The following is a 284,422-nucleotide window of genomic DNA, read 5'->3' as shown; positions in this document are numbered from 1 at the left end:
AACAAGCTGAACTAATCAATTTAACCTTTCTTTTCCTTTCTGCTACTGGACAATTAGCCAACATTAACACAAACTTCTAGCATACATTTCCTATTTCAAGTTATTAATAATATTCTGCTTTAATAATTCACAGAGTACTTGCAATTTATTCTTTTGTGCTGTGTTCTGAAAATTAAGTCATCTGATCAGGAGCTCCTCAGAAAAAAGATAAAGAAAACCACACAACCTCTGTAACCATCAAACACAGCATTGATGACTGATTTCACAGCTAAGTATGGTTTGAAATGTACTTTAGGAAAGAATTGAAAGAGCAGAGCTAATTAAACCTTTGCTTTCCAGTAGCATCCACCTCATTACAGCTCATACATTCACAGGGCAGCAAATCCGCACAGGACACACATACTTGAATATTCTCAAGTGAAACTCCACAAATGGACATTGGTACAGAACCAGTCCCACATTTTGTCATTCCTTATCCCATACTGAGACCAACAGATTAATCAAATCGACCGAACTCAATAGCAGATACTCAGTTCTATTGCTCAGTCCAACATAAAAGCAGTAGTAAGAAAATTGTAACTCATCCTCTCTCTAGCTCCTGTTTGCACTGTGGCTAACTGGATGACCTATCAGCGCCTCCACCCTGGAAATGTTCTCCAGCAGAGGCAGGAGATGCTTTGCTCATTCACGGTTCTTTGAGCTGAAAGAGGCACCCCCAAACTGCCATCCACCAAATGCATACAAGTAAATTAAAAACAAAGAGGTAGCTTCAAGAGAGGTGGAAATAAGGATCCTGTTTTCCTGGACTTCATGTTCCCATGGTTGAATTAACCTGTGTGTCTAAAAGGTACAACTCTCACGTACATGCTGTGATGGAAACTCCTCCAACGGCTGCATCCACAAAGGCTGCAAGAAAGCATCTATCCTTCTTTTCTTCTCTCTCATACTTTTTGAACACTAGTAGTACTGCTCTTGCAGAAGGTTTTCTTTCAGTTGAAATAATGGTTTGGTTGCTTCTTATCCACTTGCCTTTTTATTTTCACAAAACAAACCAGGAAAACAGTACCTTTGAGACCTCTACCCTTCTGCCACCTCTCACTGAACCTTGCAGATAGGCTTCAGTGTTGTTGGGGAAGGAGTGAGACCCATTTCTTTTAAGCTAAGGCTAAAAATGGCTCCAGAAGCTATGCATGCACACACGATAAAACTAAATAATTTAGTGGAATCCTTAGCCTTCCAAATTAAAAACCACCTAGTTTTTAATGCCATGCACCCAGCATTTTCACTCTGCTTTGGTCTGACTTAAATTGTAATTCCCTCGGGGCAGAGTTTTTGCCTTTCCATTCACTTTTAAAATGCCTTGCGTGCCCAGCAGCTCTAAGTATAAAATAATCTCTAGAGCTGCAAGGGGAAAAGTCTCCATGAAGATGCGCCTGAATTTTGTAACGAAATTGACTCCATGTTGAGATGTCCTGGTGCACAAATATTTCCTCGACAGGGTGTGACTAGCACGTATACTTGCTTTTTACCATTTCATGTTTGAATACACATGGAGACTGCATCTGAGCTTGGGTAAGCATTCACATCAGAGACAGCTTTGTAAGTGAAACTCCCGCTCAGAAAACAGAAAGAGTGATTTTTCTTGACCCATCCCAATTCAGCAATAAAATTCAAATGTGGCACACCAGACCATCCAGGCTTTTATTTTTCCTTTCTTTCTGTTCTCCATCCCTCACCCCTCCCTTTTTTTCAAAGCAACAAACATTTTGTTGAATTGTTCTAAATAATGACAACATTTGAAACCACTTCAGTCTGTTTAAGATCTCAGGGGGAAAATTTGGTGAATAAATGGCTTGGGATAAATCAAATCATTCTGTTCTAATAACTGTCTCTCACTCTCCTTATCTCAATTGCTGTCCCTACTTCTGTGTGCTCCCGCACCTCCCTGGCCAACTCCTGGGCATTGTCCCTTATTCTGAAGCCACCTCTCTGCTCTTGTCTCCAGCTCTGTGATGGTCCCCATCCAATCTCCTCTCGTCAAGCTGTCAGGCTTCTCCTGTCTCGTCTTCCATTGCAACTCTTCTCCATGCAGTCCCCAACCTCCATCCACCAGCCCCACACACCCCGCTGCTAGGCATCTCCTTTCACCCCCCTGTCCATTGTGTCCACTGCATGTTGCACAGTGCTCTCCAGTGAGGAGCTCTGACTCCTCCCCTAAAAACTCACATAGGCACGACCCCACCATCTAGACCAGACCCTGATACCCTCTACACCTCATAGCAAAACTAAGCTAACACCCTCCATTTCTCCCTCCTTTCCCTCTGCACCTCCATCTCCTTCCCATGCTGTCTTTTTCTCCCATTTGACACAGTAGCTCTAAAACTTACAGCAGTGCTTTTTGATGGCCTTTGTGTACAGTTTGCACAGAAAATGCTATGCGGCACTGCGCTGCCTCCATGCACCCGTGCCAGAGCGGTGCGGTGAAGTCTGAGGAGTCAGGAGGGGTCAACCATTGCCTTGACCTCTTAAACCCATCTGCCTTCACGCAAGCAAAGACACATGCTCTAAACATGTATTATCTTTTCAAGACATTTGTTTCGGGAGCAAGTTGCGTTAAGCAAAGGTACGTCAATTGATAATAAACCTGCTCCACACTGTCATTTGTGGGTGATTTGAAGAAAAACAGACCATGTAATCAGGTCTAAGGGGTCCCTAATACCAGAGACGCTGGTGCTGTCAGCTATAGAAAATAATTAGAACGTTATCCCTGTGGCAAGGAGAATGTAAATACATCTAAAATACGACATAATGACATTCTCCTCTGTAAGCCAGGGGATCTGCTTCAAATAAAAGGGCCATTAACACAACAATTAAAGCCGAGGGGGCCGGTGAAGTAGGGAGCCGGCCTGGTGCAGGGCGAGGCGAGCGATCGCCCGGCGTAAATCTTTCGCCATCCCAGGCAGGAATGTGACTATTAGCCCTCTCATGACCCGAGGGCTTCCCAATAATGCATCTGCTCTCTGTCAGAGCCAGGATTTCGTAACGTCCTCCAGCGCGAGCCGAGGGCCGGCTCCACGGTGCGGCGCCAAAGAGGGAGCCGGCGGGAGCGGGGTGGCTCCGCGCTGGACCTTGGCCCCTGTTCAGCAAAGCACTTAACCGCACTCTGTAGGGATGCGTCTCCTCCCAGGGCTGTCTGGGCGCTTGGAGGCGAGCAACCGGTGGGCTTCGCTGAACTGAGGCTGTTCAGGCTTTCCTGGAGCAGAGCTGGACCCATTGTCATCTTCAGCACTTGTCCTCTCCATCTTCCCTGGGGCGGATGCACCCCATGGACCAGGCTGTCCTGAGATGCTTTGAGAACATCCTTTTTGTGAAACTCCAGCTCAGGGAACCTGTGAGAACCAAGGGATGGAGAGCACTGCAGAAATCTAAGCATGACTCAAAGGAAATAATATCACTGCTTTCACTGTCCAGGCAGCAAACATTCCGAATGTGCTCCAGGCAACGCGGAGACAATAGTTTCTATAAGCTCTATAGCAAACTTACAGGAATGATGGCTGAGTGCTTGGAGAGGACAGCAGTTCCCACCTTTCGTTCAGTCTGAAGTAGGTGAAGATAAAAGTGCCAAACGCATCAGGAACTTTGATTCTGGGCAAAATGCATCCACAGCACGCCTCTGCAGCTTGTTGGCAAAGGAAAAATATCACTGAGCTGGCAGAATCGGCTTCTACAGGAACATCAGGTTCAGACATAAGTTTTCTTATAGCTAACAAGTTAGGTCACAAATGCAGATTTTATTTGTTTCCTTGTAGAGATAAAGACGTCATCAGGCTCAGAAGACTTTTTTTTTTTTTTTAATTTGGTGCCTTTTTGTGGTAAATGTAAAATTTTATATGTCCAGTGGAAGTTTGTGAATGCCAGAAAACAGGAAATGATTGATACCAACCTGCCTGGTTGAGTCACGCAGGAAGAGAACAGTACCAAATCCAGCTGTTTGGGAAGATTTCTCAAAAGTCAGCTTTACTACATCAATCCTCTTTTTCAGTTATACTAACCCATCTAAGAGAATGACATAGCAGGGACTTCAAAATAAAAAACAAAATGTTTCAAAATCCAAACATAACATGCTTCCTATGTCCTGCTTTGGGCGTATGAACATTAATACCACCACTACTCTCCCTCACTCCCTCCCCCCCCCCCCCCCATTAAATAGTTGTAGGATATACAGAAACTTGTAGAGCTATTTAAAGATGACCTTTAATTTTGTTAAAGAAGACAATGTATATCCTCTCAACCTTTATGAGTAAGGAAGAGCTGAAAATTACAACTGCTGAAGTCACATTTCTCTTACAAAATCATACCATACACAGAGAAAACTGTTAGAAAGACATACAGAGAGGATTTCTCCTTATAGTGCATTAATAACTTCCACAAAAGGAGAACTTCTTTAAGAACTGAGAAGCTGAATAACTCAAGGTACACTAACTGAAAACCAGGACCTGACATCCAGAAACACTTGTATCCCATGAAACAAGGCTGGGCTCTGGTTGCCGACTTCAGAAAATCAGACCCAATTTCAGGGGAAAGAGAAAATGTCTTGTGCACAGTCTATGCTGTGTGGTCACGCAGTCCGTCCCCTACTGATAGATGCAGGATCAACACCCTCCAGAGGATGGACACCTGTCTAGGAGATAATTATGTATGTCAAGGTACAGCACTCATCACTGTAGTATCTTGGTATGGAAAAAACTACGTTAGCAAAAAAATTAGCTGTGTGTTCAATACAGAATAATCTTTGAAGATTCTCATTACAAGTAAACACAAGGATAATAACTGCTGGATAAGCTAATTAGTCATGCAAATCTGATGAATTTTCATTGCCTCCTTCCAGCCACTTACTTCTTTAGAAGGCATTGCATTTTCTGAGTAGTGCACAGTTCAGCATCCAATTCATATTAGCTGGGCAAAAAGACAGTCCTTTAATCTTCTGACACTTTGGTCCTCAGTGTGAAACACATGGAAACTTTCCAACAGAGAAACAAAAAGAGTGATAATATAAAAGAAAACATTAGCAAAATCTCCCATGGAACAAAATGAGGTGGTGTTCTCTGGCAGATCTCATGCCTGAGCACTGTGGACAGCAGTAACTTATAACCTGCGAATGCAAGGACAGCAACCAATGCATTTGTCTCTTTCAGTTGTGTGAGCTGCCTTATATATAATAGAGCTAGTAAAAATGATCTGAAATAAACAACAGCCAGCCTTTATAACTAAGGCCACTCTGGCCAAAAGAGTTGTGAATGTTCCAGCAAGCTAGGAACAAGTTTCTAGACAGCTGGAGACATTCTGAGCAAACATGGGCCAAATTAAACTGATGTGGGAAGCCAAAGTGAAACCAGTAAAAGCTTGCCTACTCAGATGACTTTTGTTTGAGCTGGAAGCTAAATTCAAACAAAATTCCTAGGGTGATACTGCTTCAACTGCGACAGCAGTCACCTGAGTCATGTGATAAGCACTTTGCTTTAAAAAATCTCAGCATGTTACTCCTGAGAACATTTGCACATCAGATCCATGAGAAGCAAAAAGAAGGGAGAAAGAAGGGAGAAAAAAGCTTTTATACAAACCCTGTGAACCAAGTCCCCTATGTCTCTTTCCTTCCAGACATTTCTGAAAGAAACAGCTCACTGGAACCACAAAGAACAACAACAACTGAGCAGCATTCTAATACGGGACATCCTGCCGGACCAGCCTGAGCCAAAGGAAAAAAGAAAGCCACGAAAGTCAGAATTCAAATTGGACACTCAAACCCAAAGTCTTACATTTTGGGGCATTTTTTTTTTTCATTTAAACTAATCTAATCAATTGGTCACAATAATAGAGGGTTCAAGCAGCTGGCTTAGTTAGGTCCGTCTGTGATGAACCTTGGAACCAAAGCCGTGTGTTCAAATGCACACACATTTGAAAATGTGAATGAAAGATCTACTATTGTGTCTTAAAATATCTACAGTTGACTTTGTGCATCACCACCAATAAGTGTCATAGCACACACTAACATTGTTTGTGGATCCTCCAATCAGTTCCCTAGAAATACAGTTTACACATTATTAAGTCCCAGGGACAGATTTCCTCTCATACTGACTTACAAACCACAGGTGAAGGTTTATCAAGGGTCATTGCCTTGTACTGATGATCCTATCTTGGGAATGGCTGCAGATCAGCGGGCACAAGAAACTATATGAAATGGTTATCAAGAAAAGGAAGACTATAAAACAAGATAGGAACATGGGAAGAGTGCATTTTTTTCCAGGAAGAAGTAAATATCTGGAAAACTGACAGGAAAAAAAACCAACCCTGTAGTTAACCATTAAAAGAATTCCTTAAAAGCAGAACCTTTAAAAGAAGATCAGTGGCAAAGCTTACAAGTATTGTAATATCCAGTTATTATCTTCATCTACAAGTTGGTATCTAATTTGCTTCCTCCCTGCTAGCTGGGGAATAAGATTTCATGGCTTGCCCTAGTAGAGCAGGGGCTCTATGTAACATATCCCGCCACCCTGGTCCCCTGTTGCCCACCAGCCGGGAAAGAAAAGGCTGTGAGGATGAAGAACAACTGAGCCCAAGTCCCAGCATGGCATCAGATTGTGGCTGGACTGCGACTCCCAACACAGAGTCCAGCTTGGACCCAGGAGCTGGAAAATGCTCCTTGGCCCTTATTCAGCCTCTGGGATATTTTCCAGAACTAAACCACCTCCAGAGCCAAGGTCTGATAAAATGGAGCCTGGGACTGGACCAGGCCTATCTTTTGGATCCACAATGCCAAAACCCAACAACCAAGACACCACAAATCCAACACCGTGCTTGACAAGTTGGGTCACTGCAAGCACCATGTACCTGAGGTCTGCGTTTGGGCCTATCATACGTTCCAGTATGGTGCAACTCACCCTTTGATGACCATTTACCTGAAACAGGACCTATAAATGCTTGGTTTTGCTAGCTCAGAGCTGTCTCCAACTTCTCTTTACTCTCCACTACTTCTCTGGCTTTTTTCATATTTTGCAGCCTCACAGAGATAAACTTGGTGAGTAAATGGCCAAGGGATGTTGAGGCTGCTGCAAGAACAAAACCAACCACTGACTTTCTTTTTATCTAGTGAGGCAAAGGCTTAAATTCTCCTAAGAATAGATGGTTTTCTATTGAAAATAAAATTCCTAGCAACAACGACAAAAGACATAAATGTCCTAAGAGAATACAAAGAAACTAGGGTAAATTACTTTAAAATCAGAAATCTAGGGTGAAGGGGAAACTCCCCAAAAGTGAACAAGTGCTCTTCACATTTTAAATAAAGGATGGATTTTTTTCCCCCTTTTTTTCTTCCTTTCTTTCCAGCAGCTAGAAGTCCCATCTGGTTCCTGTTTCTATTCGTCTGATCTCCCAGAAACTTCTAAAAGCCATAAGCATCAGCCAAAAATTCCCCAGGCATGGACTCCTTTCCAAAATAGCCCACAAAACGGCATTTTTTAGGTGGGTTGGTTTGGAAGGAGCAGAGGGGGGGATGTTGATTTCTGTAACATTCCTAGGAATTTCTTGCATCTATTCTCCCCTCTAGAATTTCTTCTCTGCCTGAATCCTCCTTCCACTTTCTGCCGGCATGCTGGCCAGCACAGGGACTACCAACTCCCATGTGGCAGGATTCTGGTCTTCTTGTGGGAGCTCACAACAAGTTGCCAGGAGGTTTTTATCCCCAAGGAAGGCAAATGAACTTGCAGTTCCCTCACAGATGAGGTTTCCTCTGTTGGGCTGGTGTCAGTTTCATCAGAAGCCGCATAACCGGACATTTTCCCCTGCTAAGGTGTTATCAAGACAGGACTTTTGGAAATAGCAAGTTGGTGTAAATAGGTAAGATAGACAAGGCAAAGAGGCCTGGATCATCTCTACATGCTCTACTCCATGGCCTTAGGGACAGGTGGAAGAGCTTGAGTGTTTCCAACAGATCCTCAACTCTTATCTGGCCTGGAAGGCAAGGCAGCAGCGTGCAGCACCACCGGCTCTCATGGCTAAAGGGAACTATGGCTTTCCCTGCACAGGCACAGCTGGAAAGGGGTGAAGGCTGGCTGAGATGGGGACACTTGCCTGGTGTTCCTTTATGACAGTTTTGCTGCATAGACATTTGGATGATCAATAATCTGCCCCTCTGAAAAGCAACCAGCATGTCCAACTTCTGTACATTTGGGATCTGATTCAAGCAAGTTTTAATAAAGGGGTTAGCTCTCACTGACTTTGGCATGTGCTTAAAAGCTTCCCCAGACACTTTACACAGCTAAGACCAAACAAACGCCCAAACAAAAGCAGCCCCATTTAATTCATTATGGGCACACCTCTTGGTTGCACCCATACTTCTTGTAAAGACCTACAGTCCTGTCATGGAGACTCCAAGCACCTTGGTCTCCTCTGCTTTTGAAGCCTCATAATCCTTCACTGGATCAAAACAAATGAAGGTACAATCTTTCAGACAGTGATTCAGAAACACAGGACAGCTCCAGAGATGGGAGATGAACTCTAGAGGTCTACTCCCTACGTGAAAGCAGTTCAGGTCACTGATGACTAAAGGTTGCTACTTTTAGACGTCTGATTTAATGAGATTCATTTAACCTCACAGGAGAACCCAGCTGCCTGGCTGGACTCATGCAGCATTTGTAGTACAGCAACAGAATAATCTAAAAGGTCACAGCCTTATCTCCACACCCTGGACTTGCCACTTGCTTGTGCTACTTGCCTTGCTTAAGAAAAAAAGTCAGAGGTGTAACAGAGAGCAAGAAGGCTCTAAGGCTCTGTGGCACAGTTCCATGACACAATGTGATGCCATGCAGAGCTCAGCGCATAACCTTCAGCAAGCATCCCAGAAATAGCAGTGATGACGGTGTGGTGGCAGCACCCAAGTTAACCTATGTTCCTCAGCAGGGCCAGTTCATCACTAGCTCAGGAATCTATATTTGTTGCACTAGCTCAGCAGATGCTCTCTGGTGTGGCCTGCTTTGCTGGCAGACTCTGTATGGAGACTAAAGGCCACACAGACCACAGAGACCAAAATCACCACTTGGGTAAGTCTGTCCAGCCAAAGTTGAAGTACACTGGCCAGGGGCAGTGGGCAGAGACTTTCTCTTCTGCTGTCAAATGCATCCACTCAACAAGCCTTTGGGTCATCTTAGCATCTAGTCCAGGTTGAGAAAATACCAATGGAGTTTTCTGGCCCTCCTGGCACAACTGTGGCATGTCAGAGATTACCAAAAAATCCTGATATCCCCTTGCCCTTCCCAGCCACGAAATAGGTGAATTCGACCTAGCAAGATATTTGTACCAAAGACCGACTGGCGTTTCTAGTCAATGCACAGTTTGAGATGCTGCTAAGAACATCTCTCAAACCCTCAGCAAAATTAAATGCTTCATCAATAAAAAGTAAACACACTTCATTTTCTATTTATAAAAGAATCTCTCCCTCCCCCCAATGTTTTATTTTAGCAAGTGCACTCAACCATGTTCTCAATCTGCACTTCATTTCCTGCTATTCAGTTTTCTGTGGTTCACAGACAAAAATACCTGGGGGAAAAAAAAAGCACAATACCAGATCCCAGAGGGCTCTGATTTACCACAGGAGAAAAATGTGGCATGCTGTATAACAGGAGCCTGCTGCCCAGGCTGGGAGCAGGAGGCACAGTGGATGAGGCAGAGATTGTTAAGCTCAGAGGTGGTGGTGCCAAGAGCTTCTCAAGTCCTCTCCCAGCCAAGATAGTGGAGAGTAACCCTGTCTTCCTCATCTGTCATTGATCCCTGTAGGAGCAGTGAAGAAAGCAAGGGGGTGTTTCTATGCAGGGCAATCCTCCAGCCCAAGAGAAAGGGCAATCAAGAGCTTCAGTGCCTGCTCCCACCAGACCAGGACTTCTCATTGTCACGGAGAAGAAACAGAGGAATGTATTTCTGCAGCCATTTCCATCCACGAGGATCCTAGGTGCTTGGTCTTCTGCAGCTATGGTTGGCATCAGGCATGAAAGCAGGCACAACCTGACAGCAGATCATAACAGGGTTTATAGACCAAGATGTCTAGGGTGTCCCCAGGGCTGCAGGCAGGATGTGGCCATTCTCCTTGTGATTTGGGCAGAGGGATGAGGTTTGAGAAGAGAGATGGGGAGGAGATTTTGTGTACTTGGAGATGAGGTCCTCCCCACCCACTGCAGCACAGACTCTCCTCACCCTGCAGATACTTCTGGTGTTGCTCTCTACCAGAGAGGAAACATGGGACACAGGTGAACCCAGCCTGAAAAATAATCCCCAAAAGAAAGCCAACAGATCCACCTCCACCACTGTAGCAGGTCAGGGCAGGCAAGGGAGAGCAGGCAAGGCTGGAGATGGAGCCATGGCCATCCTAGCAGGCATGGTCCTACCCTGGCTGACCCACCAGTTGCAGTGATGATGGAAACCACAGTAGGGATCTCACTCACACATTTTTACCATGTCCTTTCACCCCAAGCAATGTAAAACAAGACACTAAATAGGTGACACAGCATCAGAAATATCAAACTTTGTCTGTGCTCCAGCTTCCCCTGCTATCCCCAGTGAAGAGTTGCAGCTATAAGGTTTGTTGTGGTTGATGTAGCAAAGGGGAAGAGGAGAGGGATGGAGCCAGGTCAGAGGACACGGAGAGGGAAAAGATAGAGAAAGGAAAGACCAGGAGAAGGAGGAGGCTTGGGGCTAAATACAAGTGTTAGTGAACAGAGAGGGGTTTGTAAGCACAGACATGGGAAGGCGGAGAGAGAGAGCCAAGGATAAATTGTTGTGAGGAGTGCTCCAACCCTGAAATAAATATAACCGCCCAAGGGGGCTGTGTGACTCAGTCTGACATTTTGGCTATTTTTTTTCATGCCACCAGATGTAATCAATTTAGCTGGGGGGTGAGGGGGGAAGCACACACATATTTTTATTGCATTCTAATGTCCGCAAAAAAAAAAAAAGTGTTTTGGTTTTTTTTCTAATCATAGTATACGGCACTTTGTACAAAACTGAGCACAAGCAGAACTTCCACCTGCCCTTTACCATCACAGAATTAGGAGTTTTGGGGACCGGGGGCAGCTCAGTCTGTCCAAGGGAAGCCTGAGCAGCCCCCTCATCTCCACTGCAGCAGGGAGAAAACCTCTGAGCTGAAGAAGGGCATAAAGGATAGCTGTGCAAATCTGTTCACATTCGCTTCAATATGCATGAGGGAACAAATATGGCCAATAACATCCTAAGATATTGTCGTGCTGAAATTCTTTGTTTACCAAGAAACGACATGTTGAAAGCCCTTGGCATTTATGAAGCAGATGATTTCTATTCATTTATTTGAAGCATTTTACAGTACTTACCCAGACACTTGGAGCGATTATCTTGCCAGATCTCATGTGGAGGACTGGGTCATATGGGCGAGCTCCAGAAAAATCTCCTAGCGTCCTAGAGGAAGTGGTGTGGTACTCGGGTAGGTGGTGCTCACCCCTCTGAGCACATCCAGTACCAAGGCAAGGGAGGGGGCCCATCTTATTGCTTATTACTTTCAACTGTAGTTTCAGTTGGGTATATACAAATCTTCAGCTCCTGTCTAAACCTGTGGGGAAACGTTTCTGCGCACTGTTAAACAGCCATGCATTCCACCCAGAGGCTGATGCTGTTATGTGGTAGGTGAATAATCCTTATATTTACTCGCTGCAAAATATTTTGGACTCTGGAGAGTTCTTGCTCAGGCAGACTCCTCCTGAATTAATAACAGCTTTGCCTGAGCAACAGTTAAGAAATGAGAAGAGAGTGCTGTGGAAATCAGTATTTTTTAATTCATCCTGGTGATGGGCTCTGCAGATAAAAGCGCTGGCAGGAAATACCCATTCTTCCTTTCTACCATAAAACCATCCACCTCTAGCTCCTGCTCATGTATCTTCAGAGAATCCATAGGAACTTAGCCCAACACAGGACTTAGGATCACACATCCAAAAACTAAGCAAAACTATTCACTGAACTGGCTACGGAGTCTCCATCCAATGACCAAGTTAAAATCCATTATATCTAACATCTAAGTCATCAATGGCCCTGCATTTTATTTTAAAATCTGCAAGGAGATAGCATTCCTCAAGAGTTACTTCCACCATGGCTAGATCTTTGGATGCCTTCTCCTTGCATGGCTATTGGCATGGAAAAGAAGCTGTAGCTAAACCTTCCCTTGTAGGGCCTCCCTTTTGTCAGCTCTCTTTCAATTAGCCCCACACCCATTTCCTAGGAGGCTCTGTGCTGAAGGCCATTAGAACGGGGAAGTTCTGTGAGGTTGCTCAGTTTTTAAATATGATCCATAGCATAGCTTCATTTCCAACTCAGAGCACATATTTTTTTCTCTCTTGAACACACCCCCAGAATCTTAAACTATACTTCAAAATCAAATACGTTGCATTTAAAGTGTCACAGTTGCTCTTATCTGTTGTGTTAATTATAAAGATCTTTTTCCCCTTTAAGTGGGAGTCATTTGAAATACGTATAAATGATTCTATAGCATTACTTTCTTATCACTTATTCTAACGTTTGAAATCAAGTCATCCACCATGATGCATTCTCGGCATTTTGCAAATTAGCCATTTTGATTGCATTGTGCATTCAGTGCACAGACTACAACAATTTTGTACATGTATGTGCATGTCTGAAAGTACCAAATTGATATGTACTCATGGGGACAAACTCTGAACATTCAAGAAGTTGCCCCATCACAATGGGGTAGAGAGGGAAAAAGAAAATTTTACATTTGCACAAATGACCTTGTATTAACTTTGTAATGCCATTAATCCTTGGACTGGAACTTGCTAACTTTTGAAGATTTAATTAGTTAGGCTTAGTATTTGGTTATCCTAACTTTCTAAGAAAAAGAAAGCCGTGTAAGGAAAGCAGTCTTTAAGATTGAAAATCCAGGGGAAAAACATGTACTAAACCACAAAACTCCCGTAAATTATAAATTTGACCCTGGAGTAGCTGTTACAGAATCACCATGAATGGAGGTCTCCCAGTTCCCAGAGATAATTTTTATTCCTTCAGCCCTAAACAGATTTTTCTGTATTTCAGCTGTCCTTTAACACACCACCAACAAACCAGAAGCCTCCCACCAAAGATACTCTTAACTAAGTTAACAGCAGGTTTTTAAGTTGGGTATCCTCGACCCAGATAGGAAGAAAAGCAAGCTGCAAATCCAATACTTGCACTAAGATACCCGTTTTAAATTTCCACAACTTCATAACTGATAAAATGTTTTTTCCTTAAGCTGAATAATTTTTCTAGCCTCCTCGCTAAGGAGATGGGATTGAAGTCATGCTAAAAAAAGTTGATATATTAGACATAGGAAGTGGAGATTTTTGCCTTTATATTTTTGAATCATCCTTAAAAAGTAGAGCAGATCAAAAACTAATGATCAAAATAATTCTTTTCAGTAGAAAGTCTAGTTTTCACAAAATCTGAATGTTCCATGGAAAAACTTCAATTTTGCCAGAGCTGCTCAGTTTTCCACTGGGGAAGATCTAAATAAAAGATTTCCTTTTAAGTTCCAGTTGACTGAAATGTAAACTTTTAAGTCACTTTTCCAAATAAATAAACAAGTAAATAAATCAGAATCCATCCTCTAAAGATTTTCTTCAGCCTGACGTCTCCTCTGACACAAAAGGAGATATTCATCACAGGGCAGAGATTAGCAAGGAGCTCCACAAAGAGGACTCCAACCACCACAGTCCATACCTTCAGCAAAAACATGTCACTGAGCTAAAACGAAGCATGGAAAATTTCAGCCCAAAAGGAATGAGGCTGAGGAAGATACGAGCACAAGTGAAGGAGGACAGGCAGGAATAGCAGTTGGAGCTCAACCTCTGTTCCAGCAGTTCTTGCCAATGACTGCGAGCGCTAATAAGTAACAGTCCCCCTGTGCATGCCACGTGCAGCCAAGGCAAGAGAGATGCATTCGTTTCTGCTGTTAAACAGCCTGGAGTAGATACTGGCTGCGGTCGCATTAGTGAAGAACCACACCAGCATCCTTACACCCAGGGGCAATATCCCTTGGGACGCAATATGTCAAGGGCAACATGCTGCTTTGCTGAGCCTCCACTTACTGATTGGTATTGGTGGCTTGGGAATCTTGCAAGCACCAGAGCTGGGGCTGGGTACCACCATCCCATGTGCACATCCAGAACAGACTCAGGTCCTCCTGCATGTCTTCCTTGAGCATGGGGGCACTGCAGCATTGCCATGACTTCCAGATGACTAGCAGGGAGGGTGCCTGGGGGTAACAGCACCGATTGCCAGTCCTTTTCCACCTCTCTGCCTGCCAGGACTGGTTCTGGCCAACCAGAACTGCTGTGGCAGAAGGAGATGTTGCTCCTATGGGGAGAAAGAGTTTCATAGAGCCTTGCCTCTGCATTCCCAGCCTCTTCTTGCCCTCCTTGAGGAGCTGGCACTGCTGAGACCCAAGCAAAACAAGAGGCAACTGCAACCTGAGTCCTGTCCCAGCCTGAGAACCCCACACAGCTTCTCCCCACACACATCTCTCTGCGATCCCTCCTCAGAGCAGGACAGCTGTCCCCAGAAGGCAGCTCTCAGGACAATTTAAAAAACTCCAATATAAATGGGGTTTGCAAACCTATTTCTTCACAGTTTCTTCCTGCCCTGAAGCACCTTTTCCCTCTGTTCACCCTGCTGGGCCTCAGCAAAATGGGGGGTGTTTTCTTTTTCTCTGGAAAACGGAAAGAAAAACAAAAAAAAATCAGTGTTGCCAACTCTTGCAATTTTAGTCCCACAGTACTTGATGTTTTTCTTCACCCCCTCCCCAGCTTCTTGCTCCAATGTATTATGCAAAAATCTCATATTTCATTTTAAAAAGAGAAGAAAAAGGAACAAGCAGTTCATGGGCCTCCAGGTTCTAGAGAAAAGCTGAGAAACACAAGCTCAGTGCACCATAAAGGACCCTCCAAACCAAAAAAAGCAACATGGGGGAACCAATATTTATCTTTTTTTTCTTTTTTTTCTGTGTATGTGTGCATTTGTAAGGAGGTGATTAAAAAAACCCTCATGACCTGAAGGACCCACTTGATTTTTGAGCCTTGGGGGGTTAGGTGAAGGGTCAGCTAATTCCATAGGTACCACCAATGGCTTGCACTGATCAGATTTCAGTTCCCAGTGTATGAGGAGAGGGTTGTATTTCCCCAGGACAAGGGGAACTTGGAGCCACACACTGCTCTGCTCACCCACCCCAGTGCAGGACCACAAATGGCCTGGCCATGCCCACAGCCACAGCACTAAGAAAGGCTCAAGGACAACTTCAAGCTGCTCAATCTCTCCATCTCCTGAGCTCATGCCCACCACCTCCCACAGCCTGATTGGGGCTTCTCCCTAGCCTTGTGAGGTGCCTGGTGCAAGTGGTCCCAGGCTGGAGCTGACCAATGTTGCAGCTGGTCAGGGACCCCCACCACAGATCCTGGTGTGTGGGATCTCATAGGCATTTAGTTGAGACAAAAAGGCTGAGTATTAACATTTCTAATCAGGGTGTTATGACAGATCTACCTGCTGCATCAGTGCCTCAAGGGAATATCCCTGCTCCCCCCTTGCTGCAAGCCTCTACTGGTCTGGAAAACCTTGCAGAGCAAGAGCTCATGCATGGGTATTTTACAGTCCTTTTCAGGCATATGCTTTGGTCAGATGCTTTCTTCAAAGTTGCTTGCTCCCTGCCTGGCCTAAGGGTTGACAACATCACAGCCCCACACCTGCTCCACTCCTGACTAGCACAGGGTGCCCCCCACCGCCAGCGTTTGCCAGAGTTGACCCTTCTGGGAAAAGCGCCGTGTGTAACTACAGTGCCTGATGTCAGGCCTGGCCAAGTGTCCACTGTTGATAGGAGCGGGGCTGAGTTTCTATGCCACATCTTGGCCATCAGGAAGCAAAGCGGCATAAACCTCGGCTGGAAGGGAAGGCAGCTTGCAGCTCAGTAGGGTTTCAAATTTGCTTTAAAAGATGGTCCTGGGGTGGTCCATCCTTACAGGAAAATGAGTGCCACATGAGCCATGGGCTTTTCTGGTAAAACAGAAGATCTGAGAAGGTTAAAACATTGCCTGTTGATACAGACAGCAAGCCAAACAATGCTCAGAGGTGTGGGGTGCACACAGAGAGTTTGGGCTGCCTTCCCATGCACCCCATCATGTGCCGGGGATCTTTCACTGACCCCAAGGATGTGCCCTTCCATACTTGCTGGGTCTTTCGTTTGTACTTTTAAGAAATGTGCCAAACAAGACCACTTCATCCCTGTCTCAAGAACCTGTTTCAGAGGGAGGAGACACACTCAGATGAGGAGAGTGACTGGACCGCTTGAAGATCTTACTTTTCTTCTGCCGTGTTTGGCATATTTTTTTAAAAATCTAGAATACAAGTCATCCAACCTGAAATTTTGTGGCTGCTGTTTATGTATGGAAAATATTTAACAGTTCAAGTCAGAAAGCCCAAAATTTAGAAACTTAAGGGCAATCCAAAACTCCTAGGGTCTTCAAAATCAGACTAAAAATACCATGAGAACAGGCTCCCTTGGACCAGATATTAATTTTCTGTAGCAGTGTGAAGGAATTAAAGCTGTCCTAAAGCACCAGCTGGGAACCGCCCTGACATTTTCATGTCATCTGCTCCCTGGTCCTCTTGTGTAGGCCATGCAGGGGTGGGCTAGAGGCTTTCAGGACCCTGCTGTAATCCAGCAAACCTTGGCTGGTAGAACCAGCTCCAGAAGAGATTCCAGCTGGCTTAAGTTAGAGCAGCCATGGGGCTGCTCTAACTTAAACCACCTGCTGTTTCAGTCCTGGCCCAGCTCTAGGATCTGGGAGGTATAAACGTGGCTGAAAGCCAACTTTGCCTGCTCTCTTCCCCATCTGTTGCAACAGGAGCTGGAGGTCCAAACTAAATTTAAAGATGTCTCTAGAATAAAGCTTCAGAAGGACACCTTTGAGCTCCTAGTTACATTTAAAATCCAAGAGTGGAGATGCCACCATTTAGCCCCATCTTCCTTCCCTACCGTCTCTCATCACAGTACTTGCAGTCACAATATTGAATCCCAAACATGAGGAAATATGCAAGGACAGGTTATTTCCTGGGAATGGATGTTGCTTTCTGCTCACATTTAACTTCCCAGGCAGCCTCTCCTCTGCAGCTCTGGTGTCTCTACTCCTGTAGGGAACAAAGCAATATAGACCTGACAGAGGGGTTTCCCTCTGCCCTCCCCCCCCCCCCCAAGAATGGAAAATAAGAAAAGTAAATTAAAAACAAACAAAACTTTCCCCAAACATTTCCAGAGCTGCTGATTCTGGTTTGAGCTTTGGCCATAATATCACAACCAATTTAAACAGCCCTGATTCACCTGTTTACAGAGACACACAAAATCATGTGCAATGGTAGGAATTACCCTGATAATGCAACCTGAATTGTCCTGCCCCTGCCCTTCCTCCTTGCCTTTTGCCCTGCAGCTAGCAAAGATAATGAGTAACAGTGATATTAAACAGGGATTTGGGTTTTTTTTACTTTTTTTCCCCCGGAAAGGGGATAACACACTACAGTAGATAGAAAAATCCATCCGACTTTATTTAACTGTAACATTTATTAAGAGCAGTGAAAAGGTCAGCACAGAGCTCCCAGTGTATGGGCTAAACTCCTTTCCCCAGCCTTGAATGCGACAAGAAAGCAGATCCTTTAAGATGCAACTATCTTAAGCTCCCCTCCGATGGTTAAACTCTTAGTAATTCTAGGTTTTGGAGACAAACGTCAAAGCAGAGGGCTCTTCCCTTCATTATTCAAGTAAAGGCCCCATCAATATTATCTGTAATAAGAATCTGCTGTTGACATGGCTCACCCCGCAGTTCCTGTTCCAGGCAGTAGTCCCTGTCAATAGGATTAAAGTGGAGGAATGCCTTTGACAAGTCCACTGGCTGCTGATTCATTGCTGCCATCAGGCTGCTGGCTGGGAAAGGCACTGGGCACCATTAGCCGATCCTGCCACAGCTAGCCCAAAGCATTGATTTCTGGTGCTGGAGGGGACCTCCCTGGAGCTGCAGAAGGAAATGGAGAGAGGGAAAGTCTGTGAGTGGTTTGCACCACTCATGTCCCACCACGCCGCTTTTGGCTGAGTAATGGGCACATCAGCTGATAGGAAGTTTTGAGGTGATTTGATGAGCAATGCCAAACCCAGTGGCATAGGGAAGCCATCCACCATGCATGGGATGGTAGGGGGTATTCCTCAGCCTTTGCCACCATCACCTCTGCATCAGCCTGGGAGACTGCACTATGCATTGAGGTGAAAGAGGAACTCACTGCCCTTGCACTGGAGCCACCCTCAGTGCCAAGCAGCCCACGGGAAGCCAAGAGCAATAACGCTTGAGCGGTGCAGCCCCAGGTGCAGCGATGACATCTGCCAGACCCAAGACACAAGGGCACCAGGAACCCACAGAGAGAGGCGCAAGCAGACGACTCTGACTCGACATTCTCACGGAGCTTGGCCAGGATGCAGGGATGTGCTCAAGCAACCAGGAGCTATACCATGGTCAAAATGAAACAGTGTGGGTAAAAGCTCTGGATACCAAGAGCCACAGATTGCTGGTGCATAGTTGGGCACATCCAGTCCTCGATAATACTGAGTCATGTTTTCCTTCTCCTTTGCCTCCTTCTTTAATGCATCTCTTTGATACAAAGTCTCTGTCATTACCCACTGACCTGCACAGCCCTAGGTGTGCAAAGCCACCAGCCCCCCTTTCCCTGCAGGCTGGTGACTGAGGTGGAGGAGCTGGAGAAGGGACCTTGCAGCACTGCTTTCAGCCCCTTTAGAGCCTACTGGGTCTGACACTGGCTAAAATCCAGCACCAAACCACAAAAGTAAGAGAAAAAAGTCAGCTGCCAGGGAAAATCCAAGCCGCCTAACCTTCTACCTCTCAACTCTTCAAGTGGAGCACAGGGGACACGTGTGCACACACACATACACATTAACACCCTCATCTTTTCCAGTGACTAAGCCCCTGTCTAATTCGTTCTGTTCCTGTCCCCTCAGGTGCTGAGGCCAGGTCAGGAAGCAGGCAGCCTAGAGTAAATAGATTAGCTCTTTTTAAAATAAAACCTCTATTATTATCCTTAGGAAAAAAACAACAACCCTCATTTTCAGGAATTGTTACATTTAATTAGGCTGCAGGTTCCACTGGGCTCTACAAACCGAGCCAAGAAAGCACGAATGTCAAAATATTCTGCATGCAAGATGAAAAGCCCTGAGTTGGGTGATCTGGTGAAAGGGAGCCCTGTCGGCCCACCTGTCAACTCTGCCACAGATTTTTCAAAACTAATTAAAATGATCTTTAATTTTTTTTTCTCCTGTTTTTAAACAAACACATTTGTCATCTCCCCCCGCCCCCCCCTGCTTTATTTTTTAATCAGCCTGATTTCCTGCATTGAGCCAGCCAGGAGGAAAGTGAAAGGGAGACCCGTGCAGGCATCCAGAGGTGGAAAATGGGAGGACAGGCGCAGCAAAGCCTTCGCTGCAGCTTACCACACACCCGCTGTTTACTTACATGTGAGATCAGCCCTAACAGGAAGAACAAGGTACCAAATTCTGTCCCTGCCTGTTTCCTGCCACCTTCAGGGGAACAGGACCTTTCAGGCTCTTTGTAAATAAACAAAAGCGCATCAAAGGGACACCTGACTGCTGCACCCATTTTTGGCAAAACTAGAACAACTCACAGGCACTTGAATTTTTGGCTGACAGCTCAGACCAAAAGGACCCTTACTGCCCTGGAATTAGTGACTTTAATGCTTCGGAGCCAACAGAGGAAGCCAGTTTGCAAATCCTGAAATGGGAGTTTTATAAGAGAGCTTGAGCCACCAATTAATTTTGTTCACATGTATGCCTTGCCTTCACCGGGCCCAGCCAATCCCTCTCTCTCACTGGGTTCATCATTTATATGTGTGAAGTTATTTGGAGTCCATGGAGTCCTGCAGCAAAACAGGAGGTTGCTGAGATGGAGGCAGCAGCGCAGGACAGAGCAAGTCATTAGAACTAATAACCACCATGATAAAAATGCGTATAATAGGGATAAAGAGATTTAAAACAAGAAACTTATGCTTAAGAGAAGGCTGGGTCAACAGCTATATAAACACACATTTCCCCTACCACCTCCCCTGCTCTAGTATCTCCAAGAAACGTATTTGCTTACTTAAACAACCTTTTTTTTTCCCCAGCCTAGTTTCCTAGAGAAACAACTCTTTTGTGATTGTGCTGTGGGTGTGTCTGTCTCTGCCCCTAATAAAACTTCTGAACTCACTGGCCAGTTTCAACCAAGTTTGCCAGAAGGGCAGAGTCCTCAAAGAAACTACTGCTTACAAGTCTTCCTGGGGCTGGGTAGACAAGAGAAAGCTGAGCCCATGCTGGGAGTAAGGCTGCAGCATGCACTCACTTGATATTAAACACCAGAGCATCCAACCTTGAGCTGCCTCATATGTTTCTCTGTGGGAAGTCACGCTTCACTGAAGCACCCTAAGTGCACTGTAGAAACAGCAGCATCCAAGCTGCCCTGCGCAGAGAATTTAAAATCGTGGTAACTGACAGCCCCTCTTTCAGAGAAATGCCAATAGAGTAGTGTCAGCAAGGGAAGTACTCCCAGCCAGGTAAAATGAGATGTCTGCAGTCACAGGGTAGCACCAGAACCAGCTCTCCGGCCACCCAAGCTAGTCCTCAGCCCTTCCTACACCAAAGACACTGCTTGGGCACTAAGGGGATGCAAGGCCAGGAGCAGGCACAGGGTCACCTTCTGCTTCGTACAAATCCCAGCTGCAGGATCTTTTCCTGCTGCTTGGGCAGGGAGGAGCAGAGGCAGCAGCAGCCCAGCTACCCGCGGCAGTTGGCAACTTGTAAACTGAGAACGTTTGACCCGGGATCAGCCGGGGGAAGGGTGGTCCCACAAGGTCAGTCTCCTAGAGAATCAATTTTCAGCCTCAACTTGCACTTTAAAAGCAGGTTAGGAAGGGCCTGCTGCAGATGACTCTTCCTCATGCAAGGGTTTTGGGGATGCTCCTGGTTGGGTGGGAGCATGGAGGTGATCTGGGAGCTGCCATACTCCTACAGAGCTCAGATGCTGGTGAGGAGGAGGGCTTGGAAAACACCACGGGGTAAATTAATAGCCCCACCAGGGCTGCTCAGTGCCAGCACAAGCAAAAATTCTGATTAAGAGAATCTTTCTCCAGGTTGTGTTTAGGATGGTTTAGGACAGACAGATTTAGGATGCACTAAATGAAGGAAAAAAGTCAAGGGATTTACCAAAGGTTTGGATACAGCCAAGCTGGTCTCCAAGCAGGTGGAGGAAGCAGCAGAGGAGGAAGTAAAAAGGACATTTCAAATGGGGGGAGGGGGATCTCAGTTTCAACAATCTTACCCTGCTCCCATTTAAATTTAAATTTGGGAAGCTCCTCAAAATGTCTCAACAATCCATTTCGCTGTGATATCCTGGCACTTCCCCTTCCCTCTCATCAGCCCCCTGGTATCTCATTGGAAACACCCTCTCATCTGCTGAAAAAAAATTAAGCATCTCCTGGAGCAACAAAACCCCTCAGCTGGAGCCAAAGGAAGCCTAGCTGGTTTTACCCTGTGATTGCTTGGGGAAAATTCACCCGTGTAACCTTCATGTCCCACAAAAGAGATGAAATCAAGACTTGCGCAAGGCGCTGCAGGGGAAGGGCGGACGGGTGGGTTTGCCCTCCTGGTGACCAAGCTGGGATCTTGCGTGCCTGGGAATCATGTCCGTAGGGGAATAGATGGAGCTGGCATTTTTGGGACCCTGTGACTGGCTGTCCAGCTAGTAATTTAGCAAAGGGAGAGCAGATAATTTCCTGTTGGACTGGTCTGTTGGAAGGGCTTTTCCCCTGCGGGGAGCTGGTAGCTACGCAGCCAAGCCTGAAGACGCGCAGGAGCAAAGCATGCTCCCTCCTTTTATAGCGGGGCTGGTTTCCCCACGCTGCCGTCATCCCTGGGGTGAGCAGTGCTGTAAGACATTTGAGGTTCTCCCCCGCAGAGGGTAAAAAGTCAAAAGGGTATTAAGCTGTCAGATTGGGGCAATTTATGTGTATAAACAGAGCCCTGTTTTGCTGATTTACACCCTGATAGCACATGGCCCACAGGTAACGAATGCAGCACATCCCCACATCTGCCAGTGGAAACAGTTTGGATTGACTGACCCATAAAACTGCAAAGTCTGAAGTTATCCAGCTTCACATCTACATATACACACGCAAACAGCCACAGCCAGCAAGTGCTCATGGAGTAACACGATATAAGCAATAAACGCTTTCCCCCAGCAAAAGTTAGGAGAAAGATTAGATAAGGTGGCTAAAACAAACTTTAACCACCACGGTGGGAGCTTGGCTGGCCCGTCCTTTTACTCGGCTGAATAAGCTGTGGCACAGGGAGCCAGCAGCACCAGTCACCCCACAGTGCTGGTTTCCCATCGGGTGCAGATGGCCCAAATTAGCCCAGCACATCATCCCCCACTCTGTGAAAACAATCTCATCCCCATCGTTACAAGAAAGCTGTGCCTCCCTCCCAAGCTCAGGGTCTAGTTAAGACTTGCCTCCCCTGGGGAAGGGCCCCAAACCCTTTTTTCCTCTTTGGAAACACTCCTGTTGGGAGACAGGGAGGCTGCTGGCCTCCGTGGGCGTAGGGGAGAGGGAAGCAGCTCTGGCGCCATTGCTTCCCTCCCAGGTGGTGCAATACAGCTCCCTTGACTATATTGCATAACTTTACTGAGCTCCCTCCCACCTTCCCAGCAAAAATCACGTTTGCAGCTCCCCCAGAAACCTCCATCCTTCCCTCCCTGATGACACCAAGAAAGCAGGTTACCCCCGACTGCTGACACCCGAGGGTGAGACTGATGGAGGCACGGATTGGTGGCTGCCCCCAACATGTGCCATGAGACAGCGTTTGCTTCCCATCGTCACAATTCATGCCTTCACATCATCTTGCTGCTGCAGGGATGTAAGCAGCCGCTACATTCCCATTCTGCCCAGCAGACTTCAGTGTCAATTGCATGCTTTGGGCAAAAATAACAATTGGAAAAAATAATTGCATTTATCATGTTGGCGACTCGGCCAGCTACATAAGAATGTTACATAGCAAAACCGCAGAGTTCAGCCTGTTTCCACACAGGCAGCAGAACAATGACTGGCAGGAGTTCCCTGACATCAGACGCTCATCTTTAACTCAAGCAATTCTTCCATCAACATCTCCAATCCACCAACCTGGGATGCCACAGCAGCCCAGCATTGTAGGTGACCCTGAAGTTGATGGAGATACTGCTGGCCAAAGGACAACTTCCAACAAAAACTAAGCAGGCAGGAATACCATGACAGAGTTATTCAACTATTTTGTCAATAGCATGCTCCAGGCAGCAGTAATGGGTGACAGATTATGGAAGAGGCAAATGATGGCTCTTCCAGTGTCACCACAGACCACGCAGATAGGTGAATTGCAGCCATGCCTCTTACAGTGACTTTCTGCCCTGCAGAGCACTGCATCTAATTTCAGTTTAGACTTACCTTCTTTGCTTAGCCTACTAACTCTGCTCCTGTGTAACCTGGCCACTATGCTTGCACACTGCTTTCTTACATAATGTGGCTCATTAGAACATGCTACTAACCTGCTTTGCTATTATGCAGAGGGATTTAAGATAATGCAATGCCTATCTCAAAGAGTCCAAGTAAGAAAAGCAACTGAGTGCCCAATGTTATGAAAGGCTCCATCTCTTCTAACTGATGGCTGCCACAAAAATCCTGCCCACCCTTTGGGATTGTAGATAGTGAGCAGCCACTCTGAAAGTTATATTGGTTCACTGATCCAAGCAGAAACCAGCTCACCAAAACAGAACTTGCCCAAGCAGCAAGCAAATCCAGCTTTTCAACTGGTTGTGTGGTCACTTCATCCAACACAAGAGACAAGATGGGGCGCGAAGAGCAATGCTGCTCCTTTTGGAAGCAGTGCCCAGCTAGACGGATTAGCCAAAACATGAATGTGTTCCCAAAAGCCTTGTAAACAAACATAAGTTAAAATAGGTACACACTGTATAGTGTGCACATTATGTCAGTTGTAGTCTCCCTTGGACCTCATTCTATTGCTATGAAAACATCCAAATGAATCTGCCTGAGGCATTCCTCTACTTGCAAGATATAAATGGTTGGCATTGACTGATGCGCCACTTGTCAGTACATTCCTCTATCCTGATCCTGCAAAACAAAATGTGTTAGCCTAATCTATTTTCAAGCTGCAGTAAAGCCACCCCTGGCAATAGCTTGTTCTCAGCAAAACTTGAACTGCTTTAGATATTGTTTAACAAACAACTTAACCATATAAGAACACCAGTGCAACCATGCTTAAATCAGTCCTAAATGTTAATTCATGCTGTGAATATAGGTTGTGGTGGACATCCATGTCCTCCAGGTCTTGCTGTGCTAGCTGATAGTATGACCACAAGATGCTCACTGCCATCTCCCTGGAGAGGCTGCCACCCCCAACCCCTCTGATGGATATAATCTTTTCAAGCTGAGATAGACAAGAACCACTTGGCTGGGAAGGCTTTAGGTAAGGTAACATTTCAGCTAGCACAACTGCTTGCATGGTGAACATCTATCTAAAGTCTTGGAGTTGCAACCAACACCACCTACAGCAGTTTTAAATTAATTTTGAGATGTTGATCCAGGAAGTGGTACTACATTGGTTTAAAAATATTTTTTGAGGTTTTTTTGCCTTTGTGTATAGACCAGGATAAAAAGTGTCTAAGAACTCTAGGGGTAGTTCTACCTCCCCCAAACCATTGGCAATTTTGATACTGACTTAAACATGAGCAGGACTTCAGCTTTTATTTACGTGCAGATGTCAGTCACCAATCTGGCTGTGCCACTGTAGCAATGCTGGTTTAATCCTGCTGAGATATTGATACTCTGTAAGCAGGTATGTCATGAGTTACAGGGCCAAAGCTCCCAGGCAACACAAGTTAATTCCTGATGAAGCAGACTCCTTAAAGCCTTAAGTTGAAGCCTTTCTCTCCAACTGAATGCCTCCACACTCAGCTTCCAATTGCTGCACAGTGATCTGTTAGACAAAAAAAATCCCAGTATCTACTTCACTCCCCACATCTGCAAACTGGGACCAACTCTATTATCAACTTTGCTCTGGTAGCTCAACACATGGGATCACTCGGGGCATTGCCACCCTTCCAAAACTTACCTGTCTCTTCCCTGAACACTGTCCAACCGATTGCTATTTTTGCTCACAATAACAGCACTGCCATCAGGATCAAATGTATTAGAGACCCTCTTCTGCTCTTTTTACCTCCAAGCATCCTCCCACTCAGCTACAGCCCAGCACAGGAACCATCCATTTGGCTGACTTTTGCCTACTGAAGAAGCTTTTCCAAAAGTTTTGTCAGCTTCCTGCTTCCTGGAGTCCACCGTCCTATAAATGGAGCTTTTATTCTTTGTTCTTATATTCACCTGCATCACCATACTTGTTTGCTTAAGCCTGGCTCTGTATTCCTCCCTATCTGTGACCTGTCCTCTTCATTACTTACTGCTTCCTGGCTTGTTACATCATCATCAGTGGTGATTTTACATTTTCTTCCATGTCATTGATAAAGATATTAAATGCAAGAATACTAGAGGGACTTTGCAACAAAACACAGCTAGCAGATGATTTACAGTTACATTTGGAGACCTGTCAGGGAGCCAGGTTTTAATCCATTTAATGCACACCCTTTTGATTTTATACTGCTCTAGATCCTTAATCAAAATGTCATGTGGTACCCAGTCAAATGTCTCTCAGAAATCTTGTACACTACTATCACTTTTATCAACTAAACCAAAGAGAGATGTCACATTCTATTTTCCATGAACTCATGCTGATTGGCATTAATTACAATTTTCTTCCTTTAATTGCTCATGGACTCCCACGAACAAGGACTAACTTGTACCACCCGGCGCACTGTTAACAGCATCCCTCTGAGTCATCCTTGGCCACAGAGCGCATTCTGTGTATTTTGAGAACATCAGTCTTGTAAAATCCAAAGCTAGAGCTGGGCACAAGCAAACCTGGCCACTGTCTGAAGTAGCACAATCTAAGGACCATGGAAATAATCATGGTCTTGCTCAGGGCTTTGCCACCTCCAGAGGGCTGGAAGGGCAGGTGAGCTGCTCCTGTCTCAGACACTAAAGAAAGGATGTGAAGAACAGCTCTGGCAGACAGGGGAAATAGCCATTACCAGTCTCTAAGACAGCACTGAGATCCACGCCGAAATCACTTCCCCAAGTGCAAATTTAGATATGGTCAGTAGAGTTCTTTTCATGGGAGAATGGGTGATACAAAATGTTTGTATCATTGCAAAGAGGCCAAAGATGTTTATTCAGCATACAGATGAGACTGAAGTATGCTTCTAGCAATAACATAGTGGGATATTACCTTGCTGTTTGCTTTTGTTCCTTGAACATCAGAAGTAATTCATTAGCTCATGCTTGAGCCAATGCTTTGGTTCTTTCAATTCTCCAAGTGAAGTTTAGAGAGCAGTTCCAGAGCACTTATCCCTGATACTGAAACTTCTATAACCCTGGGTTCTTCCTTTTTTTTTAAAAAAAAAATCTTCAAATCAGTGTCTAAGTGTGCCAAGTGGAAGTAATTCTTCACTGAGGAACTATGGAAAATAAAAGGAAACAAGAATTTTGCTTGAAACATTAAAAACATTTTAGTTTTCATTTTGATGTAGTTGGTATTTTTCAAAAATTTGGAGCAGGACAAAAGGTTTTGTTTAGCTCAAGACTGAGGGAGGTACTATTTTTTTTTCTTTTAATGATTTAAATAAAACTGAAAGAAATTTCTAGGAGAAAATGCTTCATGTTTTGTGGAAGAAGGACAGAAAATATAATCTGAGGTCCTTCTAAAGCAATAGCTCAGACACATCAAGACCAAGTCACTAAACATTTCACCATCACTAAAACTGCATTTGTTTATTTCCTACAAATCCCTTAGCTGAGAGATTTTTGACATCTCCAGTCCTGGACAGTTACTACTGGAATTCACTTGCAGTCTGTCTCATTTCAGGTGTGCAATCTTTAGTTAAGAGTAGAGATGAAAACCTCATTACAACCACAAATAACGATACCCATAAGAAGACCTGCTTGTATGAAACAGAAATATCCAGTGTAAGTACCTAGAAAGCCGTTCTGAAGTTTGAGTTCAGCAGTCCCATACATACAAGCATTAGAAGCAGAGGAGAGTGGGGGACATGAGACTGCACCTCCTCAGACAGGACCATTCTCTGTGATTTTTTTTTCCTTCTTTCCCTTGTCCAATGCTGAAGAAAATTACTGTGTTGGACAGCAGAGATGTTTCCCTGCTCAGTGCTGGTTATACACAGGCTCTTCTCTGTCGCAGGGAACAACACAACAGACAACAGTTTTCAGCTGTAAGAAACTCACTCTCTGGCCCTGCATTTTTCATCTTTCCCCTGCTTAAGGCAGAATCTTGGCAGAACATGCTGGAAAAACACAAAGGATATTATAATCTCAGGGTTAATGGCTACACTGCTGAAAACTTCGCAGAGCCTTTGACTTATCTCATTAGTGAGCCAGAGAGCTGCTTTAGAATTAGATCCCACCTATGCATTTGTAACCATCCCCAACATCAGTAAATCTCAGCAAATATCCCCTCGCTGCAGCCCAAGCGCCTGCAAGGGTGCTAATCCCCAGCCAACATTCACTTGACTAAATTATTTTTAAAAGATGATGCAGCCAATACTCCTTATTCCAGAGAATCCTGCATTGTTTTCCTTGCAAATTGCTCCTCCAAAAGGATAAAAGCTACAGCTTCTCACTTTCCACTCCAAAATAACCCTTCTCAGCTGGAGCAGCAGCCTGCAAACTTCCCCAAGAAAAGTGAGATGCATCTGGTAAGGCACAGCACAGTCCACAGCCATGGCTGAGCCTGGTACTACTGGTTGGTGTGATGGTCGGGCGGTGGCCATGCCTGCATCTAATCACACATCGATCGCTCTTTGTGCTGTGCCTTGTGTTTATGGCCATATCCCTCTGTGCGGATTAGGACGTCCCTCTTGCTGGCAGTGCTGGGGGAGCAGGAGCGAGGCCATGCAGGAGTCAGCGGCATTGAAGGGCTCTGCACTGGCAGAACAATGGGTTTGCTCCAGGCACAGCTACTGACTTTTAACAACTCTTTGCCAGTAACCCCATACAGGATTGCATCATGGAAAATCCTAGTGGAAAGCCAGGAACAAAGAAAAGATGTCAGGCTGCCTTTAAAAGGGACGTGTTCTCAGGGCAGAGGAAGCCCTTTGGTGGCCAGGGTGGGAAGGGTCAGCCAGAGGAACCTGGGCTCCCTTAAAGACTGGAGGCAAATCTGCAGGCATACACCAGGCGGGAGAGCAGAGAAAAGGGCAACGCTCAGGAGGCAGCAGCTTTGCCTCACTCTGTGGTGCTAGTGCATTGTCTAGGGATGAAGTGTGTTTTGTCTGTGTGGAAAAAATTCCTATGCAGACGCTGTGTCCCTTTATTGAATTGTCCCTATGGTCCCCAAAGTGTCCAGAGTGCCCATCAGGACAGAGGATGCGACAATGCCCATAAGCTACTGAGCTCTCATCTCTGATCCAACATCCCCAGAAAGGGAGCCAGGCAAGGAATGTGTCCCTGAGAGCCAGGGGTGGGGATGCTGCCTGGACTCTGTCCAGGCTCGGCTAGCTGGAAAGCACCCAGGGCTGGTTTTATAATGGTGTGTGACACCATACCCAAGGAAGAACACAGGCAGAGGCATGACAGGAGATTTTGGTCAAGAGAGACTCTGTTCTTCAGTAGAGAAGCACAGCAAAATGTGCAGAGTTACCACTCCTTTTCTGCAGCGATCAAAGCCATAAGCAATATTGCATTGCAAGCCTGATGAGAAACCTTTTTATGGGGGGTTAGAAAAGCAACACTACTGTGGCAAGTATGAAGAGAAAAGCTATGAGTTTGCTGGTAAGAAGAAGGAAAACTCCCAAGGACAGCCCAGCAAAGAAGCCCTATGCTCCCATGGGCTATCTGTAGCACGCAGTAGGGTGACATGTGCCTTTCGGCTCTGGTGCAATATCTAGCTTATAAAGACCGACCTGCTTCTTGCCTGCTTTTCTAATTCTAAACTGGTCTTTCTTTAACCCTCCAGGGCTGACTTGTAGCAGGATAGTGCAGAGCAGGTGTTTGAGAGACTCTGGTTCCTCCTTTAGTGTTCCACCCAAAACATTCTGTTTCTCACTGGCAACATGAGGACAACTCCACCAGCCAGTGTGATGTATTTACATCTCCTGGCAAGAGGAAGGGCACCTAGGTACCATGCATAGAAAGGAAGCAGCGGAGGTTTTAAGCCAGCCTGGAAACCCAGCACATTTGCATTCTCATTAGCTACACTGAAAACAGCTAGGAAGATTTTTTTGGCAATGATGCTAGCCATTGACTTGCTCACTTGGCTGAAAGACTGATGCCAAGGAGTAGCAAAGCAAAGCAAGAGACCTGGCCTGGAACCAAGGGATTTTGCAGAGCTCTCATTTTGCATTCATTGCCCTTAGTCCAGGGGTCTTAAGTGTTGTCAGTTTTAGGGCACGAGTGAGAAACTGTATGGCAAAAGGAATTCTTCCCTATTTGCATACGGGCCTCTCTGCCTTTTCCTTCCGCTCTATCCTTGGCCAAACAGTCTGGATTTTGGACAGAAAATCCCTCCAAAACTCCCATGCTGTGAGCCTATGGGGCTGGCTGGCTGGAGCAGGGAACAGAGCAGTGGCTGGCCCTGCGCTGGCAGTGCAGTCACACCCAGAGTGCCCGGCCAGCTCTCACCACTGTCGGCTGGCGATGGCTTTGTTGCAGCTCCTCGTTGCAGGAGAGCATCAGTAAGGCATGCTCTTCACTCAGTCAGCCAGTACTGGACACCGCTCTGTGCTGCCTTAGTCTCACTAATACTGGCAGCGCCACTGGATGATAAATAACCGAAAGCACACACTCACATGAAAGCCCCAGCACGTATCGGACACCTCAATTGCCTTGTCCCAGTCATCTCCAAAGATTACACCTCCAGTGTGAGGAGCACACCCCTCTCCTGCCTGTACCACACACCGTGCTCAGGGACACTACTGCCCCACTGCAAACACCATGGAGCAAAACCAGTTATTGTGGTTTAATCCCAGCCGCTTGCTCACGCCACCCTGGTGGGATGGAGGAGAGAATGAGAGAAGGGAGAAAACTTGTGGGTTGAGATAAGAGTAGTTTAATAATCAAAATAATAATTATTATTACAATAATATACAAAGCAAGTGATACATGATACATTGCTCACCAACCAACGTCCAACCAGTCCCCCAAGCAGCAGCCCCCCAGTCAGCCTTCCCCTAGTTTATATGCTGAGCATGCCACTACATGGTATGGAATATCCCTTTGGCCCAGCTGTCCTGGCTGGGCCCCCTCCCAGCTTCTTGTGCGTCTCCAGCCTTCTCTCAGTCATTAGAGCGTGAGAAGCTGAGAAGTCCTTGATTTAGTGTAAGCACTGCTCAGTAACAACTACACATCAGTGTGTTATCAACATTATTCTCATACTAAATAAAAAACACAGTACTGTACCAGCTACTAGGAAGAAAATTAACTCTATCCCAGACAAAACCAGGACAGCGCTCTATCACAGAGTGTAAGAGGACTGGGAACACTGCTGCTTTTACAGTACTGTGGCATTATATGGGATTTTGCTTATTAAGGTTTGCTGCTATGGGTTGCAAGAAAAAAAAACAAAACAACTTTTTTTTTTCTTAATACCCTGAGAAATCTTTACAACAAATTGGAAAAGAAGCAGCTGAATCTGATGTCTGCTGAGAAAAGAAATCCTTCTCCCAGCAGCTTCATTTAAGGCTTGGAGGTGGCTATGTATCTCGGAAACTTTTCCCCCCCCTCAGATAACCATTCAAATAAGTGGCTCAAATTTGATCTGCCTCCATTCAAATACTTTTTATGTTTGCTTTACCAATAATATGCTAACAAAGGCATTTACTGTCAGGAACATTTACAGAAATGGCAAATAATAGAGACCTCATAAACATGGCAATTCAGACCAGAATCTGGTTCTGAAAGTCACGTACTAGTATTTAAGAGGAGAAACAATGCCGTGTGAACATTCACCCAAGCCAAAGTTACCAGCACAGCTGAGATTTCAACCTTTCAGTAGCAATGGGTTCATTATCAAGATATATTGCCTGAATTATTTCTAGATGTTATTCAGAGAATTATTTCAAATAATTAATATATGTAAGAAAATTACCGGCTCTGAACAGAAGAATTGAACTTGTCACATTAGAGCTGAATAAATGCTCTGCAACTATTCACTGCCCTGCTTTTGGATACACTAATTGCACCAGATCCAATCTTTAACCCAACCGGGGCTGAAGGAAATGTTCTCCCATGGCTTTCTTGCTGTGGCTTGGGACACAGTCCCCAGGGACGCCGTCCCTCTCTCTGTAGGGGGACTGTGGCCTTATCTCATGGGCTCTCCATTGTATTTCAGGAAGTAGACTCACAACTTCACCTTCCACTTACCCCAAGATAATTCTTGTGGTCTTCAGCAGAGCCATGGTTACACCTCTGTGCACAGGAGAATTGCACCAGGTTTAATCTTGTCCCCTGTTCATTGTTTCAGCATCTCAGAGGAGGTGCAGGAAACACTGCGAGTGGAGGGAGGTGCTGGCAGGAGCAGGCAGGACCCAGCACTTAGCAGCCAGCCAGCTGGGACAGCCGGGTAGCAGCTCTCCCAAAACCAGGGCAGGCTGGAGCCTGGGCTTGGCAGTCCAAGAAACACAGGAGTCTTGATGCTATTTCTGCTGGTCTCAGGAAGAGAAAAGTGAGCATGGGCAATATGTCCAAAACCAGTAGATGTGGGAGAAATCAGATCCAGAAGTTGAAATTCCCAATTTTGTGCTCTCACAGACAAATGTAACATCCCTGCAGGGAGCCAGGACCTCTCAGCATCAATGGTCTTGGATCATTGCTAGTGAAGCTCCCTCCTTCTCCTGTCCCATAATGAGGTTGGAAAGGGCAGATGCAAGGCTACAGGGTGGTAACAAGAACCACAGATCCACAGTAGCCATGCATTTTGGTATCACCTTCAGCAGGTGCAGGTTTTTTTTGTTTGATTGATTGGTTTTTGTGCCTCTAGTACCTTACAGACACCAGAAAATGGTACAGCTCTCTGTGCCCACAGTGCAACACACCCCACCAACCTGCGTTTGCACCACAGATGACTTGTGTTCCACAGCTCCTGTCCTTCACAGTCACACAATGTGTCTCCATTACCTGTATGAGCAGCCTTGCCCCAGGACCCCTCCAACACGTGTGACGAAGCTCAAGGAGTAAGGGTGCAGGATCAGGCTTTGGGTGGAGAAGAAAAGATATATAAAGACACATAAGACAAGTGGAATAACTAAGGGAAGACATATGTTTACAGGGAAGTTGCTAAATAGGTAACTTGTTAGCTCTCTTGTGTCCAGGGCATTCATTGTCCCTTGTCCCATTATTTCCAAGGACTTGATCCCTTCTCATGCCAGCCCAGGGCAGGCCTAACTTGACTGAGGGCAAGACCAAGCACTGAGCAGCAGTTTAAGCAGGGTTTTAGCTAGCAACAGAGGTCAGTTTGGGGAAAGGGTCACCACAAGCAGGGTTTGAAGAGGGATTTGGGTAAGGAAGGGGTCCAGGGGTCACAGTGGACTCTAGGAAGACCCTGGCCTTGCAGCTCATGGCCCGGGAGCATCCCGGCTGCCCTGAAAACAAGCAGAGCCCCAAGAGCCAGGATGACTTTTGTGCCATCAATTGCACCAACAATCAACACAAAAAGTAATACCAATAACTGGGAGGATCTGAAAGAGGTTCTTTGCTGCCTCCCCACCACCTCCCCTCCCTTTTTTATTTGCCTGAGTGACAGAGGATTTAAATGCAAAGTGGATCTAATGCACACCCTGAAGTCGGCTGGCAGTATGCAAATGACCTGTCAGATTAAAATCTGAATGAAAGAGATAACAAGCTTATCTTCATAACAAAAGACTGTTAGGGCAAACTATTTGACGCAGTGTTGATGTTTGTTTTAACCCGTGGACTTTGGACAGTGCAATATTTCAGGGGCTGTGCTCCCCTCCGCTCTGCGTGCTCGCAGGCGTGTGTATATGTTTGTATTTGCACTGGCAACAAAAGGCAAGTGCTATGATAATGGGGGGGGGGGGTGGGGGGCAAAAAAAAGCCTAGTGAGGGCTCTAACAGTTGATTTCAAAGTCTTTTTTTGGCGGGGGGTGGCTCTGCAGAGCCAGTGCCAAACAAACCAGCAATAGGTCAACTCATGCTTGCGACCAGCACCACAGCTGCAGGGAGAATAAGCAAACACAGCAGCAGGGGAAAGAATTAAAAGAGGGGGCTGGGGGCAAGGCAGACGATTTATTCTTCTGGCACGTGCAGAGGGGCTGGAGATGGATCAGCTGTATTTATTCTGTGAAAAGGGGAAAGAAAAGGAGGCAAAAAGCAAAGCAAGTTTCATCGCACCAGAGAAAACAAAGATTTTCAATAAACTCCCCATTGCCACCCCCGCCCTGTAAAAAGGGGGAGAGAAAAAAAAAATAAGCTGCAGGTGTTTGCAAGGGATCTGTATAGAAGCCACGCGGGGAATTAGCAACTGAGGCAAGTTGCCTTTGGAAAAGGAATCTGCCCTGAATAGATTTGCATTTCTTAATTTAGGGATCATCAGCAAACAAGAGCCAGAGAAAGCACCCTTCTCGCAGCAGCACCCGGGGCTTCAAAGTGAGGAGGGACGTGTGCTGGGGAGGCCTGTGAGGCAGCCGGGCTGGCTATTCAGGCTGGCAGGGCTCACGCTGGGGCTGGGCTGCTTCTGTGGTGGCGCCTACTGGACCCCCAGCCCCGAGTCCCACTGGCAACCCAGCTTTATCCTCTTGATACAATGAGTGTGCAAGCATTCAATGCCACACTCCTTGCCCAGAGGAACTGCCACCAAACCCTCCCCTTTCAGGTCCTTCCCAATCCTCTAAACCCCCTTGGTTAATGCCCCGCTGCTCTGCCCTCTCCTTGCTGGGAAGTGCATGGAGAGGGAGAAAGTATTCTCCCAAAGCCCTCCAGTCAGTCCTCAAGCCACCAAGGAGAATTTATAAGCTTTTCCATACTCCGCAATTTAACCCGATGACAAGCCCCTTGCTGTAGAGAGCAACAGATGTGCCCATGACACAGGAACAGCCACAGGAACAGACCCCTGGCCCTTGAAACACTTGGCAAGGTCTGGCTTCAAGCCCTTGCACACAGGCTTACTGCCCGTGTTTCCCTGACTCATGCTCACCCTGACTGCTTGGCTTGGCCCAGCTGGGCTGGGCCGGAGCCTGGATGTGCACCTCGAAACCAAGGAAGTGACACGAAACCAAGCCAGTGCTCTTCTCTCCTTGGAGTAGCAATGAGCCCTGGCTGCACCTTGTACCCAAACACTTCCCTAATACTTTTCTTAATGTTCACATGAAAACCTTCCATTTGGTTTCAGTATTTTGGAAACCAGCTCAGTGAAATATATTCTAAGCCCCATGAAGACACTCTAAATTCATCAGTGTAGTCCCACCTCCTCCTCTATGTCATGTAGGTACCTTGCCAATTTAAGGAAGTCAAAATAAGCAGGGGCTAAGATGGTGTATGGAAGGTTCTCAACCAAACTAACTTAGTTGTGCAACTACAAATCAAAAAAGACAAGGAGATTGGTCAAGTTCTCCTACTGAAGTGTGGAAGCGCTGGAGACAGAAGAGAGGTTCACCAAAGCCCCATCCACTTTGCAGCTTTACCTCCCCCACAGCTGTTCCTTGTTGGAACATCAGCTCTTCAAACCGAAATGATTAATGGACTAAAATGTTTTGCTGCATTCAGCAAGTTGGACTGTCACCTCTCAAACGTCACATGCTGGGCTGACCTGGGCAACCTGGTGCTAAAGGCACAGCAGGTCTTTGACAGGATTCATCACAGTGCACGCTCAGGCATAGTCATAGCGGAAAGGAGATCAGGTCCTACAATATCAGACAGTGGCTTACCATAAAATCACACAGTGAGATCAAATGCATTGCTCTATCCGCTCTAAGGAAGCACAGACTGATCATATATTGTTTACAATGAAGCAGAAGAAGTCCTTAGAGCAGAAAGACACGTCCCGTCTTAGTATGTCAACTGTACCTGACAGCAAATAATGAACTCCCTGGATAACCAAACAACAAGATGGGATTCCAGGACTGCAACCTCCAGAAGGACAGGGGAGGGCTGGATAAGGCATGATTTATGTAGGATGTTGGCAGGAGCATATTTAAAGTGTTGGCATGCTCTGCAACAGGAGACATGGTGCCTTTGGTGCCTGGCTGGGGAAAAAGACACACTAATGCCAATGTATTTGTTTAAGACCTATTTCAGTTTATGTACATTATGCAAATACAACACACCACAAACTGCCAGTGTGGGGCTGGGGAGCAGTGTGTAAGGGCAGTCTTTGCACAGGACATCTTTCCACACATGCTCTACAGTGTTCCCCAGCCTCAGTCCTGCACTACAGAAACATACCTGCCCTAAGTGCTCTGTGGGAGACAGGCTGGAAGGGAAACCCCAAATGCAGTTGTCTTGGATGAGATTGCAAAGCATGAAACCACAGGCCAGGGAGAGCCCTCCAGGGCAGGTCACTGTGCTCCATAGAATAACAGAATAATTTAGGTTGGAAAAGACCTTTAAGATCATTGAGTCCAACTGTTAACCCATCACTGCCAAGTCCACCACTAAACCATATCCTCAAGCACCACGTCTACACATCTTTTAAAGACCTCCTGGGATGGCAACCCAACCACTTCCCTGGGCAGCCTGTTCCAATGCCTGACAACCCTTTCAGTGAAGAAATTTTTCCTAACGTCCAATTTAAACCTCCCCTGGTGCAACTTGAGCCACTTCCTCTTGTCCTATCACTTGTTACTTTGGAAGAAACCAACACCCACTGTGCTACAACCTCCCTTCATATAAACCAGAGTCTTCAGACAAAGAACTTTGCAAAAAGAGGAATATCTCTGCCAACCTGCTGGTTGGCAATGTTGTTATTGTGCCTTGGTGTTCCAGAGCCACTCTGGATTTGCATCCAGATCCCAATTCAAGAGTTAGTGTGATCAGTAGCACTCAGCCACATGAGCGCAGAAGACAGCAGCCTGCAGCAACAGATCTACAACCTCAGAAACCAGTGTATACGTTCACTGTGGTCTTGAAGTAGAAGAGCAGATTGGGAGGAGTAATTGATGCAACAACCCCACCAACTTTTACAGCTCTGGAGCATGTATGGGTGAACTTTGATCCCTTCAAATTTATTTAAGGCTATTCCCTATTCTCACTTGTACTGTGGCTATTGCTGTACAACTTATCTGTGATCGGGGGCAACACAAGCACGTGTAAGAACTACTTGGCACAAACAGTAAATGCCAGTGAAATGTGTTGGCACTGACAGACACGGGAACCAGACAAAGGCAAGAATGAAGCCAAAGGGGCTGGTACAAAAATCAAGTTTCCAGTCCTAGAACATTTGCCATGGTATTTTCCATGTTCCAGGAAACAGCTCTGCTGGGCCCTCTCTCCCACACCTAGGTTTCCATAGCTGGCTTGAGAGTGCAAGCTCGCAGTGCTGCTAGCTTTTGTGTTGTTGTCATGAAGCTTACCACATACAAGTGTTTTCCTGAAGATTCAATTTTCGCTCCCAGAGGCAACTGATGAGATGAAACCAGAGGCCCAGGGTGCTCACACACACAGTGACCTAGATGCCTAACTTCGGGAGGTTGGTGTCTAAATGCTCCTTCCAGAGGAGCATATACAAGTTAGGAAGAGGAGCTTCACCACTTGGGTACCTAAGACAGGTATATTAAGGTGAGCAGCACAAATAGTCCCAAAATCTTCAGCTGGAAAAATTAGTATCTGGTCTTCATAGTTTTGGGGAAAGCCTGAAAATGTAAATTTTTTAAGTATCCTACTGGTTTCAAATAGAGAAAGCAGGCAAAAACCTAAACCCTCCAACAATTCAATCAACCTTTGAAAAACCTCGCTTGCAAGCCAAGGTCATAGTTTTGACTGATGTCCTGGATTGCTACCTCTAACTCTTGGACAACATCACAGCTAGGAAATAACACATTTTTAGTGACCCAGCCTGAGGATTTGGGGAAAGCATAGTCCACTCTCTTCTGAACAGGAATCCTGGAATCTTCACTGCCAAGATTAAACCTGGAACAAAGAAATAAGTAGGAATGTACAGAAAATTTAGGTCCTGGTTGTAGGAGGCTATTTTTGTTATGATATTTCCAACAGTACGAATAACAAGTGTTTAACCAGCATGTCTGTTGAGTCATATATTCATTGGGACATGCCCTCACTAAAGAGAGGCATCCCCGGGCAGCACAGCCCTACAGTATTTAGCGCTCATTCTCACCATTTAAGGCTCCCCCAGGCCAAGACCTTGCCTAGCAGATCCAAACCGATCCAGCTGCCTGCTGAACCTCCATTCAAGGCAAGAATTACCCTTAAAACAGGAACTTCTTGGGAGAGGACAATCCTGACTCCACTAAAATAAACTCCAAAGCTCCATCTGGTGTAATTAGGGTCAGTATTTTATGCCATCGTGGCAGTTAAATGCCTTTAGAGTGCCTTACCCAAATTTGGTGCTATATAAACAGTAGTAAGCCATGAACAGAGCATTTCTGCCCTTCTCCTTTGCATCATTTGCTTGTTAGTGGTTTTGGCTTTAAGAAACAGCAGTGAACAAAAATCTGTATGCTAATTAAGCCTATGGGGCATATAAGACAGAACCTCCCCTGTGCTAGGTATTCATTTTTGGTCTTTTCTCAGCAATAAATCCAACCAGCTGGATCCTCAGCTGGCATGACTCAACACAGCTCATTTGAACTCACACAGTGACACACCGCTTTTCTGCAGCAGAGATCCTGGCCCCATCTACATAAGCAAGAGACTGTGTTTGCTCCAGAAAGGTAAGATATTATCTAGAGAAATGACACTACTAAAATAAGGGTGGAAGGGTAAAGCCAGACAGCTGAGACAAGACAGACAGTCTAGGACAAGCTGGAATTAATATATATATTTATTTATTTTTAAATGAAGAGACCCCACTGATTAGAAATCTATCTCTGGACACTGGTGTGCAGTTTGAGATCAGCATTCCCTTTTGCACAGCCCTCACAGAGAGCCCTTGAAGTTTTAGGCTGTGCTCATCCAAAGGGACTTTTAAGCTGAATTGCTTCCAGCCAGTTTTTTCTGAGAAATTAACAGAGTCAGCCTCTCTGTGTCCAGCTTCACCAGACACGAAGCTACCAAATCTTAACTCATAAGGCATGCCATCTTCTTCCAGCCCTTAGCTCCCTGGGCCAAAAGCACTGATGATGTGTATGGGCAAACTCCATCAAGTGAAGATCCTTTGGGATGCTCTCCTGTGATACTTGTGCACCAGGAACACCTGCCGGCGCTGTGGTGTTGGAGTCCTGGGCTCTCTCCCCAACGCCTACACCACTTTGCGAGCTTTCTTCACCTGCCAACCTCCAGGACCACTCTATGCCTCAGTTTCCCTGGCTATAAAGCTGACAAAAGACCAAACCCCCACTTCCCCAGGCTTTTTCTTCAAATGATTATTATTTCTTACTTTTTACAATGGCAATGAACAGACTAAAATCACACAGTAAAAATATACAAGAAAAGGCAGTCCTTCTCCAGACACAGCATTGAAGGTAGGCTGCAATCAATTTGAACTGGGTCCTTTCATGTTTTTTACCAAAACGTCAGCACTTTCTAAATAATACTGTGATTCCCTGCTTCACAAAGTTGTTTTAAACCCTTGGTCATTTCAGATCTTGTATGGAGTAGCAGTATGAATATCAGCCTTTCTCATGCGAGGCAGTTTTATACTATTAAATCAGGACGCATGGGAATAGGGTCACAGGTATTATACCTGTAGCTTCCAACCAATTGTGCCATTTACTGTCAATGCATATTTTAACCCTTTGGTTACGCAAGGATAGTGGCCAGAAGGAGGTTAGTGGCAATGTAGAAATAGCTAATATACAAAGCCAGCGATAAAGAGAATTATGAAATTAAAAAAAAAAAACAAACCAGAAAATCCCCTTGCATTCCCGAATCATCAGGAATTGACTGGCTGACACTCTTGGCCATTTAAGTATGAAATAAATAAAGAAGATGTTGTTCATTTTGTGCGTGTGTCTAATCCCACATTCTCAATACAAATGCATTTAACCTTGTCCCTTTAAAAGAGCTCTGGACAATCAGAATCATCTTTACAGAAGACTGCGCCTGCTTTTAAATTAGCTTTTTAAAAAGCAGCCATTCTCTCTTTCCCCTTTTCCAATTCCCATTCACACTTGCACAGATAAATACAGGCAGGCCAGAGCTAGGAGCCCTCCAAAAGTTTAAATGGAAACCATGCTTCAGAAGAGCAGTGCTTTTCCCTCACAGCAAGTATGCACTTTGCTGCCTGCCCAAGACCATCAGATTCATAGATTTTAAGTGTGTCAACAGCTCCTCAAATCACAAAAGTTTAGACAAACCAGCTTGCAAAACAACTACACCTGTCCTTGGGACCACTGATAACTCACCTGGGAAGATGGTTTTATACTTCTGTAATACCACAGAAAACACCTCATTCCCTCAGAAACATTCTTATCTGGTGCAGGTCAAATCTATGTAACCTAATTTTTGCCTATCCTAGCTTTACATCCAAGTGTCAAGTCCAGCCCCCAGCCACATGGGGAGTCGTTCATGACACTGACCTCTGTGTCAAGCACTGACTTGGGAACCGGTGCAGAATTTGACCTGTGGCATTTGTTAATAACCTCCTTATTCATCATCTTTGTCACTTCTCCAGTGCTTCCCATCTGTGGATCCAGAAGCACTTTGCAAGCTGCAGTGAACTACAGTGACGGTGTGGGTTAAGAAGGGTATCTCCATTTTACAGCTGGGAACAGAGGAACACACAGGGCTGTGCAATTAACGTCTGGGAGACACAGGCTTCTGGCAGAACACGTTCCCACAGCTGCAGATAAGTCTCGCCAACGCATAAAATGCGCTTCCACCTCCATCCTGAACACACGGGGTAACGTCCCCCCATTGCAGGTCTGTGGCGTGGGAAAGGAGCCCACGGTGCCGCAGCAATGGTGACACATTCATTTTGATACATTTTATCAAAAATGATACAGAAACATGACCACGTTTGTGGTCGAGGATGGCATGTGCTGGGTGGGGGAATCACAACAGAGAAACCATCAGGCAAAAGTTTCCATCCTGCAAATGCAGGAATTGAACCACCCTTACCAACACCAGGGCTGTGTAAACGGTGTGCTCAAATAATGAAATTGCTGTTCTGTCTGTGAGCTGGGGTTAAAATTCCAGCAGAGATGGTGTCTAGCTTTAGCACAGCATTTATGTGCTACTTACAGGGCAGCTTAGCTCAGGCATGCATTGCCGTGCAGCTCTGCTCTCAGCGATGCTGGCTCTGATTAGACTTCGCTAGAGAAGGACATGCCTTTGGTGATGTGAGCACGGAGCCAGCAGCCAGGACACTGGTGGCCAGGGCCCCTCCTGGGGTCAGTCTCTGAAGCTTCCAAGCCAGCGGGTTTGAGCTGGAGCCCTAGAGAGACCCCAATAAAAGGAAATGTTATACCTGAGTTTATAATTCCAATTTTGCCACAGTGAGATTGGGCAATGCTTCCTATCCTAATCCCTTTCAGCCCCTTGTAACTTTGGAAAATAAGCGTTATGCACTTGACCTATTCCGTCCTCATGTACAACGGCAAAGCAAGATCCACAGGGTGAGGTATTCACTTTCATTAGACCAGCTGGAAGCACTGGAGGGGAAAAAACAGATGAGTTATTAATACCCAAGCTCTTCTTCAAACAGTGTGTGTAAGAATATTCCACACTGTTGTCTGCAACTGAATTTTCTGCTGATTTAATAATATCCTAAACAGATTTCCTACAATCTTAATTGAACATTCATAGTAGACCAGTACTGGTTTATGTGTCTCAGGAGAAGTCCCGCATGTTAGCCACAAGAAAAGTACAAAGGAGCCCTCAGTGGTCACACATTACACTGCACAAAACTCTACTGGGAGTGGGAGAAATACTTCTTGTATGACAAAAATGGCTTTTCAAACAAAAACCACTTTTCAAACAGAAACTTTTCAGTTATATATTACTGCCTTTTCAACCAGAAAAGTTAATAATGAAATCCAGAGTGATTTTTCAGTACAAATTATGGGTTTTAATCAGAATTGTTTAATTGTTTTTCAGTACTAAAAAAAGTCTGGCTTTGCCTTCTTCTGAAGCATTGGAAAAATAAACATCCCTTTAAACTTTTAGGGCAAACTCAGTATCTTCCCCTCCCATTGCAGTTTCCAGTACAACACATTTTTAAAATGGGAAAAAAGCATCAGCATACTTCAGCGATGTGTTATTTCCAGTAACTTTTGCTTTGTAGTTAACCTTGGTAGCCTTGAACTGCAGCTTAGGTAAGCCCAGACTGCAGAGAAGTGACATAAGAGGTACAACACGGTAAAGAGAGGCTGGACCATATTATCAATGAAATCGGTCTAAGTGTTCAGATTGAAACATACATTATCAGCTACGCCAAGGAGAAAAACAAGGCCCTAATAGCCGCCTATATTTGAGAAAGGGCAGATGATCTCACAGGGAAGACGAGGCAGACGGGGCAGGGCTCTGCATCCAGCCCTGACTCGTGAGCTCCTGGCTCTCCTGCAGTTTGCTCTGCAAGCTCTTGCTCAGCGCTGCTTCAAGGTGGAATTACCCTGGAGTTTTTCCACTCTGAGAAGTGCTTTTAATACACAGCAGGATTTGCAGAAACCCACATTGTGAAAAAATTGTTCCCTTGTCTATTTTTAAGGGTTGTAATGATAAAACTTGGGCGACTGGATGGGTATGATGAGCGGGGTGCCAGTGAGGCGTTAGGAGACCTGGGCTTCACGGCTGACTGCACTCCCGGCTCAGGGGGATCCCAGCCAAGTGCACACACTATCTCTGTATCTCACTTTATGCAGCAGTAAAACAAGACTGTTTCTCAAGAGCTTTAAGAGGCTAAATTAATAAATATTTGGAATTTGCTTTGAGATCTCCGAGGGACAGGAATGCGGCATGCCAAACCATGGCAGCGCTGCACACCTTGGAGACATGGTCAATGTTAGCCAATTAACTGCAGATTATTATGTTTAGAGGAATTAAAATAAACTCCCGGATTCTTACTTGGTGCAGCCAGGAGGGTGTAACGGTACCTCCACTGTGTAAATATCATTCCTAGGTCCATTAGCGAGGGGTCCTCATGGTGCAGAGAAGCGGAGATGCACACCAACACCACTCAACAATTGGTTATTGCCTTTTTTCTGTCCCCACCAGAGGCTGCTTGGGGAGAGCTGGGGGCATTTGCCTTTTATCTCGCCTTATTTTGAGGCTCTCATTTCTCCTCACACTCAGCTTTTCCCTTCAATACTTTGTATGGGGGGACAGGGGGAACACAGCAAACAGCACAACCAGTTAAGAACTCTATTGCCCCTGAATATTTGCTTTCCAGCCCGCCCAGCCGTAATGGAAGCAGTGGTCAGTTTCCGAAGGACTGGATATCTCCGACTCCGGGAGCGGGAATCGGAGCCATGCAGATAAGGCTGTCATCAGAGATAACAGCAGTCAACAACCCTCAGCGTCATTATCTCAGCAAAGGGAAAAAGCAGGCAGCTCCCCTTAATATACAAAGTGTGGTGGTTATATATGTCTCCTTTACAATGATAGATGGTAAGGGATAAAGGGGAAAATCTAACAGAAAGCCTTCAAAGCCAGCCTGCTTCACATCCTCGCGCTCCCAAATTGCAAGTATGTTTTCATAAAGGCGGTAAACAGCCTCCCCCCAGCCTGCACCGGCACTTGCCGACCGAGGTGGCTTTGGTAAAACAATTTCACTGACATGGATCTGAGCGAGGGCTTTTTTTTCCTCCTTTGGTTAATGGAATTTCTTAAGATGGAATAATGAAGCAGTGATTGTCAAACACGCCTAACTGGAAGGCAAACAAATTGGCCAGATCAGGCCTTTTTAATTTGAAAAAATAAATAGAATAAATGTGAATTTATTTGCAATGGTTTGATTGCTCTCTGAAACCATTACACTGTTAAGCCCCTTTTTACCTTATAATCAAACTCCAGGACCATAATACACTCCAGCATGTCACTGTGCCATGCAAGCTGCCCCGGGATTTATCAGGCTGCATTCCCCCCACTGCACACACGCACGTGCTGTACACAACCCAACACTTCCCCGCCACAGCCTGCTGCTTCCAAACAGGGACCTGTGTGTCAGCACCACGGCACCGAAACACGGACACCGATGTGACACGCTGTAATTGCCCATTCCAAACACACCGGCTGGTTTGCGAAGCCCCAGAAGAGCCGATCCCCAAAGAAACACCTTAATCAAAGCCCTAGAGAAAGCAGGACAAATAAATAAGTAAAGACATAGGGAAAAGGAAAGTGGCAAAATCCTAAATAAAATGTCCAGGTCTGATTTCTTTATGTGCATTTCTGAAGTGAGAAGAAGCACACAGAAGGGCATTTAATTAAATCAAAGGGTAAAGGAGGGGGTTGCCATGCAGCTTGCTATTATGTTACAGTTCACTAAAATGAAAACTTATTTTTAAACCTCTGGTATTAATTTGAGATTATTCAGATACTTAATTAAAAGTGCAGCATGTGTTAAATATTATTTCAACAAAGATTATCATCAAAACCCTATGTAATAAGATCCTTCAATGCTTAGAGCGATATTTTATGTAAATTTTCTATGCCACCAAATGAAGGTCTCTTCAATTTTTTTCCCCCTTCTTCATTTGCTGCAGCAAAACGTTCCAGGCAGGGGAAAAAAAAAAGTTTCTAGAATAACAAGGATACTACAGATAATGCAGTGCAACAAATAGCAGCTCGGTGGTCGTCACGTTTCTGTGCTCAGCTCCCTTCCTGATACCACTTGGCAATAAAGGACTAGATCAAACAGGCTCCACATTAGAGCTAAGGGGTGAATTTTGCTCCCACTGAGGTTACAGGAGGTGTAAGCCAGAAGTAAATTCGCCCTGGCAAAACTCTGCCAGAGTAAGAAAGGCAGGAGTTTGCCTTTTGTGCATCAGGAATGAACCAACTGTTTATACCTGGATCACGTAAGATAACGAGGTTTCCAGGGCAAAGAATATGTTTTCCTGTGTGGGATTTCTCCTGTGGCCTCTACTCCTGTGAACGGAGCCAGTGAAGTTGGTGGGAACTAACCCTAAAAGATTACGGTTCAGTGCTAAGTTTTCAGTGTCGTTTACACAGAATTATTTTTTTTTAGAAAAAGAAAAAAGACCTATTACTTACTTTAAGTCGGGCTCTTTTGCCTGAAAACAAGCAAATAAAAAACACAGAAAAAATCATCAAATACCTACATGGACTCTCCTCTTATAAAATAGCTTAATCAGTCCACAAGCAAACTTCATTTATTGATGGGGGCCAGTGCTGCACTTACTCTCTAACAAACACAGGACCATTCTGAAGCAAAGACTTCATTGTTTGAAGCAAACGTAATAGTTGCGAAGAATTGCACGTACTGTTTTTAACGTATAAAACATTGATACTTCACGATACAGAAGAACTTCAAAAAGAATCGTGCTTGCTACTCGGCATATATTCGATACACTGATTTTCTAAATACCAGGAACGGCTTCCATTTATTAGAAGCTGCTGTCAAAATATAGGAAAAACAACTACTTTCAGTTTGGTGAATAGTTCAAGCCATTGTTGAAAAATTGCACAAAAAGCCCTCAGAGCACCAACGATCAAATATAGTGTTTTCAGCATAATAAAGAATCTGCCCGTATCTAACACCCCCAGCGCCACACACGCATGCAGCCTCTCTCATGGATTCTTCAGTTTGAATTCACGGCTGTCACGCAGTTTGAGAGCCACGGTGAAATGACAAGCCATACGTTCTGCTGAAATCACAAGCCCTGAAAATACAGCAATGGGAAATGCTAAGGCTAGATTATAGCAACTGTTACTCAGTCTCAGAGTGTTGTCGGAGGTAAGCTGCACCAGCAACTTGAACAACTACTAATATGGAATAATAATTTAAAAATATCAAAGTCAACAAATCAGAGCAGCAGAATGCCAGCCACGGCTTCAAGCTGAGAGCCAGGAAGGGGATTCCTCTATGTCGGATAAGGATTATTAGTGTGGCTGTCCTCAGAACAAACTGCAGAAAAGGTACAGTAAAGTGCATTTAAGATGAACAGAAAATTGTGGAACCGAAGGGCAGCGCTCGTTTGTAACCATTTGCTCCGTGCTTTCTGCTGCTCGCCTCGGCGTGCTTGTGCAGCATCGGGTTTGATCGCTGGGGCAAGCAGCTCGCCCTTGTACTTGCCTGTAAAGTTCAGAACTGGGCACTGATGCTACTGACATTGGAGTAACAAATCCACATGGGATCCACATGGGTTTTGTTTTGCTTTGTTTTTTAAAGGATCTTGTCAACAGGCAAAGAGATGGTTGAAAAAAGTAATAATCGTAGGCTTTTAATACTGAACGTGCGTGTACTGAAAACAGGAGAGTAAGAAGTGCTGAAATAACAAAAGAGAATCCGTCATGTAATCTACCCATAGCTACACCTTGAAAGAAAGATCTAAGCATAACACGATATATCATCTTGAGTTTCATACGTACCTACACAGAAATAAAAAGCTAATTTTACAGGAACTTGTACGTTCTATATGCATGTTTACTTAGATGTTCTACAGGGTGTATTTTTGTGCAAGCAACACAATGTTGTTTCTAGGTATTTGGGGTTGGTTTTGTTTTAGGGTTTTTTTTGTTTTGTTTTGGTTTTTTGGGTTGTGGGTTTGTTTTGTTTTTTAAAATTATGGGGAAAGCTGTCTAGGAAACCACGCCAGAAGCCTCCCCGCTGCCCATCTGCAACTGTACGCGCACAAAGCAAAACCACCACCCAACACACCCCTTATTGCAGCGGTCTGTTACCATAAGGACGGCAGATAAGCGCGACTTCCATCCTCTATGCGGGGGGAAAGGGTTTGAGCAGTAAGACCCGCCGGCAGGACCCCGGCGGCGCGCGGCCCGCGGCGCGCGGCCCCAGCGGCGCGCGGCCCCAGCGGCGGGAGGCTGCTGCCCTCTATCGGCCCCAGCAGCCCGGCAGCGGCCCGCCCGCTCGCGAGAGGCGAAGCCTCCCCCCGGCCCAGGCTCCGGCGGTTGGTAGCGCGTGGCTCCCCGGGCCGTCACGGCCCCCAGGGAATTGCTGGCGCTTCTTCTGACGGCATCTGCGGGCCCCTGACAACGCGGCCCAACGTACAGCTCCGTGAAGCTGTTAAACGAACACGAGATGCCCGTGTTTTGGCCCACCAACCTAAACGACGCGGTAATGCCAATAGCAGCTCTATTCACAGCATAGCTCTCCCAGTCCGCCTCTTGTAAACTTTCACTATCTGAACCGTTAAACAAAACTCCGGCTTTATCACCGGCCCTCTGTGCTTTATCTCACTGCTTTATGTGCTACAAAAATGATACCAAAAAAGGGTTTGCGACAATCCAGGAAAAGAAGAGGAAGCACAAGATTCCCACAAAAGCAGCTGACCAGATATTTTTTAAAAAAAAAGAAAAAACAGGTGGGAATTGCGCCGACCAAAGCGGTGGGGGAAAAAGAGCTTAGCAAGAGAAAAGGCACAAAACCTGAAGTGTAAAAGCATCGTGCCTCGGTGCAGTCATTTTTCACACTGGGGCTGAAAGCTGCACGCTTACCCAGTCCCTTACAGCAGCTCACACGCGAGCGTGCCTACACGAACGCGCACCTTCAAGGAGCAAAACTGTTGCCCTCGATCCTGTCCTCACTTCCACTGGTTATGAAAATCTGGAGGAAAGCCACAAAATTAAGTTAAACCAGCATGAGTTTAGAATCAGATTTCCAAATATAGTCATTTTAAAGGGTGAACTGTTGCTCCTCCTAATAATGCATAAAATGTTGGGGTCAGTCCGCTTTCCACTGAAGCCCTCGTAAATACACATATACAGATTGGTGTCTAAATAGAAAGACAATTATATGTGTGTGTGTACGTCCAGACTGTATTAAAAATAATAAATATGCACATTCTCTCTGCACAAACATGCATATTGGGGTAAGCACTGAAGCACACAAGAAAACCTATTTATTTTTCAGGCATTTAAAGTAGATGGTGAGACCAGGCACAGCAAATTTAAGATTATAATTTAAAGCAACTAAGATTAGACTGATTTTTTCAGAAAAAAAGTCAGACATCAGCTCCCAGATGTCAACATAGCCTGTCTCTCAGGTAATAGCTGAGAAAAATAAACCAAACTGTGGTTTTGGTACCAGTCTGAACATGTGTGTGCGCTCCTCTGATGGGGGGGGGGGCACGTAACTGCCGTGGTCTCAGAATAGATTAATGCTTCAGGATGAACTGTGAGGCTGGTCAATGCTGAATAGACATCCTCTACCTAATGCTGTATTTCATAAAAACCAAAACAAGTTAATCCCTTCCTGAAGGTCTTTCAACCTTACCTGCACCCATCTGTTAGTTCATAACAACTTCAGGAGTAAAGGCTGCTCTTAATTTCTGCATCTGGTGTGAGGCAGAGGACAGAGCTGGTTTTAAAAAGCAAGTTATGGTGAGAGTGTGTGGGGCGATGAAAGCTGAACGGGGTCAGCAACGCTTCGTGCTATAGTTTGCAAACTTTATCCCAGCTTTTTATTCTGTTGCTTTTAGAAACAAGTTAGCTTGCTGAGAAAGTGGGCAGTGACATGAGGCTTGCCTAGGTGGCATGGTGAAATTTATTATAAAGTCACACTAGTAAAGATTTCCGTCACAGGGAGGTCAGCTTTCAGTGTAAAGACACTACGTGAGCATTTACCAGGTCCTGCAGATCATGTTTTATCTTCATAAATGAATGTGTCTCTACAGTAACTGTACTTTTGTTTCCCTGTATGGAGCTCATTAACAGCTAGGTCATACTTGAAATCCTAGAGTTTATGGCATATGCAGGGGAAATTATTTTTCAGATGATCTCTGGTCCTACTTCTCTGCAGACATTCAGAGCCACCCACGCAGCTCACACCCTGCCGCTGTCCGGGCTGCGTAATGCCTATCAATTGGTATTTTTAAATTCCTCATGTCTGTAAGTGGCTTTCCATTAAGCAACAGGACAGCTGTTGGTCTTCACCAACCTTAAAGGGATACCAGCAACATGTCTGAAATGCATTTGTCCTTTTCTTCTCTGAAACAAAGCGAGGAAGAGACACACCTCCTTTCAGAAAAAAGAAAACCAAAGACATATCCCAAACGGCAGCATGTTGGCTATTAACTGACTGCACAGACCGACACCAGTTACCAAACTTGCTCTCCAAAACATGCTGTGTCTCCACCATGTCTATTAGTTACACCAAAAAGTCCTTCAATTGTTTGAAACCTCGATTATCCAAAATTCTTCCCTTCTCCCACATTATATTCAGATAATTGAGGTTGTATGGAGCACACTCACAGCCAGTTAGAAGAGCAAGCATTATCTTTCAGCTGATACAACTATCAATAGCAAGTGTACAGCATATAGTACAAAGGCTTTATTGTGCATATGTAGGGAGATAGAGATGAGATGATATGGTTCTGGGAGGCAGTTTGTCTAGTGGTTACAGTACAGAGTTGGGTGTCATGAGACCAAAGTTTTAATTACTACCTCTGCTACCGACTCTGTTACTCAGATAAACGGCTCGCTGTCTCTGCATGCCAGCATCCCAGCCGGCAAAAAAAGGGCACTGTGAGAATTACCCACCTTTGTCAAGTACTTTGATATCCTTAGATAAACAGCTTTTTATGCGTAACTGCTGAGTACTACTGTCCATTTAATTGCATTTTAAAAACTCTTTGGAAAGAAAGGACAGAAAAAAATAGCCAAAAACATTTGAGAGCCAGAACTTTGGTTGGTGGAGACTGGCACGGAGTTCAGCAGAGCTGTGCTGATTTAAATCAAGGTAGACTGGCCCTTTAAACATAGTTTGCCAAATGTAACATGACCAGTATGAACAAGCTGTACCTGTGCTAGGTACAAACTACCCAATGCAGATTCACACTGACTGCTGCAAAATCTTTATGCCTTTCCACAAACTGGTACCAGTATTTGGTATTTGAACAAGAATAATATAGATTTCACTAATGCAATAATATGCTCTGACCAAAGTAATTTTGTTTGTAGAGTCCTCAAACTTTCCACACAGAAGAATCTGCATTAGCGTGCATCCTCTCGGGTGAAGACGAGTGATGTACAGCACGCTGCATGCCGTTACTGGGAAGGGTGCCAGACTCAAAAAGAACATCTTAAAATGTGGTACCATTAATGCTTGCACCACATAAAGTGCACAAAGATAATAGAAAATAAAGGTCTTTGAATAATGCTAAGCCTCCTGATTGCAGGTGAGGGACTACACAAGCTCGCTATACAAAGCTGTAACTGCACGTACAATACACCCGGATATGGTGCAGACATATTTGTAATCACCATCCAGCAAACTCCTTAAGAGCAGGCAGAACACGACCCTGTGAGGTAAGGAGATGGCACCTGCCACTCTGCTATCTTTCAGCTTTGTCTTATAAGCATCTGAAATTCTGTTTTAAGGCTTTTCTATGTGGCGATTTCTGTAAATCACCGTTCTCGGCTGGAGCGCTGAGGTGAGGGGAAAAAATCCTGCGCTCACTTAAAGCCTTTTATTTCTCTTGTAACATGGACATCTTGGAGAGCAGATTAGCCAAAGGAGAAAAAAAATAAAAAGCAAACAGTATTACTGGTGACCTAATCCTTCCTCTCAGAAAAAGAAACGGGAAAGAAAGCCTCTTGTGATCTCCAAGGAGGAACTTGCCTTGTAAACTAGTCTCCTGTTTGAAACAGAAACAAGAATGTGAATCCTGATACAGAGAGGCTACCAAAGGCAGGGAACAGCTTAAGAGACCAGAGATTTTCCCTTTCAGTGCAACGCAGGGTATTACACAGGTCCTGCCTACGTTAGAAAAACAGGCAGCAAAAACTTAACAGGTTATAAGATCCTTTGGCCACAAAGGCATCCAAATGTGGTTATTTTTGTGCACTAGGCAGGAGCGTAATCTATGTCCAAGTTTATAAACTGCGGGCTTGTAGTTCATTAAAAGGATTCTGTTACTGGCTCCTCTCTCTTAGGTTATTGTATCCAACCCCCGCGACACATATTTACAGCCCTTTCAAACCTGCCCCTCTATAAAACCAGGAATGCTGCCCCTACCCCCTCCTCCCCTTAGGGAATGGGAGCAATCGGTGTTAGATTAACTAAATATTTGAAGAAGGGACCCATTTTTACTGGCAAACATTATTTGGAATAAAAGTTTGCACTTCCTCGAGTACTTAGATAAAAGAGCACGAAGGCAGGCACGCTGGCTGCCACTGTCCTCCTCTTCTCGCGTAAGAAAACTGAGGTCTAGGGTAAGTACATGGCAAAATCGAGAACAACCCCCCCAAACTTCCTGACTTCAACCCCACCCAGCCCCCTTTGCTGCACCAGGGTGGACAATTGGCCCATTGAGCCCAGTCTCCTCTCCAGCTTCAACTAGCTAAATCACTTCTAATAGCCAATTTACCAGATAAATTAAACTTCCCTTCCTGCATGCAAATACCCTTGACCAGCCTGCTGCTCCCTCCATTTTTCATTGTCCAGAAATACTCGGAGGGGTGAGGTTTTTTGCAGTTTCTTTGAACTTCTTGCTCCATTCTCGAGAAGCACCGAGGGTATGCTCAGAGCACCACGGTGGTATCACTTCTGTACCCTCCAAGCAGAGGATCCAAGCACTGCTGACCTGACAGATGGACACAACCGTCACAAAAAGCTTCCAGGAATACTCACACATTATATGCTTTCTTTATTCTCCAGGAGCACAAACACCAGTGAAAACCTGACCAGTGAGGAACATATGCAAACAGAACGTCATCATGGCAACAACTAATTCATTTTTTAAATTCCAGGTAATATTTTCAGACTTCTTTTTTGGCATGGTTCCCCAGGTCCTATCCAAGTATCCGATGTCCACGGCTTCCTAAAACTTCGTGGCAGACGCCATTCTGGTAGAAAACCAGAAATGCCTTCCTGACCCAGCAGATTATGTCATGCCTCTGAAATGCGAGATCAAATCCAATCCAGCTACCTGTCCATCTCCAAACTGCCTATCAATTAGTATTAGACACTAATTTGATTAAATCAGTATGTTGAAATTTTATTTGATTCCACCTAAGGAGTATAATTCCCCCTGCGTGTTCTCTGTAACCCACTAATTTTCCAATGGAATGGGAAACATGGGTTGGGATTTGGAGGCTGTTTCTTCTACTTGTTAACATGTGAGCTCAAAACCACAGTAAAAAATAAATCCATGCAACTTGGTAGAATGAGACTTGCCAGTTTAAGAGAAAACGGCTTTTTACAGAATAACCCAGATGGGGAAAAAAAAAGTATACATTTAACTCTGAAACCTGAAGTGTTCTTTGAGGGAAAACGAATACATTTTAGCCTTAAAGGGATCACAGACTGCAATTATATAATTCTTGTCAACTGATGTTAAAGATAGGCTGGAAAGAATGTATGCTGAGGCCCTGCAATAAAACGAGCTCCTTTACTCCTTTCAAATGTTTGCAAGCCTTGGAGGTTATCCAAAGGTCGAATACAGGAAAAGTCTTGGTGAACAGAAAACATAATCATGAGCTTTTTTAATATGGGCTCTTTTTGTAATAAAATAAAATTATTGTAAGGGAAGGGAGGGCGGGCTCTGTCTCCTCAGATCTAGGGCCAGGGGGGCTGAGTTTTAATCAGACGCTGCTGTTCTCCCCTCCTCTCTCCTCCCCAGCCTGTCACTACACGGAGAGAAGCCAGTGGAGGTGCACTGGGTGCCGGGTGCGCTGCAGAGGTGCAAAGACCCAAGCCTGGCACTGAAATCCCTTGACTTTGCTGCGATACAAGGACATGTTTCCCGAGAGGGAGGTGGAGAGAGATCTTCATTGCCAGCCATCTTTACTCTTTCCAAATGTTCTGTGGCTTTACTCATGACCATCTGTGGTCAGGGAGCTGTTTTCTTTCACCCAGAGTACTTGGTGGCACTGCCTAGACATCCCACCTGGGGTGCAGCAACAAATCAAACGCAGGCACCTGGCACTGCATTTGGTTCAGAATTTTTCAATGCAACTACAGATTTGACCCCACCTCCCTAGGCTGATAAACACAAGCCTGGAGCAGCAAACCATGAAGTATTTGTAAGGAATTAATGAAGCAGACATTTGCTGAAGGCATCAGGTTCTTCTGAGTTGTGATCATCCTTCGTAGGAAAACCTGGAAGACACACCAAGGCTGGCTTTGTTCTAGTCCCATACTCTCTGTATCACATTATCACCATTTACCTCTTATGGTGACTGCCCCATCATCCAACTCTTACTACAACACAGACTTACCTATACCTCACAGGCTGAGAAAACAATCTTACATCAAACAATGGTTTTTCCTCTCAAAAGTCAGAAGCCTGTTTTAATCATCAGTCTGCACCGCCTGGGGAATGTGATTCATGCTGACAAGTCCACCACTGTTCTGAAGATGATGTTTCCCATTTCTTGAATTTCTTCTGGACTTCTGTCCTGCATTTCACCATTATCAATCTGGATAGAGAGACCTTTCCCATTCCCTGCTCCAGATGCATAAGCAGAATTAGAAGAAAAAATTATACCTACCATTCCCATCTAGGCAAGAAACACACTTCAGAGCTGGAGCAAGATGGATAGACTCGTAAATGCACCTGCTTTGTTAGGATCTGAAACTAATTCAAATCATCTGTGTTCCCATGGACTATTTCTTGGCCTACAGGCATGAAAGCTTGACCACGTGTTTAGAGTACAACTTTTTTTTATAATTTCTTGCCCGTATCACATTTTCTAACATGAACAGCACACTTTGCTCTCCTTCATCTTTGAGGAAGAGGTGCAGAGCAGCCATTTCACAAAACCAGGAGACAAGGGCCTTCAGAAGACCTGTGTGTGGAATATGGCATATCTTTATTTTCAATAGTATGGGCAGTCACCAAGGAGATGTAACTGTCAGCAGTCACAGTGCCAGGGTATCAGCCCCCCCACTAGGTTCGACCCAGACCACCACCTCTCCTTCATTTCATTTCACCTTTCCCTCTTTCACCCATTCCTCCTCCTCCTGCTGAGTGGTGTTCCTTGGCATTAGCCACATGCTCCTCCTCTTCTCTTTGAGCTGAAAAGTCAAGAGAATAAATACATGAGCACTGGAAAAGTCACTAGAAAGTAAGCTGCTGATATTTAAAACTAAATGTCCTATTCAGAGGCTGATTTAGACAATTGTTTTGGCATGTGCCTAAATCCAGCAGATCTCTGTAAGACATAAAAACACGCTGAAACTCAAACACACATTGAAGAGCCCCTCCTGACTGGAGCTACTTGCCCAAACTGGGGGATAAGTTAAGATATCCTACAGAAATGCCATGTACTCAGGACAGCTCTGGGGCCCAGGAAACAGTGATAGCAGCAAGCTGACCCTGCAAACCAAAATTAAATCAGAGCCCGGGGAGATGAAATCCAGATTTTCCTGCGAGCAGAAGGTGGATGCTCGGTGGTGCTGCAGGCAGGCAGCTTTTCAAATGAGCTCCACACATGGGAACAAACATGTCCAAGGGCCTCACACCCAATGGGGAGCTGCTGGGTGCTGAACACATCTGAAAATCTGGTGCTTGGAGTGGGCACTGAGCCCTGGCAAATCCAATTCCCAGCCCTGCTGAAAATCTGTCACCACATCGTCAACGTTAAAAGACAGGTTTTTCAAATGGGAAAAGTGCATTTATCACCCTCAGCAAACTCACGAACAACACAAGGCATAATTGCTCAAATGTCAAATAAAAATTCTCGGTTGAGTAAACACCATACGTGGACCTTTTTTGATCCCCAAATATGAATGTTTTAGAACAGGATGAGCATGTGGTCAGCGGGGCTGTAATGGAGAATGCTTTGTATCCTTAACTATACCAGGCGTGATAAAGTGCCCGCTATCATGAAAAAAGCTCATCTGAAAGACAGAGGGAAGCCAGATGGGAAAAGAGCAAACTCTCAGCAGGAATTTCAGGGTTTTGGTTTTTTTTTGATTGCTTTCAATTTTTCCAAAATAATGATCTCCCCTATGCTCGAGGCTAAGCAGAAGTACGGTCCCATCCACCTGAAGCATTCAGAGGGCAAGGCTGAAAGGCCAGGTTTAGCTTCGGTGCTGGAGCTGCAGCCTCCCATGCCATTGGGTATCTGTGGGCCTAGCCAAGGGGAACATGCACCCACAGACCCTTCACCCCAGTGGGAACCCAAGGCTGCTGGGGTTTCTACCTCAGCGATTGCTGATTGCAACACCTTGGCTACTTCTGATATTGCAATCCTTTCTGCTGCCCGGGCAAATGCTTCAGCAAGTCTTTCTGCCTCTGGGTTTTCTGATGCTTCCACCACTATTGCTGCTGGTCCTTCAGTAGTGGCCACTTGTCCACCCAGACCTGCTCCCTCTGGGCTTTCCACCTCCCCTGTTGCTGCTGCTTTTTCTATTCCTTCCACCTTGGCTTGTGATGCTGTTGCATTCTTCTCTGCTCCCTCTGGTGCTGTGACAGCCAGCAGTTCCATGTCCCCTGCAAGGTCACCAGCAGCCAGTGTAGCAGGAGAACCCTTCCCAGGGAAGAGCACAGGCCTGTAGAGTCAGAGAGCTGGCCCGTATCCTGTTGGTAGAAATGGAGAGTGTGAAGCAGCACAACTATGAACAAGTGCATTTCTTAGCATCACTGCAAGTGGACCGGTGACAGGTCCTGGAGCCAGCGAGGGCTGCTTTTCAACAGCCTGTCTTTTCTGTAGAGATATGGAGCAAAAGGCTGGGACCCAGAGCATCCATGCAGTAGCACAGCTTTGACTCTCCCATCCCAGCCCCATGTTCTTCTGTGGGCAGCAGCCACTTTTGCAGCCTGAACTGAGACCAAGCACACAACTGTATACTGAAACATCTTTAGTGCTTCATATCATGTGGTTTGTGTAGCAGAGACTAATAGCAGGCTTGAGTCAGACAGACAGACAGTTTCCGCTCATGCATGTCACTTTTGACCTGCAACATCCTCCCTGGTGCATTGTGCACTCCCCATACACACCCTAGGCTGCTGTGCTTCAGAATCTCTGCTGTCACAGTAAGTTTTCAATTGGCAAGTTCCTCCCAATACCATGGGAGGACCATCAGTTCAGGTGAAATTTTCATGATCAAATTATTGTTTCTGGTAAACACACAAAGGACATTGTTAGAGGAGTCCCATAATTGTCTCATATATATATTAATCAACTTTTGTATTATAAAGATGGCCTGTAAAATGTAGCTCTGCTGTCAGGTCAAGACACAGGTTGCAGTGAAGTAAATGAGTAGCTCTCATAAGAAACTTTGAGAGAGTCATACCATAGATGCTACTCCTCTTTAGTAATACCTAACCAGTCCAGAAGTCAGGACCAGTGTGAGAAGTGATACAGGATGGAGTCAATTGAATGAATTCAGAGTATGAGTTTAGGAGTCAGAAAGAGCCATTGGGTCTGCTCACACCCACTGGTGTGGGCAAAAAGAAATCACCATTTGATTAATTCCCCTGTGTTTTGGCCCAAGTCTCTCATGGAGACTAGTGCAGGCACTGGATTAACACACAACTAGCTTTTGGGTATATGACTACACAGCAATACAAAGAGATTCTTGTAGCACGGAGGCATCTTCACACTGACTGTAACCCTGCCAGCACAACACCAGGGTTTGGCGCAGCTCACCAACCCCCTGCACACCTCCACGGGCAGTCCCAAGAAAAGGACAAATAACACTTGTCAGATGTGCTGAGCAACTGTGATCGGCAGGGGACCCTGATGCAAGCACATGGAGGATACTGGCTGTTCCCGGCTCACACATGCTCCACAAACCACTAGCAGGGAACTGCGGCAGGCCTGATGAAATAGTGATGACACTGATGTTCAATGCCGTTTAGCATCAGTAATTGAAAAGGAGGAGGAAAAATAAGGTGGAAAGCTATGAAAGGATGGGATGGAATAAACAAGAGGTGCTGGGGTAGGAAAAGGGGGAAAATGATATAGAGAAAAAAGGGAAAAAGAAGGCTGAGAAGGTAGAGAGCAAAAAGCTGGAGAAGAGGAAAGCAGGCTGCAGATCACCGCTACGAAGAGAAGGAGAGTTGTGCCCAACTACACTTAGAGAGAAGACCAGGGGTCGAAAGCCACCTGAAGCAGCCTGCCACGCACACCTACATCCTTGTGGACACAAGTCAGTCACTTGCTCATGCCATTGAAAAAGCTACCTGCATGTCTGCTTCATTAAATAGTAACCCTGGAGGTCTGCTGACAAGAACATACTTCTCTCTCCTTTGGTAATTAGCCCTGAAGGCTGGTCACGCTCACTGGCCATGAAACGCTGCAACAAGCAGCCTTTTCATGCCACAAGCTTTACCTTTGTCCCTGTCTGTTCCCATCAGCCTGACAAAGGTAGGCATGATGCCTGTCTGACACCTGTGCTCCTCAGCCGCATTCATGATCTCCCCCTGCCAAGACGGGTGTAGATGTCTCTCAACAGGGCAGATATGAGCTTGCTGGGACAGTTGGCTGGTGACCACAGAAACCAGGAACTTTCAGCCCTTTCCTTCTGCTTGGGAAAAAAACAAGGGCAGACTCAGGAGTGGCAATTCACTGCCAGTCAGCTTAAGACAGCTGCAATTCGATATGCTGGGAAGAAGAAGGGTCTTATGAGGCTCCAGAGATACAGGAGAGGAAGCACAGGGTTTTGTGTAAGGAGCTGGACAAGAACTGAAGGCTCAGCCCTTCTGCAGAAGGCTGGGCACACTGTTTGCTCAGCAAACCTCATCCTAGGGTTGAGCAGCTTTCTCTTACTTATGCCACCGAGGGCAGGACTCCTTTATGCACTGCATGGCCAGTCACGACAAGTCTCTGGTCCCAGTTAGGAATATAGTCATAAAAGCAATAAAAGACCTAAATCTATTTTAACGAACATAAAACGCCTCCCGAAGTTCCTGCAATGTGGGCTGAGTTAAGCTAAAGCTGACATGAACTCAGTGTAAGGGATTAATTTTTTCTTTTTTTTTTTTTTTAAATTACTCTCCTTGTCAAAAAACAAAGGAGGCAGGTTAGTAACACTTACCCCTTTCAAAGACGTTAGGAACCTGAAAAGAAGCATGTATAGCCCAAAGCTCTAGCTTTATGATCACATTTCCCCTCCAAAATATTTTGGAGATAAATTCCAGGCACCTCAGCAAGGACAACAGTGCAAAGATTAAAAACAAACTAACATATTCCCAGTAATTCTCGGCAGCCTGTTCCAGCAGTGAGACCATGGACCTGGGAATGAAGCTTCAGCTGTGCTCCAACTTGAGATAAGACCGTGAGTAAGTCCCACCTGCCTCCCCAGCCTGCAGTCCCTCAACTGTAATATTCTGCAGTGGCGATGACTGGGAATTAGCAAAGGTTATTCCTTATTTTATGGTGTCTGAGGTCTGGCCACCCCAAGTGTGATTTTTCAAGAAGCTTGCTGCCTGCAGTTTTTGTACATATACATATTAGCATTTTGACCCACATTTGCATGGGGGGCAATTTAACCTCATAACCTCCAGTTTAACCTCATAAATTGCCTCTAAACCACCAGAAGATTACCCCTGCTGTCCCCAGGCGAGCAGGCTGGCAGGCTTTTGGATCAAGCCACCACTCCGCTGCACCACATTGTCAAAGTCCACCACCTCCCTGCCAGGATCACTCCAATGGCAGGCCTGCACACTAAGAGCATTCCCAGCCTGACCTGCTTTTTCTGAGCACTCACATACCTTGCTCAAGACTGTGCAATTTAGGTTCCTCCCATTTGCTGTACCAGCCCTGCTTCCTTCCATCAGAGCCCAGGCTGAAATCTGTTTTCTGCTCTATGGCAATTTTATTTATTCAAGGAAGTGGTTTGCAAAGCCCCTTGTTAAAAATCTCTCCCACCATTTGGCAGTCGTGTAGTTTGCCCCCAGCCGATTTGTTTATGTCTGACTAATGTTCATTGCTTCAGAATGAGTTTGAAGCTAATGCTGTGTAATTAAAAAATTAAATGTTTGATGGAATGACATCAAAACCAAAACGGACAGAAAAAATTATTTCCCTCTGATAGGCTGACCACATTGTACAAAACTCACTATTATAAGACTCTGATTACTTATAATTTTGCCAGACTTCAATCTTATGAATTAAAGCTTTCCATGGCTGTTGTCTGCACCAGCTGGAATTTGGGGTGAAAATTTCCGCTAATGCAGTTCATGCACTATGGGAACACTTTTTACCTAAGTTTAAAAAAAAAACAAAACAACAAAAGAACCAAACCCAAAACCAAACAAACCCCAAACCAAAATAACAAAAACAAAAAAATACCCAACACCCCTCTTCCCCCCAAATGGATATCTCTTGCAGGCATTTGGTTGAATAGGGTCGTTGCTATAGTTTGGAGCACTGCTTTAAAATTTGGCAGGAAGGTCACAATGCTGCCAGGGAATGATTTTTTTACAGGGAGAGTAATGCACCTTTGGTCAAGCTATGAGCTCCTGAAAAAAAATCAGTTTGCACATGCTCCGTAGCAATTTCTGATGGTTTGGCAGCAAAAATATTTTTCAAAGTCCTGACTTCATGATCTGAATATTCTTTTTGTGCAGTTTTGGTTTTCTTTAATGTAATCTATAAAAATAACCAGTGACCTTTAGTGACATCTAAACAGGCCCCCAGTTTCCTTCCATGGTTTGAAGACTTAAACAATAGCCCCAAAGAATTGACTCAATACTACACACACATGTACTCCATGCCTGGGAAACTGCTGGTTGTTGGTCAGCAGGAACAAGAAAAAGATTCAGAGTTCCAACGTGTGGCAGGTTCAGGCAATTTGGGGGACTGAGGCATGAAAGGCCTTTCACCTTTTGGGTGAAAGACAACATGGAGAAAAAATATTCTGGGTTGCCAGTGGACTTGGTGGCTACCCTCACCGAGCCCTTGGCATAACGTTTTCTATGCACCAAGCTTCCCAACTTCTTAGCGCAGGCTGCTAAAATCTTTTGGTGTGTCAGAGTAGAGGATTTGAGCTCCCAAACCAGCATATTCCTATAGGTAGGGCAGGGGCATAAATTACCCTTGTTCTTAAAGAAGGAGGAAAATTTCAGAATCCAAATAGGCAAAGTTCACCTGACACCAGCTTTTAACATGCGTCTGTAACCTCAGCCAGAAAGAAACCTTCAACAGCTCAACTGGGGGAACTGTTGCCTTTAGACCACAAGCAATATGCTTGAAACCTGAGAGAGGAAGCAAGCAGGTTTCTAAATAAATCAGGATTCTAGAAGCGGGGTCAACCTCCTGGCTGACAGTCACAATATGACAACCACCAGTGTTCAAGGAAAGCAGACAGTTTGCAAGCAAGTTATGTTGTCACTCTGAAGCCCCTGTCTCTTTAGAACTTTTCTATATACCTACCAAAACTGCTATTTACCCAACATAGCCATAGCACTTGGGTCATTAAACAATACTGATGGCAATGCCCGGAGAACTCCAAGCACCTATTGTAGTATCACCGAATTCCTCCTTTGATCACCATGGTCAGAAATATCTGATTTTTATCACTCTTAAATAGCTCCCAATCAGCTTTCAGAAGTTACCACAATGCTTATGATAGAACCTTTGTCAGGCCAGGGTAATCATTGACAAAACCAGAACAGCAGATCTCACTAGCTCAGCATTGTCAGTCATATGTGACCTTCTCCATGGACTCACTACCCCAGGAACAGGGTTTCAGCTTCCATTCTGAAGACTACTCCGCCTGTGTCAGAGCAGAAAAGGCTGTAAATGTAAAAGGCATTTTCCAAGCTTCCTGCAAAAGCCTGCAGAGAATAAAAGGGAAGAAAATTTGAAGCACGTTTGAGTTATTTCTGGAGGACACACACTCCTAAGCATAAAATAGGAACTTTCACATTCATATGTTGCTACTAGACCATTCAAAAGAAACACATCTTTCCCACACCTAGGACACAGAAAGCCTCTTCCTCATAAAATTCTGCCACCCTTCATCTGTGTCCCAGACGGTGCTTAGAGTATTTACTCTGGCAACATTCTGTAGTCACTGTTACGACCTAGAGATACCTGTACTCACTATCTTCCCCCCCCCCAGCTAAGATGGTCTAATTGACACGTATCTAACTAAACCCAAGCAGCTGCTTTTTCAGCATGTGCTTAGTATTCAGACTTAAAGGGCTCATGGGCCTCAAAGTTTGACTAAGCTCTCCAGCCATACTAGTTTGTCCAATAAAAGACAATTATCTCTACCTTGTCCAGCAGTAAAAATAGAGACACGTATCTTGTCTGATTCCAAAATTTGTCAGTCGAAAGGAAATGAAAACCCAGTGCTCTGATGAATGCTTCTGAAAACAAAATGGTCAAAAGTTATTTGAAATTAAGTTTATAAAAACCAAGAAATTATAGAAGTTAATATTATTTTACAAATTTCTGTTTGCTGTATGCTGATATGTTGCTCTCTAGAGGCTTTCCTATTCTTGAAAACTCCTAAGAAACTCAAAAACAAAACAAAAAAATAATTGGAAGTGAGCTTTAGGACCAAGACTAGGATTCAAGACCTCTCTACATGAGAGACACACATCCACACCCATGACAGCTTGTTTCAGTGAAAACAAAAAAGGTTATCCTCGGTTTTGGATGCATTCTGTAAAACTAGTGATAATTATAACTCAGTTGCAACACATCTAATGAATCACAGTGAGCAACTGACAGGTCACTTCAGCAGAAGAAAGATCAACTTTGCAATGGCCATTTAAAGAGGGAGCATTTTTACGTAATCATAAGTTACATAATTATATGATTAGTGCCCTAGTTTGTAGGTAGTCAAAACCCTAGTAATAACACACATAATAACCAATCTAATCCAACTTGCTAACGTGCAGTTATAACCCCATGTTCAGATAAGAATTTCTCTCTTTATTACCTAACTGGTGATGTACACTCTGGGAATTTTTGGATTGGCACTAAAGCACCAGGCATTATCTAGAGGAAATACAGTGGATTCAAGGGGTAGCTGTACAGTATATCAGCCAACTTAGGTGAAATTCTAAAGGGTTAAACACAGTAACTGGAATTTACAAGACTTGCATGTTCCTGAGGACTAAGAAAAAAAAGGGAAAAGTCACATACTTCGAAATGAAGCACAGAGTAGGCAGGTTGGTATAACTAACCTAGGAAAGACAAAGCAAAAACCAAAGAGTGCATTCAATTCACCTAAGATAGCAGCTATGTATTCTAGTGGAAGTGTTAGTTTCCTACCTCTAACATGTGCACACATTCATGTCCCTCAGTTACAGATCATAAACCTATTAGTCCAGTTACTTAATCTTGTATAGTTTAAGAAATATTAAAGACTTGAATTCTCTGGTGCATTTTGGGAATATTACAGGCTTTCAGTGCTCCTAACTCAAGTCAGCCACACAATCAGATGATTAAGCTAAATTCCCTTAAAAGAAAACCTTTATTTAATACTTAAACAAAAACATTGAGCTCTAAAAGAGTAAAGTGTTATTTAATGACCCTAATGGCAGTATGAGAGCCAGATGCAAGCTGCCCTGTGCTGTCCAAGCTCAGCTTCCCAGGAGTGATGCTCTGCATGACATAAACCCTCCCAGCAACAAGCCTGACATCACAGAGTAGCTCCACAACTTTTGTCTGCTCACAATGTACAGCCAGAGAGAACATCCATCTCCTCCTGCTCTGGGTGGGACAGAAGGACCAAAACTCTCCTTCATTAACTCCTTAACAAAAGCAGCCTTATGTTACATCAGCCACTAAATTGCATCAGCCGCTTACTACACCGAACCACAGCAGCTCTCAGAGCAGCTTTTGGGCTCTGCCTCTTCCCACCAAAACCAATGGGCATCTTGCTGAGTAGCAAATGGGAAAAGGCCTTGGACCATACGCACACTGTATGGCAGTGAAGTCCATATAGAGTATGCACAAAGAAAGAATAATTGAACCTTTTCTAGAAAGCAGCTGTCTTGGGGTTAGAAAGCAATGTCTGTTTATTAGTTAGCCAATAAAATAATTTAGGATTAATAAAGAATGAACACCCATTCATAAAGGAAAACCTTTACGAATCAATAATATATGGATGTACCAAGCTTTTCATTCAGTGAACTCTAATTACTGACAAACCCACAGAAGCAAGTAACCAGACTACTCTCAGAAGGACACCTGAAAAGCTCTCCTCTAATCACCACACTGCATCAGAGGAGCAGAGTTGGAAGAATAGAAGTAAGTCCCTACTGGATTCTCAGAGGAAGCTCTAATCCGAACCTACTGTCTACTGAGAAATGTTTTTGAAAGAGAAGGATCTGCCTCCCATCACAGAAGTTTCCTCCAGCATCTGAACTGAGCCAAGTGCAAATGAAACCTTGAACCTATGCCCAGCATGATCATCAAGAATTGAAACTTTCAAATTAGGACAATATAAGACATGCCAATAAAAATTTCTTTACTGCAAGCCCTGTTCTGATGCAAAAATCTTGCCTCACTTTCCTTCCAGCCCAGCTAAAACTTGGGCTATGCCAAATCTCCAGGGAGACCCCACTCACAGCATTTCTGACACAAGCCAGGGAGCAGTTGAAATTACAAAAGACAGTTCTCATGAGAATCTCAGATCAAAGAAACTACCTCCATTTGCATGAACTTTTAGATAAACATCCAAAAAAAGTTTAAAAGTTCACTGAGGGACTGACCCTTTTCTGCAGTCACACTCACACAAATCCTGTATTTGCCATTTGTCTTTATGGGTGGTAAGGCCTTTAGGGCAGGCGCCAGGACTTCCTATGCATTAGTAAAATGCCAGCACCAACCACCTCTAGTTCTAAATGGAGCCTGTGTGTCCTGCCACAGTATAAATAAAATTCGTAACCCATCCAGCTCTAACACAACTTTGTGATGACCCTCCCCTGATGTATCCATGCTACTCTAGGTTATTAAGGTCAAATTTAGTGAGATTTAACACATGACAGTGAATCATACATGGTACATCCAAATGATCAGAGACTGGGAAACTAGGCACACGATCAGGTCATATCAGAACAAAATTGAAAAATTTATAATAAAACTCATCTCTCTCTCGTCTCTCCTTTGCTTTAACCACCAGATGTTCTCCATTCAACTACCTTCTACCTTCTCTGAGATTTAAATTAGACCCAAATTACTCCCACAGACATGATTGCAGCACAGAAAGGTTGTAGGAGAACTATACTTTTGCCTTGGCATCCTATGGCTGGTAAAAGATATAAAAAGAAGTAAAAATCCTGTGATGACAAGCTAGGTTCAGGCACCCTAACTAAGAGCTCAAAATCACACTCTCCCTTGTATTAAAGAGAGCAGCTTCACAAAGACTCAAACCATAGATTATCTTCAGGGTTATTGTGATGTGACTATGAAGCTTTCTCGTCAGGCTGCCAGTGGGGGGGGCGGGGGAAGCTTTCTGAATCAGGCCCTTATCATTTATACCACATTACAATCCAAAATGAAAAATTACTTGCTCCAGATTTGATAGAATAAAGCATCTTGAGATGCCATAGAAGTACCCAATTTTCAATAAAGACATTAAACCTAAGCTTCAAAAAAAGGGAATAATTACATCGTTTTTTGCTTTGAGTTCTAATGTTAAAAGTGTCAATTTATAAAACTAGGTGAACATCCACAATTCCTAAGCAGACTGCAGCTAATTAGACCCCTTTTGATCTTTTATTTTGCCTAGAAGCTTATTTAACAACTTTACACAAAACTCAAGGTTTTGACACACTAGTGGACTGGGGGAGGGGGAAAGACCACAGAAAAGGAAAATTTTCTCTGCTGCTTGCTAAGGTAGGAGGCTCATCACTTCCCCAAGCACACAGGCTGTCAGCAAACCTGGGAAACTCTAGTGAAGAGAGTGACTGCCTCTTATTTGAGCTGTCTGGATAGAGATATGATAGAGAACAAAATATTAAAAACTGAATCAAAGCACAAATAGAGTTGTTACTAATGCTCCAGCTTTAGAGGAGGCAGTCGCATAGTGGGTCGTGGCCCATTACACTAAATAACATCTAGGGTCAACCATAACTACATGAAGGTCAGATGTGTGCTGCTAGGTGATTGGCTGGCACACGCGAGACCTTGCTTTGTCCACAGAGAAGGCCCATATCCCTCCACTGGGAAGCAGCAGGAAGACTGGCACACAGGAGTTTCTAAAGCCCTTTGAGCTACTGGGACAAAGTTGTTTAGAAGCAGCAGTGATGCTGTGCAGGGGTTGAGAAACAGCCAACGGCAGATAGAAACAGCCAAAAGGCAAGCCAAGCCCCCTCCCCTTCTTTCCTCCAGAGCAAAAGAGCTGGTACTAATATCCTCCCCATGTAACGCATCTGCAAGAGGAGACCGTTCCCACTGTGGATAATCCCCACCCTGCCTGTGCATCCTGGTGGGTGTCTCTGCAATCTTTGGCAGAGGACAACAGTTTTGCATCATCCCCCTACATTGCAGTATCCCTCCCACTCCCCTGGAGTGAGGGACAGCCCTGAATGCAGGAAGCCAGGCTAGGAAGTAGGACATGGAAAAGGAACAGCAACAGAGGGAGGAGGCAGGGGATGGAAGGAATGAGCTGCTTCGAACAGCATAGCTGTCTCTGCAGTAACATGCTCCTGCCTGCAACCAGATCCCATCATATTGGGAGCTCGATAGATCTGAAACGACCATAACCATCTGGATTTACTAATTCAGCTGTGTTAATCTAACAGTAACAAACATGGAACCTGGTCTAAACCTCAGACCAATGCTAGTAACAGCCCTCCAATCCTGCCCTGTCACCACTTACTCTTAACTACCTTCAGTCTTGAGATGGGAAAATCTGAGTTTACCTGATAACTGAATTTATCTAAGATTCCTTGTTCAAGTAGGAATAAATATGCTAATGACAGCTCTCAGCCCCCGAGCTGTTACAGCCTCCCTACATTCATTCTATGCAACCACGTACCCACCCAGAGGACCCCAACTACACCCCTAGGCTGTGCTCTGACTCTCCCACCCCAGACTCACAACCACTAAGAAAGCTTAAACCACTGCCTTCAGTTTCTTGAAAAATTGATCTTCCTCACCCAGTTCAGAGGCTTGCAACTTTAATTCCTTGCTCTCCTCCAGGTGCATCAGCTGAGTGGGGCTTCAACAGAGGAAGGGAAGAAGGAAGTGATCACAGACAGCACCTATGCAACAGCAAAGAGCTGTTTCACCCCTCATGCTGTGCATCACAATATTAATGATTTCAAAGAAAACCATTTGCAAAGCTAAAAGCTTAATGTAGTAACAAAAATCAATACTGTGCTCAAGAAAATCCCCCAATTTTGGAGACTTTAAAGCAACATTCAGTTAGACAGCGTTAGGGCATTCCCTCCAGTAACAGTGGCCTGGCAGACCATTAGAGAGGGGAGGCTGCTTTAATTTATCCTCTTTGTTATTCTAATATAGATCCTCCCTTTTCAAATGGTGTTTGTACCTTTATACTGCAATCTGGGTTCATAAATAGAACAAGTTCTAAAAGCTAGGATCAATACATCCCGCATTGCCTTTCAGGTAGGAGGCAGAGAGAGCACAGCAAAAAGGAGAGGGCCAAATACCTTGCTGACACAAACAGCAAGTTCCTTGACACTGCAGTTTTACCATTTAAAATACAAGCCCAAGTATGGACTCAAAGTTAGTGAACTAAATTTGGGGGGGAAGGAGGGGGAATCCAGACAAGCCCCAGACAAAAAAAAACTAGTCACCCTTGTATCCCCAGAGCAGCTCTCTGCAAATAAATACAAGCCTTTTCCAAAGAATTTATCATGTATCATTACTAAAACCACTGGTAAACAGTACTGTCCAGATGCAGAAACTTAGCAGGGAGGCTGAACTGCCCTAGGTGACAAACCAGAGAGAGGACCCAGCTCACTTCCCTGCTGCCCGCACTGCCTTTGGCACAGAAGCTTCCCTCCTTCCCTCCCAATGCTCCATGCTTTCCAGACACCTGAGAATTTTAAGTAATTTACCTGGAACTATCCATAGGCAAAACAGTAATCATAAAGTCTCCTTTTGCCTGCAAAGGTAAATGCTGTTTTAAGGTACAAAACAAATTCTGTGAATCCATGGAAATACTGATCCCTTGTTTCAGAAGAAAACTTCAAATGCTGTGAGTCTGATCTGTCTCTCTTTAAGAAAGGATTATTCCCAAGGTTTGCTTGTTTGTTTTTGCATGCCAGACTCCTGCCCTCTGAGCAGAGGTGGAGCATAGGAAGGCATTTCCCTTGCTTGAAAATCTTCCTAAAGGAAGCAAGCTTAATAAACAACAGCAAACTGTCCAACAGGCCTCCTCCTTGGCTCCCAATAAACAAGGAGCAGAAGGAAATGGATCGAAAAGAACTCCACCACACCCCAAAAAAATACCGGAGGGAAGATTTTGAAAAAGCAACCTGTCAATATTTCATTTTGCCCCTAAATGTCAATGAAATTTGAAAGAATTTGCATGTTGTGCAGAAATTCCAGAATGAAAACTGGTCCATGCATGAAAGTCTCATGCAACTTCAAGAGTCAAATAAGAACTAGCTATACAATTTATAGATACCGGATTAATGTTCAGGAATGGAAGATGATCTCTAAAAGTTGCAGGGACAAGTGACAGGTTAGTACACAGGGTTATGAAGTGCATGGGTCACCCCTGGGTGCTCTGAGGTGTCCCTGTAACCCAGGATCATTCGTGCATCCTTAGAGGAGAGTATGCACCAGGCACAGAAACTTGCCCATAATATCTTTTTTTCTGATCTAATTGATATGGGTTTCTCAGGTTGACATTTTCCTAAGGGACAGAGATACTCTCTGCTTCTATTACATACACTTGCCAGATCCATATAGCTCTTATCTGCAAGAAAGAAATCCCCAAGGATTCAAAATATTTTAAATAAAAAGCCTAAGCAAATTAAAAACAAACCCTCTCCTGCCACTTACTCAACAAGCACATGCAACCCTACCAAAACACACTGCTGCTAATGCTTTGCAGCAACACTTACTCAACACCAAACAAAAGCACATATAAGTCACCAAGTCAGTTGGTAAAATCAGATCTAATATGTCAAAATATTTCAGTTTCACCCAGACACTCTTAGTGCTAAATATTCATTCCATCTCTTAATCCTTCTGCCAGGCAAGCCAGATTTCCTACTAGAAAACAAAGTGAAGTAACATGTCTAAGATCACAGAGGAATGTTGCCTGAATCTAAATAATAACTAACATCTCATCCCTCAGTCTGTCCTCCTCCAAAGAACAAGGCTCCATTCCTTCCACTTCACTACATTTCACCTTGGCTTTTATCCACTGCTTATTCCTCTTATTTCCTCTCTCCTAGAATACAAATAAATCTGCATGGTGCCAGCAGAGCCCCTACAAAGCAAACGGTGGAGGAAAGGCATCTCATTCCCTTATTCACTAAACAGCTCAGGCAGTTTGGTTGCTTGGACAAGTTGGAGAGAGCACCCACTCTTTCCCGAGGAAAGCCCCATTCTGCAGCTCGCTTGCTCTCCCTGATACTTCAGAGAGCAGCTGCTTTAGCATCAGGGCTGAAGCCTTCAGTTCTGGATTGCTGCGCTGCCTCCTGGGTTTGATCCAGTCCCTCAACCCTTCTGCCCGTTCTTTGGAGCAGAGACACACCAAGGAGCATCAGGACACATTTACAAAATGATGGCTGAGAGTTTGTCCAGAAAGCTCTACAAGCACAAGTGCTTTTGTTTTCACAAGAGAAATGTCTACAGGGCTGCATTTATGAAAAGGGTGAAGAAATATCTGTGTACACACACCAGCAGCACAGGCACAAGCTGCAGCTGCAAAGCCCCTCCAACTCGGCTGATGCTGTCTGCTAACTGCTGGCATAAATATAGTAACAGTGTTGCACATATGGCAGGCTGTTTAATTTTAGAAATCAAAACTATCAAGTGATTAAGTTAGTCATCCTTCCTCAATTTGGGACCAATACAACAGTACCAGAGGCAGTGGTCATAACCACTGTGGTTTGTGAGAGAGAAAGAGAGCGCGTGTGCATGCTCCCGTGGCAGCGGGGAACACCAGAAACCCCGTCCTGCTTTGCCCAGCCTTGTTTTTCAAAGCAGGATTGGACAAAAGGAAAAAAAAAAACCCAACTTAAAACAGCTTTCAAATGAAAACCGAGTGCCTGCAGATCTGCAAACGTGTACACGCACAGCCTGCAATGCACTCTGGATGCAGTGTAGCAGAACTGCTGCCCTGAACACGCGCTTTCAAGAAGTGAGATGAAAATAATTTTGTGCCAGTTGGCCTCTGGCTGCTGGAAGCAGGATACATTCAAATCACGGTCAGGGATTTGAGTCTTCCACGGGAAACTAACGAAGAGAGAAATGGGAGTCCAGTTCATCCAGGACAGCTGTCACGGTGCAAACATGTCTGGGTCAGGAATAAGAGCGAGTTGTGTGCTTGGACATTGCACAGATCTTTATCACTAGCTGACTGAGTCCTACTTTGCTTAGCCTGCTCCAACACTCATGCACCCTCCCCTGACAGGAGAGGCCCTGATGCATCGCAGAAGCAGCAGCTTCCTTCACAAAGCCTCACGACTTATCCTTAGATGCAGCACCAGTCACATCAGGAGGACGCAACCCTGCAAAACCCATCGGTATCTTTCCCTTCCAGTGAAAACCAACGAATGAGGAAAGCAAACAAGTCATGGAGGGATTTTCTGTTTCTCTCGACAAACACACTAAGAGCAGTTCAAAAGAGGCTAATTAAATTCCAAAATCCCTGTGCAAATACATTAACAATGATTTTGAAATGAGCAGTTAACCAAAGAAGTTTTCAAGGTGGGAAGTGTTTGATACAGAAGAGCACGTGAGGAAGAGCTGCTCAGCCTTCATTAGAGACAATCTCTCTGGCTAGCATATGTGTACAGGGGAGTGGGCAAAAGCAAATGCTCCTGGGCCCAGGAACAGCAGTGTCCCCAGGCTGCAGGGGGACAGAGAGAAGGTAATCCCCTTCCTTCCCAATCACCAGGAAGCCAAGCACACACTAAATGACACAGCTGTGAGCCTGAATGATCACTGCGTAGCCCCATTGAAAAGCTTTTCTTATATATTTCCAGGATGGAGGAAAAGCAAAAAACATTTTTTCTCTCCTGCTGTCACTAAGGGAAATTTCCAAACACCAGATCAATCTCTTTCCTCTTCTGACACAATCCTAGTCAAGTCAAAGGAAAAGTCAGTTGCTTGTAACAGATGTATAACAGTTACTTGTGGGGAAGGGGCTGTCCCACAGCCACAAAGACCTTTTGCCTTATTTTTCTTGTTTCTGCAGCTTGCGTCAATAACTGCACTGATGGAAAACGTGTATGAAATGCTACTATTCTAATAGGAACCAGAGTCTGCTCCCCTTGTGCATGAAGCATGAAATGATGAGAAATGGATAATTTTTTTTAACTGCTCATATGGCAGGGTGGAAAAATCTGACATTTTTACCTGGTCTCCACTAGCACAGTTCATGGAATCTCTCATTTTTAAATGCCATCATCTCACAAGCAAGAAAGGCAATAGTACTGTTCTTCATTTAATGATGGCAAATCAAGATCCACAGAAAAGAAGTGATGTGTCCTCGTGAAGTCCTTGGCAGAGCAAGGAATTAAACCGCTGGCTGAGGCCCTGAAGACCAGGCCACCCCATCTTAGTCAAATCTCTAACCGCGGTCACAAGATTACCCCTCCTATTCTTTTCCCCCTTTTCTCTGTCCCTTATTCTCTGCATGTCCTTGCTCAGTCAAATACAATTACATTTTTTCAGGCAAGATCTCATGAGATACTGATTCATATCCTTGTTAAAATCCAGATCCATTATACCTCTCTTTCTGCTTTCATTCACTAATTTTATTGTCCTATAAAATAAAAGATTTTCTGATGAGATATATTCACCATGTTGCCACTGCTGCTAAAGGCATACAGCTGCCATCATCCTCCGGAAACATGGCTTAGTTCATAAATCCTCATATCAATATTTTGCTAAATACAAAAGTTACACATATAGGATAATAAATTCCAGGCTCATTCTTCCTTTGGATTTGACAAATAAAACTGCATTTATTTCCTCAGCTCTGAAGTACCTCTTTTAAAGAGCAGTCACCAGTCTGATAACTTTAAACTATTTAATTTCCAGAAGGAGCCTTGTCTGTATACACATACAAGTTACAGTCCACTAGGTGTTCTCCTGTTCTTCCTGCTGGGAAGCAGAGGTTTTGGGTGAGCATGTAACTGGCAATCTCTGCTTTCTGCATTACAAAGTTGTCTCATTCAAAATCTAAGACTCACTTTCAGGAGCCATAGGAAACCGTATTTGTTACTAACCTCAGCAGCAATCTAAGTATGCTGTTCTGCAGTTTCAAAAACTAGAAGAGGCCCCAAAATTGTTTTACCACTGCATTATTTGTAGGAAACAGAGCAAGTGGGAAATAAAGATAGAATAAAAAAATGACCAAGAACTGTAAGGGACTGATTTAGGAGGGAAAACAGTGAAAGAGAGCAAAAGCTATGCAGCTTTGACTCATGTTTAAATGCTCCAAGAAAGGACAATTACTTTAGAGGTAAATCCAATTGGTAGAACCAGACAAGAAGGAAGAAAGTTACCTGCGAAATTCAACTAGACCACCAGGCAAAGCCTCCAAGCAGTTCAATTTGTTATGCTGTGGTGAATCCTGCCTCGGAAAGGGATAGAATTCACATTTAAAAGCAGCTCAGATAAAACAAATCAGAGGTGTGTTTACCATATGTAAGCACACATAAGCTACCTTTAGTCTAGCTAGAACTTGCACACTGATAACAGCAAAGCCATAGATAGAATGTGTCAGTGCAAGCTGCTCATCTACATCTACTTCAGACAGAAGTGGCCCTTAACAATACACACATTTCTGTGAGAGCTTTGTGTAAAGAAATGCATGAAAGAGCTGAGATGTCCAGAGATGGCAGAAGGACTCCAGGATGTCAAAATTTATCTCCTTGTAACCATCTAATTCACTTCCAAGCTTGCCCTAGGGCTGAGGAGCAGAGCGTGCAGGACAGCCATTCCCACCCAGACCGCCCATGTTCCCGTGTGAAGTTTTTTCGTACAACTGCTGCAGCACACCTGTGTCCTGCTAATGTGGAGCTGCTGATCATCCGACCAGGAAAGACAGTCACCTGGTAAAGCACTTGCACCATCTGAGTTCCCTAATTGCACTAGAGCCCTTTGCAGGGCACACATATGGCCCCTTGCCCTGCCAGCACAAGGTCCAGAGATCCTCCCTAGACAGCAGCCCTGGCTGATGAGCACAACAGCTCAGCTCCAGTGATGTGGGGTGGGGAGCAGAATTTCTGAGTGCAGGAATCTGTTCCAATGGCAAAGGGATATTTTGCCCATGCTGGTGCTTCCTTTTGTCCACTTAAAGCTCTCTAGAAACAGCCAGTATTGACAAGTGCAGAGTAAGACCCCCATAAAACCTCCTGCCTGGAATCTAGGGGCTACTCTTCAAGAACATAAGAGCTCTTGGGCAAAAATGTTGTTAGAATTTTTTTGTCTGTACTTTTTTTATGCATCCTGGGGTAAGGATTTCGCCACACTGTTCTCATTACAACTAATAGTACTGAGCTCATGAGGAGGAATGGTCACAGACTGAAGACCCTGACTGCAGAGATTTTAGCCTTCGTCAAATCAATGACTATAGACACGCCAGGCTAATCCTGATTAGCAACGAACACCTTCACAGTGATTATAGTGATAATGGCCACAGAAGACTTTTTATGTCAGGTGGACCTCATTTCATTCCCACAGCTGTGTCTGATATTTAGCCACTGCTCCTTTCTTTTTATTTTGTCTACTCTTCCACACACCAGTACAATTAAGAAAAAAGGAGAAAAATAGGTGTTATCAGTATAGTAGACTCCAACCACTGTTATTTCTCCCTCCAACTGACAATTGCATTCCTGTTGGCTCTCTCTTCTCTTAGCTGAGCTTAGAAGTGCTAAGACACCTTTAAAATCCTCTCTGTTAGCAGAGGTCTATCTCATTGTCTGGGATATGACCGGGTGAAAAAAACCTGCCAAAGCCGGGTTGCCTGGAGAAAGGTACCTGCACTGCCCAGGTATTTGAACACCTTATGGGCTGCTCTTAGAGATAACAAACCCTAGTTAAGTGCCACTATGCAAGTGGTGAGATGACAGCCAGCCAGGATGATCTGGCAGTATGGAGAGTATGAAAGTACTCAGATAAACATTGTGGGACAGCAATAGAAAGAGCTGGCATATACAGAGCATCAGTTATTCAGGAAGAGACAGCTCCCCAGCTGTGCTAAAGCATGCCATACCTTAGAGTAAGCCCATTTCCAAGGTAGCTTTCGTCATATGCAATACAGCAACGTCAAATCCCAAGAAACATTTCATTCACTTGCAACATACTGTAATGTGAAACAACACAGAGCACAGGGGTTACTTGCACCAGACACTGAGCATAAACAAGTGTCTGCTTTAACCAGCCATCCTTTCTGTCAGAAGAGGTATGAGCTCAGATGCTTGAAGGTCAACCAAGTTGGTCAGTGGGCCAGAGCAGGGCGTCCTGGCTCCTATTCCCTGCTCAGAGGAGGAGTAATGCCTGATAGACAAAAGCAGGTGAACCTGCAGGATCAAGAATTTGTTCCTCGTTCAACACTGACTCACTACATAACCTTGAACAAGATGCTACACTGCACTTTGTGTGGAAAAGGGGTCAAATTTACCCATTTCCCTGTGCTTCTGTGTGTGGTGCAATTGATGCCCATGAGGTACTTTCAGGTCATTTGCTCAAGGGTGCCAGGGAGGAGCAGAGCCTTACTGTTGTAATATGTCCTGGGCTTATTCTACGCAATGTTAAGAGCCTGGGTCAATGTATGTGAATTTTTTCCAGCACTCCATGAGTTCTTCTGCACAGCAAAGTTAAAGCAAGCAAGAGAAAGAGACGTTCCCATTTGATTGGCTGTGACTAGCTGCAATTAAAAACTATAATTTATTACCCTGGATTACGAGTATAATTTCAATGCAGGGAATTAAGGTTTTCTTCTGAGATGGAAATAAAGATTAATTTTTAATTTCCTTTCTCACTGCACATTTAAGAGCAATGGACTCCATAGGAAACTACAGGTCAAAATAGTTTTATGGAGGAATGACAATGTTCCATTGCCGAATAATTTAATGCTCTTGCTGCCTTTTTAATATTTGACTGCAGCTCCCTCATGCGAAACAACAGCAGCAGATGCTATACACGTTTGCTGCAGCACTCAGGTCAATGTGACTTTGAAACAACAAAGTTTCACGGCTCAGGACTTGGGCAGCTCTTGGAGTTCCCTGATGCATGCAGCTGCCTTCTACAAGAAGGGTACAGGCAGCCTTTCTGAAAGGGCAAGAATGAAATGAAACCTTAGGGGAAGCAGAGGGTACCAGAATGGACTGGCACCGGGGGTGCATCCTACCTTGGAGACGGACAGGTATATTCAGAGAAGCATTTCTGTCCATGAAATGCTGCCATAGGACAGTGGGACTTGGTGGTTTTGCCTGCAGGCAGAATGTGTTATTCCAGTTTCCACAGCACATCAGCAGAACACAGGGAAAAACTGTGAAGCACGAGGTCATGAATTCACTTGGTCCCTGGCACCATGACTAGGCCACCGCTTGCCAAAACTGCTTCCAGCCTCTGGAGAAAACAGCTTGGGAAAATCTGGGAAATCCACACCATTACACAGCACTTCTAAGTTACCTATAAAAGAGAATCCAGAGCAGCATGAGAAAGGAGAGGAGGTCTGTGTACATCCATTCCTCCCAGAAAGAGCCTCTCTCAGGACAGGATTTTCTGTTGCTGTTCACAGCAGGACGACACCACACATGCCTTAGGCTCAGTATTTGACCCTGGGCAACTGGCAGTGAATGGAATTGTCACTGAAATTCAGAAATGCTTTAAATCATTGCTGTGGTAGTAGCAATCAAAAAAAAAACAACCACAAAAAACACAAAACCAAAAAAACCCAACCCTGCCATTCTAATGACTTGGATCCCAGTTAATTGAAGAACTGCATCCTAGATGGCCTAATAATAGGCCTTTCCATTGTAGGGTTTTTAAAACTTACTGGCATCTTATAACTGGTCTCTCGGGTTATAAATGGAATTAGATGCCTAAGTGATGCAACTGCTGCCCACATAAGGGTTCAACTGAGCACTGTGCAGGGTCACAGGAAGGAACATCCTCCAGGGACATAGTGGTGACAGTACATTAAATGGGGACCAAATCCTCTGAGTGCTGGAGACTCCCAGCACTCCTGGTTGCTCAAACAGTTGCAATCTGTTTGAGGAGGGGAAAGATTTTTCTGTTAAATCCCTTCACATAAGGATCTCAGAGGAGGCTCAGACAGAATAATTAAGCCAGTTCTTAATGTTTCAGCAGTCCCTTTCCCTCCAGAACTCCTAGGAGGCATCTAAATTACATCCATTTTCAGTGTAGAACATCAGCAAAATTAGGCACCCAGTTTAGGACAAGCCAACGCCAGTCTGCTACCGGTATCCTGGGTATAAGCTGACCCTGTGTGAGATAGCAGTTTCATGAGGAATCTCCTCAGAAGCAGTGCACAGCTCTTTTTACTCCTTAGGCTGTACACTCAGCTCTAACAAGCCCAGGCCTCAGGAGGCTGCAAGGAGCTAGTCCTGACTTAGGAGGCACAGATGCACACCACTGCGTAACTAAGTTTAACCCCATTATTTTCATTCTGAAAAACAAAACCACCAGGGTGTCCCTCCCACAAAAGTCAAACCATTGCCTGCCATATGAGGATAGGCTGGGAGAACTGGGTTTATTCAAGCCTTGAGAAAAGGAGGCTCAGAGGGGACCCAATCACCGTGTACCAGTACTTAAGGGGTAGCTACAAAGAAGATGGAGACTCCCTTTTTACACAGAGTCACGTGGAGAGGACAAGGGGGAATGGACACAAGTTGCTCCTGGGGAGATTCCGCTTGGACACCAGAGGAAAACTTTTCACAGTGAGGACAGTCAACCATTGGAATAATCTCCCCAGGGAAGTGGTTGACTCGGCCACGTTGGACACCTTTAAGAGTTGTCTGGACAGGGTGCTGGGCTGTCTTGCCTAGACTGTGCTCTTCCCAGAAAGGTTGGACTAGATGATCCCTGAGGTCCCTTCCAACCTGGGATTCTGTGGACTTTCTTCCTGCAGTCCTTCCCTTCCAATATTGACATATTTTCTCATCTCCTCCAAGGCTAACTGGATCAGCTTCCCATTAGGATGAGCCCAGAGGTGCAAACTAATAATATTAGTTATAAAATGGAGCCTTTATGGGCATAAGGGACCTCAGAAGGTCATTCACAGTGGGTAGCACACAGTGAGGACATGCTTCATCCTAGGCCAGGAGAAGAAGAAAAGCATTTTTCAGGTTGCCACTGTTCAACTTGAGGAATCACCCCCTTACTGAGGAATTAAGTAATTTCTGAGGTGTGAAGGTTTGGTTTTGTATTTTGTATTTACTTCCCTAGCTAGCCGGGAGAAGGCAAAAGCTTGGTTGCTTCTTACCAGACTGGGAGATGCCAGAAATCGTAAAAGCAAAATGTATTCAGACTATTACAATACCTCTGAAACCCACAGGTCTCTACATAAACTGTATCTCAGCCTTTTCATGTTGATTCTCAAAATAGAAAATATAACACCTACAGGCATAGATTCCCATAATCCTCACTGCCCGGAGAGCATGACCACTCTGATTCTGCTTCTCCTGCTGAATCAAGGACAGCTCTAGCCTTTAGATATTTATCTGCCCCTACCAACTCAGGCAAAGACTTCTCAGAGCTCACGGGTAAAAGCAAGATGAGTAGTTGTCTGAGAGCACTATGCAGAAAGCATAGAAGCTGAAAAAATTAGGCCAACTGAACAGGGAACACGTCTTCCTTCTAGATAGGACTGGTGCCCAAAGCAAATCTCTTACTCTGCATGAGATTTTAGAAAAACTCTAGCCAACTGCAGTTACATGAGCTGACCTAGAACTTCTTGCAGCAGTGCTGCTAAGTAACACCCGGACTGATTTCTACCTCAGGCATTTATCATATCCTGACACCTTAACAAAATTCTCTACTGATTTCCAGTTGCCAATGTTATTTTCCTGCACTGTCCTAAACAATTGTGTCCAGACGTTGTTCGCTTTAATCAATCATGTTTCTATTCCCTTGTGGCTGCCTTTCAGCAGTGACTGAAGCACTCGCTAGCTACAAGTTTTCTCCTGATGGCTGAGGACTCACAAATCCAGTGAAAGGGATGCGACCAGACTTTGGGAAGGCCCAGCTTTGTTCAGCCCAAAGCACCCAGAATTTTCATCAGTTTTTCAGAAGTACTTCCCCCTCCACTGCTGGGATGCTTGTGGTAAACCCAATACCCCAGGGTTTTGGACTGCTTGGAAAGTCTGGACTCCGGTTTTGGAGCTCTGAGGATGTAAAGGAGACGCAGAACCACCAGCTACTATGGCGCATCCTTCTCACAGGCATTCAACATGAGTCCTGTCTCTAGTAGCCCACCCCTGGTATAACCATTGCCTGAGTGCAAAGACTGGTATGTGTCTCCGGAAATGGAGTTTAGATGTTTGTCTTATCTGAGCAAGTTCAGTGACTGAACACACTGCACAAAAGAGCGTGAGCAACCCTGACAAAGCAACTGCCGCCTCCTTATCATGGTCTCCAAAGGACTGAAAAGAATCAAGCGTCAGAGACTTATCTCTTGAGAGATGTTCAGTACCCATGCCTGGCTTACCGATCAGCTCTAACTCCCCTTTTCACTAGAGTTTTTCTGCCTTGTTTTTGGCCACACAGTACAGCCTTGCCACTTCCTGAGTGTGGAGGAGTTGCGAGGGGAAGGGGGGTGCGGAGGATGGGCCCTCTGCTGATGCTATTGTCTTGTATTTCTGGACAATGGGATGGTTTTACCTATGACAATTTTACTGTTGTGATAACTGTAACAAATGGCCGTCCCAGTATCACAGGGAGGTTCTGAAGTTTTGGGTGATGACAATGAAACAGAGGCTGTGGACAGGCTTCCTTAAAGCCACATAAACCTGGGCTCCCTATGTATAGCCTCCCCATGCACTCAAAGCTCAATTTGGGGTCCCTGCTGCCAGTGTGCCAGCTGCATCAGCATGAGGTGCTCACCTGAGATAGAAGTTGGCTCTTGGTTGTGGCCTACTGCCGGTTCCAGAATATATGGGCTTGGCACATGTCCTATGCATTGCAATGATTATTCCAGCCCTTGTAGGGCTGGTGCAGCTTTAAGACTTGTGGGAATGAGGATTCAAGAAAAGGGATGTTGCAGCATTAAGAGAAGAATCAATATAGTCTGAAGGGTTAAAAAAAAGTCAGAGGAATAGGTCATACCATAGTCTGGGCAGAAGGAAACATAAGCTCTTTTCAGGAAAAAATGCTGTCATATATCCCCACTGATGCCTCCACTTCTTCCAGCTGCACTGGGCTATGTTTCCTGTGCTTGCCACAACAATCCTAAGGAAGGCAACCTACCACATCACAGAAAAACTGCCTTTTTGACAGTTTTCTCAATAGCCCTCCAAAATACTGCTCCTGCCGTAAACATGCCAGATCCTTTGAGCCCCTTCCCTACCTGCTCTGTCAGCTGCCATGGGATTTCCAACAGCACCAAGCTCTGCTCTAACAGCTCCTAATGAAGTCAGTAGAAAAATACCTTTTGGCTTCGGCAAGAGCAGAGTTTGGCCAATCCTGAATGCTACTGGAAATCCTTCACTAAAGGACAAAAAACAAACTACAGGACAAAAACAACCAACGCAGAGATACTCAATTCTGGGTCATAAGAGATCAGGCCAAGGGCAGCAGTGAGAAAGAAAGATGACAGCAATAGCTTAGACAGGACAAGGCATGTAAAGCAAATCACATTTTACTCCAAGAATAGCCTCTGGAAACTAGTGTGAGCCTTTTGGGTTATGGTATTACTCAGCAAGAAGAAAGGCATCACAAATATCATACCATGATAGCGGGACACACCTGCCAACTGTCATTTCTACATTTTTGGTGTCTGGCAATACTGACTTAACTCTCTAGGTCAGAACCTGCTGGCAAGAAACAGGTTGGGATTGGTCCCACACCAGCCCCATTTGGGATGCAGTTATGATGGCTATAACCTTCAGCTGATCTCCTGAGGTTCCCTATGTCAAGATGGTAGAAATTCAAATAAAACGGAACATCAGCTCCAACGAAGAAGGATTCAGATTCTCACTCACACCCAAATCCTCAGCCAAAGTATCCTAACACAGGTCAGAACAGCCTGCGTCTCCACCTAAAATTATATTTGATCTCTTTTTGTTGCCTCATCCCAAGTTCTTGAATTTAGATAAGCAAATATATTGACTTATTCAGGCCTATAAACTAATATACATGCTTTCGAGACCACTCTTTGAATTCTGATATTACTTAAATAACAAGAACTTCTTCTGTTGCTGGCACTTTGAATGCAGAAAAAGTGTAAAATGAACATTATGTTTTCTTCTCAAGAAAACCAGCACCTCTCCCCTCAAAAGCTCAGGGTCTAAGGCCAAATGTGTCATAAGAAGGAGGGTAAAAACACTGCTAAGAGAGTTATAGCAATATCATTGCTTGCTTACATAGCTGTTTTTATTTGTAATTTGCCTGCATAATCTTGGGGGCACAGCAGTGTTTAAGGACTGGACAGAGCCAGAAGACCTGCAGCCTGGCTCAGCTCTACTCCTGCCTTCCTGCACACAGCCCTGAGCAGGTCACCTTACCCCTTGTGCTTGCCTGCCCTTCTGCTCAACTGTCTGCCCAGGCTAGGACTGCCTCAAGCTATTTGTAGCAAGGGATATCCCCCCAGGCATATTCTGTACCTTGTTCAGTGAAGCCCTACTATAATCTAAGGTCTCTAGGCACTTCTGTAATACGTATATCAAATAATAATATGAAATGTATGCTAACTGGTTATGCAAGTATCTCCATTTCCACATTTAAAAATCTCTCCTCCAAAAACCACAAACAATCAACACAAATGTCTGTAAGCATGCAAGGCTGAATAAACAACAGATGATGTTTACGGAGAGGTCTCACCGATAAGCTTTGCACAGCTAAAGTTCTTTTATCAGAGGTTCTCCCCAAAAGACCCCTGTCTCATGTGGTGCTCAACATCGATACAACAGGGGTTGGAGGGGAGGTTTCAGCTTCCAGATAATAACTAATATAGAACCCCTTTTTCCACGCTGCAGAGTTTGGAGGTTTGTCACACTAGTCATGAGCTCCACTTAGCAAGGGGCTTCACCTCAGTCCGTACAGGCCAGATTGCACGGGACAGGGCAGAGCTCCACAACAGTTATCAAACCTCTCCAGTAACAGTACCAGAACCTGAGCTATAATAAAAGCTTCTCAACTATTTTTCATTAGGCTTTTCCTGTGGAAGGATATGGACAAGGACCCCACTAGAAGAGACAGTGATCCTCTCCATCATTGCCCATTAGGGCCGCCAGTTTACATCACAGTCCACCATTTCTCAAGCTTGCTTGAAACAGAGTGACTTAAGGGAAGGCCCCAGACCCTCACCCAGAGGATCTATGCCACAGGGCATGCTTCAACAAAAAATAACTATGCAGCAACCTTTGCTACAGAAAAAAGGAAATAGCCCTGAAGCACTGTTTTGAGACTAGGGGTAATAGAGAACCACCAAATAAGTTAAAATTCAGCAGAGACTGTAGGTAGTCCTGGCTGGCACTGTCCATGGGCACCCATGTTCTTTGGCAAACCACATGAGAAGAAACTTTATCACAGCTCAGGCCTACTGAACAGAGCTCTGAGAAAAGGACATTTTGTTTTTAAAATGTTTTCCTCTTACAGGCATTGAATGAAGAAAGGAGAAAAAACAACAAAAACCTAAGCTCTGATGAGAAAGATAAATTCTCAAAAACAGTGACAGACGCCCAGGGCAGATACCAGAGGAAAAGCACCGCCAAGATCCGATTAGCCCAGTGAATCAGCGCTGCGGACAGTATCTCTAAACCAAACTACTCTTCCCTTTTCCCCTCCCACACTCTTCTTCCCATCATTGCAAAGCTCTCCCAGCCCACAGCTCCTCTGCCCACTGCTCACACACACGAACCCTGACCAGGAGCACGATGCTGTCAATGTTGGCTCACGCAACGCCCTCCATTGATGCTGATGAATTCAACACTGGTATAGGCACTAGGCCCATGGTTTCCCTCACCGCAAGCACAGTTGCTGACCCCTGCTTCCAACATTAATGTTATCCTTTCACCACTCTTGCATTTGGGACAACTTCTGGGCTTGTGCGATTGGAGGGGGTTGGGCTGACAGGTAGGGAAAAGCCTCTTTGTGAAAGAGGAGAAATGTCTCCTTTTTATCAAAGGACGACACAGTCATCAGATGGGTGAAGGTCTCATGCAGTTGCAGCCCTGATGCACTGCCTATACCAACACAACTAATTTCTTCCAGGGGCACTTTGAAGTGCCTTAAGAAGAAGGAGATAAACCTAGAAGGCTTCTTGGCTTCATGATCATAGGGCCTGGAGGCTTGAGTGAAGATGTGTCCTGTTCTCCACTCCACTGATCTGGCCCTGTGCACCAGTCAGTGACTGCAACTCAAGACATCACCAAGGTATCTCTATACCATCCAGTCTGGCACGGGTTGTGCACAGACGAATGGTTGTTGGTTGGATGAGGAACCTGCAGCGTGCTCCATGCAGCTGGAAGTACAGAGGCAGATTAGCTCAGGAAAACATATGTGATTCATTCACAGCTAGGCAGATGTACCTCAAGTGCCTTCCATCAGCCAAAGCAAGAGATGACAGCAGCATCCGAGCCAAGCAGTACTGGACAGGCTGCCTCTGCTCTCAGCCACCATCCCTGGGGCCTTTCCCTGGGAAAGGGAACAATGACAAAAGATACAAAGGGCACCAAGGGGATACTGCTCTTCCACAGCACTGAGTTGCTGCTTCTGTAGGCAACAAGTAACAGCGACAGTGAGTTTCATGGTAGTGACTGGAACAGCAGCCATGAGAAGAAAAATTATCTCCAGGATAACCAATTGTGGTCAAAGAACGAAGAGGCAGGAAGATTAGTGGCAGGAGGATCCTGTCCTGAGTTGACAGTGGAATTCAGTCAGGTTTTAGCTATTTACAATCCTGCTGCTAATTAACTAGTAGACCTTTCAGTGACCCTTCCCAGCAGCGAGACTATTACCATACAACTGACAGTAAGCAACGTCATATCACTCCCATGCCGGCCAGATTGAGTCATCGTTTCCAGACCAAAGGGGTACCATTTTGGTCTCTCCAAACTCAAGAGGCAAACCCAGAAACAAAGCCTGGAGCAGATGAATACCACAGCCTTGCCAAACCACTGGCAGCAGCTTTACCATGTAAGCATAAAGCCAGCCTCTATTTGCCAAGCTGCGAGGGGGCTGCATAAGCCCCCGGCCACAGAGCAAGCCAAGTGCCACTAAGCACAGCGGCTCTCCCAGGCCTCTTTCTTCTCTGTTCTGGGGCCAGGATCAGCAATATCTCTATGGAAATAAGCTTTAATAGTTGCTCTGGATCCAGCAGGAGATGTTGGCTAAACACACATTTTTGTCTTAATGTAGGGCCTAAATAAACAGTCAAATAAGAACTCAATTTAGAAAATCCTGTAGTTTAAAGGATTCCCTAAATTCTCTGTATTCCCTTTTATTCCCATGGCAACTGATATGAGTCTGATCTGCAGCCCAAGTATGTTCTCCTGCCTACCTTTATACTATAACTGGAACACATATACATAAATATACACACAAATTTGATGTTGGCTTGTACATTTTTTGCAAATACTGTAACAACTGTACCATAAGTAACTGGTGAAAACATACTGCATTCATTAAATACACACATCAACCCCACTGATATACAAGCAGAACACCTACATAACTGAGGGATCCAGAGCTACCCAATACTTGCTATCCATACAGCTGATGCCTGCAATGCAGGGGTTCAATAAACTCTTAGCTTCCAGCCATGGCAGAGCCCATTGATGCAGACATCTCTGCAAGCAGACAGCAGCACACAGACTAGCCTGTTGGTTGCCCACACTGACCCAGCAGTAGCCCAGCTACTTCCACACACTGACTGCAAAGCCAGCAGAATTCAGCCAAATGTCATTGACACCAGCTTTCCTAATAATCATCTTCCTTTAAGGCCTTGCTGCTACAGCCATGTAGTTTGGTGGGAACAACAGCTTCTGTTTATCTGCAAATTGGGTTCTGGTCCTGTGGCTAATGGAAGCTAGGTCCAACCACAATTGACTTGCCACTTAGGAGCTGGAAGCAAATGGAAAGACCATCTCTTAAATTATTTGGTTTAAACAGAGATGTATAAAACCTTTGTCTCAGTCTTTGGGTCTTCACTTATGATATTGTCATCCACTGGCAAAACTGCCATGCTGAGCCATCCTGAATTCCTACCTTGTGGCAGTAAGGAGCTTGAAGCACCAGCTTTTTATTTGACACACCTTCCAACTTACTTAGAAGGGTTTGGGTCACTTTTCAAAGTCCCCATAGCCCTGTCACTAAAATATACATTTCCTTAGACCCTTTAAAAACTTTGTAAAGTATTTTGCACCTCAGTACCTCCAGCCCTTGTGCAAGTTCCACATCCATTAAATAACAATAAAATAGCATGCTCCTGAGTTGTAAGCATGCTCTTTCAGAGGCTAGGAAGCAAGCAGTAAAGACTTTGCAAAATTGTCAGATATATGCACCTGCTTATGAGTGGATATTTTGTCCCATATTTTTGTAGTAGGAAAAGAAACCTGAGGTTTTACCTGACAGCTTCTTACAATCCAGCCAGTGTAAGGTATAATACAGTCTTTTTTTCCCCTTGCTTCTCAGATCTCAGGAGTGTGTGCCAAAAGACTGTCAACTTGTTAAAAGTACATTAATGCAAATTCCAAAGCTTTCAGTTATGTTTATGCTAATAGAAAGCCTCCCGCTCTGTGACAGGCCCAAGTGAAGAGTCAGTAACAGGAAAATTAATTCCAGCTGTTGAAATTGATTTAAAACTAGCTTATTCATAATAATAATAATAAGGAAAAAATCCTGAAATAAAAGTAAAAATGGGAAATACAGAAAGCACAAAATCATGTTTACTGCATGAAAGCAGAATGGGTTCTCCTGTTGGGAAGAAATCTTCCAAATTTAATCAAGCCTGGTTAGAAGAAAGCTCTAGCTTGTTATCGGGTTGTAAGTGTAGATTAACATGAAAAGAATTAGCTATGTGTACAGCCTGGTTTTGCAAAGGAAACACAAGGGTTTTGTGCATGTATTTTTCTTTATATTCCTCACATCTAATCCACAGGCAAGGAGACCAAATCCAGGCTGGGATGGGAATGGGACAGGTAATATTTTAGATTATAATGGCTTTGTACTGAGAATACCAGAGCTCCTGGGTGGGAAGATTAGCTACCCTATGACCACTGCCTTTAGTCAGTGCCTTTACATACATTTTTGCTGACTTGAGTTCTGAATGATTTCTGTGTTTAGACAACCCTAGTCTTGGGATCATATACCCCAACTTTGCTGGGGTTTCAGAGTTCAAGTCAAGATCTCATTGTGAAATTGCTGGCTGGCCTGCCATTTCTAAAATGATCTCAAATGTTCATATCCTTGATCTAAATATCCAAAATTTTTCATTTTTTTAATTTCCTGACCCTGATCCTCCTAAGGTCCTTGACTATGTATACAACTGGCCCTAAATGCTGAAGGAACATAATGCCTTGAAAAATTCAATTTTGAAATGGAAGCAGAGGCAGTCTTTAAAAATTTGTGCAGAAGTAGACTTTCAAGCATTCAACACCTACAACTGGAACCAGATTTGAAAATACATGGTGTTCTCACTTAATCAAAGGAGCCAAGTTTCCAAAGCATACAACATCCACTGGCCTCTGCTGTAATATCCCCTGAGTATAGGATCTGTCCCTTTCGTAACGAGCAGTTCTGAAAGACCAGAGGGTTGTATTCAGGGTCCTCTATAGACGCTAAGCCCTATCTTTCACCACAATCATATCATCTGATTAGGACCATATTCCTTGCTGCTTTTGAAGGGACTGATTCAGAGTTCAATGGAATCAATACAAATCTCTCCACTGACTTCAGCAGACTTTACATCCAAGCTTTAAGGGACAGTCTTGCATGTCATTATTCAAAAGCCCTAATAGCCTTCCACAGACTATGTCTTCGCTGCCCTCATCTCTTAGTTCCTTATTACTAGGGCTGCCCACCTTACTGTAGATGTGCAAATGTATATATTTGCATTTGCCTCCATTTACAACGCTGCACATATTTCACAGGCGTGGATGAAGGGACAAAGACAGAGAGATGCCATGGCTTACATGGATCTTAACCAATTTATGACATTGAGGAATTCATGTGCGTGGGTGGATGTGAGGATAAAGTGTTGGACCAATTTCAGCAAGAACCTTGAGAGAAGCCAAGGCAAACCCATGGTTACTCAGGAAGCTAATAAAGGACGTCAGCCCTAATTCTATAAGAAAAGAAGTGGGCTGGTGAGTTTGCAGGAGGTTGCGTCCTTTGGAGTGGGAAAAGGGGGAAGGAAGGTTCTCTAGAAATCCCACTAGAATTTCAGAAATTTGCCCTTTTATTGCCAACTACACAGAATCAAGATAAACCTTATAGCATGCCACAGCTCAGCCAATCAATGAAATGGGCAGACTAACTGCTGAAATGGAGATGCTGTCAGTTCAGAGACTGACAGTACCCCTGACTCATGCCATCAGAGGAAGGAAAGAACAACAATAAAGCAAGCAGGGGCTATTTCTCAGAATGCACCCCATGACTTTTGCTAGCATATGCCAGGAAAGAAAGACACTGCACATTTTTAACTGAGGAACGTATAGCTAGAACCATCATTTGAACTTAAAAGGGCCGTTCACAGCTTTATCTACCAACTATAGTCAATTCACGTGGGGAAACGAAGCATTGCAAATTAAATGAAAGCCTGATTAGTAAAAGAGGAGGAGGGGATGTTACCCTTTGCAGGACTGACACTTCTCTGAAAAATGAGGTTTTATGGGGGGAAGCAGGAAGGATTTTCTCCAACGGCTGGTATTTCCCTCTACAGCACTCACTCTGTCCTTGCTCACCCCATTTTGAAGGCTCTTTTTCACCTCAGTGAAATGGTTCGGGCTGTTTTCAAGCAAACTGCCAGGTTCCTGCTTCTGATCTAATGCGAGTCAGGCTTTTCTACCTGCCTTCAGTTCCCTTCGCCCAAAATCAGCAATTCAAACCCAGGAATTCAAATACAGTCAGTTCGGGGAGGGGGCTGGTGGTGTTTGTTTCTAATAACAATCAGCTTTGGATGAATTTTTCTCTGCCTTCTGGATCCTGAGTCTTTGAGGCATAACCAAGTCACACTTTCAGATTACGTGGTGGGATGGAGTTCACACAAACATAAGGACTAGAAACATACCTTTGAAACAAAGCTAAAATTCTCAAGCAGTTATTTAATTCCCAAAGTCAGGGCACTAAACAACTGAAAAATATCACTATCCTTCACCAGAAAATGCTGCTGCTGCAGATGCCCTCCTCCTACATATTTCTTATTCACATAAAGGAAGTTTGACTTGAGAGCTGAGTAAAGACGATCAGGATATAGTCCTATACCTGAAAGAAACTGTTTCTATCCAAAATCTGCAATAGAGAACAAAATCATGAGACCATTTTCCCCAAACAAATAGGGTTTGCTTGAAATAGGGCGGAATCACATGCTATAAAAAGTCAGGAAAAAGTCTGGACCAAAGCCCAGAAGGAATACGCACACACAGGCAAGGTCAGGACTCCTCTGCCTTGCTTTTGCAGGGCTTTTGAATCCACCACTCTAGTCAGAATGATGGTGAACACAGGGATTTGAGAATAGGGAAAAAAAGTAACCATCACCTCAGCAGCTTCCTGCTTGCACTAGTCTGAAGTTATTCCTGTGCCTGCAGGGAAGACCAGAATACACAGGATCCCACACGCACAGGGTCGAGGTCAAATTCTCCATGTGCTGCCCTGTTCCACCTCCTCCTGCAGAACACTGGGCTGGCCAGAAAAGCCAGAACATTTCAAACAACCTAACATTGTCCACAGCTAATCAGATGTTTCCTAAAACACTATTTAAGCTGTGCAGCACACATACACCTCCTGCTGGATCAGGCCTTTATTTCAAAAAGCTGTAGCTATGGAAGAAAGGAGCCGAACTCTTTTACAAGGCATTAAGTTTCATTTGCAATTACTTTGGATTTTATTGCACTACTGAATATAACAGGTTCGTTAACTGGGCCAGCAACATTGTATCCATATGCCTTTTTAATAGACCTTTTCTGTTATTGTTTCCTTATTGGTCTTTTCCCTTTTGCAACATGCAACTGGATTTTACTGGCATCCAGCTTTTGCAATAAGTCCCAGGTGGCTCCTCCAAGAACCTTATTTGTTAATTTGATGGCTGAATTCGTGTATGAGGAAAAGTACTTTCTGAAATGCCCAAGATGCTATTTCACGGCAGCAACAACCCAGCAAACGTTCCCCAGAGTAAGTGCACTGGGCGAAGCAGTGCCTTGTCCAGTTTGTTCCTGGAAGCAAGGTACTCTTTGCTAACACAGCTACCTTTTCTCTGCTACCCACAATGACTTCTGTAGGATGAATGGAGGACAGCCATATCAACTCACCCCACAAGAGTCAGAGTGAACTGAACATCCCTGTGCTGCACAGGTACTGAGCCATAGCAGACAACACGACAGGGACAGAAGGCGGCGCTCCTGCAAATGTAAGCTTCAGAGCACCTGCAAGACTTAAGTGTGTCTGGAAGACAGTCAGCAACTGAAAGAATTGGTCCTAAATTTGACAAGCCACAGAGTTCCCATAGAGAAGGTAACTGTTTTCATGGCAAAACCTCAAAAAAATTCTGGGTCAAACCAACAGTTTCTACTACGAATGTGACGACTAGGTTTTCAAAAGAACTGAGCACTCACCAGCATCCACTCTGCTAAGTGCTTTCACTTCTGCTAAGAGCTCCTTTGAAACCCTGGTTCCTCAAACAAGATACCAGCAGCTGATGGTTAAACGTGAAGGGCATACACTGTTCTCTTGCTCTTGCCTTGTTAAATAATGCATTTCTTTCTACAGTGGATTGGCACTGAAAAGCCTCATGGAAGAAATACACCTCAAGGAGGGACTGCAATGAAGACATAAGCCAATGGTGGAGAAGAAGGGAGTTTTACTTGCAGAATTCCATGTCAAGAATTTTTTTTAATGAAAAATACCCCCCCACCCCCAACCTGAAATGCCAAATTATCACAAGCAAAACACTGTGTGTAAGAAAGGGCTGATTTTGACAGATATTTCTGACTTTGGGGAAAAGGTTTCAGGTTTTTGTTTGCCATGACTCTTCATTTCAACATTTTGTTTAATTTATACTTGGACAAGACTTGAAAATAAAAATAGTAAAAATTGAAATGAGGTGTTTCAATTGTTCAGATCATATGTCACCTGGGGCTTTAGGTTTTGTGGTGGGGAGGGCTATTTTGTTTTAAGATTTTTAAGAAAAGACATTTCTATCCTGATTTAGGAGATTACTTGATTTTAGCTATTTTTCTTGTCCTGAGAAATTCTCCTGAGATGGGAAATCATGGTGAGCTCTGTTCTAGACCCAAGTACAAGGAACACAATATCAAAAGGCATCACCACCCGAGAGTACTTCCTTTTGCTGAAATAGAATCCTAAAACATTTGCTTTGCCAAGAATAAGAGAAAGAATAGAAACAGGATGCTCTTGTTGGGGTTACAAGCCACCATTAATAAATGCAACCTCCTCGTCTCCCAAAAGAGAGCATCTCATGCAGGCTCATTGACTGAAGACTGCTTGAGGTGAGCAGAAGTTGCAATACTGATAAACCACAGCACAGATAAGAATCATTTACCTCTCCTCAGCACATTCCCCCCTCTCAACTCCATAAGTTTCCCTTACATTATGTCACAGATAACAATGAAACCCAGAAAGGGTTTGATCCAAGGAAGCCCTGCTCTGATATATCCCTTTAGCCCTCCCCACAACCCCCCTTCATGTAACTCCTCACCTCCTGCCCTTCTCAAAGCCCAGTGGAGCCCTGTCAGCATCTTCTCCACTGGTACCCTGGACACTTGAAGCAGCACAGGTATCTCCACACACAATCTGGCACCAAATCCAAACCCTTCAGTGCTTTCTGGAACACCCAGAGCTATCTTCAGAATCCCAAACAAATACATTAATTGCTTTCAATTTATCAGCCTCAAATCATTCTGTCTAATTACCATTCATCTAGAGTTTGTGTTTTTAATGGTTTATGGGTATTGTTGGTAATCTTTTAATTTCTCATTAAAAACAATATCTTGTACGCACTATGTGTGAAAAGCTCTAATCCGATAAATCAAGCAAGAGTAACACAGTTAAAAGGAAATCAGTGGAACAATATTTGGGTTTATATATTTCTGCCAGTCAATTTGTAATTAAAAGTTGCTACTTTAAAAAACACAGTTGTTGCTGTGAAAGCCATTATCAGTCAGCATTTTCATATGAATACTGCTTTAATTAATTAGCAAAAGTAAATACATTATATATCAAAAACCGCTTTCCCACTGAACCCATGCGTTCCAGAACAAAAGGCTTAATAAACCACACAAAAGAGGGACAAATTAGCTGATCCCACCCTCCCTTTTCAGGTTTAGAGTCTTTTAAAGTTCTCCAAGGTTTTTTCCCCCCACACTTGCCTTTTTTTTTAATACATTGTTTGTTTTTCTTTAGAAGTGCGTATGGGGGAAAAGATGCTACACAAACACAAAACATGCCATTCAAATTAAATGATTTGGAAATCAGTTTTGCTGGTTCTTAGAAAACAAGAGTGTTTACGATTATTAAAAACCAAATGTAATTACGATCACATACAACACAGTCCCTTTGGAACAAATTATTTGCTGAACATTAAGGGGTTAGAGTTTGATTCACAAAAGGAAATGATGTGTCTGAAAAATTCTTTTGTCTAAGGGCTTTCCAGAGACTGGCGACAGCAGGAGAAAATTCTCCGTTTTCATCAATAAGCTGGAGAGAAAGTGTGGATGAACAGTGTCATTTCAGACTAAGGCCTATGATAAGAATACCTTAAAACATCAATGGCATCTCTTATCTCATGTGCCTTTAACAAGAAACAAGGGTCCTGCCATGTGCCTAGCAAACAAATCACTTGCCTCATCCTGCCTTTCTCTTGCCAAGTTGCTGAAGTGCTGCAAGCAGGGTCCATTGCAGGTAAGAAGCAGAGAGAGGAGCAAGCACCTTAGCTGACTGATGACTGTGGCCAGGGCTGGGCTCCCACAAGGCAGCAGGCTGGTGAAAGGCAACCTGATGGTGGAATCACACACACAGATATAGAACCTGACCTAAACAAAGAAACCCAACTAAATAAGGCTCTGTCTGTTGAGTGAGGCAGAGTCATTCACCCAATTTCGTTAGACTTACCTAGAGAGCTGGAATTCATTGTACAGGGATGAAGAGCAACCTCAGTAGGCTGAGCCTCACCACCTTTTCAACAGCATAAACACATATTGGTCAACAGGTGAGGCCAAGGTGCATGAACACCAGACTGAAAGTAGTACAAGGGGACTCAGTAAAAAAAAGTAATTGCCCAAGGGACAATTTTTTGCATATCCTTTCCATGACAGTACTGGAGGTTTTCCACCAAATGAGACCTCCAAAAATAAAGATTAACACTCGGAAGATGATCATGGTGGACTGGCTAATTGTATGGCTGTTAACAGCCCATGCAGGCATCCAAAACTTCACGAACTTAGTAAACCCAAGGGTGCACTCAGCCAAAGGCAGTTTACCGTCACCAACTCCAACCCTCCCCAGAAAATTTCCTTTCTCACCAGATATTTCATCTCTCCTACTCAGTCCTCACTCCTAGCCATCTTCCCACTTGCACCAGATACTCAGCACGCTTCCTTGCAAAGTAGATGGCAAGCAAGCTTCCTTCTTGAAGGAATTACTGAATCCTCCTCCTCCTCTATTCTGGGATGCATACAAAGATCTAATGATCAGTCCCAATCCTGTAAGTTCTGCCTTTCTTACACTTCCTCTTCCCTTGTACACCTAAGACTGCAATGCCTTTGGAGAAGGGACTGAGTTTTTCACTCTCGTAACTGTGCAGCACCACACACCCCAACAGAGCTCTAAGTGATCACAGTACTTCAAGATGACTTAAGAATCCAGATGATTTTGAAGGTTGTCCCCCTGCTCACTCAGTTCCTTTACATCATCACATTGCAACACCAAATTTCTTCAGACTTTTCAGTCAGAAAGTGTTCATCTTTACACCTTGCCTTTCATCCAAGGGCTGCCATGCTACCCGTTTGATACCCTGTGTCCCGACCTCAATCCCTCACACACCAAGTCTGCCTGAGCCATAATTTCTCAAGAGACACATCTGATTCTTTGAAGTACCAGCATGACCTGGACACCAGAATACTGCAGCCTTTTTGGGCAGACAAAAGTCATGCTGCTAATCAGTTGCTGTCTTCTTGCATGGGCTGAGACCAGCCCTGCTATAATCTCATGGGGCTGGGATGACATCTCATTGCATTTGGGTGATAACTCTCCTGGTCGTGTGTTTAGCAGGATAAGGTATTTACTCCTCACTTACTCCTCAATCAGTGCATAGCCTTTTTAGGGAGGTACCATTAAATCCTGCCAGGATCCCCCCAGCAAAGGCCACGTTCCAGCAGACACAATGCACGGGGATGAAACAGCTCAGGGTGGGATGACACGAGCAGCACTGTGCTAAGGGATGTTTCAGCAGAGAAGCGTGTGCCTCATGCAGCCCTTCAGCACAGGCATTCTTTTCGCTTCACATAACTGCATTGATTTTTATCATTGTTATATTTGGTTCAGCCGCCCATCTGGAAAGTTCTTGCCTCCCCTGGCCCCCATAAATAACCAAACCCAGCTCTAACCAGAGGCAGTTGACAGAATCAGCCCCATTGCCCTTTGGCAGTTCTTCCAGGAATTTTTAGGGTTTTTACCATTCAGAAAAAGGCTTTGATCCTTTGGAATCAGGATTTTATGAAGATCATTTTGTAGGGTTCAGCCAACTCATGAAGTGTCAAATGGGGGGCACTCTTTCATCTCATCGCTGGATGGGGAAAAGATCCTCCCTCTTACCCGAATGAGAACTGGAGAGGGGGGAAACAAAGATGAAGGTTCATCCATAGAGAGGAGGATTTCTTTTCTCTTGGTAGAGTCCACCCACCACATTCCCATCATAGTGATTGCTGCAGTCCTATCTGTCTACTCTCCAGGCTACATCAGATAAGAGGAGAACTGCCTGTTCACTCTGGTTCTGATCCTGTGCTGCAGGGGCCTCCTAGCCACAGAGCTGGGTGGTTCTTCACCCTCCTTTTTCAGCTGCCTTTTTCAATGGCTGCTGCATCTGTAGGGATGCTGTCAGGAAACCTGGCACTTGCAAAGAATGAGACAGTAATGAAGACCAGCCTAAGGAAATTTCATCTTCTACTTTGCACATACAAACATCCACTACAAAAGAAAGCAAAGAAATCCCTGTGCTTTCTTAAAATTTATGTGCAAATTCCTATCCAACCATGCCAGGGCTGTTGAGGGTTTGGTTGCCATTTGCCCCTGAGCTAGTCCTGTTGTGGATGGTATTCACTCACACTGATGGACTGTTTCTGAAATTTGCACCTCTGTTGCCTTGCTAATTGCAGATATCACTTGTTCAGAAGCTGCAGGCACCAACTAATGGCTATTTGCCAGAACTTTCTAAGACTTTCTAAGGCCCTTCCAGAGCTTCTGCAGGGCTGTGGGCTACACAGCCCATCTTCATCTGCTACATTATATTATTCCACCTTGTTCAGAGCAGCTGAGTTGCACAACAATTGCTTTTGTGTCCTCTCTTGGGTAGGCACGGTTACATTGTCCCAGTTCACCTCAGTGCAAATACAAACTTCTTTGGGGTAGTTTGCTCAGGTCAGGCTGGTCATAAACTATTCCTTTGCTGACACTCCTGTTTGCTGTTGTCCATCACTCACAGCCTTTGTGCGGATCAGGCCCACAGACACGCAACATGAGATTTGCAAATGCCAATCTGTCTACTGACAAACCCGCTGAAGACCATTCAAGACCAGTGAAAACACCAAGATGCTCCATTGTTATGCTCAGACTTGGTTTATAAAATCATTGCTCCAACTCAGAGGCCCCAGACTTAACCTAGGGTATCTCATAATCCCAGAAGCCAAGAAAAGTTTTTGTGGGAGAAACTCTAAGCAAGAGAAAAATCCAAGTTATTTTGCTTGCATACCCACTGGTTTAGGCTACCCCCCAATTTAGCATGTTGGTATGCGCAGACATCCCTTCCTGCATCCATAGAGACTATGATGATATATTAGACAAAATACTTAAGTTGCTCTTGATTTCTTACAGGAGGAGACCAAACAGTAATGTCACAGTGCTCTGGCAGATGTGCAGACACCAGACATACATCCTAAAAGAGGAGTGGAAATAGCAAGCAGGACACATCCAAAGCTTCCAATCCTCTTCTGCAAAGCAGAAGCCAAAGGCAACGTCAGCAACAGTCCCAAGGGAGACTACGGCAAACAGACTGACCCTGATGATATTCTTCAACCTGCTTCATTCATATTCTTGCCACAAACAAACCCAAATAAAGGCCAGTCTAGGGTTCATCAAAATCATGGTCCAACATGAGGCATGCAGACAGCATGAACACACACACACTGCTGGCACAGGGGGCTTCTGCTATATCCGCACAGTGCTGCTGAGGCTTAAGTGGGGAGACACAGCAGAAAATGTTTTAAGATGGTCACATGCCTCTAACACATTGCTTTCCAGTGGGACAGCCTCCACCACACCTGAGAACATGAAACAACTACTGAAAGAAGCCAAGCAGTCTCACAGCCATTTCCCACCTAACCTAATACCAGTGAGTTTCACTGGGAAATTGCCCTTTGGTGCTGTTGCATCAATTAGGTTTCTACAGATGACATCTTTTGGGTCTACTGCTAAAGGTGGAAGACTCAGCTACCTGCAGTGCTGGATCAGGTCTGCCTCCAGTTTCCAGCTCTGTATGTATGACCTTGAAAAAGTCATTCAACTCTTCAATAGCTGAGCTGTTTAACTGAAAATAAGGCTCTTTCAGCTTTTGGCTGTCTTGTCTGTTTAGACTGTAAGCTCTTCAGGGCAGGGACTGTCTCCTATTAAATGATCATAACTCTCTCTTAATTAGGGTCTTCTACACATCCAGAACCCTCACAAAAATGTCATAAAACAAAGGTTTTCTAATAAATTCTGGGGAATTCCAGATTCTGATCCAAATACTGCTCAGTGGTTTTCCCTGCTGAATATGGTGCCGAATCCCTTGTTACAGTGCGTGTGTGAGGGGGGAGGAGGGAAACTCCTTATAATTTAAAGAGATTGCATAAAAGACAGTTTAAGTCCTTGTGGCTGTATATTTCTTTTAATTAGTTTATGCACAGTGCATTTGCATGGGAAGATGCACAGCGTGTGGATGGACTTAATTAGGAGAACAATACATTCCCTCTTAAGATAATGACTTGAGGATTATGAAAATTATTATTCCAGATCCATCCATGGGTCATTCGAGGTTCAGTATCCAGCAAACTTTTAAAATGCATTAAGGTCAGCAGTTTGGATACTGTCAGTAAAGTCATTTGATTTTACTGTTGCTTAAATGATTAATTATGAACAGCAGCTGCAGGCGTCCCCAAGTTACACAATAGCCCGAGGACTTGCTGCATTTCACATGCCATCAGCTAACTCTGGAGAGACTGATGCGCTAAATAGGGCTGTAAGATTCACTGTAGTCATCTGCCAGCAAAGTCTCCTTTTGAGCTATTCTTCCTCCCTTTCACGAATCCTTTTGCCTTTTTCTTCCTGGCTGGGGAGGCAAGAAATTTCTGTCTCTGTTAATGAATCTTTGTAGCTGGAGAACCAAGACAATTAGGCGAGTGTTTTAGGACACAGCTCAGCAGCCCATGTGAAATGAGACACAACACATGCCATTTTAGAGCAAAGTGCCTATGGGCAACTGAGCTGGAGACATCACCTAAGCGTACCTCAGCTTTCACGCACAGTTTGGTGGGTCTCAAAAAAGGCATCTTTCCTGCCTCTTTCTGAATCACAGTCTACTCTTACAAAAGTGTGATAATTTAAAAAGTACTCTTCCCATCTGTCATGATAAAGTGCAGAACCGTCCTCTTTGAGTTTCCACAAGGACTGTATTTTCCAGCCAGCTCAGTTCAAATAATCTGTGAGCCCATCCTGCTCCCCCTCTTCAAAAAATAGTTACCACTAGGGTATCTTCAAATCTGAACCACCAGGTGCAGAACAGACAGAAACCCTATCTTTCACCTTAAAAAGCAGAGCCACATGCACAGTTTAAGAGGACATGGACAGCTCTTTTGACATCAGAACCCATGACCCATTCAGGAATCACAGCAATTGCACCTTGAGTACCTTTTCCTTCCAGTTGCTCTGGAATGATAAAGCAAGTTTTCCACTCAAATGCAACAAGGGTGAATTAAACCAGACTTTTCAGAAGCAGCGATGGCAAAAGCTTGGTAAAACAATTATGCATGGTGTTGCATGTTGCTTTTAATGCTGAGGAAAGAGCAGTTCTGGAGGGATGTGGGCAGGATAGCTTCAGCTGTGCCTCCCATTGAAAACCCTTGACTTAGGGCAGGCAATTAACAAACAAAAAAATCCACATCACATATGGGGGAGGGAAAGGAGGAGACCAGATAGGAAAGGAAACTTCGGGGGATCAGTTTTGGGGCTTAGTGCCACTCAACCCGGTGATGAAATCTCCCCCTGCAGTTCTCCTTGCTATCTTTGCCATTTTAAGGCTTCCTGAGGCCATGGAGGGTGCTTAAGGCCAACCATGGATAGTTGGCCACAGATAGTTCAGCCACAGCAGCTGACTTGCTCATGCAGCAGGACACGCAGGGCTGTGCAGAGCTGAGGAGCAGGCCTGGCCAGCTGTCCACAGCATAGAAATGCTACCCATTTCACAACATAGTACCACTCAATGCACACAACAGAGGCAGTGCTCAGCCCAAGTCATTCCCCATCCCTCTCTTCTTCCTCACTTACCTACAACGGCAGAACTACACAGCAGAGCACCAAACCCCATGCAATGGCTAGGCAGAAGATCCATCCCACCACACCTATGATCAGAGAGCCAGCAAAGTCCACCTACTATGGAGGTGAGGAGCAGAGGAAAGAAAATATACCACTAATTATAGGATGAGGAAAGAACAGCCCCTCAACTCTGCAGGGTCAATAGATACAGTTTGTGAGTATCGCTCACAAACAACCCTCTGTTGTTGATAACATGGCACCCAAAACATGCCAGATACTGTACAGGGCAAACAAAAATGCCCCTGCCCCAAAGAGATTACAATCTAATTCTGATTTTACAGTCATATTTCAAAAGCACAGTGAGATCAAAGCCCTGCTTTCCTCCCCCGGGCACTCATTCTCTCTGGTGGAATATATCTTGATTCATAAATCAGAGAAGCAGCATGTCTCAGTGAATACTGCCATTCAGGATACAAAAGAGAATACAGAGATACCATAGGTAGTCCTAACATCATGTTAGTGCTCAGGAGAGTAATCCTGGGGGGCAGGAGAAGGAGAACATACAGTAATTATTATTTTTCCATTACCAAAGCAGAGTTTTGTCCACCAGCAGCAACAGCATGTGACAATAATCCATAACACTCTAGAACAGAATTTTTTTTTTTTTTAAATGAGCTCATTCTAGACATTAAATGAAACTTCAGGAGACATTAGGCGAGATGGTCTGAAAATACCTTCAAAATTGGGACAAACATCAGAATAGAGTAACACTCACTTGGGAAAGGACACCTTGAGTTAGATTAACAAACCCAAAACCAAATCCCAGTGTCCACTGTTTTCTGATTCATTCACTGATAGTACTAGCAGCATCAGGGCACACTTATGCACACAGGAGTAAAGACAATCGTCTCCCAAGCACTATCCCCACTGCAACATCTAAGGGTTCCCACCCTGAAAAATCTGCAATTAAAACACTAAATTTGCCCCTGAACTGCTTAATCTGCAAGCTCCAGTGATCTCCCTGCAACGGGATGCACAGGCAACAGATGTTCAGAAACTGAGCTGGCAGTTTGCGCCACCTGAACGTGTGACTGGGAGCAAGACAGAAAGGATGCACATTGCCTGGGAACATCTGATAACACTGTGCCCTTCAGAGTCTGAACGTCAGTGAAGGGGCAGGAGCGAGGCTTAGAAATAACCAGAAGCTTTCTTCTTCTTCCATGCTTCCTGCTTCAAGGAGCTGCAGCTTTGATTATTAACTGGGCTAGTCAGCTAGATATTTAAATGATTCCCAAAAGTCATTAAGAGCCCAATCAGATATGCAGTGCTTGACTCTAGCACAGGAATGCAGAGAGAGAATTATTTGCATAAACTATGCTTTAGCGAAAGCCTCCATGTATTTTATATTTCAGGGTACAGGGGAATCTGATTTAACAGAGTTAAAGAGAAGAAAAAGAAGCTGAAGCAATTTAAGGGACCCCATTAAAAAGCAAACAAACAGAAAAAAACAACCACCACACACAGAACACTAACTGCCATGGGGATTAGGAATAACGAAGTATACTGTCAAAGCGCTCTTCCTCTCTATTCTCTAAGCAACAGACACCCCCTTTAGGTTTCCCCTGACTTTAAGGCTGAAAAGTCAAAGCACTGAAGATCTATGCCTGATCAGAAGGTCTCATAACCCTTCTGTCCTCTGTCCCAGCTTGAGATCACAGAGGTGAGCTAATGCAAGAAGCAAAGGGGTTGTTAGATACAGAAAGTCTGCCTTTACACCTAGAATTAGCTTCACTTTCACCTGGCCTCCACTCCAGAACCATGACACTGACTCTCCCCACAAAAAACTCAAAGCAGATCTGTGGAATTGTTTTTTATTGGAAATATGGGGTGGCAACCACTACAGGGCTTGGTATTTCTGAAGGCAATACCAGAATTGGGGCCATCTTCAGAGATAGGCAGAGGATTCCTTAACTTGGCTGCAGCTTTTCTGGTGGTTTACAACCCACCTCACACCTGTGTTACATCCATCCTAGCAAGTAGCTCCTGACCTGTCCTGCACAGCCTGAGCTGGAATCCAGCCCTTAGGGTTTAGCTCCTGGGATGGGAGAGCAGCACAGGACACTGCACAGGGGGCTCGTTTGGAGGGATTATACCCAGTACATCGTATCCTTCTTGCTCCAGGTTACAACAGGAAAAAACAGCAGGCAAATCTCTCCTATATCTGCAAAAACCCCCAGATTCAGAGTGACTGGGAAGCTGGACTAAGCAACAAAACAAGAAGGGAGGTAAAAGTGGGTCTTACGAGGCTCTGTTGGGGACTCTCTCTTTAGAAGGACAGAGCAATCAGCTACTCACACTAACTTCCTAGCCCTGCATTTCAGGCAGAAAACTAAGCGTTCTTATAAGAAGTCAGTAACCAAGGTAACCTGGAGCTGGTCACAAATTCTTCACCTGTTGGTGCCCCCCCAACTGTACAATGAGGTTAAAATGCTTTATTTCCTTCTTTCCATCAAGGGATGGGAACTGACAGATTAAATGCACTCATACCTACAAAGCCTTCCTCAGAAAGAAACTGTCATAAGGAGAGCAAAACCATTATTGTTATTGTGATTAGAAACCAAAGTCCTCCCATGCAGTTATTTAATTAAACCATAAATACAAACGGATAAGTGTTTAATGAGCCAGCTCCACACAGTATATTTATATTCCTCTGAAAAAGAACAATGCTTAAACTAGTTGCAAATAATAGTCCTCTCTCCCAGCCTGGTTTTCTCTGCAATCAGGAATCAGGCCGCACAGTAGTTTGCTGACAAATTGGTTCATGTTATGAAGATAATGAAGGCATCAAATTACTCTGCACTCCTTCCCCCTGGAAGCAGCGAGGCTCTTGCAGAAAGAGATTGCCAGGGTTTTATTTGTGCATGCATGTGTGTGTCATTTGTGAAAAGACAAGCCCCAGAGGCCTGTCAGCCAAGGCAGGATGGCTCGAACCGCTGCTTCCTGGCAAACTCACGCTGTTGCACTGCCCTTCTGGCTGTGCATTTGTCAGTCCTGAAAGGGAGGTGAATAAGGCAAAGATCCACAGCCCCGAAAGGAGTTTCTTACCTCAGTACCCACAGAGATGCCCCAGGTTGTTCTGTGAGATCTTGCATGGGTACCAGAAACCATTTAGTCATGTTAGGGCTTTAGGTCTAATACACTCTGCTTTCCAGGAACAAAGCCTAAAGCAGCAGAGCCAGCAAAGCATTTAACCATGAGTTGAGTACGGTCATCTTCAGAACAACTTCAGCACTTGGCTAGATCACAGCCTTTCTGGACAGTGGCTCTGGAAGTTTTTCTGCCTCTCTTTCCCTTTCTGCCTTGTAAAAGGAGGTTTAACTCCTTCTTTGGAGGTGGTTCCTAAAACTCCAGGGGTAGAAGGATAGCAGAGAGAAAAATATTCTCACTCTGAGTTGTTATTAATAAATAATGTATTCTGAACAGGTAAGATTTCAGTAAACTGGATCCAAACAGCTTTTTAAACCCCCTCCAGCCACTATGAGCATCGACAAGTCCAGCAAAGCCCTTTAGTGATCATAACAAATGTGTCAGGCTTTACCCTGCAATTGATTTGCTTTTGGGAACATAAGTTAAGCTTTAAATCTATGTTTCATATATAATCAAGCAGCCAAATCAGCCTTTTGATATAGAACCCAGATCAGCCGCTGTGTCTTTATCTCAGAAAGCAGGAGGGCCAACAAAGCTACAGCCAGGGAAGTGACAGTTCTTCTTTATTATCCTCCCTGGTCGTGCCCATCTTCTCATCTCCCCTATCAAATTTCTGGGCCTTTTTGATAAAAAATAATTTAAGAGCGCGCTCCACAGGAAGCACACGAAGGTTACAGATTGAGCAATGCCTGGGAACCCCTCTTTAAAAGGTGCAACCATAAAAAGGGCCTGCGAAGGGGAGCAGCATGCCAGTCCTGCACTCAGCCCCTTCTAGCGGCATGAAAGAGGATGCCGGGGTCAGAAGCTATGGGAAAGCTCTCCTCGCTTCATGGTCACTAACATCTCCTTTCACTGTTACAACCCAGATGAGGGAGGATTTTTAAACCTCACTGACTGTGCACTTGTTGGCATTGCTTGTTTTCTTTCCTCTCTCCCCCTTCTGCATTGCAAGCTTCCCGAAACAGCCACCCTCTCCACTGTGGGGTCAGGCAGAAGAACATTGCTCCTGAGCTTTTTCTTATTAAAAAGGGCTTAGTTTGGGGTTTTAGTTTTTGTTTGGTTTTTTTCTGGGGGGGTGTTGGTTTTGTTTTCTATTGGGGTTTTTTTTTGTTCAGTGGAGAGAATACTTCAAAAAACAAAGCAGCTTTCCCTTTTTTTTTCTTTAAACTGTTCATACACTTTTTCTCTCCTCCTTCCCTGGGGCTACTGTTTCATGTTACAAATTCAGCAGCAATACCAGCTTAGGGCATTGCCTTCCAGCTGCCTCTGCCCTACAGTGTGTGATCCCCTTTGCTGTGCTGCTGCAGTGGTGCATGACATCAGCCCAACAAGGGAACGGATTCACTTTAACAAGAAACACGAGTTGACACTAAAGCAGGGTTTTCCTTTTCCTTCTGCAGCCGGATCAGTTCCCTGAGATGTTTCACTGCATAACCTTATAAAACTGCATGGTCAGCATAACGGGGTGGCTGCTGCAGGGTGGGAATGCATCCAGACCATGATGTCAATGAGCAGTTTCGCAGGTGAAACCACAGCTTGCCTGGGCTGGCTCATGCCTGCCTCACTCTGTTCTTCTGTAAGTGACCTGGAGTGTAGTGTCTTTGGGTCAGAAGTTATATTAAATTATAAAAAGCTTATAAAACAAAGCCATTTTGATGAATCTTGATTTTTACTTTAGCCTCTTGTAGGACATCTCAGATTTAAGCTTCCCACAACGCTCAAGGAAATTTGAGGATTTGGTTTTGGTGTGTTTCATAGCCAGCTACAGAAGTGACAGGATTCCACCCCTCTATGGAAGGCAAAATGGATTTATTTTCAAATTCACTGTTTAGCCCTCTGTGAATGCTCCACAAATCAATGTGTTTTTCACTTGCACAAATATCTCACCAATCAACATGCAACAGGAAATTTGAAACTGAGGCTGGCACCTCCATCCATAATTCTCACTGTCAAGGGGGAAGAATAGGAGGAAAAGACCTGAAAAGGCATATTTTGTGTATCTGGAAAAAACTGGACAGAAAGTTCTGCCAGTCATCCACAACCTTATCCCACATGGGCCATGGCTCTGTTACAGACTAACACACTACAGCACTCATATTCAATGGGCTGCATTCACAAATGTCAGCCCCTGAAAGCTAGATCAGCAGAAAGACAAGCATTTCTGAGCTTATCTATCACTTCTTCTGCCAATTTCCCACCACTGTAATTTGCTTCCAGGCCAGCACTTAAAATTTGGGTACTTTACAAGCTTTTTACCTTAGAATAGTGATGCAGCCCTAGAGTTGACACCTTGCCTTGAGATACCAGATGGCAACACTATAATGCCCTTCCCCTGTGTTGTAGTGTCCCACCACAAAGATAAGAGAAAAAAGTAATTTTTCCTCTCTTAAAAAAGGTATTTCATTCCAGATGATTAAGTTGCGAAGGAACTATGTTACAATTTGAGCTTTGCCAAATTCAGCTTGGATTCTTTAGTTAAACTATTTCACAAGATGTGACAATTTCAGCACTTCCTACGCCCTGAGCAAAACTTCCTAACTTGATATTTACAAAAGAGTGGAGTCTGCTTTGCTGTTGGAGGTTTTAGGAGGTTTCTTGGGAGGAAAGGGCGGGCAGGGAGGTTAAGCATATTTTTAAGTTTTGCCTTGAAGTATCTTGGAAACAGGTAATCTGGCTGATAGCTAACACCCGTAAGATGGGGTTGTTCTGAGATTCTTCCAGTTCAATCTGAATCAGTTCCTAAAAGACATAAGCCATGGTCATCACAAAAGTATGAAGCCAATCAGAAACGTACTGTTTTCAGAAGTGAGCTGGGATTTGAGGAACCCCCATTTTCAGGTTACTAATTTCAAACATTTAAAAATAACCTAGTTTCTTAGAAAGGACTATTTTAGACTACCCTTTGAAATACACCCCATATCAAGGACCCAAAGACTGAGAATGTGAAATCCCTAAGCATTGCTTGGAACTTCAGAACAGTTACAGGAGAGATTTTTGTTTTCCTTCTTAAATAGTAGTACTTATGGCCCATATATTTGTATTTACTATGATTCTACACATTCACTCAATGCACCTCCATCCTGTCCCTGCAGGTTATTTCACTTTCCCAGCCCCAGCAGCCTCCCCTCACTGCACGAACACTGTTTCAGGTCAGGTATATTCATGCAAAAGTCTGCAAAATTCTTGGCAGTAACACACTGGGTTTTTTTTTTTTTTGCAATGTGCCCAATAGGGTCTATTAGCGTACAAGACTATGAAATTCTCTTTAGTGAAATTAAACAAGAAAAGTTTAACCCTGAGGCTTCTGACAGCAAAACAGACAGAAAAAAGGGAAAGAAACCAAAAGCAAGACAGACTCGCTTGGTCTTGCTGTTTACACCGAACGAGCACAGGGCTGCTCTGCTCATGCTTATCTGAGACTTTCTGAAAGAGCTGAGCGCTCAGAATCATTATACATTGCATTTGGTTCGGCATTAATTCCTCTCCTATGCGGATGATTAAAAGGTACAAAGGCCATTTAATTAGCACCTCATGTCATGCCTTATAACTTGTAGACATCATCTGGTAGCAACCAGACGGAGACACATATACCCACAGAAGCACACCATCATCCCCCCAATAACAGAAGTTCCTCCTATGCAATTATAGCTGGGTGCCCCCTAATTCTGATCTCTTGAGCATTTAATGCATTTGCTCTGGGGTCTACACAATCCTGCTCTAATTTTGCCAGGGGCCTTTGTATCAAAGGCCTGAGCTGTGTGAAAGGTGATTTAGCAGAGATGGTGTCAGTGATTATTTTCAAAGGAACTGCTGCAGCCCCACCACGAGGGACACTGCAGCCTCCAGATAGGGGGCCCTTATCATATTTTCTATTCTCAGATAAGATTATGTTTCCTTTTTTCATCCTCCTTCCTGAATCTTCTTGATAACAATTGGGGGCCAGTTTAATCACGGAGGTTGAAATAACCAAAAGGGTTCCGAGGGTAGTGGTGGGGAGGGCAGGGAACAGGGCCAGGTGGGTGGGGAGGAGGGAGAAGCCTTACTGGTCGGAAAAGTTGGGTAAGAGCAACTAAGAAATAAAGCCAGCATAAACAGGGTTATTTCAAAGGGAACAGCTGTTAAACTGCAACCAAACGAAAAGCACATGCAGCCAATGTTCTTGTGGTCGCCCATCAAAAACAAAAACAAAACGAGTTGTTCACGCGCCCATTCTGCGGTCTAAACAAATTAGAGAGAAAACGGGACCAGGACAGGGAGATGGATGACCTCAAAACAATAGGGACAGGCCCTTTGTGAAACAGCCCTTTCTACTGCTGGTGGGGTGTTTCTAAACACCAATAGTATCTTTGCAATGAGACGCATCACTTAGGCATGATGTGAACTGGTTCCAGGGAGCCGACCCCGACCCTTAGGGTTTGAATCTACTTGGACTGTGCATCAGAGACAGAAGGGAGCTGCGAGTGCCCTGTGTTACTGTACAAAAAAGGATTCAGACCTGGAGTTGGAGGGGCGCAGGGGACTGCAGCTCTGGCCATGAGTGCCCATTTCAGGACGACTTGGTAATGTTACAGCATGGTGAATTCCCTGGCATATGTTCAGAGTAGGGGTAAAAGCTTGGTCAGTACCTGAATGAGAGATTTTCCTAAGAAACATTAGTCTGAGCTAGTCCACAGTGATCCCATGTCCTCAGAGTCCATTCTGAAGCAGCACCCTAAATGTTGCATCAGAAGGTGCCAGGCTTTGAAAGTGGCAGTTAGGGGCAGGGGGTGGGGTGGCGAGATAACACATTTCAGATGGGTTATAAATCAAAATGGCTCATCGCCTGTTGTTAAGTGCCCCCCCCCCCCCCATCTTTCCCCATTGGGGGAAAAAAAAAAAAAAAAGAAAAATCCCATTCTGCTTTGGCAGCTTTACCTCCAAACAACTCCTCAGTCACCAACATGTCTGTTGTATCAGTGCTAACGTTCATGCGTGCCAAACCACAGGGCACTGTTGATCCATCTTTGTGTAAAAGGAAACCGTTCCGTCCTTACGGACTGTTTGCAGCAAGAGGCAAAGGCAAATACCTGAGACACCAAAGCAAATCTAGAGGCATGCCCTGAATTTCTGAGCTTGCAAACTTACCCTATAGGCAGCCTGAAGAAGAAACCTTTGAGACATTGCTAGCCCAACATGACCCTGGCAGGGACTGGGCCAGCAAGAGCCATCCTGGCCATGGACCCCAATCAGACCTAGCAAAAAGGTCTGTTTCCAACTCCAACATTTGGAGGCACCTAAACCTGCCTAGGGATCAGATCACACATGAGGCTCCCAAACAACACAGGTGGTTCATGACATCCCTTCTGCAGTCATGCATGGCTGGGCTGCAGGTGCCCATCGGCCAATTTTTGGTCACTCATGGTCAAAGCTACGTTTTCTCCTCAGCCTAGCTTTTGAGGCTGGAACCAAACCAAGGACCCACCTCCTTCCAGCAACAGCCACTCCCGACTGAGCTATTGGAGCAGAGCACGTGTCCTCAAAGATACTCGTATGTGGAGTTCAAAGCCAGGCCTGTCTGTCTGTAAGGCAGCGATGGCAGCTTACCACAGAGTCCTTGGTAATAAAGTCTATTTGAAGACTCTCAGTGAAAAGTGTGTTCCTAATAAAGGATAACATTTCATGGTCATTATGTGATACACTTAACTTTAAAAGGAACAAAAATGCTGAGAAAGTCATTTTCTGAAAAGGGCTCTCGGATTTCATTACTATGGGTCAAGTGCCTGGGGAGAAGAATTAAAGAAAAACACGAACTTGTGCACAAATTAATTAAAGATATTTCCACTAATAAATTGTCCCTGTATCCCAAGGCAGAGCCTTCAGTTTGCAAAATGTGGTAATATTCAAGTTGTGGTTTTCTCCACCAGGCAAGCTGTTCAGCAACATTTAAAATCAAATGGACAGAGTTGAGGATGTGGAGTTTCAGAATAGGAGGGGGTCGCTTCCTTCTTCAGCCCATAGAAAAATTCCAGTATTTTAGCATATTTCTATGAAAAAGAAAAAATGCCTTGTTATCTCTCAAGAGACCAAAACTGTGATGACCTTTTAACTTCTTATTTTTCCTTGATGCAGCCAATTTCTCCAAACAAGGTCCCCTCCTCCACATTCTTCCACCAAAGTTGTGAAGGACTCTGTTCCTTTGGATGCAAAGACAGTGCCAGTTGCTGTAATATGAGGAAATTACACCACTAGGGGAAAGAAAACAAAACAAAAAAAAAAATCCCAGAAGGAAAAACAGAATTCACTGTCAGCAGCTTTCTGAGTAGTGGGCCTGACACAGCCCGATGTTAATGACCTCCTTCCAACCACAGGAAGAGCCGCCATGAGAAGGGCTATATTTAAGCAGCTGAGAGCAACACTAGGATGGCAGCTGAGTGAGCACCCCGGGTCTAAACTATTCCAATCCATGGCCAAAGCTTTCTGGTGGTCTTAGAATCACAGAATCATTTAGGTTGGAAAACACCTTTAAGATCACCAGGTCCAGCCACTTTCTTGAGAGGCTTTATAGTCTACTGTCAGGGCAAGGCACCTTCAGCCCTTAGGTGCTGGACTGTGTTGAAGCTGGCATGCATTGCTGCATGAAAACTGTTGCCTTGTAAGGTGATTTGCACAAGGGATAACAGCTGCATGCTCAGACCTGTGTCCTCATTGTTCCCAGCTACCACCAAAGAAAACTGAAGCTGGACTTAATTGTCTTTCACTACTTCGATATTCTCCCATGTTATCGTCTGCCTGCTTGGAGGCACTGGCAAGCACCTGTGGTGTTTTTCATGTGGAGGAAAGGGAGGTGGGAAGATTTGCAATCCTTTTGCAGCCCATATTCTGCAAAGACCACCACTGTCTTACAGATCTCTATTGGTCTACTCACAGACAGGACAAATCGACTCTCCAAAGGAGGTAACCAACAAATCAAAAGAATGAACCTCCCAGACGCACAAATACAGCTAAATAGCCCTATCCTAGGAGCTGGGATAGTTTGTTTGGTTTGTATTGACCTGATCCCATTTGAACATCCCTGTTCTCACACTGATCAGGGGCTGAAACGGAAGGAAACTGCTTCAAGCTTTTCCTTTATTTTTTTTCCCCTCTCCCCCACCACTTAAATTTCAGAGGCACCTGAATCTGATCACAACTTCCTCTGCCCAGTGTAAAGTTTAGTCTGAAAGAGCACACATACCACAATACGTTGGGATAATATTAATGTATAGTATTCGAAGCCCCAGGGCCTGTATGTTTCATTAATTTCCTCCCCATTAAAGTAAAATGAGGATATCCTGTAGAGAATTGCAGTGAACCATTCGGACTGTGAAACTCGTCCTGACCTTGCTAAGAAAAACAGACAGAAGAGGAAAGAGCAGCTGATCGTAATATATAGCCACCCAAACGAAACACGGGGGTTCCTTGCTCAGCCCTCTTTGCACTACTACCATGCAAATATTTAGCTTAACAGGATGTGAAGAGCTGGTCAGCAAGCGTTAAAAAAATACGCACTGATTTTTATTTGTTTAAAATGCGAAACATTTCCCGTACATTCTTTGCAGTGCATTAACCTCAGGCGCAATTTCCACTCTGGAATTGAGCAAGCCAGGGACCTGGGTTGCACAGGAATAATTCAGCTTACTGCATCTGTTTGTGTGTGGTTGGGGCACGCATACCAATCCTTGCTTGTTAACCCAGTGCATCCAAGCTCTGCCAAATCCTCGAGGGCTGGCATCTAAAAGAAACCTCCTTTTCCAACACAATTGGCCATTGTGGTGGTCTATGCCACCCTGTGAATGGCTCTGTCAGGTTTAGGACAGATCCAGCAGAGCCCAAGGCCTTTGAAAGCACAACGATATATCCCCTCCTCCCTGTCCTAGCTTATTGTCTTCTGTTTTGTTCCTCATCTAGACCCCTTTGATCTCCTCTATCTAGTGGTACTGGTAACCTTGGTACTCAGGCCCCACCACAGCTCACCCTTCCACCTGACTCAGGAATGACCAGAGGAGGAAATTTTCCACTTTGGACTTGAAAGCACAGGTGTGAGCACATGGATTTTAGAAGCAGAAATGGTTTCTTTGTGGAGGACAAGGGCAGCCACTCAGCCAAGGTTCAAGTTGTACCAGTTACCCTGTTCTGGCTGTTTCAACCAGTTCTGCCCAAATGTCTGAGCTCCACTGCTCCATTGCAGCTGGCGTGACAGGCAAGGTGGGTGGCAGAGGCGTAACCCCTATGAATATTACTGAACAAGTGAAGAGACTCAAACAGAGCTTGTTTCCTTCATTTTTTGGCAGGCACCTACCTTGTTCTGCAGGTTTTTCTATTTGTCCAGCAATCTTCAAGTCATGCCTGAAGTGATCCCCTGGAAGACAGGGTGAAGCACAGGGAGCCTGGGGACCAGTCCCACTCAGGAAACCTGCCACAGACTTCACACCTAAGATACTGCACATAAACTTGCAGTTGTTCTGGGAAATCAAGCACCCAGACTGGTCTAAATTACCTTCTGCTGACATGAGACATGCTTCAAAAACACAGCTGGGAAATGAATTTCCTCTTCTGTAGCCCCCTCCAACACCGACCCTTTGAAGACCTGATTTCAATGCCAAATAACAGCTCTACCCTGGTCCCAAGACTGCAGGTTAAAAAGCATATTTTGGAGGCAGTGCATGGCCTGCCTTGGGGGGAAAAGGCAGTTTGAATTACCCTGCACCAGCCTCTCTGGATTGTTAACAGACCTGCATGGCCAGGCTGCAGAGGGTGCCCTGCCCATGCCTGGGAGCACAGGGGTTTTGTGATGCAAGGTGTGGGATGAAAGCAGATATAGGCAGGACTGGGAAGGTGCTCCCTTGCCCTCCCCATGAGCAATGAGAAAAATTCCTCTCCATGCTCCTTCCCTCGCTGCTGGCTTTGCCCTGCGGTACTGCCAGGGAACTTGGCCTCTGCATAGTTGTTGCAGAGAGGTGACAAAACTGCAAGGTAACATGTCCCTCCAAGACAACAGCCAGTTAAAATAACCCTCAGCATGCAACCCCCCTGAGATAAAAAGCAAGACTCACCTGGACTAGATGACTAGATAATTTGGTTAACTACCCCCCAAAATCTTCAGCTCAGCACCTCATATTCTCCCAATGAAGCCCTAACTCTAACTCATGGTCTTTAGTTTCAAAACCCATTGCCAATACACCTTCCATGCCAGAGGTTAGTAAGAAATATCCATTTGTATTTGTTTCAATGTTAAAAGTAAAGCTGATTCCAGATAAAGCCTCCTTCCCTTATTTTCCAAGCTCTGTGTCAGTAGCGGCCATTTACTTCTCAGCTCCCTATCAGCTCCTTACAACATACCCCAGCATATTCTTCTCCTCTTTCATTTCGCGTTTCCCCTTTGCCAGCAACTTTCTTCCTCCTCCTACCTCAGAAGCACCTTCTCTTACCCATTTCCTAGCACACTATTCAAACGCTTCCTTAAATTAGAGGTGGGTCTGACAAATGAAGGTTAAATCCAGATTTTGCAATGTTTCTGTGATGTTTGGCTCCTAGGCAGTCATTTGGGCCTGTCTCTGCTTCCAATGCCCTAAATTGCATGAAGAATTCAGCCCCTGGGCATTACAGGAATGCATATAATAATTAATCACAAAAGGCTCCAAGCACCATATATATACACCAGTGATGGCATTTGCACCATTTATATTTGAACATGGACTTTTATGCTCGTATTTTCTTGTAAAGTGCCAAGCCCCCATTTGAGACCACATACGTATCATTCTCCCATTCTGCAGAGACCCGTGCCTTCAGCCAGCTCTCAGCAGGGTGGGAGCAGGGGGGAGGACATACTCATGATATAATATGCAATAGCCTGATGATTACTAATATTTCTTAATAAAAAAGCATATATATATATTAAAAAAAAACCCGCACTAAAAAACCCCCACATCCCCCAGCTCATGATTTGAATAAGGGGGAGGGAAGAAGGTGTGAGGGGGAAATTGTCTTAATTAAAATTCTTCCTTTCATCCTGGTAATTACATTCAAACAGGCGACAGCAGCAGCATCGCTGCTTGTCACCATGCCAAAAAAAGAAATTGATTTGATCACCAGGACATCGTGTTGCATTAAATAAAATTCTTTAAAATCTGCCAGGATTTTTTTTAACTGTAATTACTTCTAGAACACTGCAAAGAAGGGTGAAAACAGAGAGAAAAGAGAAGTAGCGGAGAAGGAGGAGGAGGAAGGGGACCCAGTGGCAGATAATATGCCAGTAATGATGGAAACACCTGTAAGCCAGTGGAGATCTAGCAGCTATCAGCTCTGGCTGCGTTCCATATCCATTAGCTAGAAGAGGCTGCTTGGGCTCCAGGAAAGGAGGGTGTTAGCTCTGACAACTGGTGAAAAGCTGATGAAAACGTACCAAAGGGGCAGTCACAGTGCTGCCATTTGATAAAGAGGAGGAGAGAAAGAGAGAGAGAGAGAGAGAGAGAGGGGAAAGGGAGAAGGAAAAAAAAACGCCTGGAGTAAATCAGCCTAATTAATGGCTTTGCTCATTTATCGGGGGCAAATGCTAATTATTCTTTTTAATCACTTTTCTGCTGCACTTGCTCATTCTCTCTCTCTCTCTTTTTTTTTTTTTTTTTTCCTTTTCCCCCTGCCAGCTCTGCTTAGTGAGAGAGGCCAGTAGAAAAGCAATCCAAACCTCAGGCTTATAAATAAGCAAAGCACAAGACAAAAACTGAAAGAATGGATGAAATCTTTCCATGAAATACTACCAGGCTCTTCTCCAAGTAAAGAGTCCCAGCACCCTTCCTGGTCTCCTACCTCTCTTCACAACCCACAGGCTAAAAAAACCAAAATGCAGAGCAGCCCTTGACAGAGAAAGCAGAGGCTGAAAGATCCTGCAAGAGAGCTTTTTTTTTTAAAAAAATTGCTTCAAACTCTGAACTGCTGCTCTCATAAACCACGCTTCTGTCCCTTATCATTCACCTTTTGTTCATGCCAGTTTATAGGAAACAACACTCTGCTGGTAAACCCAAGATCTTCTCTGTGTGAATATCTGTGTTTCACTTTCCTGTCTGATGTTTTATCCACAATATGCAGGGGCAGGGCTATCAAAAGCAGCAAGCAATGTTGGTTGGACATCTCCAAACACCTCAAGAGCCTGGCTTTGAGAAGGCAGCTAACACACCACTTTCTAAAGCCTCTTCAAGCTGGTTACCCAAAAAAGCCACTAATTACCACCATAAATCTTGTTCTCATTCATCAAGCAGCGAGCAGAAACTTGGGTTTTGGTGACCAAAGAGACCATAAACACAGGGACTAAATCTGCAAACAAACCCACAGACTTAAAACAGTTCAACAAAACCACCCAGCAAATTGTCAAAAAAGCAAAACCAAAAACCTACATGCAGAAGCAAAAGCCAGTTTGCGAACACGCCTCTAGAGAAAAAGATTCCACTCATGGCAGCCTATTTGGAGTGAGACATGTGATGAGCACCAGTGATGAGACAAAGGCAAACCATGACTGTCAGACTAGCCAGACAGTATTTGGGAGTGTATGTGAGCAGAGCTGCTCTAGCAACACAGCACAGACCCGAGATCCTCTTTTTCCTTACCTTGAATTTGCAGGAGGAAACAAGTTACTCAACCCCAATGAGCCAGGAGGATCCACATAGCTTCCCCCCTTAGGAGCAACAGTACCCATGGCAGCAGATCCAGGAGGATGCAGACGAGCTGTTAGAGGAAACTCCGGCTGCTGAGCAGCTTTCTTCAGTCACAGTTTAAAGGTCTCCAATAAGAATTTAATTCAACAATCCAGTTACTGCATAGTAAATCCCCTGAGTACTAGATGTGTGTCTTGATAGCTGCTAAACCTCAGTAAACAAGTCTTTAATCATCCATTGGTAATTAATTAGCAAACAAGAACTAATTGCAAGTAGATAGCTTCTTAGATGCAAGACAGTTGTTTTACATTAATTAAATATAGAGGTCCATGAGTTACACAAATACATTCTAACCAACATACACACTGGTTTCTCAAATGCATTTGTTTCCTAATGGCAGAGCTTTGCCAGTGAAAATTGTTCAAAGGAGGCTAATTTCAGCGTGGTGCCAATGCCAGCACCTGTGACAGGTGCTCACGGGCACTGATACACTGACACACTGACCCAGATAAGAGCAGAAACACCACCACTGGGACCACAACCAGGGATAAGCATGCTCAGGAAGTCAGAACTAAGAGCCTAACACTCAGTGAAATGTTGAAATAAATATAAATTATAAATGCACAAGGATTTTGTACTCCACTACATTTTTAGTCTGTTCCATGAAAAACTACTTCTTGAAAAATTATTTGACTGGCTTTGGTGCCAGTTCTAACTGCATTAAATCAGACTTCTGCCACCAATTTTGGCAATAACCAAAGCTTTTGCCCCATTAGTCTCATTTTCAGAGCTGACTTTATAATGTCTTAAAAATCAAGCAAAACCGCAAACCAATCTGAAGAGATCTTATTACAACGCAAGAAGTCAAAGCCCTAGTTTGGCACTGCCACAGTAAAGATTTGGTGAAATCAAAGTAAAAATATTGCCTTTTGTTTTCCCAGTTTGATCGGAATCAGAGTTTTTTAGGCCCACTAATCCTTTTGCATATCTTCAAAGACCCTGGAACCTTCCTGTCCCAGTCATGCCACTCATTTGCCAGGCAACACCTACCAGCAGTTAAACAAGATATTCTAGCAGTAATTTATGGTAATGTTTTGTAAGATCTGGTAGGATGCTGGGGGTATGCAAGTGCATCCTGAGAGGGAGAGATCGCTTTGAGTCCAGGTGTGTTACAGCCAAAACAAACAGCTTGGGCACTTGCAAAGAGGCTGATTTTCTCTAAGTACAGGACCAGATCCCAGTCCACCTTCCAGACTATGTGGATTTGGCCCTGATTAATACGTAGCTTTCCATTTGTTTTTCTTCTTTCTCTATGATGGAAGCTACTGATCTGTCTTAGATCTTTCAGGAGATGGGAACGGCAGCTACTACCTCTACCACTGTAGCCCAGCCCTTCGCACAGTTCTCTGTACTGCATTCGCCAGGCTCAATGCATATCCATGTATATCCATCTGCAGCTGAATTCTCTTTGCCTTTCTAGAGCCACTCCTGTTCCACCACCTCCCACCCCGACTCTACACACCAACACTAAAACCCACCGTGCTTTCTCTTATGCCTTCCCCTAAAGCTACAATGGCAAGCTTGCCTCCCTGCCTGGAAGCTAAGGTGAACTTTGCATGTCACCACAGAGCTGTACTGCAGTATTACAGGAGGTTTCCCCTCTGCTTTCTTCCCTAGATGAGCACCGCAGCATGACAAGGCTTCAGCCTTCCTTCCCCCGTCTCCCAATCCTATCTACTTGCATATCTCTAATGGCTGGGGCTGCAGCTAAGAGTTTATGGGCAAAGACAGAAAAGAAAGGAAATACAAGCCCTCATTGAAGAGGTATAAAAGAGAGGGAGTATGCCAGGTAGATCAAATTAAACAATTGTGATTTACATACACAACCAAAAAACAGCAAAAGGTCTGTGATCCAAGTCACAGATGCTGCAGCTCTTTGCTGCAAGGAGGCTGTAGCCCTTTGGCATAGCCTTCCCAGACACCGTACTACGCACAGTTGTGAGATAATTTCATCCAAATGTGCAAATATGCAAAACAGATCATACAACGGGCTTGAACTGAAATGCATTAATGACTACGACATCCTAAACTCCTCCTGTGCAGCTCAACCAACAGAACTCCTTCAAGGGCCCAGCACGCAACTCCTTTTCCATGACAGAGGAGGGGAAGGCAAAAATCTATGCTACATTGCAACCTCTTATCTGCTCACATTTCCCCACCACCTGACAATAGCTGGACTTAAACGGAAGTAGAAGTAGAGAGGGTGAGATTTTTCATCTCAGCTGGCAGGCAGCAGCAGATTTCATCTCACTCAGCTGCCTCTTACACAAGTAACACCCTTTTTAGGCCCCCATGTTCCCCCCAAAACACATGCACTGAGTGTGTGTTTACAAACACATAATTTATATATGCACATCAAACACACAGACAGCGTACAAGGAGAGATATTTAAAAGAAAAATATGTCTTTCTCCATATGGTATATGTTCCTCTGGTCTTTCCATTTCATTCTGCTTTATCTATCAAAAATATATTAACCCAAAAGCCTGTTTCCATCAAAGTCTCAATTCCATGAACATTTAAAGATAAGCCTTATCTTATTACTGGTGCATTAACAACAGAAATCTAAAGGGCTACTGTCAATCATCTCCTTTTCTCTGTTTCTTTTTCCCTTCTTCTCAAAGCAGCTTCACAGAGAGCAATGACTGAGACCTTACAGAGGTTCTGGTAGACACAAGCACATTGAAACATCAACAAGCACAAAAATGCCACCCCTGCCCCAGTGAAAGGTACTACAGAAAGATCTGAGGGTTTGGCCAGGGCCAAGCATGCACCCACAGAAAAAGAAAGGGAGCAGTGTCAAGCAGCACCCACCCAAATCAGGAAGAAACCCATACAAATTTCTACAACTACATACCTCTTGCCCCTGTAACGCAGAACCTGCCAGCAGATGATCTCAAAGCAATTTTCAACAAGTTTGCACAGGGGAAATGAACCACTTGAAAAATCCAAGGCCCTAGAGGTCATCTGCATTTCTATTTCAATTGCATCTATTTTTTATTACAATTTTTCCCTTGCCATCCTTAACTACTACTTTCTCCTGGTATCTAGTCCTCTCCACATCATGTGTGTAAATTTTCAATGGTTCTTATTAGGACGACTGCATCAACTGAGGCAGCATCCAAGTGCCTTGGCAGAGATGCTTGTCTGAGGTTTTAAACATAAAAGGTTCTATATTACTTATGGAAAGCAGCGATCATTTTCTACTGTAATCTTTTGGGGCAGAGCAAACTCTGCAATGGATCTGAATTCCATGCCTCTGGGGCAATTAAAATATCCACCTTAATTTTGCAGCAATGTGTTTTCCTTCTCTTGCCTTTTTTTTTTTTTTTGCTTTCTAATTAGAAGTTTTAATTCTGCAATGAGTGTCACTAAGAGCCCCAGCCAAAAATAACACAGCCTGTTCCAAAGGCCCTTTGAAAAGCTTTTATTTTTAAAAGCCAGAACAAGACAGACAATCCAAGAGTGATAAATCTAAGGTTTCTGAAAAGAGCTGAGGATAGCAGGAGGGCAAAGAGACATCTAGGGAAGAACAGCACGCACAATACAGCTTGTAGTAAAAACAAATATCTTCTCATGGACAAAGCTGGCAACTGCACACATAAGCCTCCACCACAGATCTTACCAAGCCTTTCTACATGCTAAGACAGTTGTCCCTGAGGACCTTCAGGCTCAAAGCCTGATCTTCTCTAACAGCAGCACCTCCTGAACTGGGTCTGCTTTTCCTGATGTGGGAGAAAGCACAAAGTTTTAAGGCCTTTGCCACAAAGTTTGTTCCCTGAGTAGTACGGGTGAGTGCATACCCCCTTATAATGAAATGGAGTTCTCCTTTCTAGAAACAAGGCTCTGGGATGCTCTATCAACACAGATCAACACAGTCAAACCACCGCAAATGGTGACTTCCCAGCCATGCACACTGGATCAGTTTTATTTTCACATGTCCAGCAGAGAATCCACCAGGCACCACAGCCAGAAATGTTCAGGACAGTCCAGCACTGAGCACAGGTGAATCCTGGAACCAAAGCACATTTACTCCAAATGATGTCTCTAAAAGAGTTTCACTGCACCTTCTGGATATATCTTTTTCAGCAACTTATCTGTTAGTCTTCCCCCAGTTCCTGAAAATACCCGGCCTTCAGGGAAAAAAAAAATAAAATTTGTACTGCAGGAGCTTAGCACAGAGAAGCTGGCAATGAAAAGGATATCCAAGGATGGTGCCGGACCACGGTTTTGGCCCTCAACATCAGTGGCCAATGCATCATTCCTATGCACACACCCCTGTTATTTAGGCCCATATAATCTTTTCCCGAGCACTTCCTGTTCATTCTTTTCCAGAGCCCAAGAGCTGCGTAGTTGGATTCTCATCACAGGGAATCAGCTTCCAAACACCCCTTAAAAAGAAGTGTGATGTGTTGCAAAGGTCCTCATACTTCAGCTGTTCTCTGGCAGAATAAGAGACCAACTCCAAAGATGAAGAGCTGCCAGGGGACAAACTGACAGCTGCTGCGCTTTTCTTTTAAGCTACAGGAATTTCAGCATGAACACACCCGATTCTCAACTATGGCTGCACACAATCTAACACTGATTCATAGAATTGCTCAGTTACAAAAGATATTGGAAGACCATCTAGCACCAACCTCTGCTGAAAGCAAAGTTAGTTCAGAGCAGGCTGTTCAGGGCTTTGTCCAGTTGGGTCTTGGAAAATTTGCAAGAATAGAGATCCAAAAATTTAAAATGATAGCCTGGTCCTACCTACATGTCTTTCTAGATTGAATCACTGTCCTTTCCCTCAAGTGTATTGAGGGGGAGAGACAAGGTTAAATTAAAATGTGGAAAATGGTTTAATGAGTCACTGCTGGGAAGAGAAAAGCAGTTAAGTATTTCCCTGAAGTACTGTTTGTTATATCACATAAACTTGCATTCAGGCAAACTTGTCTACAACAGGAATCAAGTCACAGCCAGCAGCTCAAAGTAGAATTAAGACAGGGTTGTATCTTATGGATGGTGGGGAAACACAAGAACAAACCGTAGATCTTAAAAAAAAATTATAGCACAAGGACACAAAATTTTAACCAGGAAAGCACATCAGATGTTTATGCATGTTAGGTGTTTATTTTTCAATCAAGTACATGTGCCCAGATCATGACAGGATGTTTGAACTGTGCACATCAGGTCTTTTACCCACTGTTTATATGAATGTCATTCACTATCAGGCTTCTGCGGAAGATAAACAGATTGAAGAGAGATGGGGACATATCTGAGTTTTGCATTGCTTCCGCCTCTTACTCTGCTTTGGTGCTATAAGAAACAAAACCTCTTGACCAGAAGACTGTCAGAAAAAACAAGTAAGGGAGAAAAAGAATTGGTCACAAAACAGGAGGCAGAGAACAGTGCAAACCAAAGGCATCTCCCAAAATGCTTTGCGATGGGCACTCTTGAGACCATGAGACAGCCAGGGCAATTTTTCTAGAGTCTGAAAACGACAGACACAAAGTAGCTGAAGCTAAGACCAAAAAGAGACATGATCCACTTACCTGGCAGACAATACTCAACATGCATTCCAGAGAGACTTGCTAAGTGGACCGCAGGCCTGCCAGATCCTTGCTGACATTCAGATCATTGGGCTTCTTCCCTGCTCTTAATACCTCTGAAGTCTCAGAAGCCACAAAGCCAAGCAGCAGGCTTGGACCTACACACAGTGCAGGAGAGGGGCTTAAAAGCTAATCACAAATGAACCAAAAGTACCTATATAGTTTTGCTGCCCTCCATTCCTACCAGCCTCTTCACCACAAACTTCCACTTAGATTCTTCACACAGATTCAAGGAACACCTATGAAAAAGATAAGACCTTAAACATCCACTGCTATCTCAGACTAGCCAGAGTGCCCAGGGGAGACTCTGAAATCTTCAAGACTTCTATATTAAGTGATACCTATGAGGAAAGCCCATCCACAAATCTCTTCTAGCAAGATCTTGTACTGCTTCATTTAACATGCAACTGCTTCGGATTATTCTTTGATGCAGCGCAACATCATGGTCAAATTTACATAAAATGGGGTCACAAACCTTAAGCCAGAAGTACTTTTTTTGTGGAGCTATCCTCACCCTGTTTTTGCAGTGTGTTATCTTACGTTTCACCCATTGTTATAGCCAAAAGACAATATCCAAATGCAGTTAGTGGTCTGAGCTCATGTGCTACCTTCCCCAGATGTCTTCCCTTCCTTTTTCCTCCTCTGCAGGGGTGCCAGAGTTTACTGTGTATGTGAGGAGAGGTTTAGAGACTATTGTACAGGCATCAGAGTATGTCCTACAAATGAAAGGTTAAATCCCTGTAACTCAGAGGAAAATGCCCTCATTTTGCTGGAGATCACCAAGGTCACTCCTGGAGCCATACTGTGTAGTGACTTGATTTGGGCCCTCAGCTGCATGCTGTGGGCATGCCCACCCCACTGAAGTTAGCCATAAAACTCACTTTGACTGTTACAAGAGAAGGTTCTACTGAAAAATCTCAATTCATGGGATACCACCTTTACCTTCAAAAGGTAACCAGAATAATGGTTCAACCTATGTACACAACACAGGGTAGAAAGCTAAGAGGGAAAGGATATTTGCAGTCTTCATTTCTATGCTCAAGCTTTTAGAACAGAAACCAGTATCTTGTTATCGAAAGGTCACCCACACTGACTAAAGATGAACAGAAGGCAGCTGGTATGGGGAATTCTCCCTTTACACAGTTTATAACACTGTCTCATTGAAATAACAAATAAAAGGAAAGCAGGATTATGCACAAACCCCCATGAACCCCCAAACTCCAGTGTTACTATTGAAGGGCTCACATACCCAGACTCCAAAAGAAAACAGCAAGTAACAAACCAACAGCATTTAGTAACAAAACACAGCCTTTAAGCCTATGAGAAAACAGCAACTTGCTGGCTGTACTAAAAGCTCCAATGATGAAAACAGTAGGTGGAACAAAGAGACAGGGGAGCAGCAAGGATGGGGTAAAGGTATATTCTTCTGCACAGGAGAACTAATGAATCTACCATTCAATTATCTGCAAACTCAGAGTGGAAAGACCACTTCCTTGCATTCGGAGTAGTATCATGAATTTTCCTTCAGACTGATACCATCAAAGCCCAATGTACTTCCTGTGTGACACTGTCCCTTGGCTGAAGTGTCTTTTAAAAAGACAAAACCACCTAATTTATGTATTTTCACATGAATCATCCCTAGCCCCATGTGTCTGAGGTGCAATTTAATCCTGTTGTACCATGGGAACAAAGACCTACATACCCCTGCTCTCTGCTTTGTGAGCAGCCAGAGCATCAAGGCACCATTTTAGCAGTCACTTTCACTGCAAGATAATGCAGTAGGACAGCATAGGTTTGAGCCTCTTTGGGGTGGGTGAGAGGGTAGTAAACCGTTCCTTAAGGCATTAATCCATGGGCACAGTTGAAACAGTGGACACTATAACAGATTGTCCCCATTGCCTTTGAGAGTAGTGACTTACCCAGGCATTCCCAGAGGTTTTGGAATGAAGAGTTTCAGATGTGCACACCCCTGGTCACTATTTGGGGCCCACACCAGCACTACGTATTATTCCCCGTTCCTAGTAACACCCCCAGATGAGCTGCAATCCTCACTTAATGTGTTGCACTCCATGTATTTCCCACGTGGCCCCTGAAAGGCAACCTCATGTTGCTACTCCTCCTTAGTACAACAGCTGCAGGGTAGGAGTACCGAGTCCTAGTTTCAAGCTTTTTGTTTTAGAGTCTCATCATTTCCCATCATGAACTGGGTGGGGGGAGATAAAGGCCGTCAGTCTGTCTGCAGAACAGGCTGGCTCTGTTTGCCCCTGCCCCAGCGAACAGAGGTTGTCGACTTTTAATGGAGTACTCAGGTTTCTGCCGATGCCAGCTGCAGATAGAACACCCCAGCAGCAAACAAATTCAGGTCCCTGGGGGCCGCTCAAATTCTCCCCTTATTTGTTAGTTTACCTGTAAAATACAGCTGGGCTAATTCCTGATTGCGTGGCTGCAAAGATATGTTTCCCTCCTCTTTTGAGTTAGCAGGGGAAGAAAATATGAGCAAGTGCAGCAAGAATAACACAGTAAAAGAGCACTTCCCATGGCTTAGGCAACAACAAGTGGTTTCTGCTGGAGATTGTTTACTTAACACCCTGCACAGAGATGAAGTTGTGCAGCACTTCATAATAACTGCTTTTTAGTCAAACTAAGACCTATTCGTTACACACAAAGGTGGAGAAGGTGTCCTAATATCTACATGTTCAGATGGGTTTAAATCCAATAGCTCTTCATGACATCAGCTGTTGGATTTATTATATGCTTATTACAAGGCCAAGAAAGGAGAAGGAATTATTGGCAAATGTCTTATTTGATTTTTAAATATTAATAAAAACATTTTAATCACACCTAAAAGCATTGTTACTGAAATGGACCAGAACATTTACCCGCAATTCAAATCCCCACTTATTTCATACATGAAAGTGAGCCTGAATGTCTCCTCAAACTCATTTTAGGATTCATCCTCGTCACCAAATTGTTGTTCAATTCAGCTGCAAAATTTGCTGCTTTTTAGTCCCAAAAGACATACATGCTGTGATTTAGACATAAGCCATGAGGGAGAACGGCTGCAGCACTGAAACTGGATCCAGTCTGGGTTCAGATGCTTGGCACCAGAGTGTTTGACGACAGCTCTGATTTAGGGCTGTGACTACAGCATACTTTAATGAGAAAGTCAAGGCTGTGGAGACCGAGTCTTGCAGGTCAAGATTAAAATGCGCTTACAGAACTAGGAAAGCTTGCATATCTCCTGCTTACAGCATATTTTGCACCAGAGTAGTCCACATTCCTGAGCATCCTCTCACATGTTAAAAAAAAATTTACTTTTCTCTGAAAAATAGATTCTAGTAAAAGCCAAAAGTAAACACACGCCTTCTGGACAGCAGGCTCCACAATCGTCCAGTTTTGCAGCTAAAGCCAAATGAAAGCAGAGGGAAAGCCTCTGAAAAAGTCACCTAGAATACAGCTGTACATAGCTTGATTTAGAAACAACTTTTGACAGTTTTCCACAAGACATTCGCATAAGCAAGCTAGGGAAAAATCACCTACAGAAACTCATTATAGGCTGAGCATGACACTATTTGGAGAACATTCAGAGAACAGTTATCAATGGTATGCTGTTTGGGAGAATATATTAAGCATGGTTCACAGAAGCCTGTCCTCAAGCTAATTCTATTCAATATTTTCATTAACGACCTTGATGACTGGATAGATCAGGTGGGAATAAGTATGCTAGAAAGGAGGACTGGAATTTAAGTGGTCCCGGCAAAGTAGGCAAGTAGTCTGAAAAAATAGGAAGCTATTTAATAGGGGACGTGGAAACGTGTAAGTACAGAATGCAAAATGAAACCCCATATAACAGACCTGTAGAGAGGCATCATGATACTGGGCTCACACATTAAACTTAAGGCAATAAACTCGGGATTCTGCAAAACCCACAGATGGGGAAGCATAAATAAGAAGATGGCCTGAGACATGCCCAAAGTTAAAATCCCACTTTATTCAGTCAGTCCTGAGACCTTAGCTAGAGAACTGCCTAGTTGAGAGAAATGCACTTAAGGAAAGACATTCACCATTTGGAGAAACTCAGGAAGACAGAAACTACTCCAGATCTAGGAAACGCAGCCCCCGAGGGGGGAGACTGTACAGATTAAGAGCATTTAGTCCAAAGGAATGAAGACTGAGGATGGATGTGATCAGTACACAGAGAGCATTGCAAAGAGAAAAGGAATTGTCTGTTCTCTGTATCATGGTGGATAGGGATTAAAAAAAAAATGCAAATAGGCTTACACTGCAACATGGAAGGTTCAAGTAACATACCAGGAAGAAAGAACCTGTTCCCTCTCCCTCCCAAGTTTACAACCCTAATGATAGCAAAATCCTGTGACAGCTAAGTGTCAAAATCTCTAAAAACAAGTTAGCTGGACACCCGAAAAGAATAACATACATACAGCTGATCCTTCTTTTGGGTAGGGAGAGGGACAAGATGACCTTCGGATACCCTTCAAGAAGCAATAGCCTCAGTCATTCTATATACATCTAACATGACAACTGCTTACAAAAAAGGCACAGAGATACTTATCAATGACAGACTCATAAGACATCTTACTAACGGATACAACAAAAGAGGGTTTGCTTTCTTAATATCTTTATATTGATCCTAAATTGGACACAGTTGCTCCAAGACTCACTGAGAAGTTTTAAAACAACTGCTTCTCTTTTGAACATCACTGCTAAGTTCACAGAACAAAGCAAGCCACAGGATTCCAAGGAAAAAATGGACATGTCAGAAACAGACTTGAAGCTCAAAATGCACTACTTTCCATCTGATCTGGTGCAATCTTAGAACAAGACACTTCCACATTGTCCTCCAAATCACACATGTAACAGAGCTCCTCCTCTTAACACACACATGCCACAAGCTGGAATGAATGCGGCACTACTGCGCTGTAACTTCTTGTGCTGTTGCTGGCCATCCCTCCAAAAAAGGCTGCACACCTGTGGTTAAGTGAAAAGATTCTCCTACCTCATACAGTGCACAGTCACTTACCTGGATTAGATATTTCGAGTTCAGAGTGACAGAAACTCTGGTACTGCAAGCACAAACAGCTAGATTAGCCACAAAGAGAAAGACACCTAATTTGCAAGCCAGGAGCCACAGGCTGTTTACACCAGAGCATCCCAGACGTAAATGTTTTAATTAAATCAGCCTTTTTTCAATCATGGCATATTTTCTACATCATTGCTCGTTTTCAACTTGTTGCAAAGCCTCTCCTGATGTTCCTTTTTCAAGGCACTGAAATGCTGGGCTCAGATGTTACCGCAAAGGGCACAAGCCAGGAGTAGCCTAGTGCAGAATGGTAATGCTGGGCTTGCCTCAGTCACTTCTCAAGGGTTGCCTGGCTCAAGACGTACAATACCTGCAAAAGTCCTTCCAGCAAAAACTCATTCCACAGTGCTTTCTGCCAGTGTTAGCTTGAAGTTCAGATGAATAATGAAAACTTCAGTTTTATTAATTTAAAACAGAAGCTGCTTTCACAGTCAGGTGAAGAACACAAGAACTTGCGCTGATGCTCGAGCCAATTTTGTGACCAACTTTGGATTAGAACTGCTCAGCAAGAAGGGGAGAGGCTCAATAACAATCAGTAATTATCAACTGTTGATTCAGGTTATTCTACTAGTTTGGCAAAAAAAACCCCACAACAACAACAACAACAAACCACCCCAAACCACCCCCAACCCAAAAAACAAACCCCAAACCCAAACCCCAGAACATGCTTCTGAAATATGACACTTCAGCTTTCCCACACACATGCCCACCCCTCCCAAATAGCCAGGGTACCCTTACTCACTTCTGTTGATTGGCATAAAAACAGCCGACTCCACTAAGTAAGCGGAGAAATAGCAGAAAACGACTGTTAAAATGCTTCGCTGTGTTATTGACAGCATTATTAAATGATTCACACACTAACAGAAATACACGTCTTAACTGCAGTCAATTACTAATATGATAACTTCCTTTAAAACAGAGGTTAAAAATTCTCCTGGGAATTACAGACCAGTGTGAGCTTACTGCAATACCAGGTAAAACCATGAGACAACAATCAAAACCAGGCTGGTTAATCATCCTGATAAATGCGATTCATCAAGCACCAAAAAGGCAAAGGAAAATTGGGCATTTCCACTCTGCTGGAATTATCCACACACATTCATAAACCACTGGCTTACCAAAGACCATCTGCAAAAAAAAAACAAAGCAAGAAAAGGACAGAAGTAAAATAAGAGTCTGGCTTTAACAAAATGAAAGATTAAGAGAGTGCTAAACCTCGGTGTTGCTTAACTTTAATGACCTTCCAGAAAAGGAAGAACTATAACTGGGTGAGATTTGCAAATAGCCCGAAGTTAATTTAGCTGGCAGAAAGAGGAGGAAGAACTTAAGTACCACCAAAGCTGGGCTGAAACTGAGTATTGACAAGTGAAAGGTAACCACAAAGAACATATAAATTGAACTACACTGATACATCAACAGAAGCATCCAAGATAAGATATTTGGGCATCACTGTGAACAGCTCAGTAGAACACGGACCCTGCACAGCAGGACTCTGGGGGATAGATGCTTAAGAAGAGGGACAGATATTACTGAAATTATTAAAATGCCACTGATCAATCTTAATTTTGAAGAGCATATTGATTTAATAAAACAATTAGAAGCATGGATAGCTTTCTATACCAAGAGGGGTTGCAAAGATTTGCACTTCTGAAAACAGATGACATCTGACAAAGGTAAACAAACTAAGAGCAAGAAGGAAGGGAAATCATGACTTCTGTTTCAGCAGAACATGAATTCAGCTGAAAATAGCAAGTTAAAATTACCATTTCATAATTAGCTTGTGGCTTAGAGTGCCACAAGATATCTTGGAAAACGTGTTTCAGCAATTTTTTAAATGGTTGGGTATTTGTCTGGATAACAGAAAAACCCACACTTAGGCGAGACAGAACAGAAATAATAATCTTCAGGCTTGTCTCAGTTTAACCCCAGCCAGCAACTAAGCACCACACAGCCACTCGCTCACTCTCCCCGCAGTGAGATGGGGGAAGAATCAGAAGGGTAAAAGTGAGGAAACTCGAGGGCCAAGATAATGACAGTTCAATAGGTAAAGCAAAAGCTGTGTGCACAAGCAAAGCAAAACAAGGAATTCATTCACTCCTTCCCTTCAGCAGGCAGGTGTTCAGCCACCTCCAGGAAAGCAGGGCTCCATCACGCTCATGGTCACTTGCGAAGACAAGTGCTGTGACTCTGAACGTCCCCCATTTCATCCTCCTTGCCCCAGTTTTATATGCTGAGCACAACTTCATATGGTGTGGGATATCCCTTTGGCCAGATGGGGTCAGCTGTCCCAGCCGTGTCTCCTCCCAACTTATGCACCCCCAGGTCACTCACTGGTGGGGTGGGGTGAGAGGCAGAAAAGGCCTTGCCTCAGTGTAAGCGCTGCTCAGCAGTAACTCAAACATACCTGTGTTATCGACACTGTTTCCAGCACAAATCCAAAACACAGTCCCATTTTAGCTGCTATGAAGAAAATTAAATCTATCCCAGCTGAAATGAGAACAAGGCTCAAAGGATGCTAGATATCCACCAAATGTGAGTAGTCTGGGGAAACAGTTCCCTTGCACACAGGTTATTTCATAATTATCTATGGCAAAAGTTTTTGTACTTTCCAGGAGTGCGGTACTGGAAACATTAAATTCTAATGTTTTAGAATCTATCCCTATCTTTCTGTGCATCTGCTTTAAAGCAGGAGAGAAAAAAAATGAGGTAAGGGACCCTGAGCAACTCAAAACACACCAGTCTTCAAGGCTGCCTCACATCCACCAACATGCTATGCATGGTGTGTTATAGGCAGCTGACATCAGCAGATAAAGATGGTGTAAACTCTTCAGGCAGGTCTCTTCTATGTCACTAGGCAGGACTGAAAACAGGAGCTGCAGGAAGTACCAACATAGTAACTCATCTCCAGGGACAGGGAATCCTCCCTGTACTGGCAGCATCACAACCCAAGTTAAGCACAAAAAGGGGAAAGGCTGATCCAATGCCATGGTGAAATAGTCCAACAATTCACCTATTTGTCATTCAGTTTTGAGACTTTGTCTTTTCACCCTATGTATGATCAATGAATCTGCAGAAATTATCTAAGCTCAGGTCCCTTGGAACAGATAGGGTCTGATCAGGAAGATGAATGCTCCTTTGAAGAACATTTTATGATGATCCAACTCAAGCAGCAAAATTTACCTGCAGGCAGAAGGGTGCGAGCTAATCCCTGTTGTGCTACAGCCCTACAGACACAGCTGATGCTTCTGCAATTCCAAACTGCCAGTCAAAGCTTTAACATCTTAATACACAGCATGCTTTAATTAAAATTTCTAATTAAAGGGGGGAAAAAACCCACTAACCAGGAAAACTAATGTTGCAAATTAACAAGCCTTATATACAAATTGAAGGTGGTCTTTGTTGCTCTTTCATAGGTCATATTAATGTTAGTATTTTAAGCAAATAATTCCAGACAAAGTTACCATTTTAGTAGTGGGAGACAAGTAATATTTGCTAGACAAGCCTCCTTTGTTAGGCTGCGTGGCACACAACAGACAATCCATCTTTATCTGCCTTTGGAAGACAGACCAAATCAAAAAGGACCAAGGAACAAATAGACAAATGCTGCCTGCATTGCCCCTCTGAAAGGTGAAATTATCTCAGACTTTCTCTTACTTTTGTCCAGGAAAGAAAGGAAATGTTTTGAGGAGTCTGGACTAGCTACCCTTAAGTCTCAGCAGACTCAGATGTGGCTTTCACATAGTAGGTGAGTGAAACGTGGGAAGAGAAGCAGCAGGAGCTACAGTCCGAAGATTCAGCTCCACCCCTGCAACATCACACATGTCACAGTGGACAACTATCTAAACTCATTCTTCCAAATCTGTACCCATCAACTGGGTATGAATTTACTCCGACAAACATCAGTGAGTGAATTATACATAATGTTTCTGAAATACATCATATACCAAGGGCAAAAATTGTCAAATACTGTCAGCACTTGGAATTGATACATCAAAAAACTTTGCAGAAAGCTTTCTCAATGCAGATTTTGCAACTTCAGCTTTAAAAGAAATTATGTTAAAACAACCGTGATGCTTAAATATTTACAAACCTTTGTTATACCAGAATTAAATTACTAGATAAATGTGCACTCAGATATTGTTATTCTGGCAGTTCCTAGGCCTCTATAGATACATTTCAGCCTAAACCCATACCCCTCTTTCAGTTGTTTTCATGACACCTCTGTTTTCATCCGAAAACAGCAAACCTCTTTGCTTTTCCACTGTTCTAAACCCAGATGTTTCCCCGAAACTGCCCAGTCATGCCATGGTGTACCAGACAACAAATGAGATCTACAACTCAGCTTAGAATTGGATAGAGACCATATTGCCCACTTAGTAGTGCTGTAAGCACAAATCAAATCTTTGGAGTTAAAAACAAAACAAAAAAACGACACCGAGGTATAAAGTGACTTGGATTTCTCTCCAAACAAAATGCTTCTCTTGCCAGAGTTCCCAGACTACATGTTTAAAAAGGAAAGATGACATATCACCCTTTCCTCTTCCCTTCTACACTCATTAACTGAAACCTGTATTAGCTCATTTAACAAAAAAACCCACATACATTAGAAAACACTTCTCATGCTCTATCACGTTCAAGCTACGCAACTTTGCTCCCTCATGCCAAACCCCTCTGTTTATGCCATCTCACCTTTCCCTTCAGCTCACGAGCCCTGTTTCTACAGAAAGCCAAGTGTTCTTCACTCCCCCACTGCTTTCTGTAAGACTGCAGTGGTTCTTCATTTGCTATGAGCTGCCAGCATACTAACTCCAACTTAAGGCTCTACTGTGCACTGGTGTGGCCTCACCTTGAGTACTGTGTGCAGTTTTGGGCACCACAGTATATTAAGGATATAAAGCTACTAGAGAGTGTCCCGAGTAGGGTCATGAAGTTGGTGAAGGGTTTAAAGGGAAAGCCATACAAGGAACGGCTAAAGGAACGGTTTGTTCAGCCTGGGGAAGAGGACACTGAGGGCAGACCTCATCATGGTCTACAGCTTCCTCACAAGGCGGGGAGGAGGAGGAGGAGGGACAGATGCTGATCTCTCCTCTCTGGTGACCAGTGACAGGACCCGAGGGAATGGCAGGAAGATGTGCCGGGGAGGTTTAGGTTGGATAATAGGAAAAGGCTCTTCACCCAGAGGGTGGTGGAGCACTGGAACAGGCTCCCCAGGGAGGCAGTCACAGCACCGAGCCTGACAACATTCAGGAAGATTTTGGACAATGCCCTTAGACACATGGTGTGAATTTTGGGGTTGTCCTGTGCAGGGATGGGAGTTGGACTTGATGATCCTTGCGAGTCCCTTCCAACTGAGGACACTCTATGAATTATATTTTGGCTGCACCACAAGCAATGTAATTCTTGAGCATCACACAATTGCCAGTCTGGTGAGTTGATCCTTTACCTTTTCTCTGAGAAAGCTGCAATATTGTACATTTGGCAAGGAAATCAGCTGACACCTTACACCCTTCTTGTCTCTTAAGAATCAAAGAGAAGAGAAAAAAGCTTCCCAGTGAGAATTCCCGATTAGTCCAACAACTGAAATTTTTCCATAGCTATAATACTCTATAATAATCTTTGTCAGGAAGCACCTGAGGATGAGATCCAAGAAACACAGGTTTTGATGCACTGAGCAACACTCAATGGAACTCAATTATTGTCTCACTCTTAAATTAAAACTACATCATACGCAGAACATCAACTCCATGTCTAAATCTCAAGGTACGAAAAAAAAATCAGTGACAGAAAATTAAAGCCTGCTTGCTTACCCTCCTGTGTGAGCTGCATTCTGCTTTCTGTGCATGTGCATTCCCTATGCAAAAAAATAACTTTTGAAGTTGTGTCCTTCTGAGCCATGTACACATTACAGGTCACTCACACACCCTCTCCCTCCTTTCTCAATACCTCAGCCCAAGGGTTTAAATGCACACACAGGCCCAACTCTCAGCTTCTTTCACTACAAAGACGACAGAAGGTACTTTACATGGTGAGGAATTCCAGATGAATCAGACAAAACCAAGTAAGTGGGTGTCAAAGAGGCAAACAAGCTTCAAAATAGATATATAAAATTAATGCATCTAGGCAAAAATTACACGATACTAAACTAGAATTGGCAGTTAAAATTCAGGAAAGAGATTCTGAAGTATTCACTCAATTCTCGACAATCATCAGCTCAGTATGCAGCGACAACCGAGGTCTATCACCAGAAAGGATATTGTTAGCAAGACTAAAATCATTCCTATGCTATGAGATAAAAACAGGTACTTTATATGTTCTGCATTAATAAGAAAGCATGGGGAGTTACAGAATACATGTAGGCCATGAAAACATCTCAGATGCCTTATTTTTTGGGGGGAGTTACTTTGGTTATTTCCAATTCCTGCACAGTAAGCAACTTTTCTTTCTTCCAACAATTACCACTAGATACCCTGTTTCTGTTTCTGATGTCCTCATAGACAGTAGGATCCACATTCTGCAGAAAAGAAATCACATACACATTTATGCAGCAGGCAACAATGTAGGCAACCTTTGAGTAACCTGTCAGTGTCTAGAAGAGCTTCTGGAAGACCTCGATCTTTCCAGGTAATAAAACAGTATTCTCATAGGGGGTGCAGAGTTCAACCCAGCTTTGGTTAATATGAAGTTTAAGAAAGAAAACTAGAAAATGGATTGCTTGCTTTATCTAAAAGGAAAAAAATTAGGCAAAAACACGGCATGGGGTCTAAGTTTCAGCTTGTCCTTATGGAATGCATGAATCCACCATGAGGGCATGGATTACTCCTAATTGTCAGACTGAATTTATAGGTACTAAAATATCAGTTTTCACAGAGTAGCAGTATAAAAGAACCGGTTCCTACACATCTCTATGGGGGCCATATACAGCCTAATAAAAGCAATTTTGCGGTCCAAGAAGGATGGAGTCTGATTGACACGAATGAGGCCCTTGAGAAATCTAAGAATGAGCAACCAAAAGACAAAAAGACTGCATGACTTCCAATCAAAGAAAAGAAGAAACTGATCTAAACAGAACCTTCCAGAGCTAATGAACACCCTAGATTTCTTAAGGGATCATAAGCAATTAGATCAGTTTAGCCAAAATGCCAGGACAATGGTGCTAGCAGGCGCCTCAGTCACTACCAGGATTGCTTACTTTAGCAGCTCTTGATCCACCTCTTGAACTACCTTTTGCTTTAGAAACATGAATTAGAACAGGCAGGACTTTCAAGCACTCAATAGTCGAAAAGACAGTCATGTTTTTAAGAATGAGCCTTGGAGTGCAAGGTAGGGCTCAGATTGACTAAAGATCTTGGAGGGGTTTTCTGATTCTGTTTAATGAGTTCCTTTCACGGCTGATACTGAGCACAAGCTCCAAAAAGAAAAAATTATATGGGATTTCCTCTCCTGCCATTTACCAGGAATGAAATAACAAACACATATCAGAAACGTGTGGCTCTGAGGCAAAGAGGTCCCTTAGAGCATTCATCTTTGAGAAGTAACAGTCACCTTGGGCGGGGGGGGAGGAGGAGGAGATGAGAGTCTTGCACACTGATTATACCATCCTGGAAAAGCACTCATACCAGACACACTGTGCTGGTTTCAGCAGCTAAAATGGGACTGTGTTTTGGATTTGTGCTGGAAACAGTGTCGATAACACAGGTATGTTTGAGTTACTGCTGAGCAGCGCTTACACTGAGGCAAGGCCTTTTCTGCCTCTCACCCCACCCCACCAGTGAGTGACCTGGGGGTGCATAAGTTGGGAGGAGACACGGCTGGGACAGCTGACCCCATCTGGCCAAAGGGATATCCCACACCATATGAAGTTGTGCTCAGCATATAAAACTGGGGCAAGGAGGATGAAATGGGGGACGTTCAGAGTCACAGCACTTGTCTTCGCAAGTAACCATGAGCGTGATGGAGCCCTGCTTTCCTGGAGGTGGCTGAACACCTGCCTGCTGAAGGGAAGGAGTGAATGAATTCCTTGTTTTGCTTTGCTTGTGCACACAGCTTTTGCTTTACCTATTGAACTGTCATTATCTTGGCCCTCGAGTTTCCTCACTTTTACCCTTCTGATTCTTCCCCCATCTCACTGCGGGGAGAGTGAGCGAGTGGCTGTGTGGTGCTTAGTTGCTGGCTGGGGTTAAACCATGACACAAACAAGTAAAAATGAAGAACGGTAATACTTACTAAGAAATGGGAAAACCAGCGCTGCATGCACAGCAGCAGATACAGAAGAGCCTCCATATTTTCATATTGGCAACCGAAAATAAGCAGCCCCACCATACTCTTTCTCCTCTTACGTATTATCTATGGTGGAGCTACAGCTGTATGAAATGATGCTTTTAACCTATTTTTGCACAGAACAGGAGGAGAATTTGTGGGGCATCCCAGAAGACTACTCCCGTTTCTCCAATATGTTGCTCTAACACAACCTCCCCAAGCCCCTGAATTCCTTCTGGAGGCCATCATCTAGCAAGACTGGCCTCACTACAGACTACAGTCATACAGGTCTTCCCCTTCTCCCAGGCTCAGCAGGTTAGCTCCTTGGGCTAGGCTTTATCTTAAAGTTATTCCATTTATATCCTCAGTAAGTTCATTTAAAACTCATGTGTCTGTTAATAAAGAGCTTTTCAGCTCACTGTAGGTATTAAACAGAAAGGAAAACACGAAGAGTTTTTGAAACTGCTAATAACTAGCATTCCTCTGTTGCCTTTCATCCTTCATTTCACAAGATCCCAGAGCACTTTACAGATATAAGTACAGAGCTGCTCTCCCAGCAGAGAGATGCAGACAGTCCTGGGGTGGAACATGGCTGCATCATTACAACTCCTCATGTGCTGGGCTCTCACTTTTGCTCTGCCACCCTGTGGCTGTTCAACTGCACAACTCCAGCAAGCAAGTAAAGTGCCTACTGCCCAGAAAGAGATGTCTCATACTCACGAAGAGCTCCGCCAATGCGGATGGCTCACATCTCCATAGCCAGGTACCTGCAACCAATTAACACAAGTGGTAGGAAACAAGGAAAAGAGCTATTTTCAACTGAGCCTCCCCAGGTGACACACCCAGAGAGGACACTGCTACTTCTGGGTTTGGTCAACAGATCAGAGTTAATAGCTCTGCCCCAGCCATTAAATGCACCATAATTTTAAATAGAAATTGTTCTTTCAGAGATGGGTTGCAAGCTTGATTTAAAACCTTTATTATCAATGCCACTGCCATACCCCATTTTTAGGTGGGGAGATTTAGTTTCGACTCCAAGTAAAGGATGCCACCTACTGAATCCTTACTACCAAGACTGCATGCTTTGACCCTCATGGCTCATGACCTCTGGCAGGATCACAAGCCAGACTGCAGTCCCAAAATAAATTCCAAGAAGCAGAAAGCAGGCTTGGAAAAACAAAGCTTTTCTCACTGCTCCTCTCCCCACAACCCAAAGATGTATTACTCACTGAACATCTGCACAGCCATAATAATTTCTAGTTTTGCAACACTGACAACCTTAGCATATTAAAAAACCTCCTTACATCTTTATTCCATTTTGGATTCATTATAATACAGTCTGACAATATACACTAGTACATTCTGCAACATTTAACCCCTGTTCCCAGTTGCCATTCTTAACTTCATGGCTTAATGACACAGAGTCAGTAGATCACAATATGACCCTGTTAATATTTTTTTAATGCCATTTTTACAAATTACAGCATAATGCGCTGATTATGAGGATGAAAGGAAAGTCTCTATGTCTGTCTGGAAACCAAATAAAAGAATGTTTGAACATCTGTTCATCCTACAAATGTCTTTAAAAGCTTTGATTTTCCCATAATCATTTTGTTCCACCATTTCACCCTTTTTCGAATGTGTATCCAACAGCCTAAGGACAGCAGCCAGAGATCTGCAGTAATAGCACATTATAATCAAAGTTCTCGGACACACTTAAGTTCTCCTTTTGGAATGAAAAATGGGGAAAACACAAAACCAAACCCCAGATTTCAACAGATACCTCCCCCAGCTGTCTGTCCTACACGAACCTCTGCTAGGGGAACAAAATGAAAGGACAGGGCTTTGTGACAGGGGCTTTACACAGAAGACTACAAAGCACAAGGACAGGATACGCTGGTGGGTGAACGGACTCACATGAGGCACAGCATGCATGTCTCCAACACAGCCTGCTCCTACTGGGTCAGCAGTGACTGTTCACAGGACTCTGCCCACCTCACAGACAAGTGCCTGAACACAGGCAGTTACTCACCACACACAGGAGGTGGTGTAAGCTACAGGGCAAGAGCGTTCCTTGCCATGCTGGGCTCCCAACACCCGCCATGGGAGCCCTGCCAGCACCTGGATTTACATCTCCTTCTCCAGAGGCAAGAGCAGAGCCAGCACAAGGAGAAACAATGAGCAAAGGTGGAAAATAGGAACACTGAGGAGGAGGTTAGGTCTTGGACTGAGAAGATGGAAGAACGATGTTGAGTTAGTATGTTAGTCTGGAAACAAGACAGAAGATGGTGGGAAAGATTTTAAAAAGTGTCTTACAGGAGACTGGACAATAAACGGATGGAGGTCCAACAAGTGAGAAAGACAAAAACCTCTATGGGCAAGGTTAACAACTCTGGACCAGCCAACAATATCCTACACCAGGACACCTCTCATGATGACTGCCCTTTTCTTTCCAGAATTCCAAGCAGAGTTGGCAGATTTTAGTGACACATTTAAAATATTGCAAGGACATTAGAACTATACAGATAAAAGTGTTACTTACTAATTCACTTTTTTTTTTTAAAATGAGAGTTTTTTTAATACCAATAACTCTAAGACGAACCTGAGATGGTTATAGTAGCATTCCTTCTATATCATCTGTTTCTCTAGCTTCCATCACTAGCTTCCATCACTGTGGTATCTTAAGCAGAGGCAACAGCGCAGGGTACAAAATAGGATTTGATAAAGGCTTAAAAGAAAGATAACAAAATATTCTTCCCAAAGACTGCCTTTGGGGGTGTCTGGGAAGAGGAAAACATGGGGAAGAAGAGGTGACAGGGGTGTGAAATGCCTTTTTTTTTTTTCATTATAGGATACATTTTCCAGCAAGGCTGGCAGCACAAGTCACATTAAGCCATAGCTGAAGTTGCCTGCCTAATTCCTCTGGGATCACTCTGAAAGCATACCCCATAATCTTAAGGGATGTGCTAAAGCTTTTCTGGGACTCACTCAGCAGAAACTGTTTGGGATTATTCCACAAAGCGCTAATTCTGTTCTGATTTAAAGGGGCACCATCAACCTAGTTTAGACACCAGACGTGCCCTGTCTCATGACTGTTCAGCTGTAAACATCCTTTCAATAGCTGATATGTTAGCCATTTGTAGCCAACTTTGGGTATCTGGAAATTAAAAGGAAAAGAAAAAGACTGAAGCAATCAGGATCTTGTTAGCATGACTCATGCCCATCAATGGATATTTGACTAATAACACTGAGTGTTATATTATTAATAATTATAATAATATGATTAGTAAGAATGAGAGTACCAATCTATTACAGTTATTTACTTCCATGTGCACCTAATGCACTTACATTATACATGTGGTTATCTTCTATGGCTGGCTTCAGTGAATGGGTCACATCAATAAGCACAAGTTCTCTTTTTGTTCCAAAGGCAGGAACTAACATTTTCCATGCTGCCAAGACTGAGTCAAATTTCTGTTCCAGATCGCAGCTTTCATACCTCTGGAATTATTCTTAGCTTTCATGTTAAGGTGTCCTATGCTTTGTAAATAACAAAGAAGGGATATTACCAGTGGTCTCCTTTTTATGAGCCTAGAACATGAAACTGAAAGAAAGACCTAAAGCAGCCATCAAATCTCTATTAAACAACTAACAGTTTCTAAAGCATCTTGGAGATATTAATTTTACAAGGCTTATATTGCAATCTTCTATCATTATTTTAATGAAATAAAGCTCTTGACTATTTCCAGAGGCAACTTTTTCTTTCACACACAAAAGAGACTTTGGTTACAAAAAAAGAAAACAATTCTGGAGTAGGATTCACCGCAGAACAGGCAGGAAATTCAGAAAAGCTATATAAAATGTCACCGAAGATCAGTTCTGAACCTTTGGAACAACAAACAGAACAATTAAGACTTTCAGTTACATGCATCATTATGTTTAATATGAAAAACATTTCTAGATATAAATCATATTTATGAAAAAGATCCATACAATTTCTCAGATAGCATCTTACATAGCTGCAGCTGAAGGAATGTGAAACATCCATTTTAGGTTTCACCTATTATCCTGTGTGCTTTCTGTCCCCCACTTTGCTTGGGGAAGTAAACCTAGACTAATCAGCTTCACTTTGTGGGTTGCATAAAATTCACATCTTGCCTAGATTTAGATTAATATTGGTAGAAAACTTCTAAATCAAGAGAAACCTCAAAACAATTCTCCAGAAAAACACTGCTATTGGAACGCACACCTGAATGTGCTCATCTGGCAGGTGACATTCTCTGAGAGGCCGTAAAGATTCACATTGCAAAGATAAAAAATAAGCAGATGCTAACAGAACAAAACCAGATTGCAGAGATTTTGGAAGGGGGCACATAGTCAGCAGGAACTTCCAGGCTCTGTCTGTGAGGAAGGAACAGTTCTAATGTGTTCAGACAAGAAACACATTCCACCTGAATTCATTTCAGATTCTGGTCTTTCAGTTACGATCAGAGATGCCTCTGCCTTCTCAGGATTGAATCATTTTCTTCTGTGTGTCAAAGACATATCTTTTAAAGACCAGAGAGATGGTCACAGGTTGGGCTGAATCATTCTTGCTGCTCTCATCCTCTTTGGTTGTATCCCCCTTCCCTGCCTTAGATTTCTTCTTGGAGGCAACAGTAAGAAGCATCTTGGTATCTGGCTTCAGCCCATCTATAAAAAAAATATAATAATACACATGACAAATATGCTCAACATCACATTTCAGTATAACTGGAAATAATGAACAGGCAAGTATACTTCTGAAATCAACCAAAGAAAATAAAGTAAATTGGGTGCGTTAGGAAAGCCACATTTCTGCATCATAGGATCTTGAATATGATAACTCACATAAAACCCAAAAATAACAGCCTTCAAACATAGTTCACAAAAGCGATACCCCAAATCCAGTGCAGTGTGCTGGATACAGCTTTTAAAGCATTAAACACAGGCAAAAATCTAAACAAGCCAGACCCACTTGTCCGGTGTAAGCCTTTTATCCAGCAGACCTTTCCTATTATTTACACACACCTCCCAAAGTTTCTTCTCATCACTAAAAATATTTATAAAAATATAAGTCATGAATGAAAAACAAAAACTGGTAAAACACTAAAATTACAGTCATAAGAGTCAGAAGGTTCTTGAATGTCTTTAGTTTATTTCCCAGACCTGCTAGAAGCACACTGCTTAGATTTTAACAAATTATACAGTTTTGTGTTTGTTTGGGGTTTTTTTTTGTTTGATAGGTTTTGGGGTTTTTTTGGTTTGGTTTTTGTTTGGTTGGTTGGGTTTTTTTTGGTTTTTTTTTGCTAAAACACAGTAATTATTAAGGGTTTAAACCATCACTTCTTAGAAGAACTAGAATTAACCTGTGTAGGATTCTGGGGATCCAACTTAAGTCTTTCTCCAGACATTGGTACCGAACAAAAGTATTTGTCCTTTTCTTCTTAAATGGCTAGGGTTTATTACACTTTTATGTTTTAACTTGACACATTGGTGACATGTTAGATAAGAAACGCATGATAGCGAAATGCTGTAAAACAAGAGAGATGCAGCTCTGAAAAGACCACTCCTGAAGAATTGCTTTCGTAAAGCAGAAGACAGCAAACTCCTTGGAGGCTTATTCAGCGCTAACCGAATACACGGCAATGTGGTTCACAGGCATTTGGCCAAATTCAGTTCAGGTATTTTTAAGCTGTGGTGTCACATAACCTTATCTCAAACACTTAATCGGCTTCTCTCCCCTCATACTGAAATTCAGATGTGGATTCTCATATCACAGCCTGACAAAAAGATTGAGATGCTTATGATTTACTGGAGACAGGAGGTCTACAAGCACAGGTGATTTGCTCCAGCACAGACATATCTAGAGGCACTTACAGCTGATTGCAGGGGGACACAGCACTAGAGCCCACCTTCTCATCTTGCTGTGTCAGGTAGCAAATTGTTCCAGGTGGCATCCCCACTGCGCAGCAAAGGGAAGGGAAGGCAGGAAAATAAGTCTTGAAGCAAAACCAGGAAACTGCTGATTTTCCATTTCATAACCACGGGTTACGAAACAGCCCTAATGCCCCACAGTGCAGCCATGGGAGACTGTTGGAGATAGAGGAGTCTTGCTTTTTTTAAAAAAATGCAAGAGCACAAGAGAAAAGCAACACATTACATATATAACTAAATAAACTACAATTTTCACTAAGGTTGCAGAAGCCCAGCGTCAATCAAAATCAACTTTGCATAGTTCTGCAAGATCTTGTATTTCACAGTCAAGGCAGCAGCCATTTTCTCTTTTCAGATGGCAGCAATGATTATTTCATTGTGAAAATAATTGAGACTGTTTTTCCTTGATGGTTGAGAAGTCTGATAATGACTATCATTGCAGATGTAAGGTTCAATTAATCAAACTAGATAATACGGTATGGCCTGACCACATATTTATTATATGGTTTTATTACACTGTACAGTCATGCTTGATACAGCTGTTTCGATTTTTTAATTGGATGCTTTCATATAAATCCCATTAATATCACTACCCTTACAATCACTCCTTCATTACGAAAAATAATTTATCATTACATGAAAAGCAACTTATTTCCTATCTGAAAAGCTCTGAGAACATCTTGGGTACTGCTAGGAAAAAATAGCAACAGTAAAAAAAGAGGAAAAAAACCCACAACAAGAACAATAGTCCCACGCTCTTTGCGGGCTTTATTTCATATTGTACATTTTCTACTCTCTTGATCAACCTAATTTTAAGTGTCCCTGAACAAGGTTTCCTCCACTTTCTTGGGAAGACCATTTATTTTTTCGACAAAGAAACATTTAGTTTTGTTTTCTAGTCGGTTTCCCTTTCTGAGTCTTATCACTATTACTAACGTTGCTGTTACTGGCACATTACTATTTAAGGAAGATGTTTAACTAAATCCTTTCAGAAAGACACACTTTAATTAAAGCAAACAAATCCTAAAACACTTCTATTTATGTTAGTAGGCTTTACAAGTCTCTAATTTCCAAAAAAATGCTAATTGGCGGAAAGGAGATAGGAAGGGAGGAGGTGTGGCATTAAAATTGCAGCCAAAATTTCCCCTGTGGTTATCTGAAGCGAGGCACCTAGGCTGCCCGTGCAAACCCTGTCTGCAGCCCACAGGGTGCAGGGCAGTGATGCCCCCCGGGCAGATCAGCCTCTCGCCCTGGAGCACACACTCGGCTGCAGCAGCAAGTTGGGGAACTCCAGCCATGAGGATGAAATAACCGCTTTGGATAAACTAAGCTTCAAAAACTGCCCGGGACATCAATGAGCACTTGGACTGCCCGACACATCTGAAACTCACTACGTCATCTTAGGTGTTTAAACAAAGACTCTCATGTTTGAAAAACTTCATTTTCAAGAAAAAATGTTGTGCTGTACATGGAACTATACGGGGGGAAATGTATTTAAAACTGAGCGATCTCACCTTCTCCACCCTATCACTAACTCCCACATATGAAGAAGTAAAGATATAGCTCACCTGCAGCCCTTAACACCTATTTGGATTCAAATACAGTATTATGGGTAAAAAGTTTACAGAAGAAATGGAAGAACGTAGTAGTTCCTACCAGGGAAATGACGGGCTGACAGCCAAAGGCAGCTCAGGTATTATTAAATTCACAATTTAATTACCTAATGAGATCCCATGGCCCTCATTCTGCAAACAGATTAGGTAGCTGGCATCGTACCCTAACAAATGGCATGTTCTGTTTTTCTGCTCTGGTGCCAGGAGGTCTAAGGGCTGAAGAGGTTCTGTGTTAGGGAGCAGCACAAAGGAGCAGGCAGGGAGAGACAGGCAGGGAGGCACAATCGGGGTTTCATCTACCTCCACAGATTTCTCGCGTTACACACAATGCATACTTTACATTTTACAAAACCAAGGAAATGAAGGGAAATATATCTGTCACCGAAGAAGACATCAGACCTTTAATAGCTGAAATGACGGATATTTTTAGATGGAGGTCTAGTTTAACTTACTTACATTAAGGGTCTAATCTCTCCTGAACAATAGCTATGTTAGCTTGAATACATAGTGAGAAATCTGTTCCATTAATTAAGTGCTGCCTGTACTACTCGGATTTGTAGCAAACGTTAATAGATTTTTTTTTTTCTTCCTCTGTTGGACAATTACTTTATTTTGCCAAGTTGCTAATGGATTAAATTGAAAAGGTCCGTGTGTTGAAAAAAGACTTTAGCTTCAAAGTTCTAAGAAATGCCTTCCATACAACAGTGGGAAATACCTATGTATTAATATTATTAATGGGCAGTCCTCAGAGGCACATAAGACATCTGAAAGCTTAGCAAATTCATTCCCACCCATCATAACCATGTCTGTAACAAGAAGTGCCCAGACAGATCTTATGTAAAACGTACTTGTAGCATCAACTAACCCAGGTTAGATATGAAAATCTAGTTGTACAATAGTTTAATCCACTTTATTCTTTTAGTTTCAACTACTGTTAATAATTAACAAATAAAAATACAGACTCTTAACATAATATCCTTTGCCTCAGCATGGTCTCAAGTATTTAATACAAACTGAGCCATTTATAAATGCAAAAAAGAAAAAAAAGAAAAAAAAAAGGTGAATTTTCAAATTCAAATGAAAAGCAATACCTCATAAGGAATAATACTTTCCAAGTCTAAGAACAGTTTGACACACACAACATAAAGGATAAATACAATATTTTTACATGATTTTTACAAATAAAAAAGCCAGCTGCTTAGTGATTTGCAGTATCTTATGTAGTTAAATGCATTACAGCCTGGAGTTTTACAATTACTCATGCAAGAAGTTTGCATAGAAACATGCAGATTTCAATAGCTTCATACAGAAATGTCACATTGTAGAATTTGGGACCCCTTGCATATAAATATGGAAAAATATTGCTTCTCCCCTGAAGATAATCATATCTACATGAGTTTTAAAGTTTCTCTAATGCTTCATTTTCTCCTTACATTAATCAGGCCTCCCTGTAACAGGGACTCAGCAAAGCCTCAGGATAAATACCCTCCTGCTGACCCTGGTGGTTGCTGCGTCAGGCCCGTGGACAGTCTCCATACCAGACTGCCGGGGAGTGCTGGCCAGTAGACAAATCACAACAAACACGTAGAGCATATAAATGTCCATAACCAGCACAGTTTACATTTGCTTTGTTTTTACTACTACTACTTTAGCTGGAAGGACAACAAGAACTGATACAATATCTGCTCTCCTGATTCCTTTTGCTAATGCAATGGCATGATGCAGGAGCACTGCTGAGCTTTTCCCCCATAGACAGGTAACAGCTGAAATAAAAATGTAAGCTTAGATCCTACTTTACCTTTTACATAACTTCCCCAGTTCACATCCTCCTCCACTTAATACTGTCATTCCTTATCAAACATCCTCCTTTTTTTTTTTTTGGCTTGTTAGTCTTCTGCTCCTTAATAAGGTCTCCAAGGGTGGTCCCTGCTCTTCCTCCTAAGTCCAGCTCCTCCTTCCTTGACTCTTAATTCCACTTGCTAGTCTGCCCTTCAGGAGTTTTATACCTCTCTTTCCTTTTCCAACTTTAAGATTTCCCATCTCCATATTTCTATTTCCTATTTCCACAGATCTCTTCAATATGTAGGAATAGTCCTGTCTCCTTCAAAGCTAATGAAACTCTGTGTTTGAATGGAAGATTTTAGAGACCAAATGCCAGACACATTGTAGATGAGAAGGAAGATAACACAGTATCTCCTTGTAACCCAGCCAGAGACAGGAGTAATTTTAAGCAACTGATAAACACATCATTGAAAACAGGTGTAATAATACAGGTGCAGGGCATGCTCTCCAGCATAGCCAAGGACAATAATTTATTTTGCTGAACTTCAACAACTCCCTTCTCATATGAACACTTATAAAAAAAGCCTAATGCTAACTACCCTAGCTAACACCGGTGAACCTGAAGGTATTTGCATGCATGATTACACAGTTTCCTTACAGCATTAAAAATTGTAATGGGAAAAAAAAATTCATGTTAAAAGATTTTAAGTCTCCTGATTCATAAGAACTTTGCTTTCAGGTCAAAATTAAAAGTTCATCCTACCAATAGAAAAATCAGCAAATGCATTACACCAGCTACCTGCAATGGTACTTGCCATGGTTTGCTGGGAAAGCGCTCGCTCAGGATTCTTACCACCACATTAGGAAAAAAACCTCATTGAGGCTACACCAGTAGCTTTTGCTAGAACAGAAAATATTCCTTTTTACACTCAATATTAGGAAATTCCTAGACTATTCTTCCATTCAGGATTTTGTGAGCAGAGATTCAGTGGGAAACTGAACTTTGTTATTCCCTTCTGTAAACAAAATATCCTATTCACTTCTTTTGAACACTGCAGGTAGGAGACTCAACTACCTGCAATTTCTTGTTCCTGTCAATGTTCAAATGTTAAAAACTGACTGAACACCAGAGAACAAGTTAACATAGCACATTCGATTTTGGAAATAATTTTTAGCCAAGGCAAATGTAACTCTTAATATGACAGGCAGACATTTTTCTTTCTTGTTGAGTGAAGGGAAAAAAGAGCAAAACTTGAAAGAGGCAAAGGGTTAGGGATAATCCTCACTCACAATGGATTATTCGTAACAGCTGGTTTTCACAATTTCAGGATTTCCTTAAATTGAACCCTCAGAGCCTGAACCCTCATTACATAGTTAAGGAGTGTGTGCCTGCATCAACTGTCCTGCTAACAGAGAGCGCAAAAGCCGGTTGACCTGAAAATCAGAAATAATTAGAGCCCCGGATGGAGACTTCCCTGCACAGTCTGATGCAGAGGAGCTGTGCCTGAGAGTGGACAAAGACCAGTTTCTCCCTCTGCTTACTGCAATGACAGACCTTTGAAAGGAAATAGAAACTTTTTACCAGTACTGCAGGACTCGAGAATCCAGTACTTCAGCACAACACAATTATAAACTAATTCCATTTTTCTTCCTTACAACAGCTACATATATTCATCCAAGACTTAAAAAACCCTATATTTACCTGTGTTCAAAGAAGGGTAACAAAGCTCAAATACATCACTTCCGTGCTTCAGATTCTAATCAACTTGAAATCAAGAATAAAAAAATCTATCACTGGTTTCTGACAAAATTAAGAGAAATGCCAGTGGTACACGTGTTGGCTCTGAGTCCCACAATACACTAGCAAGCACACACTTATTCTCCACTTAGTCCCAAAACATGTCAGCAGTTCTGGAGTTTTGATTCAAACAAAAAGCAGAAGCATCCCAAAATCAGAGGATCAATTTGCCCAGCCCTTCCTGTTACAGTTATCTCTACAGTCAGACAGAAAGGACAAGAATAACAAAATGTAGCATCCTGTTGCTTGAACTCTTTACATTAATGTACTAGGTAGCAACTCTGCTTCTCCTCTGCTAAAGATATCCAAAATCCTACCTTCTGATTTTGTTCAAGCTAAGGTGGTCATTTTTCTCCTTCAATATCCCAGCAAAACCAAGGAAACCAAACCAAACCAAAAACATAAACAAAAAAAAACCCAAACCTGAGCTGATCAGGAAAAAGAACATCTTTGTAAGACTTCCAAGAACAGAAGTATCATGTTACTCTGCCCATAAACACTGTAATAGGAACATCAGATGTGCCACACCACATCTACTCGGCTGGATAACTGGTCATCTAGAGACTGCTGGCCCTATCTAACTTGGCATCCCATCTGCCTGACATTAATATATGGTGCTTCAGAAAGAGCAGGGATGAAAACTGTGTCCTGAACTATCTGGAGCCTGGGATCAGGTAGAAATTCTCTACCTGACATCAGGGTCAATACATCAACACCTACCAACCTTTCTACCCAAAAGATTTAAGTACAGTGCTCCTACAGGAGCCGATCTACTCTGCTCCTACATGTTCATCATGATCATAACAAGCATAATATGATTACATAGACAACTTCAATGTCATAGTTGACCAGAGATTCACTCAAGAAACAAGGGATACTCCTTTCCTTGCTACCCACAGGAGCTCAGGATTTGAGCTTCAATTACTTTCACAGATCAGGCAATGAATGTTACTTATGTAAATCCCTTTGCAATTCTCCAGTAATTCTATTTTGAATTCACACCACCTTTTCCCACAACTCTTGTCAGCTCTCTCAGATATTCTGCTACAGTTTCAAACTCCAGGGTAGATTCATTTTTCATTTCTGGCTAATACAAGACCTGCTATTATCACCGTATCTGGCTTGTGACTATTAATAGAACTACAGCATGAAGTTGGCCAGCGAAAGCAATCAACCTCCAAAAAGACCAGAAAGTAGATTCCTTCCTTCCAAATGAGAATTACACTGATACCTCAGGATGGTACTTGGGATCTGCACAAAATATCCATAACTCATTGTCTGATGACAGAAACCAGAAAAAAGAAAAAAGGTCTTACAGCTACTTTGAGTAGAAGTAGACTGCCCCATGTCCTGACCAAATGCTGTTGTCACAGCCAGCCTGCATCAGCAGAGTAATTCCTGCAGTCTCGGCTTGGTAGACTCTGTTTGGAAATCCTTAATTACTAAAACATTTTCCCATAAATTGGGGAACAGCTGCCCCATACCACATCAGAGAAGGCTGCAGTTCAGTGGTGAACTGAACTAAGTCTTGTGTATCAATTTGTTAAGTTTATACAAGCGTTTGGACACTATTATAAGAGATGGTACTACTGGAAATAACATGGATTTCATTATGGGCTCCTACTTAGCAGGGAAAGAGCTACTCTTCCTTGATGAGGAAGACAGAAGCTGTTTCAATTGAAGAGGCTGACCGAGGTGAAGTTCAGGCCGAAGCTGTATTCGGAAAACTCTCACATCAAGCCGGACACAACCCTTTCAAGCTCAGTGCCAATTCTACACAATGGCTTGAACCATGCTCTCCGGCAGTCCTTAAAGGCACATTTTGTATCTTGGCTTTTGCTGCAAGCAATCAAGAAAGAATGCAAGAAAACAAAACTGTTTCCCAAGCACTGTTTGCTGGTGCCATAATTAATATAATCAAACAATTCCACAAATTGCTTCCAATTGCTGGCGTCACTTTCATGTGCAGAGCCAGACTTTCAAAGAAGGGCCCTTCTTGTCCTACATCCTTACACTGGTAACTCTCGCTTCACACAATAGTAAACAAGACCTCACTAAATAGTATAGGGTAATTTGTACTGTAATAGGTCCCCAAGGCACCATGGACACAATTTGAAATGCCATCTAATTTTTCTTTTTAATTAAAAAAGCAGTTACTATATTTAAACAACAACACAAAAAAGTTCAGAGGGGACAGACTGGAGTTTCCCACAGCTCTCTGGGAGTTTTCTCAAGGTCAGGAAGAGTTTTATAGGCTCAATTGGTACACATTTTTTTCTTTAATTAGTCTGCCATACTCTCTGCATGAAGTCAGCGTCTTGATTTTCAATCTGATATTTTTCATATTGCTAAATGGAGCACAGGCTCCAGGACCACATCATATCTACTGGCTGCTGAATGGTTATCAATGCCATACTTCCCTATACATGCCTAGCCTGCTCACTCCTCTCCTCTCTTAGTCCTAAACTTGTCATCTACACTGAGGACACCCAGTATAACCACATTGCACTGAGAGTGCACCATTCATTCACAGTTTTATACTTCAATTTCCAGCAAGATCATAAGGATGCATTATCCATTTTCCTAAATTTACGTAACATAACCACATTTTACCCATTATTTTTTTTTAAGAAGCAAGTGTAATAATCAAACACCAGATACAAACGCACCACTGTCATCTGAAGGCATGTAGCAGGATAGATTTCTGCACTTCAATCCCCACCACGTACCATACTGTTGCTCTGCAACCATATTATTTAAGTAAGTCTACACAAGCCCACGCACACTTTAGAAGGATAGCTGCAGTTCCCACAGTGGGTTTTCCAAAAAGCACCTAACCCAACATACCCTTCAGTCCCATATAACAGCTCTGAAACAAAGCAATGTACTTATTTCTTAACACAATCTTAATTTCTTGCCTAGTTGGCCATTCTGCAGTATGAATAGGTTGAAAGTACCAAACCTGACCTTGTCTTATAGGCCAACAAATATTCCAGCTGCTTTTAGGTTCTGTGCCACAACCACTTGTTGACTAAGCCCTTCTAGGGCAACTGTGCTAAAGATGACTTTATACTTCACACTCCTGGAACATAACTACAGCTTGTACACTCTACACAATTTTTTGTTTCTGTATGTCAGAGACCAGCTTTAATACAGGTTATGTGGAAGACTCCAGTGCACCATGATTACTGGGCCTAGGCTATGCAAATGAAGCGTACACACAATACAATGGATCAACTTGCAGAGCTACAAGATGACCACTAAGGTAATCTTTTTGTCCTCAGATCCAACACTGTCCTATTAACCTAAAGAAAAGGATTTTCAAATTAATTCCTGCATGGGCTATACATGTGCTTTCAGTAAATTAACAAGGCTGCAATTATGCCAGCTGATATACCAGCAATTGTTTGTAAACTCTATTTTCACTTGATGGCCACTCAAGGTCCACACAGTCATTGAGATCACACCCATGTGCTATCCTCATTCTCCCAGTACACCTACAGGGAGGGGAGAGGCAACTTCCCTACTGATGCTGTGCTTTTAATCTGTACATTCTTCAGACTCCCTGAAACAAAAACTGACTGCATGGAAAATGCCTAGTGCACAACAGGAGCAACTGTGAAAAAAACAATGGAACTAATAAGGGCATCAAATTATTAATATAAATACATGCAATGTAGTTGGAAGCCTAGGCATGTAGACAGGCTCTTGTTACAATTCAACAACAGAAAAATTACAGGCAGGTCAGCATGAAATATCCAAGACCATTCAAAACAAAGAACAGTGTCTTAAAACCACAATTATTGTCACCAGACCTCTAAGAAAGAAACATGCAGACATCAACACGATGAGTAAAATTTGGGAGAGTCTGTGACAACTCTTGTACAGGTCAGACTTTCACATGTTTAACTGTAGTGGTAAGGACTTACTGATTAAATCTTCAAATCAACAGGGACAAAATCACAAAAATATCCCATGGAGTACAACTAGGTATGTAGAAATAGATCAAGGAATCACTGAGCATATGAGCTTTCATAATTTTAAAACCTGCAGAATATCATATTGGGATTAAATTTATATCCAGAGAAGAAGTTCTCAGTCCAGGGCCACTCAGCAGTGGGCCAGAAGACACTCTTGATTGTTTTTTTGTCAGTATCCCACTACCTGTAAAAGAGTAAATAAATAAAACTAACAGTGCTCATGCTCTGTACTCTAAGGTGAGGAGAAACAACGGAAAACATATTTTAAATTCAACACAAGGGACTAAAATTTCATCAGCCCAGTGAAAAGACAACAACAACAAAAGCAGTACCAATACACAATATCTCCCACAACAGCCTTTCAGAAATGCATACAATGTGGAGAAAGTTCAGGTTTGCAGATCTGACACAGAATCAAAGGCAATTCATTACAAAGCAGCTTCAAATCAAAGTGCTAGATCCGCAGGCCTGTCTGTAATCCTCCCATCTTGCCTGCTACTCTTGATGTGGAGTAGGCACCACAGAAGCCAGTTAAGCTGGACCAACTCTGCTGACATATCCCAGGCATCTGCTGCTCAGCACTGGTCCAGAGTTTAAGATTGGCGATATTCATCTTCCCCTGGGCTGCCTTTATAAAGCAATCCTGAACAATGGGAGTTCAGAATAAAGAATAAAACATTTAATTTTTTTTTAAACTTCTAGGCAAGGGCCTTTAATGCGATTAGAAGGGGGAGGGGGATTGGATAGCAGCTTTTTCTTTTTTATGTTATGTATATTGTGTGTAAACAAATATGCAATTTGCTTTAAAAAGATAAGGTGATTAAATTTTTATCGGGCTTGTACTCTGTTGTCACCACAACAAAGAGAATTAGGAGAAGGAAAGAAAGGCCTTTTTATTTGAATTATGCTCTTACCAGAGGTTCTCTACAGCACAGCTGTAAAGCCACTCAATGTTCTCCAAACAGGCCCTTTGATTGCATTTTATTCAACTTGTTTGCATTTGGAGCAATCGAAAGGAAAAGAACGCTCCACATTTTGATGTCTTAATGTTTCTTAATACCTTCTTTAATTTATATTAAGCTTCTTAACTAGGGTGATGAATTCTTCAAAAACAATAAAGACCTAGTGCAGAAATCTTTCACACACTATGAAAATTGAAATTATAATGTATTCATGTCTTTTTTTGTTACAAAAAATTATTTAGAAGAAAGATTTAAAACATATAAAAAAATCCTGAAGTTGTAAGAAAATTACTTGATCCACAGAAACAGATGAAAGTTCAAACTAATTATTACAAGGGAAATAAAATGTTGTGGGAGCTGGAGGAGAAGAAACAGTATGAGAATGTTGGGTTACTATGAAGCTTTCAGTCTTCTAATAACCTATAAATTCCTTCTCTACGACTTTTTCTACAGAAAAGGACTCTGGAAATTTTTATAATTTTGTTTTACCAAGACAAATTCAAATATTTGCCAGTTCTTCCTCCTTTATTGTTCATATTCTTATTTCCTAAAACGGCTCTTCAGGTTCACAGTTCCACACTGTATTTTTCTCCCAGTGTCTTTCATAGACTGCCAAGACGAACAGCGCACACTGAAATTGGTGAAGGTTGTTAATGGAGCACGCAAACACCCACAGATGCAGGAGCTTCATGGGGCATATGTTCCTGGGTGAGATTCCCAGATTGAAAGACCGTTCACAGGTGAATATTGGTCAAATGGAAGGCAGGCTGCACGAGAAAAGCAAGGGTCATGTAATAATAAGTACAGAAGAGGCCACCCGAGGGACAAAACTGGACAGGTTTGTTTTTGCAGGCACTGTATGTTTTCCAGTTATAGTTACAGGATGCATAGTCTGGTTAAGCTTCAAACACTAATTATCTGGCCCATGTAAAAGTCACTCTCAACAATTCCAGTGTTGTTAAAAATCCCTTTTGCAAAAAATGAACACAGCTTTCAGTGAAAGTCCACTATGATACAAATCAGCCTTAGCAGGTAACATCCAGAAGAGCAAACTCTTGCTTTACTTCCCAATTTGCCTACTATTTTACTTTTTTTACTTAAAACTTTTACATTCTAATGCAACTTCTTTAGTTCTCAGCATTGCATACATATATGCACATCTATAGCTACAAACACCTCCCCTTCCTCCCCCTTTTCCTTTAAAAAGAAAGTTCAGAGAAGAAACAAGCAAGCCACGGCTGGCAATTCTATGAGCACCAACACAGTACCCCGAGCTGTGCGACAGTGACTGGGTGCATGGGTATTACAGCAACGGAGAAATGAGCTTCCAGAACAAATCCTGAACTACATCAAGCCATCTGAAATATGCCTGAAATAACGTATGTGAAAAAGAACATACGTGTTCATCTGGAATGATAGTTATTTTCTGTTGACGTTCACCTACCTTCCCTGAGTCACATTTTTAAGCAAATTCCAGGAAAGTTCAAATTAAAACCTCATGATAAAGCCTGCCACGTTTACAAAATGTTTGAGCAAACTGCTTAGCTGTACACAGGCAGTCAACTGGCTACAATAATTAAAGCAATTAAAAAAATTCACATGCTGCATTTACCATAGAGTAAAACAATGCTGATCTTAATCTAATACGTATGCACCCTGGGTGAAATGACACCTCCCCCTCCTGAACAGGGTCACACCATACAGGCGCAGAAACATCAAAACCTAAGAGTTTAAGAGCATATACGGATCACTACAACAAAACTGAAAAAGGTCTCTCAACAAGTATCAAGAAATTGCAGACTGCGTCAAAGGCAGCACAAACCAGCTTTACAAACCATGTTGTCGCCCTCTGCCATGCTATTGTGTTTTCTTCACATCTGTCCCATGAACTAATCGCTGCTTTTGCAGGAAACAGTACGGAGAGACAAAGCAATGCTAAAACAGACAGTTATTCAAGCACATTAATTACCTTACAACAGGTAATGCCTACTGTATCCCACCTATTAAAACTTTCATCTGCATTTAAGGGACCAAGTACAAAATTTACATATCCAAAGCAGTATTTATGTACGTAACTAGTTAGAAGTCTTAACTGTTGTATCTATAAAAGCTTGTGCCTTTAAGCAGAAATGATTCATAAATTTTAATTTGTTTTAAATGTTGAAAAATTCCATCCAAGTAAATTAAGTCAACAAGCCAGCAAAGGATGAAGGCACATATCTGTTTTTTATTTAAAAAATAAAAAAACTCAAGTCTATACATTTCTTAATCACCCACAAATCCTTTAGCAGTGAAAAAAGACTTTGCAATAACTAAGTTTCCTGCGTTTCTTTTAATTAGGACATTATGCTTTTCCCCATTCAACACATGCTGGTTGAACACTATTGAGCCTTAACTAATTGCCTTTGTATTATTTAACTACTGCTATTTTAAAATGTTCTCACAGAAATAAATTAGCCAGTGATTTTGGAAATTGTGAAAGGGGTGAAGATTTGCAAAACAGGACTCTTCCTGCTTCAATATCATTAATTTCAAAAATGCAAAGTCATCAGCCCACCCTCCAAATAAGAACATTTAAAAATGAATATAAGCATTATTTTTAAAGGGATAACTAAATTATATTCCCCTTCTCAATATCAAGACTTTCAGTTCAATCTTTTTGTGCTTTTTCTCAGTAATCACAAAGACCAGAAATAAGCCTTTGAATCCAAATTTAATGTTTTCTAATAATTAGAGTATTTGGGCTCCAAATAAAGAGCAACACTGACAAAGTCAAACACAGTCAAACAGAGATATGTTTATAAAGGGGCAGGCAAACCAAGTCAGACTTTAAATGAGACAGCACAAGTTGCAGAGATACAGTGACACAGGCCTAGCACATACTAAGAACTTAATACCTCTATCTGTACCACAGCGATACTTCCATTTTTCTAGGCAAGCACCCAAGGGCTGGGTTTCCTTCCTCATTACACTCTTCCTGGGGCACAGTCTGTTCTAAAACCCAGTCAAGTAAAATAGCAGAAAATGCAGGTACAGCCTCTGTCCAAGCCCATGGGAAGCAGATCGTATTTAAGACTGAAGGAGATAGCTTTCCTGAGCCATCCCCAAAAAGACTCTCTTCATCTTTCTGAAATTTCCAGGTGCTGATATTACTTAGAAATAAGATGTAGGCAATTCAAAAGGCTCAGAAGCAGAAATTAGTAACAAGCATCCCGATGCCAGGAGAGTGGCTGGAAGAGAATAAATTACAGCAAACCTAACTTAAAAAATTCCCACTACCAATGGCAATCTGAGCGTCTGGGTCCAAATCCAGCAGTGATAGGGAAAAGGTTCACAACTAGTGTCTCAAGGTGTTGCGACAGTCAACACAGCTCTGTTAACTGAAGACCTGGACTGAACAGTCACTGCACATTTTCAACACACCAGCTCACTTTGACTTGCCTTGTATAAAATCAACCCCCCACAAATAAACCTGGTGTTTCTAGTGAGTGCAGTAAAAGGCAGCATTGAAGGAGAAGAAAATTAGATTACAGATTTTGTAATATGACCAGCCAAAACACACAAACAAGTTAAAAATAAATTAGCCATATTACCAAAACCACAAAGGCATCATCTTGTATGATGACTGTTTATTTCATTAAGTTTGGGTTCTAGTACAGTCCATTTCAGGAGTAGTTCTCACATCTCAGGATTTATTTTTCTTGACAAATAACTGTTAAACATTTGCCTTATACAAACATATCAGTGTTTACAATATCCTAATTTACTCGAAGACACCACAGGAATATAGTTAAGCCTATCAACCTAAATGGCTTGGGAATGACCCTACCAAAGCATGGAATATCTTTCGTCCACTGAGTTTTCCTAGAATATTAGATTTTTTAAGGGGGGAATAAAAAATAAGAAAATGTAATTTGAATATGAATTTGTCTCCAAAACCTCTTCTACATCTTCCTCCTAGCTCCCATTATGATACTGCTCCAGTCAAATGTGCACTTCATAGCATCTAAAAAGACGTCCAATAAAAGGAAACAGTATCCCTTCCAATACCCATCTGTGCCTGTGTTCTCTGTTTAGACCCCTGCCTCAGGGTTTTAATTCCCTCCACCCTTACTCTCTATTTAGCCTCAGTGGTCCTGGTGTCTCCACTTATTGCTCAGGGCAGAGCTGATCAACTGCAGGTTCTGTGACAGCAACCAAGAAGCCATTTACAATTTCAACAGCTGTTACTGATTTTGCAGCAGAATCATGGCAAATCTGTGGCTGAAACCCTCCCTCCTTATGAGGGAGAAAACAACAACAAAAAAAACTGAAGAAAAGGGAAAGACTGGGAAAGTGTCATGGATAAAGGACACAGCCCTAGCTGATAAGTGTTTTGCCTGCACAAAGCTAGCAACACAGAGACTGTCATACCATGTCAAGTCAAGCCAGAGGTCCTATCTTATCCAGGTTCCTTCCCTCAAGAGCCGACACTGGAGCAGAAGGAAGTCTGCAATGCACCACAATATTAGGTCACAGACAGCAGCACGGTGTAGAGCCATCTCAGGTAACGCATGAGGAAGCAGTCCAATGGGGAAGCACGTCTCAGTGCACGTTCATACGCCAACCCCATGCCCCACTTCGTTAAGCTACGTCAGCCTTCATGGATCAAAATGGAAGCAGCAGCAGCATTCCCTCATCCTGCATACTGTGCATACTGATGATGAGGGAACTCATAAAAGTGGTGGTGTTTTTTGTTTTTGTTTTTTTACACACAGTTCATCAAGGCTATGGATCTACAGTAATTTTACATTAATACACTGCTAAGATTCAAGCTCTAGAAAAACTCTGAGGAGAAAGAAAAATCTGAGTCTTTACAAGATGTACCAGATGCGCTCCCTTCCAAACAGGTTTAAACAGCAAGACTTAACAAGATTTTCCTCAGGACAGGTATCCTTTTATGCTTTGGAAGAAATATGCGATACTATCGGGAAGATAAGAGCCTAACTCTTTGGAAGGAAACCAGGCAGTCTGCCCAAGAGATGTGGGTGGTTAGAATGAAGCAGCATCTTCAACTCCCTCTCAAACAAAAAAAGAAAAATCAGCCTCCGTGCCTTAAATGCACATACTTAAGACAACATGTGTGGTACCCAAGTTCTGCAAACAGGAATGAACCAGACTTATTTCCTGTACTAGGCAAAGAGCTACTGACCAATGAGCACATCAAGATCATTTCTGCAGTGAGTCAGAAGTGAGAAGGATATAGCAATTACTTTTAGGGTGGTGGGTTTTTTTCATATTTACATGCATCATCTTCAACCTAACAATGTTTTATTAAAAGAGACAGCAGAAATAAACACCCAGATGAGACCTGCTCAACTTGCAACACCAAAGTATACTTCTAGTGAATTTCACTGCAACAAAAAAAACGCCCAACTAAACAAACAAAAGCCTTAACATTAGGAGAACCTGTCAGTCTGCTGTGCTGACTTCTAATGAAGGTTAGTTTGTGCTCTGCAATCTAAAATTACAATGGACAGGCCACTTCATTCCCACCTTTTATTCAGTCTTATTTTACTACTCCAAATGTATACTACCCAAATTTGTATACTCTTTAACAGTAGTTAATCTTCAATTAAAATACCTAGAGCAGAAACTAAGATAACTGGTTTAAAAGGTAAAAGCTTATTGACAAAAATGTATTCTTCATATTGCCTTTTTTTAATTCTGCGTATTAAAAATGTCATTTTTATGACTAAAAAAAAATCTGCAGGAATAATGAAGGCTAACAAAAGACTGAAGAGCAGTAATTTAAAAAGCTCCATATGCAGCATCCTGATTACTGTATCAGTCCCATTTCCATAACGAAGGTAGAAGTCACCAAACTCCTGCCTGTCCTTTCTAGTGACAAGAAAAGGGCAAAGAGGGCAGTGTGTTTTCAAGGCATCATCCTCCAGGCTGTAAGGGAAGAACAAGAAGTCTCCTGCAGTACAATATGTGGGTGTCAGTGTCCGGCACTTTTCTGGAATACAGTAACCCCAGCTCTGGTGGTCCCTGCACATGTACTTAATTTGGAAGCAGCTGGGTTCAAAAGTTTATCCTCACTTTTTGACCTGCAAAGGTTTAGTGTGTGGGCGTGCACGAGTGTGTACATCATACCACACAAGCTGAAGATGTGCAGCCACAATATACAAAGTGTGTGAGTGTTTGTGTGTATGGTTTTGCACACAGAACATACTGCATATTTTTCAATACCATAACATTATCCAGCATGCATCAGAGCGATGTGCACGGCGTGAGCATTCAGCCTTCCTAAGCCAAACATGGCCAGTCTGCATTTCAAAATTCAGTAAGCTTCTGGAATTTTTTTGGCATAGTGTCAACAGGACACATTAATGAAAGAATTTGTTAATTACAATACTATCTATTTAGATAGAATAGAATAGAGTCAGCATGCTACATAGAAAGTACAACCACCAAATCTGCAAGCAGATCAATGTCACTAACATGCCTACCACAGGCACACCTAAGTAAAGGATGCAATGGCCAGAGAATTATCTTCAGTTTCATAGTGTTTTTCATCATAGATGCCACAAGCTAATAATATAAGCGAAGCAGGGGTGAAGTAAAAGAGGCAGGATGACTAGAAAGCACAAGGAGCAGCCTGGGAACCTCTGAGCACAGTATGAGTACCAGTGACAAAAGTATAGTCACAGACCGGTGGAATAGTCAGAACTCAGGAGAATTAATGTATTCTCCAGCTGACATCTGAATATTTTCCTGAATTGCTCTAAAGCACTCTACAATTGCAGGCAGAAATCCCTGATCTTGGCACAAAGGATTTATTTTTCAACCATTTGTCATTTTACAGCTCAGACACAGAAGCAAGTTAGGGCCTATCAGCTGAGCTTCAATAACTGCAAATACACTCCTTGGCACATCATATGCATGACAGAACATCTTCACTGGGATTTAAAGAGAGATCTAAGGTTATGAATTTATAGCACATTTGTGATGGGGTTTGAGCATTCAGACAGTCACTATCAGTGAGATAAACAGCAACTCATTAATCTGCAGAAATGTGACAGTATAGTTGAGTGCAATAGTTTTCTCAGCACTTGTGTTCTTTTAAAATTTTGAATCAATTGTTTACAAAAGCTCTTCACTTGTGTTCACAGCAGTAAGTGCTCTACATAGCAGTATTATGTATATTTAATAATTCCTAATGCACAGCGTATATGAAATAGTGGTTTGTTTTATTTAAACAATAAAGACCAGCACACATAATGGATAAATAGTTCATGATGAGCAGAAAACACAAATTTTCAAACAAAACAAGCACTTTGAGTTTGTTGATAAAGTTGTAACTTTCAGTCAAAATTACACAACAGTAACTCTATTACAAACCAGTTCCAAACACAACAGGGGGAAAACACTTCATATGTAACACAAATCAAGTAAAGTATGTAGGCATAATGGCATGGAAAATAGAAGTTATTTAACAGAAGAGCCCATACATCAACAACTGAAACTGTGAAATAAAACATAAGATGGTGCCCCAGGGTGAACACTTAGCACAAAGACACTACAGATGGCAAGTCAGTGAACACCAGACTACTTGACCAATGCCAAAAAATGCAAGTCTCTCTTCAAAAGTTCCAGGGGCATAAAGTGAAAAGTTAATGTTCAGAGACATTATGCATTTCAAACTTTCTTGTGACCTAAAAACCTATCCAGCTTTCCAGGGAAATTTCCAGTTTTCAACGGAAGCGTTCTATACATTTTACAGGCATCAGATCTGATACCCTAAAAGTTGAAAAATGAAAGTAAAAGGCCAAGAAAACAAAAATTATATTTTCATTGTTATACAGTAATCATAACATCTAGTGGAACAGTCAAAGGAAGCATTTCCTGTTTTAGTTTCAACACAGTACTATCCAACTACTTTTAAAAAACCAAACAAAAATTAATAACAACATATTACTAAAGCAGGCAAATAAAACAAAACTCACTAAGCAATAAAAAAGAATAGGCTTTCTGATGCCTTGTAAGACCCTGGGTTGACAGCTCTATGCAAGGGACACCAGCACTTGCTGCTGCGTGTAGCAGGGATGGTACATTTGTTCTTTCAAAAGTAAACTGGATTCTACCTGTTCTGTAAGTATAAATTGGGAGTAATTTTAGACATTAAATGGTTGAAATGAGAACACAATTGAACCAATAACTGTTACCCATACCAAAAAAACCCAGATGAATAAGTACTGCCTTACAGAAGCCCCAAAACCGTAATACAATTTGCTCTCAAGTTATTATAAGCCCTCGTGGATAGACATTTGCATTGGAAATTAAGAAACCTAGATCTAGGGAGTTTTGCTTGTTTGGCTTTCATCAGTTCATGGTATGATTTCATCTGTCTCAGCTTCCCCACTTAAAAAATGGGGTTAATAATGCTACAATTCTTTATACAATACCTTGAAACACGCAGCCTTTTTTTAATCTGAAGAAAAGCTACATATTATGTATTAAGTTTACAAAGTGTCATTGTTGATGAAACAGCCTGTTCCTATTAATTTCATGTTTAAACAACTCCACTGAGGTTGGAAGATCTTGATTTATTTCTGATTTTACAATTTAAAAAAAAGGCTTTTCTTGGAGATATAATTCATGAGTTCAACATTTCAAATATGCTTTTGTTAAGTGCTGTTGAGCAGGCACATTACTCAAGGTCATAAACTTTAAGTCAAATCACAGGCAACTGAGCAGCTCCTGTCCTTATTCTGTGGTCTCCATGTCTATCACAGAAGGCTAATTATTTTACAACAAAGCTTGAGAAGTGTATTTTTTCCCCTAAAGCTGTATTTGTTCATTGTTTCACTACTTCTGCTTTCAAAGCATGAATTCATGTCTGCAGTTCATATTTTCCCATCAGAACCAGTGTGCTTGATCCATCCATCCATACATCAAGAAGAACACAAAGGTAAATTACATCCTTAAGCAACATTAACTTTTGATCAATGTGAAATTTAAACCACAACAAGAGAAAGTGTAGATACAGAGTTCAAAAGTCAAATAAGAATCAGAAGTACCTCTCAGTTTGCCTAGGCTATGGATCTTCCAAAGTGGCTGTTAAAAAAGAACCCAAACAAAAAACCCCAGATCTCTAAGTTCTTTATATTTTCTAGAAAATAAAGAATAATGTCTACTACCAGTTTCTGTACCTGTGCCCTCATTATGGCTCATTTTGGCCCACAGTATCTTGATAAAATAATTAAAAGCTATCTGCACCCATTTCTTCTATAACTTACATGAAAGAGAAATTTTCTACTTTTTCTTTTTTTTTTTTGAGTCTGTAGGAACCTGTGGAATACATACATTCAATATTCAAGTATTTTTCTCCAAAATCATTCACAAGGAGGATAAAATCCTGCCACTAGCCTTTTTTTTTCTTTAAAACCTAACTGAAAAAAAGGATTGATATAAAATGGCATGTGACACAGGCCAACAGCTGCTACTTCCATTGCATTAAAACTTAGAAAGGGCATTATCTATAGAACATCTTCCTTAGCACACTTCTATAAGGTACCCTCACCTTATACAGCCAAAGATCAAGTGTCACGAAGGGCAACAGAGAACGGCTTATAGAACTTTGCCAGTTGCATCAACTTGCTGCGGCAGGAACACTGGTGTGTATCAACTGCTTTGAAATGGGGAATGTCTTGTCACAACATGATGTTCAGAAGGTACCAGAAGGAGTGAGTAAGAAAAGACATATTTGCTAAAAACTTGATCTTTTTGTATCCTTACAACTATAAAATTCTAGAAATTAAGGAGAACTATTAGATCATCCAGCGAACATCTCAATCTAATATGAGATATTTCCTGAAAGTATATTTTCAGTTACCTTTCCAGGCTGTTTCACAAGTGTTAAAAATTAGGTAACCACCAGCTTTCTTCTGAAGATTAATCCCCATCTGAGAATGAACGCAATGGATCAAAACACACCACTATGACCAGCAATTAAAAAAAAAAATTACCAACAGTCAATAACAACAGGTTACTGGCTGACCTGGTAACTAACCTAAAATCAAACTTACTCCAAAAGGTCCAGGAGATGGTCTTATACCAGTGGATAAACAAAAAAATCTAGAGTTCTCTTCACTGCACTGCGATTTATTTAATCTCTCTAAATCTCTGCTCCATGTCTTTGGACCACAGGTAATACATTCCTTCACTGGGGTAGAAAAGGATAAGCTCCATCTGCCTGTGAAAGATTCAGTCACTAGCAGGAGGACTAACACTACAAAATGGCAGGCAAAAGGACTTGAAACTGTTACTGTCCATTATATTAATGTTTACATAATGAATATAGCAATAGAATTCATATATTAATGTACAAAAATTCAAACTGTCCAGCTTTGCCCAGAATTATGCCAGACAAGAACTCCACATATAATGTGTACATTGCCAGAGCTCAACAGTCTTCTGCGAAAAGCCATGCCCTAACCTCTTTACTCTGTACTGAGATAGGCACAGACTGTGGCGAGTTATTTAAGCATCTAAGCTGTTTGACTTCATTCTTACACTGACTATTGTATTTTTGTCACTCCTATGTCTTTGTCTTTATTATCAGTGTAACATTTGTACAAAAAAACAGTCCTACAAAAGTAAGTAGTTTCCTCATCTAAGCAACAAATTAGATGGTTATGAGCAACGAGGACCCGCATGTCCAGAAAGCCATGATTCTCAGCTCCATTTTTCAGACAAGTCCCAGGTTATACTCGAATAAACAGAAGTCATGGAAATACAGAAACAAAAGTCTCAGAGTATTGTTCTGTACCAAAATAGATATTTCTATTTTTAGGGGAAAAAAAACCACAAACCAGCAAATGTATTACTGAACTGTGACTGGTCTGGAAAAGGGAGTTCCCTGACTGTATAAGATTTGTCAACCTCACCCAAAATAAAGCAAATGGGGTTGGTTGTTTTTAAAATCTGTTAGGACCAAGTGACCCTGTTAAGGGAGTTAACTCTTCTGTTGTCTGGAAGCTCTTATTTTGTCTTAGTCGCTTCTACAGTCTAGTCTTTCACAAGAACCTCTGAATCCAACCTTGAAGTTGTTTCTCACGCCATGCTCTCTTTTCTATGTCTGAGGGACCAGCACTCACATATACTGGAAAAGTGGTTCCTGCACTCTGTGCACTCTACAGAAAAAGCCTCACCCCCCTGAAACACTTGTGATGACACAAAGGATGCCATATGCAATCCCATATGACAGAATTTTGCTGTTCAGGAAATCAGTGATCAAAAGTAATGTCATAATATAGAGCTGAGCAAACAAAAAAAAAAAAGAAATCGTACATTTTCTTTCTAAATATTACAGCTATGTCTGATAAGAAAATAGGAGAGATCAGCAACTGCACTGGGATACAAAGAGCCAGTAACATGCAGTAGTGTTCCAGGTACTAAACACATTCACTCCTCAGGACCTGGAACACAATCATACATGGCACTCCCAAGAGCAGCCAAAATACAAGTGTTGTCTTGGGTCAGTATTGAGCAAAAGCCTGCACTGAAATGCATGAAGCCTCTGTGGACACAACACAGTGAAACGAAATGTCATAGATGTTTAAACTGCAGCTTCATCTTCCTCTGAGCACTACCTACAGCATTCCTTTGCATAGCCTTGGCTGCAAGCCCACTGGTTTCACCACTGAATGCTGAGATGCACTGTAAAGCTTTTATATTTATGGAAGCACAATGAGAAAGTGCCTGAAAAGTGCCAGTGCGTGTCTGAAATGCCACCAGCCCATGCCATCTTAAAGTCACGTGCAGCATTAAGAAAAGATTGATAATTAAGACACAAATAAAACAGGTCTAACAAACCCAATTTAATAAAGGAAATAAATTTATAACTACTGTAATCTTTCCCCTTTGATGGTGACCAAATAGTGGTACACTGGATCAGCTTTCAGCTCTCAGCAAGTCTGGGGGAAGGGGAAGATTCATGTCACAGTTGGTCCCACTTAGTCATACAAAGCTGGAAGGAGGCAAAAGGGTAACAATTTAGCCATGAAGAAACTCCAAAGATCTAGAAAAGCGTGGCAGCCTCCAGAGATGGGGTTTGCCAGAAGGCTATTTTGGGGACAGCTAGGGCTACAAAAGCTTCTGTTAACCTTCAATCCTTAAAATAAGCCCATAAACTCAGAAAATATTTATCTCGAAGGGTGGCAGCCCAGTAAAAGTTTTATGAATGTTTTAAAACTGCCCTGTCAAGAGGCTAGCTGCCCAGTCACCTCCCTCCCTCCAAAAAAACCAACACATACAAGAAAGTGGGCCCATGTTTCAGATTCCCAAGTGGGAATGACAGGGCAGCCTGAAAAATGGCTCCGTGCCTCCTGCACCCCTTCACAAAGCCAGCAGAGCACACACGCCTCCCCACCTCTTCCACTGCCACTGAGGAACAGGGCCCTGCTGCAGCCTTCCTTCCACTATCACAGGAGAGTGGTATCTCTAAGCCATCACCTGCCTCTACCCGTTTTCTCTGAGGTCATCTTCTCCTCCCTGTTAGCTATCACCTCCTGGGGAAGGGGGGAAGGGCAGAAAATCAGTATACATAAGTAAGGGACACCATGGGGAAATACCAAACCAATCTGGTTTTTAAGTTCGTATTTCTAAGAGGATCTTGGATATAGAGGTCGTAAGAACATACTGTTTGTGCTCCTCAAATTAACTGGCACTGTTAATTTGGCACTGGCTAACAGAGATGGACAGCAGGCCAAGCATAAAGGGACAAGAGAAGCCCACTGTGGACTTCCATGCATCGCATTTTTGTTAACACTTAAGGCTTAAGACGAAGATCATGCTGAAGTCATGCAAAGGCAGTGAATTTAAGTAAAAGAGCATAGAATTCATTTATGAAACTGTGTGAAGCCTGGAAATTCTAGACAGAAGAGGGATCCTGCTTCTCCCTCCTGCCACAGGTTTTTTCCTTTCCTATCTCACCACCATCACCAAACCTAAAATTCCATACAAAGCCTGGCACCTTCCTCAAAAACCGGGGATGGGGTGGGGTGGTGGTGGAATAATCACAGGCAGCAAAATCAAAATGGGATGGAAGAGCCAGTGACAGAAGAAAAAGCGTTTGCAGCCAACCAGACTCTCACTGCTCACATGCAGAACTGCTTCCACAAGGATCGTGTCCAACTAAGACACAACTTTCAGAAAAATGAACAACTTTCAGAAAAATGAACTTCAATTTGTTCACAGTCATTCTACTCTTCCCAGGTAATGCCATCCTACATGGCTCCTTTAAGTTTTGGGTTTTTTTCCAAGTAAAATGTATAGAGACTCAAAGCCAACACAAAACCCCCAAGCAAAAATACCTCAACCTTGTGGCAGAACAGAGCCACCCACTTGTTAGGCTGAGGGTCTGACACTCTGCAATGGAGCACATGCAACTCCCCCGGGCCAGCAGTGGGCATGTGAGGCTGTGGCCAGTCCAAGGGATAGTAGGCAAGACAGATGTTTCCTGTCACCAGTGTCATGTTTGCATTGTTACAGGGTTGGGTTTTTAAAATTTTTTTAACATATTGTGTTACTTCATCTAACTTAGTGAATCGTCCATCTTGTAAAGTTCTTTTAATTATGTTATCTTCTTCTTGTTATCTGCATTATTTAATATTATTTATACTATTATAATCTTGGTTTCAAACACTAATTATAAACATTGTTGCAACAGTTATTAGATGGGGACTCATACATATGGACAGATAGATGAATAATTTACTTTAAAATGCTGCAACATGATTTTGTTTCCCCAGCACACTTCTCTACCAAAAAGGAAAAAAGACTAGAGGGACAAAATCCAGTCTGCCTTCCCCCAGAATCTCAAAGCTGCAATTTTCCTGAAGATGGCACAACGCTGTCCTGTAATGAAGCCTTTTTGGCCACTTCTTTCTGGGGGAGCGGAGCAATTGCTGAGCCAGAGTTTGGCAGGAGTAACTGCTCAGTTAGATTAAGTTTCAGCATAATGTTCTTGATAGGAATCGGAGCACCATCCCTAAAGTGCAACGGGAGGGTAAAACGCCAGCCATCAAGACGGATGGTTTGTTTTTATTTTTACAGAGATTTTCTAAACCTCAACTTTCACCTCTTACCCCCTCCCCCTCCTGTTCTAAGTCACATCCAATAGCCCATCTGTCTGCTTCATTTAATAGAAACCTATATTTCCTAGCTAATGGATGCATTCGGCTAAGAAGATAATCTCTTTGTGTTCGCTTCAGTTGTCACATTCCTGTTATCATATTAATACTGATTAAATACTAAACCTAACATTTAAGTCAGACCCCACACATTATTTAAAAGAGACAAGATGCTCACATTTTGGCACTGTGAAACCTCAGCCAGCATGAAGTGGCCCCCCCTCTGAACACCTCACTTTTCAAGCTGGGATGCCACCCATATGGATTTTTACAGGACGGGATACTTCAATAGTGCTGTCCTATTTGAGACCATCAGACAAAGTTCAGGTTTCTTGAAAAGCTCTACAACTGGTACAAACCTATCTGAAGAAAACTATGACATTGCAGGTCAAGCAGCATGACGCTGAGGGTTACAAGACAGGAAGGGTCAGTACAGTGGCAATTCACAGCCTACATTTGTGTCTCAGTTTCCCCGATCTGTATGCAAGGATATTTCACAAACTGTGATGGAGGTGCATGGCTACTTTGTTAATGTCTGTTTGGGTCTGCATGGCTAGAGACTGGAGGCGCTGCAGAACAATGAAGTACAAATCACCAGGCATCAACTGAGTGAAAACTAATTCAACAAGTTCTGGGATTTAAGCCAACTTCATAACACATCACATTTTAAAAGCAGCCAGTCACACATGTGATAAAGCACACTTCTAACCCTGAGCAAAGTTGTCCTCAAATTCCAGAACAAGTCCACTCATCAGAACTACGTTGCAACAAGACCCAGGTGATTTTGCACCGTTCCTTTCTCAGGATTCTACCTGGGGATGCAGGAGCGCCAGGATAGGCCTTTTGGGCATCACCCAAAAATGAAAATCTACCTTTGGAAACCTTTCAGAGCTGTCATGAGCTCTCCCCACCCATCACCTGCCTCTGTGGAGAAGGAAGGCTGGGATATGAAAGCCATTGAAATGAACCTCATAAGACACATTCTAACTCACAGTATTATTCAACATGTAGCCATCACTAATTTTTAAACAAAATTATTAACATGGCTACTTATTTATTCAGGGTTTATCATATTCGGTTTAATGGGCTACCACCAACATTCAATGAAAGCACAAATTAGTAAGATTAAACCTCAACGTTCTGGTGAAATTAGTCACATATGTCACTGATTTTTCAAAACTGCAATTCAGTAAAAGCCTAAGTTACATGCACTGGTTATCTTTGTGTGCAAATAGTTAAGTCTGAGAATGCAGAGTAACTAGTTACATATACTACACGTGCAAATTATTTATGAGTTACTGAAAACAGACCCAGTGTTCCATTCACTCTGATTACATCCACCTTTCCTAGAGACTAGGTACGAGCTGCAGACACTTCACTCAGCCAGTACCTTTCCTACAAAGGGATGCGACACCTCCTGAGCAACTTTGGAGCAGATGAGGTTATACCATGGTCAGGAAAGCTCCCCTGGGATGTCAGGAAGACTAACCTAACCTTCTGAGATCTGTATAAACAAACAACTGAACATGGAGAGCCTTGAACCAAGGGACTGCTGTTTACCTAACCCCTGAACTGCAGAAGACATCAATCCCTGCCTTATTAAAGAAATGCATACGCTAGCCAGGCATGCCTGCTTGATCAGTTCTCTCCCATTCACAGCTTCTCCGGGGTCGGAGGAAGTTCCAACAGGCCCTGTTCCATAAATAAAATCCTTCTGGCTGGCGATAACTAAATTGTATTAGGACTGGCTCAGACAGCTTCAATTAGAAATAATCAGCAGGGGTGGACTGAAATACTCTCCATCAATTTGCTTACAGCTGCCTTTTCTTCCTTTTCCATCCCAAACCAATTCTAACTACCTGGTTCAGTGAAAGTAGCAGGGAATCCATAACATGCTTCCACTTATTTTATGTGTAATCCATATGTATGTGTGTCCTGAAATCAAACCCACATCTAATGTAAGAGTAAAAGCTTTAAGTACAGAGAGAATCAACAGGTCTTTAACAGGAGATTCCCCGTCGCCAGCAAGCAAAACCAGGAAACTTCATATTCTGAATAACACAGACCCTTTCCACATGTTTACATGATTTCTGTCTCTTTAACTATCCTAAAAGCAACCATTTGTGTATATTAAAAATCCATCCTTTATGAAAATTAGGGAAAGTAAGGTTATTCAACCAAACTCATTTACAAAACTCTACAGCAGTCTCCTTACAAGTATCAGTATTTTTCGGTAAGATTTTGAGCTTTAACAAAGACATTTAAAATCTGTTGTTAATCTACCTATAATTTTTTCCAAATGCCAAATAAAATTGATTTTTTTCCCTGTGCTTATAAGAAACAAGTTCTAAATGAGAATCACTCCTGCTTTTGCTCCAGCATACATTTACTTTGAAACTTAATTTAATCTGAATATATGATTCATATATTAAGGAGCAGGCACTAGTGAAATGCACAATGACCGACTGGACCGAAATAGTCAAATTATTCTATTTTCACAGGTGTGAGAAATTAATTTGATTTTTTCATAGGAATAAATTGGCAAATATTAAGAGATACACATATTTTAGGATCTTCTCCAAAAACTTTCATTTCTTTTTGGCCTTCATATAGCTTATTCAATGGAAAAGGGTTCTTAAAATATTAATCTGCTTTTAAAAGGAAGAGCAACTAAAGACAGAGCCTGGGTCATTAAACTCAAGCTTAAGTTTCACTTAAAGTAAAACACAGAAATGCTGATAATTTACTGAATGAGTCAATCTTGCTCTGAATATACACAATTTCAAGACAGAAAAATAAAAGCCACAACTAAACCCAATTACATCATATCCTCAAACTACCTACTTAGACCATAACAAGGAAAAGATGAAGAAAAACTGGGGAAAAAAAGTTAGGGCCTGGGGAATCAGGCATCAATTTCCACATGAACTCCAGAGGGACTATAATCTTTGTACATCTTCTGAGGAGGTACTTGTGAGAACAGCCAATTATAAAGAGCCATGAAAAGAAAACCCTCAGTACATGATATACAGCCTGCTCCTGTCAGCAGGAACTTGCATTCTTTAGCACATTTTCAGTCCTTGAGAACATCTTTCTCTCGTACCTGCAGTGTTACCTGGCACATGCTGCTTGGCACAGCCTGTGTTACCATTGTGCTAGCTTGAAAAGATAATTCATTGCAATCATAAAGAAAACAAACACATATTCTTTGTGTTGTATTCATGTTATAATACCATTTCTGATGAGCTGATACTGTAGGAACAGGCAGGCAAATAGCCCCTTGCCTAACACATCCATACATTAACTGGTCAAATTAGAAAGAGGAAATATTATTCTTTCACAGATGGAAAACTGAGAAGGTAAACAAATGCATTCAGAAGTAAATATGCAGCTGGCAGCAAAACCATGTACTGAATTAAAAATCATCAGGTGCACAGCAAAAGACTGCACCATACAAACAATGTCCTTCATTTATATACAAAGAGACAGTTTAGGATGGAACAACAAAGTAATTGAAGGGATGGCACAGGCCCATTTTCTTGGTTCAGGGTTCTGTAGTTGTTGATGTATTTTCTTCATAAAAACCAAAAAGCAACTGAGGTTGCTCAGGGTTGCATGGGCAAGGATGGTTGGCAGAGGAAGGGGCTGCAGGAGTAAAAATAAGGTAAATGGCCAGAGCTGGAACTGAGCTGGAAGGGGAATGTAGAGAGATTAAAGTAAGATATTGGAAAAACAAAACTGGGTAGCTCATCAATTGTAACAGGGAGGAACAGGTTCTCCGAATTACCAAATGGTCTTGATTTCCTAATCTGGAAAGGTTGGGGAGAATGAGAGGGAAAGGGGTGGGGGGAATTGAGGGCTCAGAGGTTTAAAAAGCTATTACGATAAAACCCACAGCACGAAAGTATGCAACATGGAATTCTTGTGACTGAAGTTACAATTCTTGTGATTGAAGTTACAACCTCAGATATTAGACAAAAGACTTTTCTACGCAGGATGATGGTTTTCTCTACCTTACCTATAACTTTTATTCCAGGTATTAAGTACTCTTAAAGTATTTTCTGCAGCTTTAATGCAATAATACTGTAGTTACAGGCAGGAAATGCTTTTGTTGCTTATGTACAATATTATACAAAATCAAGTTACAGCAGACCCCCTCCCTAACAAAACAGGTCTATTGAAGCTCCAGTTATTTCCTATTCTTTATTAAACACTGAAATCCCTTTGTGAAAACACAAACCAAAGACTGCTTTACACAGACTTCCTTGAAATCAATGCATGCTATTAAGAACAACTATTTTTTTGTCCCCAAACTCAAAACACAGATCAGCCTCTCAAGGTTAACGTCCTTGTCACACAACAGTTCTCATATCCACTAAGCACTGGCCACTGTTGGGAGTCAATACTTCAAATAGCCTACAATTTGCAAACCACAAAGCCCTATGCCTCCAGGAAGCCCCCATGGTGTATGTTTTTACTCAGACTTCAAAAAGATATGAGAACAAACACTGTTGAAAAGGGAAGGTGAAAGACCCAAGGGATGAATGATCAAAATCAAGTAAATAAGCATAAACAGTTTACAGAAAGGGAGAGAAATTTTATTGCAAGAGGGCAATCTGAATGCATTAGCTACCCTTGTGGAGATACTTAATAAGATCAAAGTTAAATTATGTAAAGGTTTGGAACATAAGTTTCTTCCACCCAAATACTGCAAAGCCACGAGTGAGGACTGTAACACTCAAAATGGCGGTGTCCCATTTTGCACACAAGAAAGCAGAAATAAAGAGGAGATAAAGAATTCCTTATTTGGTGCTGTATAAATAAATTACAGACCTGGGAACACAATCTAGGCCTCATGGCTTCCACCACCTTGGTCTACATCAAAAAAAATAAAAAAAGTCTCTTGGAGAAAGCTCTCCACTAGAAGCAGGACAGAGTGGGCTCTTCATGAACAGCTCGCCCTGAAATCCTATGCTCCATCTGCGCGCAGAGTACTTCACATTCATTTCTCACCAAAATGAGTAGCCCTTCAAAATAAAATTCCACCTTAAACATCTAAAGAAGTAGAGGCAGCAATTATACAAAGTGAAGTCCCCAGCATGTTTTTTTGAGCACTCAATGATCATTTTAAGAGTACCATGTTTTGGCAGTTCAGTCCCATAACTGAATCCACAGGGATCCTCTGAATCCCTCACATTTAGCTGTACTGACATCAACTAAATCCTTTGCAAGAAAAAGGACCTTGCCTTCTCAGGACAGCACTTAACTGAGCGGCAGTGAACTGACAGAAAATTTTATCATACATATATATTTCGTTACTCTTCAGAAGAAACTGTACTTGATCCCTTCGGTATTTTTTTCAAGGCACACACGGAAGCATCCCAAACACGTAGAAGAAAGCATAAGGGTCCTTACGTTGAACTAGAATTAAATAAACTGATATTCCCATTTACTCTAGGAGATAGGGTATTACAGGATTATTATTTTTTTGGTGCTCTAAGGTTGTTCAACCAAACTGTATAGACACATAATAAAAAACATTGTTAGCTATATTCTTTCTCAAGAAAAAAAAGATGTTTTCACACTTGAAATTACAGCAAGAGTGTATTGAATTTACAAAATGAAACACCTAAAACGGACAACCAAAAAACCAAACAGAAAGTAGCACATGCATCCTGCCCGTGTGTGCAGGATGTGTAGGTACACTAAACTTCTGTAGTATTTCACAAAAGAGCAAATGTATTGTTCCATGCCATGTTCCCATCTGAACTGTTTGCAATTTCAGCAGCATAAATCCAGTGAAGTCAAAATTAAATGCAGAATTTGGTCTGTAAGGAACAGGGTATTTCGTCTGTAGTGATGGTAGCAAGGCACCTTCACTGAAAGAGAAAAATATCCTAAATGACAACAAAAATTTTACAACTTGAATATAGTTCTATTCCATAGTTGTATGTTTATGGAAGTTTGCAACTATCACATATGCAGAATAGGGTAGGATCACTTTTATAGGGGAAATAAGCTTGCTAATTTCTTCATTCTGAATATTTAATTTTGCCACCCACCAACATGGTTCTTTCCCCCCCCCTTTTTCCTCCAAAAAGGTAAGCTACAGTAAAAGAACCCCATTTAAAAAAGGATTGCCTACGCATGTTAGGCAAGGCTTGTGACAGCCTGATAGGGGCTGTTTACACAACAGAAATATGAAGCCAAAAGATATTAGATAATTTGGAAAAGGTCACCGGATAAGTTAGTGGTGATGTGATGGCAAATACAAGCTCAGAACACAGCAGCCTGCTCAGCTACATCAATTACAGACATGTCCTGCCAGGGATCAAGGCTGTGCAATAGGGTCCAAGTAGCTTAGAGTTGCTGTTGTAATTACTCAAAATTCAGCAAAGTACCAGCCCTAAATACACAAGATTCTTTTCTCCCAGGGAATGCAACTTTCCACAATAACTACATTCCCCCAAAATTACAAAGCTTGGATTAACTGGAAAGACTTATGACCACAAGAGATCCTATGCTGAAGTAAGGTTATAATACGCAGCAGCACTACCAGCTCTCAGTTTTACCACAAATCTCAAGGAAAGTGCACTTCTTTTGAAATCCCATATCCTAAAAACATGCAACCAAGTGCAAATCTCAGTTTGTTTAATTTGTGTATCTAGCTCTTATGGCTTAGGAGAATCTTATGTATATATGACCTGAGTTTATCTAAGAAAAGAAGCAATCTTTAGAGATTTTTTTATTTTTTTAATAAAAGAAAAATCATTCTTTGGGGGCTTATCATTGTGAGTACTTTGGACAGCTGACTACCAGTGTCACTGCCAAATGAAATAACAACTGTTCAGTTTCAAAATACTTGTAAAAACCCACAATCATCTCCCAAGCTCTCCCCATACTATCAGATCCACGTTTTATCCTCAAATTAAGATACACAAATTCTAACCATAACATCTTTCTCCTTTGCAACAGGGACCTGAAACTTAACTTTAGGATACTAGTAGAGCAATTGCTGTTCTTGGAGGAAAAAAAGAAAGCTGTTAATTAGCAGTACTTGGAAAAGACTCTTTTGGCAGCTAAATTCTGTACAGCCTCCACCCACAGAGGGCAATCTCAAACACAGAGCTAGACTGGATTTACCCTTCAGCCCTTCCTTTCCAGAGTTCACAATACAAGAACACTGGAGCATCCACAGGTCAGAAACAAATCCCCACTACCCTGCACAGCCCTACAGCGGCATGAAACTGCTGGCAGAAATATTGGAGGACAAAATAAGCCATTACTGGTGTAAGACTTCAGAGACTAAGAGAGAGATGGGCAGGGCAGTAGCAGACTGGAAGAACCGCAGCAGATGAGAGCATTAGCAGAAACTAGTCAAAGTGAAGTGGGGCTTGACGGAGATTGGAAGTTCTTACTAATAGAAGAAAACGTAAGTGACATTCAGTTAGGGTGTTTGGGGATTCCCCGCTCCCCTCCCACCCCAAGAGGTAGAGGCCCTGTAGAAGTAAAGATACACATGCTATGGTCAACCAAGTCCCATCTGATGGAATTATTTTTCTTTTAATAGGATTTTTTTCTTAAATTGCACAAATAATTAATTTCATATTTACAGCAAGACTCTAGTTAAGTGGAAAAAATAAAGGAGTTTATTACTCACGGAGGAGAACAAAATGGTACGGGACAACAGGTCAATTATTAAGCATCACCCCAAACCAGCAATGTTTTCCTCATGTGTGTCAGTGTGGGGAATGCAATCACGTAACTGGAGTTTCTATTAGAATGCATCTGCACAATGGAGAGCTAATTAAGATATTCTTTTTTTATATTCTGAAGTTTTAGATGCTTAACTTTGTCACCTTAATACTCTTGTCTTTTCAAAGTAATTTTCTTCAGATTGAGGCAGTGCTTACATCCTTACTGCTTTCAAAATACAAACAAAAAGCTCACAAAAAACATGCTTTACAGAGTAGAAGTGATGGAAGTAGTCACCTAAGAATGAACATAAAAGCCAGCAAAGCCCAGAGTTAAATCTGGGTTTGCTTTAAGGCTAAGTTCACGCAAGCAAGTATAAGGTGCTTTGCTATTCAGGGTATGAAGAAGGGTTCAGCACACATTGCTCTTTACCACCATTTAATGATTGGTCAGGAAGCAATACAACTTTTCCTGAAGACCACCCATAGCCCTAGCTTCATGGGGAACGAGATGATTATTGGTGTATGTGATGAGCAGGGAAGAAACACAGATTACATCATATGGTGTAGGACCACATGGTCCTTCCACTGCATTAGTGACACTTCCCTGCAGCTCCTCCTGCACAGTCGTAAAAAGGGTGTGTAGGAGGGGGGGGAAAAAAGAAGGCTCCATCTCATTCTTTTCAACTACCCAGAAGACCGCTGTGTAGCCTATACTGTACCCAATACAAGGGCTTACACAGCAGCTGGACTTTTTTTTTTCCTCCAGAAGCACTCAAACACTGCTATATCACCTGGTGTCTGATAATTTATCATCCATGCCTGCCTGATCCCAGAAGAGCAACCTACTAAACATGCTCCAATGGCAACTTAATATCCAAAGAGCAGCCCTAACCTCCCATGGGCACACTATCTCCTCTAACGTGCAATGACTGGCTGCTTCTGAAACCAATCTTACACTCACCCTTCAAAGCTCTAAGTTGAGACTTAGTCCTGCAATTCTGTCATTAGAGTCAAGACTAGGATCTACTGATACTAACACGAACGAGGCAGCCAGCCAGTTAATAGATTAACACTTCCTTGACTTCTGTTTTTGTTCAGAAGGAATGTACACAAATACTGATTTTGATTCCACAAAAAATACCACTCTAAGTTCAATGAATCTGGATATTCAGCTCCAAAGGTCAATATGGGTTTACAGGATGTCACCACTTAAAAAGTAGGTTTGATTCCTTCAGGCCAACCTTTATGAATAAATGCAGTACGAAGTCCTAGTTCCTACGTGGTCACCAGGACTTTCACATTGCTACAGTTTAATCTGCTCAAGAGGGGATCATACAGGGAAGTGATGCTTCCTTGGCAACAATCCTCTCCCAGCCTCTGTCCATAGTACACTAGCCAACTTTCACAAAAAGAAGAGAAAGAGATTTATGCTTGAAGTACCCCTTAAGGATTTTAGGTTTTGTTTGTTTTAGAGGGTAGGGTAAGAGAGACTGTGAAAGAACAAGCAGAGCTAATCTCCAGCTTTTAAATAAAACACAGCTACAGAGATTTCTTTGCCCTTGGGCTTTTGTTTTAGCTCTTGACTGAAATCCTGCTCAGCCTCACCTGATACTGACAGGGATGGCAACCCACCAGACCCCTGCAGCCAAAATTTTTTATTTTCTTTTATTATAAGAAGAGCCAGGCTGGGCAAACATGGACATTAAATGTGCCTAAATTTCATTTGGTCTAAGAGAAGAGGATTATCCTATTTTAATGCACCACAAGCAAAGAATTCCAAATGTCAAGATCTCCCACAAAAATGTATCCTGCTTAGTGACAAGATGTTTAATTATTCTCAGTGCAAAAGGTTTAGACTGCCCCATTCCTGCTGATGTCAGTAAGGACTGCCCTCCAATTTACAAAGTTGGGAATGTGTCATTTATCTACAGTCAACCATTTAAAGCTTGTCTCCTAGAGTTGTTTAAAAAAACCCCTAACTAATATTCTACAAATGCCAGCTATGTTGGTGTGTTGAGAGCTATCTGAAGAAAGTGAGACACCCCTTGAATAATAAAAAAAGAACACAATTAAGATATTTCTGCAGGGGGAAGTTATAAAAAACGATGTGATACAATTATTTTCCTGTTGCATTTTTCAATCATTGCATAACTCTCATTTCCCTCATACTATTTAACCTCTATTCAACTTCCTTGCTTAAGTGGAGCGCTAAAAAGTAACTAATTTGAATCCCACAATTTTTAACTGGAATTGAAATCACGCAGACTAGTGCTAAGCTTTCCCAGTCTGCCATTAACCACTTTGTAAGCCAGCGTGGGATCCCATTCAATGAAAAAAAAAAAGTATGTGGCAAAATATAGAAACACCAAACCACAACTGACACACCATCTCCACAGTACACTAGGGGGAAACACATATTCAGCATTTCTACCCTTAATTTCACACGTAAGAATACAAGAGATTTTCAAGAATAAGGCACATGGGTTAATTCTTACCAATTTATGTCATCTTATACCAAAACTGCAGGACTCCAGAGGCATTGTGTCCCTGAACTAGAGAGCACATCCGTGCTGCTACTTCAGAACAGGGTATTATGGTGTGTTCAACCCCTCTACCACGACAAGCAGTGGAAACAGCGAAAAAAGACTTGCTTCTTCATGTGCAATAACACTTATAAATGCAAGGCAAAAAGTTACTGGCAACAAAAGACAAGATCACAAACAAGTTTGTCTTTTCCTGTTGTAAGAAACTTAAAACTACTATTATCCTGAACAGGTAAAAAGAACAGCGAAGTAAAAAAAGCTCATATTCTAATATTATCATTTGTATGTCTGCTTATGAAAAGTGTGCCTGTTATTACATTTAAATTTGCTCGATTCAGAAATGTGTTCAGCTGTTACAAGTGTTAGATATGCACTGCTTCTTTCGCATTAAGAAATAAGGTAGCTTTTACCTCATCTCACATACAACGATTTTTATTGTATTGAGTTAAAAAGAGAAGAAAAGAATTGCAGTCAAACACACCACAGTGCCTCAGAAAGGATGAACAGTTTGCTAGCAACTAGACGGTAAAGACAGAAAGAAAGGAAAATGAACTATGCCCAAGATATCATATGCGCTCCAAGTAGCTTTAAAAAGTCACTACATTTTACAATAATTAAGCTCAAGGCAAATGTAACATGCCAAAACCAATGAAATGGGCATATCTAGAGCCGATCTTTTAGAAGATGTCATGAGACACATCAAGAGATGATGATTTTGCAAACCCAAGCAGAGTTTTACAGGGTCAATTCTTTGGTGAGAGACAGTTAAACAAAATCCAGAATTAGCACTAAGTTATTCAAACGATTCACTGAACTTTCCTCTGAATTTCTTATCAACTGGCATGACATTCCTAGGTGCAACGTATGTTGAAATAAGCATTTTGCAAAGACTGTCGTTGTTAGCTTTTGTCATCTTTAGAATAAGACACTTAAACACACAGTTCCTGCCTCCCCAAGCTTGCTCTTTATTTCAAAGGTGAACAATACTTTTCACTCATTTACCTTCACTATATAATGCAGCGCTCCCATGTACAACTAAAACAGCTGCCACATATCATCCACCCCAGTAAGACCACTTCATCAGTAGCTCACTTGCTCATACGCACACAAGCATAACTTACAAAGCACTGTAGTTTAAATTGCCTTTCAAATCCTGTTTGTTCTTAAGCAGCTTGTTAAACTAAGCAAAACTTTCTTGTGAGTTTAGAGATTACTCCCCCCTTTTTATGTATTTGATCATACAACCAGTCTGGAAAGTAAGTGTCATCGATTAACATGCCTTGAAATTTTTTCCTCAGTTAAAACACAAACAGCTCAACAACCTAGTGCTACAGAATAGCAGATCTGCCAGCAAAACTTTAAAAAAATTTTTTAAACTAGATGCTGCTGCACACAGTCTGGAAAGGTTATAACTTGTCATTCAAGCAACAAAAGTGTGCCTGAACACAAAAACAGAAACGAGATAAAAATACATTGTCCTTCTACTTTCCACCACCCTGCTGCCCATCTGTTTTACCCTGACACAAGAACTAGCAAATATCCAGGTAAACTATATGAGCATTCTCAAAATGGAACTACATCATCTTCCTCTGCAAAGATGATCTAGAGGTGCAAGAAAACTCTGCTAAATAACATCTCTCAATTGTCAAGTTACACTTTGCTTTATTTCATGTTATTAGCTTCACTTATGCCTCCTTGGACCACCCTAGGGATTCTTCTCCATTAATTTCTTCAAATACTTGCAGATAATCATATCTCCCACTTAGACATCATTTAGCCAAGTTTCATGCATTTCTTTTCATCTTCTTTCCCTCATAAATCAATCCCTTCGGCCTCTCCAGCATTCTTACTGCTCTTCCCTGAATTTTTTCCAAACTGCTGACATCTTTCAGTGACTGAAGAACTTCCAATTGCATGCTGTACTCTAGATATGTTTTTTGTACTCTAAGATAATTAAGCCTTTTCAAGCAAATTAATGCTCCAAGTCTGGAATAAATCTAAATTCAGATTTGTTTTTATTTTTATCTTTTTTTTCCCCCAGAATGGAGAGTAATTATCTGCATTTCACAGAGAATCATAGAATTATAGAATCTTTTAGGTTGGAAAAGGCGTTTAAGATCATCAAGTCCAACCATTAACCTAGCACTGCCAAGTCCACCACTAAACCATGTCCCTAAGCGCCACATCTACACATCTTTTACATCAGTGGTAGATGGTGACTCTACCACTTCCCTGGGCAGCCTGTTCCAGTGCTTGATAAACCATTTGGTGAAGAAACTTTGCCTAGTAACCAATCTAAACCTCCCCTCGTGCAACTTCAGGCCATTTCCTCTTATCTATCGCTCATTACTTGGGAGAAGAGACCAACACCCACCTCACTACAACTTCCTTCAGGTAGCAGTAAAAAGCAATAAGGTCTTCCCCGGGCCTCCTTTTCTCCAGACTAGACAACCCAGGTTCCCATAGCCGCTCCTCATGGGACTTGCGCTCTAAACCCTTCACCAGCTTCTTTGGACACGCTCCAGCACCTCAGTATCTTTTTTGTAGTGAAGAGCCCAAAACCAAACATGGTATTTGAGGTGCGGCCCCCACCAGTTCTGAGTGGAGGGACAATCACTTCACTACTCCTGCTGGCCACACTATTCCTGATACAAATCAGGATGCCATTGGCCTTCTTGGCCACCTGGGCACACTGCCAGCTCATGTTCAGACAGCTGTTGACCAACACCCACAGGTCCTTTTCTGCCGGGCAGCTCTCCAGCCACTCTTCCCCAAGACTAGCAGGCTGGAAAGCTGCCTGGCAGAAAAGGCAGAGAGAAGTATCTGAATTATAGCTGCACACAAACAGTGCCAGAATAAGAAACAGATCTGTGTTCTGCCATTCCCAGTCATGAGGTCTGCCAAGTTTTAGGCCACAGACGACGTAAGACAACATTCCCCGGCTGTGATCTATAGGCAAACACAAGCCATTTCCAAGTGACTAAGGAACAACACTTGGGGAACCCAACACTTGCTCGCGTGAGCAGGCACAGTGCTGGAGGCTGCTGGCACCAGCAGGACCATGAACACCCTACAACATGCCATGGTCTACTATTACCTTAAGTAGTCAGGACACAAGTCTCTGATACACCTACACAGCAATAAAAATCAGGTAGAGGTTGGTTTCTAAAACCAGCCTCAGCTACCATATCAGGTTAACTTCCCAAACAAGCTATTCAATTCCAGAGGTTAAGACTGGTTTTAAATACAGGAGGACTGACTGACTGCCAGGCTAAGGCAGCCCAAGGCAGTTTTCAACTTGCATGTTTCCTTCCCTTCCCTCCCACTCCCTGACACATTTGTGAAGCAATCGCAGGGAAATAGCTTCAGAAAAATTAAAAAGAGCTCTTCACAAAAGAAATCTGTAAGAGAGACTCTACAAGTGGAGACAAGGTTGAAGAATAGCGGGGAGGAAGGGAGAGAAGAGTCTGACCAGTTAAAGCTAATTAAAAAACATAAAATCTAAAAACCCACCAACAGGATGCAGACACATTAAAAAACACTGACCTAACAAAGGAATGTGAACTGTAGTTGACTTAAACAGCATCACAGCAATAGCCCTCCCCCTACACACAAATCTCTGCAACTGTTAAAGGCACAGGTTTTTAGGCCCTTCCACATTCTGTGGGTTTTTGACTTGCTAGTCATATTTTGCTTAATACTCTCTACCTGAGCCGATTTAGCTACTGCCTCTTCTTTCCAGATACCAAGAGTAACCAAAATTGACACAGACTAAAGAAAACTAAATTGTATTATTCTGCCTAGCTTCAAGAGGTATTGAATTCTAGTATTCTACTACATATTCTTCTCATTGAAAGAACAAACTACAAAGGGTCCTGTGTTCCATGGTCTTCTGTTTAACATCTGAGGAGTATAGCCAAGGTTAGATAATGAACACCTTGGTGAAAGGTATCATTTCTTCCCACTAACTCTATATGGAGCAAAAAGCGATTTTCTGAATCTGTGTACAATTTTCTTGATGTGGCTACTGGTTCACAATTATAGCTCCTGCTTACATCCACAATGGTGACAAAGACTCCTTATTAGGCTTCTCCCTGTCCCATGAAGAACCATTTCCTTCACCCAAAATGTGGAAATGGCGACATAAATGCCATCCTCCTGTTCTTCTTTCATCACATTGTTACCTCCAGGAGATAAAAGCTACTAAGAACGCTATGCTTTTAAGAAAGATATCATCTTGATTTCCAGCTTGAACACTTTCCAGTGTTAAGGTCATTTACACATCATTTCACCACCTACCTGAGGTATCTATCTCAGTGAACGCTTAAAAGCTTTTCTGTAACAGAAAATGCAAAACATACATGTATCTGGTGCAAGTTCCTTCTTTAAATATGCACAGTGGTAGGAAGAAGAAAGGAGATTTGCTGAGGGTCAAAATTTGTGCACTTGCATCAAGCCTTAAGTTAAGTGGAAAATAGTCCATCTTCAGCAAGAAATTAGGAAACTTCAGTTTTCTCTGTGGATCAATCACTCTGTGATTGCTGTCATAGAACATCATGATTTCTTTTCTCCACTTGTACAACAGAGGGCAGAGGATTAACCAGTGACAAATGGGCTGAAGACACTACAGAAATATAAACTACTTCTAGTATCATTAAAATCTTATCCCTTAACCCGAGTTAAATGCAGCATCTATTATTGCCTTTTTAAAAGGTTCAGAACAACTTTCCTACCTTAAAGAAGGAGGCAAAAAAACCAGTAGTGACACTTATAAACTTTAGCACCCATCATTTCCGATGCTCTAACCTAAGGAGGCATAAATTCTTGCTGTAATTCAGCAAGGATGAAAAATACAGTAATATATAATAGAATAAAACCAGGAGACACCAGCAATAAAAAAAAAACCAACTCTCTAAGATCTCCAAAACCTCATTTATCAAGCAGTTTTTGCTTGAAGGCAAGTTAGGTAATAACATGCACAACAGAGCCAATTTAAGGAACTTGCATCCACTATACTATATTTAATAAGTAGCTACAGGTAAAAATTATTGCAGGTCTATCTTCCTTTATTTGTTCAGAAGGGCTCTAGTACAAGTCATACATATATATTTAGAGGAGAGATTTCCACAAGCCTTTCTGTGCAGAGCATGATTTCAGTGTTATTGACACTTAACAAGAAGTCATTCTGAGACCGGAGTTTGTTGACACGGGAGATGTGGCTTCAGGCCATTCAGTCTCACAATATAAGTCACAGCCACCATCATTTAGAAGAGGTACAATCCACCAAATCATCAGTGGTTCAACTGAATATGAGCCGATTTCAAAACTTCAGATTACTGGTACCATTCAGACTTGCAAGATGGAAGGATCTTCTACACTTGACATAGACAACCAAAAAAGGGTAGATTCAGACCAGATAAGGAAGAAATTTTTTACAGTTAGGGTGGTGATACACTGGAACAGGTTTCCCAGAGAAGTGGTAGATGCGCCATCCCTAGAAACATTGGTTGGACAGGGCTCTGAGGAACCTGACATAGTTCAAGATGTCCCTGCTCACTGCAGGGGGGCTGGACTAGATAACCTTTAAGGGTCTCTTCCAATCCAAACTCTTCTATGATTCTATGACAGTTTTGTTTTTTTTTACCTGTTAAGCACCTACCTGGAATTCGGATTTTAAATTTGCCACTTTGTCCAAAACCACCATCTATTATTCCATCTTCTCCTGTAGATAGTTTGACTTTTAGACCCACAAAAATCTGGATGTTTGTTTCCTTTTTGAACAATGAACGACCAATCACACTGTAGTCATCGATCACCTGCAAAAGAAATAGAGCTTCATGAGCCTACAATCTAAAGTAAAAAAAATTATACCTACAAGATGCTCTTAAGTTTGGTGACTTCTACCACCCTACCATTGGAAAACCATTTATCCCCAAATGAACAAAACTCTAGACTAGCCACCTCAACTGCTGAGTTTAAGGCAACTGTGTCTAAAACCATAGTCTTCTACGTGAATTAAAGACGACTACGTGAATTAATATTTTTCTGCTTTTACCTCCTTTCTACTAATATAGGAAGAACAAAACCTGCATCAGAATATGCTTTAAAAATCAGTTAATTAAAATCTCTTTTCTGCTTTGAAACCTTCCCATGAAAATCACTTAAGTACCTATGCTCACAAAAAGTTTATTCCATTACTTATCCTACAGCTAAGTACATTATCACCTACATAAACATTCTGTCTCTTAGCTCCAGAACTGCACTCCAACAGCTACACTTCCACAGAAATGACAGAATTGCTCAGAGTTTCTAAATAGAGCCTTTTAAATATTCATCTTTACATACACATTGATTTGTTAAACTAAAAGCCTTATGACCATTGTATCCAATTTTAATTTCAAGGTTTGTAACCCAGTGGGAAGAACCATTCCAAGTTGAATTCTTAATTAAGCTATCAGGAACAAGAGGCAGCAAGGTTGGTGGGTAAGGCAAGATAAAAAACCCTCCCTTAGGCATTACAAAGTATAAGGTGCAGTCAAGCGAGCCTAATCCTGTAGGTGTGAATATCCTTGTATACCTAACGCCTGGAGTTACTCTACCTCGTAGCCACAGCAAGAACATTTATTTACTTATCAGGAATAAGGGGATATTACTTAAATCTTTTCAAGATTTTTTTTTTGTTGGCAAAAGTTGCAGCTCTTCTTCATATCTTAGGAGCTATTTTTAGATAAACCTAGGGCTTTCAAAGACCAAAGTGACTTAGAACAGTGAAGAATAACCAATTTTGAACACTCCCTTTTATTCAGTTTAAATGACTCAAAGTATTGCAGGTTTATTAAGTTACTCTCCTTCCCTGAAGCCTCTTCCATGAACAGTAGTGCATATGTAGACTGAAATCCCTAACGTTGTTCTTATTTTCTTACATATGTATGCCTCTATTTTAATGCCAATCTCAGTATGGCAGTAAACCTAGCATCAGAAATTTAATTTTTGTTTTGTTTTGTTTTAAATAGGGTTTGCCTGCTCAGCTATAAACATCCTTGAAAGTGCTGTGCAATACTAGAGAGCGCTGGCAGGACCTCACCCTGTCCCGTACCAGACGCACCTGCAGGATAAGACATGTCTGCAGCCCATCTTCCTCTTTCACATGGAGATGACAACAGTACAGGCAGCTCTGCTCCCAGTAAAGTGCAGGGTCAAGGCTGCAGGAGAAGCATTCAGATGTCTCAGCATCATTTGCTGCCTGAACATCCACTCCTCATCTTATCCCAAAAGGTCACATTTCTGTTTTTCCCCATGTGTCCTACACCCCCCAGCAAACACTGCTTCAAAATAGCTTGTGAACCATTAATGGTAGTATCACTGTTGGGCGACCTCTGGCTTAAATATAAAACTGAATAATGTCTTTTACTAGAGACACTGATAATAGGTGCTGATAGAGGGGGAAGATAAGCTTTCAGGCACGCTTGCCTTTCTTTCGGTCTGATATAGAAGACTAGCAGAAAAAGAAGTGCTCAATTCCAAACTGAAGAATACCTACATTCTCAAAACCTTCTTTTTCCAGTTGTATTAGCTAGTAAAATAAAACTATTACTTCTTCCTATATATCTTTTATTCCTAAACCAAGAATTTCAAAACTGAACATCCCTCTCCTCCACTGCTGGCTATGTGCTTCTTGGCCCTGTGTTTGAAACAGTTTATTACACTCCAGTGAGGATCTTCCATATATCTATTATTTTTGTAGTTATCCCCACAAAATGGCACAGGAAACCAACTTTAAAGACAACATAAACATCTTTCATTTTTCCAAGAGCACTTCAAAGTTATCTTTAACTTAATTAAAAACAGAATTACAGAGTGAGCAATCATACTAGGCTAGCATGGTTCAATTAGAGCCTCCCTGGCACGGCTGTCAAAAAAGCCCTCAGAATAATTTCTGTCAACAAGTGTTATGGGCATTATGCACCTTTCAGTAAACTAGTAATGATAACAGCAATGAAATCCATCACCCTTTAGGTATGCCATACTCACTTAATGCCTTTTGATTTTAAAATGCCTCATCTTTTATAACTATATGTGCTTTTTAGGGTCTTGCTCTTGTACACACAGTTTAGCAAAGTAACAAAGGCCTCCAGCTACAGTGCTCCTTTCACTCTAATGGTCAACTTGTTAAAAAAAAAAATCCCTCCTTTAGCTGATGGATATGTTCTATCCATATCACCATTATTCCTTGGATATCTCTATAGGCCATTAGAAAAACAACTGCTTTAGTGCTGCTGAGATAATAAGTGATCAGTGACTTGCCTGAGTGGATGTTTGGAATAAAACCTCTATGACCCGAAGTCTCAGTCTCATACACTAAATACTATAGATCCCAGCCTGTGTTGTCCATCTCCCCCAGTTAGCCAATGACCAATTTATCCCTGAAGACAACTAAATAATGAGAGAATTCCTGATGTAACAAAAATTAAGGTAAATGATCAGTCTTTTCAGTGAAATTAAATAGGTGAGAGATAATTGCTATGAAGGAAACCCTATTTTCTCAACTTTAAGAACGTTTTATAAAAATAAGAGAAAAATTAAATTTTTTTTTTTAGTTTTGCATTGTAAAAAGCCACAGAAATGCATGTTGTTCTCTCCAGCTGAAACTCAACACTTCCAATTACTTTACCAGCAATTTACCTCCAATCAGTGGATTTTAAGTTAATCCCCTTTGAGTTCTCAGAACATCTACCATGGCAATCATTTTGCCTATTAGCTGAACAGCCTTTTGGGAGATCTTTCTGCTTTTCTCTCAAACACTCTTTTTTTGGTTATAAAATATTATTAACTTAAAAAGCCAAATGCCGCAAAGACAGTAAGGGATACGCAGTCTGCTCCGAAGCAGCAGCAAGGGGCCTAGCAATGAGGGCAGACTAATTTTATTAACTTCAGGGAAACTTCAAAAAGCTTTAGGGCTTTAATGCCAGACAGAGACGACCCCAAAAGTCAGTTTAAGTGCTGCATAAACAAAGGATTAGGGCAAGAAAAAGCTGAAGGCTCCTTGCATTTCTTGTTTATATTGTCATATGACCTAGTGGGAGTGGGAGAGGGCTGCCTCTCTGACTTTAATCCCCCATGGTGTACAGTGGCGTTTCAGTTCACTGACCTACATTACGATAATATTTTTTTAAATTTATGGGCAGAGGTGCAGCATCAAACTCACTTAAGGACTTTTAAAAAAAGCTGGTGGGGGTGGGGGTGCGTGTGGGGAGAAATACTCAGAAGAGAAAAATTTTCTTGCTGGTGTAGTCTCCCCCTCTCGCTCAGGTTAGATCAGCAGCTTAGAAAGGGATTTCAAGTTCAAAGGGAACGTCTCTGTTACTCTTGTTTTATGGCTTAGACCAGAAGACACAATAGCAATGAGTTTATGAAATATCCCTTCCCACTTGGCTTTTGTGTTTGCAGGAAAAAAGTAAACAGCACTTTATAACCATAGGTGAAGTATGTGCATCTCTGGCACATAACAATTCTGCTAATACCAAGAAGTTCACAGAAAAAAATAACCACCTCACACTCCCCATCTAAGCAGTACTTACACTACCATATACTGTTTGCAAAACTACAGTTAATGTTACATGTGTTGGCATTCATTGCAAACCATAGTGTAAGTCCAAGGAAAAACAATTCCGCTATTTCCCTTTGAGCAGGGATAGCAAGCTATACTGTCCAGCCTGTTAAAGCACTCTCATTTTCAAGATCACTTTGAAATTACTGTCATCTGAACACTCAATCCATCACATACATTTTGAGAGCAAATAGCAAGTAACTCCCTGTGTCCTAACATATCTGTAGGAAAAAAAGGAGATCAGACCAGAAACTTACAGAAGGAAACAAAGAAGGTGCCAGAATGAGACAGGAAATAAGAAAAGGTTTGAGACAGAGAAAGCAAAAGCACTGAATATTAAATACTAAGAAGAGTCAGAACAAATAACCTTTTCTGATTTAATCTGAAGTTATATGCGTTTAAATAGAAATAAACCAATTTTTGAAAAAGGATAAAACCAGCTCTGATTATTCTCAGCAAACTGAAAAATGGCCTGTTTAAACCAAAGCAGAAAACAACAGGAGGAGAAAAAGAACAAAAAAGAACCTATGACTAACACTGAAAATACAAAGTGTTTCTATTACTTTTTTGTGCTTCAGAAAAAGTACACTTGAGACATCTTCATCATGATCAGTGACAGCTCATTTGTTTCTAGAAAACAGTTGCAAGCACTTTCCATTTCTGTGTCAGAAATGGGACTATTTTGGAGGCTGCAAATTCCTGTTCTTTTTTAAAATGTGGCTTCATGCATAGAGAAAATGACGGTATACGAGACTGCAAAAAGGGAGAAAGAGAAGGGAACTGAGAGGATTTCACTGGCAATTGGGTTTGCAGCTTTTTCGATTCTCCAAAGACTGTTCCAACTTTTAGTTTGTTCCTGAGAACTAGGTGAACGACTTGGTACAAAGAACGAACTATTTAGTCAGCCACGTTGCTTCCTCAAAAGCTTACATCAGCATAAAAGTATTAAAGGCTTTTCTTTCTGCAGTTCCCTCCGGCACTAGAAGCTTCCGGTTGTGTGCTGGGCTTTAAAGACCTTCTCAGCATCCTCCAAGCGAACAAACTAAAATTCTGACTTTGAACATCCATCCAGGCAGAAGGAACAGGGATGAAAAGTTCATCTGCAGTACTTCATGCCTCATTACTACCACTTTGACAGAGCAAGAAGCCATCACACAGATATCTCCACATATCCACTAACTTTGGTTTCCAGATGTTTGTCCCATCTCTCTCGACCCTGTTTCTTGTATCCAAGAAACATCTTCCTTTCTCTGCCCTTCTCTTCCTTTCTCAGTGAAGGCATGATTGCATTTGAGGATTTCTAACAAGCAGCCATAAACGCCTTTCCCTTTGCTGAGCTTTTCGCCATCACTATAACCTGGTTAAAACTAGTACAGGAGTGGAAAGGGTACCTTTAGTATTAACTCAGGGCAATGAGTAAGAACTGCATAACCAGACCAGTTTAGATTTTAAAAGCTCCGTACTTACCCACCAGTGCATGCACACGGCATGGACAAGCAGGACACTAACTTCATTATACACCTTTAGAGGACAAGTTTCCCTCACCTCTACTTAAAGTTTATGAGGGCTGAATCCCAAAAAACCACAGGCACTAAATTCCTGACACAGCCTGGTTAAGAACAAGTTCGTTTTACCAAGTGAGAAGAAACTGGTTCATGTCATTATTTTATTTATCTTTACCCCAATTCATGCTGTGTTGCCATTATGTAAGAAACTCAACATCAACAGAGAGGGAAAAAGAGGAGGCTACAGACTTACTACACACAGGACCTCCATCTCCAGACCAGCCCTGCCTTGAAATGCTATAAAGATTTAAAACCCTGTAATGCTCACCACCCAAGCACAAACCAAGAAAGAGGCTGTTTTGTAGAGCAGAGGATCTGTAGATGCAGAAGTCTTGACCTGGCCTCATAAGAAGGACACAGAGAGGATTGGCAAGCTGGAGAGGGCTCCCCCCGGCCTGCGGTTCTGAGCAGCCAGAATGACTCTGGTGGTATCGCTGTGACTTCAGAACACACAGGCACTTTCTTCAACTCTTTTAAGTGTTTTACCTGTGGTGATCTCAGGTTCTGAGATCTTAAACATCCAAAACCAAACATCAGTGATACCTGGCAAGTTTCATTTGGAACAGCACATAGATCTGGCACACAGCAGTTGGTCAAGTACAGGGACAGTAAGTTAATTTGTTTCTAAAGGAAAATGCTGCATATAGCTTGGGGAGGGCAGAGAGGCACACAGAACAGAGGTTTACAAAATCCTCACTGGAAATTAAGCAGGCAATGAGGACAGGCCTGCAAAGAGCTGCCTGAAGCAAATGATGTCGAAGGAAAGCAGAGTGCTAACTCAACACAGATTCGCATCCCCTTCTGAAGGCACCACACAGACATACAAACACCCCAAGCCTGTCCCCTCCCCTCACAATCTCTAGCTCTAGTGTGCGGTTCCTCTGCCCACAGTCCAACAGTCCACCATGTCTCTTGGATAGCAGTTTCCTTCTGCCATTTGGTTAACAAGGTTTGTGGTATCAAGCAATGAAAGTCTGTGCTATACTGCTGAATATCTGTAACTCAAATCCTAGGGAAGGTGTACAGTGAAGGGATGGTTACAGTTCAATAATAGGTACGTTTAATTTTACTTTACCATTTTACTTTAAAAATGCCTAGGAAATTACATTTATATAAAACCTAAGTTATTTAAGTTGCAGAATTGGGCACTTAAGTAGTTAAGAAATGCCAGATGTCCATACAACCTTATTCCTGTCCTCCTTTGATATACCCTATGATATAGTCTTTACATGACCACATCCAAAAAGATTTCACGGGAACGCTGCCTTATTAAGTGCACAAGGGAGAGGCACAGGGGAACAGAATTAATGTTGCATAGGCAACTGTAAATCTGGTATTTCCTAACTTTCAAGTGCTTGATTTTGCAACCTAAGTAACATTCTTAATTTATTTTTGTATCCAATAAATAAAATGGTGTATTGGTTGCCTTGCTGACAAACCGATTCCCCCACAGGTGACTCTTACACAACCTCAGAAAAATCAAGACCAGCTGTCCATACACTTGTAAGGCCCAAAAGCATGTCTGCATTTTAAATTTAATAATATAAATAATAACCATAGGTGTTGCTCAAACCTTGCAAAATTCTACTACCCAGTCATGTGGAGCAAACCATTATTTTCTTGGTGAGTGAACAAAATACCAATTTTTTTCTTATGAGTAAGCAAGCAGATTCTGTTACTTAGCTGGTATACTTTCATGAAAAAATTATTCTACTGTATTAATCCATATGTTGTGTCAGTCAGTAAACATCGCCACTCTTTTCTCAGTTCTGTTTAACAGAAATGGTATTTTTGTTCAATGAGCATACAGCCCTCCCCCCACTAAGCTTCTCAAACCTTTTTACTCAAAAACTAAACAGCCAATAAATAAATGCATCTTTTATATTCCTCTTTTACAGCACATTTTAACCAGTGAATGTGCTGTGCACTTTTATTCACCTGATTGCCTTCATCTCTGCATTATTACTGTATTTAGCATACCATCAGCAGCCAAGCAGAACCAAACAAACTCATGTTCAGACTTCAAAGCAGGAAAAATATTAATTGTGGCGTCTGCATGTTTACAGTAGATGGAGCGACATCCACCACTTCTCCCAGCTAGAGTCACAAAAGGTTCTGCAACAGCCCAGGTCACCGCCTGTGCCTGCAGGCAGCACTCAACCAGTTTTCACTGTACAGTTTGGCCTTGCTACTCATGGTGCCCGTATTAGTCTGCACACCGCATCAGCCACCCAGAAAGTGGCATTGTCTGGCTGACAGTGTTTTGCTTGCCAGCCTGCTGAAACTACAGTGCCACTCTGAGGAAACAGCAGATGAACCAGTAGCTGTAGTAAGCCAATGAAACATCCTTTATCTAGACATAAGTTAGATGGAAGAATCTAACCACCTGAGCAGGTAAAATTTACTTCATTCCTAGCAGTACTCCAACCATGCAACAGAAAATTCAAGGAACAGTGTTTCTTTGGCAAATATTTTAAATACAGTGCATGGGTTCCACTCTGTGAAATGAATTCTTGGATTACTGGTAAGACACCTGGAGAAGATTCAGTAAAAAAAGTGCCAGTGTTGCTCACATATGATCCTCTACTTGGGAATCTTTCCAGAATGGAGTACTCTGGTGCTCCCATGCTAATTTACCACCTCCCCAAGCAAAGACAACTTTCACAGAAGTCTGGTCTGATTCCCTAAGTAAACCACAGTGGATGTTCCTATGCACTCATGGGCAAGTTCATTTTCCCTCCTTCATGCCCTCCTTCAGCAGTTTGGTTAAGGGTGTGGCTAAGCTACTATAAAACTTGACATGTACTCTGTAAACTAAACACTGGTATTTTCATTCATAAAAAGCCAAAAGGAATTAAAAAACTAAATATGGCTGATAACTGTTAGAAAGACCCTCTTCTGCTTTTCAGACTGTCTAGCTCCCTAAAAGGATAGTCTGGGTCATTGCTGGTCATCAACAAATTTAAATACTATTTCCTCAAACTTCCTGCAGTTGCTTACGAGTACTCATCTTCACAATATCGCATCATCCTTCTGAAAAGGCCAGAAAGATCTGTTAAGCGATGGTGACAAAGATCTTCCATTTGACCACTCAGGTAATGCACTTGCTCTGACACAGCTCTTGTTTTCCTACTGTAAGAAGAGAAAAAACCCACCACTTAAAAAAGATTCTGAAAGATAAGCTTTTTCTCTTCAAGCTTCAGAAGAGATACTCTGATAAAAATCTTGATAACTTACCCTGCTTTCACATCTTGCTCCTAACAACAATGCTTTTCTCTTTGGGGACACCTAGATCACGCTCATATTCAATAATCAGTAACATGATGTTATTAAGCAATAACTGATTCTTCCATCCTCCACAAACTAAGCATGTGAGCTACATAATGGCCTCAGTCCCCAGGAGAACGAGTTTACTAAGAAAACTCACTATCCAACAACCCACAAAATTTGGGAACAGATTGATTCTGAATAAAACTGGGACATCCTATGGCTGTGACACCTGAAAGGAAACTGCTGAAGAAAGAAGTGCAACGTTGATTACCATCAAATAAGTAAAGCCTAGGAGGCAAGGCAAATAATGAGAAAAATACATTAAAAACTTCGAAATACAGAGAGAATTAGTTTTTCTTTATGTCAAAAGAACACAGAGAAAGCATCTTTAGGAAGGACAAGCCCATTCTCATAGGAAAACATTCTGCTATGCTTAAAATGGAAAACAATCGCAGCTGAGACATGCACATATTTTTGACTACACAAGCTTGAAAGTGCAGAAGGTGCAGCTTGTGCTATGCAAGCAAGGCAGAGACTTTTCCTTCTCCTTTCGTTTCTGCCACAGAGCTACTGATTTACGATCATCCTTGACAATAGGACCCTGTGGCAACCATCCTAAGATAAATCCTGCTTGTGCAAACACTTTCAAAATAGGCAGAATATCTGAGTCATGCAGGAAAGCATGATGCACTTCTACAGTTCACCTTTCAGTTGAAACTCATTGTACTCAACCTATACATCCATGAAAGGAAAAGAGCAAATAACACGAAAAATATAAAGGATTTATCCCAGGAACTGAGTAACTGCTTCACGAGCCAGACTGCAATTAATCTGCAATGCTGCACAGAGGTAAAATTCAGAGGGGAAGATATTTTGGAGATGGTGTTAGGATTAATACAAGTGAGTCGGCCCACAGAACTGCAAGGAGCTGACTAGCGAGCAGCCTGTCTCCAGAAGCACAAGACCAAAGATAACAGCTGCTGCTTTTCATAATTTGCTTGTCTCCAACTCCAGGGGCTGCTGACCTACTATATTTTGCAAACCCACGTTCACAGCCACCACAGTATGCCAGTTCAGAGGGATAAACTTTCTTCACAGCCCTCTTTCCACCAAGATTCTCACATCACACTCCTTAAAGCAACACTGGTGTTCAGAATAGCACTCAGCCCTGCTTTTACCTTTTATCAGGACAAGCCACTTGTTGCCAGCCTAGCTTTTTTCCTATCAAAAGTACATTTGTCAGGCAGCCAAGGTTTTGCAAAAATAGTGTCCAGAGGGCAACAGTCTCTGCCTCCATATAACCATGCCAGAAAGACGCTTGACAGAAACGTCCTTCCAGTGAACTCCCCTGCCTCAAGTCCTCTTTGCAAGAGAAAACCATCCTAGCATTTTACATCATTTTTAAATCATCAAGTTAAGCAAATAAAATCCTTTGCTAGTGCCCTCTTAGTTCTGAGGGAATGGCAGATTTTGATTTTCCTTAAAACTAACTCCTAAAGACTTACTCTAACCCCAAAACAAATCTGGTCTAAAGCAGAACAGGAGCATCCACATGCTTACACAACAGTTCAAAAGCTATCAGATAAAATACTAACTCCAGTTTGAATCGTGCATCTTTTTTGTAACCAAGGTACAATCCCAGCATAGGTGCAGACCCCAAAATCCCCTATCCTGGTTAGAAGCTGATTTCCTGCACTATGCAGCATCTCAGACAAGACTAACTTAACTGAAAAGGCAAATGATAAATGTTCTAAAGCCAGATTTCTCAGATACTACACTAATACATACCTTAAAAAAAAGATCAGTGGATAAATAAGCAAGGATGTGAGAGGCTCAAGAACACACTGCAGACAGGTGAATTCAAAGATCCTGGTGTACAACAGTAGTAAGGCTTTGACTCTTTCTCTCCCAGTGCTCTATTTGAGTCTTAGCATTAAAAAGGCAAGATACCAAAAGGAAACAGCAAGCAGTACAGAAGTGCAAGGGTACTTGAATTTTTGTAGAACATTTACCATGACTTGAGCAGGTGAGATTAACCACAAAGCTTAGGAGTGATTTTTCACTAAAATGTACTAATTCAAGACCACTTGTTAGTTTGATTTTTTTCCCTTTTAGAAATATGGTGTTTACCCGTTCATAGATTTGATTTTCATGTGAAACAGTAAAAGTGTCATACTTGCTCTTAGCCAAAACACCTTTAATAATATTTAAAAAAAAAAAACAAAACAAAAAAACCCCAAAAAAACACAAACAATCACAACCTTAAAATCCAGGGGGGTAGCACATACAAGGGGCATAAAAAAGAAGTACTGTGGTGATAAAACTTAATGAATTTACTACAGCCTGGTTCTGAGAGCATGGTTCCACCCCATGCTGAACCTGGGAAGGTGGATGTTACATGCCCCTGCCTCCCTCTCTCCCAAGCCCTTCAGGAAGCTATGAAGCTAATTTTCCCCAGCAGTATTCCCTGGAGGAAGAGTTCACTTCTCATGAAGGTAACATGTATTTTTTAAAATTATTATTTTTTTATGCCTCCCCAGGGAAGGTGAGGAGGGGGGAGCTTCCTTGCTCAAAAGAGAAAGAAATTTTCCTGTATCTGTGCCAAGAATAGACACCCTAAATTCAGCGATCTTAATCTCCAGCCATCCATCAGCAGCAGGGTGGGACCAGCTGATTCAGATTTTCTATTAGCTAGCGACTTTGTGTACTAAAATAAGTCACTGTACCACCCAGTTGTTCCTGCTGCCCTCTGCTCTGCAAAGGCACAGACTTAATAGCAGCTTCCTCAGCTAACGCTTTAAGTACTTCCCCAGCAGGTCCTTTCTAACTGGCACAATCCTCTTCTCACCAACTCTCCCAAGTCCCTGTGTGCCCCTGTGACTTTCACATCACAAGCTTTTCTTATGACATTCAGCTCCTCTACCCTTTTGGCACGCATTAAGGAAAATGCCAACTGAGTTTCTGCAGTACCACAGGAGGCAGAATCCAAGGACAAACCTAACACACAGACAGACTTTTCAATGGCAACTGTGTGTTTACAGGGCCAATTAGTATTATACAGATAGTGAATCACAGACAGTGTATCAAGCGATACATAGGGCACTGTGTGAGACAGACGAAGAGAGGAAAAAATAATAAAACACCCAGCTCAATTTCAAAAGGCATGGGGAGATATCAAAAGAGTTCACTAATATTTCAGCCTAATAAATGACTGTTGGTCAAATGTTCAATTACACACATTCATTGGTTATTTTCTGGACCAGAAAATAAAATGTGTAATTTAATTAATGTTATTCCATTATGTACACAGTAAACTCAATTGCAGAATAAGTAAACTGGCAGAGGATTTGAAAATAACACTAAAAAACAATTTAAAATGCACAACCAAGGCTAATAGCAAACTTCGTTAACCCAGTCAGACAACTCAGACAGTTGGTACGCTGCAGGTTTTCAACTCCCACCAACTAGTGCCATGCATTGGGAGCAAAAATAAAGAATCTGAGACCAGTTCACTTCAGCTAAACAAAACACAATCAGCATGTGTCTGCACGGGTCATAAAAACTTCTGTTCTCATTCGTATTCCTACAGCCACAGAGAAACAAAAAGAGTTGGTAAGCCAGGTGCCTCTGGATATTAGCATCATGGGCCATGCACAAGCGAGAAAATTTTTAGCAAAGATAAAGGCAAATATTTCATGAGTTCAGATACTCTAGAGCATTCCAAGAACTGGTATCAAGACACACACATTTGGTCTAAGCCTCTCTGCAGCTTAGAGGACAGGACACTTTGGACCTCTTGTTCTAGTTCAGCATCACCATCAGCCAAAGAGGAAGGTAGCCAACCATTTCAAACACACGGAACACTACACCTGCTACGAAAATTTTGAAGGGTGACTGCTGATTTTGGGTGTCCCATATAACCCATATTAAAAAAGACAAAATTTACAGAAAGCTACAGATCTCCTCCTCCTAACTGCCTTCCTTCCTAGTGACAAAACTGGCATCCAACCAGCCAACACAACACGACAGGTCTGTAGTTTCCTTTGAAAACAATGGCCTCCAAACTCAGTAGTGAAAATTCAAGGGAGAAACTTTTTTTTTTTAAAGGCTAAACCAGCAACAGAAACCTCACAGAAAAGGGTGAAATACAAATTGCCTGTTTGATCAATTAATGTAGTGAGGCATTCAGAAAAGAACGTCACTAATTCAAAATCATGCCCTGACAGGGATCTTGGTTTATTTTTACTAGTAAATTAGTAAAGCAAACAAAAAAAATATTCAGGAAGTCTGCATTATAAGTTGGAAACGTGGCAATGTATGCTAAGTATTTAGTCTCCTAGGGTAAAGTAAGGGGAGGTATTATGCAGTACCCAACACAGCTTTACGGAATTTTGAAAAGAACAACACTAAATGTTTTCTTCAGACAATCAGGTTTTGATTAGGAAAATAGAAATTAATAGTCCTTTATCCAAAAGTTAATAAAATACCTACTGCACTAATATATCAAGTAAACATTTGCTGAAGTTTACATCAGCTCTACTCATGTAGGGCTAAGTAATTAAGTTATTTGTATATTAAGTTATTTGTATATTGTACATCTCCACCTAAACCATTCATCCCAGAAAATTCCACTATGATCCCATAGTGGAATAAACAAATAGTGGTATATACCACATAGTGGTATAAACAAATGGTTCTCCGCTGATTACTGAAAGGTAACCACCATCAAGAGCAAACTTACGACAGCAATGTAATAATACCCACCACTATAGACAGTGTATCTATCCATACTGAAGGGACAGTAAAAAAAAAATCCCAGTTAATTTTTACTGCAGAAACTAACTCCCCTGGAAAGCACCTCCATTTTCTGCCACAATGAGGTAGGTCAAGTACATACACTACAGCAGATTAACACCTGTGCAACACAGAAACAACATGCATTAATCAAGGCTCCAAAGTTCTCCACATCACAAGCTTGATCCCAATTTCAGCCTGCTATAGCTCTGTAAGGTATCCTACAGGAGATTCTTTTCGCCTACTAAAATAAGTGTTAGTAACTGAGGTTTTTACTAAATAAATTGTGAAAGCACATACAAGAATTAATAGTGTTCTTTGTGTTATTTAATCTAATGATATTTTCTTTTTGCTTTACACTGTCTTTATATTTTCAATGTACTGCAGAAAACTGTGTAAAATATGTCAATGGAAAGCTGGAAGTTTTGTCAACTGGGAAAAGAACAGATGAGCCACTTAGGAAGTTCCACAAACAAAGCAAGTTTGCAGGAAGGACAGAGTGGCTAGACTTGAAAAGGACCAGTGAAGAACCAGCATCAAATTGCTCAACACTGCATTGAACTGAATGAGCCAGTCCCTTTTAGGCAATTATTTCTGACTGTTTGCAAGCAGAAAAGACACAATACACTGGGTATACAAACATAAGAAAAATGTGTATAAAGACTTTGGAACATGACAGTGAAAGTTCTGTAGCCCACCAATACATATACTTACACAGAGCAAGTATCTCCCCTTCCCGTGTAGAGTATTAAAGAGACAGCTTACCCTTTCCACTTGTCCTTCTTTGTGCTTCAGTTTGTACACTTTCAGCTTTGGAAGGAAAGTCTCCATGTAGTTCTTGTCTTCCATGCCTTGGAGAAGTACCCCATGGAATGCCAGCCTGCAGGTATTTGCGTGAATATCTGTATCCAGCTTGGAGCCAATTACAAGGCACAGTTTAGGACAAGTGACTGGTTTTTCAAACTCCAGCAAAGCCCACTGTTGTCTTGGGAGCTGGACTTCTGCCTGGTCATTTTCTTTGTTCTCTGAAGAAACTGAGTCCTTGGACAAATATTCCTCTTGATAAAGATAATCTTTTTCAAAATCAAAAACATTTTCTTTAATTTCTTCATTGAAATCAGCAGGGGCTGGACTGAAAAACATCACTCTTCCCATAACTGTTTCATGGCCAACTGTGATATGAAACTTGGCCTTGGTCTGGAGAGCTCCTCGAAAATACTGGATTTTCTTCAGAGAAATTATTGCAGCATGGATGGTGTGAAGTGACTCTGGGGTGCAAATTAGGCCTCGTTCTAGCAGTTTGGGATCAAACTGGGTTACACAGATACCTACTCTGTCACCCTGCATAGCGTAAGTCACAGGAGTATGGAACATTTGCATGGACTTGACTTTCTTTGTCACCTATTGATGAAAAAGCAAGACAAAAATAATGAAGCAACTAATTGCACATGAGCGCATCACAAGCACAAAGCAACACATCACACCTCTCTCATAAGATGACTGACCTTCTAGAAGAGTCCACAATTCAAAATGTGGAAAGTGAACAGTCTAAGAACATACCCCGCCATCTTGAATTACCACAGGTTTAAGCCTCTTAGCTTACTCTACTTTGGTTCATGAGACTAAGATTATCATGACCACAATTATGTTGATATTTACATCATCTGTGCTGCAATATCTATATATTACCTGCAAATCAAGAGATATACCCACACCATAGAATAGCTTGCTTAATGTGCTCCCCCTAACCACCTGCACCATCAAAAGTGTAGCACTACAACACACATCCATGCACCTGTATGACTCTTTTCCCACGCTTCTATGAAAATCACTTAATACAATTCTTTGACTTGTTTTAATTCAACTGTAAAACGTTCAGAACGGAAAAACCCTTTCCTTATATTTGTACAACACCGAGCACAATGAAATTTTGTAAATTATCACTGCAAAATAATTAGTAATATAAAAATCTACCATCTCCTGGTCTATGACACTCCATATATTAAAAAAAGTCCTCAAAGCTTTCTTACAAAGATCTGAATGTTCATAAATATATGGCTAGCATCACTGCCACTAAAATGTGGGGTTCCATCTGTTAGGTTTATCATAAGAAGAGTGCATCACTGGCCACCACTTATACTTAAAATTAATTTAGCTCTTCCCAGATGCTATAGAAGTTTGACCTTAATGAGCTTGCTATTGTATTACTTATTTCAAGGAGTTCAAGAAAAGAAGAATGAAGTAAGCTTTTAAAGATCAGTCTAGGTACAGTTTGATCAGACTAAACCATTTTAGCTTAACAAGTCTTCATTTTGGCTTTTCTTTCATTTCTGCAAACCACCCTTTAATAAAATTCCCCCTCCCCCTGTTTTGTGTGTAGCCACGTGTTTTTTCTGATACTGCGTTTATGTTGCCACCTGTTCCATTCATACTAATGCTGGACCCTTGGATAGGTAACCACTCTGCTTGAAGTCCCTGCGTTAGATACCAAGCTTTTAATACTGAAATAGTATTTCTGGCAATTAAAAAAATGTATCTGCTAAATAAATATTAAATACTTGGACAAGAATCCTTAGTACAAAAAAGTTATACACAACATATTTTTGAAGGGCTGAAACCTCAAAATTCAGATCCAAGAACTAAACTCTCCATGGGAATGATCTGTTCCAGAGATCATTTCTTTAGCATGTCTTTATCAATATACAACAGATTATACTGTGAATGCGTACAGAATAACATTGCTAGAATAGATCTCAACTCTCACTATAATTTCTTCTTCTCTCTTCCTTTTCTTAATACCAATTCTACAGCTATCAAAAAGGTTCATACCAAATACTATTGTGCAATTCTCAGCATTCAAGCCGTTAGTATGTCTCGCTCAGCTGGAACTGTTGTGAAATCAACTTCCAACCCCTGCATGTCCCTTATTACTTCATCTTCTCTAATCCTGGGCCACCCCACTTATCTTCTAACGCCTGAAAGTAAGGACTCAAAATACACAAGCACTGATGAAGAGAATCCCAAACCAAAGGACTGGACTCAGCAGACCTGGGCTTCATTCTCAGTATGTCACACAGTGCAGAGCTCCTCGTTTGGGTTAGACAACTCCGGACAGTCTAGAGAAGTTAACCTTATTCATTTTAATCACAGAATTATTTACTCACAGGATAATACTGAAAATATCAGCTTTTTTAATGCATCTTGGATACAATGCATAAGTGGAAAGAGAACTATGTTTTTCACCTTTTCCTTTTCTACAAAGCCTGCTGCCCTATATGAAGGACATAGTACTTGGTTTCAGACAAATCTCTGTATGCCTATTCCCAACATCACCAAACTAAACAATTCTAAGAGAAGACTGCAGGGGAAAAAAGGAAGACTCAGAAGGGAATAAACTGCAGAAACTTAGATCAAAATAATGGAGTAGATGAAAAGTCTATTGACTGAACTAAAACCTTCAGTAACTGGAATATAAAGAGCTCTCCAAACAAGTCAGCAAGAAAAAGGTCACAGACAATATACCGAAAGCTGATTTTAAGAAGAGGAAAAAAAATCTAGCACCTGCATGGCTTCTGGAAAATGACACAATTCCTGTATTCCTTATTGAAATCATAATTATACAAATAAAAATTACCATGAACTTCACCACTATAAATAGCTTGGGTTTCCCATATCTCTGGCTGCTAACCAAAACCATAAGAAACGTCCTTTTTCAGATTCTAGTAAGTTGTTACTGCAACATTTTTCAACTCAAATGCCACATCAATTTCTGTGGATTCTCTAAGAATCCACAGATTATTATGAGAAAGGGCATCAAGAAGTGCGTTCCTGTAAAAGAAAAAACCTAGACCAAAACAGTTTGCTACGATCTTAACTAATGTCAGAACAGACTTAAAAGGTCATCCTAAATACTCACTAGATTTCATTTTCAAGCATTTTTTGTACTCAAATATATACTTGTTATCCCTTTAGCCAAACCTCCTAGACAGTACAACCTATCTAGATGGATTGGATAGAAACAATTTAGCATTTAATGCCTCCATGCTCTCTTCACTTCCAGCATTGTACTTCTGAAGGCTGGAAGTATGGTAGCATAAATCAAACCCTTCCTTCTTTCATTCACTATAACCTACCCCTCCCTCTCAAACATTGTGATAGCTGCAACATTGATGATACAAGCAACATTTAAGCACTTTCAAAAAATAGAAGGACTTCTAAACATGTGTTTCAAAGAAATAAACAAGTACCACAAGATTGGAATTGCCATATGAAAGTACCAACCCAAACTATGGGGGTTTGAAAGACTTCTGTGATTTCATGTGTGATAATACTGGCAGTGAATCTTCTATCTTCTACAACCATGGACAAGGTGAATGAACTGACAAGAACTAAGGAATCTTCCACCCCTGTTTCTCCCCAACACAAAACTGGAACTGGAAGATGCACAAGAGATCTATGCAGTTTTCTATCTTAAAGAAAAAAAACAAACAACAAACTTTGTATTGTGGCTCTGTTTTATTCTTAATATTCCAGTTTATAGTATTACTTTTTAGAAACTACCCACCTCAACAGCTGAGTGAAATTGTTGCAGAAAATACTTGCCAGTCTCTAAAACAGTCTACATATGTTCATCTGAAATATCTTTCACGGAACTCAGATCACATTAAAGAATAAAGACTGTGTTTAAAAATATCTATTCTTGTATGCATATACTCAGAATGCATTTTAGCTTTTAATCAGGGATCTATGAAACACTTCTTAAAAGTGTTATGCCTACTCTCTACTCCGTCCCCTTAAATTAACTCAAATGATTAGGATTAGGTTTGATGCATCCGACATGCAGCCCATAAATAATGATCAGAAGGAGAATTAACAAGTAACTTTAAAATATTCACTTCACATGATTAAACTTTTTCAAGGAGATTTGCAGCTCAACCATGGCATACAGAGCTGGCTTGTACCAGAACACTAGCTGTGTTCTTCCACATTTCTCAGTGTTAAACTACATTAAAAAGAGTATACAATTGTGAAGTGTCACTTCCCATAACAAAAGCTTGCTGTAATTCCTATGTGTAGGAGAAACTTTGCTGTTGTGTATATCGATACAGGAGTATTTTCTAGTATTTTCTAGCTGCACAAGGCTTTAACAGGATGGCTCCCATTCATACATTCACTGATCACCCTCACAGTCTCCAATGCAAGTTCAAGAAAAGTCTTGGATCCCAACTAATTCTCTTTCAGGCTGCTCTTTCAGAAGACGCTATCCTAATTAAAAAAAAAAAACAACCAACCACTGAAAACTTGCAGAATCATGTAAAGCAAAGCTTTATCCTCCCAACCAATGCAGATTAGCTGTGCTGCCCACAACTCTCTCCTAGGAGGCAAGCCCCCCCACACCCTGGCTGTGCTCACCCAGAGCTTTAACAATTAACTGATTTCTTTGTAGCTGAGCCTGGCTTTCAAACAGGTCTGCTCATCCCCAGACACATGAAGGGAAAAATACTGCATTACTGAAAATCCGCATTTCATGCGTTTTAAATGTAAACAGTTTCCCCCCTTATATTCATGGTACCTGTTCTTGTAGGGAGGAACACATTCAAGCCCATTCCTTTTTGCCTACATGATCTCAGCACCAGAATCAACTGTAAAAGGAGTATGCACAGTATCTTAACTGACCATAAACTCTGTTCCAAGAGCATAACATATGTAGGAATTACAATCTGACCACAACAATGCTAGAGTGCGCTTAGCTGATTGGGGGGTGGATTAGATCACACAAGAGCTGAGTTGGAATTGCATCTCCTTCAAAAGGTCAGCCATGGAACCAGCAGAGAAGTGAATCAGTGAGTTGATCTGCACCCACTGGATCAAATAACAAGAGCCAGGGTAGCTTTAAATCACAAACTTCCTGTTTTCTGAGCAGACCGTGAATATCAGTAGGGTATTTCATTCCATCTCACTCTGACCCTGACTGACACAGGCATTTGTCCATGGTTTAAAATATTCCAAATGCAGGGGTTTTTTTTCAAGACACAAGTCCATAACTAAAATTCACCTTTGTTTTGTCTAGCCTTTAAAATACAAACCTGGAAGCACTGAAAAGGATGCAACTGGCCCTCAGTATTACACTTGTTTCTCGTACGCATATCTAGGGTTTTTTTATGTAAGGGATCCCCACAAGTTATAGCACAGTTCTAAACTTTCACACATCTTCTTTAGCTTTACAGCAATAGAAATTTCAAGTAGGGAGTTGGGGCTGGATCATTCAGCCCACCCACCCACCAACAGAATGATGTTAAATACTTCAGAGCATTTTGTCCTCAGCAATAGGAATTCATAACTAAGACCAGCTATGACCAATATCTTTGGCATTTCTTTCAAGCACCCAATTTTTGTCCTCAAAATGCTGTTTCAACAACTTCTATCTCATCTTGTCCATGAAAATAGTGCAAGACCCATTTTAGCAATCTGCTAGAGACATATTTTCCTCTTCTTTTGGGAAATTAGAGACTTAGAAAGTGAACAATGTTGAGTACAATTTTAGAGACAGACTTTATTACGTGCTTACGTTGTAGGTAAACGTGGAAAACTGGTAGGATTATAAAACTTGCTACAAACTTCACTAAGAAATGTACTCACATTTTCTTTTCTAATAATGGCATACAGGAATTGATTATATCTCACCATATAAATCAAGAGCCACGTGTTGAAATCTTACATCATTTGCAAAGGGATTTGTTTCACTTAAAATTTTGTCTAATTACATTAAAGCATTATGTAAAGGTCTATAAAAAGGGTGAGAAAGACGATGTTTGTGTTCAAATGCAGATTCAAGAAATGCAAAACAAATAAAAAGCGCCCAAGCAGTTCAGCCCTTGAGATAAACAAATGTGTTCATTATGAGAAGAGAACCCATTATTTGAAGACCAAAGGAGAAGTCCAAAGATTTTCAAAGTGGTTTAGTACAGACTAATAGAAAACAGGATACAGAAAAGTCCACTAATGACTTTTTCCCCTGATCTGTCAGATCTTCTTTTCCTTTATTTATCCAACTTCCATTAAGTTATCAACCATATGCCATTGCTCATAGCTTCTTTAGATAAGAACCTAGACATCCTGCTGCCTCCCAATGCTGTGAGTACATCTTTCTGATATGAAAGATACAGCAACCATACTGCCCTGTAATACTGACGAGAAACTGCAAAGTTTAAATTAGCCTTAATAATCTATTAGAGAAAATACTAATTATAAATGCAGTATTAATAAAAGGAGTATTACATATGTATTACAAAAAAAGATCCCACTTTAAAATGCAGAGGACTCCAACCAGTTTAAAATAAAGATCACATCTCAGAGCCCAGCTGGCAAGAGCTGCATCTTCAAACTTATATCGAAGATGGGAAAGGAACTGATAAATGAAGAAAGGAGCATTTCAGCCCTGAGGTCCTCAAGAGCAAGCCTGCCTGAGTCAGCACACAAACAAGAGAAAAAAACCACTTCAGAGGCATAAACTGATCATACGTTGCAGCAGAGTGCCAAATACAAGAAACACCACCTTAATATTATCCAGTAGAAGTGTTTGCTTATAGCTGAAGAGGAGCTGCAAACCAAGGTCCAACCGCATGACCAAAACGCATCTTACATCTGCTGATTTTGAAAGCAAAGGACTGCTTTCCTCCATATTGCTCTACTACATTTCCAAATACAGAATAAGGCATCTCATCTTCCTGCTTCCAGTATCATCTCTTGGTGGTCAGAGAATATCAAGCTACACTGTCAAAAAAGCACAGCCCACTTGGCTGAAAGGCTACCACAATTTTTAGGTTTCAGCCAATCCTCGTCTAAGCATGCAGCTGAAATAAAGCAAAGATCCTATTCAGACATAAGATTGCTTTTACACGTAAGCAGATCTTTTCATAAATTCTCTTCCAAACATGAAGCATACCAAATTCTTTGCTTTATGAAGGATGACCATTCACAAGCAAAGCTGAGTCCTATAGATGAGTAAACAGCAATGTCTTTAGCAAAGAAGGCAAACCACTCCTGTTTGAAAGTGTCAAAAGGACACCTAGGCTATGAAGGCACAAAACCGCAACAACAGCATTCAGAAATGACGAGTCAAGGCTTCTGCCCTACTTCATCCACATCCTCCAATCAAAACAAAATTTAAAAATTAAGATACAGAATATTTTCTTAATTCTCTGAGACGCCTTTGTGGTTCATGACATATCTCAATGAACACTGAGAAACATTAACCCCAAATCTTCAACCAGGATTTCAGAACAGCATAAAAGGTAGACAGGAACTGTCAATAGCACGTTGTTGAAGAGCAATCACACGATGCAAACTTTGCCCACTGCTCAGGTTGTGGAAAACCATCTGAGTCAACATCAAAACATCTGCTAGGACAAACTACAAAAAGTAGAAACCTCAAAGAGTCAGAAATAATTCCAAGTTTGTTGGTACTACACCAAGACCATGGCAACAATTAGTAACAATGGGGCTTAGTCACAATTTCCTGAAAGATCCTGAATATTTCTAGAATCTATTATTCGTCCATGGCCTTACTTTGCCTCCAGACAGGAAAGGAATACAGCATCTAGAGGAAGAACTATTTCACACAGAATGATTCTTTTAACTTAATATTTTAAGTTTATAAGGGGATTCATCATATGACCACTGTGGTGCTTATGTAATGCCACACACCTGCTATCAGATTTTATTTAATTACTCTTCCTCCTGATAAAACAACACCATAGCCTGAAGAGTCTGCGCTGCAACACTGGAATAAAGCAATATAAAAGGTGATACTAAAATTCCTCTGTAGCTTATTTCCTTTCAGAGCATCTAAAATACGGCTATGCATCCAGTAAACAAAGCAGCAGGTCAACAATCTTACACTCATGCTGTTCTGCTTTAATAGTGTAATTTTAATTTAAATTACAAGTATGCTATATTCATGCACACAATCACAAACCAAAAATTAGCAAGTGTTAAGATTAAGATTTTGCACATAAAGTTAAGTGACCTTCTGGGCCTATGCATTCTCCTGTAGTGTTCTAGTATATAATCTCAAATTTTTTTTTCAAATAGAACCTAATCCACCCCATGCACAGGCTGGACAAAGTTCACTGAATAAGAAAACTACCCTCTTTTTATTTTCTTCATGTGACTGAACTGCCCTGAATTTATTATTTACTGTAGACCATCAAATTCACACTGTATTGCATGTAAGCTTACTGGAGTATTTATTTGGTAAACTGCAGTAGTCTTGTCAGCCTTGTGATACAACGTGGTATTACGTCTCACTGCAGACAGGAAACTGAACTGCAGAATTTGTCACAATCCAAATTCTCAAGAAAAATTCAACATCCAGTTTTTGAAAGCAAAAGGCTGATTTTTTCAGACTATTTATCATTTCATAGCATTTTTCCTCAGTAACAGCAAAGCTTCCAATAGCCTCAACTGCTTCAGCCGTTTTTCAGCTCACACCAAAACCCCCAAATCCAAACCGTACCTATCCAGCTTCCACATGAGAATGCTGTGAGAGATGCTTCCCAAGCCCTACTAGAGGCATGACTCATCCTGTTTCTACTTTTTGCCACAGAAGGCAATCAGGCTTGTCAAGCATGATTTGCCCCTGCAGTATTTCCCAGTAATTACATGTTCTTAATACACTCTTTGCCTTCCACCCCTTGTATCTCCTCCTCTACCTGGGATTCACAAGGGGAACACCAAGACCACTAAGCCCCACTGCACCTTTATTTTCTCTCTGCACTGCCTCTTAGATTTGGACGAATTTATTCACACAGGGGAAGACCCACATCCCCTTTCATCAGTCTGGCCAAAAGAGCATAACAGCCATATAGGTTGGACGCTTGGGGCTATAGGCAGGGAATAGATCCCCACTCTGCAAGGATGTGCGGAAAGAAGCAGAAGCCTGACACCTACTATATATCCTTTCATCTCCAAATGACTAAAATCTCTCATAGCCTTTCTGTAACCAGAAAAGGAATCTTAAGATGTCAAGTATCCTTAAATTAAGTGGTACTGCTTGTGCCATCTATCACTATAGATGACAAAGTACACGTTGTAAAAGCATAGTATAATGCCAGTGAGTTTAGCGAGCAAGTATCGAGACAGAGAACATCAGACCCATAGTAAAATTATGGCACAGAATAAGCTTAACATTTACATACCAATTAAAATTTCTGCAACTTATCAAAAATATTTTAATAAAACATTTTTCAAAGACAAAGTCCAAAAAGAAGTAGTCAAAACCAATGCAAAACAATAGGTTAAAGAAAAGCTGTCTGGAATTTTCTTCTTCCAACAGAATGAACTGAATTCTTTTTTCCAAATAGATTTAGGTTTAGAACAATAATACTACTTTTATCTGAAGACTTCAAAGTCACATGCAAAAGAATATATCACAGTAAACACAGGGTTGAAGGTTTTATAGAAGAACTTCTACTGGGATTTTTTTCTTCTTCTTTAAAAGAAATTTGTTTACTACCAGTCTTTGAAAAGCATAAAAGGGAGGAAACTATAGGGTAAAGTAAAACTTTTACATGTAAAGAACATTTGGAGCTTTGTGAAAAGGCTGGTTTTGGTAGATGTGCGACATGTAGTCCAATGTGAGTAATATTATATCTCAAATAAAAATCAGCCCATGAATATACATAATCCAAAAGGTAATTCTCCCAATCTCTGAAATGTAATGGAGCCACTCTAGATCACTGAGGCATGAATATTTACTGTATTCAGGCTTTACTGCTCTCGATCTGGGTTCAATTTTGCAAATTAAAATGAAGGCACTGTGGATAGAGAGATTAAAGAAGAGCATCCCAAAGCCTGCCTGTTTCCTTGGTGTGGTAGCAGTGATCTGGTTACCCTTCTGTTAGGTTATTTCTTTTTATTTAATGGAGTAGGTCAAAAGCAATTGAGAGTGGAAAAAGGAGGTCATTATTGGGTCATAACCTTGGAGTTAAAGGCTCACTAAGGAAAACAAACACAGAGCAAACATAAAGCTGCATTTGAAAACAAAACCTGTAATGAAAAATAATATTTTCAGCTTTTTTTGCTTCTATTTTGACAGGTCGAGGGGAAAAACAAGAACAGAGTTCATTCACTCATTTCTTTCTTGTGAACAAAATTCTCTTGTACCTTCTCTAAAATAAGGTCATTAATAGAAGCCATGATTTATACAAAATGAAAAAAAGGTGATGAATAATTACTGAGAGATCTAGTAGGCTTCATTAGCGGTAACAAATGTTGACATTAATCATGACGGTTTGTACATTTTCTAGGAAATAGTTGGAATATAAACACAACAACACTCTAGTGCCATGCAAACAAAGTACGTACATCAGTACAGATCAAATGATACACTACTACTCCTAGTAAATTCCTTGTACCAATTACAATCAAAACAAGGCCACCACTGCTGTGAGAAGAGAAGAAAAAGGAATTAATTACTATCAGACAAGTGCTTTTCACAATAATCCTTTTTATGAGATAAAAACAACTAGTATACAAATGTTTACAGATATTTTCATTGAGGTAGGATTTTCTTGGTGACAAATTTTAAGAGAGTTCAACTAGTAAGCAATTTCTAATATAAGTCAGTAAGAGTGATTAAGATTAGACCAGTAAATTTATATCCTCTGCACTGTATATTTCACAAATCTCAGCAGTTGAGTCTAGAGTAAAGAACAAATGGATTAATTCCTACCATCTCGGCAAATAATACTAAGCTATTAAAGGAACAAAGTAGTACAGTGCAAAGGTTGATATAGCAAAACCAAATTCTAATGCACAGATACATGGTAAAAAAAAGTCATGTTTACAGTAATGATTCCAATTCATCCATTCACATACAGCTGGGGGAACAAAAGGGGCGAAAGGGAAGAAAACTGGAGGAGAAAAATTGAGGAAAGAATAAAGAGACTGCATCTTTTCAAACTGGAAATAGAGCCAAAACATAGTGGTCATCAGCAAGCAAAAACAGCATTTACCACATAGAGATGCTGATATCTTATGAAATAAGAAATTCACACTTTTTTGCCTCTGAGCTACATCCTGGTACCAAAGGGTTACTATGCTTTGAAACCTTCACCAACGGCCTTACTAAACATTTAATATTTTTCTTTCTTCTTTCTTAAAGGCCCCAGATGTGTTCTTGCAGATCAAAAGAGACCAACTTATAAAGTTAAACGAAATCAAGGGCTTTTGTTCTGAGGCATCGTTGCTGAACTAATTATTCCTGGATGTTGTTTAATGAAATAGCGGTGCCATATATTAAAACAGTTAACAGGATGAGTTGCGTGAGTTATAGGAAAGGTCTGATCTGGGATTATAAATTTAAGGTTTTCTTCAAAGGAGATGAAACAAACTACTCACAACTCCCCAGTGCTTTCTGTCACTAGAAGACTGAAATAAAGGAATCCAAAAATGTACGAAAGCTGAAATATTATTCTACATATTTTCCCTTCCCTGAATGATGGAGAACTAAAGATGGGGGAGTTCAAAAAACTCCTGAGATTCTTTGAGATGGGGAAATGAAGATCTAAGCTATCCTGTCTATTCCCTGAATGCTACAAAGCACAAGTTAAAATAAATATTGGTAAAGTCTTAGCAGCTTCATTTTAGATGTACATATGCAAAAAAAGGACTCCCATCTTAAAAATCCCAATGCAAATAGTTACCAGATCAATTAACAGGGGGGAAAAAGGGCGGAAGGGGGGGCGGGGCAGGTGGAATGTAAGGAAATAGTTACTCCAACATCAAATTATTAGTAAAATTGGATCTTTTACATTATTCTGCAGCCCCCAACCATACTAAAATGCTGATTTAACTATACATTTACCTTACTGAAAGAAACAAAAGACTCTCAAGATCCCTAAGGACATCTCTGACTAGGAAGGCAACTTCTCAGAACCAATGCTCTTATACATTCAGACAATAAACACTTCACTTCCTCACTGATCGTCTCTTCTGTGTTTGTATTTTACAGCCTGACACCAGCCAACCCAACACTTGACACCTAATTAACAGACCTAGGAGCTGGAGGTCCATATATTGATCACACTAAGTGGGATTAGTGTGAAATAAAAAGTTCAAAGGGTCTTGACCAAACTTCACCACAGCCCAGCTGTGACAGCTGCTATGAATTTGTGTATCCACTGCCCCACATTTTTATTAAGAGGGGTCTGGCACACAAGAGTATGCAGTAGCCTGTGAGATCACGAAGGTTCACCTAACAATGTCAGGCTCTGTAACTGCAGTGACTGACTGAGGAAAAAAATCCTTGTGCTTGTTTGCATAGGTCTTTTTGATTAACTCATGAAAAGGGTCCCTCACCTCTGATACAACAAGCATTTACAATTGACAGACTTGACTTCTTTGCCTCTCAAGGATTTGTTAACTTGCTGTGGAAGAGCTGTCCAATTTGAAAAAAACCCTGGGCTTGGTTATAAAAGAAGTAATTCCTGATACATGCTGCAAGCCTACCCAGTATATTCTGTCAATGACAGCAAGGAGCTGTATTCAGACAACAGAACTCCAAACTATTATCTCTAAACACACTTTCTATTTCTGTAAACCTCTCAACCATCATCAGGTGACTAAATATTTCTACATTTTACACACATCCCCTCTTTTTAGTGGCAGTTGTACCAACATATTTAATCTCTCATCAAGATGCAAACAAATTTCAACCAGTATCAACATATTTCAGTATTTCTGAACATCTGTACAAATTCATTTCTCGTTTAAAACAAGTAGCCTCATTTTCCAGTATCAAGTATCACTGACACCTCTAATAGAAACCTGAGACATGGAAAACCTACTGCAACTCCAGAAAGGGAACAAGCCCATCGTGCAGAGATGTGCAAGTACCACTGAGGCACACTGAATGCTCAACACTATTCCCTTGGCTAATGTGATGTTTACCAAAATATTAATGATAAACTACGAACAAACTTTGGCTTTGTTGGTGCTTTGATTTACTGATTTGTTTTAGGATTCACTCTGTCAAAATATTTTCAAAAAAAATTCAAGGAAGATCAGCTCTGGGAGTTTATATTCCAACAATAAAGGAAATGGTCATCAGTCAGGAAGAGATGGAAAACAGCTGTCAATTTAAAAGTAATTTTAATCCATTATGGGTCTTTTAAAAGCAAGCTAAATGTGGCCATGAAGGGACCTTAAAAATAGGCGCACTGAGGTTGCAGCATGCATTGCTAACAGACAAGACAGCACAGAGCCGTTACACAAAAATATCTGATGGCAGATCACCAACGATGAAAGCTTGGTAGAAGTAAGGAGGGCAACCTGAAGCCTACTGAAGAAGAGTGGACTGTTAATGCCAGCATGTAAAGGTATTTCACACAGCAAAGAACAGTCTTTGAATACTTTATACAGTATTGTAGCGCACCAAAACCAGCTTTTCTTGCCTTTTGTTTCTCTCTTTTTTTTTTCTATGTATATATCTTCCGCTAGATTTCCTTCCTTGCAGGATCTTCCACTTCCTATCCTTTGGGTGCCACAGCTGTTGCATGCCGAGTCACACCTGCTGAGACAACCTTCGCTGAAATGGCCAATGACATTTCAAAGTACCACAATTAGGCTTCTAAATTAACATTCCAAGACTGGAAGATTTCACACATCTCTGCTCTGTCTGCAGTCGAGACTGGAAAACTGCAACTGTTACTCCCTCACAGTCTTGAAAGCTAGAACCTTTTCTTTTTAAAACGAAGTTGCATGTAATCCAAAGTGCACAGGGCACAAGGAATTCTTTGAGATGACTAGATCCAGTCCAAAAGAAGCTGACCTAGCCTATCCACCAAGGCAAAATCTCTTCCTTAATCACTATATTGTTTAGGATTTTTTTTTTGCCAGTGTAGTTTCAAAAGTTCCATCAGATTTTTTAGAAGTACTTCGTGACCAGGTTTCCTCATTTGTAGATTTTTCACTGTAGTCACTAGCTCTCACTGCTCCTATTCCCCCAAAATATTGGGGGATTATGCACTTCTTCGATAGCACAAAACTGCATCATGACTTTCTCACTTGATACATTATATATGTTGTAATTGCATGCACCTTCTCAATTTAAAATGATTAAGAAATGCCCAAGGACAACCCACACACACTACGGAGGTAGACATCTGAGAAAGAAATATGTACAAAATTTAAAAATACCAAATTATGTTTGCTTATTGCTTATTACTAAAATTTAGGAAAGATACCTAGTATCAGAAGAGCATTTTAGAGGGAGACAAAGGTAACAACTTGCAATTGAAAACATGCACCTTTGTAACACCAGGGAGTTACCACTGCTTTTTGTACAGTGCCACTGCTAAGGAGACCCCACTGTACTGGCCATCACATCTACCGACTGTTCTTCATTAGCCAAAACATTCTTCTCTCAAAAACCAAAACAACATTTGCCCTCATCTTTAAGTGCAACGTTATGCAGAGGATATCGGCATTTATCTCAGTGCAAATCAATGCTGAACTTCAACTGTATATCCAGAAGTCTCTTAAGTATAGCAAAAAGCACTGTATTCCTATGTCAAAAGTTTATATTCTCTTTATTCTAAAAGATGCATTAATATTCTTCAACAGAAAAAAATATATATAGAAGATACTCATCACAGTGACACTGCAGGATTTGCTTACTTGCAATTTTAGGAGATTGTTCCAAGATATAATTCAGAATGCATCCTCCAGTTCTGTATTTTATGATTTTTTTTGGCACAATTCAAATAGCTTGCAAAGAAAATATAGTTTTATTGGAAGTGATTGGGCACCTTTATTTAGGAAGAAAAACATCTGACTAGAAAAACCTACAGCAAGTCAGGAGTGAATCTGAAACCAAGAACTGATCGTATTATTCAAAAGAAAAATGTCAACGTTGGAAACTGGCTACTACAGCCAATGTTGATTAGAGGAAATCAAGTCAGCAAAGTAGTACAACTACTTGAAGTTTTATCATTGTCTTTCAACAGGAGGAGTGGGGGAAAGATAATTTAAACACAAATGAGACCAAAGATAAACAGAGAAGTATGAAAAGCTTTTAACTTGGCCAGTAAACCAAGTTTCCAAAGTCACTTTAAGTAGATGCTTGCTCCAAACTAGAGAGACCTAGATTCAAGAATCAGTAAAACAAAAGTGAGGGGGGAAAAAATGCATTCAATACTTAAGCATACATTTATATACCACTTACTATACATTCTATGTGTAACATGTACATTTCATAATCCTTCAAGATTAGATTTAGAGAAATTTTTTTAAAATAGTTTAATAGACAAAATGGCTGCCATTAGTCACTTAACATCTTTATTCTCGTGTCTTTACTAAAAACCAAGCCAATACTGTACCATTGGAATATTCTCTGTTCCGTCTGCATCATAATTTCTTGCATCCCCTTTGGATATCACATTTTGTAACTATGACAGTTTTTTTTTCCCTTTTCCTGCAAAAGGTGGGTATCACTTATTGCATTTAGGTTTTTTTAAATTTATTTTATTAAAGCGGGGTAAGTGCACACTGCTTGGAAAACATTCCACTCTCTTATTTTTCTACAGATACTATTTAAAATTCCCAAACCATGTTAATATTTAACAAAAGCATAGGGTCAGTCTATTAGAATATCAAGTCTGACATGTTATCTAAGGCAAAGGCTTATTTCAGTTGCTTCAGAAGAAAAACATGAAACCCCAGTACCTTACCAACTGTGCAATAATGAAAATGAGGTTGTAATGGATTCCAGTCTAACCCTCAATAGTGGATTCCAATTACTGTGCTTGTAGAAGTAAAAATATTGACAAAATATCACACCATTTTTTTCTGATAAAGTGGTGAACAATGCTGCAGAAAGCCTTCCACAGATGTAAATCTACAAAGAAAATCAGGTTCCCTCTCAAATTTTATGCTTTTTAGTCATCGTAGACTCCCCAGTATATGAAAGGGTGAGTTCTCACTCTGCACAGAGATGGGAATGAGAAAGGGATGCTAGTATGAGGTTTAGCAGCAAATAAATAGCTTTGCTGTTATAAATTTCAGTAGAAACATTATTAGTTAAACTTAGTAGGCTTTGTGGTTGAATAGACATTCAGCACAAGTAATTTTTCTACAAGCCTTTGGCTCCATCTGCTGACTTTTAATATTAAAAATAATTGACGAGGCTGAATACATTCATACTTTTGGAACACTTAAGTCCATGTGTGAACCTCTAGGTATGGTTCAAAACACATAACTAAATACCCCAGGTGTGTGCTCTAGTAATTTTGTTGGTTAAAATTATCTTCAAGCAACAATGTACCACCTCTGAGGAGAAGGTACCTGAGTGATTCTGGGATGTACAAGGGGTAAACTCTACTTGGAAGTCTGGCTGGAATTGTATTTAAGCAACAGGTATAGATCTGGATGTTTATGTCACAGATTCACCCAGCAATTAAGTCCAAATCTGAGAAGTGAGATTCCAAGCCGACTAATAAAAAGAATTGAAGATCTATAACACAATCCTTGTGAGAGCTCATTGGAGACATTTGTTCAGCACCTGCCTGTGCTGGTTTCAGCTTATCCCATTTTCACTAAGATGTCTGCTTCACGGAAACTAAAGCTTGCTGTATTTATGAACAAAAACACAATAAAAAATTACTCTGAAGACTCAAAAGCCCCAATATTTGCCTATTCCAGTTCTGATTTATTTTTCATTATTGCAGAATTCTGATCATTATCAGAGTGGTACAAACTTAAACTAGATAGAATTTCCACATAAAAAACTGCATATGAGAAATGCATCTAATGTGCTCTATAAATATAGCAGGGGAAAGTCTTAGACCCAAAAATTAAAAAAAAACAGTTACAGTACTTCACTGGCCATTTTTTACAGTTAAACAACTAAATCTATAATTAAATAAAACCAGTCTGATTTACATGAACACTGAGCTCTCATGGCTGCAAATTATTTGACTGTTAACTGGGATAATCAGCATCTCTGACAATCTGTTTTCCTTTATGACCTTAACTTTCAGTACCTGTGTTAGGAAAAAAAAAATCTAACAAAAACCCTCCCCACAAAAACGCCAACACACCTGGCTTTCAGGACTTCCTGTGCCAACTCTCTGTGCTCTCTGAAAAGTACTCTCCTCTCGTTATCTGCATAGGAGACATGGTCAACCTCTCAGACCAAATCCCTCGTTATAACTGCTATGCATGGTGAAAATTACTTTTTAAATGCCATTCATAGCTTCTATATCAACCTACTAAAGTCTTAATATTTGACTTACAAACACAGGTAAAAAATGATAGATTGAATAAATTATTTTTGAGGGGGAAATAAACACAGAAAGCTACGACGAAACAGAATCTGAATCAGACCCTAAAGCTTACTCTCAAAGGTGTGGCAAAAAGCTCATCTTCATACCTTTGTAAGAAAAAAACCCCCCACACCTTTCTGAAATGAAAATATAAAAAAACTCTCTTGCATATGGCATATACCACAGATACTATATTTTCCAGAAAGCTTCCAAAAATCTATTAAATGTTTATGATGTCTCCTTCACAGCTGAGACTGAAACTAATGAATCCATTACAAAAGCCTTTACTTTTAAAAACTGGAAACACCACAAATTCAAATTCTGAACAGGTTCCCAAGAAATTTTAACAGTATATGAAGCATTAGGAAGATACAAGACTCATTTCTACATCGTCATGCTCAGATATAGGTATAGGTCCAATGCATTCAAAACTATACTTATGCAACGGTTCACACTGAGGAAAGTTATCACCACAGAGTTTGTGATTTAGTGAGACATTACAGAAAACTTAAAAATATAATCACATTTAAACAGAAATATAACCTTCTGCAAACTTGTTTTTCCATATACAGGAAAACAGCAAGAAAACAAGCACGCATATTGTAAAACACTCTGCATAATTATAAAAATTCTAATTGTATCACTGTATTCTCTCTGTTGAAGTCTATCTAAATCCTGACTCAAGTAAAAAGCCCTAGCTGGTGCCAGCATAGCTAGATGTCACTGAACAAATAAAAGGCAGGATTAAAACTTCACTGCTGAGCTGATCAGAAAGGACCTTGTCCATCAGGGACAACAATGTGATGTAAAACAAAAAGCAGTAGTGCAATGTTTGACTGGTGGAGTTATACTCACTGTGCCAACTTTAACATTATGGATTCAAAATAACATTAACTCAGCCCACTACACATTGTGGATATCTAATGGTATGTTTTTACAACTGTTTGTAATGTACATGTCAGATGGCCCAAGACTTTCTTGTGAGTCACACCATAACCACAAAACTATGCCCTAATGTTAACTTTTCTTTCTTCCCCCCCTTTAAGTCAGACACAAAAATTGCTTTGCCCATCTCTCTTCTCACATATGAATCTCTAAAACATCTTGCCAATATTAATTACCTTCATGCAATCTTCATAGAGCAGAATTAGAATAACATTAAAAAAAACCAAACAACAAAAAAACCCACAAACCAAAACAAAAAAGCCACCACACCCACAAACTGAATTTGTCAGGCTTTTGCTTTTACTAATCAAAAAAACAAATCAGGAAGCTTGTGCAAAGGAAAAACCAAAAATGCCCTGAAAAGAAAAAGTTAATAGAACCTTTATCTTCACATTTGTATGGTTTTTTTCTAGAAAATTAGCATCAATTTTTTTAAAAAATACTGCTTAGCTGCCTGCCAAAAACATCCCTTTAACAAAAAAAAAAATCCTCAGTGTTTCTGGTAGTCCACCAAATCAGTCCAGCATATACATGTTTTGAAGAGGCAGATGCTACTGAAGCCACAACTGTCTTCCCTAAACATATTCTTGTTACTCTTATTACCTCTATTCCCAACAGTAAACCTGAAGTTTGCAAAGATTTCCCTCCCACAGATTTTAAAATATCTTTAAAAGCCTCTCTAAAAGCCAGAATAGAGCCTGTGATTTCAGGGAAGACAACCATTTATGTGTTGTCTGCACATATTGCACACCTGGAAAGCGGATTGAAAAACAGAAGTTCAACAACCTGAACAGATAGGATGGATGGGTGGTAAAAGTGAAGAGGAAAACAAAGCAAGGACACAAGTTAAGAAAGACTTGAAAATATTTTTAACATTCTGTAGTAGAAAAAAAGTATTTGACTATGAATGTAACTTAGAACTTTTGACTAATTTGTTAGCACTAGCTGCAAGAAGGAAAAGCAGACACATCATGACTTATACCAAATTGGAGATTTCCACCATTTTCCCCACTATTTAGGGAACCGCATACCTGACATATTAACACATTAGAATAAATTATGTTGAACTTCAACCTTATGTAGCATCTCAGGCTCACATAAAGACTCATGGGAGGGCTCAGAGCCAGCTGCGACTCCAGTCTATCACCACCTTGGAGAACTTCCTCCACCTCCACCCATCAGAGATTAAAGATCTACACTCTGGCTAAGACACTTAACCTCCTCTAAAGCCCAAGCAATCAAGTAGCCTTTGACAAGACTGGAATGAAGCATCAATTTTGGGGTCCTTGCCACATTATTAATACGTTTTGTACAAACAACTGTTTCTCCCCAAACAAGAGCATCACATCAACAGTAGAAAAGGAACATTTGAAATAAACACACATGTTGTACAAAATATTGCTTTTATTCAATCACTCCAATTCTCTCCTAAAACTCAAAGCAAAGTAGTCCAGGGTGGGATTTTTGCATTTTATTTTATTTTTACAAAGTTCTCTATACTTCTTTGCATTTAGACTAAACTAACTGGTGTTGCTTTGTGTTGACTCAAGGCCAAACACTGGGCATTTATTTTAGTTTCATTGGCATTTATTTCAGTCTTTACTAAAAATACATATTTTCTAGTTTCCCCTCACAATCATCTTTTCTGTGGTTTTGTTTTGAGTGTTTGTGGTGTACCTGCATATTCCTCACTTCCTGAAGACTTCAAATTATTGTCAATGAACTTCCACAAGCAGGATCAACACCTTCAACTAGGCAAAGAAAATACCACATAAATAACACCCATATTTCAGAACTGAACTGATTTAAAATACCACATATGTTTTCCCTAAGCCACCATTTACCTTGTTGCAGTCCTACGTACTAGGTGTTGCACATCAGACCACCTCTTCTAGGGATGGTAAGCATAAAAGTCTATTGGAATTAATTATATAATTAATATAAAATTAAGAAAGAGCAACTACAACATAGTAACTGAAATTAAGAAAACAAAACCAGAGTGGTTAAATGAATACTGAGAAAGAGCAGAAAAACTTTAAGAGATTCTGAAGCCTCACACAAAACTTGTGATAAACAAGCTTCCAAATAATTTTCAGAACCTCTCTCTCTTTTCTGTTGGAAAAAAAAATAAAATGTCTGCGTATATAACAGGGTCATTGCTTTCAATGAGTTAATCCATTCTCATGGTTTATTTCTTCCGCCTAAACTGAAAAACAAGTAAGGACATCTCTGCCACCCTTTTACAAAAATCTATTACCCACCCTATATATAGAATATATCTTAAAAACCAGGTTGCCTAGACAGAAGACAGGTCAATTACTAAATCTAACTTTCACAAAGGCCTGATAGTTTTTAAGTCTACAACTTAAGCATTTAAAGATCTGTTAGCTACAGTGACTCTTTGTAAAGGCTATTTGACCTTTCATTGTGATTTCTAAAGCATGAAACATTTATTCCTGATTATTTATTCATTAGGCGAAAAAAAGAGAAGCCAAGTGCATTTTATGGCATATGCTTTCAAGATAATCTTTACAACCATGAAGAGCCTGGGAGTTGCAGTTTTCATTTCAGGCAGTTGCAAATGAAAACCTGTATCTAGGCATTTGTACCATGTTCACCACAGTGTTATCTGGGAAGCTTACGTAATTACATTATTCCAGCTGACGCTGTAAATATTGGCTCTCTATAGTATTACTACTTCTTTCATGTCAAACTGCACCAGCTATTGTAATATGAAGTTATGGGAACACTCTAGTGAAGAGATATATATTGCATTTAGTTTCAACAAGACATGGCACATGACAACAAATTCAGGTGATGAGCTCAACAAACATTTAAAGAGCAAAGCCAATTCTCATGTGATTTTCATAGTAGTAACAAAGATTAAAAATTAGTTTTGTAAATGGGGTCATCTCAGGAACACGTGGTACAAGGCACAAAATCCAGTGGGCTTTCTGTGATGTTTTAGTAATATACTTCAAGAAAGTATTCTGGTAACAGCCTGGTTATAGATTCCTGGGCACTTATGCACTGGTCCACACTCTCCCATCTTTTGGTCAAATTGAAAAGTTTACCTCCAACAGCCTCAGTTAAATAACATTTTCAATATTCAGATCCTTTTTTGTGCATGCCCAGACCTGAGCAGAACTTTATAATAGCTTCGTTAATGCAGCACTTGCTGAATTGTTCTGCTTCTTAAAAGCCTTATCAAATGAGGACTTGTACTGTATATGGATGACCAAGGAAGATTAAAAAGTGACATCCGTTCCTTCACTCTGGTTACTGAAATTTTGCCAAAGCCTCCAGCACTTGAACTTAAATATTTAAAACATGATAGTTACTCACTGCCCTATCTAAGCCTACTTATACTAAAGTTACATTCACAGCAACGTGAAAGCTATGTTTACCATGTAGGAGGTTACCTTTCCAATTACTATTCAAGAATTCCAGTAAGATTCCTGCTCAAACGGTATGTATACGTGCATGTGGGTCTGTTTTCAATTGAATTGGATTGAGAACAAATCTACCTGATAAATTAAAAGAAATAAAAATAAAGTTAATGACCTGGCAGCAGCAATGCTTAAGCAAACAAGTTATGCAAACACAAACCAGTCATCCTTTGCTTTAAAAAGTTACCATAAAGTTTAAACAAAAAGGCATTTGGATGAAAGTTTTGTTATTACTATAGCAATGTCCATTAACTTAGTTTCAAACTAATTGTGAACCCCAGAGTACACAAACCCAAGAACGCAATACTTGATCACTGGTGCAGCAACTGTTCAACAGGAAATATGTTACCAAATAAGTCCAGGATAACATGCATGTTTTTGCTCAGTTGCACCCCAGATGTGGCTCAAGTTGTCCTTTCTCCTCTTGTACGCAGCTTACAGGACCATTGCTTAGAGTACCCACTTTAGATGGCTTCAGGATTCCTTTTCAAACTACAAATGCAAGACATTTAGCCCTAGGAAATCAATAGCTGGCATACCCTGTAGAGGAGGTATCAGAACCTGCTGACTCATCTTCAGAAACTGCCCTTGAGAGCATAACACCACTCAATGTTTGTCAGGTCTTGTCCTTTCTCTCATCGGACCCACCTTAGCTTCATCCTATGGAAACAAGTTCAAAAATGCCATCCCAAGGCTTCTCATCTAACCCTGACTGATACTAGTTTCAAGCACCAGAGACTTCAAGCCAATATGTACTTGAGGGGAAGGGAAAGGAAGTACACACAACTGCATTGTTACTGAAGATTGCAACCACAGCTAAGAAAAAGGAGGGAGAAAACCGTTTCTCCAGTCTATGGTGTAATGGAAAACATCACTTTGAAGAGCAAACTTTGAGACAGGAAAAGAAGATAGAGATGGAGAAAGATGGAGATAGGAAGGAGAAAAAGTAGAATGAGCAGATGAGGTAAGTTAAAGTCATAGAAATAAATCTAAGTGTCAGGTGTCATCTTAATAGCTTACTGTATGTTTGGGTTTCTTTTCAACTTTGTTTCAGAGTCACAAACCTACATATTTGTTTATCCTTAAGTATGTTGCCATACTGAAGCCAAATTGCTCCCTAACATACAAGAACATATTCCACTTCTTCAATTGTGGCACTCTTTTGTACCAGGATACTGAACTTTTCCATCAGATCCAGCAATTCAGTACATTGGCAATTCCCAAAAAGCTACAGAATACTGAGCATCATAGACTACACATGGGAGTCACATCTGCCAGCAGCCTACATTAGTTGGGAGGGCCACACTAATGTGGCACGCTAGTGGGGAGAATGCCTAGGTAAAGTGCAGTCACTAGTGAAACTATTACACTTCAGTGCCAAGACCAACCTCAGAACAACAACTCCTGTATAATTTTCCTGTTAGTCCATTGGTTCCCTGTTCTTCAGCTCAGTTTCTTTCCCACTTTGTATTTCTGTAACAACTTACTGTCACTTTTTAACAGTTCTCATGAGATAAATGATTTATTGAGATCTGAACAGAAAAAATGTAATGATTTATCTAAGAAAATCAGTCATTGTATTAAAAAATAGGACATTCATCTCACACAGTGTTTTCATTGTACTCAGAGTCGAGATGTTCCTATATTATTTTTTCATTTTGAACCCCATTGAACAGCATACCAGTTCATAAGCAATAACAACTCTATGCACTTTCTAACTATTAAGGCAAAATTATCTGTGTGGCAATAGCACAAAATACACACTTCAAATTATGTCATGCATTAACCACAACCAGTCAGCATTGCAGAAAATCCTGAAAAAGGAATCAGTGTCACAGAAATACTAGAGAAGTTAAAGTCTACCTTGGAGAACAGTACTGTTTCCAGCAATGCTGCACTTCCATGCAGAGTCTGGATCCCAAAGAGTCATTTAAATATGGTTTAAGTGGATAGAAGCAATGCAGAAATCACACACAAATCTCTCCCTTTTCAGATCCACTCTAGGAAAAAACTTGTATACTTTGGGTGATTTTTGTAATCCATTAGAAGGCAATCTGTATCCCAACTGTCTCTAGCCGGCAGGGAGCACTGGGTACATCCAAGACCTCCAAGAAAAGCTGCAGATGAATTTTAGTATTTGAAGAGTTAATTGGCCAGCACCAACTAGGCCACTTTTCTGCCTACAGAGATCACATTAGACATACAAGCTCCAAAAATACAGTGTATGGTTTGGATTAGCACTGCTCAGGTTGGCTGCTCTCCCCCTGGCTTCCTTCCCTTCTGTTCAGACCAAGTAGGAAAAAAAAAATTAACCCCCTGCCCCGATATATTTCCATCTCTCTCTCTATTATGTCTTATCCCCAGTCCTGAATAAAACAAACCTTAACACACAAATTCCTGATCTTGCTCCCTCTTTTTACTGTACCTACATGACACAATAAAAAAATGTAAGCTATATGAACTAAATACTGTACTTCAGAAACAGGTAGAGAAAGAATAGCAACATAGAAATCTCTTAAGTGTTTTTATTCATGAGTCTTTTTAAAGTCTAAGGTTAACTAGAATTTTTTTTAACAAAAAATCAAACTGGATTCTGTTCTTTGGGGTCTTAGGTTTTTTTGAAGGGGTGGGTGTTGGTTTTGGTTTGTTTTTGTTTTGTTTTTGTTTTTTTTTTTTTGTTAACAGAAATAAAAAACAAAACAAAAAAACACACAGTAAAAAGTTACAAAACCATACATTGAAAATGAGGGAACTGATCTTTAAAAAGAGCTCAGCATCTGCTACTCTTATTCTCTCAAGAGATCGAGCCAAAAAGATTTAAGAAGTTTTTATTGCCAGATCTAAATTTCATTCCACAGGCACTGGATCAGGTCTTTAATCCTTTACTTAACCACAAAGAACTGTGCTGAGGAGTTTAATTCTTTCAAAACAACTGATAATATTCTAAATGTTTTAAGCGGAATACTTCCCAGTGGAAGCCAAATCCTGCATGTTTTGCTTTCAAGTAAATGCCACAGCAGATGCAAAACCAGAAGGATTCACACTGATGTTTTCTAGGAAAGGGGGAAATCTTCAAAAAACACAACCCACGCTTTAGAAGTGGCAGACAATTAAAGAAACCATTCAATACTTTTACTGAATTAAACCTCATGTATAACATTATGTGTATATGTTTAATTTATTGATTTAGGATTTAAGATTTTTGTATTTGTCACCCACATATTTTAATATGTATTATGAACTGCCTTTTCATGATTTACGAGCTACATTTAATTGATTCTCCCCTGCCTCAATCTTCTGAACTGCCCTCCTTTATGTCATTTCAATGAAAAGGAAGTGTTCAAGGCAAACTAGACTTCTTCCATGGCAGCTGAAACACAGAATTTTAAAGGCTGTGTTTGTGTCAATACTGGGCAAGAAAAATCCAAGAACCACTGGAAAAAAACAGATGTAGAAACAGCATACAGACACACTCTCAGAAAATTTAGCAAGGTTCTATCTATTTGCAGTGCAAAAACCAGTCAAGGCATCCTGAAATTTGAAGGGGTATATTACAACAACCAAAGAATGTAAAATCAAAGTGCTAAAGGCGTATTTAAGATTTCATGATGCAAGTCCACGTGAAAGTGTCTTCATGATCCATTTTGGCAGTGTTTGATCCAACTTCGTTTTCTGAGATTTAAATGTTCTCTGACAAGACTCAACCGTGCAACTCTACAATTGTGCAAAAAGTCCTTAAATACATTGAAATTAGTTCTTACTACATTTATATACTAAAGCTCACTAATCAGAGGTCTTGGGACATCAGATACGCTGAAGTACTTGTGGGCAAAAGCAGATTATCTGTTATAATTTGAAGAGTGGTTTCAAGGAAATAGTCTTGCAAATACCATTTGGGTTATTATATCAGACACTGGAGAATTTTTTGTTGGATGAGCCATAATAACTACAGAATGTTTGCCAAAAAACAGGCAAAGGTTATCTAGCCCACAGAGAAGCTTAAAAAAAAATATCTCTTTTCATATGGTGGAAGTATATGAAGCTTCTCAGCATCGCACTTATAAATGATGCTTCTTAAAAGTTCATAAAGCCAATATAATTTGACAGCAAATATGCCCTTGCCAAGACACAATCTACTACTGGTTTAAATTGACACTCTCATTTACTAGGAGACTTGAGATAAACAGAAGCAAGCTTCTCATATTTTTTTATATTTGATGTCCTCTTGAAAGCCACCTTGGTGTCACCTCTTGGTGACCTCTTGAAAGTATATCAGAGTACTGAAACACCTGGATGACTACTCTCCAACAAGAGAAGCATTTCATGAACACACTTTTAAGATCAAAATGCTTAACATTAATAATGGCAATTGTATACTGCAAACCTCAGGGACAGTGAAGGTTGGACCTGGTATGAACATTCCTCTTCCCCTTTAATGATAACAGCTCAACCACACCTAGCAGATCAAACATCTGATGATGCCTGAAGAGGCACCTCCCAAAGTCAGTCCCATATTGGGTGTCCACATGCTTTACTACATAAAAAATAACTTTGTACAATACTACACCAGATACATTATTCAGCTTCAGCACACAAAATTCCCCACATGAACCCCTACAGATAACCATCAACATAACGATTTACCAGTAACGCAGCTACTCAACCTTCAAGGCACTCATGAACTCCTAACAAAATCCAGTACAAAATGGCAGCCTACTGTACTTTTATATATGCTGCAGTGAAGTTGTTATCCACCAGCCATTCAGCCTGCATTAACTTGCTCTAACATTTGTCAATAATTACATTAAACAGAACAGAGAGGAACTTGACTATAAAACAAGAAGAAAAGTTTCTAGTTCTCACAAGCTCTGAAAAAAAAGCAACAGTGGTCTTTGTACTTGGCTGCCACGGACATCCTTTGTGGCTGCTATATACCTGTAGCACTTGATCACAGGTAAGGCAATGCTGAGTCAACACTTTCAGGATGAGCAGATTTATATCCTTTAACTGTGTACATCTATCTCTGCCCCCTCATTCAATTCAGACTTGACCTCTTCTATGATCCTTCACAACTCTTAAGACAGAGAGTGATTCTTATTAACCAACCTGGAACATTTATTGTGCTGCAAAACATCCTTAAATGAATATTAACATGTTATCACCTGTTTCACTCAATCTTCCAGAATTTCTAATGTGCTTGCAACTGTGCAATCCAAAGCTAGAATCACTAACACTGGGCAGAAGGAAGACCACATACCATGCATTACTTTTCACACAAGGATATTTTTGTTGTTGTTGTTGTGGGGTGGTTTTCTTTGTTGTTGTTTTCAGGGAACCAATAAGAACAAAAGTCCTGGTTCCCACCTGTTTCTCATTGACCTTCTAAGTTGCTGCTGTTCTTAAACTAGCATGATTTTTTTTCACCTGGATAAGGAAGGTGAAGATAATTTTCCCCCACTAGAAAAAAAATGCCTTCCTTTTTCAATTAAAGCATGCTCAAACAGACACAGCAGCACTACAATTTTACAATCATGCTCATTTAAACTAAATTCACTACACAAAATATACTTAGATCAGTATTTTGAAGTGATTATCCCCAAACCTATCAGTAAAATAAAATTAATCTATATTTTTAAAATCCTTACTATTCAAACTCTAGGAACTTTTAAAAGCAGAAATAAGAATATCATGAGTTGTTACAGTTTATAAACTGGAAGACTGTAGAGATTGAAAGACCATTGAAATAATCTTAAAGAACATTCAGAATTCTGCCAATACTACGTTTTTGCTGCAGAAATCCTAGGTTCATGCTCTTCAAGGTAGATTTCAAGTGCTAGTGAGCAAATAGTACTAACTCAATTGGATAGCGAACTGTTTGCTGTGTCAAAGCTTTTTGCCGACACATATATATAATTTTTCTTTTTGCTGTATGGATAATCAACCCCAGATGGCAATTTACATAGGCAACAGCATAAAGGAATCCATGCACTGCTGGTGCTCTCAGCCTCAATCAGAGCAAGCATGGGTGTTTGAGAATGTCACTGTTTATTTTTAATTGCTGTGTCCCTCCTTTGTGCAGGTTCAAGCGGTCAAAGATGTCGAAGTCCATTAGTAGAACTGGAAGATGATGCCACTTCATTTGGTGAGAGGGTTCCTCAAATTTAAAAAGCAGCTGGTTTGTAATGTCCCTAAATGCCCAGTGGGCACCAGCTGTCAATCTCAGTTACCATAGGGTCAGGGCAAAAAAAGGTCATAGAGAGTCATAAACCACAAAGTGTTGTGAAATGTGCTTCCTCCATTACCTTGTAGGCCTGAGAAAGGTTTGACCTTTTATAGGTATCCTAACCCAGCTCTGCACGATGCTAGCAGGGGTAAGTACAACACACAACTCAAGCTTATAAAAGTTGCTTCCTTTTATTGTGCCTTGGTTTCCATACCTGTACAATATGAACACAAATATTCACAAGATGCTAGTGGCAAAAAGCAAATGCAAAACTCTGCCCACTACTATTATCACTCAGAGGTATGGACACATCTATTTCATACAAGGCAGTAGAAGGACTAATTCATAAAAAGCAACTGAAAATAAAACTTTGAGGGCAGTTGCTAATGCCATAAAAGCCAAGTGATCTGGCTTCTCTTTGTCAATGACCTGTCTATCTGCCTAACTTGCCTTTCACTTCACTGCTCCCCCAGTCACTTGGGAAGAAAGCATCTTTTGAGGTCCCACTTAAAAGTCTTTCCTACTGTCTTCTTAAATACCCACTCGCAATATGCAGTTATTCATTATAATTTTGACATTTTCCCTTGGCAGACTTGACATTAGGAAGCATTTCTTCACAGAGAGGGTGGTCAGACAGTGGAAAAGGCTTCCTAGAAAGGTGGCCAATACCCCAAGCCTGTCAGTGTTTAAGAGCCATTTGGACAATGGCCTTAATAACATGCTTTAACTTTTGGTTAGCCCTGAAGAGATCAGGCAGTTGGACTAGATGATCATTGTACATCCCTTCCAGCTGAAATATTATTTTCTATACAGATTCTAAAAGAACAGGCGCTAGTTCCTAAACATATTTCTCCAAAACATTATTGGATTACACTTGAAGAGCTAAGCAGTCACTTACAGATATAATCTAGTTACGCATTCTTTCTTTGCAAGACATAATTACTCTGCCTGTCTCACCCCCATCTTCCAGAGCATAAAGTGACAGGAATTTTGGCCAGTGCTATGCCAAAAGGAAAGCAGCTAACTCAGCTATGTGAGACCCTTGTTGGGCAGGAGCCATCACTCAGCCGGCACTCTTAATTACTTGTCCCTCCTTGGACCCCTTGTGCAGGCAGGCGCAGGACAGCAAGCAGGGCACAACAGAAAAGGGAAGGAACTCTGGTAAGGGAAAAGCAAAAGTTGTTGAAACCAGAGCTACAATCCCAGCAAAGCATATTCCCTGCAGGAATTACAAGCATGGCTCCCAGAACAGGCTGCATGCTGCAGATGAGAATGTGGGCACTACTAGGAAGGCAGGCATGATGGGGTATGTAACTTGCACATCACTTCTATGCAGATGACAATACAATATAAACTAGATGGTCACAGGTATCACAGAAGAGGTTGACCAAAAGTTAATTGTCAGCTATCAGTTAAATATTTCAGGTGAAGTCAGAATGCCTCCCTCCGTCCTTCACTTGCCCACAAAGTACAGGCAAAAATGAGAAAGCAGCATGTTCGCTCGATGAAAGGATTAGGCGCTTATAGTAACATGACTTGATGATAATACTGACAGCACCAGAAGAGTCCCATCCAGGCTTGTTCAGCCGAAAGCTGCCTACTCTCAGGGTGTAACTGGCCACGTCCACTTCAAGTGGCAACTGCAAAACACTCCTCAAGTCTTGACTCATTTTGGGTAATTAATACAAAGGAAAAGTCAGATCAGTCCAAATCAGCACCTGTGAAATAGTCTTTACCTGTTCCAAGCATAAAGTAACCTTACTTCCTTTTAAAAGATTAATACATTTGAAGGAAATAAAATAGTAACAACAGCTAACCAGTTCAAAAGGCCACTGAAAGGCCTCTTGACTTTCTACAGGCTCTCTATAAAGCCCAACAGCAGCAAGCCACATACTGCATCCCAGCAGTTCTCCCAGAACATGCTGACACCAATTAAAGGTCCAACAAAGAAAGAGAATGTGCATCAAGCATTTCAGTGCCCTAGTATTGTCTCTTCCTTCGCTTCTCCAGAAACCAACCTAGCCAGATTCTTTTGCAAGCCTTCTCACCACAGCATATTGCCACAAATGAAAGTAAAATCACTCAAACCTTGTTCAGTCCTTGGGCATGTCCTATCTTGGAAACATGCCCACATTGCTTTTCTGAATTCGAAAGTTCAACACACTAATCTAGGTCAGTCTTCTCCTCTTCATTCAACTAAAATTGGGCAAGTAACTTTACTGGCTGCCTTATTTAAAAATCTCTGTCTCCTCCTATTGTAAGCTTGCTTATAGTAGAGTACTAGAAAAAAATAGACACTGAAAATAATAGAATAATTTCAGATTGGAAAAGAACACTTGCTTCTTTGTTGAGTGTGTCTATCAGGAAAACTGGGGGGAGTGAAAATGAGAGACTCACCTTCAGGGCAGGAATCTCCACATTGTCACCAAGGCTAACAGAGCCAGAAAGAATAGTCCCTGTCATCACCGTGCCTTGACCCTTAATAGAGAAACAGTGGTCGACTGCCATAAGGAAGTGTCCTGAGGGGTCTCTTGATGGCAGGTAAGCCTGAGACTTCAGGACCTGAAAAGAGAGATAAAAGCAGCACCATGCCTGGGTGAAAAGTCATGACAGCCACAGAGCAAAATGAAGGCAAGCGGATGATTGATTGAACAAGCTTGCAGTTTTACTGATTTCAGGCATCTCCCAATGAGCTTAGAACGCACCAATGTCAAATTAACTGTGTGCCATAGAGGAGACGCACACTTAGCAGCGGGAACAGTTCGATTTTCTGCCTTAGAAAGATTTGGTGCTGCACATTTAGCTTGGTTAGCAAAACTGCACTGGTGATAAAGTTGCTGCCAAACTCAATATAAACACTGCAGCAAAGCAGAGAAAAAAAAAATCCTGTATGTCCCCCCTTTTTTCTTTTTTTCCCCCTCCTCTCAACAGTACAATTTTACAGTGTTTTGCTACTTCAGCTTTTTTAGATTTCGTGAAAATGAACTTATATAGAGATATTAGTGTCCCATAAAGCCCATTCCTGCCTTCTTGCCAGAAAAACTATTATACTGGGAGAAGTTTTCAAAGTCAACTTCCCCTTTAGATTTCTGTATACACTTCTTAGAGGATCAAACCACTAAGAAAAATAGCTACATAAATACTATCTTCTAGAGAAATTCTCTAAGTTTAGGATTTCTATTTTGCTGACAAATACTATGTTTCTTAAAATTTATCATCATAGACAGAAGACCTTAATTACAGAAATGCAGTCATGTACCCAACAGTGTTTCAGAGGAACTGTTTCACCCCTGTCTTGAATCACTTTTGATCTCTGCCTCTGTTATAACATCAGCATATAAACTTGGCACTGCCTTCAATGTCTGCTCTTAAGGTCAGAAACTGCAGGTTAAGCCCAAGTTGTAATGGCAGAACAATGGAGAAAGTCCCTTATCAAGGACAGAAAGGATAACACCTTGAAGCTCAATGGCAGGGCTCACACAGCATTTGCCAGCTCTTCTAATATTAGGTCTCAGAGTTGACAGAAACAGCTGCAATGTGGGTATTTCCTTCAAAGGTTTTAACCCTGGGGAACATCCCAGTAAATCTACCTGGAACCAGATGAAGACAGAACTAAGGACTTGCCTATCTCCAGCTCTCTAGACTTTGCTACTGCTGTGGGCAGCCTTGTCCTTGCTATGTCTATTCTAAGGCCATACTACATCACACCCCCATGCCCATCTCAGGCCACACATAGCTGGGAGGAGGTAAAACATTCAGTGCTCAGCAGCCATGTGGAACATCCTACCTTTGTACAAGCCAGGCTGCCCTGAGCCAGACATACCTAGGTTTTTGATGACTGGTGCTGCACCCTAATTTCAGCAGTTTACAAGTATTTTGAACCTGGCATCCAAATCAAACCTTGACAAGTCTGCAAAGAATTATGCCTTTGTTTTAGGACCATTTTCTGCTGTTTGCAAATAACAAGGGCACCCCTCCAGGGCAAAGATGCTACTTTTCCCTAATGCTTATTTACAGAAAGGGTGACATGTCTACTACAAGCTAAAATTAGCTGAGAGCTGTTTGAAGTGTCCCACCCTTCACAGTATATAAGCTTCATACCATATAACTTATCATATAACTTAGTATTTTTGAAAACCTGAGAACCTTTCCTCTCTTCCCCCACCCCCACAAAAAAAGGCAAACCCACACTGTTAGAACTAAGGGTACCTGTGAAACAAACATCAGTTTGCTTGAAGTCTTCTCTTGTTTATATGGGTCTGATATAATGTTAGTTATACAATCATACAGTTTTTTCCAGGCCCTGCCTTATTCAGGGCACAGGGTAAATCCAGGCCATGCTTTTTATCTTTTGCAGATGTGCAAGGCACCCAGTAAGCAAGGCAGAGTATCACTGAGAAAGATGATTTCATCATGAAGGCAGGCGGTGCTCCTCTAGAGAATAGATTCTGCACTTGCTTATGCCAGAACTCCCATGTACTGTCATTCTCTTAAAAGTGAAACTTTCCACTGGTAATCACTGACTATGTGCCTCACACTGTCCAAACAGAAACCTCAAAGCTTTAAGAGAAGTGCTAAACACTCACAATTGCAATCAAAACTGGTGGATACTATGACCTGAACACAAACACATCCCAAAAAAGCTCCTAGTTTCCTTAAATTTGGCAACCAAAATTAGTAAACTTGGAGGACTTCACTCCTTTGTGCCTGTTCTTCCCAACCTAAATATGGACTGAAGTCACCTCTAAACTTCCTATAGATCTTTTCTAAGTAAATTAACTGTTTGCCAAGTACTCAAGACCACAGTGATGTGTGCCAAAGAAAAGTCCAGGAGGAAATTAATCATTCTGAATGCAGAGCAGTGTTTGAATGGAGTAATGAGGCCACACAGTATAATGAGAATTAAAAAAAAATATGGACTACCTGCTGCTTCCTAGTTGAGCCCTGTCTATCCTGTGCAAGGAATGAGGTACGGGTTGTTTAGAATAAAGAATCATGCACTTATACATTAGCTCATAATACACACATGAAGGAAGGAGACAATTCTCAACATGTAACTCCTGAGTGCCCAACTTCACAACTTTACTCTTTTTTTAACCATGGTACAATTATAAAGCAACACCTACCAAGGATTTGGCAGAATTTTAAAGCTATTTTTATTCATTATGCTTCATAATTCTTTACAACTTTAAAAACCAGTTTTACCACACACGTGATAGCTATGTCCTAAGACATAGCTATTCAAAAGGCATTGAAGCCTAGTAGTTGAAAAAGGAGATCCACTTTCAGGGCACGCAACCTCAACTTCTCCATTCACTGGAATGAATGCCTAAAGAATCAGGTTCCTCAAAACTGACATTAATGCAAGAGCTCCTCAGCATTAGATACTAATACAGTGTACTCCAGAAGACTCAAAAGTTCGAGCACGTTTTGTATTATGATGTTCTTCAGCAAGTACCTCAATCAATTCAGAAACACCTAGTGGATTCTCAGACTCTGGGGCTTCCGGTCCACCAGGTTTTGCTGCAACAGCAACAATAGGACACCCACAGAACCTGAAAGACAGAAAAACTCCCACCATTAGACCACAGATCTACATGTGTCAATGTAAAGTAGTTCCAGGCTCATCTGACAACGAAGGCAAGGAAACTCCCTCAAATTCTGATTTATCTGCTCTTCCTCCATAGTGAATAACTGACAATTTTTTCTTGAATTTCTAGCATGTGTGCTACTGGACTTCATTATGAAGTCTTCAATCCTGTATAATATTAGCTACTGATCTAACTCTGTCGCAGTCAAAAGTAAGAGTTCAGTTTATTTCAGAGGCAAGGGTCTGCTACCCAGTCTTACTGCAGTGCCTTTGCATCCAAGCCATTTTACCTGGAGACTAGAACTGTTTTCAACCTTCATTAAAGCAATTATTAATCCTAGATGTACAGTCATAACCTTCCAAACAGGAGCCAAATGCAAGATGGTACATGATGTCTACCCAAGTCTGCAGGCAGACTACAAGATCTGCAGACAAAAAAAGACCTGCATCTACTGAAATCAAAAAACATTGATTCAAAGCTTTGAGTAATTGCAGGTGTCTCCTGTCTCTATCTCCTAAAATGAGGGACAGCAACCTATATTTGCCCTTAAATCAACAGCTGCCACAGATAGAATTCTAAGTTGGAGAATTCTGTCTACATTCACAAGAGAGAATTCCACTTTCTTTGTGACCTCTGTACCACTCCCAGCAAAATTAATGGACCAAAAACAACATAGGAGCTGGAAAGACACAGAGATCTTCGTAGTCACTACTGTGGCAGTTGCATTGTTGAAAGAGGACATTGCCCTACCATCACAAATAAGCTAAGCAGGAACCACCATATCCAATCGAGCTTTTTTTGGTACTGGTAAAATACTATCCTGTGTATGTTGAGCCCTATTCCTTTGATTCTTTAACTCAAAATGGCACCTCACAGTTATAAACATGAGAGTCAATGTTCCCTTATGACCCTGAGCAAAGAAAGCTGTGCTTCAGTTTGTGCAACCACAAACTCTGTCTGTAGCATATCTTCCAACTTCATTAACAGCCACATCTCCACTCATGAATCTCACTGTTCTTCACTCATTATGTACCTCAATTCCCCTAGACAGAACTAACAAACATCATCCCAGCCAGAGCCATATTACATTTATATAATTCTGCACTCCCTAGATAGGGCAATTACATTTTTCACCCTCAGTTAAGGGAAATCCCTAACACTTTTTCCTCTGGAGTGAAAATGATTTGCAAGTCCTGACAAAAAAAACCCAAAACCAACCAACCAACAAAAAAACCCCACACCACCACACAAAAACCAAACCAAACAAACCCCAAAACACACACACACCAGAAAAACACACCACCCAACAAAAAAATACAAATAAACAAAAAACCACAGCCAAAAAACCACCCCACCCCTGAAAAAAGGCCCCACAACCCCACGCCCCCAAAAAAACACATTTCTTCACTTGGACAGTCTGACTTTATTTTATCCAATCTGACCTCCAAGCAGCCCTTTAAACGGAAAAGCTTCCTTATAGGAAAATGTTTCTCTACACATGAAACTTGCAGGTGCAAATTTATGACTGAATTTAAGTTTCTGATAATCTTTCCACTCTATCTTTTTTGGACATCTCAGTGTGCTCAGAAGCATGCTGGAAATAAAACATGGGTGAAATATTTTTGTTAAGCATTTTATTATAAATTAGCTGTTAATAGTACTGTTAACTTACTTAGTATTTTCCAAGGTCTTCTGCATTTTCTTAGTCATCTTCTCAATGGCACTTTGTCTCTTCCCCTCTGGAAGGAGATCTATTTTGTTCAGAACTACCACCATCTTCTGGCAGGCAATTTGCCCAATTACCAAGCACTCTGCTGACTGCGTCTGCATCCCTTTTGTCACGTCTATTACAAGCATCATCAAATCAATGATCTGGGCACCTGGAGGAGAATTCACAGTCAGTATTGCAGCAGCATAAAAAGATTAAGGATAATTTTCTCAAATAGTTTCCATAAAAGCTGTCAGTATATGTAAAAAAGCCCAGAAATATGAACAAAACACAAGTCAAAGCAAGCATCGAATGCATGGCCGTGTTTGAAAATAACACTTCAGGAACTGAAGCTATTATATGCTACCATTGGATCTTAAGTAAAATGCAAGCACAACATACCTTAATGCTGAGAAAGTTTAAATATAAAAACTAAAACAGAAGCTAAAGCTGAACTACCAGAAAGTCATACATCAAAAAACACATTTTGAAAGATAGAAGCTAGAAATCATGCAAAATTACAGCATTCTGAATTTCAGTACTTTTAATATTTGCCTTAAGCTTTTGATCAGAAGAATAAGATGTAGCAATACAACTGTTCCTTGTTCTTTTGCCCTCTCCAGCCTTCCCCCTACTTTTTTTTTTTTCCCCTAAGCTTTTACAATGGCTGTAACAACAGCTACCCTTGTTCATAATTCCCATGAACTCAGGGTAGGAAATCATTCTGAGGCTGAAGTGCATGAGTGAATGAGTGGGTGGGAGCTACAACAAGGAAAAAAATTATGGTTGCAAATGAATATTTTCAACCTACGAAAGCTTTCATCTTGTAATTATGAATGCTAAACCCTTCAGAGCACTAGTTGGATAATTATGACATTTCCAAAGCTCCTGCAGAATTTTCACCAGTCATTTCAAATATCTCTCCACGACAAATTGAAGACAGACCTTATAGCTTCAGAAGTATTTGTCATTTTTATTGTTTCAAGGATTGTATTAGTTTAGAACTTGCTTAAGTTATAACACAACTATCATTAAGGCTGTACAAAAGGCTGAGACCTTATACACCGTACAGAAGCGCAGACCTAAACTACAGGAAGCAAGGGGAATGAACAGCACGAAGATAGTTCAAGTGGGACAAAACACTGAACAATCAGAATGCATGCACTTTTTGAGTACATACAGCGGGGTTTTTTTTCAAGTTAATACAACACCCGTATTTTGTATCAAACTATACCAGACAGTAATTCTTAGTACACAGGTGACACCCTTAAAATGAATGGGAATTAATAACTGAAACCAAACCATCAAGTCAAATTGATTACTAATACCATTAAAAAAATGCATCTAGTAAAGTAACAATACTGCAGCTTAAGTTTTAGCTAACTGTTATGATTACTAGAGCACAGCAATCTTTATGCTCCAGAATTAAGCCAAAGTAACCAGATCCGAATCTGGCCTTGAAAGGGTGGCTGGCAAGATGCATTATGTATGGTGTGGCATCTCTTCCTTCCAACAGGAGACAAAATCTGCACTAAAACTGCCATACACAGTTTCAGTACAAGGGCCACTATCTTGAAACACTAAATGAACTGCTTTGAATACATTTGTTATAAAACAAATACTTATGATTGCTGTATTTAAGCATCTATTAGCAACACTCTAAAAGAGCCATAAAAATCATCAGCCCAGTTGCTAGAAGGTCAAGAATGTCTACCACAGGGCATTTCACAGCAAAGAGAAAATTAACAAAGGACAGACTCCAGAAAGCCCAGAAAAATGTATCACAATACTCCAGATGAAAATATATTACAGTCAAGGAAACAGCAGCATACTCAAGTTCGCAAATATGTGCCTCAGCACAACTATCGTGCCTCCTCCAAATCTGTAACGTGCTAACTGGCCACAGTTCGTAAGAGATATTTCAAGATGGAACAGAAATCATGGCAGGGGGGAGAGCTGGCACCCAAGCAGGGTGGGAAGCTGTTGCCCTTCAACAGTCATGGAACCAAGGAAAAGATCAGGACAGCACTAACAAATACTTCAACTTTATTCTCCCTGAGGCCTGAGGATGTTTTGTACATGTCTACTCATGCATATCAAGACACAAATGCTCAAGTTTACAGGACCTTTGAGCAACAAGGCCAAAAAAAAAAAAATTTAGTTCCTCAACTTTCCTCTGCACTGTTTAATAAGCCAGCTTTGACAATTCACCTTCTCCCCAATCCCTCAATCTTCTAGCCAGTTTTACATTTTACAACCCATTTCCTTAGTTGCCCTTACTAATACATAACAGTTCATTAAATACTATAATGAAATAATATAGGAAAATAAAATCAAGTGCACAGGGATTCACAAATGTGACATTTCTAATCAGGAAAGTTGGCCGGTCACTTGTAACAGGGTGACAAAACCATAAACCCCTCCAAAGAACATGGAACACCTCATTCAGCATGCTTTTCCCTCACAGCATGTAAATAGTAACAGAAGCCTTAGCATTATTTAAATTGCAAGTACGAAGTTAGACAATGTTTTCAGACTATTAATCAACTCACTACCACATTGAATGTTCCTGAAGAAATGCTGCTGAAGAATTTTTTTACCACAGAACAAGATTTAACTGGGGAAGGTGAAGTGAGGATGAATTACGTGACAGTATTCTCGTGCATGTAATCTCACTTGGAAAAAAACTTTTGAGGCATAAAAATTATTATGACCATACCAAGCAGGCTCCAACAACAACAAAAAGAACAAAAAAGGTGACAATATCACTCAATAGACCTGTGTTATCTGGCCACAGAACACCTGCCATGGGCTCCTGTGGGAAATGGAACAAAAAGGAACTGAAACACCTTGCTTTCACTCAAAAAAAAGGAGACAGGATACGGTCCTACACAGTTAAGAGTGATATGGAAAAGATGAGTGCTCCTCAAGCTCTCAAAGCAGCCAAACAGCTTGAAATTAATCTGAATGAAGTAGAGACATGTGCAAAGGACAGGTCTGCATAAAAAGCAGCACAGCAATCAAGAAAAATATTTTATCTGCATTGAAGCAGGTCATATAGAATCGATGATAAAGTTAAATTAAGGTATTCAAATTCTTACCCCTACAGAAAAAACAGGGGTGTAACCTTTCATTTGCTTTTTCATCTATGAATAAGGTGTTCAAGTACATTCAGAAAGATAAAGATCCTCCTAAAGTGTGATTTCTCGCTTTGCTTGGAAATGAAAGATGAACTATCAAAGTATGCTTCATGTGATGACATACAGCTCAGATGTAGCCCTGTAAAAAGCAAATGAAAAACTAGTTGTCATCAGAAAACAAGGGGGTGGGGAAAGATGGGAATCATATTGCAAGATAAGCAGCTAAACCACAGCACAAAACCAAAGTAAAGTAGATAGTCTGAGTGAAGAAAAACAAACAAGGAAGATAACACATGAACAGAGAGAATCTGGATGACAGCCAGACACAGGAAAAACACAAGATGAGCAGCACCACAGAGAAAAGACTGCAACAAGCACCAGCAGGACTTGTTTGTACCACAAAAGCAACAGGGAACACAGAACTCGTAGGTATTAACAAAAATACCTTCACAGAGAAGAGAGAGAAAAAGTCTAACCCCCGCTTTGAACAATCACACCCAACCTGTTCTTGCATCTGAATTTTGGAGAGTATCTGATTATGAACAGTTATCAGGGAAGTAACTTATTACTCTCTACTCATTGGACTAGTTGAATCAGAGTTGTCATAGATTATGACAAGTTTCAAAAGTACAGAAGGCAGAAACTCAGTTTTCCTAAACTGGCTATCGGCTCCATTTCTCCAAGGGAGGAGCAAAATGATACCACTTGCAGCATATCATTCGCAGCCAGCTCTCACTCTTGATCCTGAGAGAGCTGTCTGAGGACACCAGAAACAACAGATGACCCAGAAAAATAGTATGCATTTAAAAAACAGTATGTAATGATGAACTTTTAATTTTCAGGAGAAAATTCATTGCATTCTCTGCATTTATGTTATTTAGTATATTATAACTTCAAACGTTTACTGAACTAGTAAGGAAGACCCACCCAGAATTTTAGGGAACAAGGCTGCAGACCTTCATTCCCTGCATTAGATTCACTCCTCATAAGCACGTTAAGTAGTGTCACATACCCCTTTGATTTCCACACAGCTTATATAAATAAAGCACACAATTTTGCTCACTGAAGCTAAAGTAGACACTTAAGTCCAAACTCTGCAATGTTTACATGCTACTGTCTCACATCCTTATGCAAAAGTATACAATTAGTAAAACCAGATCTGTTATACCAGCATTCACAGGGAAACACCATGTGAGTACCCAACCTAGAGGCTGCATTTTTAAAAGCTGTAAAACACTATAATTGCCATGGTTTTTTGGAACAAATCATTACATCTTAAATAACAAACCTCCTTCAACCTCGACCGCAGAAGTTGCTGCAGTCCTGCATGCATGTGAACTCAAAACCCCTTCTGTTTGTGCAACATGTTGCATGCTTGTAAATTACATACCCAAACTCCCAGATTGAGCTGCAGGTAAATGAAGCCATACAGCAAACTGCAATGTTTACAGTAAGTTAAAGAGGACATTATTAGGACTAGGAAAAAAAAAAAGGCACCAAAACATTTTAGCCTCTCATATTACTTTATCAGTTCTAAAAGCTTGTTACTATTTTATTACAAATGTGCACTACGCTTACTTTCAGAACCATCAGGTTATAAACTCCAAGCGCTAAACTAGCTAGCAGTTTTAGCATTACTTAAAAGGAGAACCAAAAGACATCTTCCATTAATAGGCAGAATCTCAACTGTTTTTCTCTTCAACACAAGTAGATTAAGAACATCAGAGCATTTACCACTACTACTACATTGGTAAACATAAATTTAGTATTGCATTAGATTCCCCATAATCCATCAGTATAGCACTGACTTGGCTCCAAACTATAAAACCTGGGCTAGTGGAGGGAAGAGGGGTCCAGTCCCTGTGTGAATGAGTGAGAGGCTTTGTGTGCCGCACAAGCATGGAACACAAGCACATACTCTGACTCGTGGCTTCTTCAAGCTACTGTGTCCTGTCCTGTTTGTGGTAATCTTTTTAGCTGACATTGCATAAAAAGTACAACTCCTGTTCACAGGCACCGAAAGGAAGAATAAAATGGACTTTGAAATGTAAAAATGAAATAATTGTGGGCCATGGGCTATAATTTGATTTCATGCTTTACAAGGAAATGAAAGAGGACTTCCTTAAACATACTTTTTTTTTTTAAATATGCTTTTTACCATGTTAGGATTTCCTCTAAAGTAGAGGAGAAAATAGGATTGTAGAAACACCGTTCTCAAGTATCATTGCTACTCAGGGGCAAGGCTCGGTTTTAATGTGTACTTCCCATTCTGGGAAAGAGGAAATTCTTCAATTAATAAACCGGGTGGACTGAGGCGAGTTTTTAGGTTTTAATCAGTTTCATCTGCGCATAGGATAAAAAGACTGACTATTCTACCATTTTTTGCTTCCCCTATTCCCCTTTCAGAAAAATAATAAAATCAATGTTTTATTTTAAATTCTTTGAGGTTAGTATCTCCTGTCTCAGGAAATATTGCCTATATCATGCAGAGAGTATGAAAGTTCCCCCTTCCCAGGCCCCCCCCCTTTTCTTCGTTAAGTATCTTTTTTCAGAAACAACTAAATTATTCTCTGCTTTCATATACAGTAACACCTTGGGAGATGCTACAAGTCACACAGGATTTTGCTAGTTACCTTAGGGAAAGTATTGTGATGAATAAGGAAAACGTGTTATGGGATAGGAAATGTCTCAAAATCTAAACAGAAAGAGGTCTGAGGGGGGAGAGGTATGTGCACACAACTGGAGCGCATGAATTACACATGAAGAAACCCTCTGTGAAGCAATGCAAAATCATGGATCAACACTGATACCACAACTTGGTAGGACACACTTTGAAAAGAACAGGAACTTGTGGAGTTCAAGCGTCCTACCACTGCTTCCCAGGCATGCAGTTTCAGGGTTTCAGCAGCTGTAAGCACAAACAGGGAGCTGTGCAGCTTCAAACACTGGATACCTTGGAATATCTCTGATAGCAAGCAGTTGGACTGGCAACCCAGATGATGTCTTTCTCAATGCACAGTAAAGCTTAGTATTATACACATTATGTTTGATATCTGAACGATAAAGAAACCACTGATTGCACAAATCCCCTTTAAGGAAAACCAGCCACTAAGGTCTTTCCTAAACCAAGAGCTACAAAGAGAAAGCAGTATGACCACGAGGGCATACTTCTAAGTTCATTTCTTGTATGACAAATAACCTGTCTTTTACAGTTATTTATTTGTAATTCTGAGTTCAACTCAACTACAAACAGTAAGTGATGGAAAGAGATAATTGCTAATCTCTTTATTACAAATAAGAGAAGTAAAGGCTTATTTTGTAAAAGACTTCACAGAAGAATCTACTTGGAATACTTTATATTTCATCTCCCAGATGAACCACCATGCAAAATTGTCGTGAAGAGGGTAACGGCCATGAGGACCTCTACCCTCTCCTTTGTCAAGTCATCCAAGGATTCTTCTCATTTGAATATGTTCTAACCACTTGTCAGAAACAAGTCTGTGTTCTTCAGGGGAGGAAATGCCTATACTGACTACAGTACATCAATAAGCTTGATTGGCCATGCTGAAGTAGCACGAACAAAGCTGATAAGGCCTCCAATGAAGGTTACGATACGACAGACTGAGGAATATCTTCCAATAATTTAATATTATATGCTGACTCAGCTATTGTAATATTGTGCATATGAATAAACTTATACTAAACAGATGACTGGGATGGGGGGAGAAAAACCAAACCTCAAAGTGAAAATTTCCCCCAAAACAGGCATTACAACACAGGAAAAAAGGTCATGAAGAGATCCTTTTCAAGACTTCACAGAACATAAGGAGTCCCATGTTGCCTTTAGCCTCTTTGGAGATGTGTTGTACACTGGGCCAGCCATGAAGACCGAAATAATCTTGGGAAGCTTAATGTAGCTTAAAAGTTGCCTACTTAGAGGTGGCTGGCCCACCTTTAAGGGCTGGAACCAGAAAACCTCCAAAGGTCCCTTCCAGCCTGAACTATTTTACAAGACAGTGCTATAAGAGGGAGTCCACTTTAAAGAAGAAGAAAAAAAAAAAAGAAAAAAAAACACACCAAACAAACACAAGAGTGTAGATAAGAGACATGCCCTTATGCATTTTCTACGGACACCTGGAGATCTCAGACCTAAGTAATTCATTATTATGGAAAAGGTGAGCCTCAGGCAGAGCAACTGTGCTTACAGACCAAACATTTTAAAGTCTGGGGTTTTTGCCCCCCTTTCCAATTTTTTTTATTGTAACTACAAATTAAATAATACTTTGAATAAGTTTTCTCACTGCATGCTTCTGGTCATACTCTCTGAAACACATCTGAACTGTCAGACTTCTGGGTCAGGAACTGCAGTGCAAGGGGAGCAGCAGGGTGTTCCAGCCTGCAACAGGCAAAAGTGCAGGAGGCCTGGGAGTTGTGGTGAGGTACTCTGAAAATGTAAAAATGCCCAAAAAAAACCTGTGACAGAGAAAAAGTTAGCACTGAGCTGTTGACTTGATATTTCTCAATATATTATTTTCCAGTGACTCCCCAATTTACTTATTCGGAAGACAATAAGAGCTCACATTGCTCAGTCAGTAGTAACGGTTACAGAGAAGATGTATTCTGAGGTCTCTACTCTTCTTTGGCTGAGCGAGATCAAAAGCACCAGCCTAAGAAGTGTCTGAACACTTCTGCAGTTTCAACCACTACAGGAGACACACCATTCCAAAACAAGGCAAGTACAGGAAGCCCTCAGTACCACCTCAATAAATTCACTGGTCAATCACATGTTAAAGTTATATGTATGTTTTGTAAAAAATACACACAATAAAACAGAATCTTTCCTCCAAAGGCTCCCAAACAGAAAACACTGCCAAAAAGAGATTGCTGTGAATCTTTTTAATTTAGACAACTGAACAATTTCCTACACTTTCCCTCTCTTCCCCAGCACAAACAGAAGCTAAGTACACCTAAGCTTCTCTCAGCCTGCACATAAGCGAGAACAGCACAAGTAACAGCAAGAGCTAAGGATACATGCTTCTACAGACAAGGAAAGGATCCATTTCCCTTCAAGCATACTTTTAGAAGCAAGAGAGTAGATTTTTTTTCCTTCACTTCCATTGTAAAGATAAAACACGCAAGTCAAAAAGGCATTTCTACCCATAGTTTCAAGCCAGGGCAATCACACACTTTACTTTGTTATTAATCTACATAGCTAGATATCTATAGTCAGCTACCTAGAAGCAGTCAATAGAGCATACTGAAAAGTTATTCACTCTGCCACACCCTGCTGATGGAGGCTGCAGTTCTGCAAGCTGGGAAGCTCCTGCTCCCATCTACACTTCCTCAACACTGTGCTTATTCAGGTCTTCCATGGCTTACGGAGGGTCTGATGAAATGCGAAGCTGAAGCTCAGAGCAGTCAGTTCAACTCAGCAACACCAGAGAGCTCTCATCTGGATTAGCTAGGTGACCCAGCTGACGCAGGGCTCCAGGGAAAGCCAGAACTGGCAAAAGGAAGGCAGCAGGACCAAATAGCCAGGAGCTGCAAAGGGGAAAAAGGAAAAAGCAAAGCAAGTCTCCTGCTTCTAGGGACAGGATGCTACTGCAGGCCAAGTTGTTAATGAAACAGCAGCCTGAGAAATTTCAGAGAAACTTAAAAGCTGAATAAATGGTTAATGTATTGTTATTAAGTGTTGGAAGAAACTTATTAAGTACACATGCATTTACACAAAACTAGAGCTATTACTCTAGAAAATTGCAAAAAACCATAGTCATAATATGCTGTTCAATGCAGAAGTGCTTTATGTTTAAAAGCAGTCAAAAAATGTAAAGTAATAGACTGTACATGTGATGTAATACTGAAATAAAATACTGCATTTAGATCTAATCACTTTCTGAAAAAGGAATTTGAAAGATTAAGTGGCTTCAAAGTATTTCTTCACATACAAAGAAAAATCCATGTTAACAGCATGCAATGACAAAAGCACATGAAGCTGAGAAAGAGAATGGAAATAAAACACCTCCAATAAGAGGGCACAATGAATTATATAATGGTAAACCTCAATGGAACACAGCACAACAGCCTCAAACTCAGTCCTGCTAGATACCAATTGGTTTCAGACAAATGAAAATATAGATTTAATATTTATGCAATTAAGATTTTTAAAGCTACGTCCAGCTGGATGAAGTTTCATTATTTATAAAACATTTATTATTTTATCCTGTGTAAGAGACATTAGGATGAAACTTTAAGCAAGGGGACACTTCATTCCATCATTGACATTCTTGCTTTGACCCTCTGAAACATTCACTTTGCTTCCAAAGAAAATGTAGCAAATTAGATGAGTAATTACTAACGTCTAGTATTTCAGTTCCTATTCTTCAAAATATTTCTGGGAAAAAAAATGGAAAAATCACCACAAATGAGAATCCTATAGACACTGAGGGAAGAGCAAAGAATCCTTGACTTGTAACAAGAAATACTATACAATACGTAGCATGTGTGAAATTGAGGTAAAGCACCATGAGAGAAGACATCATCCTTCCTCCATATGTAGCAAAGTCCTCTTCTGTAATACTACCTATTACTAGACCTGAATATCTATATTGACAAGGCACAAACTGGACAGAGTCCAAAAGAGACCTCTACTTATTTTAAGGCCGAAGACATTAACTGTGGTAGGGTTTAAAAAAGCCTACATATCTTGAAAAAGCAACAATCATTCTGAGTAGACAGAGATGACTGCTACAAAAAAAGCTAGCATTTGCTGAATTACACAACACCATGGTATTTCAGCTGCATTAATTTCTTTCTTGGCTTGAAGTCAAAAGTGCATGAATTGTGAATTAGTTAGCAAACATTAACTTTTTGAAGTGTCATTCATATATATTTATATGCAAATACAGATACCAGTAAAGGTGGAAAGTTAAATATGTAGGATACTGCACAAAACTAGAGTAAAAGTTACCTAACATTTTAGACTGAACATCATTATACAGCTCATCATCCTTGGAGTATAATCCATGGCATATAGTAGGAAAAACAGTTACTTCATACACTTGAAAGCAAAAGAAAGCAAAAGAAAACAATTGGGTTGCTACCATTTGGGTTGTAAACTCCTCCACCCCCCCCCACCCCACCCCCCAATGCCTGTATTACACCTAACACAAAAAGGTTCAGTTCCATAATTTTGCATCCAGACTATAACACATCTCAAGAAGAAAGTCATGTCAAATTTCTGGATTCCCAAATGACAATGCAAAAATGGCACCTATAATTCCACTGATTCGTATCAGACTCAAACCTAAGAGGTTCACAATGAAACACCCTGTTCTTCTGTCTAGAGTTGAGTTCATAAAACAAGGTTTCTGAAACAACGTGGCAATAAGCTATACAGTAAATCAACACTATATGCTCAAGCTTCAGGAGAAAGAAAGGTGCAAAATAAAAGAAAATGGATACTTGTAAAACCCCCCTTTAACCTCCTCAGATGTTATTGTGTGCTTAAGGCCCTAGTAAGATTTCCTATGGCCTGATGAGTGATTAAAGTTTCAGACTTATTCAGAGGTATTTTGCTTTGGTATCAAGGCCACGTGTGTTTCTGCACTGCTCTGAGGAATTAAACATAATGTAACATTATGCTTGGGTCTTACATAGGGACCGTAAGTGGTCCACGAAGGTCCATGAAGTCTTTACTGTAAACACTGAAAAGCAAACAGGTCAGAAGAAACAAGATTAAAAAATACCTTTTTTATAGTCTTGACTCATATCAACCTCTCCCATGAGATTTCAAAGGAAAAAACTTTAAATATGTTTGCATATGATAATGCTAAACATGTTGCAAAAAATCTGACTACAAGGTATTACTATTCTGCCCACTCAAGTATTACAGACATTATCTTTGAAGCTATTTCCAAGACCAAAAAGAGAAAGTAGTAGCTAAACAGCATAAAAAGAATCAAGTATCCAGAAGAAATACGAAGGCACTAAACCTGCACGAATGAGGACATGAGCCCATCCCCAATTCTATCAGACTTCCATGCATCTGTAGTCTTCTGCTCCATCTCAAGACTCAGTTCACACCAGACTATTCCCAGCTTCAGGAATGTTGCACCTGAGGATTCTCCACTGATGATGAACACTGGAGTGTGGAGACAAATAGTGAGTAAAAGCCTCTGCAGTACCTACTGTCATGGAAATTCCTGCTACCTCCCAGATATCAAGGCTTCAGCCTACAGTAGGGTATACACAGGTATACATTTGTATACCCTACTGGTAACTATAGGTGTGCCTATTGTTGTGAATTATAACAATCATACAAAACCAGGTTGGTACTGGAGAGAGAAAAGTGGTACATTAAAGATGACTGGAATATGAACCTGACATATTTTCCAAGGTTGTTCCAGGGCAAATAGTACATAAACAGGCAAACAGTACCTACATGCACACATTTTCCTTCAAACCAGTTAGCTGCTTCAGGCAGTGAACTTCTGTATTAGCTTTTCAGAAGATGTAACACTGTGCTGTTCTTGAAGAACAACTAACTGAAATATTACCTAACCAAGGTGTTCATATTTCTGTATTTGAATATACTATTACATACAGGCCAGTACTGGACTCAGAGAAGGGAAAGAAACCGTATACCTGAATAATAACTACAAAGTTTCTGTAAATTCTGTATCAGTGCCATTTCACACTCAGCTCTTCCTCTTTTCAAGTTCTTTTAAAATTCTTACAAGATGATATCATTACATTAGCCTATCTAGGATTCAATCACATCCATGCCCGTGTTGCAATACAAAAAGAAACAGCACATTTCAGAAATCCTTACACAAGCAATACACTGCTTGAGTACTTGATTATCTCAGGATAAAAAGAATGTGCTATGCTAAATGACCGACTAGTTGGGTTTTTTCCTCCAGAAAGACTAGAGAATTGTTGCTACAGAGCATCTATTGCCTCCCTCTGGGTACTTAGGAAAATTACTGAATTGTGAACATCTTAGAATGCCTGTTTGAATTTCTTTAAGCATATTTTAGTCAGTTTAATATTAGCAAAAAATCTTACTGTCATCTATCTTTTGTGTTAACTTCTTAAAGTCCTGCCTACCCAAAGGATATCTCATTGTGAATTCTTTTTCATTCTTCTGCCATATCTTTGAAAGATCAGTCTAACAGTTTCGTGCAGCAGTCATAAGAAGCAAGGCAAGGACTATCACAGCAGGTATAGCTAGACAGACCTGAATATACATTTGGACATGCAACTCTGAACTTGCACAAGCTATAAACAGCAGTTTGCATGCAGTTAAAAAACACCTATAGGTATGAAAGTCATACCTTAGAGATGCTGCCGAACCACCTCGAAATTCATTACTCCACTGAACTCTTCTCTACTTAAATTCAGTGCTTTATACCAACTACCCTGAAGATCATGAAATGTACAGGGATCCACAAGAAACATGCAAATTAATACCCCGATCAGAGATTTACTACTCGATTCTCTTCTCTCCACCTCTCTGTCAATTCAACGACATTAACCTTGTAGTGCACCTGCAGCTTTAGACAGCTCAGGAAACACCAAGAAGAAATTTATTTTAAACCTCGTACAGATCAAGATCATATTTCTATGAGACTAAAAAAAATAAATCTTCTTGAACAATTCTGCAAGTCACTAGTCCAAAAGTAAATCTCCAATTCCTCAGATTCTAAATCATTCTCCTACAAAAAAGAAAATCCAGTTTCCATGTAAAGTGGGAAATAAATTAACATGATTCTACTCTTAAAGCATTTCAAGCTCTAAGCTACCTTGCCTCCATTCTTGAAATTACGTTTCCAAAGGTCATACACCCCAAACCAAGGAGCTTGTTTTATACTAAAATCCAGTGCCATTAACATTTTTTACAACACTGCATGCAGCACAGTGTCCCAGGAGAAGAGTTATAGTAGGCTATGGAAAGATTCATGCACAGCTCTCAGATACATTCCATCTGATGATGCTGAACAAGATTTTTTTTAAAGAAAGAGTTTACTTTTTTTTCCCCTCCCTCCCCCCAAAGAAAATTAAAGATTGCTAGAGGCAAAGAAAAAAAACGTTCTTTAATTTTTTTCTTCACCCTCCACAATACTGAAATAACATCAGTCAGGGTTATAAACATCTGTAATTGCCAGGGGAATGTACAATACATTCAGAAACTCCAGGCCACATATCCTGTAGCTCTGCACTTCACAAACAAAAGGTTGGAGAAAGAAAGAGGGGGTGGGGTACAGGGAATAAAGGCTTAAAGATTAAAGTCACAGGCAGAGACAGACGGCTCCGTTTTTTAATAACTGAAAACACGAGTTGTGCCTGAATGTGCTCATTGTTTTATAGCAGGGGGTAGAGTCTACGCATGCTGGACTGGCTGGCGACAGAATTGCCTTTGCATCAAAAATAAGATTTACAAAAAGAAGGAAAAAAAGAAAAGAGACACCAAACCCATGCCCTAATTTCCCCTCTTGTAATGGTTAATGATGCATTCAGGTAGAAATCAACAAATTATCCCACCTTGCCTTTATTAAATTGGGGAAACTTCACGACTAGAAGTACCACCTGATTGTAACAGCCTAACAGACAATTGAAGAGATGTCTGAATGCTTTATGCTGTGAAGGAATACAGACTCTTGTACAACAATAAGTCATACATAGCAAACAGGCACATCTATGAAACAATCAAATCAATTTCTGATCATTTATTTGCACAATAAAACTAGTGCTGCAAGACTGAATTATGTGATCTAAGCAAATTTTTATAAGGATTTAAGAACTTCAGCTGTCATGAAGTTCTTAAATCCATTTGAAAAAGTATCAGCTACACTTCCAGTGAACGAAAAGGTTCATGATTTGCATTCACTTCAGTCACTAAAAAAAGTCATTAGCTTAAAATGTTGCACTAGAGTATCAAAAAATTGAAAATGTTTTGTTTAAGTTTTAAAAACAATTTTTCTCTCATAAGATCTAAGTACAAGATGCTTATGGCTACTCCATATCCATGACTGCACACGTATATTTTTTTAAAATTCCATAGTATACAATCTGCATAAGGACAATTTTTAATCTAAAAGAGGAAGTACTTATCATTATTTATCTCAGTGAATAGATTTTTGTGGGTTAGAGCCCATCAGTGCCCAGGAACTCACATGAAGTTGAATGCAATCAGTCCAGTTCCACTCCCAGGTGCCAATGGACTACAGGTAAACATGCACTCTAAACAAACACATGAAAATAAAAAACACTAGAATAGAACTGAAAGAATGATCTAATCTAGCCTAAGATGCTACTGTAACAGAGCTTTTGTTTTACCTTGTTTGTTTTACTTTTTTTTTTTACTTGACAGCTTTGCTTTAAATATAGACAGAAAGGAGATAATTCAACAAGACAACAGGCTCTTTCATCTAAAACCATGAGACTCCCAGTCATAACTTCTCAGGGAAGCCTAAAATAAGGAGCAGGGAGGCACACAACAGGAGTCAATGAAATGTAGTCTCCTGCCCGAAGCAAGCATGCTGTGCAGGGAGGAATCAGTGGCCACAATACACAGCTCCTTGACCAAAAATGTCAGACCTAGAATGCTCCAACTATCATCCCCTCTTTGTTGATATAACACTTTTGCATCATCAGCCGCTAGACGTCTTGTTGAGATTAAAAATATTGTGGAAAGTTACTGTCTGTTTAGCGAAGAAAAAAAAAGTCAGGGTCCATGTTAGAAAGGGAGGGGAAAGGAAAAGCCGAAACATGAGCTCATAAGCCTGTTATGGAGGATAAAGGCAGGCTTTGTTTTACTTTACTCATACCAAGTAAGAACAAGGGACTCATCACTGTTTTGAGCTTGAACTGCAAAATTTGTTTTATATGCAGCACTGCCACCTTTTTTTTTTTTCCTCCTCACATAACTAAGCTACCCCTCCTTCTCAAAAATAGCTTCTGCTGATATGTTGGTCAAGTATTTAAGCTTATATGAAACCTGTACAATAGCAGAGACTATCATTCTGCCCATGCTGTAAATTTTGACACTTCAGAAGCACACAGAGGCATTCTTATACAGTAAAGATAAACCTTGGTTATATGACCGATTCTGTCCTGAAGTTCTCATATGCACAAACAAGTAAATCAAAATTAAAATATATGAATACTAAAAACAAAACAAAACAAAAAAATCACTTGGAGAACACACTGGATATCTAGCCACACTAAATGTTAGGCAACAGTTATTACATTGGAGATTCTTCTTTGGACAAGAAGTATTCATTCTTTTTAAGCTTTCAAATCCAGAAGTCAGTCCAAAAATACAACGCTATGTTTAAAAAGTACAGTCTTTGGGAGATTAGAGGAAAAAACACTCTAGTAAAAAAAGCCTGTCCTCTGACAGAAACACTACCCACCAGCGCTGTCTCTAAAAGAGCTCAAGGGCAATAGTAAAAGGCAGCAAGGGAAAAGCATAGTCTGGATTCTAGTTTCTTGCTCTTAGAAAAAGGCGAAGAGGGTGGTAATTTACCGTGTACAACCAAATTGTACATGAAAGTTTAAGAACAGCCAATTAAAGCTAACATTATGGAATGGAACTGAGGGTCCGAGTGGAACACATTAGACACGCATTCCAGACAATGGCTCCAGAGTCTGCCTGCGAGGCAGATACTGTAAAATGTACAAAGGGTCAAGAAGTTCTTCTTGAAGGAAACCCCAGCTTTGACCAGGAGCCGTGACAGCTTCCCCAAAAGATGAACACGGTGTCCTGCGACAGAATGACATCAAGGCTGTGGAGCTAAGTAACACTTGGTCATCACCTGCATTGGCAGAATGCTATGGATAGAGCTTGACAATTATGGCAATTGAGGAAGGGCAAATCTCACTACAATTAAGAATCAAATAGAGGGGGGAAACAAGGAACAAAGAGGATATCCACTACAACTAACAGTAATAAACATGCCTATTTTATTTCAGTTTACATCTCCTACACGTACCTGTCATACATTCAACTAGAGCTTCACTTCTCTGTCAAGCAGTTCAATCTAGAACAACTAAAAGAGCTACCAATATCTAGTGGGAAGTTAGAAAAGAAAGACAACTACCTCAGGCTACCAGGACTATATTACATTTAGCCTCCAGAGTCTTCTGTACTTTGGAGTATGGTGAACCCCAACTTTGATGCAAGTTTCTTGGTTTCTGTGACAGTAATGCAGAAAACTGTTGCACTGGTATTCCTGCTGCAGCATATAACCAAATGGAAATGTAAAGCTAGAAGAACAATTATATTAGTCCTTGTGTCATGTACTTCAACATACAACTCCACCCATATGCAAAACTGGGAAATTCATTCAACTTCATGATATTTAATTCTATGAGGTTCTAATACTAACACTCTAACTTCCAGACCTTCACAATTTCCAAAAGCCAGCAAAAATTACAACCCTTACAAGAACAGTGTTGGATCAAGGATAAAAATATATCCACATTAAAAAAAAAAAGTAAGGTTGTCCTCAAGAAAGACACACTGCAAACAATCTCAGGTTTTATGCCAGGTTTTATTTCAAGCACCTGCATAACTACACAGCTATAGCAGTACAGCACATGGAAAGAAAGAAAGAAAGAAATCTCTAAAACAAATCAGTCCCAAACAATTAAATTAAGGATGCCAGCTCTGGGAAATCGGATACTTTCATTCTCTGCACTGTGCACAGAAAATCAGAGCCAAAGTAGACAGCAATATTTTGGAAGATAATTTTTTCTGGACACAGCCCAGCCAAGAGCCAGTTAACCTGCCTTGCTGCAACACTGAATATGGAGTGCTTTGTTACCTTACACATTTGAGATAAGTAGTTGAAGAGTTAACATCATTAAATTGTTCTTGCTAAGGTTCTAAGAGTTAATAATGTACTACCAAGGAAAAGTTTTATATGCAAAACCACTGCAAACTTACCACTTGAAAGGAAACTCAAAGCAATGATCTGTTAGTTTATTCTCAGTTCACTTCAACAGTTTACAACAGTCACAAAAGCCTGTAACTTCTGTTTGGTTTGAAAGATAAATTTGACTCACCACTGAAATTCTGAAAAAGAGATTTATTTTGTACTCCGTTCTCTGGCCTTCAGTCCATGGCAGACATCAGGCCCTGCCTAACAATTCAATACCAAATCATGACAATAACAAGCATTCTGCATAGCTTGTCATTCCACTAATAGACATCACATTGTGCCAGAGAATCTTCTCTGAGGAAGCCATTACGGTGCATATGGTACTATTTTATACTTCCTGCCAGGCCAACAGAAGGGCTTTTGACAGTGTATTTATATTTTTACTGACTAGGATTGCACAAGACACACACCTCATTTCAGAGTAGTCCCAAGGGGTCAACCATCATGTACATCTCACATCCTACTACTTCAGGGCAAAAAACTGTATCATGCTGGATACGCTATCTAAATTGCCAACGCTCAAAGCACTCCAGAGATTGCAGGTTGCATGGTATTTGTGTTTCACATTAATAAATTCTCCATATAATTATTAAAAGTCCATTTGTAATACAAAAGGTGATGTTCACTGTAAAGGAGAAAAGCAGTGCTAAGTTTAATTATTAAATAAAATCAGACACAATACTTGCCAAGATTAGAATTTAAACTGTATTAAGAAGGACTGGAATTTAATGGTCTATAACCAGAGATAAGAGACAGTAGCAATGCTTGAGTCAATGTTTTCAACAGTACTAATAGGAGGGAAGGTAAAAAAGCTAAAGCATCATGATTTATAAACAGATGACTTTTTAAAAAATTTCACAGCAGATGATGTGCTATAAAAAGATATTCCAAATTTGACTGGTAGAGTATTAGTTTAAAATAAATATCTAAAATGGTTTCAAAGATTTACTTTATTATTTAAAAAGAGATACTCATGTGAATGAGGTTTTGCAGCCAACTAAGGAGCAAAATACAGACCCAGTGTGAGTTTGTACCGGTTTGGACCTTAATCCTGCAAGCTCCCTTAGAGTTCTGCACAGCTGCAGATCACCCAGCTGGGCTCTGAACTGTTACTTCTACAGAGCCACAAGCGTGCACCGCACTTCAGATAAACACAAAACAATGCCCCAGCTTTAGAAAGCTCACAGGCTAAATTTAGACCAGTTGCTCCGTAAAATACTGAAAACATTTTCATCTTGGACACAGCCAGGTTATTTTATTGCTTCAAGTTTTATACTTAGAAAAACATAGATCTTGAGGTAAACATACAGAAACCATCAACGTACAAAACCAGCACTTTTATCTCTAAAACCCCTCATAATTAAAGAAAAAAGTTTTCTATTAGGTATTTTGAAGAATCTCAAAAGGTGAAGTTGTTCAACACAACCCTGCACAGTAATTTCATAGTACAGCTCAAATATTATATATAAAATAGAACATGCTTAGGTTATCATATATATTTCAGAATAATTCAGAGCCAGTCCTCCAGCATTTTCTCTAGAAATGAATGAACAAACAATTGAATAAAATACAAGCATTGTCTCTTAAAGGTACAGGCATTTTATAAGTAGTAGTGGCAGTTCGTGCACATTAACATCTGTTGGTCAAGTAAAACGTCATTCAAGATCAAAACCTTCATCAAGACCAGAGCTATGCTTCTGTGACCAAGAAGGGTCATCAGAAGAAAAAGTACAACAGGTCTCCCGGCTCTGCGTCCCACACACCCTTCCTATGCTTCATTTGATAATTAAGAACTACTACTTCTCTCCCAAATCTAAGTTTCCAAGCTAAAACAGAGGCTGACAACATCCCCAGGGAAGTAGGAAGAAAGACTACAGAAAACAAAGTCTGCTCAGAATACACATTGCTCTGCCAAGCTCATGTGACAAGCTCTCAGGAATGCTGGCACTGCTCAAGCTATTCAGTGGAAATGCACAACACGCAACACGCACACTAGGAATCCTAGATAAACAAGAAAATAATATGGAGTGCAAAGCACTGATGCTTCTACTCCAAAGTATACTGTACTTCTAAATTTGCATTTCACTGTTTACAAATGGGACAACATAACCAGCACATTTCAAGAGACCACTAGTCACAGCAAAAATTCAAAGAGCAGCAACAACAGGCACTGGGCCATCACCAACTAGCTTAGATGGGATTCTAGAAATTAAGTGCCCATTAGTCCAGCAAAACCACCTGTGCTTGCTAATCTAGCCTTCGTGATACAATTTCTCAGGTGACTAAGAGAAGAAATTCCTAAGCAAGAATACAAAACAGCGCAAAAGTATGTTAGGAATATCTAAAGATTACATACTTCCATCTTCAAAGAAACCCATTCTTAGACACTTTTGCCTTGTATGAGCATTTTTATATTAACTATTACTTTTCACATTTGGTAGGTCTTGTTTCCCATTCACATCTTCTAGACTTGGAGAGATTAGAGTCTAAACTAAGCTAAAAGAACTAGAGTTATGGAACAAGGGATGGAAAACTCAAAATGACAATTTCATTTCAAATAAACTTAAGTAAATATGCTTCATTTGTTATCTAGCCACTTCAGTCTTCACATCAAATGATGGAGACAACTGCTGTTGAAGAACCATATAATAATAATGGAAGAGAAATACAAAGGAACTTTATTAAGTATATTCTTACTGACAATTTACTATAGACTTAAATTTTATTAGTAGAGTTCCTTAAAGTACTTCCAATAAATTAATTTTTATTAATTACATTGAAATTGTCACAGTTAATCTGCTTTTGAGGAAAAATTGTCTTGTCATTTTGTAAAAATATAACATTGAAATAAAGTATATGAAGAGGAAAAAAAGTAATGTAGGTAGAGAAAATTAAATAGTCTTTAATGACCAGTCTACATGGAAGTAAAAAAATAGATAAAGATCACATTAATGGGTATTTAATTTTTTTCTTTCTTTATAAAGTAATACTAGCACCCATTTACATGACTTTTACACACTGGGGACAGGGGAAGAGACCTAAGAGACCACAAGGAGGAAATTTATTTTTTTTTTTAAATTGTTTTAAAAACAATGTTTTAAAAACAATGTACTCAGAGAAACAAGAGCTAAGTGTACAGTGAGAAGATTTGCCTCTCTCAAAGAGCGAGATCTGTTGGTCCAGGGAAAATTAAATCACACCTCAGAGCATACAGGTTTCAGGACGGGCTTTACCAACAAAATGAAAGCTTTGAAGTTTTCAGTACCAAGAGGTAGCAGCAACAATCTATTCCCTCTCCAGCAGCACTGCGCAGGCAAAGAAGCCTATTTCAGTTCAGTTCTGTTAATATACTAGACTCAAGCTTGTATACTCTTAAACCTGGAAGCAAACTGAATACATAATTTTAAAACATACAAAACACATGGAACAAACAGAAATGAAGCACAGGTGGGTTATCAGCAACCCTACTTCCCAAACCATTCTACCTCACACTCTGCCAGTGCCCACCTGAATTTAATCCTTTCCTTATCAGTTACAACAGAAAATGAACAAGGGCAGCTTTTTACAGTATTGAGATCCTTTTCTCTTCTCCTCCCTCTTACTCTTACAGGAAAGGACAACATGTAAGTATCAAGAAATTGCTCCTCAAACCCATTTCACACTGCACCGTCGCTCCTCTCTTCCTTCTCCCCCACCCCCTTAAGAAAAGGAAAAAAGAAAAATCTTAATTCATTTGAGGAACTGCCAGCTTCTGAACATGAAGAAAAATCCATTTGAACTACAAGCTTCAAGATCAGCCTGCTACACTCCTTATTCCCCTGCACCTGAAAGAGGTATAGTATGAACCACTGATGTTCAGGCAAAGCCTGAAGATAAACTTCAGAACAGACTTCTCTAGAAGTTCGGAGGGGGGGGAGAAACAGGACACAACTCTTATTTTCCTCTTTTCTCAAAAAAATCAGGTAAGAATATCATTAAAAACAACACCACGGCTACAGATCCTGCTTTCTTGCGTGTTCTTACATGGCATGAAAAAAATCTGCTGAAATTGCTAGGCATCAGCCAAATTCAATAAACCAAGATCATCTCTAACTGTAAATGCATCACTAAGATAAACAAATGCATAATTGAAGAGTACTAATCACTGCTTAATGAAATGCTAAAATCACCAAGAAAGAATACAGCTTTAGTGATTAAAGCTCAATTTTTTTGGTTGCTCAGAGCTAAGAGAAGTAGAGAGAGAGATTACAACTCAGGCATTTAAAATATTTTGCAATGAAAATTATCACTTAGAAGCATCCCATATTTTCCAGAATACACTTGTTTTTTGAAAAATACCTTGATGGGCTACTTTGCTGACCTACTAAAGTCATGTTTGCCACCTATAAGCTAGTGCTGAGCATCCTGGATTTCAATCATGATGGTAACTGTACAACTCTGCTTCTTGTGACAAGTTCTCATAAATGCACTGTTTCAGCTGAGCTGATCTTGGCTGCTTTATTGCATCTATACTGTACTATCCTTCTGACCCCTAAGTTAATTTTTTTTTTCAGGGAACATCAGACCCCACTTGAGCACCCTCTTAGCAGAAACACATTCCACATTCACAGAACTTATTTATTCCACTTTTGAACAAACAGTGCATAAAGGGGAACTCACAGAGACGGGCAAAAGTACAAATCTTTCACAGAGAGCATAACAGCTTCCAAATAGAATAACAACATCTCCAAACATGTGCATTTTGATTATTTCATCCTGGCATCCTGAAAATTTTCAGTGTCCAACAAAGACAGTAAATAAAGTTGCATTTGAGATGCTATAAATTTGTTACAAAGTGAAAATGCTGCTGAAATATCATATGCTGCTAAAATAAATCTTAGACAGCTTAACCTCATTCTTTTAACTATTTTGTTCCAACTATTCTTATATGAGTCCATAAATTACTGCAAAAAGGTTTAGAACAGTATGCATAAGCTTTGAAAGGATACTGTCAACTAATTTAAATTTCACATTAGTCAATTCTGTTATTACCTAGGATTGACTCAATTATACACAAGAACACACACAAAAAAATTTCCATAAACCTAACATCACTTTATGTGATCTACAGTTTTCCTAGCTATGGTCTACCATTTTCTTAATGGGACAAAAATAAAGATCTTTAAAATTCAAAGGGAAAAGAAACAAGTACAGTAACCAAAATAACTTTCAGAAAACTTTCAACCACTGCATCAGTTTGACCACATTACTTTAAAAAAAAATATTTTAAAGTAATTTAAAGACTCACTGGTTTCTTGATGGAGGGTGGGGAAAAGAAATGGAGAGCAGGGCTTGTGTTTAAAAAAAAAATCCAAAGTTAAATTTGTCTTTACATCTGATTTGTTTGACTTTAACTTACAACAAAGAAAACATTAAACCCTACAAAAGCAGTGCAGGCTATTACTGTAATAATCAACTACTTCATACAGTAAATAAAGCTTCAAAACAAAAAAGAAAACACTTCTAGGGACACATAATGAAAAAAACACCCAAACACACATACCCCCACAATTTGTTAGTGAGTACGGTTCAGTAGTGAAAACATCCAAGATGAACTTTCTGTAAAGACAGGATTTTCACCCACTGTTTTTTTGATTTATTTTTGGTGGGTTTTTAAGAATCTAGCTTCAGTTCAGAACTCTTTCCTTCACTTAACTAAAAGAGTATTTTCTCTATGCCAAGCTTGGCATGGTTCAATTTAACCAGATCTACATTTTTTTTATATTGCCCCTAGATGCATTATACAGCCCCACAGACAAGTGAATCTCCTCCCGCAAGAGATTCCAGTTAAATAGCACTTTCTGACAGTAAAAGCTAGCATTACTGGATATCATAATACCCATCAAACAGAGTAAAGGGAGAGCTCAATTGCAAACACATGGGTAAACATCACCAGCCCCTGAAATTTTATCACAGCACTTGAAATAACGGGAGGATCTCAGTTGTTCGTCAGGTGAAAAGTCTACTCAGGGAAAGAAATACGCGTTGTCCTGTACGACAGGGTGAAAACCTGTCACACAGCAAGTGAGTTGAAAGAACAAAACTATTTCCTTAAACTTCCTCAGGGATGCCCGACTCATGACTTTTGAATGTTTAACAATACTGTTATGCCATACACAAGAATAAATATTATCAACAATTATTTCAAGGGTTTTATTACAGATTTTACTTATATGTACATAAACCCAGGCATATAATTTTGGTGTAAGAACTTGCTTTTCAGGCTTTAAGGAATTTTTAACATGAGGCATATTATCCTATTAATTCAAGTTATAATACTGCCAGACAGCAACCAAGTTTGAGCATTATATGCCCAAAGCTGGTCCCTGAGGTGAATAGCATTGTTGACACTTGGGATTTTTTTGTTGCTGTTGTACTTTTCAGTACTCTAAACTGAATACTTATTGTCTCACTGAGAATAGGGAGAGATTCTGATGCTGAGTGCTTGTAAGTATGACAATATTTTGGGGTTTCTTTAGTCTTTAAATCTAGCCTAGACAATTTTAAGTACCATTTGAACCATTTTCCGTATTTTCTGATTAAATGATTAAATCAGTTCTTCTGATATCTTTAAAGGATACTTCATAAATTAGAGTACAAACTCCAAAAATTTTATACTTAACACAGTACATGATCTTTTTCATAACTCTTCAAACAAGTTTAGGGGAAAGTATGGTTCCAAAGTTGTGTACATATAGAACTGCACAATTAAGTCAAACAACACAAAATACCTGAATTTTTCCATCACACAGCAACACTAATGCATGTGTATATTGCAATTTTTCAGGATCAGACAAGCTACCTCTATAAAATTGGGGGGGGGTGAGGGGGGGGTGTTGTTTCATATCTACACTCATGTCCAGTTCCTTCATAGCCAGGACATACTGGTACAATGCTTCAAGATGCTGAACGCCTTCAATAAACACCAAAGTGTGAGGGTTAACAGTAACACTTGCTGATAGGTCCTAAGCCCTTTGCAATTTGGGGGAGACACAAGTCTAGCATCATTTCATGGCTGCACTAGGTTAGGAGCTTACCTTTGAGACAGATCATTCACAGAAACCTACCTCAACCCACATTTACTACTTACCCTCCTCTCCTATTCCAGCAGATGACCAAAACACAAGCGCTGCTACCACTCCCGACTGAATGGTAGCTATCATCTGGGAGTGGGTGACAGCCGTATGAGAGGAGCACAAACCCCAGGGAGGACTGAGGCATGCCACTATTACTTTACATATATACTCTAAGCCACATTTTAAATCATTTCACATACTAGAATGTCAGCATGGATAACCACTGCCAGAACATGACACAGAATCCCCCGAAGTCAACCACAGGTTCAGGTAATCATGACCTCCCTTTTTACAACATAAATGCATAATTTCCGCACCACTCTTTGATGAAGGGACCACAGACTTAAAAAGAGGAAACAATTACAGTCATTAGAATTTCACCCAAGCATGAGATTTAATCTCAGGCTATGGTCTTGCCAATGGCTGTGGGGGTCTCAGTGGAGACAAAATTGCTGAGGGAGAAAAAAAAAGCCTCGATGATGACAGTAGTCAGCAAGAGAGACTGAGCTTTGTCTTCCATCCAACAGCACAGTCAAATACAAGGAAACCATTTTCCCTCCCCCTCTACTTGATCCTAAAAAAAAAAAACCTACAATAATTGTTTCTTTCTCTGAAATACAGTTTTTGCATGCTTTGGAAACTTTCTTCTCTAAAGCAATGCTGCTGGAAGGGAAGTCTTTAATATAAGAAAAGTAGGTTTAAGCATGAATAAACACCTAAGACAAAAGATCCTTGCCTATCCTAGTTAATAACTGGATAGTTCTGTCAACAACTCTCAAACACTTGTACAGCTTTCCTTACCCAACAGAATCTCCAAGACCATTTCAAATTTTACACATACAGGAATCATCTCTAAAATATGCTCTACAATACAATTAATGGAAATAAGAGATAGGTGAAACTGCCAACAAATCAAGGCAAAGCTCCACAGTGAGAAAGAGCACACAAGATCTGAGAGTACCAGCTACTCCTATATGCCAACCATATGTTGCATCCCAAGTAAGACATGAAACAAAGCAAAACTTTGGCACAGTAGAGGAAGACAATGCTACAGGGGATTGGATGAAATTCACTTTTCTGCCACTGTCGAACAAGCAGATCTGCAGTGGACAAAACAACTTCATGATCTTTCTATGGCATGAAGTAAAAGAAAATAAGAAGATTTTAAACAAAACCATAAGCCCAAATGAATCTTCTCCTCCTCTGGAACCTGGGGTGAGGGGCCTGGATTCTTACCCAGGTCAACTTCTATAAGCCTCAAAATTCAAACTTTGATTTTTATTTCCCCTTATCATCCTTTACCCCTACAATGCTCCTGAATACAATTTATTAATTTTTGTTTAAGCTATCCTCCCTGTTCCATTTCCTTTTCTTCCACTATTCACTAACTCATTCTGCTGGTACATTCAACATATATATATAATTTGTTTGTTTGGTCACAACCACCGCTACAGCTGGTAATGTTCATAATTACAATCCAACAGAATTAATCAGCTCAAGTTTGAAACAGAGACTGTAATTCAACTTGGAAGACAACACTAACCATTCCATGTTCACTTGAAGAGATTAGATAGGCCATGCAAGAACATTTTGGTAGAATAACTGATAAGGAGATGGGAAATAAGAATTATTGGTATTTATTTAGCCTGCAACGCTTTTTGGAAGCAAACCGTTTAAAGGAAGCACTTCAGAATGCCTATTTAATCTGAATTTTAGAGATAGCACAGAGAATATTTTCTCACAAAATGCACGGTATCTTTGCAATCATAGCCCTCGTACGAGCTGTTCAAGTCTTTCTTTGCTGGAGCTCTCACTCAATTTTGCTCTGCTATGAGCTGTGACCCACAGAACACAATGCATTCAAGAATCCAGCTGGAAATCACCACCGCAGAACATCTGTCCTTGCTCTTCAGCTTGCCAGGCCAACCTTAGGGTTCCCAAACAGAAAAGAACTAGCTGCCACACACAGAAACAACTTTTTATTCCACTTAACCGACTTTAACAATGGCAATGCGGGGGTTTGGTTTGCTCGCTTAGCTAGATCTGCTTTACAATTATAACTTAGATTTTTCCCTCTGCATTTTGTTTTTCTAGGGGTTTTGATAAACAGTACTTTAAAAGAGTCATCCAAGGATTTGCGTTATTACTTCTAGTACAAAATACCCCAGAGAAACAGATTAAGGAATCTAAGTTCATGGCTCCACCAAGCTAGACTAGCTATTAAAAGTGGGTTCTATACATAAGCAACGTATCATTAACTTATATCTAGCATCTACTAGTTGAAGACAACTTCTAAATCAAGCTGTAGAACAAATACAGAGAACCTTATTAAGCTAGTTTGTTAATTAGTAGACTACTGAATTGCTAAATTGGACTATTTAGCAAGCAAACATATGCATCAGTAAAAATACTACTTTGAAAAATGTGCTTTAAATTTCTTTTGACAAAGGTAATTCTAACTATGAACATGCTTCATATTTTACAGTAAGTTTTTCTAGACTTTATGCAGCTATTTATAATACTTCACTACATTAGCTGATATTTAAAAACATCTAAAAGTGAATTATTAAAGCTTGACCACTCTCCCAAACAGCTTACAAAATAATTTCAACCAAGGAGAAACATGAAGCAAAAGTGAAATGAAAGGGCATGTGGTTATTTGATGAATGCCTGTACACAGTATGATGGAACAAAGAAATGCTGTTTTTAAATCAATAGGAAGAATGATCAAACAGACTTAGCACCATTACAGCACTTGGTTATTATGTTTTTCTGAGAAGCTGTCAAGTTTTTGTGTCAAATAATGAAGTGTGAATTAGCACAATTTTGTTGTATACAAGCAAGAATGCACACAACTACTCAAAAGCTTTCTAGAAAAATTATCCTATATTAGCAAGAGAATTTAACATTCAAACAAGGGTCAAGAAAGCCACTCCAGTTTACAATCTAAGATTGAGAATTCAATTATAAATCACATCTTCAGAACAAGACAGATTTTTTTTTTTAAGTGAACACAGGAAACAGTACATTTCTGACAGCATTCTAACAAGAATTAGAAGATAATATGATTATTCACTATAATTTCTGAGATCAGAAGGCTATGGCTCTCTTGCTCCTTTTAAACTTTTCAACCCATAAAAGGAAAGGAAGACACTTCCTGCTTTGCTCTCTAATATTACTTAAGAGTTGTGTATAGTTTAGGAGCTTGTTGAACCTGTGTAACTTTAATAGGGAAATCAGCTTCAAGTCAAAAAAAGCAGAGGAGGGCATAGAATAGAAATCGTAGCAGCCAAGCAGGCTAGTCTGTCACATCACTCAAAAAACATTAATACAGAAATGAGAAGCAAATCATAATAAAGTTAGAACCATTAAAGTTATGGTAGATAGAAAAAAATTCCACATGAAGACCACTCTTTTAAAGTGCCCCAGTACACACAGAGAAAAACAAGTTTCATTCTACTCTTAATCTCACACAACAAATCCCATATAGCAGAGGTGGTTCAAAACTGATTTAGTACAACCACCCTGCTTTTTCTCAATTATTAAATAACATGGGAAAACAGTGAAAGAAATAAAATAATATTGTACAATGAATTCCATGGTTTCACATCACCAATTGCTTTACTGGTTAAACTAGATAAGCTTTCCATAAACACATAACAAAACACCCAGCCCTTTCTATGTGATGAAAAGTCATACTGCTCACATGCACCTTCAGTTGTTTCATCCCACCTGTGTTACTTGCATCTCATGTAATGTGTAAGACAACACCTCATACGCTTTTATTCCTTAAGGTGTAAAAAGAACTATCCAAATGGTAGATTAAATAAGACTAACCTTCCTTAAAAACACAGAGGGTTTTTTCCCTAGGAATGGGAAAGTTAAGCCACAGTTGTGTTCCAAGTCTTCTACTTAATTCTGTTTCAATTCAAAGTAAGGTCACTCCATCCATGCTGACCTGCTACCCTATGTACTTATCATTAAGATCCTACATTGTAAGCAAATACTGCCCTCTTGTGCACTGTAATATCCAGCAGACAAAGTTGCACTTTGAGGGCTGGGGAGAGGGGGAGAGCAGCAATATTTTTATACCAGCTGACTTTTCTTTATGCGTAGCTCCTTAATTAAATAAGTGGCTTTCATTTTAAAATGCCAGTAAAAATACTCCTTTAATTTGTCAGGCAACTATGAGGCACCAGCTAAATTAAAGTGAATTAAAAAGACACTATTTCAATTTCAAGAGAAAAGTGTTTTCATTTACAGGAATAAAGTTTATTTATTTGCAGTTTTAATACAAAGCAATGTCAGCAATTTGCAAGCCCCATGAACCCAGTAAGTTTAATAGTGTTTAGAAAACATTCACATTAGTGCTAGTTGAATTCTCTTGGCCCATGAGTACTTCAATAACATCAATCACTACATAAAGGCTCATGAATATGAATTACATTTGTCCACCAGAATAAGGTTCATTATTATGTTATTCTCATTTCAAGCTGGCAGCCGAAGTCCTTAAGACCCTCCAGTGACTTTTGTCTGACCAGAATGGTATCCACTGGACAACACAAGGCACTCTCTCCTCCAGAGGAGATGTTTCCCTTCAAAATGTGCACACAACAGCAAGAGGCCTCCACATAAATTTAAGTCATCCATATATATGCTCTACAACTGCAAAATTCTACCTGTTCTCTCACCTGGAATGGAAAAAAAACCAAGAACTGTCATATCTTCACAAAATGTCAACAAGCAAAAGTTGACACTGTCAGGTGTATTTTCATGACAATAATGCAAAGGTAACCCTGAGCTTACAAATAGTCTTAAAAGCTTACAAAAAACTCGGCAAAAAAACTGATCTCTGATAAAAATACTTTTTCTTTATGCTATGTTAGCCTTACAAATAATCTGCATCTGACTGAATTTGAATGCTGGTAGCAATACCACATTTCCCTCGATCTCCCAAGACTGTTTACATTGTACTTATTTGCACCAGCAAGACATGCTTTTGCTATGCTCATTTCCCCCTCCCCAAGCTCTTGTGCAAGTTCAAAAGTCTTGGCCCCTCCAATGTATCAGGTATGAATTAATACCCTTCCTTAACAGAACACAGCAGCAAAGTGGAAACAGACACTTGCAAAGCAGTTTTCTTTGAAAGGAACTGCAGGGACAAATGGTGACAATGAAGCCCTAGTTATGAAGTAGAAGGGTCAAAGGTTCAGACAGGCATAAGGATTACAAAACTACAAGTTTGTCAGAATTCCCCCCCCCAGGTTTAGACAACCAGGGTCAAGCAGCAGCTTTCCAACTAAAACCCTATAAGGATACTCTGTCCTTTGGACTTCATAGGGGGAAAAAAAAGACAACTTTCTTTTTCAGAAGTTTTTTAAAGGACTCATCTCAAAATCAAACAGATAAAGGGCATCTGACAACAGCTCACCTAAAACAAACACTGTGGTATCCCTTCACTGCATGTGTGTGGGGAAAGCTAGGATGAGGTAATCATGTTCTTCTGTATTAGTGTGCTGACCCTTTGTAGGGCATGAAATTAACCATCAGCAAGTAAAAAAATCTGCTACTGGTTAAACTACTTTGCTACACAAAGTGGTCTTAAAATGAAATATGGGGATTGAATTTCTTCTGGCAGATTAACTCATATAACCTCTCTGCAGGCATCCCTTACTGCTGAACTCATTTGAGAAACCATTCCAGACCCTACTGGATGCACAGGTCTGTGACAAACAAATGTAAAACCAACTCTTATTTTACTTTGGTGACAATAACATCAGCTTTGTGGAAGATCAGAGAGCTGAAATTTAACAAAAGAACAGAACCAAAAAAAAAAAAAAAGCCTGCGGCAGGAACTACCCCACTCAGTGCAAAATTTTAACAAGACACCACTCCAAATCTCTGTTGCAATAGAAGAAAGCACAAATGATAAAAATAGGAGTATTGCATTTTGCGGTCATTCCTTCAGTGCAGAAAGCAAGCATAAGACTGATGTGGGTACTTCTTACTGCTTGTGGCAAGCTAAAGAATTGACCCTTAAAATTCAGTTATTCTGATTTGTTTTCTCTGTTTAGCAAATCAACTACAAATGCTATACAGTATTTGTTGCATTGCTTGATACATGACAGACAAGATCCTGCTAGAGCACAGAAAAAGTTTTGAAATTCTTGTAAAATAAAGAGTTTTGTTCTTGCTGTTCAACAGAATACAACAAAAAGAAATACATGGCACAGTCCAAGCCATACAGCTATCCACAATAACCTAATACCTTCCTGCCACATCAGACACACAAGGGTCTGCTGTTGAAGAATAAACCAGTATGGTTTAAATACAAGTGAAAGCCACGATGTAGTAAGTCAAGTGCCCATCATTTATTCCATTCCAGCCTTGACTATCACCTTCCAGCTAAAACTTTAAGAAAGCATTTTGGGTGGAACTGTCAACAACGTTTCCAATTCCCAGCATGCAGGTTAAAAAAATATTCTTTTGATTTAGCATTTGATATGTTTTGTTTTCAAGGACAAGCTTTGCAAGAAAAATGTAGCCACACAGAATGAAATATGACTTCCATTTTCCATTCCATTTGGTTACTGCTCAAATATTCTGCATTCATTTAATCCTAAGGTATTGTCTCTAAATAAGCATCTTGTGAGTGACTGTGAAGTATTTGCAAGGTCAAGCGCTACCTGGCATCGCATGACAAAAATGCAATACTAGATTCAGCCATGAAAACATCCACTTCAAGAATTAGCTAGATACTATTTACCATTCAACATTCTTTAACATATTTCTGTATCATTTAATCTGTAAGCAGATTTATCAGCTCTGTACAGCAAAGGAATTAATCCTTAGAGCACTCTGGGAGCACAGAAAATATGACAGAGAGGATGGAACCAGACTAGATGATAGCCTGGGACGCCACTGATGAAAATGGTGCTCTGGAAGAGAAGACCTAAGACAAAAAGAAAAGACTACTGGCTTCCTTTGTGAAGCCAATAAGAAGCTCCTCAGAAGGAACCCCTTGAGCTAGTCGCCTCATGGGAGACCTGACTGAATACTGCTGGTGCTATCCAGCCATAGCAGACGGCACTTCCATAAGATGGCGTCACTCAAGGGGGGCCAACTAGTTTACACCACCTTCAACGAAGAGAGAGCTTCAAACAATTAGAACATGCAATAATATATTTTCAGACCTGTAACTTCTACTGCAAAAGCTGCATGCACATGACTAACATACAAGAAGGCTGCTTCAGAGCCCTCTGCTGTCATTCCACCTCTGATTCTTCACATCCAGCTGCCCTTCCCACAGCCCTCCAATCTAGTTTTTCTGTAGGCTAACTCACATCTACAGCTATCACAAGACTTAATTTCTGAAGAGTTGTATTTTAAAGGGGTGAGAGAAATCTGAGATAAAGAATAATCACAGAAAGATAAAGTACTTTGCACTTATGTTTTATTTTAAAACCTTATATACAGAAAATCTGTAGTACAGGGAAATCATAGATTCCATCAAAAAGAAAGAAGTAGTAGCACTCCTGTTTGCAAAGAAAATGCTTGGAATGATGAACCTGAACGCTCACGATTAGGAAGCAGACGAAAACAATCTAAATTTTTGAAGTATCATTATCTAGGAGGCCTGGCTTTCCATTTCTGAAGACCTGGAAAAGTTCGCAATATTTAAATACTGACACAGAAACACTGAAGGATGTATCCTGTTACATGATATATACTATACTTCAGTTTCACCAAACCGTACTAAAACTCTAAGCACCTAAATAGTCCCACAGGCACAGATCAGGTTTTATCACCAAGGTTTCACCTTTTAAACCTGGTTGTTAAAAAAAAAAAAGCATCCACTATCAAGATACATGTACGCTATAAAGCAGAAAACTGAAATTACTAACTTTTTTAATTAAGTATTAACACAACACTGCATTTTCTCTACAACTATTTCTTAATACATAGAACTGCAGTAAGTCACACTAACCAAATGCTTTCACTAAGATAAACTGGTAAAACTGGAACTGAGTTTGATATGCTTATGTGTCTAAATCACTACCTGTGAAGAATCATTTTTGCTGGAAAGAAAACTCTAGCATGCCATCTAGCCTAGACCACTGTCCACATCTTTTCTTCTCCCAGTATGGCTTATCAATAAGGAAATCTGAATAAGTTATTCAACCAGTGTGGACAGCTGTAACTAAATGCTTTGAAGGTCTTAATAAAAATTATAGGAAGCAACAAGAAGTCTATTTATTAAACAGTCACCCCAGATAACTGTTAAAGTGATTAAAAAAAAAGCTGGTTTTCCAAGTTTTCCCATGTCCTCTTCATGAGGAAGTTTACCCCACTCATATTAGTTGTTTCTGGCAGAAAGGAACGCCTAACTACAAGTCACTCTTCAGTACATCCACGAAAAGTTACCACTAGCCAAAGTAAACTTGGTTCTTTAGAAAACAATCAGGTGCACATGATTACTTGAGAATGACAGCTGACTGTAGAGTACAGAAGATGACTGAGATCACAGGTTTCTCAAATTCAGCATACAGCCGCTCCTCCCTTGCAGCTGTAGAGCACACATTAACAGTACAGAGCACTTTACTGCTGGTGAAATTGAGAGATAAGTAAACATTTATTATCCTATCCAGAAGAAATACAAAGCATACAGTGCAGTAACTGCTAACACCACTTACAAATAATACATCTATCCAAAAGAGTGTTAATTCATACATTATGAGAAGTAACTTGGTCTGAACTTCAGTCTAGATGAAAAGAAACATACACTGCATTACAGAACTACCACCCAGTTGCCACTAAAGAGACACCAGCAGAGAAAACACATAGGAACTGCTTTCAGAGCCCCCTGTAGCTGCAGTTCATCAACCTGTGACTACTTTAAACCACCTGCATCTGCAACTCCATTATACCCTTAACCAAGCACCAACCACCTCTTAACTCTTTTTACAAGAGATGGAAGGGGGAGATGTTACTTCTCATAGAACAAGGTGAACTAATTTAAAACGAGCTCTAACACAATGCAGATTGTAGATGATATCAGAAGGTTAAAAACTAAGATGTAAAGTTACTAAAACCCGCAGAATTACTTCTAAACCAAAGATTACCACGTTAGAACCCCCCAGTCTCTCCAAGACAAAAGGCTGGCACGCCCACGACCAGCAAGTACAGCACAGCTCTCAGCCACAGGGAATATCAAACTCTGACACCCTTAACGAGTGAGAACATTGAAATTAATATTGCCCTTAAACACCACAAACAAGGTCTCCACACAGACTTTTTTTTCAAGTAAGTGTAAGAAAACCGAGCAGGCCTAACCGTTTAAAGAGCACACAAAGACTTCACGTTTACAAACTGCTTTTCTACGAGAACTGCTATTTTATTTGAGGGGCAATTACAGAGAAGTGTAACAAAGTCACGAGGCCCGTGAAAAACCCGACACCCCACCCAGGCCTTCCCCGGAGGGGGCACGGCCAGGCGGAGACCCGGGGCCCTGCCTAGCACCCCAGCGAAGCTCCCGGCACAGGCAAGCCGAGCGGGCAGGACCAGCCCCGCTCGCTCGGCCGCGGGCAGCCGGCGCCAGGGCGCTCCGGGACGGCCCCGCGGCGCGGCGGCACCCCGGCGGGGGCCTCTCCGCCCCCGGGGCGGGCAGGGCCGCCGCCCCCGCTCCCCCTTACCGCCGATGATGGTGCGGATGAGGGAGGCGTGCCCCGGGCAGTCGACCAGCGTGAACTGGAGCTCGCCGGGTCCCGGGCCCAGCTGCGGCGGCAGGGCGGTGCGCAGGCAGGAGAAGCCCAGGTCCAGCGTGATGCCCCGCGCCCGGCTCTGCGGCGCCCGGTCGAAGGCGGCGGTGGAGCCGGTGGTGCTCAGCGCCCGCGCCAGCGCCGTCTTCCCGCTGTCGATGTGGCCCAGGACGCCCACGTTCACGTTGAGAACGCGGGGCGCAGCGGGCCCGGCGGCCATGACGGCGCTGCACCCGGCCGGTCCGTCCCAACAGCGCCCCTGCAGCAACGCGGGGCCCGCCGCCGCCGTTCCGCCCGCCGCCGCCGCCCCGGGTGGCAGGAGAGCGGCTCCCTGCCCCGCCACGGCTGCAGTCGGGAGGAACACGCAGTCCCAGAGAAATGCAGCCAGCCCGCGCGGGGAGCGGCTCCACCGCACATCGCGGGCACCCACCTCCACAGGCGTGGCGGCAAAGCCTGCCAAAACACGCATTAGGAGTGTTGCGTTAACAGCACGCATGCTGAAGGGTGACCCAGAAAGGCAGAAGATTGGCCAAATTCATCGCTGTTCATATATAGGGGGTGCAGGGAGGACAAACCACCCAGCCCAGGCTCACCTCTCAGCACCTGCTTGCGCGTTTCGTACACTGCCTGCACACCGCCTCCGCCCAGCCTGGTCTCCAAGCCACCTCATCTAGGAGAATCATAGGATGTCCTGAGTCGTAAGGGACCAGCAAGGATCGAATCCAACTCCCGTCCCTGCACAGGACAACCCCAAAATTCACACCATGTGTCTAAGGGCATTGTCCAAAATCTTCTTGAATGTTGTCAGGCTCGGTGCTGTGACTGCCTCCCTGGGGAGCCTGTTCCAGTGCTCCACCACCCTCTGGGTGAAGAGCCTTTTCCTATCATCCAACCTAAACCTCCTCTGGCACATCTTCCTGCCATTCTCTCGGGTCCTGTCATTGGTCACCAGAGAGGAGAGATCAGCATCTGTCCCTCCTCCCCACCTTGTGAGGAAGCTGTAGACCACGATGAGGTCTGCCCTCAGTGTCCTCTTCCCCAGGCTGAATAAACCAAGTGACTTTAGCCACTCCTCATATGGTTTCTCCTCTAAACCCTTCACCAACTTCATGACCCTACTCTGGACACTCTCTAGTAGCTTTGTGCCCTTAATGGTGCACAGAGTACTCGGAGTGAGGCAATTAGAGCAGTTGGCTTTGATGGCCACACACCCAACAGCTGGTGCCCCCTCCCCAGGTGTGCACCTGGGGCTCCTCAGGGCCAGGCCTCATTGCAGGAGCAGGGAGCCAAGAGCACTGGCTGCAGAAAGCCCCTGAGGAAGGGGTTATTGTAATTGCCCCTGTGGCACTGGCACTTTGTTCTCATCTTGCCCACACTAATTAGTCACTGTAGGGCTGCTTGCTGTCACAGCACACCTTCATTCTGCCTGCAAGGACACCCCCACCCCGGTGCTGCTGGAAGTATGGTGCTGAGATTTTATTTCAAAGTTGTGCAGACATTGCAAATTCATATGAAAAAGCAGGTCAAGATTTGAATCATTTGCTTTTCTTATGCTTAATCACCAATTTCTGGTTTTGCATAATTAATTTCCCTGTAAAAGTATACTTATGCTGTACTGGATGCTTCCTAAAAATCATACCTTTAATTGATTAAGAATAATCAAGATTATTAACAGTGACAGACAGCTGTCCTGCAAGCCAACAAAAAAACCCCAAACAAACCAAGAAACAACACATAGATGAGCATTGGGGAAGCTAAGGACAGGAGCACATTTCACTGGTTTAAATCGCTTGGCTTTACTGACAACCCAGGATGCACAAAGGGCCAAATGCATTACGTGATACAGCTTAACACATGTGCTCTGCATTTTCCATAGTGACTACTAAGTAGTCCTAAGCACCACTTCAAATTATATCAGCTATTTACAAGCCAAAAAAATAATGCATTATGGACCTCCCATGGGTGCCCAAGTAAACTAGACTTGCACTATATTCTACAGAGTTTTTTATTGGAAAGCAGTGCTGTTGTGTTTTTGCTCTCCCTATGCAGCCATATACATTGCTAATAGTATTCAGCATTCACGTCTGAATAACTAATGAATGAGCCAGAAGTGTAAGATGACTTGCCTAAGGTTATTGTCAGCATCATGGATTGAGTTTTTAGCCTTTGACTCCAAACTCCAGGCTTTTTATTACAAAGAAAGTTGCTTCATACAATAACACTTTCAATATGAAAGAGTTTGCAGAGCTTTAAAGCTGGGTACAGATTACCCCTCCTTCCCAAACACACAGAAGTCAAGATGACAGAATCAATGATTCAGTGACAGGGAAAAAAAAATGGTCGTTCCTAGCACTCAGTGCTATTTGAGGGACAACTATCTCCCTGAAGGAAAGAAACAAACTCACAAGGAGTACTGCCAATGCACTGAACTAGTCTGGTTAATCAGCTTCTTGAGCAGAACAGTTCAGCTTGATGGGACCTCTGTCATGGGAGCCAAATTAAGCATAATGTCATTTTTCAGACCAAGTTCCCAGACTTTGAATAGTTTCCTGTTAAGTCATAAGGCTCATGTACACTTCATTGCCCCGAACGTCTCAATCTATTATATCAATACATACTTGCAAAGTGAAAGGAAAGTATACATCTATTCCCACAAGAGAAGGCCCTGCACAGTTATAATCCACACAGATATCCCTGTATTGTATTACCTACCATTTAATTTTTCTTTTAGCATTAATTATTAGATGAGTTCAGAAAGAAGAGATGGAAAAAGGTCTGATTCCTAACCAGAAGGGGCATTATCCAAAAGTCCTCCCAAAACATCTAAGATAACTGCCATTTTCAACAAGTTTTGACAAAGTATAAGAGGTCTAAAAGCTTCTAAAACTCTTGTGAAAACTGGGAACGAGATAAAGGAGGACCCGATTTCAATGCCCACAGTGTAAGAGACTACCGCAAGAGCTCAGGTGTGACCCATTTTGCTTGGGCTGCCAACTTACCAATGAAACAGAGCTGCATTTTTCTTAGAAATAGCTAGAGGGATACTGGATAGAACTCATGGGACAAGGAAAAAAAACCTCTTTTTGCTAGGGAGATGTAAGGAAGGAAGATAAAAATCCATAGGAAAATTTATTTAATTCCACCACTCACATAAAAATGTAAGGCAAGAAATGGTAGCATTTCTTTTATAACTTTATACTCATGAGTGATCTGCAAGAAGGGGTGTCACTTAGAAATGCGGGTTTGTTGTTACTTTTCTTCCTTTAGGCACAGAAAAGACTTGCAACTCTCTAGACAGGGAAGGCAGTTGTCCTTTTACAGTGGGAAGGAGGGGGGAAAAAAACAAACCAAAAAAACACAAACATGTACATTTGGTACAATGTCTACTGTTTTATTGTTACCACTCTGAACGTGCCTCAGTCACCAGGATTGGAGTCCGTGGATCTGATTTTGCAACATATCACTTGAAGGCACAGCTCTTTGCAAGACCAGGGTGTACGTGGTACCTGGGTAATGAATACACTTATGTCACCAATGTCAAGGAGGATAAATCTGATAAATCGAGGAATAAGCACATTTAGTTTTTAGAGAGGTCCATTTTGTTAGCTTACAAAGTTTTGAAATGAATCTTAACAAATGCCATCTCTTAATTTCAAAATCTAATTAATCACTCCTATTGCTTTGATGAAGAGTAGGAAAAACCTTTCAGCTTCTTTTGCAGGAAACAAAAGAACAGCCCCCATCACCTCCCTCCGCCACACTCACAGAAGTCTTGATATTACTAAGATGGAGAGAGGAACATGGCAAAATGAAAAGATCCCAACTTCTCCAGATTTTTCTATATCCCTCATGAAGCAAGTAGTTCATAGCATTTAGCTGTTTTCCTTGTTTTCTCCTTAATATACCATTCCCCTTCCCAGTCGCCCTCTCCTCTACTGAATTTCTTCCTTAAAAAGTGTTCACTTTAATTGCTAAAGTTTAGGGACTCATGGGAGAAAGAGCAGGAAGTCAGACTTCTGGGATAGGGTAAAAATGTAAAGGTCATTCACACACTCTCACACACGTACTCTCCCTCATTCCAAAAATAATACACTATTTGACAGTTTCAGGATTTAGCATGTCCCACTGAAATTTGAAAGCTTATGTGAAACTAGGCTATGTCCTGTAACCTCAAACATTTAGTCTAGGAAAACAGCTCTCAAGTCTCCAGCTCCCACATAGGGTATCGCATGACGTCTGTGCCAAATAGGAAACCTCAAACGGGGGGCAGAATGTTGGTAAAATGAGTTGATTAAACCTGGGGAATAACAGTTCAGACTGTTAGTGACAGGTGTTATTTATTCTGGTTAACTGGCTAGTGAAATATTAAATTATACCAAAGAATCTATAACATGAGATGGGCAGAATGGTTGAACAACCTACTTATGTTCCATCTGGTGGCATGGACAAAGGAGAAAGGTGCCTCATGCTTTTCAATGAAATTATTTTACCCTCCCCCTCTAACGTGTTAACTCCTCAAAAGTCACAAAAATAATTGAAAGGTTCAACATTTCCTCATACTGCTGCATCATAACACATCAGACATCAATTATAAAAGATCATTTAAGCTATTTAAGTTCAATTCTAAATTTACCAGTAGTTCTACTCCTACTCTGCTCTTTCTGGGAATAAACAATTAATCCTGTGTGGTCTAGAGGATTATTGTTTGTTTTCCCTCACCCAAATGTACTCTTCTCCCCCTCTTTAACTGCAACTTCAGTACGATGCTCAAAGAACATATGGAATGAGTAAAACAATCAATACAATGAGATTGTAAACCCTGTTAAGTAATAGTAACTTGAGCAAGTAAGAGGCAGAAGCCAGCTTCCCATCTATCAAGCAACAGATTGCTTACTGGCTCCTTCTTGTATTGAAGTATCCTCTTCTACTGCAAATACAAACCCAAACAATTTTCATAACAATTTCTGCAGGTCAATGCTAAAATTGTACCTTCATCATAGCAGTAGATTTTAATTCACTGAAGAGCAATGGTCACTAGCAGACTGAAGTTTTAGGCGCTACTCCAATTCTATTTTTGAGACATCATATTGCAGTAGAAAAACAATTAACACTTCTGTTTGTTACCCACTTTTGTCAGGAAAAATCTCTAATTGAATTAGTATTTCTAAAATTAAAGAACTTCATGTAGTATATCTCATTTTTACATATACGGAATATTTCTATCCTTCTAAGTTATAACAAAGATTAACAGCAGTGCTCTATTCCTGCTGTCTACATGCCTATATATTGAATTTCACCAAAAAGAAAAATAGCAAATATTATTTAATAATCTTTAAAAGTCCATAATCTCAAAAATAGGCCTATCTGCAACATCAAACAAGATAACATGGAGCGTACAGACAGATTTCAGTCTAAGTTAACAAAAAACTTAATATTTCACCCATTGCTAGCCCTTCTTAAAAGGGGGGCCATACCTAGCCTGGACCTCTTGTTAACAGCATCACTGCCTTCAGAGCGCTTAGAAGACTTGCTAATTATTCTTCCAGAACTGACAGAAACTTGAACTCTGACCAGACTTACCTTCAACACTTGCGGCAGTTTAATGCACTAGAGAAATCAAAGTTGTATATTTGCTCTTTTAAAAAAGAAAAAAAAAGAGTCTGCAATTCGGTATGTGTTAGGCATTTGTCTTCTGTGACTAATATGACCCTGAAAGGATGTGTAGAGTCCAACAATATACACGCTTTTTTTAATTATTTAAAGGATGGCTTATATTTGTTAGATTCAAAAATTCTTAGCTAAACAGTTGTATAATAGGATACCCTTACAAAGGTGTTGAACTACATATGTGTGCAATTATATTGTAATTACAACTTTAAATAAGACTATGTAAATACAAACTGAGAACAATTAACAGAAGAAGCAAGCAACAAACAGCAAAATCTTCTCTGCTGCATTACATTTAAAACAAAACTAATAGAAGCTCTTAGAAAAAAAAGGGAATGAAGAGCAAATATATTGTTCACTGGGCTTCTGCAAATTGACCCACATCTCCCACCCTTCCTAAAAGCCACTCTCCTAGCTTGTGCCATCACAGGACTGCTTTTGCAATTCTCCCTAGCAGTGCATGGGAAAGCTGAGGTGGCACTATCCCTCTCCACAGGCATCGGTCCTGCATCATACCTCGTTAATCCATTGGCCTTGAACATTGCAAACACAGCCATTGTTTCATAATCAAACACAGAAAACACTATATATTAATGGGAAGGGAGTCCCCACTTTTTTGGGAGAAGGATCCCAGTATCTACAAACAAGAAGTCACTGGAACTGCAGGTTCCCAGATCCCATCTAAAATTTCACTGAGGCTGATATCTCAAGCATTTAAACACTATGTAAAAGGTGCAGCAGAACAGCTGAACCACAGTTAGGAGCTATGACAGCACCACAGACCCAAAGAAACACGGGTCAGGTCTGCAAAGCCATGAAATTACCTGCTGAGAAGGTGGAATATTTTTCCTCGTCTCAGTAGGTCAATGCTCAGGAGAAACATATGCTGTAGAAACAGCATATGTTAAAGCCTCAGATGCTTACATAAAGGCTTTGGACACACAGAATAGAAGTATTTTACAGTTAACACTGAAAGCTAGAAGTTAGTGAGTGACCACCCTTGCTCCTTCTTTGGCAAAGATCTGGAAAACACCCTTGAAAACCTCAGCTTACTTTTGTAAGCTAAGCCCAGCAGAGGTTTCCAGAAAGCATTGCTCAGGGTCCCAGGCCCGCTGCCGGCTGCCCAGGATGGGGAAAGAAGCTCCCCGCACCACACCCAGCTGGCTGCACTGGGGGCTCCTCTGCCCCCGTGGCGGGGGGAGGCAATTGCTCCAACCCCAAACCAGATTCAGTGAAGGCAGAAGGTCGTTTATGTAGATCTAGGGGCAAGAAACCAGCCGAACAAGAACGAACTGCTCTTCCGGTGCTCGCCTCCCCACAAATCCCTCCTCAGCCCCTACCGACCCGCTCCTTCCTCCCAGCCCAACTCCTCCGCAGTCCCCGCACCAGGCCGGACCCCGTAGAGGCGTCGCACACGGAAATGGGTAGACGGACCCTAAAAAAATTGCACCCCTGTCGGTGACAGGCATGCTCTGCGTCCAATAAGCATTGAGAGCGCGGCTACAGGGGCCAATGGTGCGGCGGGGCGGACGGAGGCGTCCGCGCGCCGGGAGCCGTGGTAACGCGCGGGGCGCGCGTGGCCGTCGTGGTCGGTCGGGGCCGGTCCTGCCCCGCCATGAAGATCGAGGAGGTGAAGAGCACCTCGAAGACGCAGCGCATCGCCGCCCACAGCCATGTCAAGGGGCTGGGGCTGGACGAGAGCGGCACCGCCAAGCCGGCGGGGGCCGGGCTGGTGGGGCAGGAGAACGCGCGGGAGGTGAGCGGGGCCCGGCCCGGCTCGGCCGGGGCTGCCCTGGGGCTGCCGCCGCAGTGCAGGAGAGAGCCCCGGGAGCCCAGTCCGACCCGTGGTGGGCACCTTTTTAAGCCCCGCTGGCAAGCGAGAGTGTTTGCTCGGGCTCCGCTGCTGCGTGAGGAGCGATGGGGTCATCAAGGCTGCCCCTTACGCCGCTACTTTTTTGCGTTAGCTGGCGGCAAGGGCCCGCGGCTGTCTGCCGGGTTTTAGGGGTAGAAATTGGGGTATCAAAGGCAGCAAAACCTACCAAAAGTCAAGAGATTTGGTGCAATTGAGGATTGGAGCTTCCGTTTCAGTCCGGTGTCTGGCCCCGAGCAGGTGCTTCTGTCGCTCCGAAAGTCAAAGACTCACTTCTTGCTTTATTTTTAACTTTTTACATATACATACAACTCCAGGAGGGGGGAAAGATTCTGCGCTCTCAAGTTGAGTTTTGTTGTCTGTCATTTTTTTTTATGTCTGGGTTAGATAAAGTGATTGCAAGAAGTAGGTTTTTCTGATCTTGCCTTACCTTCCTGTATGCATGAAATTGAAATCCTCGTTATTTTCAGTAGGTCACAAAACTCGATATTTCTAAACACTTTTTGTAATATTGGAACAAAAGACATAGCAATACTCGTGTTAATGGTGTAAATCCTTATTTAACTTACAGGCTTGTGGGGTTATAGTGGAACTAATCAAAAGTAAGAAAATGGCTGGCAGAGCTGTGCTGTTGGCAGGACCTCCTGGAACTGGCAAGGTATTTTTTTTGCTTTTTGATATGAATTAAAGTATTCCCAAATTTCCTTTACTTTGATTTGTTGTCAAAACTATTTTAGGGTAGTGGTTATGTAATGTTTTAATCTACTGGAATTTTTTTTTCATCAATGTATTAGCATGGTTTCCTGCTTTATAGTTTGATTTTTGCCATGTCATCAGCATTGGTAACATCCAGTGGTGTGTCCAGGCATCATTAATGTGAAACCACATCTTGTAGGTTACCAAATGCATAGGTAATATGGCTTATGCAAAGGAGTCTTAGAAGTTAATTTTATATTAAAAGCCTAATAGTTTTTTGCTTTATTTTTTTTCCTGTGCTGTTTAAGGCTTATTGTATTTGTATCAGATGTCAAATTCAAATGTCCAGTATTATTTCCTTAAGGTGTTTTGTAAGTCTTTAATAAAAGTCACTTTATATGCGTCTAACTTGTTTTGGGGGAGGAGGGTTGTTATATGTGAGAAATATGTCAGATGGAATAGTCTTAAATTGATTGCTGGTATATGGAAGGTGATATGATGAGGAAAATGAACTCTGCAGAAAGAGTCTTTGTTAATTCTCATAAAAATTAATGTGTGGGGTTTTGTTTTGTTTTGGTTTTTTTAAGACTGCTTTGGCATTAGCTATTGCTCAGGAACTGGGAAGTAAAGTTCCCTTTTGTCCTATGGTTGGAAGTGAGGTCTATTCCACTGAGATCAAGAAAACAGAAGTTCTAATGGAAAACTTCCGACGTGCAATTGGTAAGTTTCAGAAAAACAGAAGAATTAAGTATTTGCATGATACTTATTTTGCTTTTTCCCAGTCATCTAAAAAGGAAAAACTTTTCAGTGGTCAGAGTAGTTTTCAAATTACGTTGTTTTTTTCAGTGCTGATCTTAATTTAATGAATCTCTTCCACACTTAGTGGAGTTACGTTTTCTGTTTATAAACTATAATTTGATTGCTGTATTATGGTTTATTTTACTTCCCCAGATTCTCCTCTCATCCTCCAGGTTCATCTCCTGGTTTTGCCTCTGACTGAATAAAGATGAAAGAAAATATTATTTTTAGTGTCTTACATTAGCAGAAATACTTGTAGACAGAAAAATGCTCTATCCTTTATTTTAGTGATTTCACCTTACTAAGCAAACAGTCTTAATCAGGGACTCCCAAATGGCAGTGCCAGCCTTACTTAGTATTCCAGCGAGCACAAAAGTTCCATGCCAATAAAGTAAATACGTCAACTTAATATCTTCCTCAATTCTAGAGTGCTTTTACAACCTTGATGTAAATTGGTTAAATTTGCAACACAACCTCAATGAGTATCTAAAATCTCTTATTTAGCTGCTGACAGCTGCTAAATGCAGTTAGAAGTGGCCCTTGTTTATGTGAGGATTGGCTACAAATAGCCGGACTGATTTTAGTACTAAACATATTAACAGTTAATTTTCCTGGATTCTGTACCATGTTTCCCCTTGGACTTTATCTAAGTATTCATTGGCAGTAAGGTGAAGAAGTCTCTCAGTTCTGCAATGAAACAAAAGTATTCCATTGACTTTTATAAGAAAGCAACTCTCAGTAGTCTCTGGTCTTCTAGTTACCATGAACCTGGCAGGGCCTGGGGGAGGGAAGCCAGAGACTGAGTAGTCTGCAGTATTTCCTTGATGTGATGAAGTTCCCTGTCAGAGATTTGGAAACCTGAACCAACAGATGAAACTTATGCCATCCATGTTGTCATTTCTAGAGACAGCAATACTTCAACTCTCTAAGGTTTAACAGCCAGCTACATTGTTAGTTCCCTGCATTCCCTGAATGTCAATAGAGAGACACTTCTAAACAAATATTGGTGTTAATGAAAGATGGAACTTCTTGTATTCCTTTCTGTTGAATTCCATGTCACATTTTCATAACACAACCTTTATTGAATATTTTTATCAGTGTAAAAAAAAATCTCTGAAATATTTTTAAAGGACTCAAGTACCGTTTCTCGTAACGGAACATTTTCAAATCACATTTAAATCCGTTATGTTTTAGCATCTCTGCCTGGCAAATAACTTACAAGGGCGTGTTTTAAAAAAATTATTTTGTATACACAGAACAATGTCAGCTGTGACTGGGTGCAAGAGAAGCTTCAGCTCACGTGTCAACCAGTACCTAAAGTATTCATTTAGGGTTTTTTGGGGGGGCGCAGATGGTTTGTATGATTCCTTATTAGCAGACTCTGTACATATCATGTATTGTTCATGTGTTTTACTATTTTACTTTTAGAGGATTTAGCCGCCTCAATTTATAAAAATGATCAGGGATGTTAACGTAAACTTATTTTTTACTTTTTTTTTTCCCTGGGAAACAACAGACTGGTTTGGACCCATCACTGTATAAAGAAACTGGGATGACTCCAAGTTTACAAAATTTTTATTGTTGGGAGTCTTTTAATAACAGACTAGACGTAGTCTCATGGCCAAGTACTGCTTGAGGTATAGTAGAGAGTTTGCAGTATGTGAGAAACAAAGGACAGAGTGAGAAATTGTTGTGTGAGTTAAAAAAAACCTTAAGCTGAGAGAGAGATTAATCCTGTATAGAGCTTATTAGCAGTTGGCAAGGATGATGACAGTAGCTAATGTTAGAACTCAGTTGCAGTAAAAAATAACTGCTGGAATAGCCACTTAAATAGCATATCTGTTCCCTGTGTCTCCAAATTGTAACTGCCAATAAATCAAACAAGCACTGTTTAACTCCATGTAGTGCTACTGAACCAAAACATGAAATAGCCATCAATTGCCTTCTTAGACTCGTGACTATGGTTTGTAAGTAGGAAATGTCTGTTTTAAGTTAAAGAGCTCTTTTGAGAATGAAGTTTGTAGTTGATACATACAGACTCATTTGAAAACAAAAGGATGATCAGCAGCAAATTCAAAGCATCGATTACCTTTGTTCAGATCAGGTTCATCTGTAAATATTTTCAATAGACACATGTATGTGAGCACATTAGTTTAGATTAGAGGCACGCTTTTTAAGCAAATCTCTGTTGTCCTCTCTGACTCAGCTTTGGTTTGTGTTGTGGACAGACTCTGAGCATGTGAACTGGATTCTCTTCAGCTGAAATGAAACTGGAAAATGTGCTTTAGCAGCATATAAAATATACCCCAAACACAAATGGGCTTCCAGTTTTTCAGAGCAGAATAAAGCTTGTGCTGAAAGTTTAAAAACAAAACAAAAAGGAAAGACACCTGTGAATGTCCGCTTCTCAGCACCAGCAGTTCCCATATTGCTTTGTATTCCCTGTGTATGTAGCCTATGTGATGCAGCCTTGTCTAGGTCAGTTTTATAACTCAAAGGTTCTTTTTTTTTTTTTTTGTCTAATGTTTTGGCATACCCAAAAAACATTTTAAAAAGTTACTGAAATAAACTTTATATACAACTTTTATGTAGTGCTAAAGAAGAGAAAGCAAACATTTCTTACGAAGAAATCATCATGTTATCGACAATTAACCAGTTTCTCACATTTCAAATCCGAGTCTTAATTTGGGTCCAGTAGAGGGAGACAGACTCATATTTGTCAGTTCTTTATACTTTCCTATCAGCAACTCAAGATTACTGGTGAAGCGTCTGATCTATTTCAAAGCAAAATGAAAAGTTATGGAACAAGGAAAGTTTTATAAAGTCCTAATAGCCTCAGACTGGGCAGGATGACTTCCTTATATCTTGTTACAGCCCATTCATTATTTTTGGTATGGCATGTGTGTCTCATAAAATACTTTATAGAGTCTCTTCAGATGTGGGTTCTTTGAACTTTTATGTAGCTAGAACATCTGCATAATTGTAGTGGTGGTGGTGATGATAGTGTTTTTTCTTTGGAACAGTCTAACTGTAAAACTCTTCAGTTCTATATTATTAATAAATTTAAAATAACTTAGTTAATTACAATAGTTGTGACTAGAATAGAAGATACCTATACCTAGATACTATGATTGCTCAACTGTCTGAAAACCAACAAAGTAAGGATGTCATTGTCAGCTGTTTTGAAATAGTTTTAAATTTGCATTATAGCAGATTCTGGTAAATTTTATCTAGCTCACCTTTTGCTATTAACTTGAAAAATACTTTAAATAACTTTTTCTTAGTTTTATGAGGTCCTGACACAATACTTTTTAATCAATTCATGTTATTTTTAACTCGGTTGCTAAAATTTGAAGTTTTTTATGAAGTTAACCTTCTTTACTCCCATCTTTTTCCTTACTTTGCAGGGCTTTTCTGGTGGCACAGAAATTGTGTAAAACTGGAAGCTATATTAGTGCCTTTTAGTTTCAGAAGACAAACTTGTTTCCCTGACTTTAGCATCAAATCAAGGAACAAATCAAGCAAATCCCCTCTTTGGGGGAGGGGAAAGATAGGATACTGACATTTGCTTCAAGAACTAGTAATAATGGAGAGAAGGAAAATAATTTCTTAGGGTTTAATAAACTGCTTTGCAGGCCAGAACTTGGTCTGAACTTTCACTCTGATAACACAGGATGAATATTGTCACTTAATATTGAAGAAGAGTAATTGGTCTTTCTACTTTTGAAAGTAAAAAATTACCATTAAGTGTAATACAGCCTAATAATATTTTATATCCTGTTGGCAGTAGTGCAGCAGACTCCTGCGTGTATATGGCTGTTGATTTGTGTACTGAAACTATTCTAAACAATTTCTTTCAGGGTTGAGGATTAAAGAGACCAAGGAGGTTTATGAAGGAGAAGTCACAGAACTAACTCCATGTGAGACTGAAAATCCTATGGGGGGGTATGGTAAAACCATCAGCCACGTAATTATAGGACTCAAAACTGCGAAGGGAACCAAACAGTTGAAGGTACGTATGGTAGAGTCTCAAAAATTCCCTGAAGTATTTCAGGTCTGCATGTTCTATTTTTAGCGCTTCTTATTTCCATTTCAAGATCTTGATCCCTATATCTTTGTAGAGTGGGGATGCCAGCAGGCTGTTTACTTTTGCTGGACAACTTTATCCTACTCCTGAGCATGTATGTTTGCCTGCTTTGTGTGGAATATTTAGATGTTAGTATTGTCTCCTACTAATTGAAATTGGGGATAAACCCATCACTTAGTTAGTAGCCCCTGTTATTTTCCTTTTTGGCAGCACACGCTTGTATTTCTTCAACAAGTTAAAGGAGACTTTAAGCAGAAAGAGATCCTGATGCAGTTTTGCAGCATTACTGGTACCACAGAAAAATGGGCACAGTAGGGAAACTGAACTATGATCTGTCTCAGTCTGTGATACGCTCAGTCTGTGACACTAACCCTGGCTATAAATTCACGTTCATGATAATAAACATGAGAGAAAGGTCTTGTTTGCTTTTGTTTTCCTGATTCTCAAATGATTTTTTGAGGATGGGTTTGGGAAGTCTTGCCTGCTTCGGTAAATTGTTCCTTCTGTCACATCGCTTCTTCATGGGGAGGTACGGTCTAGTGAATATTTGATATGAACTGGAAATTGAGCTGGTATGTTGCCAGCTCAGACTCATTTTCTCTTTGTTTTCTTGTACAAGTCTCTGTCCATGTTATTAAATTTCCCTGTCAGTTAGAGTACAAGAGGACTGAAAGCTGTCTCCGTTGTTAAGTACCATCTTGCATTTTTTCACTCTGAAAACAAGGAAATGCAGAGCAAAAGTGAAAAAACATGTACTGAGAGAAACAAAAGCATCTAACGTATTCCACATTCACTCTCCCTCACGCAGCTCCACAGAGGATACAGATTCAAGAAACAGAGTAGCATAATCTGGTGCCATAGCCAGATTTTTAATAAAAGTTTTGTTAGAAAGCAAGAAAAGTGCTGCACCCTAGGTAAAAATATATTGCCACATTACGCAAAGGCATACTTCCCAATAGTAACTGATTACGTTTCTGGCACTTACTGTCAGTTCCTTCAGATAGCAGATTTTTTTGGTAGGAAAGTAAGTTCTGTGCATCTTCTTTCAGATTTTTTCTCTATTACTATTCCAAGTGTTACAGCTTTATAAAATCCTAGAGGTATTGCTGGGGGGAGCTGCACTTTAATTTTGTGTGGTGGGGTTGAGCTTTAGATGGAATTTCTTTTCTGTGATTACCATAACAATATGGAACTGTTTTCACCAACTGTGATGTTTGCTTGTCTCCAGCTGGACCCAAGCATATTTGAAAGCTTGCAGAAGGAGAGAGTGGAAACTGGTGACGTTATTTATATAGAAGCAAACAGTGGAGCCGTCAAGGTAAAAGAAAAGTTCTGCACTTTATGCAGGTGTATGTATTCTTGCAGACCTTTCTCTGCCTTTGTCAGAAGGCTGTCTGATTTATTAACCTTAACTGACATGAAATAGTTACATGGAAGTTTTAAAAAGAGCCCAGTGTTTTTCTTATCTGGTGAGAAAATTCTTTCCTGCACTGAAAGGACATGGTCATCTGGTTCACAGTTAAGGTCGTCGGGCAAGGAAGCTATCACTGATGCTGTCTGGATGAGTTTTCTTTTCTGTAAGATCAAGACATCTTTAAGGGAAGGAGGGAAACAAACCAAGCAACTTTACTCATTTTCAGGCTGACATGTGCAGTGTATTTAATCTTTCTTTTATCGCTCTGGTATTTTCTCTAAAAGATATATATACATGCAGAAGGGAATACTGCATTAGTTAGCATTCTTTTCATATCTGATTTAGAAAGCAGTGTACAGTGATGCTTGCTGTTTAATGGATGAGCATAATATTTTGAATCATATAATAAATCATCCACCTACAAAGGAGTCTTGAACAGTTCTCCCAATCTCTAGTTAATCTGCTGGATTTGTCCTTTAGCAAGAATTGCATACGGTTAAAAGAAGGGGAGAGAAGAGCAGAATATTCTTACCACTGAAAATATCAGGTGTTTTTCAACAGAGTTTTTGGGCTTTGATCAGTAGATAGGGTATGCCTGTTGCTAAGCAGGGAGTGGGATGTCTGGATTGTCAGCTGAAGCTTGTCAGGACTGGAATTGTGAACCAAGCCCTTTATCTTTATCAAGTTTGTGTCACTCAAGGTTTTGGCACTGAAACTAATTCTATACCTGGGTTCCTCTTCTTTACTTTTTCTCAGAGGCAAGGCAGGTGTGATATCTATGCTACGGAATTTGACCTTGAAGCTGAAGAGTATGTTCCCTTGCCAAAGGGTGATGTGCACAAGAAAAAGGAAATTATTCAGGATGTCACCCTGCATGACTTGGATGTGGCCAATGCTCGACCTCAGGTATCTGACTCCACAAATGAAGTCTTTACAGAAAAATTATTTGACATAGATGTGATGGTTACTAGAATACTCAGGGAAGTATAGAAAGTTGAGCTGTCCTAAATCACACTCAAAGATTCCACTGTAGGAAAAGCAGTAGGTGTTACACCATGAAGGCCAGTCTACCTCCCCTCCTTGGAGGAAGGTCATTCTGAAGTTGGCTTCCTCAGTGGCCCTGCCATACGGGTTAAAGAGGCAGTTGCTAGGTTAGGATTTGGGCACCTGGTTGTGGAATATTCATCAGAGTACATTTCCTAACATGACAGAGAACAACCTTATAGCCATAAGGGAGCTTCCACATGGATATCTGGGATCTGCTACATTCATAGTTAATGCATAACCTGGACCTAGCTCTCCCCTTCTGACCACCACTGTCCCCTATCCCATGCAGAAAAAGAGTGGCATGGGCTGCTCCTGTTCATTAGGAAAAGAGATTGTTGCTTTCTCTCCAGAAGGAAAGTTGCCTACAGATGTGAGGTAGCAGCAGCCAGATCGGCATAATTCTATTTATCAAAAGATTAATTTATTCTGCTCTGTGTCTATGGTTTTGTGTCCATGAAATGGAAGCTACAGGCACTGTGATAAAAGATCACGAAGTATTTTTGGCTGCTCCAGATTCTGTTGATGTCCCTGCTTCCTTCAGAAATGTTTCATAACCTCTTGTTAAGTTTTTATGTGACTTTCAGTAGAGCTCTGAACATAACGAAGCAAAAAATTGAAAATAGAAGAATTACTCCTTGCTGTATCTTAACATAAACCTGGTATTGAGGGAGTTCAATCTATGTCATAAACAAAAGCCACTAACAATACAGTATCTTTGTTTAAAGGCTGGCATCCCTACAGTATGATACGACAAGCCCTTAACCTACTCCATTTCAAAATAAACATCCTTTTTCCAACAGTCATATGCATGTTAAAAATCAAGGTGTTCAAAACTCTTAACTCTGCATAATTGTTCCTGTGTTTGCGGGTTGAACACCTACTGTGCACTCAGGCAATCCATGTCTTTGTGTTTCCTGACAATTTTAGCCCTTAAAAGCTTCTCTGGCAATTTTTTTTAAATTGTTGTTTTGGTTTTTCATGTTCTCCAAATGAATGAGGCTAAACAAAGGGTGAGGATGTTGCTAAATGATTATGTTTACAATACTGCTGCCTGAAGTGACCTAACCTTTGACAGATTATCAACCACTGCTGATATAAAGTATCAAATTAACTGCAAGAAACAACTTCTTCAACCAATTCCTGACTTAAAAAATTCTCATGGTATGTGTTCACTGCAAGACCTCATAGTTGATCTGTAACTTTCTTCTCCTAGGGGGGGCAAGACATCCTTTCTATGATGGGACAATTAATGAAGCCTAAGAAAACTGAAATTACTGGTATGAATCCTGCATGGTATTTTTAGACCAATATAATCTATATGTTTGCCAGTTAGAAAAGGATTAAAAATAGGGTTATTCATGTACCATCTCTGAATGAATGCTTATGTAATATTTATTCATAAGTATTCAGCTTTCAAGAAGCAGCGATACAGCTGCTAGAATTCCAATGCTGGAAACAGTACAACATGTTACTGGTTCACACATGGAGTGATAAAATATATACTGTACTCTGCACCAGTCTTCCTGGGGAGAAAGAGGTCATAATGCTAGTGCCACTCCCCTTTCTCAAAAGGCTCTTTCCCGAGAGTGTGAGGTTCATACTTTGACCAAGAGCCAAACTGAACAACAACAACAAAAATACCTAAAAAACATTGTTAGTATGTATGCTTATGTGAAGCAACCATACTGAATTTCTGTGGAGTAGAAAAATGGCTTCTAAAGACTCTCAACGCTGGTTTCATTTAGTCACCTCTGTAGCAGCTGTCTATTAACATGATCTTGAGATGAGCACTGCTGCTCTTCCTACCTACAGATCACTGGAGAAAGAAATCTACAGATAGATCTATTCTCCTTCTTGCTTTGAAAGAAATGATGTTTCAGTAAGTGACTATCTAAATTTAGATCAAAGTCTGTTTCAATACCTAACTTGAATGGAGGTCTTTTGAAGTATTTCATCTGTTCCAGAGGTCACTTTGCTTATTCTAATGTCAGATTTATTCATGTAACATCTTGCGTAGCTTTGAGATCCGTATGTTCAAAGAAATTTATACAGCCCTATGTTTTTGTTGTTAAACACACTTCTGTGCTGAAATACAGTAGCAATATTTTATTCTTTCAGTGGTGTTCTTTTCAGCCATACTTGGAAACTTTGTTAAGTTTCATGTTTTAAACTGAGGTTTGACTGACTTCCCCCTCCTCCCTGCCAAACTCCCCAAACCCACAAAAATCATAATTTTTCACAAGCCATGTGAGGAGACAGACTACTCCAGTTAAGTGCTGGAAATTCAGTTTAGAAATAATTTCATGCACAGATGTCTTCGCAATACAGTAGGGAATGCCACAGTATTGTAGTGTCACAGATTTTTTTTCCCCTGTGGCAGTAAGATACCAAACCATGAAAAAATTCAAGGAGGATTTTACTTGCTTTGTCCTTCATACAGACCTATAGTTCACTAGCAGAACAACTAACAGTTTCTTTTTGTTCTCAGACAAACTCAGAGGAGAGATTAATAAGGTGGTAAATAAATACATTGACCAAGGCATCGCAGAGCTAGTCCCAGGTGTACTCTTTGTAGATGAGGTTCACATGCTGGATATTGAATGTTTCACATACCTGCACCGAGCACTGGAATCTTCTATTTCCCCCATTGTCATCTTTGCTTCCAATCGAGGAAACTGCGTTATCAGGTATGATGTCTAAAGTTGAATTTTCCAGTTTTAATTGGTCCATAAACCTTGGAATTAGCTGTATCAGCAGAGTTATAATCTTTGAAGCTTTTGTCTCCGATACTGACATCTGTGATAATCCTCAGGTTACAAACTGCATCGGTGCTCAAGAGCTGCTTGTGAGCTTCATGATGGGACAGGCGTTTAATGTGAGGCTGACTGAGTTAAAGCAGAATGGAATTCCTCCTTTTATTTCCACTGACACATCCCTGTCTCTCTAACAGCTTCTGAAATGTCTTATTTCCTGGGTGATCTGTAACAATTGCTTTTCTCATTGGATACCTCAACACATCTGTTGCTTTTACATTAGGGACATCAAAAGCACCAAGGCTACAAACCTCTAATATCATAGTTTCCTGCTTCTGGATCATTTTGCTGTTTGCTATCCTCATTGCATCAGACTTAAGCTTCCTTTTCTTATTGTTAAAGTATGTCACAGTTCAGCCTCTCCCTACCCTTCATTATTTCCCTCTATGTTGGTCTGGCTTTTTGTAATTCTTCAGTCTTGCCAACTAACTTGTTTTTCATCTCCGCTTCGTGCCTCCACTTCAAAATTCTGCGCCCATACAATGCATTCTTTGCACGTTCTGTAAAAGTGCTCTCCTCTTTCAGATTCTTCCTTAACTTCTACTGCTAATTTGTGGTCTAGGTCTAATTATGTCTAAACAAGCTGTCATTAGCAATGACTGCTACTTTTTAAATTGATTTAATTCAGCTGTGTAACCAGCTATTCCTTTCCCTCTTAGTGACTCATCTGGTATTAATCTTTCTCTGCTTGCGTTGCTTAGAAGTTAAGGTGATAAGCCCTTCAAAAATGTTTAAGGTGGTCAGGGCAACGCTCTTTTCGCAAAGGTATGAAAAGGCTGTCTTGTAAAAGAGCAAATAGAGATCTGTCAGCGTGGATTCACTGTAGATCTTGCTATGAAAAAACTGATTTAAGGAAGATTTCAATCAAGCAGTTGTATTTAATTTTGCTAAATTAAGTCCTTAAGAGCAAGCCCTTAACTGCATACTATATCTCAAGTAGTTAGCAATGTTCTGATTTGCCTGCTGATGGCTCTTAAAAGGTTTGGGGAAAAATTAATTTTATAGTATAGTTGATTCTGTAGCCTCATAAGAGGAGGAATCACTTCAGAGGAGAGAACACAATCTACTTGAGTACCGCAGGGCATTTGATTCATTTTCCAGGGAGGACCATGGCCAAAGCTGCAGTACCAGAATACTAGCACTGAACTTAGAAATGTAGTTCTTTACCAGCACTCCACTGGCTTTACCTGCAATCTCAATAGATCTCATGAAATCTGGATATCTTTCACTCTTGACTTCACAGTAAATTGTGGTGGTCTTGGAAAACCAAGTGTAGATGAGTCTGCAGCCTCTGCTGTTGGGTGTTGTACGCCAAACAAATAAAATGGTTGGGGTCTAGATCCTGTTCTGTCCTTCATGAACATACCCTCATGTCTCAATTTTCTGGATTGCAAGCATGGAATGTAAACTACTGCAGTGTTCACTGCAAGGACTGGGGGAAGGAGTGAATAGAGTAATGGCTTATTCAGCAAGAGGAGACGTTCTCCAAATGGATGACAGTATATATAATTTCTACAGATATTGCTAAACAACTTAGTAAGAATGATTTGTTCCTTGCTGGAAGATATTTTGGAACATTAGATACGACTGTATTGTAAGATGCAATGCAGGGAAACATGAGGGAAAGCACCACCTCAAAGTATTTTTGAGTGGCCTGTTTAAGAGCTCCAGAAACAGTATTTGTTTTCCTTGGGCTGTCCACTATGAACTTCAGACTAGAATGTTTCCTGTCTCTGTCTGGGGAGTGTGTCTACATCTGGGGAATGCACCTTTATGGGAAGACACAAGAATTGTAAACTAGTAGATGTGCAGTCACTTAAAACTGATTTTAGTAAAATCAGTGTACTGAACTCTGAATAGTATCTGATCTCTGTTTGGTTTCTCCTTCAGAGGCACAGAGGATGTAGTGTCTCCTCACGGAATACCACTGGACCTGCTGGATAGAGTGATGATTATCCGAACCATGCTGTATACACCCCAAGAAATGAAGCAGGTATGTGCAGAATTTTAAGAGAAACTCTGAGAAGTCCCTGGATTTCTAGTCTCTTGGGATGACTGCTTTGTCTCTATATTCTGTTACTGTAGAAAAACTTACCACTTCCTAAATGCATGCTGCTTTAGTAACCATTTACAGTAAGCTGCTTAAAATTGTGCATGCAATCTCTGTAGTCTGATTTCCACCCACTAAATTGTATTGGCAAGTGTATCTAGAGCTGAAAGTAACATCTCACTTGCATAATATAGCTAGAATTGTTAGCTGACCTTATCTCTCCCACAGATGTGCTTTCCATAGAGTTTGCAGGTTCCAGCAGGTAGTGCTTTTTCAGTTGGTATGAGATGAAGTATCACATTTTGGGACCTTTTGGTCACAGACCTCAAGCTGTTCCTCCACATAAGAGGTGAGAGGGATTGAGGAATGCAACTTCATGCACTGCATTTTTGCCTCTATGCCCTGTACTATAGCCTTAACCTACTAGGACTGTCTCCTGAAACTGGGAGGATTTTCATGCTCCTAGTCAAAGTTTGGAAATGTAAGCACAGTAAGTGTTGCAGAGATATGCTTCTGAATGCCTGAAACTTTTCCTGTGGGGCCATCACAATGTATTGTGTATCGATTATAATGCTCGGGTGCCATTATGATGCGTCGTGTCAAAGATCCCCCCTCATTAGCGTCTCAATGCTGTGAAGTGACACAATGCAGAAGACATTACAGTTTATCATGTCAATTCTTTGTATTATTTAAGAGATAGTGTCAATGGAGGAGAGCGTTGTCACGAGATAATAGTCTCCTGCTGCTGGATAAGTGCCAAGGTGAAGCTGAGGCATTTATTGAATATAAACGTAGAGGCAAAGCTTCATTTCACTTGGTTTGAGGAGCTTTTCACATATGGTCATTCTCAGGATAATTTTTTTGTACTTAAAAGGACAATTTAAAGTGTGATGGTATAGGTTACATTAGAAACAGCCTGGTGATTTAATACCATGATTATGTTTTATCTGTATACAAGACAAATTTTTAAAGCGTGACTTTTATTCAGTCTGGAGATGTTAAAGGCTGTTGTCTAGGCTTCCCTATATGGTATGTGAATTTTGTGTCATTTGGGTAGTAGGAGTATATACTCAGCTACTTTTTAAGGTTACTATATATAATACCTGCCTAGTGTGCTGTATTGTCATGCAGATAATACACTGTTAAAGAGCTCATTTCTGAATGTTGATTCTCAAAATAGCTGGGCAAGTGCTGGGATTCCTCTCTCCCCAGGGTGAGGGAAAGGAAGTGTTTACAGTAGGATTTCCTAAGGCTCAAAATAGATTCCAGACATCACATATGGGAACGTGATTTATGATGAACGTGATTTATGATACACAAAACCTCATCATCCCTTAAATTAAGCCTTTTGAATTACTACTTCTCTTGGGAGAAGAGGAGGAGCTATTACACTTAACTTGGGTTTCTAACTAAATACATTTAAGGAGGTTTAAAAGATGATGTCCATAACTGATTTCTTTGGTTTTGCTCCCATGTTTCTTCCATGGTAGGAAGAAGTTTTCACTGCTGATGTTTCTGTGTGAGGCTATTAGCCATTCTTTCACGATTGATTTGTTTATCAGCACGAGAATTGTCCATTTATCTACTGAGAGTTTGTTCATAACCAGTTAAAAATAATTCTTTGTGCTGATAAGGTAGAAATCCCATTGTGTAGCTCTGCTCTGAGAGGAAGACCCACAGTTACCTTAGTGCAACCAGAATAGAATGAAAATTCACTTTTATGTGTATTCTAGTCAGGTATTGTTGTAAGCAAACTTCTTTGCATATGTGCCTGCTGTTAGATAGTAGAGGTTATAACTGGGACTCTTTCTTCCTAATGTATTTTACCTGGTAAACACTTCTATTTCATAGCAACTTATTTATGTATGTATTTGCTGGGGTAATGGCTGGGGCCCCAATAGTAAGGTTCTACTAAGTTGCTAGATAAAAAGTTACTTTAAAAAAGTTGTTAAAGATGTGATACCTTGTTTCTAGACAGGGACGAGTAAAGTAGCAGTATTGAATGAATGGATAGTGATGTTTGAGTGATCTAAAAGACAGAAAAGAACCTTCAGTTTGAAATTGCAATTTGCAGCAGCATTGCCAATATTCAGTATTAATATCTTAGTGCAACTTCCTGCCATTTCAAGCCCCCCCTCTTTTGCTCTGTTCCCTGCCCTACCTCCCCTAGTGCATTTTTATGGCTTTAATTTAAACGAGTGCTTCTTGATATCTTGTTTACAAAGCTGCCAAAGTGAAAAATACCTGTATTATATGAGGCTTGCAGTTCCAGAGTTATCTCAGCACTACAACACAACATCATTATCCAGTCTGCCCCTTATCACTCAGCTGGCAACAGGGACTACCGAGAGACTTGTGCCACTTCTGTTACAGCTTTATATGCTCAGGCTTATTAGTGATATCTTGCTCTCCAACTTTGTAAAGATCTTCAAACTGGTACAAGCCTGAGACTGTTCTTGAAAGATTAGATTCTTCTGAGTGATTCTTTTTCCTTCTTGCAGGAATAGGTGAATCATAGAGAGTAACTTCTTGATTTATTTTACTATCTTCTTGTCAATTGAATAAAAAGTGTGTTGTGAGCTGCTCAGGAAAGGGCATAGTTTTCTGTAGGGCTTTTTGGAGGGCTCTGCTGTATTGCGGCAATGATACACTGCAGAATTTAGTAACTAACCCTTGTAGCTGCCCACGAGAACTCCAGCTGTCACTTAGCTCCATTTTCTTGTACAAGCGCTCTTATTCTGCTCCCTGTTAGTAGATATACTTTGCTACCCATGTGGAATTATCGTGACGGGTTAGTCCAGACCTATTAATTTACTGGCCTTTTGTGGTAATCAGTTTTTCAACGTTATATTTGCCTATTCAAAGACTTGGAATTCTAAAAATTCTAGTTTAGTGGTAAGTTACACTAGGATAACTCTCCACACCATCTTGTTTTATACCATGTCTCATCTCTAAGCCAACACTTTCAGCTACTAAGCTAAGTAGTACAGCATGCTAATTGTTTGGACTGGTAACTCACTCATTCATCCCAACAGATCATAAAACTTCGTGCTCAGACAGAAGGGATTAATACTAGTGAAGAAGCTCTAAACCATTTAGGGGAAATTGGTACCAAGACAACCTTAAGGTAAGTTGATCACAATTGAGTTTTCTCTTAAGTATGACTGGGTCTGAAAACACTGTAGGATAACTAACTCTTGGAAGTGAGACAGCCCTCTCCCATACAATAATGTTGGCTATTAAGAATAGTGCTAATATTAAAGAGTGGTGATCCTCCTCTTTCCTCCTATAAGGAATGTAGGTGCTGGAGGGTCTTGCAGGCTTTTTCTACTGCTGGTAGAGCTGTGTGTTTCCTAACAGATACCCCACCCCTACATACATTCAGTTCACTGGGATGCACTGAATGGTACTTACCCGTCCATCTCCGTTTGACCACAGGTATGCTGTGCAGTTACTGACCCCAGCTAACCTGCTTGCCAAGATTAATGGAAAAGACAGCATTGAGAAAGAGCATATCGAAGAAATAAATGAACTTTTCTATGATGCCAAATCCTCAGCAAAAATCTTGGCTGATCAACAGGAGAAGTACATGAAATGAAGAGCTTATGTTAGATGCTTTGAAGTGGCTTTAACCCTTACCCAGGGCTGGCTTAATTATTGAATGAGAAATGTTAATGGTTTGTCTCTTTTGGGACTGAAAAATATTTAAATGTTGGACTGCTTTGTCAGGCCAGAGTTAACTATCAAGAGTTCCTACTTCATTATCAACAATAAGATGCTCCATGATGTCTGTGTAACATCTTAGTCTCCCTTTTATGAGTATATGTATGAAATGAATAGACCTTGACCCATCAGTTTTGTCTTTAGATTTCATTACAGAAGAGCTCTAACTGAACTTAATGCTTAAGAACAGTCTATTTTCTTTATGATGTTGTTTTAAAATAGTTTCCTTTTACAGATGAGAACTTTTTTTTCTTGAATCAAAGTTTGTCTGAAGTGCTTTATAATAAAATATTTCAAGAATATTGGAAGCTTGCATATGTTTGCCCTGGGTGTTGACCTGCCTAGAGAAACAGAGAAAATAAGTTGGAATTAACCAACCCAAATATGAGTAAAATGGATTGGCAACACAAAAATAGATCTGCAGTAAAGGAAAAAATAGTAATGGGACCTTTTTACAGTATTTACTCTTTTGTAGGTCTTGTGTTTTATTTTCTGCAAACTTCTTTGGAGAATGCAGAAATACATAATGGTAACTATCTTGGCCCTATATAAAGCCTTTCTTCCAGAGTAACTTATCTTTTTTTGTGTGTGTTTTCTTTAAGCAGATTAAATGAAAATGGCTTTCCATCACAGTTAGCTATTTTTTTCACTATGTTCTTTCCCCACTATCTTGATCACCCAGAAT

General features: G+C 41.3%; 2 protein-coding genes and 2 long non-coding RNA genes across 6 annotated transcripts; 1 reads left to right on the top strand and 3 right to left on the bottom strand.

The window, feature by feature from the left end:
- Positions 1-52,256: 52,256 nt before the first annotated feature.
- LOC135314054 (uncharacterized) lies at positions 52,257-66,640 on the bottom strand. Of its 2 annotated transcripts, XR_010373539.1 has the most exons (5): positions 66,474-66,640; positions 65,547-65,651; positions 60,703-60,797; positions 54,679-55,055; positions 52,257-53,548 (listed from the first exon to the last, which is right to left on the bottom strand). It is a non-coding gene; the product is annotated as an uncharacterized LOC135314054 (long non-coding RNA). The 2 variants fall into 2 exon arrangements; XR_010373540.1 differs by lacking the exon at positions 60,703-60,797.
- Positions 66,641-131,068: 64,428 nt separating this feature from the next.
- EEFSEC (eukaryotic elongation factor, selenocysteine-tRNA specific) lies at positions 131,069-260,083 on the bottom strand. 2 transcript variants are annotated; one of them, XM_064453771.1, is made up of 7 exons: positions 259,507-260,083; positions 225,578-225,785; positions 223,773-223,869; positions 220,712-220,876; positions 190,137-190,772; positions 175,795-175,951; positions 131,069-134,317 (listed from the first exon to the last, which is right to left on the bottom strand). In XM_064453771.1, the coding sequence occupies exons 1-7, from the start codon at positions 260,066-260,068 to the stop codon at positions 134,133-134,135; spliced, it is 2,010 nt and encodes a 669-aa protein (XP_064309841.1). In that variant the 5' UTR covers positions 260,069-260,083; the 3' UTR covers positions 131,069-134,132. The 2 variants fall into 2 exon arrangements, with proteins under 2 accessions (XP_064309841.1, XP_064309842.1); XM_064453772.1 differs by lacking the exon at positions 175,795-175,951 and having other exon boundaries at positions 134,192-134,317.
- On the bottom strand, positions 254,065-259,500 carry LOC135313823 (uncharacterized). Its single transcript, XR_010373317.1, has 2 exons — positions 258,293-259,500; positions 254,065-254,505 (listed from the first exon to the last, which is right to left on the bottom strand). It is a non-coding gene; the product is annotated as an uncharacterized LOC135313823 (long non-coding RNA).
- A 6,686-nt stretch (positions 260,084-266,769) lies between the features above and the next one.
- RUVBL1 (RuvB like AAA ATPase 1) lies at positions 266,770-284,052 on the top strand. Its single transcript, XM_064453770.1, has 11 exons — positions 266,770-266,995; positions 267,681-267,767; positions 268,393-268,525; positions 272,464-272,615; positions 273,919-274,008; positions 274,861-275,010; positions 276,365-276,428; positions 277,640-277,838; positions 279,855-279,957; positions 283,050-283,141; positions 283,453-284,052. Exons 1-11 carry the CDS (start codon positions 266,855-266,857, stop codon positions 283,610-283,612), a joined length of 1,371 nt encoding a protein of 456 aa, XP_064309840.1. The 5' UTR covers positions 266,770-266,854; the 3' UTR covers positions 283,613-284,052.
- The last annotated feature ends 370 nt before the right edge of the window (positions 284,053-284,422 follow it).

The sequence above is a fragment of the Phalacrocorax carbo genome, chromosome 6 (assembly GCF_963921805.1).
Source record: "Phalacrocorax carbo chromosome 6, bPhaCar2.1, whole genome shotgun sequence".
Classification (NCBI taxonomy): Eukaryota; Metazoa; Chordata; class Aves; order Suliformes; family Phalacrocoracidae; genus Phalacrocorax; species Phalacrocorax carbo.
This window is presented reverse-complemented; position numbering and strand designations above follow the sequence as displayed.

Bases quoted from the DNA above. Each gene is read 5' to 3' on its own strand.
- EEFSEC (XM_064453771.1), bottom strand. From the start codon at position 260,068: ATGCGTGCTGTTAACGCAACACTCCTAATGCGTGTTTTGGCAGGCTTT. The intron at 225,786-259,506 runs GTAAGGGGGAGC...ATTCTCCTCCAG, and splicing joins CATCCGCACCATCATCGGCG to GTGCCCAGATCATTGATTTG. The intron at 223,870-225,577 runs GTAAGTTAACAG...TCTGTCTTTCAG, and splicing joins AAGACCTTGGAAAATACTAA to GTTCTGTGGGTGTCCTATTG.
- RUVBL1 (XM_064453770.1), top strand. From the start codon at position 266,855: ATGAAGATCGAGGAGGTGAAGAGCACCTCGAAGACGCAGCGCATCGCC. The intron at 276,429-277,639 runs GTATGAATCCTG...TTTTGTTCTCAG, and splicing joins TAAGAAAACTGAAATTACTG to ACAAACTCAGAGGAGAGATT. The intron at 283,142-283,452 runs GTAAGTTGATCA...GTTTGACCACAG, and splicing joins GGTACCAAGACAACCTTAAG to GTATGCTGTGCAGTTACTGA.